This window comes from Leopardus geoffroyi, chromosome E1, assembly GCF_018350155.1.
Source record: "Leopardus geoffroyi isolate Oge1 chromosome E1, O.geoffroyi_Oge1_pat1.0, whole genome shotgun sequence".
NCBI lineage: Eukaryota > Metazoa > Chordata > Mammalia > Carnivora > Felidae > Leopardus > Leopardus geoffroyi.
The window spans coordinates 34,562,871-34,851,228 of record NC_059330.1 but is presented as its reverse complement, the minus strand read 5'-3'; the positions used below and the strand labels follow the sequence as shown (position 1 = coordinate 34,851,228).

Here is a 288,358-nt window from a genome sequence, read left to right as displayed (position 1 = left end):
CTCTCTCTCTGACCCTCCCCCATTCATGCTCTCTCTCTGTCTCAAAAATAAATAAACGTTAAAAAAATAAAATAAAAATAAAAAGAAACCACAGGTTCGTTGTTTGTGATTGTGCTTTAGAGTTCTTCCCGAACCTTGTCGATACTTTTTTAAGCATATGAAACATGGCGTGGTTCTAAGAATCAAAACTGTACAAAAATGTATATTTAGAGAAATATCATTCGGCATTTCTGCCCCTTCCATTGGGTTCTCATCTATGTCCTGTGGGAAACGAATCCCCGTAGTTTTTTCTTTTTTAAGTTTATTTATTTATTTAGAGAGAAAGCGCACGCGTGAGGGGGGAGAGGCGGAGAGAGAAGAGAATCTCAAGCAGGCTCCATGCTGTCAGTGCCGAGCCTAACGTGGGGCTCGATCCCACAGACTGTGAGATCATGACCTGAGCTGAAATCAGGAAACTGACGCTCAACTGGCTAACCCACCAGATGCTCCCTATCTCTGTAGTTTTTGAGCCATCATTTCTAGATTTCTTTTTGCAGGATTAACCAGGTGGATGTTTATTTTCTTGTTATTTCTTCTTTTCTTACAGAAAGAGTAGTACATATATTCTTTTCTACCTTGCTTTTTATTCACTAAACAATCCATCTGGAAGTTATTTTATTGTATGTATGTATGTATTTCATTAATTTTTGTTTATTTATTTTTTAAATTTTTTTTAAACGTTTATTTATTTTTGAGACAGGGAGAGACAGAGCATGAACAGGGGAGGGTCAGAGAGAGGGAGACAGAATCTGAAGCAGGCTCCAGGCTCTGAGCTGTCAGCACAGAGCCCGACGCGGGGCCAGAACTCACGGACCGCGAGATCATGGCCTGAGCCAAAGTCGGCCGCTTAACCGACTGAGCCACACAGGCGCCCCATGTATTTAATTTATTTTTAAAGATTTTATTCTCAACTAATTTCTACACCCAACATGAGTCTCGAACTTATAACTCTGAGATCGAGAGTCTCATGCTCTACTGACTGAGGCAGCCAGATGCCCTTGGAAATCGTTTTATATCAGTTCCTAGAGATCGCCTCCCCACTACCTGTATGGGCATTCTGTAGTCGATTCAATTAATTGCCTACATACAGGTATTCAGCATATTTCCAAAATTTTGTAATTACAGATAATGCCATAGTTAGTAATCTGCCTATGTATTTTTTTATTGTCGAAGGTTTATATTCTGGGTAGATTCCTAGAAGTAGCATTGGTGGGTCACAAAGTAAATGCATACATGGTTTTGTTAGACATGACCAAACTTCTCTCCATTAATGCTTAACCATTTCCCGTTCCCTCCAGCCACATACAAGAGTGCTTGGCTCCCCGTGGCCTCACGAACAGACTGTTGTCAAGCTTTTGCCTATCAGATAGAAGAGATGCCATGTTGGAATGTAGATTTTACTATTACTGAGGGATGATGAGGCCAAGAGATCAGGAGACCACTAGCACTGGGAAGGTAGTGTTACTCACAGTTCCCAAGAGGAAGGGGACATGGTGTGCCACCCGGGGCCATACAGGTTGGTCAGGAGGCAGAGGCAGTGAGACGGAAGTGTAGACAAGAGTCTTTATTTCAATGGGAAGAATGGCTAAGCAGGTTTAGGACTGGCTGGTCTGAATGAACGTTTCACTGGGCTCTGGGGTATAGAGGCAGCCTAATCGTCTGGTACCCAGCCCTGGGTTGTTAGGGCAAGTGGAGAATGGCCCAGAGCGTGGGAGCTTTATACCCTGCCACATTTGCATTCTTCTGTTGTTTTGGCTTTATCATTTAGCCAAATGGCCTTTTTCATTGTTGAGAGAGAATTCTTCACGCGCCTCTGGCCTGAAGTTAGCACAGCATAGGCATTGGCTGTCTTTGTCTGGACTTTTTCAAGGACATTTCTGGAGTGAACAATCTCAGAAGTTAGAGATAGTGTCTCTCTCCAGAGCCAAGGGCAGGTTTCTTTACTGTCAGTGTAACAAAGATAATGACTCCTTCTGGGTCAGGCAATCCTACTGACCATTGTAAAAGATTCTGGTTCCCTGAGGTCAGGGTCCTCCTTTGCAAGCTGTTTTGTTTTTTTTTTTATTAAAAAAAATTTTTAATGTTTATTTTTGAGAGAGGGACAGAGCATGAGCGGTGAAGGGGCAGAGAGACAGGGAGACACAGAATCTGAAGCTGGCTCCAAGCTCTGAGCTGTCAGCCCAGAGCCTGACGTGGGTCTCGAACCCACGAACTGCGAGATCACGACCTGAGCTGGAGTCGGATGCTTAACCGACTGAGCCACCTAGGCGCCCCACAAGCTGTTTTATTATGGTGATTTTTTAAATTATTTGTGTATCTTACTTTGAAAAAAAAAAGAAAAAAGACTTTTAATGGCTTTGAGGAAGGTATTGAGATACCAAAGACCCTGCACCCCCAGGCCGCACCTTCCCTCAGCTGTTTAGTTTTGTCTCCTTGGGGAGAAGGGACATTACTGTGGCCATACATGTTTTCTTTGGTCTTAGAAGCTGCGAGAAGGCTCCCTAGAGAAAGGTGCTGACTTTGTAGCAGACATACATGCGGGGCTGTTAACCACCCTGTATAGCGCTCCCAACCACGAGGGTGGGTAGAAGAGTCCCAGGGCTGTTGCAGGACAAGAGGACTTGAATTTAGGATGAAGGGAACAAGGGCCAGTCTGAGAGCGTTACTCATTGGGGTGGCGGGATTGCCTATCATGGTGTCGCCACAGGACAATGTTGAAGCGGGTAAGAGCGTGTGAGGCCATCTGCGGGCTTCTCCCCGTGACCTTGTCCCGGCTTCATTTCTCCTGGACTGTGGTTGTCTCCCTCACCCCAGGAGGTTCAGGCAGGCAGCCGGAAGATCTGGGGGTGGGGAGGGTCCTGGCACCTGTCCAGCCCACCTGCTGCTTTGAACCCTGGGACTCCCCCTGCCTGACTTTCCTCTGCATCTGTGTGCTTGTTGGCTGCTACGGTATTTGTTGTTTTTTATTTGCAAAGTAACATAAAGTTCCTGGTTAAAAAAGAGAAAAGTCAAAACCTCAAAAGCTTGGAAAGTAGAAAATTCAGTTCTCCAGGGCACCTCCCAAGAATCTCCAGGGTTCCCACGAAGGCAAGGGCCCTGAGGTGTGCCCAGCCCGTAGGACGGACCAGTGTCTGGGACCCTGGGGTGCCCAATGTTTATTGAATAAAGAAAGGAATTATGAACGAATGAGCAGTTTGGGAAGCATTTTCCAGTATTTTCTCTATGTGCCTACCAGCGTAAACATAGAAAAAATATGGGGTCATGGTATAAATGTGGTTCTGAATGCTTGAAAAAAATTGAACAATTCCTTGCGGGGGCTGGTCCCTGTTACTTTATACCAGGGTTTCTCAACTGTGGCACTATTGGTGTTCAGGGTTGGGTCAGGACTCGTTGGGGGCAGTCCTGTGCACCACAGGATGGACAGCATCCCTGGCCTCTGCCCACCAAGATGCCAGTACCACACTCTCCACCGAACAATAATAATACAGGTTTCTAGGTGTTATCAAATGCCCCCTGGGGGCAAGATCGCCCCCCACTGGAGAAACCATAGATTTGCAGACCTGCTTCTCTTCTTGGCTCTGAGTATTCCAAGAGTGTGGCTGTGGGATCTTTAAGCTCATTTGTCAACGATGCCGAGTTGTTTCCGGTCCCTTGCAAGGGGCCCACCGGAGCACTTGTGTGTTTCCACAGGACACTTTCCAGAAGTGGGACACCACTGAGCTGAAGCCGGGGCGCCCTCGCATGCATCTGTGCCCCCAGTGAAGAGGCATGACAGGGCCCGCCTCACTGCGGGCTCCGTGGCGATGGGAATTCACCTCTCCAGTCATTGCCAATTCGATGCGGTTTATGGGAAGTGGCATTTCTTATTTTGTTCTCTTGTAGAACTGTATTGATCGTTCCTTCCAAGAAAATGTGAAGTAAGAGCAGTGATCACCAGGAGCCCCCCCTTTGGGCTCCGACTTGAGTGGTGTACTTGGAGAAACGCTCCTCCCAGAGATAGGTACGTGTGCGTTTTCGATATTAACTTGCTTTTCAAGCGCTCCGCAATGGGGTCTTAACATCCTCTCTGAACAGAAGGTTGTTGATGAGAGAGCATTAAAGTTTCTAAGCGGTCGGACGATTTTATTTCTACTTTGATTATTTATTCCTAATGTGTTCAATTGTGGTGATGAAATATAGGGCTGGTCTGTACTGTTTCTTTGGGAATTTATTGAGATTTTCTTTGCAGCCTAAGTCAATTTTCATAAACGTTCGTAAATATTACGTTACCTCTAGAACGTAAGTGACACCAGGGAGGAAACACCCCCCCAAACCCCCCCCCCAACTGTGTCCCCAGGGCTTTGAATGATATCACACACAGTTGGTGCTCAATATCAATCTGTTGAATAAAGAGTGGATGAAGGGCACTGGCTGGCTCAGTCAGAAGAGAGGGCAACTCTTGATCTCAGGGTCGTGAGTTCAAGCCCCACGTTGGGTGTAGAGATTACTAAACCATAAATAAATAAGCTTATAAAAAAAAAAAAGGAGTGGGTGGGTGGCCCTTGTAAAGATGTATTCATTGTTTGCAACATACAACTTCCAAGAAGGATGATTATTTTCTTCCTCTTTCAAATATCGGATCTGTTCAGGAGAGACGCTTCCGTTTGTCTCCTTTTCCCTGCGTTTGCTACAGTTTCTGCTTTGTATATGTTTTTTAAACATCTTAAAATATAACTCACACACTGTAAAACTGGCCCACTTCACAGCGTACCATTCAGGGGTTTTTAGTCCATTCCCAAGCTTGTGCAACCATCGCCGCTATCTTACTTCCAAACATTTTCCTCGCCACGAAAAGAAATCCGGCAACAGTCACCCCTCATCACCCCTCCCCCCAGCCCCTGGCAACTACGAACCTACGTTCTGTCTCCACGGATGTGCCTGTGCCGGACATTTCTTTTAAATGGATTCCTGCCACGTGGCCCTTAACGACGCAAAAGGGTCCCGATTTACCCACATCCTCGCTCGTACCTGGTAATACCCGTCTTTTTTCATTTTGGTCATCCTAGTGGCTGTGAAATGCTGTATCTCTTCGTGGTTTTGCATTTCCCTAATGACTGATGACCCTGCGCATTGTGTCTTGTTCTTGGCCGTTGTATGCCTTTTTTTGGAGACCTGTCTACTCAAATCCTTTGCCCATTTGTAAATCGGGTTGGCTTTTCAGTGTTGGCGTCGTAAGAGATTTTTGCGTGTATGATGAATCCAAGTCGCGTACCCGACACGTGATTTGCAAATATTTTCTCCCATCCCGTGGGGTGGCGTTCACTTGTTGATGGACACGTTTTTCTGGTATGTTGCCTTTGCTCCCCTCAGCATTCGAAAGAGATCTGTTTCGTCCCATGTAATTCTCTGAGTTGAATTCAGCTTTGCTCTTCAGGTCATAACCTTGGTTTTCTTTTGGTCTGCGTGCGCCCCGTGTCTCTGCGCATGTGGTCAGCCCTCAGTGAAGGTGGGTTTCCTCCCTCCTCTCTGTCCGCACAGAATGCCCCTCCCTAGAGCCACTGATGTCCAGACCCCACACAGCGACCAGCGCGTGGCCTGTGTCAGCGCCTCTCCCTACCCCCCACTCCCATTCAGGGCCCTGGGCGCGGTCTCCGCCACCCAGCTGCCATCCTCGTCACGTCCACCAGGGGCCGCCCCGCTCCTGCCTGAGTTCCCTGCCGGGACCTGCGCTTTAATTTACCTCGTCCCTCCCAGTCCTCCCATCTCCCAGCGACACCTTCGGGCTTAAAGCCCCAGAGCCGTTTTCCAGGTTAGGGGAGGAGCCCACTGCTGCAGCTGCCACGACTTAAAGCGTCCTGTGGGAAATCAGCCCAGTGCAGCCTGGCTCTTTCATTCCATGCCTCCGTGCCACAGTTATCTCACCTGCAGAATGGGAACGATTTCCCACCTCGCTCAAAAATAACACGTGCGGCGTGTAGCAGGGTGGCTGGCACCCAGGAAGGGCTTAATGAAAGCAAGGCTTGGGGCGCCTGGGTGGCTCAGTCGGTTAAGCCTCCGGCTTCGGCTCAGGTCAGGATCTCATGGTTCGTGAGTTCGAGCCCCACATCGGGCTCTGTGCTGACAGCCTGGAGCCTGCTTTGGATGCTGGGTCTCCCCCGCTCTCTCTCTCCCCCCCTCCTCTGCTCATGCTCTGTCTCTCAAAAATAAACGTTAAAAAAAAAAAAAAAAAAAGAATTCTTAAAAAAAAAAAAAAAGCAAGGTTTGATAGCAAGGTTTGAAAATTCTACGAACGTCTCCATGGGTCCCCTTAAAGGCCATAGGAAGATCTGTCCACCCTTTGTTCCCTCGGGCAATGACATGGTGGGGTTCCTGGGGTGGGATACTTTTGTAACAGATAGAAACCTTGCAGTCAGATGTGTGGGCGTTTTTGTTTTCCATAACTAACATTAATTCCCATCTCAGTTTTTCATGCTGCATGCCGTGGAAACATGTGCTTAAAGGATTCAGGATTGCCTCAGTTTCCCTTTCTCCCCAGGGTTCCAAGTAGTGCCATCAGTAGGAGAGGGCTTCTGACCTTGGTCACTCATTTGCTCCGCTGGCCTCTAGAACGATGGTCTTTGTTCCCATTGGCCATTAGTCGCAGGTGTCTGTCCATGCTGCTTGCTGTCCACCCCGCTTGGTGGCCACAGCTGCCAGCATTCACCAAGAAGGCCCGCGGTCCATCCCGCCTCCTTTGTCCTTGTATCATGCAGACTCCCAGCATCTTCTGGCCCCAGAACCCTCTCGCAGCCACTTCTGTGGGAAACTTGGGGGAGGGGGCTGCCTCAGGCCTTCTCTGCGCAGGCAAGAGACATGTACTTGTCTGCGTGACCACATCTGCATTACATGTAAATACATGCAGGGTGTTCCGAGAGGGTGGCACCCCTACCCCCTCACCTAGGCAGCAGGCCTGTCTCTTCCCTGAGCTCTGTGGTGCCCTCCGGTCCGGCCAGGAGAGTGGGATGGAGTAGCTGTGAGGAAAACGCTCTTGCAAGCTTACTGTGGTTCCCGAGGCAAGGACCTCAGCTTTGAAGCTCCAGGTTCAAGACCTAGCTCCTTTTGCCTCTCTCATTTCTTCCGGAACAGCCCCTGCCCTGGAGACCTCCTTGCTGCCATCTGCGTCCGGGGCAGGGTGGGATGATGTTCTCGATATTTCCAAATATCAGCCTGCCCCACCTTTTACCCTGTTTTCTGGGTACTGTACAGGACTGACTCACGGCCCAGAGCACTCCAGGGGAGTTTTGTGCTCCTGGTTAATGGGTCGGGTGGAGTCAAGGGTGACGGCGGAGGTTTTCTGAGGGTTGGCGCTCAGCCCCTTTTGGGAGGGTAGAAGAGTCAGAGTTCCTGCTTGCCACAACAGAAAACAACTCTAGTTAATGATAGCCCGAAAGGAATTTTCTGGAAGGATGATGGGTGGCCCATAGAATCACAGGATAGGCTGGAGAATCAGGGTCATCATTTGGGCAGGAACCCAGAAGGCTGGGACGCAGAAGGACGAGTGAGAATGACCGCCGCCCCCGTCCTGACGCCAGAGGAGTGACATCTCAGTGGTCCCAGCTTCCCCATGACCCTCAATCAGTGCCAAAGTCCAAAGCGGGACGAGTCCAGGTTGAGTGCCCAAGTTCCCTCTGCAGTGCGATCTGGGAGAGGGAGTCTGGCCCCGCTGGGCTTCCGTAGGGGAACCCTGACTCCCGCCCCTCCGGGGATCCATGCCCCGCCCCCCACCATGGATATTTCGATGCTAAGCAACCAGAAACAACAAATGCCATACATCTCTCTTATATCCCCAAATGTGCATTTGCCAAGAGGCAGTTTCAAACCTGCCTCGTCTAGGCAGTCTGGTACCTGGAGCACTGTTTTGTTTATGCCGCTCAGAATGCTTGCCAAATATGGTTAAATCATGTAAACAGACTGCGTGCTTCTAGATAATTCTCACACCGGCCTTCTTTCCATGGCTAGCCTAATAACTAGCGTTCATTGAACAAAGTCCCGAGCACCGAGCTGAGTGCTTTATGTCAATGATCTCGCTGGGTCTCGCCCTGAAAGTTGCTGCCGTGTTTCCAAGGAGGAAACTGAGGCCGGATGGTTTAGTTGCTTTTCCAAATTCACTTTGCACTTTTCAATGCAAAGAAGAGAGACTTGAATCCAGGCAGCCTCTACTCTGGAGCTTGGCTAGGAGGAGGCTTCCACTCTGTAATCCAGTGGAGACAGACAGACATCAAACCAGGAAGCATAGGGTTATGTACATCATTACAACAAGCACTGGAAAAGGAAAGAGCAGGGTGGAAGGAGGGAGTATACTAGAATAGCAATGTGGGTCCCAGGAAGGTCTTCATGAAGTGGTTTCAAGCTGTGACCCCGTGACAAAATTTGGCCAGGCAAAGAGCAAGGGGACAGATGCCACAGCAAGTGCCAAGGTCCTGAGGCAGGAAAGAATTGAATGTGTTTGCAGAATGAAAAGAGGGCCAGTGCAGCTGGAAGGGAGAGAGCTGAGAACCTCTAGGCGGGACCTCGGACCTGTTCCGGCAGGGTCTCTGGGCTGTCCTCAGCTCAGAACGCCTGCCTCATCCCACAGTCTCACCCCACCTTCGGCCCCTCTGCAAATCCTCTAAGTTCAAAGCTGCCAGCACAGTTGGAATCTGACCTCTTCTCCCCGCCTGCACGGTGGCCACCCTGGTCTCCTTAGTGCAACATCCCCGGCCCCCTGGTTTCCCTGCTCTGTGTCACCTTGTGTCCGCCTTCCGGCAGCACCAAAGCAATCCTGTGACGCGTAAGTCAGACCACACAACTTCAGCTTCTCATTTCACTCTGAGGAATAGTCCGAGTCTTCCGAGAGTCTGCAAAGCCCCCCGTGGTCTGGCCCCTGTGACCTCCCCGCATCTGTTCTGTCCCCTTCCTCACTGGGCCGTAGCCCCACTGGCCCTCTGCTCTCTCAAACACACCAGGAGAGCCCCTGCGTTGGGCCCTTTGCCCTGGCTGCTCCCTCAGCCCAGATGTCCTACCTCACACATCCCCGGGTCTCTCGTCATCCCGCAGGCTTGGCCGGGTGTGTCCTAGCGAAGCAGAGGGCGTGAGCAGAAGGCAGTGCCCAGCCCTCTGCTGTGTCTTGTCTGCTAGCATCCTACTGGCCGGAGTGCCACACAGCGGAGCCCGAGGCCAAGGGAGGGGGCACTAGGAGCACAGATGGCACGTCGTGAGGAGGCAGCGAGGGACGGCAGTTAGGGGTGGGGACTCTTGCACACTTGACCTGAGCTCCCAACCCCGCCCCTCCCTCCGGTGCACAGGGACCTCCAGGATCTCTCTCCTTCAGTCACTGTTCTGTTCTTAACTAACGGATGTCTGTTGAGCATTTGCAACTGGGGACACAGCAGCACACAAAGTCCCTGTCTTTTGGCAGCTTATACTTTAGAGGTTCATGACACAAAACAAATGGAGAAACAAAGTCCGGAAAGTGTACTGTGAAGTCCGGGACATGCTGTGAAGAAACGGGAAGCAGGGATGGGCTCTACTGTAGACGGAGCAGCCAGAGAAGCCCTTGCTGATGGGATGTTTGGGCCGACACGTTACTGAAGTGAGAGGGCGAGCTGCATGGATATGCGGGGTAGAAGGTTCCAAGCCAGGGCAACAGCAGGTGCAAAGGCACTGGGGCAGCAGGTGCTTGATGCACTTGGTGTGCTTGTCGAACAGCGGGAAGCCCGGGCAGCTGGAACAGCATGAAGCAGAGAGAGGAAGGAAGGAGGAGTATGGAGATAGCTGGGGCGGGCCATGCCGGGCTTTGTGGGTCTGGCGAGCACTTTGGATTCCACTCCAGGTGTGAAGGGAGCTGTCAGGGGGTGGCCAGTAGGGGGGTGAGGCCATCTCAATTCCACCTCCAGAAGGCCACCCCATCAGGGAGGTGGGGAGCCCTGTTTGGGGATTGTTGCAGTCGTCATGGGGGTGGTGGCGGTGATGGGCGCCATGTCAGGTGGCCAGAGTCAGAATATACATGGAAGACAGACCCAACAGGGTCACATTGGAGGAAAGGGAAGCGAGAGTCAAGAATGGTTGACATTTTGGTCTGAACAGATGGGTAAATGGGGTTGCTATTGCTTGGATGGGAGCCAGGAAGGGGCTCCTTTAGGAAATGAAAATTCCCTGGGAGCAGAGAGTCATTGGAAATGCAGTGACAGAGGCAGGCGTGGAGGCTTGTGGAACCCCACATTCCATGGGGGAAGCAAGAGGCCATCAGAGTGTCACTCCATCCATCCATCCATCCATCCATCCATCCACTCCCTCATTAGCAAAGCTTTGTTGAGCACCAAGGATAAACCAGACACGTTCTTGGTTGCTGGGGAAGCAGCAGGACAGAGAGACAACAGCATCACTCTGGTTCCGTACCTTACTTTCTAGTGGGGAGCCAGGTGATGAATAAGCACACACACGCGCGAGGCAAGATGATTTCAGAGCAGGATGGGTGTCTCAAGGAAACCCTGGAGAGTGGCAGCGAGCGACCAGGGAAGTCACAATTAGATCAGATGATCATCCAGGCAGCCCTGAGGACCAACGCCAGATTCTCCAGGAGGACTCTGGCCCGGTTCGGCTCCTTTTTGTCCCCCAAAGTGTCATGAGGAGGGGCCGGGGAAGGAGTGGACCCACAGTGACCCTCGAGGGTCTTTGGGAAGGACTTGGTCCTAGAGGAAGACTCTCTTGGGGAAGACTCTCTCTGTGAACACATCCTGGGTATCAGGCTGTGGGAACTAGGACTCTCTGTTAGAACAGGTGGAAACGAGAGGCAAGGGGACAGAACCCGTGAAAGGTACATGACCGCTTCCCCGCAGAGCAAACCAGCTCAGACCACGGCAAAATTCTTCTCTGAGCGTGCAACGGAGGCCGCTCCCCTTGCACTGGTTTGAGAGTTTCTGCTATGCAAAGAATTTTCTTTGTGCTTCCTGGAGGTTTATCCTGCCGAGAATGGGGGAGCGGAGCAACGGGTCTTTGAAGGCCCATAAACCAAAGTTCCCGCCTCAGTTCTGCCATTGCACACATGGGTGATCCCAGGTGACTAGTCTCTCTCCTTTGGGGTCGGCACAAAGTTCAAGCAAGGGAGCGGTTTGGGCAGACCAGGTGTTGAAGCAGCCGGCCCAGACCGTCGTGTGCACACGTCAGGGGTAGTTGGGGTCCTGGCTGCAAGTTGGGAGGCTAATGCCAATGCCACAGCAGGGTACAGAGAAGAGGGGGGCAAATTTGGGAGGTGCAAGCTCCAAGGTACGGGAAGAGTGTGTACCTGGGGCTGAGGGAATGGGAAGGTCATGGGCAATCCCGGGCTTTCCGGTTTGGGCCCTTCGGGGAATGATGAACTGTTAACCGAATTACAAACCACAGAAGGAGAAACAGATTTGGAGGGGAAAGGGTCAGAGTCTGTTGGAGGATGGTAAAGTGTGAGGAGTCGGGCACGTGGCTAGAAATATGGATCTGGAGTGTAGAAAGCGTGCTGAGTCAGAAGCCCCGGGACCTGGAGGGTGTTTCTGGCGGGGACTGGCCAGATGCTGACTCTCTCTTTCCCCTGCCTTCCAGGGGCCCCCTGAGAGCACGCTTACCAGCCTCCCTTACAGTTGAGGGGCCACGTGGCAGAGTTCTGGCCAATGGAACCAGAGTGAAACCTTGATGGCGCTTCCAGGCCTGGCCCGCGGACCCTCAGGTCCCCCCCCCCTGCAGGGATTGGCTGACATTTCTGCAGAGGGCTGGGTAAGTAACTACTTTAGGCTTTGTGAGCCATACAATCTCGGCTGGGCTGAATCGACTCTGTCCCTGCAGCATGACAGCAGCCATGAGCCATATGTAAATGAATGGGTCTCGCTGTGTTCCAGAATGAGGCTAACCCCTGCTCTGCTCTTGTCTCTTTGTGCCTGGATTCTGATGCCCAGGTCTCCCTTAGAAGCTGTGTACTGAACAGGGTACGGGTTCAATCTGCCTGAGTCACTGAAGGGCTGTAAGCAACAGAGGTCCCTAATCCCTCGCCCTCCTCCTTTCTGCTTTTTTTTTTTTTTTTTTTTTTTTTTTGAAGTAGGCTCCATGCCCAGCAAGGAGCCCAGTGTGGGGCTTGAATTCACAACCCTGAGGTCAAGACCTGAGCTGAGACCAAGAGTCGGATGCTTAATCGACAGAGCCACCCAGGTGCCCCCTGCCTTAAAAAAATTTGTTTTAATGTTTGTTCATTTTTGAAAGAGAGAGAGAGACTGAGTGTGAGCAGGGGAAGGGCAGAGAGAGAGAGGGAGACACAGAATCGGAAGCAGGTTCCAGAATCTGAGCTGTCAGCACAGAGCCCAGCCCGGGGTTCAAACTCACAAGCCGTGAGATCATGACCTGAACTGAAGTCGGATGCTCAACCGACCGAGCCACCCAGGCGCATCCCCTCCCCACTGCTTTTTATGTATGTATGTATGTATGTATGTATTTAAATTTACATCCAAGTTAGTTAGCATATAGTGCAACAATGCTTTACCCGTTTAGCCCATCCCTCTTCCCACAACCCCTCCAGCAACCTTCTGTTTGTTCTCCATATTTAAGAGTCTCTTACGTGTTGTCCCCCTCCCTGTTTTTAAATTATTTTTGCTTCCCTTCCCGTGTGTTCATCTGTTCTGTGTCTTAAAAGTCCTCATATGAGTGAAGTCATATGATATTTGTCTTTCTCTGATTGACTAATTTCGCTTAGCATAATACCCTCCAGTTCCATCCACGTAGTTGCAAATGGCAAGATTTCATGCTGTTTGATTGCCGAGTAATTGTATATAAACATACCACATCTTCTTTATCCATGCACCCATCGATGGACATTTGGGCTCTTTCCATACTTTGGCTATTGTTGATAGTGCCCCACTGCCTTTTATACCCGTAAAAAAAATACAGTGTGTTTAGCAAATGAAATTTGGGGGTGTATCTCTTATATAAGTTAGTGTTACTTTAACTAAGACAGAAATTGGTACCAGGAGTCAGGTGCTACCATAATGAAAATCTAAAACGTGTGGCATTGGTTTGGAGTTGGGGTCTGGAAGGGTGGAGGCCCGTCCTGTGCAGTGGCCCAAGGTAATCAGGACCGCTGTCCTCTGAGCCTGTCATTCTCAGGGAAGAGGTTGTAAACCAGATTGTCATAGTGAGCCTTGGATGTCACAGGCAGCGTTTAGCAAGCTATTAGAAGAGAAAAGATGAGCCCAGGCCAGAATCGGCTGATCTGCAAAGCAAAACTAAAACGAAATAGAAAGATTCCAGAAGTTTGGGGCCGTGGTTGGGAAAACTGACCGCTTCTAGATGCCAAGCCGAAGGAAATCATATTGAACAAAGCTTTGTGCGGCAAAAGCCCGGTAAGCCTTGGCCTTGTGCAAGGGTTGGGGTAACGGAGCATCCTCCGTCCCATCCAGGGGCCTGAGAGTCTCGGGATTGCCATTAGTACATTGACAGAGAATAGCCCGAGGCCAGGGAGCAGAAAAAAAAGTCAGGAGAACCGAGTCTCAAAATGAATCTTAAATGTGGTCCCTGGCACCTGACGCCGACAGGAAGCAAAGAGATGAGAAGCCTTTGCAGGTTCTGAGGGAGCGGCATTGTCCAGTGAGCCAGAAACCTGAACTTAAAACAAGTCTTTAACCCTTTGGGCCTTCAGACTACCTTCGGGCCTCACAACGTTTACCACGGGGAGCTGCAAAAGACGAGCACCTACCGAGGAGGGCCCATCCCCCACACCCGCCTCACATGTTCACATTTGAGAACATTGAGTGTTCTCAGCCATTAGCATGGACCATCTCTAAGTCTCTTGTGTCTCTTAGAAAAGAGTGTTTTATTGTATTCGATCTCCCATCGCCACCTCTTCCTATATGAGAATTCCTGGGCTAAAAATTAAAGAACAGTGTTAGAAATAAAAGGGGGAGGGGCGCCTGGGTGGCTCAGGGGGTTAAGCGTCCGGCTTCCGCTCAGGTCGTGACCTCGCAGCTTGTGAGCTTGAGCCCTGCGTAGGGCTCTGTGCTGATGGCTCGGAGCCTGGAGCCCGCTTCGGATGCTGTGTTTCCCTCTCTCTCTGCCCCTCCCCCGCTCACGCTCTGTCTCTCTCTGTCTCAAAAATAAATAAACATTTTAAAAATTAAAAAAAAAAAAAAAAAAGGCAAGAAAGGTCACTTCCAACATGACCTCAGAGCAAAATGGCAGAAGCTCTGGAGGGTGGAGCCAGGAGTCAGAGAGAACAGGGCTCCCCCAGAACCTCCTGGGGCAGGAGTGTTCCCACGTTCAGAGCCTGCATATGTCCCCCGTCCTTCCCCTTCCCATTGGGATACTGTACTGTGGTTAACTCTGTCCGAGCCCTACTGTCCAACACTCTGTGTGTTTGGGCTGTGGGGGGAGGGAAGGGCACAGATAACTTGTTCTTTTAGTTCGTCGGTTTCCGGATACCAGATGGCCAGGAACTGCAGAGGACCCAGAGGGAGAAAGAACCGTGCCTCTCTCGGAGGTCCCAGAAGATGGCGAGGCCACGAGACTCGGCTGTCCCTTTGGGGAGCGATGCGTGTGCTCCCCGTCGGAGAGGAAGCGGGGGCTGGTTCTTCCAGGACCAGGCGGGCAGCTCATGATGGGGACTAGCTGGCTGCCCACCCACCATAACCCGTCCGCTGCCTGTTGCATGTCAGGACCACATCTCCTACTCTCCTTGTCGTTAGATGTGGCCATTGGCCGTGGGCTGAATGTTTGTGTCCCACCCCCCAAGTTCATATGTTGAGATCCTAGCCCCAATTGTGATGCTATCAGGAGGTAGGGGCTCTGGGAAGTGATGAGGTCATGAGCGGGGAGCCCTCGTGAATGGGATTACCACCCTGAGAGAGGGACCCCAGAGGGCTCCCTGCCCCCCTTGCCGTGCGAGGAGCCGTCCGTGAAGCAGGAAGCAGGTCTCACCGGACACCGAATCTTGATCTTAGACCTGCCAGTTTCCAGAACTGTGAGAGGAAATGTTTGTTGTTTGTCAGCCGCCCGGCCTGTGGTATTTTGTTGTGGCAGCCTGAACGGACCAAGACAGGCGGAGTTCTGGCCAGTGGAAGTGACATTTGTGTCGATCATAAAAGCCCACAAAACCTCCCACGTTGTTCTCCGCGTGCTCTCCAGGCTGCCGGACACAGATGCCCGAGGCCACTTGGAAACCACGTGCTAAAGATGGCGGGGGCTGTTCCCTTGATGACTTTGTGGGACACAGTGCCAGTTGGATCCTGCGGAGGAAAAAAGGCATCTCCCTTGTGAACCCTTGGGTTTCTGTGTCAGAGCGGCTGATATCACCCCCACTGGAATCCAGGGAAAACTTTGGAAGCTGTGAGGCTCGCTCTGTCTGGAGAGAGGGGTCGGGGAGAAGGCAACCAGGCAGGACCCTGGGAACATCAGTGCTCTGAGGCTGGGCAAAGGGAGGTGGCCACAAGGTAGGCTGAGAAGTAGGCACGAGGAGACTGAGGGCGCTGGGCGGGGGTGGGGGGGGTGCGGAAGGAACACTGTTAAAACTCTATTTTGTGGGGCGCCTGGGTGGCTCAGTGCTTTAAGCATCTGACTTCTGCTCAGGTCACGATCTCGCGGTTCACGGGTTCAAGCCCCGTGTCGAGCTCTGTGCGGACAGCTCAAGAGCCTGGAGCCTGCTTCAGACTCTGTGTCTCCCTCTCTGTCCCTCTCCACCTTGTGCTGTCTCTCTGTCCTTCCCCACCTTGTGCTGTCTCTCTCTCTCTGAAAAATAAATAAACATTAAAAAAAAAAAAAAAAAAGACTCTAGTTGGCAAATGAGCCCTGGGTCAGGCATAGCGAACAGGATGTCCCTGTGTGAGTCCCTTTCCTCAAAGGATGTGGGAGACACAGCCCCACAATGGCACATGCTAAGTGGAACTCACAGCAAGATGCGGGGTTGGTGGGGGGGAGCCCAGGAAAGGCGCTCAGCACCAAGTGGGCAGTGTGCTGGGGGCCTTGGACGCAGGGATTGACGCAGGGGTCTCGACTGCTGGGGTCGTGGACCCCTCTGAGAACCAGAAAAAGGCTAAAGACTCTCTCCTCAGAGCAACGCGCGAGGCAGGCACATGCTGTTTTATCGGCGGCCTCGGTGCTTTCTTGGAGTTCTGGAGGCCAGCCCAGGAGCCCAGGGAAAAGAACCTCTGCTAACCTTGATTAGCTACCTCCCCTAACCTGCAGAGATCTCAGCTTTACAAGGAGGGAACAGAGACGCGGGGTGGAGCTAGCTCAGGGCCACACAGCTAGAAATGGCAGAGCCCGGATTCGAAGGCAAGTGCGTGTGATTCTCCTCCTTCTCTTTCCACGACACCGTGGGGCTCTTCAGCTGTCCCCAGGCATTGGCACCGTGGAGACACCAAGGGATGGGGCCCAGGGAAGATGCAGGGAGGAGGAGATGTCTGGGCCTGGCAGGTGGAACAGACTCTGGGGGGCCTCCGGTGCTGGAGCAAACACAGAAGGGAGACCCAAGGCTGGGGGACGGGCACGGCCTTGCTCGGGGCTGGCGGACAGGGCTGAGCTCTGGCCTGCCTGAATCTGAAGTGCATGCAGCAGGGCAGCCTTGGGGGACAGCAGGGCATCAGTGTGAGCTGTGAGCGGCTGGGACTGAGCCGGCGCTGGGCCTGGGGAGACAGGTGCCGGGTGTGAGACGACACTGGCCCTGGCCGCCCTCCACCAGCTTCCTCCTCGCCCTAAATGAGGAGGGGTCTGGGGACCTGGGCTCCCCAGACTCTCCGCCTGCCAGTTCCATTACTTGGCCTTTGCTCTTGGTGGCCTCACAAGAAGAATGACTAGGGACAGGAATGGACACGACAGAGGTTCCAAAACTCACTGTAGGCGATCAGAGCCATTTCCTCCAAATCTGTGGCCTCCCCTTTGCCCCGTTTGTTCCCAGGGCTCCTGGCCTAACGCTCCACAAACGTGGTGGCTTAAACCATAGAAATGTATCGTCTCATGTTCTGGAAGCCAGAGTCTCAGGTCAAGGCGTCGGCAGGGCCGAGCTCCCTCTGAATCCTGCCGGGGAACCTCCTGCCTTCTGCCGTCCTCGCTTCTGGACTTGCCCGCACTCCTGTGCTCCTTGGCTCGCGGCAGCAAAACTCCAACCTGCGCCTATTTTCTCACGGCGTCCCTCTTCGTGTGTCTGTCTCTCTTCTCCTTTTCTCACAGGGACACAGTCAGACTGGGTGAAGGGCCCACCCTACTCCAGTGTGACCTCTTCTTACCTGTTTCAACTCTATTTCCAAATGAGGTCACGTTCCCAGGACTGGAAGTCAAGACGCCAACAATATCTTTTGGGGGACACAATTCAACCCGTACACCCCGCGAGCTAATTTGCCTTTCCTTAACAAGCCCCGGCCCTGAACACCCTCTGGACTTTGGCATCCCCTCCCCCCCCCACCCCCTGCAGAGCTCCCGGCAACTGCAGACGTGGCAGAGCAGGGAGGTGGGCAACCGCAGACCCCCCCCTTCCAGAACAGTTGCATGAGCGACAACGTGCTGGTAATGCATAGGGTTTGCAGCCTGCGCTTCCTGACCAACAGTCCTTGGCCAGCCGCCTTGGCCCAGCCCCGGGGAGGCCGCAGCGGAGCTGGGTGAGGAAGGCGGGGCAAAGCCAGCTTCTCGCAGGCACTGGGTCTCCTCAGGGCCGCCTCAGGGTCGGGCTCGGCTTGGTCATTAATTTATGCCTTTGTTCTGCACCATATACTCAGCACTTGTCACATAGCGGATGCAGTGCCACCGGGGACACAAAAGCAAAGTGACAACAGGGAGAAATGCTCTGGTCGGGAACACTCCCGGGACGGACGGCAGGGGGAGGGGCCCCAGCTAGGCTTGGAGAGGCGGGGAGCTGTCCTTTGGGAGGGCCACTGAGGGGTGAGCGGGGTTCTCCTGGAAGTGAAAGGAAGGGAGACCCAGGGAGTCCAGGTGACTTTCAAGGATGCAAATCACTCAGAAGGCCGGAAGAACCAAAGTGGGGGGCCGGGCCAGCAATGCGGCAGAGGTCACAGGCAGGGACCAGACAGCAAGGAGTCCTGGACCCTGGAGTCTGGACTGAATCCTCTAGGCGATGGGACAACATGCATGGGTTCGAAGCATGAAGACCAGGTCCAGTTTGTGAATTAGGTCATCCTGGCCGCGGTGGGCGAGCTGCTGGGCACTGGGAATGACTTGGGAGTCACCGGCAGTGTCTGTGGTCATCAACCCCGCGGAGGCGTGGGATCATCTGGGCAGGGGCCTGGGTGAACCGTCGCCTCCAAGTTCGAAGCGCATGGCAGCGGCCTGGAGCCCCCAGTTACAACAGCGACCGCGGCTGATGAACTACTGTGCACCGGGCCCCGTGCTCGGTATGCACCGTCTCCTCCAACTCTTGGAATCCCGCACAGAGGTTTCGTCACCCTCATTTTGCTGCGGTTTGGCGAGGTAGGGAACTCGCGCAGAGAGACCCAGCTAGCCAGTGGCAGAGAGGGCGTCTGAAGTCAGGACTCCTTGTCACCGAAAGTTCCTTGGCTTCATCCCGCTGTTGCCCCAACTCCTGAAGGATGTGGTTGAGAAGTTCTCTTTGGTCATTGGTTGTTGGGTGGTGGGTAGTCGAGGGGAGACGATGCTTGTCCAACCTGGGAGGGGAACTGTGACTTCAGGGAGCTGAATTATTCACGGAGGGAGAGAGCTTCTGCAAGGTAAGTGGAAGTGGCCGGGGTTGGCGGGGGTCAAGGTGGAGGATGGACGGTGCTCCCAGGGTGGTGAGACAGCCACAGAGGCAGTGGAGTGTGGATGGGAGGCTCATCTAGAAACCCTCAGCCATGGTACCCTAGAGAGGCTCTCAGTTTGGGGTCAAGGTCAAGGGTCCCAAGGCCGAGACCACATGATGGGCAGAGTGTCCAGCATCCAGGAGGGCCATGCAGATTTGCCCTCTGATGAGCGAGCACGGAGGAACCAGCCTTCCCTGGAGGGTGGGGCTAGGGGGTACAACCTAGCAGAATTTATAGTCTGGTGCTACCTAGGAGCTCCTCCCGTGGAAGCCGCCAGGGTGGTTCTGGGCTTCAGGAGCGTGGATACCACACACACAGGTGAACCTCATATCCATGGCAGCCATGGTTGGATGGTGTGATGAGATTTTCCGGCTGCTCTCCAAACTGGTGTCCTCGTCGTTCTGGGCACACAGCCAGACGGCACCCCACCCCCCTTGGAATTAGATGTGGTCGTGCAACAGAGTTCTAGCCTGTGAAATATGCCCATTCTTCTTCTAGGCCTGCTATAACTATAGAAGTCTTCCCCACTTGTGTTTGCCCTTTCGTTACTGGCTGTCAACACCAGGGCCATCTTGGAAGCCATGTGGAAGGTGACAGAGCCCAGGGACTTGAAGATCTCCACCTCCAACCAACCATCAGACCTGGGCCCGCCTGGGGCCGTTTATGTGAATGAGAAACCAACTTCACTGCGCTTACGCGCTGTCATTCTTGGGCTTGTGTTTCGAAGCATTGACTTACCCTCATAACACAGGTAGCCACGAAGCTTTCAGGCCACAAGATCTCTTAGCTTCTGTCCCCAGCTATTCTGACACCCACTCAGCACTTTCGGCTCCCTGGCCTGTAGCAGATGTAGAAATTCTTGGGGAACAGTTCCATCTCACTGGGCACAAGCCAGGTCACTTGTCTCGGATGACTGGGCTATGGAGGTCGGATGCACCCTCTTGGGGAGCCAGGGCCCTGTAAAATGGTTCGCCCACCCTCTGAAGGTGGCCTAATTGCTCCTTCCTGGGACACTGACCTCAGCGAGGACCAGCTGTCTCCAAAGTGATGGTACACCTGTGCTTTTGCCTCCTGTTGGATCTTCTGTCCCCGGCAGCACACAAAAGGCACCACCCTGTGTAAGGCCAGCTCAGAGGAGACCAGGGTGCCCAAAGGTGAATGGGTGTCCCAGCTCCCGGGGGCCCGTGGCTGCCATTGAAGCCCGGGCCTTTCTCCTTGTTAAGGAGGCTGGCTATTGGGCGATAGGGCTGTGGCAATGGCAGTGGAGTTTCTCTCACCTCTGTTGAGCCCCGGAAATGTTGGGGTCTCTTTGACAGTCTACTCAAACTGGTTAAAACAGAAAAAGGGGCCTCTCTTGGTAGGTCACCAGGGAGAGCCCCAGAGTGCCCTCAGCCGGGGCGTCCCTGAAGAGCTTGGAAGTCGAGTTGGGGATGTGGTTCCCAGAGCTTCAGGAGCTCCAGGCCGCAGCTTCCTGCCCCATCAGCTGAGGGGCCGGAGCAGAGAAGGGTCTTGATGCGTCTGGCATGGCAATCGCTGTAACCAGAGTGGGGTTCAGCCTAAGTCACCGCCCGACCCCGCCGCCTGGGCGGGGTCTGGGTGGGAGAAGTAAGAGCTTTGCCTTCACTGAAACTCAGAAATAGTGAGAGGCACCTTCATTCTAAAACCAGTATCTGCAGGGGTGCCTGGGTGGCTCAGTCGGTTAAGCTCGGACTTCGGCTCAGGTCATGATCTCGCAGCTCACGAGTTCGAGCCCCATGTCGGGCTCTGTGCTGACAGGCTGACAGCAGTGAGCCCGATGTGGAGCTCAAAGTGATGAACCGTGAGATCGTGACCTGAGCCGAAGTCAGACGCTCAACCAACTGAGCCAGCCGGGTGCCACCCAGACGGTCTTTTGTCCTAGAAGCCAGAGAAGAGTCTCCTTTAGTTGTGCTCGGGACCTTTGCCTGATGAGTCGGATAACCCGGGCTCTGTGGACTCCACAAGTTCATTGATATTCTCCAGCTTTTCTCATTAGCACAAAGTAAGCAAGCTATTTTAATAACCTCAGTACTTCTTTTTGGGGGCATGACAAGGACATTGCTTGGTCCATTGTTCCCTTTTAAAGAAAACCAAACAAAAGAAGTTTCTATAATTGTCATTCTGCACTTCTCATCTTTTTTTTTTTTAATTTTTTTTTTTTTTTTTTTTGTGAGGGAGAGAGAGAGAGAGAGAGAGAGAGATAGTACATGCTTGAGAGGGGCAGAGAGAGGGAGACAGAAGATCCAAAGCAGGCTCTGCACTGACAGCAGAGAGCCCGATGTGGGGCTTGAACCCATGAACTGGGAGATCCTGACCCGAGCCGAAGTCGGACGCTGAACCGACTGAGTCACCCAGGCGCCCCTGCATTTCTCATCTTTAAAGGGAAGACTTACACTTTCTGATTTCACAACTCATTACGAAGGGGAGGTAGGGAGGATTGCTCCTGGGGAGGCCCTGGCTAGACACAGCAGGGCCCAGGAGGTCTACACTGGGGATAACACAGGCCTGAGGACTGACTGTCTCAGAAGTGACACTGCCCTGGCCTGTGACTCTTCAAGGCCACATTGGGCAGCTCCCAAGGAGGTTCTCCGGGTCCAGAGTGACCCACTGCAGGATCCCATTTTTTTCCCATTAAATAACACGAGGAGTGTGGGTAGAGCCATCCCACAAGTTGAGGGTTGATTCCCAGCTGCTTAACCGTCCAAGGAATAACTAGAAAACCTTGCACTCTTGACCTCCAGGGTCCTAACAAGGCTGTGCATACCCCCCCCCCCGCCCCCACCTGGATTTGAACTCCACGCAGTTCATCCTGCACATTCAAAGTTCAGCAAAACACCTGGGATCCCACAGAGTCATTACATCGAGGTGACAGTAGTCTGGGCAAAGGTGAGGTTCCCCATCTTCTCCGCTTCAGAGAGCACCAAGCCTCGTGGTGGCAGAGGGCTGAGGATGTCCCAGGATCCTTCGAGTTAAAAGTGACAGAAATCCAATATGAAGCAGCTTAGGCAGAGAGAGGAATTTACCAGAATCAACCAACCAACGGCAGGAAAGCCTTGCACTCAGGCACAGTGGTTTCTGGGACTGCCCCACCCCCCGCCCCTCCCAGGACTCTCATGTCTCAGCCCTGCTTCTCTCTTCCCACATGATTCATTCCCTCTCCCGATGGACTTGGTTCCTCCACTCCCGGGAAACGCCGAGAGCTTCGGACTTCTGTATCAGTCAAGAACGCTGGGAGGGCACGGAAGACCCACTGGAACCACAGGGTCAGAAGAAGGATGGTTGTTCCCTGAAGGAGGGATTGGGGAGACCAAAAGGCAGGTGCGCATTTCATTAAGGAGCCCGGCTTATCACGGCCACATTCTTTATGGCCAACGTTGTACAATTCCCTTTATAGGAAATATCCAGATAGGCAAATCCATAGAGACAGAAAGCAGATTAGGGTTGCCAGGACTGGGGGAGGGGGTACAGGAGTGACTGGGTCTAGCTAATGATGATCGTTGCACAACATTGTGAATGTCCTTAATGCCACTGATCTGTCCGTCCTTAAATGGCTAAAATGGTGGCGTTTATGTGAGATGTATTTTGGCACAATAAGAATAATAAGACAGGCCTCCTTCAGACAAATAAGTGGGGGCTTCAGGCGTCAAGTTTTGGATGAAGATGTGAGTGGGCTCCAAATGGGCTCCCTGCCTGGGGAATTGGAGGCACCATGGCGCACCGGCCATGGGGCCTATCCTGAGCAGGCGTGGGGCGGGGTTGGCGGACTGCCGCTGGCTGGGCCCTCATATCTTTCAGAAGGCCTCACATGAAGATTTTAGATGCTGTCTCTAAGCAAGGTTGTCCATGCAGAAGCAGAGAGGCACTGGTGGGACTGGAAGGTTCTCGTACAGACTTGAATTGATGCTCTGTCCCTGGACCACGGCATCTGCATGAATTAATAACGTCTACAAGTCCTGTAATTATCTGTGCCTGGCACCATTGTAGTGTAGGATGTTTTTAAAAGATTGAAGTCTGTAGTTCCCCCATGTGTGGGGGGCTGAATGAAGGTTCCCAAAGAAATCCATTCCTAATCCTTGGAAGGTGCGTTAGCTTCTATGGCCCAAAATGTGATTAAGCTGAGGATTTTGAGATGGGGAGATTATCCTGGATTATCTCGGTGGGCCCTAAATACACCACAAGTATTCCCATCAGATTGAGACGTCGGGAGATGTCACTCGAGAAGAGGACTTGGGTAGACAGAGGCAGATTGAGGTGGTGCAGCTGGAGAGCTAGAAGGCAGCAGAAGCCGGAAGAGATTCTCGCCATCCTTGCCCAGTAATGGGTTCTCGCCTAGATCCTTGCCCGGCGATGGGTCCTCCCCTAGATCCTTGCCCAGCAAAAACTGACTTCAGACTCCCGGCCTCCAGAGCAAGAGGGATAATAAATGCTGTTGAATGAAGCCACCATACTTGTGGTAATTTGTTATAGCAGCCACCAAAAACTAATTCACAGTGACACAAAGCTATCATTAGGTCACAACTAGTACAATATTCTGTCTTCCGGGAAATGCAACATGGATGTCATTTTTGCTGCAAAAGTTCTGACATTTTGCATCGCGCAAAATAACATCAATTCTTGTTTCCTGGAGCCCCGCGTGGTCAATACCAGTGACCTCCTTGGGAGATCCATTGGATGCTGGTGTACTGACGACTGTCAGCGGGTGCCCTGTGCACCAGATGCAGTAAACTTCTTTCAGTTCACTGGATCCCCTTTCCTCAGGTAGGTGACTGAGGGGTCAAAATCCTGCACGTGGAGGGAGGCAAGTAACTGTTGGGGCCACACACTTCCAGACGTGTGCCTCTTCAGTAGCCCAAGCATTTGGAGCCAGAGCAACAATCTGAAAGGGAGGGGACAGTCAAGAACAGAACTTCCAGGGAAATGAGGCTGAGTATCCGGTTCCGGTAGGACAAGGCTGTTGAGGGTTGAGCAAATAGGAATTGAGAGACCAGAAAGGGGAGTCAAGGCTGGTGGTTCGAAATGGAGACTGTGAAAATGCCTGGCGATCCAGAGGCTCCATGCAGTTCTCCTGGTCCTGGGTTATTCACAATGCTTCCTCTCTCTTCTTGACTGGTCACATTAAGCACCGAGCAGACCCTCAGCCTTCTGGCACCGATTTCGGTTGTGGTAGTGAGGGTACAGAGTGTGTGGGGGGAGATAGGGAAGAAGCCAAGGGGAATGGACTCTCAGGACTGTGGCTCCAAGGATTTGGGGGAACAGCTGGAGGGTTTGAAGACCCATGAGCATCTCTGCCACCCAACCCACGTGGCAGAGATAAATAAATAAGTAAATGTTTTTAATTTATTTTTGAGAGAGATAGAGAGACAGAGAGTGAGTGGGGGAGGGGCAGAGAGAGAGAGAGGGAGACACAGAATCCGAGGCAGGCTCCAGGCTCTGAGCGGTCAGCACAGATCCCGACGCGGGGCTCGAATTCGTGAACCGCGAGATCATGACCTGAGCTGAAGTCGGACGCTCAACCCACTGAGCCACCCAGGCGCCCCTCAAGTTCATTATAGATAGATGAAAGAGAGAGAGAGGTGTGTGGCGGGGGGAGAAAAATAAGGACTGGTTATTAGCCATTTTCCAGCACGTCACTGTCGGTACAGGTCGAAGACACTACTCAAAACTGATGATCCGTTTTCTACGTCCTTCTGGGCTCCGAGTATCCCTTCCCAGACAACGCCAAAGTTGTGTCTTGACTAAGAGGAAGTTCCATCCCTCCCTTCACCATTGAGGACACAGTCAGATTCGGGGTTTGCTGGGAACGGGAGTGTGGCGGCGTCTGACCTCCCTCGAGTCACTGCATTAGTGGAACTAAGCCAGGACACGCCTCAGGGTTCCATCTCTGCTAAACTGTCGGCTGAACAATGTTGCAAAGAGAAAATCGCCAGAGCCGGAGCGGTGGGTGTCCGGAATTCCTCTCTGGAAGAGGACCATGTGGTCTGGGCACAGGGCCGCTGTGGTGAACAGGATGGATGTTCCAGCGTGGCCCGGTGCTGGAGGACCAGGCTGGGGTCTTCACAGATCTCCCGTGAGAGATGCTGCAGAAGGAAGCCGGTGGGTGGGGTGTTATGCATCTGTGGCATCCAACAAAGGTATATTTTAGGATGGATTTGTCCTGGAGAGGGAAAGTCGATTTGTGAGTAAATTGCAGTGTTCACAGGAAGTAATGAGACCTGCTGCTTCCTGGCCAAGAGCCGTCCTCACCTTCTTACTGAGAAAACTCTGGTTCTTTCTCATGTGAGCAGTCCTGGGCCCTGTGGGCTCCTTCCTGGTGGGGGGGATCATGATGTCTCACTCTGGCCAGTGATTGATTTAGGAATGGAATCTGAAGGGAAGACTGTGGAGATGCCTTTGGGAAGGATTTAATCCTCTTCTAGAAAGAGCTGTTGAGGGAAATGTCCCAGCTCTTCTTTCTGGGTGTGTTGGTGTTTTTTTGTTTTGTTTCTTTTTTTTTTTTTTTTTTTTTTGGCGGTGGGGGGGGGGGGAGGCTGGAACTGCTGCAGCTACTTTGTGACCATGAGGAGTCCAGGCAACATGGTGAGGGGCAGGTGACCTCCAGTCACAACCGTCATCTTAGAGCCATCCTTGGGGGACAGGAGGTGGGAAGAGGCCGAGAGGCCTTGGGGTTAGTCGAGGGGAAGGCTATGATTCCCTGCGACAGTGATGTTGAGGGATTTCCGAGGAACCAGAAAAAGCAAGTAGGGGAGCCACTCTTGGACAAGACGATGGTGTCATAAACTAGATTCATAACAAGGAGGACAAGGGAAGTAGACAGGCAATAGGTATCTTGGAGGCACCTCGGGAGTCACTTGACTAGAGAGGATGAAGCAGAGAGGAGTCGCAGATTTCCCTACAGTCGAGAACCAACGCGTCACCGTGGACCACACAGCCCTGTCCTCCATGGCCCCGGCCCATCCTTCCAGACACATCCTCGCCCGCTCATCTCCTCAGTCTTTAGAATCCTGTCAGTTGTGTGCATCTTTCAGTTCCTGCCCTCTGCCCTCGGCCGGTCAGTCCCTCTGCCTGGAACATTCTACTCACCCCTCACCTGCCAGACTCTGACTCCCCTTGCAAGCTGCCTCCTCTGCAGTGCTCCGGGCCACCCTGGTCTGGCTCACCGGCCGCCCTGGGCTTCCTCAGCGCCCCCTCCTCCGAGACGAACCTGAGTCCGCTGTGTCCACCCTGCTGCTCCCTCGCTGCTCTGCACGCGCCCTGGGCCTGAGGTCAGCTCCCCACGGGCCAACCCTAGCCTCCCGGGAGGGGAAGGGGCTGCAGATTGAGTTAATCACTAGTGGCCATGATTCACTCAATCCTGCCCAAGTAATGAAATCGCTATGACCCTTCACCACAGATGATGGGGTGGGGAGGAGGTTCAGAGAGCTTCTGGGTGGTGAACACCGGTCCTGGTGGGGGCTGGGGGGGGGAAGGGTGCACTTGGCGAGGGCTCAGAAATCCTTCCATGTCTGGCCCTACGCCTCTCTTCCATCTGACCGTGCCTGAGCTGTGTTCTTTATAATAAACTGGGAACAGTACGTAAACTGTTTTTCTTCTGGGTTCTGTGCAAATTATCAAACCTGGGGAGGAGGCGGTGGGAACCCCCCGAATTTACAGCTCATCAGTCAGAAGTCCTGGTGGCCCAAGACGTGCACTGGCATCTGAAGCCGGGGCAGTGTTGGGGGACGGAGCCCTTAGCCTGTGGGGTCTGATGCTAACTCCAGGTACTTAGCGTCGGAATCGAATTAAACTGCAGGACGCCCCATTGGTGTTGGAGAATCGCTTAGTGTGGGCCCCCACCCGGCCCGCATTTGGTGTCAGAAGTGTTCTGTGGGTAGAAACAGACCACGGTCGTGGGTGACTGGGAGGCCACAGGGGTCTTATTGTTTCTGGGCGTTCTGGCTGTTGCCCGGGTTTGGGGAACCACACCAGTCCCTGGGCTGAACCCCTAAGCCTTTGAGCTGACCGGTGGTGCCCAGCCCTGGGGGTTCTCACAGAACCACGAGGGGTCCACAGAAAACACTGTACTTACGAACAACCGTACGTGTACTTTTTTTAAAAAATTGTGGTAAAATACACATAACATAAAAGTTACCATTTAAACCATTACAAAAATTTTTTTTTAATTACTGTTGATTTATTTTTGAAAGCGAGAGAGAGACAGAGCATGGGTGGCAAAGGGGCAGAGAGAGAGACACACACACAGAATCGGAAGCAGGCTCCAGGCTCTGAGCTGTCAGCACAGAGCCTGACGTGGGGCTTGAACTCACAAACCGGGAGCTCACCACCTGAGCCGAAGTTGGATGCTTAACCGACTGAGCCACCCAGGCGCCCCCATTTAAATGATTTTAAAGGGTACGATTCAGTAGCATTTAGTGCATTCACATTATCGGGCAACCATCACCATTATCTGGTTCCAGAACCTTTCCATCACCCTCAAAGGACATTCCATACCCGTTAGCAGTCACTCCCCATTCCTCACAGCCCCTGGCCACCACTAATCTGCTTTCCGTTTCTCTGCGTTTGTTCTGGACGTTTTATACACATGGAATTGTGTAATACATGGCCTTTCACTTAGCTCCTTTCATTCAGCACTATGCTTTTAAGGCCTATCCACATTATAGCATGTATCATGTTCTCAGGGTTGACTAATAGTATAATATTCCATTGCGTGGATAGATACCACATTTCGACATCTGTTCTGGAAGTCACTGAAAGGGAGAGGGGTCTCCTTGGCAGGGCAGATGTATGCTAGGGGCTGGCGAATACAGCCAGGAGCACACAGGCCCCAGGAAGCACCTTTTAAACCCTGCCTTGTCTCCCTCATTTGGACGATTTATTCGAGCCTCCCTGGGGAGACAGGAGGCCCCCTGGCCCGGTAAGGGAGGCCTCTGGTCAGCCCCTGGATGCCGTCTGCGGCGTCCTTTCTGTGCCCACGTGGGGCTTCCCCACCCCAGCAAGGGGCGCTGGGGCAAGTTTGGTGCCAGAAAGTTGTTTTCTACCTGGACTGCTGGTGAATTTCCACCTTGCAGTGCTTTTTCCCTCAGTTTACTCCCTAGATATTTGAGTGATAGAAACTTTGCCCTTGGGGACTGCCAGACGTCCCTCAATTCTGGTCTGCAGCCGGTGGGAGTGTGTGAAGAGACAAACTCCCTACCCCAGTGGGATCGGGACAAGTTTTGCAAGCCCTCCGGGTGATTCTTACGTGTGCCAGGCTCCGGATTCTCTACAAGACCCTCCTTCAAGTTCATGCTCAGACGAGGACCATGTACTTTCTGCAGACAGTATAGGTCTGCCTTCTAAATTACAGCTTCTAGACTAAGAGCTCGTGTCTCCTCTTTATGAATCCACCCAGGGAAACCAGCCAGAATGGTGGCTTATTCTGTGGGCTATACTTGTAAAATTTTATGCATCTATTCATTCAACAAAACTTTACACCGGGCACCATGCGAGGTGTGGGAGACGCAGTGGTGACTAAGGCATGGTCCCTGCCTCGCCTCCAAAGATCTTGAGGTCTGGCTGGGGAAACACGTAGTCACCAGGATGAACAGGACAGCTTCCCAGGTCAGGGAAGCAGGAAGCAGGAAGCAGGAAGCAGTGACTTTTTTTTTTTTTTTTTTTTTTTTTTGAGAGAGAGAGAGAGAGAGACAAATTCAGAAGAGAAATGCACCAGAGTATCATAACGCCATCAAAGGCATTTTAGCATTCTCGATGGTTTTCATTCATGATTCAAGATATAAAAATAATAAATTTGGGGAAAAAATAAATTTGGGGGTGCCTAGGTGGCACATGCCATGGAACATGTGATCTTGGGGTCATGAGTTCAAGCCCCACATTGGGCATAGAGCTTACTGAAAAAAAAAATAATACACTTTGTTCTGGATGTGCTATTAAAGTCTTAGGCCAGAGAGAGAGAAAATATCTTCTCATTATGGAAGATTACCCGTAGATAAGAGGAAGAACCATATGACCTCAGTGTTAGAATAAGCTGTTGGACTCTGGACTGGCTTGTAAACTGAATGGACTCCCTGTATGAGAAGACATCTGACTGGATGCCTCTGGGGAACCAAGAATGCTTCTGGATGTCGCAGGGTGTGCAGATGGGACTCTGAAGTCTCCTGGCGCTTACATGATCACGGTCATCTGGGGAAGCAGCTCAAAACCCTGGCTGCACCTTCAGAATCATCTGGGAGCTTGAAACCTCTCACACCGGGGCCCCATGCTTGTGCCTTTGACTTAATTAGGGTAGCGTTCAGGTGCTGGTACTTTTTTTTTTTAATTTTTTAATGTTTATTTTTGAGAGAGAGAGAGAGAGAGAGACATAGAGTGTAAGCGGGGGAGGAGCAGAGAGAGAGGGAGACACAGAATCCAAAGCAGGCTCCAGGCTCTGAGCTGTCAGCACAGAGCCCGACGCAGGGCTGGAACTCACTAGCCAGGAGATCATGACCTGAGCCGAAGTCGGACACTTAACGGACTGAGCCACCCAGGCGCCCCTAGGTGCTGGTACTCTTTAAAAGCTCCCAGATGATTCTGAAGGTGCAGCCAGCGTTGAACCACTTGCTGTGGTGGGAGGAGAAAGAAGCGTGATGTGAGAGGAGGGGTTACTGAGGACGCAATGGGGACAAACCTCTCTGCACAACAATGTGGGGTAGAAAGGAGTTGGAGAAGGAGCCACCAGGGCAGTAGGTGGAAACCTGGGTGGGGGCGGGGTGTCATATCCCTAGAGCCAAGGGTCTAAAGGTCACGGGCTCCAGAGAGATGGAGAAAACCGGGATTGGGTATATCATTTAGGGTCAAGGCCGCCGCTGGTGGCTTTAGCAGCAGGTGCATTGGCAAAGTGCATGTGGGAAGCTGGATGGGAGCACGTGGACTCGGGAGCCAAGAAAATGGACACAGAAAATGCAGACCGAGGCTCCAGGCGGGGAGAGAGGCAGGGTTGTGGATGGAAGGGGAATGTGGGATCAAGGGAATGATTTCGTTGTGCAGGATGGGTGAGACTTGCGTGGGTCCGAATGCTAATGGAAATGGTGCAGGAGAGAGGAGGCAGTGAGCGTTTGGGAGAGAGGAGACATAAATGATGATATCAAGTTGCTAAGAATGTGGAAGAGGAGGGGAGGGAAGGGGAGGGAAGGGGAGGGAAGGGGAGGGAAGGGGAGGGAAGGGGAAGGAAGGGGAGGGGAGGGGAGGGGAGGCATCCAGCACATTAAAACCTTCAATCGATGGGGCGCCTGGGTGGCGCAGTCGGTTAAGCGTCCGACTTCAGCCAGGTCACGATCTCACGGTCCGTGAGTTCGAGCCCCGCGTCAGGCTCTGGGCTGATGGCTCAGAGCCTGGAGCCTGTTTCCGATTCTGTGTCTCCCTCTCTCTCTGCCCCTCCCCCGTTCATGCTCTGTCTCTCTCTGTCCCAAAAATAAATAAACGTAGGAAAAAAAAAAAAAAAAAAAAACCTTCAATCGAGGGGCGCCTGGGTGGCTCAGTCGGTTAAGCGTCTGACTTTGGCTCAGGTCATGATCTCACGGCTGGTGAGTTCGAGCCCCGCGTCGGGCTCTGTGCTGACAGCTCAGAGCCTGAGCCACCTTCAGAATCTGTGTCTCCTTCTCTCTCTGCCCCTTCCCAGCTTGTGCTCTGTCTCTCTCTGTCTCTCAAAAAATAAATAAACGTAAAAAATACAAAAAAAAAAAACTGTTTGTTTGTCCCTTCAATCGAGGGACGCGTCATCTGTTGTGACAGGATGGAAGATGGAAAGGGTGGACAAAGGAGGAAGGCTCATCTTACCAGGCGGGTTCCGAGAACATTCATTCACCCAGTTTACTCGTGGATGGGGTTATTTTCAAGGGCATGTGTGTGGCCTTGACACATGCCCTCGGGTCCACTTCCGCTCTTCCAGGAAAACAGTCTGGTCCTTTCTCTTTCCTCTCTTCTCCCCCATGGCAGCCAGACCTGGAGCCACTGTCCCAGGACGGGTTCGCTGGTGGGGGCCCCAGCTGTGCCCTCTTTCGGGCCATCTTCGCCACCTGTGGCCGGGTGTCCGGGCCAGTCAGCCCGCCCCTCCCCCGCGGCTCGCACCCTGGGGAGGAAGCTGGGAGGTTGGAGCCGTCCTGAGGGCCCTGGCCCCAGCTGCCCCCTCGGTCTGGGTCTCCTTTACTAGGGAGTCTTGCAGAGAGAAAGGGGCTCAGGCACAGCCCCTAGATGCTAAGATTGATGAATGTGGTACTGTGCTAGGTCCTAGCACCAGGTCCCCTGGTCGGGGATCCCCAAGGGGAGGACTAGCCGTCGGGTTCAGACATGGAACCCTCATCCCGACACCCTCATGCCCTTTGCCCTCAGTGGAGGGCTCTTTGCCTCCTCGGATCCTTGGGTTCCTGAGGCCACACTGGGCAGACGGACAGATTCAAGGTCACTGCTCCTGGGTTGGAACCTGAAGGGAGGGAGGGACCGACTCCCCGGAACAGGCGTTTCGTGCCCCCTCTTTCCCTTCGCGCTCACCCGCACTTCCCTGCTGCTGACTGGGGAGTAGCACCTCACAAATCTTCGGGGCAGCCCTCCCTGTCCTCTGCCATGATGCCTGCCTGCCGGGCCCGGCGTTAGAGAGGCCCGTTCGTCCAGGGCCCTCCCTGGCAGGACATCCTCCTGGTGGCTCCTGGCGAAGGGGTCTGGCCCGTTCTCTGCCCCTGTTCTGTGTCCCACTGACCCCGGCCTATTTCGCGCTCACGGGAGATTCCCAAATACCGACACAGTGAGTGGTTCTTATGTTTTCAGCTGGCAGCTGGCGAGAGTAGTGCTTAACCGACCGGTCTCCTGTGGTCCAGCTTTCACTGAGCCGCACACCGGGTTTGTTACATGTGTTTGTTTGTTTTCTCAAATCCCCACTCCCACACCTGCCCGAAACAGAATCCAAAGTGCAAAGGAAACATTTTTTAGATATATATAAATAACTATTTATATATATTTGCATAAATATATATATATATTCTTTTTAATGTTTATTTATTTTTGAGAGAGAAAGGGAGTCAGAGTGCGAGTAAGGGAGGGGCAGGGAGGGAGCGAGACACAGAATCCCAAGCAGGCTCCAGGCTCCGAGCCGTCAGCACAGAGCCCGACGTGGAGCTTGAACTCACGGACCACGAGATCATGACCTGAGCCGAAGTCGGATGCCTAACCCACCGAGCCACCCAGGTGCCCCGTTAAATACATATTTTTAAGTTTATTTATTTATTCTGAGAAAGAGAGAGGAAGAGAGAGAGAGAGAATCCCAAGCAGGCTCCATGTTGTCAGCGCAGAGCCTGACGCAGGACTCGAACCCACAAATCATGATGAGATCATGACCTAAGCCGAAAACAAGAGTTGGACGCTTAACCTACCGAACCACCCAGGCGCCACAGGAAACAGGTTTTTTTTTCATTTATTTTTTTTAACGTTTATTTATTTTTGAGACAGAGAGAGACAGAGCACGAATGGGGGAGAGTCAGAGAGAGAGGGAGACACAGAATCTGAAACAGGCTCCAGGCTCTGAGCTGTCAGCACAGAGCCCGACGCGGGGCTCGAACCCATGAACCGCGAGATCATGACCTCGCGCTTAACCGACTGAGCCACCCAGGCGCCCCAGGAAACAGTTTTTTAAATGGAAGGTAAAATCAGGGCTTCCTTCCTGGTGGTGGTGTAGGCATGGGTTAGAGACTCTCCCCTCTGCGTCGGGACCACAGGGACTCGTGTGGGCTTACTCTTCTCCGGCCTCCGTGGCCGTCTTCCAGTTCCTTGAATGGTCCATGTAACCAGGCACCTCACAGCCTGTGCATGTGCTGTTCCCCCCTTGCCTGGCTGCCTACAGTTCATCGTTCAGGGGCCCAACGTCCACATCACTTCCCCTGGAAGCCCTTCCCTGACCCCAGCTCTAAATTGGAAACAGGGCTCCTAAACCCTGACCCTCCCCCCTGGAATCTGAGCCAGCCAGGTGTTCAGAGTCCACTCCAGCTGACTTCCCACCCTTCGCAGGTGGACAAACGGACCAGGCAGAGGAGGCCAGCCCATATATTTCCTTTAATCGCCCCCGAAATGTGCCATTTACCTTTTGTGTGAGCGTTTGTCTAGTATGTGTCTCCTCCACCAACATTCCAAATCCACGACCCAGGAGGCCCTTTAATTCACTCCATCCGTCTCCCCAGTTCTAAGTACAGCACAGGACACACTCTGACTCCTGAGAAGTGCTTGTTGTGTAAATAAGTGAAGAATCAATCAGCCAAAGGGTGATTGAGGCTTAGGGTCTGTTGATGGTTAAAAAAAAAAAAGTTGTAAAACCCTTGTTCTAGTTATGCACATGCATACGTGTCCTGAATCACAACGAAGAACAAACATTTGAGAGCCTCGGCCGTAGAGCACTTCCCTTCCCCAGGGTCCCAGACGGCAGGTAGGGCTCAGTTCAGCCTCTCCCTCAGCACCTGCCTCCTGTGATCCCTCCAATGCCAGTAACGCTCTCGCCCTATGGGGCAGGTCAAGGCTTCCAGCTGCTGGGCCACGTTCTCGACTGCTCTGGCCTCCCAGGTTCTGCTGGGTGCCTTTACTTTGAGACCATCTTGACCCTTGGCTCCTGATAAAGAGTAAAACGGCGAAGAGAATACACTCCAGGGAAGCAATTAGCTGGGCAGTGTAGGAGGCACTCAAAGGGGCAGGTCGCAGTGGTCGTGCTAATGAAGCCTTGACCCTGGCCTTCTGGATTAGGTAGCATGAGTCCACGGGTTTGTGCAGGGTTGATTGAAGCAAGCCCCCATGCTCACTGGGCAGGAAAGTCTTCCGTGAGGTCTGGCAACGGGCTGGCATCTGAGCCACTCCGAACCCGGGGGCCTTTATCAGCCTCAGCTGGGTGGAGGAAGTTGGGAGGAAATCCAATTGTGAGCTCAATCCCATCGTCATCTCTCCCGGGCGAGTGCTGTCCTACATGGAAGGAGTCTGTTCTTCGCCTTCAAGGGGCTAGTCATGTCATTCTCTTTCCCCTTCTCCCCTTCCCTGAAAGAAACTGGAAGAAAGAAAAGTCTGTCCCCAGCCCATCAGCCAAAGCTTCCACTGGGCCATTTCTCTGCCAGCCCTCAGTCACTGATGACACGTGGCCCACCCTTCTCCACTGCCTCTCCAGCCTCAGCCTGGAGCAGAGAGCCGGCCTCCCTCCCTCCCTTGTGATACTAACCCAGGGCCTACCCGAGTGCTGTGCTCCGGGTGACGGGGCCTCCCTAAGTCTCCCCACCCTCCCCCATCACCTCTTTGCCGCATCTGACCCTCGCCACCTTTCAGAGTCTCAGTGACATAGTCCAACCTTAAAATTACGTCCGAACCCCTTACCACGATCTATAAGCCCAGCAGGGTGTAGCCCCTGCCCACCTTGGCAGCCTCAGCCACTGGCTACTTCTCTCTTTTTTTTTTTTTTTTTAATTTTTATTTTAATGTTTATTAATGTTTATTTATTTGTGAGAGAGACAGAGACAGAATATTAATGTTTATTTATTTGTGAGAGAGACAGAGACAGAATGTGAGTGGGTTAGGGGCAGAGAGAGAGACACACACAGAATCCGAAGCAGGCTTCAGGCTCCGAGCCATCAGCACAGAGCCCGACGCGGGGCTCGAACCCACCAGCCGTGAGATGGTGACCCGAGCCAAAGTCGGACGCTCAACCGACGGAGCCACCCAGGCGCCCCGACTTCTCTCTCCTTCTGGGCCCCGGCCTCACCAGCCTTGCGTCTGAGCTGGTTAAGACTCTCCTCACCTCAGTTGAACCCTGCTTGACCCACTCTTCCCCTCCTGGTAGGCTCCCTGGCCCCCTTCCTCGCCCCGGGCCCCTTGCCAACATGCACCGGTTGTAGTGGATTCCTGAGCACGTGACTTCCACACCTTCCTCTCCACTTGGACCGTCCACTTCCTGAGCATCAAGGCTAAGCCTGGTTTCTGTCCCCAGGGCCTCATATACTACCCGGCACGCAGCAGGTATAAAATCAGTCTTTCCCCAGTGAATGATTATTGAATGACAACCCATTTCCCTGCGGCTGGCCCGGTACCCCTATGATCATCCCAATGTTTGGTACGTTGTGAATTGCGTAGCGACTCCCCCACCCACCTGACCCCCTTCCCACCGCCCTGCCTCAGTTTCTGGGGCTCCGTCCTGATGCAGACTTGGGACTGTAGACTTGAACACACCCCCAAAGCTCTGGTCTCCCCTGACACTGGCCTCCCTTCCTCCCTCAGGGCCGGGTTCAGTCTGTGAGGTATTTATTCACCGTCAAGGTAGGCGAGCTAAAAGGCCCCTTCCCAGATACCACCTTGGCTCAGTTTCTCTTGGGGTTACAGTCACGAGCCAGCCCTGCTTACCAAAGCCCGTCAAACCCTCTGTGTACCGAGCACCTTACCAACCTCTGCATCCGGGGCCTCTGGGGCTGGCTCAACCCGGCTTTATTGTAGCCCACTGGTATCCCACAGACCCACGGGGATCGCTGAGAATCCGCATCCATTTTATCCGACACCCCATCATCCTGCATAGCAGTTGACTTTCCAATTCTAAAACCAGAAGCTAGTTTACAGTGCAGACAAGATGAGACACCCCTCCAGCTATTGGGGAAGGAAGGAAAGAAGGAAGGAAGGAAGGAAGGAAGGAAGGAAGGAAGGAAGGCAGGAAGGCGGGAAGGCAGGCAGGCTGTTGTGACAGCTGTGGATTGCCCACCCAAAGCCAATCAGAACCTCTTTCTCCCCTTGCTGCAAAGCAAGAACCATCTCTGGACTCCCTTGCAGCTACAGTCATGTGACACAGTGCTGGCCAGCGTGTGGGTGTGGTCGTGCCACACTCTCGGGAGCTGTCCCCTCCCTGAATAGATGGACGAGTTCCAGGGGCTTCGGCCCTCCCCCCTAATCTGGGTCTGGAATGAGGAAGTATCCAGGGGAGCAGCCACCATTGGGTGTTAAGGACAAAAGCCACATGCTGAGGGTGACAGAAAAGACAGGAGTCAGGGCCCTGAGGAATCAGCCAGGTTGCCTGGGACTTCCTGTTCTGGGAGAAAACTAAACTCCTAGTTCTTTAAGCCACAGCGGCTCCGCATCTGTTACACGCAGCCGAATGCACTCCAACTTGACGGTTCTTCTGACCGTTGATCTTTAACCCTCAGGGTCACTGGCTTCCGTGCCTCCCCCACCCCCACCCAGCAGCCATGGCGGTGACCCCCACCCACAGTCACCCTTCTGTCTCCGTTCACCTGCACCAGCGCCAGCTGTAACACCCCCCAGGAGGACAGAATGACTGTCCAGCTGCCACCCCACCCTGGGCCTTTGTTGCCCTTCCCGGCGGCTGGGGCCTGACCTCTGCTGCCAGCTGACTCTGGGTCCCCGGCGAGATCCAGGGGGTCTCATGGTTCATTGTGTGGTCCAGCTGTGACTCCCTGAGGCCTACCCCAGGGCTCTGGACTGCCCCACCAGCCCCTTTCCTGGTGTTACCCTGCAGTAGAGCTTCTTGGACATTCTGGGCAGAGAGAATGGCCTGAACAAAGGTATAGACCGTATGGTACACATAGGGGGCCGACTGTTCTGGTGTGCCCGGGTCTAAGGAGTCTCCTGGGAGAGAGGAGTTTCAGGGCTAAAACTAGGCTAGTCGCAGGCCAACCAGGAGGGCTGGTCATCCGCGTGGGACACTTGGAGAACACCAGTCGTTCTGTCCGGCTGGACCATCAGGGTGAGCAGTGAGGCTGGAAAGGTGATAGGGGCAGATCTCAGAGGGCCCTGGAGGCCGTTGAAATCTGACCGGGAAGGGCCCTGAAAAACTTTCAGCAGGTGTATTCGTTTCCTGTGGCTGCCGTAACAAATCGCCACAAACACAGTGGTTTAGACCAACAGAAATGTATTGTCTCACAGTTCTGGAGGCCAGAAAACCGAAATCAAGGTGTCAGCAGACCTCCTTCTCTCTGGAGGATCTAGGGGAGAATCCCTTTCTTGCCTTTTCCAGCTTCTGGTGGATCGAAGGCTCCTGGGCTTGTAGGCTACATCACTCCCATCTGCCTCCTTCTGTAAGTGCCCCCCCGCCCCCAACCTCGGCATCTCAGATCTCCCTCTGCCTTTCTCTTACGAAGACACCTGTCACTGGATTTGGGGCCCTCCTGGATAATCCGTGAGGAGCACATTTCAAGATCCTTAATTCCCTCTGCAAAGACCCCTTTCCCAAGTAAGACCACATTCACAGGTTCTGGGGGTTAAGACAAGGACGTAACTTTTGGGAAGCTGCCATTCAACCCTTTACAGCAAGGAAGCACGTGTTCGAGTTCGGAATTTGGAGAGAAGACTCTGGAAGCAGAGAAGAGCGTGGTTGAAGAGGGGCTCATGGAAGCCTGGGGAGGAACCAAGGGCCGCGGCATGGTGGGAGAGGTGGACCCCCCTGGGGCACCTTCCTTCGCCTCCAGGGATGCCCCCTGCAGACTCTAGGTTCCTTCTTGCCCAGAATGGCTGGCGGGCCCAGGGATGGGCATACTCTCCCTTGCCTGCCTAAAGCTCTTTGGAGCTCTGGAGTTCTGGTTTCCTGTCCTAGGACCACTGGTCTCTCTCCGGGGTGACTGACTCCAGGAATATTCACTCCTGCCCTGCAAGGGCCTGGTCTGCTTGATGGGATCGTCCGATCATTCAGCATACACGGGTAGAGTGCCTGCTCTCTGCCTGCCAGGGGTCCGCAGCCCAGTCTGGGTGATAGATGAGAAGTAAGCAGTTTGGGCGCCACATAAACGGTGCTCAGGTGTATCATGGGCAATCCCAGGAAGGTGACAGGCCAGGCCATCCTCGCAAAGCGCCTCAAGTGTGGATTTTTGACATTATCCCTGAACCAATTTACACTCAAACGAACAGCGACCTGTCCTGACAGCGTGGAATGATTAAACCTTGCCACGGGTTTTATAGCCCAGTTTTGGCCTTTTGTTTTGTTTTGCTTTTTCATTGTAAAAGCAATACCAGGAACTCCGCAAATGAGAGGTGGCGTGGACCTTCCTCAGCCCCTGAGATCAGGAATGCCTCTTGAAAGACTCGGGGCTGCCAGGATGGGCTGGGAAGGAGTTGGCCCGGAGAAGGAAGAGTGTCCATGGCAGAGGACAATGTCGGGGGGTGGGGGTGGGGGTGCTGGGGGGGGGCGGGGGGAAGACTGCGTGGAGCTTTTTAAGGATCTGAATGAGGCAGCTTCCAGAGTTTGAGAAATGATAAGACTGGAGAAGGATACTGAGGCAGAAGTTCATGGTGATCTGGGTTAAATGCTTTGGCCTTCATCTTGAAGAGGTGGGGAAGCCATCTTTAAATTTTTTTTTTTTTAACGCTTATTAATTTTTGAGAGAGACAGAGCACGAGCAGGGGAGGGGCAGAGAGAGAGAGAGAGAGAGAGAGAGGGAGACAGAATCTGAAGCAGGCTCCAGGCTCTGAGCTGTCAGCGCAGAGCCCGACGCAGGGCTCGAACCCATGAACCGTGAGATCATGACCTGAACCGAAGTCGGACGCTTAACCGACTGAGCCACTCAGGCGCCCCGGGGAAGCCATATTTAAGCCGGAAGTCTTCAAGTAATGGTTCAGTCGGGAAGAGGCCTGTTTCTCACGCCCCGCCCCCACCATGTGGTACCCTACAGTGGGGATCAGGAATGCATCCGGTTTTAGGAACATGTGCCCCTTTGCACAGCAGCGTGCAGGTGAGCAGGGAGACCCAAGGGTCTGAGACCTTCTCATTTCTCTCTCGTCTGGAGGGGAAAAAACAGTAAGGCAGAGAAGGAGGGAGTGTGTGGGTGGGGTAGCCAGAAGAGGCTTCTAGGATACGGACGGGCTGAGCAGGAGGGAGGCTGTGCCCCTATTCGTAGCATTCCCACGAGCCCCAAGGCCTGGGAAAAGTGGAAACAGGGGCTGTGGCTCTCCCCCAGCAGAGGAGAGCAGTGGAATGGACAGTCACTCTGCAGCCCTGTGGTCTTTTGGCTTCTACACGCCCGTGTTTGTCTTGGCTGAGAGCTGTTTGGGGCTTTTTGAAGCTGATTCCATGAAGGCAAAGCTGGAGGAATCAGGACATGGGATCGCAGAGGAGGGAGCTGGAAGGGGCCTCAGATGGGGAAGCAGAGGTGGTCGCATAGTGAACTGATGGCAGACCAGGCTGAGAACCCAGGACTCCTGACTCCTCGCACAGTCAGGAGTGCTTCAGCCTGAGCACCATGGAGCTTCCCAAGTGGGCGAGGGGTCCGACACGGGGCTGAAATCCACTGAGCACCTGATGCCCACCTTCTCCAGGGAGGCATCTGGGGGCTCAAAAGTGCCCAGAAGTTGTGTCTCCTGTCCTTGCTTCCTGACACACAGATCTGTTCAAACACTGACCAGCTTCCGGGGACTCAGCCCCCTGTCCCGGGTCTTAGGGGCAGGGGTCTAAGGAGGCCAGGCCGGCCAAGGGGGCTGGGCTATGCCCCACCACAGCCAACCCCACAATTCTCAGATCTCGATTCAGTGTTGCCTCCCCCGAGGCCCAGTGGGGACCCTCCCATGTCCTGCTCCGCACAGATGCCTGGAGTCACGTGTCCCACAGCTGAAGGCTTCCCCTGTTCGCCTCCCCATCTGCTGAGGCCCCATAATTATTCCGAAACCCAGTGCAGTCTCACTCGGAGGGGAGAGTTCACACAGCCCTGTAATGTAACCCAGGCCCGCGGCCGCTCTGGCAGGGGGTCCCCAGCTGGGTAATGAGCTGCCCGCTTTATTGAATTCCCTGGCTTGGGTCTGACAAATCACAGCCTGTAGCCAATGCAGCCCGGGCCTTCTGAGAAGGCCTCTGAGCACCCTTGCTGGGGACTTCTTTCTCCCCAGCACCCTGCTTCTTGGTTTCTTACATTCTTCCTCCTCCCACAGAGGTTTAAATCAAGGATCAGGGCAGGGAGGCTCCCAGGGGGTTGGCCTCCCCCAGCCATTGGGGAGAAAGCGTGGCTGCCTCGGGTCCAGGGGCCCAAGCAGGGTGGATCAGCGCGGGCTGCTGCTTTGCCTTTCCTGGGGCCGCCCCACGCAGAAGCAAGACCTGCCGCTCCCACCCCCACCCCGTCTCCCAAACCTACTGACTTTCCCCTCACCTCCCCTTTCTGGAGGCCTGGGCCCTGCAGAGGGAGGGCCTTGGCCGAGGAGGCCGTGCTGCGGGCCAGGCCTTTCCGAGGGGGAGTGAGTGCCGGAAAGCACCTTCTGTGCTCCGTCTTGCCTGCTGCTCAGGCTCTGGGACCCACCGCGCCTCATATCTGCACAACAGCAGCCCCGGGCCTCTCTCCCCCTCCCTGGCCCCCCAGCACTTGTAGGGACCCACCCCCCCCCCCCCCCACCAAGATGGCCTTCACTATCCTCATCATGCGTTTGCATGCTGTGCTCTCTCTGTGGACAAAGACGGTCATCTCTGTGTACCTAGGAATAAGCACATAGTAGGTGCTTTAAAAACCATCAAGGAAGGAAAGGGGGAGGAGATGCTTCGAGAGGTAAGAGGTTTGATCCGGGCGTCCCCACATGTGTGGCCGGTCCCCAGAGGGGAGAGGCCTGGGCGATCTGGGAAGTGGTGTTCCTGTGTTGTCCCGTCAAGGCCCCCGCGGCTTGGGAGTTGTTATGTGAAGGGTGAGCCTGAGGTCAAGGGTCACCCAGAGCCCACTGTCCGGGGTGGCTTCCCGCAGCTACACCTAGAGTTGGCCTTGGACCCACCCTGGAGAGGGTGAAGGGGCTGTGGCCGCCCCGCCCCCGACCTCCGCAGCGGTGGGAGCCGTGGGAGCCGGAGAGAGCTCTTCCTGAGTTCAAGTCCAAGCGTGCCCGCCGTCCCCCCGGGGAGGGGGGGAAGGCAGGTGACACTCCCGAGGTCAGGGCCCTGCTCAGGTGACTCAGCCCAGGCTCCGCTCCAGGGAGGCTCACACTGGCTGGTGGGAAGGAGGCCTGGGGGATGGTACCAGGGGTGTGGTGAGGGTGGGGTCCCTGCCGCCCTCCAGAGAAGACAGACACGAAGCAGTCAGATCTGAGGAAGTATGGGAGGGGCCCAGGAGGACACTTCAAAGTGCTCCCAGAACAGCTTATAAACAAGCTGGGCTGGCGGGGTGGCCAGCGGGGGACCTTTCTGGAGGGGCTGGAAGCAAGCATGGCTTGTGTGAAAAGCATAGGACAGGGGTGCAGCAGGGAGGGCGTGAGCCTCGGGACCCTGGGCAGGCCCAGCTAGCCGCTCGGTGACTCGGTTTCCTCTCTTGTACAATGGAGGAGCTCACAGCGACATCTCTTGGGCTCCCTCCTGGGGCTGGCGTGAGGGTCGGCGGGATGATGTAGGTGAAGACACCGTGTGGGCTCCGAGCCCTGATCAGATGTTATTTATTATTCTGAGCTGTGTTTTGGTGGGAGACTTGGAAGGGCTGAGAGGGAGAGCTGGGGCGTTGTAGGTCCCTTCTTCCCCGATGCTGTTTTGAAAGTTCTCAGAGTGGAATGGCCAGAAATGGGGCCCTGGGAGGGAGAGAGGCCCATGGCCCTTGACAGGGCTGAGCTGGGAGGACACAGGCCTTTCTCAGTCAACCCCAAAGAGTGGGGGGTGGGGGGGAGCCTCCCCATCTCTGCCACCTCTGCTCTGTCCCCACTCCCCTGTCCCCGCCGTTACCTCTAGTGGTCTCAGGTGACTCCCCAGAAACCAGTCTCTTCTCCCTGGATACTCGTCCCCAAGTAACAGGGCCGTGACAATTCTTCTAAGCCCTGCTTAGAAATGTGTCACCGTCCATTTCCCTCTGTGATTTCAAAGGAGGCTGCACAAACTGCATTTGTCAAGTGCGGGGCTCAGGCCCCGCTCCGAGCAGCTGGAACACGGGTTTATGAAATTACAGGCAATTCAGAGCAGCCGGCGTCGCCACTGTCTGGCTTCATTACGGGGACCGGCCTTGGAGGGGGAAGTTTATTCCAATAATTTAGGGAATTAGGACCTGACACCCTGTATTAGCTCTTCGGCATAAGCAGAAGGGACAGATCTTGCGGAACGACCCGCACTATGGGGAAGGATGGGTACAGGCAGGGAAAAGGCCATACACCACGCCTGGAGGAAGAAGAAAAGTCTGCAGGGTGGAGAAAAGGGCTGTGCTTTTTCTACAAATTAGATGGCCAACGCTAGCCCTGAAGGGGAGAGTGGACCTGGGAAAGGAGGGGCCTGGGCTCCGGCCTCAGTTTCTCCATCTGTGAAATGAGAGCACTGCTGGGGGCCTTCCAGGTCCCTTCTGGCTCCCACTAGTGCTGGGACCATGCCATCTAGTCTCCCTGGGACACAGCATCTCCGTCGCCGCTCCTCAACTCCTGTGTGGTTTGGCCTTTAAAAGGTACCTCTCTTTTCTGGGGATCCGTCTCCCTGCTACCTCTCGCCCTCTGGGGGTCAAGCGACCAACGCAAAACCATTTTGGCCGGCTCACTTTTCGGAGGCGTTTGACATACCTGCCCTTTCCTGTCAAACGGGAGAGACATGGTCCCTAACCTCCCGGCAGCTTCTGACTCTCCCCCTGCCCCCCTCCACCAAGACAGCGTCTGATGTTTCACCAACTGCCCCTCCGGCCTGTAAAAACCAGAGCTGAAGCTGCACCTTGACAGCAGACCTGACAGCCAGGTGGGGGAAGGGAGGTTCCCAAAGGCCGCTGCCCGCACCCCGCAAACTGGCCGCCCCGTCTTCCCGGTCGACGGTGGCATCCCACAGCGCTGTGCGAGGGGGGGTGAGTTGCTTAGCCTCTCTGGGTGTCTCTTCCTCAAATCTGCCACGAGGGTAGTTGGTTGTGAAGATGAAGGGACGTGATGTGTGCGGAGAGCCTGGCACATCCTGAGAGCCCCGTAAACACTAGCAATGAGTATCACTCTCACTGCCCACGGTGGCTGACCTTGGGCGAGGTTCTCCAGCCCGGAACCTTCTCCTTTGTAAAGTGGGGGGAAGTGACAGGACGGCCGAAGTACCCTGCACCGCTGGAGGGCTCAGGGAACCTGTGTGGTGGTTCGCGAGGGCGGCCCGCCGCCCAGCGCTGTCCTGAGACACTCACCGCGGAGGTTTTCTCGGAGCGGACGAGTGTGTCAATCGAGGAGCGAGGAATGTGATAGGTCCCGGCAGCTGGGGGAGCCGGAGCATATCTGGTATGTGTCTCTGGAATGATTTGGGGGCAATTCACCGAAGTTGGAACTTGAGCCGTGAACTGCCCGGGACAGAGAGATAGGGAGCTGTCCGAGCGCACACCCCCCGCAGGGGGACCTGGTGCGGGGGCGGGAGGCGGCTTACACGGCACAGCGCTGCTGCTCAGGCCCGCCCTGGAATGGCCGTGAACTTGTTGTTTTTCCACGTCATTTGCTCTCAAATGTGCTATCGGGCCAGGCGATGCTAACCCTGTGGCTGCAGGTCCCTCCTCGTAACAAGCGATTGTGTGTTCTTCAGAGGTGGCCACGGGGAGGAGGGGGCCCGGCCCGCGGAGGTGGGGGAAAGGGAAACAAACCGCTCCTTTACAGTGAGCTTGCGTGTCCCGGAGCCAGCTCCCCCCCAAAGCACATGCCATTTCTGGCCCTTGAAGGGGTTAAAAGGCCTCCTGGAGTCAAAAACAAGCAGGTGTCCCACCGTGCCAGATACGCCGCCTAAACCGCTTCCAGCTTTTTTTTTTCCCCTTCTGCAACAAGTCTGTGATCAGCCACGGGACAGAGGAGCCAGCAGCCCGCCTGTGACAGGCATCAGGTTAGCTCGCTCCCACTTGGGTGGCGCGCCCAGGATATAAATCCAGGCTCGGGCCCCCGCCGCGGCTCCTCTCCCTGCACACTCAGGAGAGGGAGTTTCCTTGCGAAGACCTTTCCTTTATCTGAAGCCGCACGGCCCAGCGGGCTGCACTGACTTGTTGGAGGCAGCCGGAGGCAGCCCCACCGAGGAAGCCTGCTGGGGTGGCGGGGAGGGCAGGTGTCTGTAGCCCAGAGAAGGAGAAGGCCCTGGGGGGCCCCAGCCCCTGGCCTCGTCCCAGGGGAGGTCTCTAGCCACCATAGACCGCATCATGTGGGCCCCGGGGTGCTGCCGGCTCTGGTCCCGCTGGGCGCAGGTGACAGTGTTGCTTCTGCTGCTGGGGGTGCCCCTGAGAGGCCTGGCAGTGCCACCCATCCGCTACTCTCACGCTGGCATCTGCCCCAACGACATGAACCCCAACCTCTGGGTGGACGCCCAGAGCACCTGTAAGCGGGAGTGTGAGACGGACCAGGTGAGTGGGAATCCAGACGCCGGACGCGGACCACGTGAGTGTGTTAGTGGGGGCCATGGGCTGGGGAGGCTCAGGAGGATCTGGCAGGGCCCAGGAACACAAAAGAAGTTGGGCCCCAGGCCGCATGGAGATACGTAGGGCGTGATGTCTGTCCGGGTCCGAGGCCCCGATGAAGAGGCGGGTGTGATGTCCAAGCCCATCAGGGATGGGGAATCCTGGGATTCCCAGTCTCGTGTTTGCCGAAGGCTGCTCGGAGCCAGAACTAGGCCAGGCGTGTCGTGTGGTCTGGCCCAGCCCTTCAGCCCCCCATCAGCAGGTGAGAGCAGACCCTCAGGGCAGGGCAGCGAGCGGCACAAAGTCCCGTAGCCAGGGATGGGAGGGTGGGCGTAGAAGCTGCGTGTCTCTGACAACGGAGTGAGGCCTCCAGGCCACCTGCCCAGGGGTTTGCACCCTGACCCGGAGATCAGACCAGGCTGATGGGGAGAGTAGGCAGGAACAGCTCTGGATAGACTCTCTGGTTGGCCCTGGGAGGGAAGTGGAGTGAGCTCCAACCTGCCAGCTTCCTCGGTCCTCCCTTCTGCTCTCATCAGAGCAGCCCGGGCCAAGCAGGGCAGGGCTGGGGTTAGAGCAATTCTCTCCCGGCTCCCGAGTCCAAGGGCCATTCCTGCCACTCCCCACAGGGGATGGAGAGCGTGCTGGTACCTAGCAGTTGCCTGGACAGAGGCGCTTCCTGCCGGCCTGGCCAGTTCCTAGGGCTCGGGGCTGGGCTGGGCTGGGCATCACCGGGGCACGGGAGAGACCCTGGTGTGGCCTTTTCCAAATGCATGGAATCTTCAGAAAAGCCCAAGTTAGCCCTGCAGAGAGTGGCCTCTGCCCCATGGTGTCCAGGGGACAATTGTCAGACCACTCAGGCCAGACGCTGCCAGTGAGCGATGGTGGTGACGGAGGAAGGGGAGATAAGGAGTGTGGAGGCAGAGCACTCCCATTCAGCTGAGGTCACGCGGTTCACTGGCTACATTTGCAGAGAAGCCTGTTTCAGTGGCTCAGGCTGGCCTGATAAATCAGGTGGCGCGTGGGACAGGGAGACTCTGGCTGATTTGGCGTGTCTTGGGGAAAAGGCACCTGTGTGGGGCTAGGGATTCATGAGCCTCTGGGTATATTCTGGGCCCTTAAGCAAAAACTGTTCTAAGAATTCCTGCTAGGTTCCCTGTGCCCAGAGACACCTGCCCCTGGTCTCTGAGGACCCAACCTTTCAGGGACATCGGGGTCCTAAAGGAGCTTCCTGGGCCAGTTCTTAAGGAATTTGATGACCCTCGGGCCAAGGAACCGGGGCTCCTGTCTGTTCCCAGTCCCTCCTGCCCTCCAGCCCCCACTGGGTCTCTCACCCTCAGACCCCAGCTCCGAGATTCGCCCATCCCCGGACCAAAGCCCCGCCTGGTGTGGCCCAGAAGTCTATGCCAAGCAAGGGCTGCAAAACAAAGTCCCCATTCTGAGCCGAGAGGGGAAAACAGTAAACAGGTCAAGCGGGCAGGCTCCACACAGCTCCGGTGGGGGATTTTTTTTCCCCCCTCTTAGCTGATGTGGAATGTCAAAGAGGCTGAAATAAAAGTCAGAACCACAAGAGGCCAGCCCTAGTGGGGAGTAATTCACAGAGCCACTACCAGGGCGAAGGATTAGGACCGTTGCCCGCCTGCCCAGCGAGTACGATGTGTTATTGTCGAAAACACCACGTGAAGTCCTTGTTTGTGTCGGCCCCAGAGCATGTTGCTAATTTCGAGGAATTAAACTAATGCCTTATGTGGCTCCACAGAGAATCAGGGGGGGATTACAGCCTAGTAAGTCCTCGCTGACGGCTTTGCTGACCTTTGCCACCCAAGGGGACTGTTTTCCTTGTTGATTTCCCCATGAAGCGTCCCACATGTCGGAACTGAGCACCTGGGTCTGGCACAGCCCTCCGTGGTGAGACCTGGCGTCCTGGGCCTGTCCGGCCTGCCCCTCCCCTTGGCTTTGAGCGCATGCGGTCCCTTCACAGAGCTGTCGTTCCTGATGTGTGTGTGTGTGTGGCCGGCCTCGAACTTCTGCCCCGGAGGTGTCCGATTTTTCCTTCTTAGGGTTTGGTGTGACCTCTTCAATTCGGCCAGGGCGTCCTCACCCCAGTGGAAAAAAGACAGAAAGGCAGGCTCATTTGTTCCAGACTAGACCTCAGAACCCCATCCACCTGGAGCTTGAAGCCCTGTTCTGCCACTTGCCGGCTCTATGGACTCAGGCGTCACTTCTCTGAGTCTCTGCCTTTTCATCTGTAAAATGGTAGTAAGAAAACTTCCCCTCCCAGAGGTACGTGGCCCGCCTCTTTTCACACTACTGGCTGTGTGACCTTGGGCAAGTTACCTAATCTCTCTGTGCCTCAGCTATCACTACCTGTGAGGGGAGGATGATGATGGGGCCCACCTCCCGGGCTCGTGATGAGCCTAAGTCGGCAGGCAGAAACGTTCTTCGTGCCGCCCTGGCAGATAGCAGGTGCTATGGATACGCCAGCCACTCTTACTGTCAGCACGTTTGGCTCACGGTAGGCAGAGAAGAGATACGGGCTCCCTTCCACGGGAACCGTGGGGTAGGCGTGGGGGAAGCCTGTCCGCTCTTCCAGCTGGTCCTCACTCGGGCCTCTCGATCTGGCTCCCTCTGCAGGAGTGTGAGACCCCCGAGAAATGCTGCCCGAACGTGTGCGGGACCAAGAGCTGCGTGGCCGCCCGGTACATGGACGTGAGAGGCAAGAAGGGCCCGGTGGGCATGCCCAAGGAGGCCACATGCGACCACTTCATGTGTCTGCAGCAGGGCTCCGAGTGTGACATCTGGGACGGCCAGCCCGTGTGCAAGTGCAAAGATCGTTGTGAGAAGGAGCCCAGTTTCACGTGTGCCTCCGACGGCCTCACCTACTATAACCGTTGCTACATGGATGCTGAGGCCTGTTCTAAGGGCATCACGCTGGCCGTCGTCACCTGCCGCCACCACTTCACCTGGCCCAACACCAGTCCCCTGCCGCCCGAGACCACCGTGCGCCCCACCACGGCCTCCCCGGAGACCCCCGGGCCGGATATGGTGGCCCCCGCTCTGCTCAACCACCCCGTGCACCAGTCGGTCACCGTGGGCGAGACGGTGAGCTTCCTCTGCGATGTGGTGGGCCGGCCCCGGCCCGAGGTCACCTGGGAGAAGCAGCTGGAGGACCGGGAGAACGTGGTCATGCGGCCTAACCACGTGCGCGGCAACGTGGTGGTCACCAACATCGCCCAGCTGGTCATCTATAACGCCCAGCCCCAGGACGCTGGCATCTACACCTGCACGGCCCGGAATGCCGCCGGGGTCCTGCGGGCCGACTTCCCGCTGTCAGTGGTCAGGGGGGGTCAGGCCGCGGCCACCTCGGAGAGCAGCCCCAATGGCACGGCCTTCCCCACGGCCGAGTGCCTGAAGCCCCCCGACAGCGAGGACTGTGGCGAGGAGCAGACCCGCTGGCACTTCGACGCGCAGGCCAACAACTGCGTCACCTTCACCTTTGGCCACTGCCACCGCAACCGCAACCACTTTGAGACCTACGAGGCCTGCATGCTGGCCTGCATGAGTGGGCCGCTGGCCGCGTGCAGCCTGCCCGCCCTGCAGGGGCCCTGCAAGGCCTACGCGCCTCGCTGGGCCTACAACAGCCAGACGGGCCAGTGCCAGTCCTTCGTGTACGGCGGCTGCGAGGGCAACAGCAACAACTTCGAGAGCCGCGAGGCCTGCGAGGAGTCCTGCCCCTTCCCGCGGGGGGACCAGCGCTGCCGGGCCTGCAAGCCCAGGCAGAAGCTCGTTACCAGCTTCTGTCGGAGCGACTTCGTCATCTTGGGCCGGGTGTCCGAGCTGACCGAGGAGCCCGACTCGGGTCGCGCCCTGGTGACCGTGGACGAGGTTCTAAAGGATGAGAAGATGGGCCTCAAGTTTCTGGGCCGGGAGCCGCTGGAAGTCACCTTGCTCCACATGGACTGGACCTGCCCCTGCCCCAACGTGACGGTGGGCGAGACGCCGCTCATCATCATGGGCGAGGTGGACGGCGGCATGGCCATGCTGCGGCCTGACAGTTTCGTGGGAGCGTCCAGCAGCCGGCGGGTCAGGAAGCTTCGCGAGGTCATGCACAAGAAGACCTGCGACGTCCTCAAGGAGTTTCTGGGCTTGCACTGAAGCCCCGGCCCCTCCCCGACCCCCTCCCTGGCCCTCGTCCACCCACCCGCCCCCGACGCCCCTTGGTCCAAAAGCTGGGCAAGGTCAGGTTAGACGGTCTTAGGCCAGCAGGGAAACAGCAATCGGTGAAAAATGGTAGAAAAAAATGGCACCAGAGGTTCTTAGATCAACTAGTCTTTGGGTTCAGTAAGGGGCCCGTATTTTCTTTAGCTGAGGGGGACAAAAGGAGAAGCCTGTAGACGCACATTATTCCTGGTGACCAGTCTGCTTGTGTGGATGACCCTCTCTCTGCTGGCCAGCCCCCTCCGCTGGCTCCCCCTGTCCCCAGCTGGCTCCCATCCAGGGGTCCAGAGAGGGCATCTGCACGGTGGTCACCGGAATCACGGAATGGATTGGTCTGCAAAAGGGGTAGGTGGGGAGAAAAGGAGGGCCCAGGGACTCGTTGGACAGATTCCCCACAGCCGCTATGGGCAGAAACTGCTTCACGTGAGGGCTTGTGGGAAGTGGGAAGGGCAAGGCATGGTCTGACCCAGCACACAGCTGGCCCTGAGGTGGCGGTCAGCCCGTGCCTCGGCCAAATTGGCTCTGTGGTCCCTGAGGCCACCTTGGCACCAGCAGAATACACGTGTTCCGTGTTTCACCTCGGCTTTATTGATTGGTTTATTGACGGTCGATTTACGAATTCAGCTCTGTTCAGTCCAACTCAGTGGGCGCTTTGTGAACGCTGTCTGGGTGCCAGGTGCTAGGGCACAGAGAGGTATTAGTCACCGCCCAGCTCCTAGTTGGCTGAACGTGAATGTCCAGATCCCAGGGCTCCCACCCCCACCCCCACCCGGCCCGAAGCAGACCCATGGCTGGCCCTCCCCATTTGCATCTGCCACTGGCTCCCTCGGACAGAAAGCAGATAGAAGCCCCAGGATCTGTCCTGGTGGGAAGGGAACTATAGGAAGAGGAAAAGTCGGGGTTGGGGGGAGTGGGTAAGTGAAAGACCAAGAAGGGAAGGAGGAGGGGAGACCCGCCTGGGAAAGAAAAGGAATGTTACTCGATGCTTCCATCTGGTGGTGGCCTTGGGAGCTGCAGGGACCTGAGGAAAGCTCTAGGTGCAGCCCGGCAGGGCAGGTTTGGGGATGTGACAGCTTGTTGGTGACTTCGTGTTTCTGGACTTCCTGAACAGGACCAGCCACCCACCCCCCACCACCACACACACACGCTAAAGGACTTGAGAAAGCCACCGTCAGCTCTACATCTGCCCCCCATCCCTCCTCAGCCCTTCATTCTGTCCTGGCCCCTCCAAAGCTGAAGAAGGTCATTGTGGAGCCTTCCTCAAATGTAGGGAGGAAGATTCCAATTAAAAGCTCATAGTATCAAAAGCCCTTCTTGTGTGATTCGTTTGGCTTAATGTGTGTGGGTGGGCGGGTAGTGTCATTTGCTGCCAACGGGACCATATATGGGTGACAGAGGGACACTAACATTCGCCCCACTTTGGAGCTCTGAGGCTCCTTAAATGCGGTGCTCACCGCAGCTCGGAAAAGCTGAGGCCAGAGAGGCCAGGTGACTTACCCAGGAAGATAGGGGGCTTAGGCCCGGATGTTCGGACTTCCGTCCCAGGCTCCCTGCCGGTCACGACAGCATGGCGGGCCAGGGGCAGACTCCAATGATGGTGTCGTGTTTGGAGGCACGATGTTGGAGGAGATGTGAGTGGGGCAGGAAGAGGCAGGCTGCCCAGCTGTGGCTCCCTAGGGGGCCTCTGGGTGAGTCCGGGTCCCAAAGCCCTACGTGTGCTCAGAGCACAACGAACGCTCTGTTCCCAAAATGGGGACAGCAGCACCTTTGGTGTCGGCCACCTGTGGCTATTCCCTGTCCTGGGAGTTGTGGCCGTGGCATGTCCCACATCTCATCTGTCCCTGAGGCGGTGAGCCGGCCGAGCACCAGGGACCCCTGCCCCCTTTCCACTTCCCCGGGGGGTCTTCTGGGAGGAATCCACACCCAGCCCCATCCAGCCTGGCCAGGTCTGGCCCATCCCTCCTTAGAGATAATTCCTGCAGGAAGGAGGAAGCCGGGATCGGGAGACAAGCTGTTCCCCGACAGAGAAGAGAGGCCAGAGGAGTGGGGGCTTCTCAGGTCACCTTGGGGAAGATGCTAGGCACAACACTTAGCCGCCAAGGAGGTGTGGGCACTAACCCCAGGCCCCCTCCCTGCTTGGGTCAGGGAACCAGGGAGGTAGGGGAGGACTCAGCGCCTCACCTGCCCTCAGCAGTTTGGGGATGTTCCGCTGCACCTGCTTCTAGGTGGGGGTGCCCCAATAAATGACACACTGCCTTAGAGCCTGAGGGGTCAAGTGTCCACATGCTAGCACCTGTCGCCTCCCTTCTCCCCACCCCCTCCCTTGCACGGATATGGGGCCTGAGCCCTAGTGGCTGCCTGGTGGAGGTGTGACATTCAGGGGACACCAATTTCAGATCCACCTAGGTCTGAATGTGGGCTCTGACACTTTCCCGGTGCCTCCTGGAAACTCAGTTTCCTCATCTATAAAACAGAGGGTGACAAGTGCACTTCCTGGAGACTTGGGGAGCTTGACCCTGTTAACCTTGCCAAACCGGGAGAAGGAGTCTGGCACAGATGGCTGTCCCTGGGCCTCCTCCTTGCCCTCAGCAGCCCCCTGGCCAAGAGCAGGCCCCCGGGACCCGCCACATCCTGTGGGGCCTGGGGTTTCACGGATCCAGTGAACATACAGCTTCAAATATTTTATTCTGTTGCTCACAGAGCACATTCAAACTGATCATCCCTCACGGGCTGATGTGGGGTTCAGAAACTATAGGCACTTAGGGAACGGGCATCTATTACAATTTTGGTCCTACGACATGGCGTTCAGTTTTTCATCCTCGAAACCAAGCCTGAGTCTCTGATCTCCGTTGCTCAAGTGTTACCCAGTAACTGACCTCTGATAGGTGCTCAGTAGAGCGTGAGCTAAATTCCCGGGGCCTGGTTGCCAGGTAAACTGGGGAGGCTCCCCAGCTGGGGCCCAGGACACAGTGAAGCGGGTGTGTGTGTGGGGGGGGGGTGTCGGGGGATTGAGCTCTCCTCCAGCTCCGAGGCCAGACTCACCTGCCCCCCTGTCTACACTGGACACTCGCTCCTTCCCTCCTTGCATCCGTTGGCTCCCCTCCCCACCCTCCCTGCTCCAGTCCATCTCTCTGTTCGCCTCTTCAGAGGCCTGGTCTGGCGCCGGCTGTCTCCGGACCAGCCTGAGGCCTCTGGGGCAGGACAGCTTGGCTTTTTCCACCCTCCGCCTCCCCCAGCACCTCCAGCCTCCTAGGACACTCTGCTCCATTGTCTGGCCAGCTGCTCCATAGTCTGATGTCACCCCCTGGACAGTGGGGCCAGAGAGCAGGGACCAGGGGCGGAACCTGACGAAGAAAAGGGAGAACAAACACACAGCCACATGGTGATTTCCTTGGGGGAGGGGGGGGACGCGGGGGTGGGGGGAGAACACGTGGTCGCCAACGGTCCTGTTGTAACAGCAGCACCGAGCGGGCGCTCAGACACCGTTTCTTGTTGCCTCCGCCACAACCGTACAGGACAGAACCCTGTTCTGCGGGCGGGAAAACTGAGGCTGGAGGGGGCCCGAGACTTGTCCACAGTCGCCCAGCCGCTACGTGGCAGAGTCAGGACTCGAATGTAGGCCATCTGCTTCTCGCAGTGTAGGACACGCACCCAGCGCGTCGGCCACACGCACACGCACACAGACGGCCCGCTCTTACGACGTGCCACGTGCCACGGTACTTCTATCACACACCTAAGCAGTCGTGGCCGGCATTCCTGAGCGAGACATCGGCCTTGCGCCTACTCGTCCTCCGAGACTCAGCTCCGCTGTCCCCCTTGGCGCTTGCACCATCCAGGCCAGAAGCACCGCTTGGGGGCCCCCCGAGGCTCGCAGGGGGGGCACTCAGCACCCAGGGCTCGCCAGGGATTTGCTGGATGAACAAAGGGTCCCGGGGCCAAGGGCCACGAGGTGCACCAGAAGGCTCCAGGGCTGGGAAGGGGCTTCTCTGGGGTCTTCCCTGCTTTTTCCCAACTCCACTTCCCGATACCACTGCCTCCTTCCCCTCCTTTTCCTCCCTCTCCTCTCCCTCTTCTTCCTTCTCTTCCTCTTTCCCCTCCCTCTCCTCCTCCTCCCCCTCCCCTTCCTCCTCCTCCTTCCACCGCCTCAAGGAGGCTGAAGTCTCTCTCCTGCTCTGGGAATGTGTGATTAATATAGGCAGGATGGGTGGTAGGGTTCCTGGGTCCTATTCTTGGCTGTGGCCTCATTCTGGAATGTGCCCTGAGGTCAAGTGACACTCATCTCTTGGGCTGAGGAAGGAAGAATAACCCTCCAGCTGGCATTCTCCAGAGGGAGAGGGAAGGGCAGGCAGGTGGGCAGGCCCACCACCCCTCTCCTTCCCGCCTCTCTGGCTCCTGAGCTCTTCAGCATTTCTATTTCAGGGTTGAGTAGGAATCTCTGTGCCCACATCCCAGATTACCCCAGGACAGGACTATTGGCATCGCGGTCTCCCGCAACACCCTGGCCACCCTCAACCCCACTCAGGTGAAGGGAAGACAGGACTCAGCTCCAACATCTCCTAGACCGGACCCTCCTGGGGGTGGGACCTCTTTCCAGCACGTCTGTCGGGGCGGGGGGGGGGGGGGGGGGGGGAGGGTGTGCTTGGTTGTTCCCTGCTCTTCTCAAGTCTTAATGTTACCAGAGACTTGACAGGATGTGAAGATGTACCCATCCTGATCATTCGTTTGCGGTCTTGGTGTGAAGGATGCACCCCGTTCTGTCTGAAGATGGGAACTGTTTTGTCTCCTTTCTGTGTGGGCAGCCAGGAAACAGAGGGGACTGGGGCATTGGCAGGGACCCTCAGCAAGAGAGAAGCACAGCCCCCCAAAAGAGGGAAGGGACACTTAACTGATGACAGCTCGGATCAGGCACTTTATTGGTTTTTTTTTTTTTTTTTTTTAGTTTATTTATTTTGGGGGGGGGTGTGAGTGGGGGAGGGGCAGAGAGAGAGAGAGAGAGAGAGAGAGAGACTCTAGGTTGTGCGGTTGGGGACCAGCAAGCAGACACAGAACGTAGTAATGTAGTCGAGGTGGGAACCTCTGGGACATTCACGGAGGCTCTAAGAGTGTTTCTCCAGCCTTCGTTCCTGGCCTCGACACCTCAGAGCAGGGAGCTGAGCTCTTACTGACTTCCTGTTTCAAGCACTATTCCACATCTCAATGCACCACAGGGGCCAACAGAATCAAAGGGGAGAATAGCCCCGGAGTCTTGATGTGACCAAATAACTCAGATTCAGAGCGGTCCTTAACAATCATCGTAACCAACGGTTTCACCTTATGACCCTAATAAGAGGAGAAAGCTGGTGTTCGTGGTTGAGCGCAACACAGCTTTCGTGAGACTTGCACAGACGGTGACTCGTCCCCGCCCCAGAAGGTGGGTGCCCTTTAGCAATCAGATGCCCCTTTACCATGACTAATAGCTAACAGCACCTAATATGTGCTCATACAGTATCTCCTTGAATGTTCACAACCCTGTGAGGTGGTTATTACTTACCACGATTTCGGAGACGATGACGTTGGGGGTCAGAGAGATTGAATAGATTGCTCACGGCCCCCTGGCCAGGCAAGGAACCAAGCCTAGGTCGGTCTGGGAGACTCCAGAGCCCGTGCATTCAACCACATGTACAACATCTTCCACCACAGAAGAGTGAAATATGGTCTGCTCTCGCTTTTGCCTCCTCTCTCCTCCCCGCGAATCCAAAATTAAGTTTCACTGCCTAGGATTCTCATGAAAATGCATGTTTTGAGGCCAGCTGACCTCCCCTAAGAAGGCTGAGCACAAGCCCTCGAGGCTAAGCCACAGGAAGAGAGAGAGTGGGGGCGAGGGAAGATGGGGGGGGGTCAAGCCCCACCTCACAGAAGAGTGGAGAGAGTTCAGGTTGTTCCCTATGCTTAATGCTCTATAGATCTCACACAATCTTCACAAGAACCAGAACAAGTGGGACTTTTCAGAGAGGAAATCTGGGGCTGCGTAGCTTTAAGAGGGTGAGTTCAAGGGTGAGTTTGGGATTCAGTTCAAAGCCCTACTCCAAAGCCCATATTCTTTCTGGTACAGGGTTACTGGGAATAATTTTATTTGGAGGCTTAATGAGGCCCCTAGAACATTCGTACTTAGCTCTTATAGCAGTTACCAAGGATCCCGTAGGGAAAACTGTGCGGCCTTAGAGCTCCAACCCTGCTGGGGAAGGTGGGCTGAGGCATGGATGAGACGCTGGGGTTTCCTGTTCTAAATCCAGATGCATGCTTCTTTCAGAGCAGTGATGCTCTCTCAACAGGCGCCGGTCCCATGAAGGGGCTTGGCCAGCTTGTGGCGGTATTTTCAGAGGATGACGGAGTAGCTCAGCTACAAAGGAAACTTAGGGGAGCCTAGGGAAGGGCATTGGCTAGGGAGAGTGACCCAGGAGAAAAGTTACTTGAGGCTGTTAATTTCTGGCTTAGATATTTATTAAGCTTTTCCTCCAAAGCCTCATTCTTTGATTTAAGCTCAACCTGGAAGATAACTGTAGGCATCCAAAAAGCCAAACTGGAAAATGCAACAGCTGAGCTTTGAAAAGACTTGTTCCCTTGGTTGGTAGAATATGGGGTTAGAGGACGGCAGGTGGGCGTGCCCTGGGGGTGCGTGTGCAGTGAACATACCCGTTCCACCCACACCGCTTCGGTGTGCTAGCCGGTGCTACCCGCTGGGAGCCCTGATATTTACAAAACCAGAGTTTTGTCTCTAAAGGTAAGAAAACAAATGAGATGACCCCTAGAGGGAGCTTCTAGCCTGAGGAGGTTTCCAGGGTAAGCATCTTGTAAAGATAAGAATTAGAGTCATCCCCGTGTGCAACCTACTTCCGCTCTTGGACTCCTCACCAGATCTCCCCATCCCACGCCTGGGTTTGATGAATAAAGTTCTAAACCAGCTCTCTTTCACGGTGTCTTTCTGGTCAAAACTTGTTACAATGAGGGGCACCTGGGTGGCTCTGTTGGCTGAGCGCCTCTTGATTCCAGCTCCGGTCATCATCTCACGGTGTGGGGGTTCAAGCCCCGCATCGGGCTCCGTAACCGACAGTGCGGAGCCTGTTTGGAATTCTCTCTGTCTCCCTCTATCCCTGCCCCTCCCCCATTCGTAAGCACTCTAAATACATACATACATACATACATACATACAAACTTGGAACAAGGAAAACACTTAAAATATCCAAAGTCAAAGACAGCTTCTCCTGGGAGTGATGGGCTGCCAGCCGAGCTTCCAGTTTGGATGCCCTCTGCCTTTGCGAACCCCAAGGCTTAGCACACATTCTTCCTGCTGTGGACACATCAGATGGAGGAAAAGGACCAGAACCAGGTTTTCCCTCCACCAGGGCTGGGACTTGGAGGGAGCCCATGCTTCCCCGGATGACCCATTCTTTATCACTTCATAACTCCCCTTGCAATCTAGAATCCCTCTGATGGACACGCCTCTCCTTTTTCTGTACATATTTCCACATTCTCCTGTGTATGATTATTTGGGCATGGGTGTTATCTTTTGTTAGAATGCAAGCCTCTTGAAAGGTCCTAAATGTTTATATGTATCATCACCAGTTCCTACGCCAATAGATGCTCAATAAATATATTGAGTGGATGAAACAGGTGTTGTTTGAAATGACATCTCCCTTTGCCTGAGACAATTTAGGGACCTGAGTGGACTCGGACCCCAGGGAGGCTCCTGAGTCAACCTCACTCTTTTGCTATGTAAGTACTAGAAAAGCCCGTGACTGAAGACTTCAGGGATGTGCAGCACCTCGCGTTACCTCTCAAAGAATCTGAGTACCCAGACGGTAGTAGTGATGTGGGTAAATACAACTAGCACGTGACCTTCAACTCTCACAGCCTACTCCACCGTGTTTTTGCTGATTTCCCTTTCCTTGCTGTGCCGGGCAAAGGCTGATATTCAAATGAGGTTAGGGTTGCCGAGGAAACCACCTCTTGCAGGACCATGCTGGGTACTCAGGGGGTCTTGTCACCAAGTGCATTTTAGATCATGTCCCCTAAATAATCAAGTATGGTTCTTTCATAAAGCCCTCCTATTGAGGCCAACCAAAGGAGCAGGATAGTGTAGTGGGGAAGGATCACAGACCTTGCAAACAGAATCCCACAGTTCAAATCCAATCCTGGCTCTACTGGCCATAACTGTCACCAGCTTCCTGCTTCCGTTTCTTTATCTACAAATGAGGGAAATAGCACAACCTTCAGAGGGTCCTTATGAAAGTTAGGTGAGTTAAAATGTACAAGTGCTTGGGGGCACCCGGGTGGCTCAGTCAGTTAAGCATCTGACTCGTGATTTCGGCTCAGGTCGCCATCTCACGGTTGGTGAGTTCGAGCCCCGCGATGGGCTCTGTGCTGTAACTGCGTCGAGCCTGCTTGGGGTTCTCTCTCCCTTTCTCTCTACCCCTCCCTATGCATGCTGTCTCTCTCAAAATTAATAAATTCTTTTTTTTTTCTTTTCTTTCTTTTCTTTTTTCTGGACCTCACCTTCAGGTACTGAAATAAATTCTTTTTTTTTTAGAGTACAAGTGCTTAGGACAATATCTAGCATGTAGTAAATCTGATAAAGTGTTGGCTATTATTACTGAGATTCTGACTTTGGTTATTCCCTCTGGACTCCCTAAGAGTCCAAATAATGCCCAAATCATCATCACCAGATAAGCAGCATGCAAGGTGCAGGCACAGCTACCTACCCTCCCTCAAAGTCTGGAAGAACACAATAGCCATCAGGAAAGTGTGATGTGCCCACACCAGGTGTAGTTGTCTTGGGTCCCCGAAATTCTGCAAAGCCTCCACTAAGGGGAACTGATCTCCAGGACAAGTCCCAAGGCCATGTGTCCAGAGGCGTCCTCTTTCACTGTTCTCTCACCTTTCCCAGATCCTGCAGGAAGGGCAGACAGAGGAGATACACCCTAGCCACCTTCCTACCGGCTGCCAGACCCTTCCCCTCTGGCAGAGGCTCCTGGGGAGGTAAGGTCTTACCTCCATCTCTCTATTCCTTTTACGCAGAATCTGAAAAGTTCTTTGAACAGTTGTGGCTCAGATAATAAGTCTCCTTCCCAAAAAACATCTCTTCCTAAAGTACTAAATAAATAAATAGATACATAGATACATAGATAGATAGATAGATAGATAGATAAAGTTTCCTTCGTATCTTCCAATCTGTTGTAGGTTTCAGGAAGATGACATTCCCTAGGTGAGCTTCTGAAAACTGGGTGGTTCTTAAAGTCCTAAGTTAAAGGGCCTCAGGTGACACCTTAGTTTCTAGAAATGCCGCCCAGGGACCACAGCTGTCTTAAGCACTGGATTGAAGTGGTTTGGAAATCCCATCATGTTTCCTAGAAATAGAAAGGAGTTAGCAGAAAGTCGGTCCCCAGGACTCTACCGAACTCTACCTTGACAGGTAGTTTACAAAACAAAGAGTGTCCTTTTTGGGAAAAGAGCTCTGGGGGTCAGTAGGCAGACCTGGATAATCTGAGTGAAAAAAGATGGGGCGCCTGGATGGCTTAGCCGGTCAAGCGTCCAACTTTGGCGCAAATCATGATTTCGCGGTTTGGGAGTTCAAGCCCTGCCTGCGTCAGACTCTGTGCTGACAGCTCAGAGCCTGGAGCCTGCTTTGGATTCTATGTCTCCCTCTCCCTCTGCCCCTCCCCCCTCCTCTCTCTCTCAAAAATAAATAAACATGAAAAAAAAAAAAGAAGAACAGGCACACTCATTACAAAACAGATCGAAATCCAACCTTCATCCTTACTAGCAGTGAATTGGTGGGCGGTGGAGGGGTGGCAAGGAAAAGCAGTCTGAAAGGGGTGCCTGCAGGTAGAAACAGAGGCGTGAGCCTGCATCGCAGGGCATCGGGGCTACAATGGACAATGTGATTCCATTCGTGACCTATACCGACAGGAGTATCCAGTGTTCCCTTCCATCAGTGTCCAGAAGTCATCCATGTGTAGCCATTTGCTACAAACTAAGCTAGACCGAGGCCACGTCCGTGCTTGCCACCTCTTTTTCTCCGTGCGCCCAAAGAGGCGATGGCCCCAGATTCTCCCAGCTCTCCCAACAGTGCTCAGGAAGGAAAAGGAGACTCAACAGCTCTAGGAGGGCATGCGGAGACCCAGGGTTTAAAAATAGCTGCAACCTGATGGCTGGCAAGGAAGTTTATGTTTGACTTGAACATCCAGGACCTAAAAACCACAAAAGCAATGCCTAGCTCATTCCGTAAATGTGGTCTTTCCACAATTATTCTCGAAAGACTCGAGTGTATAGACAGAAGGGATGCGACCCACACTATATGCCAAGGTTTGTCTAAAAATATTTTACACCTGTTCTCTGTTCTGCACACTGGTCATATTTTATCAGTGAAGTAAAGTACTCGTAATGCCAGGAGGAATGTGTTTTTCCTTCCAAGTCCTCCATGTTTTTCCCTTCTGGAAAGCAAACCTCCTCTTCGTTTCTACCTGCACTAAAATAAAGCTAGCACCGTTATCCGTAGGACGTATCTGCCGCCAGAACTACATTTAACTACTCCTATTCTCAAGCCAGTGTTGTTTAAATAGGAACAACCATTTCAGGACTTTTCACAACAGCACGGACCGTTTGGCTGCTCCCAAAAGAAACGTCCACTTGAATTCTGGGTTTAAATCAACTTGCTGATTGAATGAAAAACAATGCTGAAACATGGGTTTCCCTACCCGCGCCTCAAAACTAGAGACACACGCTCGGGGGTATTTATCACCAAAATATGAATCGAATCGCTTTTAGGATATTACTGTAGGATTTTTATTGAATTCTCGGTGGATGCAAATTACAGATGGGACAACAAAATGTTGATATAACAAAGATGGTTATGGTTTGCATTTACATTTCTGATTTCAGAGGTCAACAAACTGAGGGTGAAAGTCAGGACTTCGTGCCTTCTAAATACTGTAAACCCCTAAGAACACATGTTCCATTACCTCACTGACAACGTTTCATAGCGAGGGGATTAGCACCTCAGGAACTGCCTGAGGAAGTATATTGATATCATCGCACCCATTCTGCAGATGAAGAAACGGAGTCATCTGAGTCAAATAACTTAATATGCTTAAGGAAGGAATCAGACTCCATAGCCCCCAGGCATGAGCTGCCGCCTGATTAAATGTTTTCTTCTAGGGTTTGCCCGATTGTGCGATGATCTCAAAGCTCCACTTACGGATTATGTATAAAGCAAGTCTTCTAAAATATAAATCTTGAACCTCAAATATTGAGAAATATTTAGTAGAGGTTTACTACTTCACATTCCACTAATAACACGACTTTTAGCCCAAGCTAAGCCTCCGAAAGCCCAGCCAGGGGTTCAGCAATCCTTAGTCCATCAAATTCTAACTCGAGGGGCGCCTGGGTGGCGCAGTCGGTTAAGCGGCCGACTTCAGCCAGGTCACGATCTCGCGGTCCGGGAGTTCGAGCCCCGCGTCGGGCTCTGGGCTGATGGCTCGGAGCCTGGAGCCTGTTTCCGATTCTGTGTCTCCCTCTCTCTCTGCCCCTCCCCCGTTCATGCTCTGTCTCTCTCTGTACCAAAAATAAATAAAAACATTGAAAAAAAAAAAAAATTCTAACTCGAAATCCTAAAAATTGGCACTCAGCCTAACGAAATTTAGTCCATATAGAAACTACTGAAATTCTTTTCAGCCATTTTAAAAACAGGTTTTCCTGGGGCTCCTGGGTGGCTCAGTCGGTTGAGTGTCCAAATTCAGCTCAGGTCATGATCTCACAGTTTGTGAGTTCGAGCCCCACGTCGGGCTCTGTGCTGGCAACTCAGAGCCTGGAGCCTGCTTTGGATTCTGGGTCTCCCTCTCTCTACCCCTCCCCCACTCATGCTCTGCCTCTCTCTCTCTCAAAAATAAACATTAAAAAATTTTTTAATGGGTTTTTCTGTTTATTGTGCAGTTTAAACATGTTCCAAACTCATAACAACACTAATGGGAATGCAAGTTCATCCATAACAGCTTATGCTTTTAAAGCGCAACTTTTTACAAATGCTTGTGTCGAGGGCTGACTTTCAATAGATTGCATTGAGGGAGCTGCTCTGCTGTGTCCGAAACCCTAACTCAGAAGCCGGTCATCTAACAATGGTTTAGCACTAGGTTCCCCACGAACCTAGTGCGTTGTGTTAGGAGCCAGGGAGGGGCCCCCATCCCTAAAATGTAATTTTATAACCCTAAGTGTATTTTGATTTTTTTTTCAAGGGAGGCTTTCAGAACCAGTTTGGAATAAGAGGTCATTTGGTTTCCTTAGTGTTTTAAAATTAAGGGCAAAAAGACCATTTACCACAACGTCTATACATACAGAAGTCACGGATGTCCAAGTGATTTAGAAGAAAATCACAGGTCCTAGAAACACATTGTTGAAGACAAGAGCAAGGTGAGGAATGTGTGAGAAAAGAGCTGCAGGAGGTCAACAATTATAATTCTACTTAGAAGTAATGGGGCCACGAAGTCTACTGTCTTAGTCTGAGAGTATCATCCAGTGGCTCTAAAATGAGAGAAGCAACTTACATTATCGAATTAAGATCAACGAAAGCACTGACTTAATGACTTCTAAAAACATTTCCAGATAGCCTGTAATCATAGTTTATGGCCACCGGAAGTATCATGTGTATCTCCCCCAATACATCATCAAGACTTCTGAGCATGGTCAAGAACCTTCCATTAGACTCTTCTCATTAACGCCCTTGTAGGGATTCTACCAGCCATGTGGCTAATACATCAAAAATAGTCTTATTCCTCTAACGTCAGGTCTTAAGAACAACTAATCCCAGGGAACAAAGCATCAAGTTGAAGAGCCTAAATTCTGGAACTTCACGGAGTTTGAATTCCAAGCCTGCCACTTATTGGCCCCACAATCGTGGGCGAGTTGAACGGTCTCAGCCCCGCTTCTGTGAACTGCTTCAGAACTGTGCATGGCATGTAGTCAGTGCTCTATGAGCATTTGTTACTCAAATGATTTAAAAGGTTTTTTTAAATGGCTTTAACAGAAGTGTTGTACTGATGTTCCAGGTATATGCACAGATACTGATCCAAGGTTCGTTAAACATGAAGAAAGTGTCTTCCTAAGGTAACACACCAAAAAACTGAAGACCTTGGATCTTAAGTGGCTTCCCGGGCCAAATCAATTAAGCATCAACTGATTGGCATAGTGAACACTATCAACAGTTTTATTCAGCAATGGCGATTTTACATACTTGTCTTCTAATAAGGCTGTTTTCCGCTTACCTGATCTTGCCCTAGTGTTATTATCCTTCTGATAACAGCATGCATTGTAGCCAAGCAAAGATGCATTTGTACTCTACCATACCTATGCTATTTTCCGTGTAGGGAAAGGGTATGGGAGATCTCCAACCAGCATTTTACCTCATTAGCTTGACTATGTCCAACTAGAGATACTTTTTTCTGTATGTTACAGTGACTTATTTTTTTTTTTAAGTTTATTTAGACAGAGCGCGCACACATGCAGAGAGAGAGAGGGAGAGAGAGAATCCCAAGCAGGTTCTGTGCTGTCAGCACAGAGCCTAAGGACGCAGGGCTCGAACTCACAAACTGAGAGATCACGACCTGAGCCAAAGCCAAGAGTTGGATGCTTCATCGACTGAGACACCCCTATTTTTTTAAGTTTATTTCTTTGAGATGGGGGGAGGGGTAGAGAGAGAGAGAGAGAGAATCCCAATCCCAAGCAGGGTCCGTGCTGTCAGGGTGAGCCCAAAGTGGGACTCGATCTCATGAACAGTGAGATCTGACCTGAGCAGAGAGCAAGAGTCGGGCACTCAACTGACTGAGCCACCCAGGCACCCCTACAGTGACTTGTTTTAAAATAACCTACCAGGGGCGCCTGGGTGGCGCAGTCGGTTAAGCGTCCGACTTCAGCCAGGTCACGATCTCGCGGTCCGTGAGTTCGAGCCCCGCGTCGGGCTCTGGGCTGATGGCTCAGAGCCTGGAGCCTGTTTCCGATTCTGTGTCTCCCTCTCTCGCTGCCCCTCCCCCGTTCATGCTCTGTCTCTCTCTGTCCCAAAAATAAATAAACGTTGAAAAATAAAATAAAATAAAATCTCCCTTTAAAAAAAAAAATAAAAAATAAAATAAAATAACCTACCTCCTAAACATTTGTGCGAATCTCTCAATTAAAATGCCTGTACATAAGACAGCTATATGAGAATGAAATTAACACAAACACACATTGGAACATTTTACACTTAGGGCACCTTTAGTTTCACCTTCAAAAGCTAAGAAGTTAACCACAGTAAATAAAGATTGTCATTATCTTTAAGGAGGCGTTTTTGTTGTTGTTGTTGTTGTTGTTGTTGTTTTTTAAGGAGGCATTTTGACTGAAGGTCTACATTTGCCATCTAACACAGGCTTAAAGCTATTCAAAGGAGATTTAACAATACACCTGATTTTAGAAAAGACAGGCAGTAAGGAATATTCTAAACCCAAAGAGCTACTTTTTGGTATCATCTTATTCAATCATCAATGAGCTATGCAATCTGTAAGACAGTATTTTGGACACCAAGAACGGGCCATTCAGAGGCTGCTATACCGACAGTATCCATAGTTATAGAAGTAAAAACCATGAGAAAGACCTATTAAGATAATTAACTCATCAGAAGTGCCTGGCTGGCTTAGTGGTAGATCCTGAGACTCTTGATCTCAGGGTTTGTAAGTTCAAGTCCCACGCTCTGGGTATAGAGATGAAAAATAAAATCTTAAAAAAAAAATTAACTCATCAAATCGTCAACTAAAACATTTCCCACAAAGGGTCAAGAGTGGGACAGCAGAATGGGGAGAAAAAGATTTGGGACCAAGATGTTAAGTAAGCTTTTCTAAGGCTTTATAAGGTATGCTAGACAAAAGTACATTTAAAAAAAAAAAAATTTACTGTTGAGAGAGAGAGAGAATGCAAGCAGCAGACGTGCAGAGAGAGAGGTGGACAGAGAATCCGAAGTGGGCTCCATGCTGATAGCAGAGAGCGGGGCTTAAACTCACCAACTGTGAGATCATGACCTGAGCCAAAGTCAGACACTCAACCAATTGAGCCACTCAGTGCCCCTGACAAAAGTACCTTTTGAAACATTTCCATTCCTGAGGATGCCCGTCTGGCTCAGTTAGTGGAGCACGTGACTCCTGATCTTGGGGTTGAATTTGAGCCCCATGTTGGGTGTAGAAATTACTTAACAATAAAATCTTAAAAAGAAAAATTTCCATTCCATGGCTAAAGTCAAAACCACAAGAAACAAGTGTTGGCAAGGATGTGGAGAAAGAGGAACCCTTCACACACTCTTGGTGGGAATGCAAACTGGTGCAGCCGCTCTGGAAAACAGTATGGAGGTGCCTCAAAAAGTTAAAAATAGAACTACCCTATGACCCAGCAATTGCATTACTAGGTATTTATCCAAAGAATACAAAAATACCAAGTCAAAGGGACAGATACATGCACCTTGATGTTTATAACAGTCAAATTATGGAAACAGCTCAAGTGTTCATTCGTTGATAAATGGATAAAGATGTGGTATATGTCTATATATATATATATATATATATGTATATATATATATATATACACAAATATTATTCAGCCCTAAAAATGAAATCTTGCCATTTGCCACGTCATGGATGGAGATAGAGAGTATAATGCTAGGGGAAAGAAATCAGAGAAAGACAAAGATTCTACTCATACGTAGAATTTAATAAGCAAAACAAATAAGGGGGAAAAAAGAGACAAACTAAGAACCAGACTCTTAACCACAGAGAGCAAACTGATGGTTACCGGGGGGGGGGGAGGTGGGTGGGAGGATGGGTGAAACAGGTGATGGGGACTAAGGAGTGCGTTTGTTGTGATGAGCACTAGGTGATGTATGGAAGTGTTGAATCACCATATCGTATACCTGAAAGTAGTATTGTACTGTATGTTAACTGGAATTAAAATAAACATTTAAAACATACTTCCATTCCTAATGAGCAAAAAGGGCATGAAAACAGTGCCTCTGTTCATTCTTTAAAAAAAAAAAAAAAAAAAAAAAAAAAAAAAAACGCCTTCAAGGACACCAAGCTCAAATTGATTTTTCTGAAGCCAAACAAGACCGACATATGGACCAGTATGAAATTTCTCTAGGATCTTTTGGCAATACACACATCCATAAGATGTGGGAGATATTCATATTTACATTAAGCTCAATTACTTAGAATCTGATTGTACGTATTAGTGTCCCAGATCGTTACCAATTCTATGTATATCTAGTGTCCCGCTGCCTTCTGATGGTCAGAAGTATGTTAAAACTGGAGTCTTTATTTGTTAAAAAAAAAAAAAAAAAAAAAAAAAAAGATTTGTAAAACATTTATTCTGGTAAGCCTAGAACCTCACCCAAAAGTCTCTAGCAGATACTAGAACTTAAAACCATTAGTGAGTGTTCTTATAGCTATTCAAAGTTGGGGATCACAAAAGCACATAATTGATGGTGCCGGCAGCCTGGATCTCCCGGTTCCACTCACTATCCCAGTACCTCTTCATAGCCTCATTCTGTCCACTCAAGGACAAAGGCCTCACCATGGAGCAGACAGCTCGGCTCGGTGATGCCTAGTGCTTGTTTTTTAAAACTTTTTATTGCTCTAAACTGCATGGGTAACAGACAAAAGGCTTTTTGTACATTGGTGTCCAAAAAAACTCATTTAAGACCAAATCTATTTCACCAGGAACCCAGACAGTGTTGGTTCCTACTATATGTACAAAGTTTTCCTCCAATTCAAGGCAAATTTCTCACCGATACGATGTCAACACACTATCAATGGACATTTAAACAGTGAAATGACTTATTTTACTTCAAAAATAGCGTCTCTCTCTTCTGACTCCTCACTTTTTAAGAACCCCCTTCCCAAGCCACTACGATTTGATGTATTACAGGTGAGTAATCTTTGAACCTCCCCTCTACTTCCAAAGCAGCAGATTGGCTATCCAAGTGTATTGAAAAAAAAAAAAAAAAGGTAAACTTTCTGGGAAAATGCACATGGAATACTAACATCGAGCAACCTGTCCAATCTTCAGATTTTGATCATATATTCTCCAGCTAAATATGACTGAACTTTAAGTGTGAGAATTAGTAAACACACCTAATCTTCTTAGTTAGGTCAGCTGTTTTGTCCAAGCAAGGTTTCTGAGTTATTCATCTCCCGTGCAGAAACAGAAAACCGATCCAATGACCTCCCCCTATACATTTCAAATAAATCCTCTCAGGTTACCAGTGAATTTCATTTTATCATGTGACTCTCTTACATGTCAGCAAGACACACTCTAAAACTTGCTGTAAAATAGGGTTGACTAGCCATAGCATAACCATCCCTATCACAGGGAGACAGGTGTGGGCTGAAGAAAGCTGCAAATGAATGAATGAATGAATGAATGAATAAAATCATCCCAAGCACTGGCCAGGCAACAGCTTCAAAATAAAGACCACAAGAAGTGCTTTTTAATTTTAAAGAATTTTAATACAAACTTAATATAAACTATTTCAGTCCCTCTTAACATGTAAGACACTGACTCAAAATACTTTTATACCGTTTTTTTCAAGTATTGCACAATATAGGTACAAAATTAATATTTACGATTACATTTCTTCCATAATATATAGCAAAAATCTTTAAACCTTTAACAGAAAATACATTTTTTTTTTGAAAAAGCAAATATTCGTACATTTTAATTCCACCACGAAAGGAATATCCTGTACACAATTTTTAGAATAGTTGATGTCTTTAAGATGGATATTTTACAATTTCAGTAAAAAAAATACAACATGAAGCTGCTGCTGTCACAGATCACTGTAGTAAAAAGATATAAATGCAATACCATGTCGTAGAAACAATATATATATCCTCTGATATTTTACAAACTTTGTACTAAATTAAATTATACAATTAGAAAAGACCAATAAACCCACTTATTAGTGCCAATTTTTTATAAAAAAAAAATCAGCCATGTCCTTGCTATATCTTAAATACTGTAAGAGGCCATATCTGAGAGTATACTTTAAAATATACAGTCAGTATAAAATAACTTTGTGCTTGGTTGGCAAATGAAAAATGATGCATGTTTTATTTTTGTAACCAAGCCTGAATGTATCCTTACTATAAGCTTTAAAAAAAAAAAAAAAAAAAAAAAAAATCTCAAGGAGGTGAAAAAAAAAAATCCCCCTTGGGCCCGTGCATTTCAACTCGTACGATACATTTTTTCTTTTTCTAGTTAGCCATGACAGGCTGGAATTGCTGGTTAGAATACTGCATGTTATTTAGGCTAAAATTCAAGCCGTCGACAAAAGACTTCTCGTTGAGGCCTCCATAGGCCGCAAACACATCAAAGGCATTACTGTACTGGAGAGGACTGAGGTTAAGGGGGCTGTCACCTGGGAACATTCCATTGGTACTACTACCTTGACCCTGCATGTTAGGAAAAATAAATTCCTTGGCATTAGGAGAGAGAGCAGAGGCTTTCTGCTGTTGCTGCTGCTGCTGCGGCGGCGGTGGGGGCGGCGGTGGCTGGGACGGCTGCTGTTGTTGCTGCGGCTGCTGTTGGCTACCCAGGCCAAGCCCGTACAGAGAGTGCATTGAGGAAGAGACGGCCTTCTGCTTCAAGAGGTCGTTCACATTCAAGCCGAGGTTGATAGGAGAAGTACGTGCAACCTTGTTGCTGCGGCCGCTATTCTTCATTTTGGTAGAGCCGAACTTGGTGGCAGCAAAAGTGGCAGTGGTGAAGGTTAAAGGCTGAGTGGACCGGGGCATGAAGGTAGGGCTTACAGCAGCAGAGTGACCAAAGGGAGGCGACGGAGAGCTGGACACTGATGAGGCTGGGTCACTGATGGGCATAAAAACCTGGGCCTCTGGGTTAAAGCTGTTTTTGATCTCCTTATCCAACTCACATCCATTTTCATTGTTATCATCCACATAAAGCACCTTCACTGGTCCCTTTTCACCAATTTGGTAGGACACTTCAAACGGGTCGATCCAAACACTAAGATCCTGTGGCAGATTGCCACGAACATCATCAATGTCCAAACCACTCTCTTTGGATGCTTGTTCAATCACTGGGTCCACTTTCTCCCCTATGTGTATACATCTAAACCCTGATCCTTTGTATGGCTTTTCAGGATACCAGTGCCCTTCGTATTTCTTCTTAAGAAGTCTTTCAAGCTCTTCGCCAAAAATGTTGACACGTCTCCTGGGAAGCTTATTGTACAAATATGAGATAATAAAATTTAGTGCTACTTGGATTTCAAGCTGCATAGCTGCTATGCCACAAAGTGAGCTCTGTGTTTCAACTCCCCCCTACACACACACACACACAAGTGTTCAGTTTGTGGCAGAGAAACAAATTCTCATTCAGAGTGCTGGTATTCTGTAGGTTATCCTTCACCTTGAGTGGTCTTGCTCCTTAAAGAAAAAACAAAACAAAACAAAAACAAACATGTCCAAATAAGATAAATCTCAGTCCCACAACCTCTTCTACCCCCAGAGTAATGTTACTTTAGAAAAAGTTTAATAGGCTAGCAAGTCAGAAAAATATAAATAGCACAAAATAAAGGAACGTACAATAGAAAACTGTTTATTGAAGTTCAAAATCTCATGGGAAAACTTAGGATTTACACTTAAAACAAAATTTTCAACCCTATTACTTTTTTTTTTCTTTTCCTGAATACAGTTCTTAAAAACAGTATCTCTCTAGCGCATGTAGCGTATTTCTTCCCTCAATTCTCACAAGATTATTTATTGGAAACTCTACTCCAGACACCCGTCCACCCACCTCCACACACATATACACCAGTTTTAGAAAGTCATCATATTCCTATTCACCAATTTAGAAGTGAATTTTATATTTCAATTCATTCTGGATTTATGCTGCTTCAATCTGCTGTATCGTTAAACATTTAGACATTTGAGGAGTTAGGGAAATTATTTTGATTCCCAAAGTACATGATGCTAAAATTAAAAATACTAAATACTAAATGAATTGCCAACCTTGTGAACGATAATTATGAAACAAATTATCCCATATAGCTACCCTCTTGAATACTAAGGGCATACACTGTAATAATCGAGGTTCTCTGTGCCTTTTCTTTTCAATGTATATTTTTCTAAGTCTGAAAATTTCTCTTTAGCAGCAAGTGCAACAAAAGCAATAATTAATTTCAACACTCTATTGATTATTCTCTTTAAAGGGGAGGGCTTCTGAGTTTTATTCTGATTTTCAAAACCACCTCCCTCCTTCACGATAAGAGACTAAGAACAGCCGGGGAGGCTGGTACGATAAGGTCGACCTTTAAACGTTTGCTGGATCAGCACTGGGTGGGGAGAAGAAAAGATCAAGGGCAAACAGAAGATATTTGCAAAAGGAATCTATTCGTACACTGAGGCTGATTTAAAAGGGCATTTAAAACTCAAGTTGGTATTAATCCGTCTGTTCCATGTTCCATATTCGTGATGACAAAGGGAAAGGATCCCCGGCGGCCCACAAACTACACTCTGCAAGCCCAAAGCCGGAGTGCCGGCGAAGGCAGCTGATTAAGCCAAATTGCTTGAAGGTGCAGCCGAGCGAAATTCAGGCTCCGCGGAAGGTAGTTTTAAAGCAACGCCTTAAGACAGGAGTGTGAAGAATTACATAAACAGCCAGTTGGGTCTCATTAGATTTCAGCTCACAGCCCTCGGAGCCCAAGCGCTGGAGCAGCAGCAAGCAGCAGCAAGCAGCAGCAGCAGCAGCAGCAGCAGCAGGAGGAAGAGGAGGAGGAGGAGGAGGAGGAGGAGGAGGAGGAAGGGAGGAGGAGGAGGAGAGTACAAGTCTCCTCCGAAAAGGAGGAGGAGGGAGGCCACGAGAAATGGCAAAGCAACCACTCGGGGCCGGGCACCCGGCAGGTCGGGGCGCCGGCCGCTCCGGGTCAGCCGCTCCCCTCCCCCCGCCGTAACCTGACCCGCCGCTCCCGCCCCCCGCCCCCCGCCCGAGGCTCCTGGGACCCGGCCAGAGCCCGGGAGCACCGGCTCCCCCGCACCATTTTCAGTCCAGGCGGCCACCGGCCCCGCGGACCCCAGCGTTCCCCTCGAGCTCGCCGCTCCTCCGGGCGCCCCAACCCCCGATTCCCGTCAGCTCGACCCGGGCAGCCCTTCCCTGCTCACCCTCCCGGCCCGAGCCGAGACCGACGCGCCGGCCGGCCCCGCCTCCGGGCCCCGGGCGCGCTGGGGCCCCTCGGAGCCGCTCCCCTCCGCGCCCGGGCCGCGACGCCGCCGTCCCCGAGGGCCCGGGGCTCGACGCCGCTGCAGCCCCTCCGCCTCCGGACCCCGCCCGCCGCCCTTCGATACTTACTGGCTGCTTCCACCACAGACCCGGCCGCTGGGCGGGGGAGAAGGGGCGGCAGGGCGGGGGCTCGGGAGGGTCGGCAGCGGCCAGCTGGCTGAATGCAAGACGGCGCCGCCGGGCGGAGGACGGGGGCCTCGGCGCGGGTCTCAGGAACTCGACCCTTGTGGCTCGGGGTGGCGGGGACGGGTCAGGCGAGCGCGCTCGCTTTTCCACACAGCCCGGTGCCCGGCCCAGCGTCCCCGTAGTGCGCCCACTCTGCGCCGGGCCAGAGCTTCGCTCCTTCTGCCGCGGCGCGCGCCCCGCCTCTCGTTTTATAGTCTCCTCCCTGCCCCCATCCCCTCCCGTAGGGGTGCGCGCGCGCCCGCCTCGCGTCACACAGCTCCGGGCCGCGTAACCATTCCCCGCCCTGCGGCCCCGCACCCCAGACCCTCAGCAGCGGCTCCGCCCCTGCCCTGCCCCCCGATGCCATTGGTCAAGTCTCGCCTGCCCATGTCCTGACGGGCGGCGGAGGGCCGAGTGGACAAGGCCACACCCCTCGGGCTCCACGATGGCCAATGAACCGACGTTCTGGAGCCACTGTGGGTGGGATTAAGAGAAAGCTGGGAACGGGATTGGGGGGCAGACGTGCCAGTGAGGGCGACGGTAGTGGGTGGGGCGGCTGACGCTAAATCTGGGCGGAGAGCACCGGAGAGAAGAGGGGGGAGGGGAGCGAGGCAGGTGGCGGGGCGGCGGGGAAGAACGGGAGGAGAGCCTCGAGAAGGAGGGGACAGTTTACAAAAATGCACTACCCGAGTGGGACTGTGGCCCAGGAAAATCCCACTCGTGAACGAGCTACCAAATCGGCCTCCAGTGCACCCAGGAGAGCCTAGAGAAAGGGCGAACTGTGACAGGGACTCGTGCACCCGATTAATTGAATATTAATCACCTCAGGGGCCTAGGCCAACTGCCACCCAGAGAGTGGCAACAGCAGAACCCAAAGCTGCCGTGCCAGGCTGGGGGTGGGGAAGAGAGACCACCTGGCCACACCTCCCTCCCAGGTGACAGTTTAACTGCCTCTGCATCCCACTTCAGACCTCCCCATGCGATCTGGCAGCAACTCGGACGTGGGGTGGCTTGAGACTGTAAGAAGAATCACATTTTATTCCAAAGGTCCCAACCCAGGCCTCCGTGCCAAACTGCGTACGTATCCAAGTATATATATATATGCATGCGTGTATTCAAATGTATTTTAACATAAATACACACAATAAACACGGTGCCTTCCTGTAATGCACGTTTAAGATAATCTTCGGTTGAAATGTGAGCGGGTAAACAGGGAGCGGGGAAAGAGGGGGACTCCAGGGAGGCGGGTAAGCGCCCTTTTCACAACCTGCAGCAGAGAAATACACGAAGTTACAGTGGGAGTGGAACCGAGCGTCCCTCTCGGCTAAAAATATTACTCACAGGTAGCAACGACGCCTGATTGGCCGCACTTCTCCCTTAGCAACTAGGCGATTGGCTGTCTGGTATCCAGGAGACAGACGTCAAGCTCGCACTGGGAAAAGAGGAGAGAAAGTCTAGGCGGAGGGATGGTAGGGAGGGGGGAGAAAGAGGAGCAATGAATGAAACGCCCGGCGCTTGGCCTTCTCTCCCGGCTTTCCTCTGAGCTCAAGAAGTGCTTCCTGGAAAAACACCAGCTGGGGCTCCGCCTTCCTCTTGAAACTGTGGGGCCTGAACTCTCAACCTGCTATAAGGAAGTTAAAGCGCAACTCCCCGAGGAGTGGGGTGTCCGCGGAGCCGGCTGTGTAGACCGGTTGTGCTGTGCCCGCACACAACCGCTTTAGGTGTTAGGCCTAGAGACTTTACGCTTTAGGCATGTGCCCTTTTTCTCCACTATGACTCCCGTGCCCTCGTGCCTCCATCCCTGGTCCCCTTTAGAAGGAAGGTAGAGGATATTTCGGAAATTTCTAAAGTCGCCATTGTGGGGAGTGGGAGTGGGAGGAAGATTGGTTTGTAGAATGGTTTGAGGGTGGGAGTGGTCAGGTGGCCGATTTAATGTTTATTGTACAGATTCCTAAAACTCCTGCAGTCTGTTTTAAGAACATAGAAATTTTACTCAATGACTGATTTTTTAGTCTTTGGATTTTTTGTAACAAGGAAAAGTGGGATTTGATTGTGAAAGTATGGAAGCATTTTATTTTATTTCTTGGAAGCATTAAAATTTTTTTTTAATGTTTATTTTTGAGAGAGACAGACAGAGTGCGAGTGGAGGAGGTGCAGAGAGAGAGAGAGAGAGAGAGAGGGAGATACAGAACTCCAACCAGGCTCCAGGCTCTGAGCTGTCAGCACAAAGCCCGACACGGGGCTTGAACTCACGGAGTGTGAGATCATGACCTGATCACAGAGTGTGAGATCATGACCTGAGCCGAAGTCAGCCGCCCAACCCACTGAGCCACCCCGGCACCCCAGAAGCATTTTAAATTAAAACTCCCCTTTCTCTGCATCAAGATATTCTTTCAGTGTTTTCTACTTTTTGCTCAGTTGTAACTTTTTGTTTTCTATAATGAGCATTCCTTCCATTTGTTATAAAAAATGAGTTATTTTTAATTTTATGATTGGCTGAGCACAGAAATTACAGGTAACAAGATGGGAAATTTGGGGAATGATTTATCAAGTGAAGCACTTCATTTTTCATGTGCTCCAGAGCATAATTTCTCTTACCATTAGGCAAATGATATTACTGTACCAAACATCCAGAATTGCAGGACCATGTGTGAGGTCATGTGTCCTGATTTGTAATTTGGAAAATATATCACTATAATTAGAGGAGCATATTAGGCTTGGCTGAGATTAAAATGTCTAACCAAAGATAGATGAATTGTAATTTTGTCTACCTTATCTATACTTTTCAAGAATTCGCAAAAGGAAGGTACAAATTCTCTTTTCTGAATGTCCCCAATCTATAATCCCAGGCTTAAAACTCTAGAGCAGTGGTCTGATAGGTTCTGATTAATTATCAATAGCGGTAAATAGAGTTTTTTAATAAAAAATTTATTTTTTTATTTTTTTATTTTTTTTTTAATTTATTTTTTTTTCAACGTTTATTTATTTTTGGGACAGAGAGAGACAGAGCATGAACGGGGGAGGGGCAAAGAGAGAGAGGGAGACACAGAATCGGAAACAGGCTCCAGGCTCCGAGCCATCAGCCCAGAGCCCGACGCGGGGCTCGAACTCACGGACCGGAGATCGTGACCTGGCTGAAGTCGGACGCTCAACCGACTGTGCCACCCAGGCGCCCGTAATAAAAAATTTAAATGTCAAAACTGTATGAGTTATTGCAGCTCAGCCCAAAGGTATGAGGACTTTTCAGAGCAGGTATAAACACACACACACATGTGGAGGCCCCATGATATACTGGGCAAAGTCCTGAAGGGCAGGTATCTGAATTTTACCCATTTCTATCAACCTTCATATCGCTCATCTATAAAAAGTGTTGGCTGACATAATCTCTAACATCTCTTTCAATTAAAATATTCCACATTTAAAACTCAATGCCTTTAAAATAAATAACATAGTTATTTTAAAAATATAGATCGCAAATACAGGGAAACCAGATTCATACTCCTCCAAGTCACGAGGTATAAAATTCCCCTTACAAGTTTACACTTTAAAGGACCCCCCTCATATGGCTTATTACTATTTAACATTTACTTTGGAATTGTTCAGGGGAGTGGACTGCTAAATGACTATTTTGATTTATGGAGGGAAAAAAATAAGCGTTCGATAGGAGGCTTCAGGTGATATCGCAACAATAGGTATTCCTCTCTCTGGGCGAGTAATAGTCACTGAAAATCAGTCTTTGCCTTTCCCCACCTTGCATTCCACAAGATTCCTAGAGCAGTGCCTTACATTGAAGGTAAACGAGTATGTTCCAATATCATCGCGAAATACAGTTCTTGAAAGTGCGCTGAATTATTATCTTCTTCACACACACAAACACACACACACTCCCGCCTTGATTTCTGACAGATGTGTCCTAAACCTTGTAATTCTCATTCTGTTTCTTTGCAAACTGAGGATTACAGGAGAGTCACCATCTCCTGATGTGTACTTATCAAGGCTTATTTTACTTCTAGAGAATCAAACTTTTATCTTTATTTGAAATTTAGCATACAAGCATGGTATCTTTCTCATCATTGTCATTCATTTCTTGCAGACTGTCATGCACACTTTAATATTATTGAGAAGGAGCAATTATTAAATAATCATTGAGTTATTAAAAACCAAGTAAACCAATTGTCTCCTAAACATTTTTCTTTCCTTTTCTTTTCTTATTTACTTTGAGAGAGAAAGAGAGCAACAGCAGGGGAAAGAGAGAGAATCTGACACAGGGCTCAAACTCACGAACTGTGAGATCATGACCCGAGCCGAAACCAAGAGTCTGACGCCCAACCGAATGAGCCACCCAGGCGCCCCTTTCCTAAACATTTTTCAAAGGAAGTCACACACTTATGACTGAGGAAACCTCAGTGTGGTTTCCTGTGGCTTCTCATATGGGTTAGTGGAGGAGGGCCATACGTTGTCTAAAAGAGATGCGAACACGGACATTGTAATTGAAAGATAACTAGATAACACTGAACAAACCCATTTATCTTTGGAACAGGCAATCCCACTGAAGCAACTGGGTCCAACAGGAGAAGGTGCCCTTATAACCTGCTTACTCCCTGTTATCTTGGTGAACAACAATCCAGACCAAATCTTTGAATTTCTCTCCATTAGCCAAGGATGAGGATTTTGATCTCAGGCACAGATTACATGTGCAGATTCTGGGAATGATACAGTGTTTATAACATTCTACCTGCAAAGAACATTTATTCAAAGCCTCTGTGAGCTAATAGTGTTAGAATACTTTAAACGTATGAATTCTAGACTTCACCTGTTGTAGCCTGTCTGCTAAGAAAAATGGAAAATGCTCTGTTAAAATGATATGTCAATTTCAAGCATAGATTGCATCCGTTATTACGCAGCTCTCCTTACTCAAACAGAATTACATAACAAAATTCTAGTTTAGAAAAGATATACATGGTCCAACAATATATATTGTATTTGAGAGAGAGAGAGAGAGAGAGAGAGAGAGAGAGAGAGAGAACACACACACACACACACACACACACACCCACACACACACACACAAAGCTGTAAGAGCTAACTACATGTTTTCCCAGGCTTCTTTGCAGTGGAATTAGCATTGTGACACTGTTCTGACAAAGCAGTGTAAACAGAAGTCAGTGGAGAGGGTTTCTGAGAAAGCTTTGCTCTTCTTATCAAAGGAACTTATTCCAGTTACTAATGCTACATAACCATCCAGAACTTAGTAGCATAAAACACCCATTTTACTATGTTCTGGGATCCTGTAGGTCAGGCGTTCAGACAGGGTAGAGGGGACCAGATGGCCTTTCTAGGCTCCACAACATCTGGAACTTCAGCTAGGAAGATTTGAACATTCAAGAATCATCCGGAGCAGATGTGTCTAATAGAACTTTTCTCCAATGATGGAAACGGCCTATCTCTGTGCTGTGGCTACTGAGCACTTGAAATGTGGCCAGAGTGACTGAGGAACTAAAGCTTTCATTTAGTTTTAATTAAATGTACATTTAAATTAGCACAGGTGGCCAGCGGCTCCTGAGTAGAACAGCATGAATCTGTCCGGAGGCTTCTTCACTTATCTGTCTAGTACCTGGGCTGGGACGACCCAAAGGCTGGGCTCAGTTGACACCGTATTGCAGCGTCTACACGTGGCCTCTGAACCTTCCCTGTGGCTTGGGCTTCTCCCAGCATGGCAGCTGGTTCTCAGAGGAAGCACCTCAAGAGAGAGTTTCTGAAGAGCGAACATTCTAGGAGAGCCAAAATGGAAGTCGCATGGCCTTTTACAACCCAGCCTTGGAATTCCCAAAGCCCCACTTCTGCCATATTCCATTGGTCGAAGTAATCGGAAGCCTGTCTAGATTCAAGAGGAAAGCCCAGAGCCCCCCCACCCCGGCCCCCGCCACTCCCACCACCTCCAAAGGGAGGAATGTCAATGAATTTGTAATTCAGTAATTTATTCCTGAAGTATAGTTGACTTACAATGTTAGATTAGTTTCAGGTGTACAACATAGTGATTTGACAGTTACATACATTACTCAGTGTTCATCATAAGTGTAGTCACCATCTGTCTCTACATTTAAGAGTCTGCTTAGTTTGTTTATTCATTTGTTTTGTTTTTTAGATTCCATATATACGTGAAATCATATGGCACGTGTCTTTCTCTGATTTATTTCACTTAGCATAACACCCTCTAGGTCCATCCATGTTGTCACAAATGGCAAGATTTCAGTCATTTTTATGGCTGAGTAATATCCTCTGTGTGTGTGTGCCTGTATGTGTGTGTGTGTGTGTGTGTGTGTGTGTGTGTGTATACCACATCTTCTTTTTCATTCATCTATCAATGCACACATTTTACATATAAATCTTTAACTACATCTCTGATTATTTCTTTGGGATTGTTCCCTAAGTGTATTTATCGGATATCAAAGAGAAGGGATAGTTTTTAAACTATTTTTTTTTTTTTGAGAGAGAGAGAGAGAGAGAGAGAGAGAGAGAGAGTAAGTAGGGAGAGGGGCAGAGGGAGAGGGAGAGACCATCCTAAGCAGGCTCCATACCCAGTGCAGAGACTGACATGGGCTCCATCTCAAGACTGTGAGATCATGACCTGAGCCAAAACCAAGAGTCAGACGCTTAACCAAATGAGCACCCCAGAAGGGATATTTTTAAGGCTCTTAATACATAATGACAACCCATTTTCCAGAAAGACTGTACTATTTTACACTCCCAGTGTATAATTATGTCTATCTCACTACATCCTAGCCAGCATTGACCGCTAGGATATTTGTTCTATTCTTGGCTATTTGATAAATAAAATGGTATCTCTTTGTTGTTTTGATTCACACTTCTTTGATCATGTGTAAGATGAATATGTTTTCACATATTTGTCAGTTCTTTGCACTACGCTTTCAATGAATTTTCTAGCCACGCTTTTTCTCCACATTTCTATGAGAGGTCTTTGAATTTTTCCTCTTTAATGCATGTGAGCACCTTGCATATTGTGTGCCAAATAGTTTGCTGAACACGATTCTGATCTTAAATTTCATTTTAGAACTTCCCCAAATGTTCTAGATGGTTTTTACTCATTTTATTTTTATTTTTTTAAGTTTTTATTTTAATCACTCAGTGCTCATGACAGTGAGTATACTCCTTAATTCCCATCACCTATTTCATCATTCCCCACCCACCCCAGCTCCTCTATGGTAACCCTAAGTTTGTTCTCTGTAGTTAAGAGTCTATTTCTTGGTTTGCCTCTTCTTTTTTTCCCTGTGCTCATTTATTTTTTTCTTAAATTCCACATATGAGTGAAATCATATCATCTTTGTCTTTCTCTGATTGATTTATTTCCCTTAGCATTATACTCTCTAGCTCCATCCATGCCATTGCAAATGGCAAGATTTCATTCTTTTTTATGCCTGAATAATATTCCATTGTCAATATATACCACATCTTCTTTATTCATTCACCAGTCAATGGATACTTGGGCTGCTTCCATATCTTGGCTATTATAAATGATGTTAATATAAAAATCAGGGTGCGTGTATCCCTTTGAATTAGTGTTTTTGTATTCCTTGAGTAAATACCCAGTAGTTCAGTTAGTTGATCATAGGGTAGTTCTATTTTTAGCTTTCTGAGGAACCTCCATACTGTGTCTCCAGAGTGGCTGCACCAGTTTGGATTCCCACCAACAGTGCAAGAAAGTTCCTTTTTCTCCACATCCTCACCAACACCTGTTGTTCCTTGTGTTGCTGATTTTAGCGATCTGACAGGTATGAGGTGATATCTCATTGTAGTTTTGATTTGCATTTCCCTGATGATGAGTGATGTTGAGCATCTTTTCATGTGTCTGTTGGCCATCTGGATGTCTTCTTCGGAGAAATGTCTGTTCATGTCTTCTGCCCATTTAAAGAAAATTTTTTTTAATGTTTATTTATTTTTGAAACAGAGGGAGACAGAGCGCGAGTGGGGAAGGGGCAGAGAGAGAGGGAGACACAGAATTTGAAACAGGCTCCAGGCTCTGAGCTGTCAGTACAGAGCCTGATGCGGGGCTCGAACCCATGAACCGTGAGATCATGACCTGAGCTGAAGTTGGATGCTCAACAAACTGAGTCACCAGGCGCCCCTCTTCTGCCCATTTAAAAAAAATTTTTAAACATTTATTTTTGAGAGAGAGACAGAGACAGAGTGCAAGTTGGGGAGGGGCAGAGAGAGAGGAAGACACAGAATCCGAAGCAGGCTCCAGGCTCTGAGCTGTCAGCACAGAGCCCGATGCAAGGCTTAAACCCACAAACCAAGAGATCATGACCTGAGCCGAAGTTGGAGACTTAGCTGACTGAGCCATCCAGGTGCCCCTCTTCTGCCCATTTTTTAATTGGGTTATTTGTTTTTTGGGTGTTGAGTTTTTTTTTTCAACGTTTTTTTTTTTTTATTTTTTTATTTTTGGGACAGAGAGAGACAGAGCATGAACGGGGGAGGGGCAGAGAGAGAGGGAGACACAGAATCAGAAACAGGCTCCAGGCTCTGAGCCATCAGCCCAGAGCCCGACGCGGGGCTCGAACTCACGGACCGCGAGATCGTGACCTGGCTGAAGTCGGACGCTTAACCGACTGCGCCACCCAGGCGCCCCGGGTGTTGAGTTTTAAAAGTTCTTTTATGTATTTTGGATACTAACCCTTTATTAGATATGTCATTTGCATCTGTCTACTCCCATTGCTTAGGTTGCCTTTTAGTTTTGTTGAATATTTCCTTCGTTATGCAAAAGCTTTTTATTTTGATGTAGTCCTAATAGTCTATTTTTGTTTCTGTTCCCCTTGCCTCAGAGGACCTATCTAGAAAAAAGTTGCTACAGCCAATGTCAAAGAAATTACTGCCTGTGCTCTCTTTTATGGTTTCAGGTCTCACACTTAGGACTTTAATCCATTTTGAATTTATTTTTGTATATAGTGTATGAAAATGGTCCGGGTTCATTCTTTTGCATGTTGCTGCCCAGTTTTCCCAACACCATTTGTTAAAGGGACTTTTTCCTATGAGATATTTTTTTCTTCCTTTGTTGAAGATTAATTGACTGTATAGTTGTGGGTTTATTTCTGGGTTTTCTATTCTGTTTCATTGATCTATGTGCCAGTACCATACTGTTTTGATCACTACAGCTTTATAATATAACTTGAAGTCCAGAATTGTGATGCCTCAAGCTTTGCTTTTCTCTTTCAAGATTGCTTTGGCTATTCAGGGTCTTTTGTGGCTCCATACAAATTTTAGGATTGTTTGTTCTACTTCTGTGAAAAATGCTATAGGTATTTTTATAGGGATTGCATTAAGTGTGTAGATTGCTTTGGGTAGTATAGACATGTTAACAACATTTGTTCTACCAATCCACAAGCATGGAATATCTTTCCATTTCTTTGGGTCATCTTCAATTTTTTTCATCAGTGTTCTATAATTTTCAGAGTATGGGTCTTTTACCTCTTTATAGAACCTTGATTTCCTTCTTTTTTTTTTTTTTTTTAAGTGTATTTCTTTAAGAGAGAGGAGGGGGAGGGACAGAAAGAGAGGGAGAAAGAGGGAATCCCAAGCAAGATCCACACTGTCAGGGTAGAGCCTGATGTGGGGCTTGAACCTGTGAACCCCAATATCACGACCTGAGCAGAAATCAAGAGTCGGATGCTTAACCGACTGAGTCACCCAGGCACCCCTAGAACCTTGATTTCTTATCTATTTTAGACTTTGTAGCATTTGGCCTTATTGAAAGGTTATTAATGCTTTAAAAAAAAAAAAAAAGGGCAAGGGGCACCTGGGTGGCTCAGTTGGTTAAGCATCCAACTTCAGCTCAGGTCATAATCCTGTGATTCATGAGTTGGAGCCCCGCATCGGGCTCTGTGCTGATGGCTCAGAGCCTGGAGCCTGCTTCAAACTCTGTCTCCCTCTCTCTCTCTGTCCCTCCCCTGCTTATCCTCTGTCTCCATTTCAAAAACAACAAATAAACATTAAAAAAAAAAAAAAAGGCACCTGGGTGGGGCAGTTGGTTGAGGGATGGACTCTTGATTTCAGCTCAGGTCATGATCCAGGGTCATGGGATCCAGCCCGTCAATGGGCTCAGTGCTGAGCATGGAGCTTGCTTGAGATCCTCTCTCTCTCTCTCTCTCTCTTTCTCTTTCTCTCTCCCTCCCTCTTCCCCTTTCCCCTACCCCTCAAGTGAAATTAAATTAAAAATAAAAAAGGCAAAACAAACAAATCTAATGATGTTTACTCAATTTCATTTCTCCTCCATCCTTCTGCCACATGTCACACTGTTTACTGGTAACTACTTGAAACATTCCCTTTTGACTTTGCATGTTCTTGCTCTGGCATAGGATGTGCCCAGCATAGCTCCCACTTCTTCGCTATCTCACCTATAGTGGAGCAGAGTAGAAACATTAGGAACTTGAGAGAATTTGTGTTTAAGTCCTGCTCTGCCAGGTGTTAGCTGGGTATGGCTGCACTGGGTCTCAGCCTTCTTGTAATGAATAGAAGCACTAACTCCCTCTGAGCTGTGTGAGATCTAATGAGATCATGCCTGGGACAATGGTTGGTGAGCTGGGACACCTGGGTGTCTCAGTCGGTTAAGCATCCAATTCTTGGTTTTAGCACAACTGATGATCTCAAGGTCATGAGATGGGAGTTCCCTGCTGGGCATCGAGCCTGCTTAGGATTCTCTCTCTCTTTCTCCCTCTGCCCCTCCCCCTGCTCACATGCTCTCTCTCTCTCTCAAAATAAAATAAAATATAAAATAAAATAAAGAAGAAGAAAATGCTTGGTGAACTGTAAAACCCTAAGTAGATATTAACATTGTCTTCCTTCCTCCCTCCCTTTCTCCTCATCCTGTTCCCCCTCCCCTCCCGACCTCCCCCCTCCTCTTCTCCTCCTTTTCCCCCTCCTTTGCTTCTTTTGTCCAATGGAAATTTGATTCAGTTCAAGGAAGAAATAATGTGAAAGTGCTTGTAAACTATAAACAGGTATTAGTGACACTCTCTTCTCTCATATACAGTGTCACCAACTCTGTCATTTCCGTCTTCAAAACATCTCTCAGAACCTTATGCTTTGGTGTTTTAGATTGTTACTTAATTCTTAGGTTATCTTGCTTTCCATGTGTTTATATCCTGTCTCCTATGGTGGATTGATTCCAAGCTTTTTTATGTCTTTGCACATGAACTCTGTAGGACCCTGCAGTTGATCAATATTGACTGACTGATGGCTTTGCTCTGTAGTTGCCTAATCCAATGAAAGAACACAGACTATGTGAGAAAGGGGAAAGGTACTGAGACTCTAGAGAAGAGGCTGGATAGGCAGAAGCCAGATACTGAGGGCCTTGAGTTAGGAAATTGGGAATTTTGCCTTTAACAGACAAGAAGACATCAAATGATTTTCCAGTAGGGAAATGACATTGTTGGAATTCTGTTTAGAGCATATTTTATTTAGCTCTGAACCCCAGAGCCTAGTACAGTGCTTGGTACACAGGAATTGCCCTATCGGTCTATGTTTAATTGCTTTTATCATTCAATAGAGTATTCTTCACTTGTTCTATTATTTTGAAGATGAAATACTTTGTCTTTTAGCAAGGAAATAGACCCTGTCTGTAGACCAGTATTTCTACCCACCTTGGTACAAAAGAAAAGGGAACAATTCTCTGGCAGGGTATAAGCCCAAAGCTTTTGGTTTCTGGAAAACCTAAAAATTTTCTGTGGAAAATTCTGCTGGGACCCCAGGAAGATTAATTCCTTCTATCTCTACTTTTTCTGTCCGTGCTGGGTATTTTAGACACTATCCATTCCTGTTTCCTCCAGCAACAGTCCTGGGTTCTGTTTGAACATCTACCCTTCTGCCACTCTCCATCCATCTCCTTCTGTTGGGTCCTAAGATCTATGCTGAAGACAACTGGAACATGGCATTGTCCTGGCCACTGTGATGGGTTCAGGGATGGTCACTGACCTAGTTAGGCCAAACAGAATCAGTAACTCTCAATTGTGTTTGAGGTATTGGGGATAAGGACTCTTTCCCATGAAACGTGAGCCTGGAAGCATCCATTGTTGAGGCTGCTGCGGCCATCTTAGTACCATCAGAAGAGAGCCTACTGGAGAACTCAGTTAACACAGGCAAAACATGAAGGAAAACCAAGTACCCAAAAAAGACTTTGAGCCCCTACATCACCTCTACCTGGACTTGCAGTTGCAGGCTGTCTAAGCATGGGTCCCCCCAAAGAGCAGAGCCTGACCAAAGGGCTCTGTGCTACCCCTTTAACAGGACGTGAAATACTAGGGAGCAGGAGTGAAGGACAAAGGAAATAAAGCAGCAAAGGAGGGAGAACCAACCCAAGGTTGCATTATTGGGCCAGCCACTGTTGAGTACAACTGTTTGCCCCCCATAGACCAGTCCTCCAAGAAGCTGCATAAACTGCATCCCAGGACAAGCCATCTGAGAAAAGAAACAGCCAAGAATTTACTCACTAGTTCCCATTTTCCGCTGGTCAAAGGGTGTGTATCATGAGCCGTTAACGCTCCCACATTTCTGGGTTTGGGATATTGGAAGACAAGCAAGGTCCTGCACCTCTACGTCAACTGGGGAGTCCTGAGGCAGGAGGCCAGTGACACAGCACGAGCCGAGGAGCCATCAAATTGTTCCCCTTGTGAAGTTAGAGTTTGTGCGGATCTGGTCACAGCCTCTGGAAGGAGAGAAGGTGAGGCCGAGAGAACCTAAGTCGTGCCTAAGAGGCACCTGATACTCCTGAGTTGATAATAAGTTCCTTTTTCGCTAAAGCCAGCTGGGTTAGGTTACTGCATAAGCAATCTTGTGTTTACAACTCCCATCTCCCCACTCCCTAGGCTGCTGTTAACGCTCTCTGCCTGGGCCATCCACTTGACGTGGAAGTGTGTGCTGTCTTTGTGGTACTTAACTGCACTGTTTTGGTGCATGTCCTATCTCTCCAAGAGATCTGCATGGCCACAAGGGCGGGGCATAGCTTCTACTGCCCTGTGCCTGTGCCATTCACAGAATGCTTACCAAGTATTTGGCTGAACTGACTCTTTCAGTTTCCTAAAATTCAGCGTTCTGCTATTGGACCTCTCGCATCCCAATGTGCTTTTCCCAATATATGCTGTTGTTTTAACCCGTTAAAAGTTGTCGTTTGGGCTGTTCTTACACAGTGAATCACCCCAGGATCTCATGTGTCCAGCAGCATTTGGATTCTAAAGTTAAATCACTGTTCTTCTATTCTCACTATGGTTAATAAGAACAAATATTAAGCGACAGGTAGAGTAGCTCTAAGAGCTTTGATATTGACTAATATAGGAATTCTGGAAGTGAAGACCGGAGAAAACAACCAGAACGGAATAATGAAATCATAGGCAGAAACTGATATATTAATGAGATAAAAAGTAAAGATTTGAATAGTAATCTTGATTCAGTAGGTATCTGTGTCCTTGTAGGACTTTCCAAGGACAGAGGTTCTTTTCAGATATCCATGAAATAGTTTAAAATTGCCTGCATGGGGCGCCTGGGTGGCGCAGTCGATTGAGCGTCCGACTTCAACCAGGTCACGATCTCGCGGTCGGTGAGTTTGAGCCCCGCGTCGGGCTCTGGGCTGATGGCTCAGAGCCTGGAGCCTGTTTCTGATTCTGTGTCTCCCTCTCTCTCTGCACCTCCCCCGTTGATGCTCTGTCTCTCTCTGTCCCAAAAATAAAATAAACGTTGAAAAAAAAATAAATAAATAAAATTGCCTGCGTAATACATCATGAAGAAAATTTCCGTATTCCCAAGTAGAAACCTTCTGACCCAACAGTCTACAGAAACTTAACACTAGAAATTAACAATCAACATAGCAAAAAAAAAAAAAAAAAAAAAAAAAAAAAAAAAATCTATTTGCTTGCAACTTTAAAGCACTTTTTGCAATAGCTCTTGGCATTAAAGAGGAAATCAGAACTGAAATTTCTGAAATTTGTAGCTGAATAGGAAATCAAAGCTGAAACGCGGATCACTTTAATGACAACACAGATACTACCTACCAAGTTCTATATGATACAGACCCAGTGATAATCAGAGGGAAATTTAATACCTTAAGCACACTTATTAGAAAATGAGAAAAACTAAAACTAAGTTTTAGTTTAAGCATGCAGTTCAGGACGCTAGGAAAAAGAAGCAGGGTGCCTGGGTGGCTCAGCCAGTTAAGCATCCGACTCTTGATTTTGGTTCAGGTCATGATCAAACCCCCGAGTCAAACTCTATACTGTCAGCACAAAGCCTCCTTGAGATTCTCTCTCTTCTTCTCTCTCTGCCTCTCACTCACTTGCACTCTCTCTCTCTTTCCCTCAAAATAAATAAATAAACTTAAAAAAAGAAAGAAAGAAAGAAAGAAAGAAAAAGAGAAGCAAAAATAGACCTAAATCAAGTAGAAAGTAAAAATTAATAAAGATAAAATTGATAAAATGATAAACATCAAGTATCTAAAATCAAAAGCTGCTGATTGATAAAATAGATAAAATTTTTACAAGTCTGATTAAGGGAAAAGGACTCCAACTGATGATTTTATTTATTTTTTAAAATTAATTATTTATTTTTTAAAAATAAGCTCCTCACCCAACATAGTGTTTGAACTCACAACCCTGAGATCAAGAGTTGCATGGGTGGCTCAATTGGTTGAGTGTCCAACTTCAGCCCAGGTCATGATCTCATGGTTCGTGGGTTTGAGCCCCGCATCAGGCTCTGTGCTGACAGCTTGCTCAGAGTCTGGAGCCTGGAGCCTGGAGCCTGTTTCAGATTCTGTGTTTTCTTCACTCTCTGCCCATCCCCCGCTCATGCGCGCTCTCTCTCTCTCTCCCTCTCTCTCTCAAAAATAAATGTTAAAAAAAAAAAATAGTGGCATGCTTTATCACCTGAGCCAGCCAGGTGTCCCTCAAACTGATGATTTTAGAAACAAGAGAATAATGTGATTATAAAAACAGGTTATTGGGGCACCTGGGTGGCTCAGTCGATTGAGTGTCTGACTCTTGATTTCAGCTCAAGTCATGATCTCATGGTCTGTGGGATTGAGCCCTGCATCAGGCTCTGTGACAGCATGGAGGCTGCTTGGAATTCTTTCTCTCCATCTCCCTCTGCACTTCGCCCACTCATGTGTCCTCTCTCCCTCTCTCAAAATAAAGAAATAAACTTTAAAAAAAAGAAGCAGAGGCTATTAAATAATTTCGAAAATACTATGTACAACTGGATTAAATCTGGATGAAAATAGGGAAAATTTAAATTATCTTAACTGACTTAAGAAATAGTATCAAACCTGGGGCACCTGGATGGCTCAGTCGGTTAAATGTCCGACTTTGGCTCAGGTCATGATCTCGTGGTTCACAAGTTTGAGCCTCACATCGGGCTCTGTGCTGACAGCTCAGAGCCTGGAACCTGCTTTGGATTCTGTGTCTCCCTCTCTTTCTGCCCCTCCCCAGCTCTCACTTCTGACTCTCTGTCTCTCAAAAATAAAAACATTTAAAAATTTTTAAAAAAGAGATAGTATCAAACCTAAATAGACCACCAACAATAGAAAAAAGTGAAGAAAAAAAAACTAATTTAAAACTTATCCACAGTGGAGCGCCTGGCTGGCTTAGTTGGTAGAATGTGTGACTCTTGATCTCGGGGTTGTAAGTTCAAGCCCCATGTTGCGTATAAAAAAAAAAAAAAAAAAAAAAAAAAGTAAAATCTACCCACAGAAAAGAAATGAGGCTAGTGTGGTTTTATATGGTAGGATCTTACAAACTCATTCCAGGTGGCTGACATAATGCTGCTATCAAAGCAGACAAACATAGAACAACAAAGAAGGAAATCAAAAGCTAAATTCGCTTATAAACACAGATTTTAAAAACCCTAAATGAAATATTGCAAATTGGATCAGTGTATTTAAATAATGCAAGGATGGTTCAACATTAAGATATTTGTTAATGAAATGTACTACATTAATACACCAAAGAGACAACTTCTGATCATTTCAATTGGTATAAAAAAAATTAATAACATCCAATATCATTTGATGATTGGGAAAAAAACGAAAATAAAAAACCTTCTTATTAATGAAGCAGAAAAGAAAATATCTTTTGGGGGCACCTGGCTGGTTCAGTTGGTAGAGCATACCATCTGACTTTGTCTCAGCTCATGACCTCACGGTCTGTGAGTTCAAGCCCTGCGTCGGGCTCTGTGCTGACAGCTCAGAGCCTGGATCCTACTCCAGATTCTGTGTCTCCCTCTCTCTGCCCCTCCTCTGCTCAGTCTCTCTCTCTCTCTCCCAAAAACAAATAAACATTTAAAAATTAAAAAAAAAAAAAAAAGAGAGAGAGAGACTACTTAAGTAAACTTAAAAAAAAAAGAAAAGAAAGAATACATCGTTAACTTGATAAAGTCTCCATCAGGAACCTACAGCTACAGCAAATGCTAAACTGAATGGCAAAGTATTAGAAACATTTTCTTTAAGGTCAGGATTGAGATAAACTGAGCTGATACTATTTGTTATTAGTAAACAAGCTTGGAGTACCTAGTCATTGTAGTAAGATGAAAAAAAAAAGAGGTACATATCAACATGAAAAGAGACAAAATGGCATTATTTCTAGCTGATGTGATTATTCATTCAGAACCTCCAAGATCAACACCTTAAAAAATGATTGTGGCTTATGAAAGAACCTAACAGGATGGTAAATCAGGAAGGAAACATATACGCCCAGAAAAAGCTAACAGCTTTCCTATTTATCAGTGATAATAAATTAGGAAGTATGATCAAAAAGATTATGTATCATATTAATAATAAAAACTATAAGGCACTCAGAACAAATTATCAAAAAATATACAGGACTGATTATGAAAAAGCTATAAAACTTTATTAAAGTATGTATGAATATTGAATATATGGAGAAACAGCTTATCTTCTGAAAATGATTTTTAAAACTCAGTATTAAAAAGATATTAATTCTCCTCCAAGTTAGTTCCTACTGACATTCTAGCAGGACTTTTTATGGATATGCTGATTCTGAAATTCATCTGGAAGAGTGAACATATGAGAATAGCCAAGAACGTTTTGAAACAGAAGAATAATGCAAGGAGTACCTCCTGTTATATATCAAGACATACAACAAAGATAACAAAGGTTATAAGAACAAAAAATGAGGGGAGCCTGAGTGGCTCAGTTGGTTAAGCGTCAGACTTCAACTCAGATCATGATCTCGCAGTTCGTGAGTTCGAGTCCTGCGTCAGGCTCTGTGCTGACAGCTCAGAGCCTGGAGCCTGCTTCAGAGTCTGTGTCTCCCCCTCTCTCGGCCCCTCCCCTGCTCATGCTCTGTCTCTCTGTCTCTCAATAATAAATAAACGTTAAAATTTTAAAAAAAGAAAAAAGAATGTTTACAAGAATAAAAAATGAGGTATTGATGTAGGAATAACCAAAGAGGTGAGGAAACAGAACAGAGAGCCCTGAAGTATATCCTGTATAAATAGGAACTTAATTTATAATAATGATGGCAGTTACAATTTGTGGGGCAAAATGGTATTGAATCAATTGGTTATCAATTTTAGGAGGAAAAAGTTATATCACAACATGCACAAAAATTACAAGTGATTTAAAAATCAAAACATTTCAAAGCCTATAAATCAACAAGAGATACATATAAAAATATTTTTATTTTTCACATCTTGAGTCAGGGTAGGCCTTTCTAAGGAAGTCCCCAATCCCAAAGGCCATAAGGAAACGATCAACAGATAGACTACAGATAGATTTATCCGTTGATAAGCAGATTAACAAACATTTAAATCTTTGGTATAACTAAAGAAACCATAAACTACATTAAAAGACAAATGGCCAACTGAGAGAAACTTTGCAACCTAAGCAAAGAGCAAAAGACTGATACCACAATATATAAAGAACTTCTACAAATCAACAACTAAAAGATATAAACTCAATGGAAGTTGCCCAACAGGAAAATGGAGTCAATTCAGTGAGGGAAAAAAAGCCCAACTTATTAATAAGCACATAAAATGACAATGTCATGAATAACATGGGCAACAAAAATGAAAACAATGAGATTTTTTATCTTATCCACTGGTTTGATGACACCCAAAATTGCTAATTGTTAACATTGACAAAAGAGTGGGGAAAAGGATCTCTAACAGGAATTCAAACTGATTAAGTAGGAGGGTAGGAGTGAGCACCGACGCCATTTTGTAGTAAGAACCAAAGATATATCTTTAAAGATACTTTACAGATAATTAGTTTAGAATTGCAAAGGAAATGGAAACAACTTAAGTGGCCGCCAACAAAGGGTAGTTGAATAATGTTGATCCACCTTGTACTTGAAAGCTCCCGAGGAGGTGGACCCATACTGATGGGGGGAGATCATGTATGTACCAGGCACTGTTCTCCATGTTTTACGTCTATTTAATCCTCCCAGAAGCCCAATGAAGAAGACACCATAATTTGAGCTATTTCACAGATGAGGGAACTGAGGCACGGTGGGGTGAGTCGTTCACCTACACAGGTGGTTGGCAGAGCTAGGATTTAAACCCCAGTGATCTGGCCCCATAGCCTGTGGCTTGACCATGACCCTAAATCCTGCTTCCATATGACTATGATATACTGGGAAGAAAATCAATCCACAGACAAATATTGAACGATCTCATCTTTATTAAAAGTGGAAACTGGGGCACCTGGGTGGCTCAGTCGGTTGTGCATCTGACACCTGATTTCGGCTCAGGTCATGATTCCAGGGTGGTGGAATCAAGCCCCGTGTCCATGCTGAGCATGGGATTCTCTCTCTCCCTCTGTTCTTCTTCCCTGCTCAAGAGCTGTCTCTTTCTCTCTCTAAGATAAAATAAAATAAAATAATTTTTAAGTGGAAACATGTTTTGGTGCATGGGAAAAAATATTTACATTTAGATAGAGAACTTTGGGGGTGTTGGAACGGGCACTTCATTTTGACGCCATTCTTTATATATTGCTGGGATTTTTCACAGCAAGGAGTCATTTTTGCAATTAAAATCATATCATCTTAAATATATTTTAATATATATTATGTAACATATTATAAATAATTTATATATTCTTTTTTTAATGTTTATTTTTGAGAAGGAGAGAGCGCATGCACACACAGCAAGGGAGGGGCAGAAAGAGGGAGGGAGACACAGAATCTGAAGCAGACTCCAGGCTCTGTGCTGTCAGCGCAGAGTCCAAAGCGGGGTTTGAACCCACCGACCACGAGATCATGACCTGAGCCAAAGTCGGACACTTAACCAACTGAGCCACCCAAGTGCCCCTAATTTATATATTCAAAATACCTTTATATTTGGAGCTTACTTCTTTGTTTATATGGTGGGATTTTTTTCCCAGAAAAAAACTATTAGTTCCAACTATTATCTTGCAAAAATGAGAACAGAATGCTATGCCCCACCTAGCTGCCTACGTTCCAAAAGCGTTTATTTATCACTTAGGGAGGGATCTGATTTTTGTGTATTTGGGAGTACCTGTTAGTTACAAGAATTCTGTGAATAGTCTGGCTAAAATGGCTAGAACTTAACACCTGACATATTCCCTAATAGATTTTCCCTTTTTGTTCCCTGGTGTCTGGACTTTCCTTGCACAAGCTCTTAGTAAGATTCTATGCTGGGTACAGAGGCTATAAGACTGAGGAAGTCCCAGGCTAGTGGGGGCATAGACAGTTCCCAAGTCAGAAACCAGGGAGCCATCTTGGATACCCCTTCTTGCTAACCTGCCACTGAGCCCCTCAGTCTGACCTCCTACCTGTTGATTTGGTCCACCCACCACTGTCCAGGACGCAAGCACCTCTTTCCTCGACCACGGCAGCAGCCTCCTGGGGCCTCTCCGGCCTTTACTCCTGCCCCATTACCTACCATCCCACAAGCAAATCAGACATGTCCCCATCCCTCCGCCCCCACCAGGCTAAACCCATCAGTGTCTCCCATTTCTCACAGGAGGGGGACCAGAAACCTCACTGCGGTCTGCAAGGCCCACAGCCCAGAGTTAACACAACCTTCCTCCACCTTCTTTTACTTCCTCAAGCTTACCAGCTTCCCTCCCGCCTTGGGGCCCCTCACCCCACCCTGACCTCATTAACCTCTACTTAGCATTCAGCTGTTATTTCACTTCTTCACGGGAAACTCCCAACCCTCACTGTTCGAGCTCTTTGCCCCCATCAGTCAATAGCTGTCTGTAAGGCTGTCTATAAGGTCCATAATGGTAGGAATAGTGTCTGTTTTGTTCCCTGTGGTATCCTTGGAGCCAAGCACAGAGCCTGGCTCACACAGGTGCTCAGTGAGCACTTGTGGAAGGAAGGAAGGAAGGAAGGAAGGAAGGAAGGGAAAAAAGAAGAAAGGAAAGGAGGGAAGGAGGAAGGAAGGAAGGAAGGGAGGGAGGATGGGAGGGAGGGAGGAAGGAAGGGAGGGAGGGAGGAAGGGAGGGAGGAGCGAATGAATGAGTGATGCTGTTGAAACACCAGACAGAATATGCTGAGGCTGTCTTTGCCTGGGCGGTGAGGGAGGCATTGCAGAACAGAAGGAGGCCTTGAAGGGTGGGCATCTCTTCACAGGCGGGGAGGGAACAAGGACATTTCAGACTCAGGAGCTGCAGAAGGCTGATGTGGACCCCTGTGGTTGTCACGTCAGGGCGAGGAGAGGCAGAGACAAAACTGGCCAGCCTGGCTAGAGTTCTGCATACCAAAAACGGATTTAAACTTTCTTCTGTAGGTAATGGGGGAAACTGGGAAGGTTGGTAGGGAGTCCCTCCCCACTCCCTTGCCTTTCCCACCCCCTCTTCCTTGCTTCCCTTCTGCAGACAGGGAACCATGTCTCCAAATGCCGGCTAGCACGCTCTGGGTTGGGAAGGAAGCAGCAGGCGTTTGGAGGGGACGGTGCTCAACGGACCCCTTTTCCTGGCCCTGTCCCCAGATGTACGAAGCAGAGCTAGCATAGTAGAAAGAGAGATGCTCCCCAGCGCCACCACCTTCACCCAGAGAGGTGTCTGGGAACCCCCCAAGCACCCAGGGCCCTGAGCCCTAAGGGCAGAGGCTAGAGGGAGGAGTTAGGTCAGGTTGAGACTCATTAGCGAGAATGACAACTTGAAAGAGCCACTGACGAGTGCCTGGGGAGGGTCCCTCAGGGTCTGCCCCCGTCCAGGGTTTCTTCTGCGCTGTTGGCTTTGCCTCACTCAGGGCAGTTGAAGGGTTGATTCCAGGGATCCAGCTCTGGGACACAAAGTTCCACCTTCTCCCAAGCCAGGCAAAGTCACCTCTCTCTGAACAAGGTTGCTGAGTAAGGGGGCTCAGGGAGCCACTGAGGTCCAAGGATTTGCAGCCTCACCTTGAAGTTCCCAGTGTTCCAAGTGAGGGCACGGACTCCTGCCCAGGGTGGGGGTCAGGGGAGGCGAGTGCCTGCAAGGCCAGGATGCCCCCGTGTCCATGGACATTTCAAACATTTCAAAATTTCAGAACCATGGAAACTACTGGCTTCTGCGCTCCCCAACCTGTTCTTGGGATCTGAATTTGCACTTCGATTCAACAGCATTTATGGGGTGTCTGCTCTGTGCAAAGCCCCGTGCTAGGCTCTTAGTCATAAAGGCGAGTGATTCATGATCCCTGCTTCCAAGAGGCTTGCAGTCTAGTGAGGGAAACCACATTCGAATAATGTTTTGTCATCTTTGGAATCCTTGTCTATTTTTTTTCCTCCAGCACTCTTTTTTGGGGGTTTGGGCTTGTTTGGTGTGGCTACAGAGAAGGTTAGATGTGCTTCAGAGTCAGCATGAGCCCCTGGGAGGAATAGAGCTTCACTAAATCCTGACCACTTATCAACTCTAGTGGCCATTCTTTTATAGTGGGTGGCGGGGGGGATGGGAGGGCAGCCATCTTTCCAGGCCCCGCTGATCTCTCTAGATTTTGAGATTGTTTCAGTTAGCTATTGCCGTGTAACAAAGCACAGTGATTTATTTCTCACCATGCTATGGGTTGGCCGTGTGGGTGGTCCTTTCAGTCTCAGCTGCAGTCACCCAGGTAGCTACGGTCACCTGACTTGGGCTGGGGGGCCCAGTGCGGCCTCATTCACACATCTGGCCGTTGGTGCAGCTTGTCCGTTCTCCAAGTGGCCTCATCCACTTGGAGTGGCCTCCAAGTGGCGCTCTCAAGTTTATGAGAGGGTGATAGTAGAAGCTGGAAGACCCCTTTAGGCCTAAGCTCCGGACTTTTCATGTTATTTCTGCCATATTCTGCTGGTGAAAAATGTCATGAGGCCCATCCACATTCAAGGGGTGGCAAAATTGACTGGACTGCTCACTGTGGGGGAGCAGCAGCACCACACAGCCAAGGGGTGTAGATATAAGGAGGTGCCATTCATTGGGGCCATTGTTCGAACAATCTAGAACACAGAGGCCTAAAAGATATAACCTATCAAGCGTTTGCTTCAGGACAGCAGGAGAGAGAAGGTGTAAGTCCCTCTTCTCTGCCAGCATCTATTTCCATGATCTTGGAAAGCGTTCTGTTATCTTTTGCCAGCACAACATGGCCTACGGATCCAGTAGGCTCTGGGTTCCACGGAGCCCACCAGACTACATAGCACCATTTGGCTGACCCCCTCGAGTTGTCCTCACCAGGCCCCAGTGGTGTGCTGGTAAACTAGACTGGGGTAGCAGTAGGGTCCTGATTTGTAGCCAGTTTCTCTGGTGCAAATATCCCTCCCACAGCCAACTGCAAGCTACCAATGTGACATCACCGAATGAGGAGTTTGGAATCAATATGCATAATTGAGTTTTGGCCCTTCACAAGCCAGCTGCACACCTTTTCCTTATCTCCGAATTTTCTAGAAAAAGCGAATGTGGATTTAAAAAAAAAAAAAAAAAAAAAGCAAAACCTTTCTCGGTGCCGAAAGAATAAAATGCGTTACGAAGACAGAGTCTTGTTCAGGTAGATGGGGATCTCCATAGCCACGAGGCAGGCCGTGGCAGCCCCTGAAACTAGCCAGGGTCTAAACACACCCAGTGATATCTGTGTGTGGGCATAGACCATTTCTGAAAGGGTGCTCACCTAACAGATAGTGGTTATTTCTGGAGCTGATGGTGGGTGGGGGTGAGGGACCCTGTCCACAGACCCAGCAAACATTAAAGACTGATGTAGATAAGACAGGGAATTTGCCCTGGTCAGGGACGCAGCCGAGACAAGGACCCAGGTCTCCTGACTTCTGCTTCAGAACGCTTCCCCACAACCTTCAGGCTGCCCTCACTCTGTAAGCCACAAGTTGGGAAGAAAGTGATCATTCTGCCACCAAAAGCTCACGGAGGTTAGGAGAACCTTACCCTGGGAAAGTGGACACAGCCGGAAGGCAGCCTGCTGGGCGTAGCTTCTAGGCTTGGTGGGCCACTGAAAGGCAGTGCCGAATCCCTTGGGGACGTTCCCTCTAACCTCCAGAGGAGGTCTGAGCCCCCCCCCCCCCCCCCCACTACCGTCAGTCAGCAGTGAAGTTGTTGTTTTTTGGGGTTTTTTTTTAGTCTTGTTCTTGTTGTTAAGAGTTTAAGCGTTTCTTTGATTTGTTTTCCCCGTTCTTGCGTCCTTTTGCTGAAACAACCTTCGGGCTTCAATAAAGCAAGTACAAGGCCAACCAAATTCAGCAGGAAAACAAGTGTCAAGAAATTAATGAAAATAACACACCAAGAGCACCCTTATCTTGCAACGGGGAGACATTTGTTTTCAAGGAAAGTTCTTGCTGGTGTTGTTTAGGATGAGTGTGGGAGAGGGGTCAGGGAGAAGGAGCCCCAGCAGAGCAAGACAAAAAAGAAAAAGAAAGAAAGAAAGAAAGAAAGAAAGAAAGAAAGAAAGAAAGAAAGAGAAAAGAAAAAACCTCTCTGAACACAAAGCAAGGTGGTTGCATGGTTGGGATACTGACTCACCCTTGGCTCAGAGCCGTGTTCAAGGCCGAACGGGATGTGTTTGGAGACCCAGTGGGGAGATTTCTTTTCTGGTCTGGACTGACCCGTATGGGCCAAACCACCCAAGCCCTTGGAGGTGAAATCAGTTCAGCCCAGCCTTCAGGCTCGTTTGGAAATAGTCTGTATTTTTGATTTCATTTCCAGTTCCATGGACGTGTCCTCCCCCTGTGAGGGTGAAGGCTCTTTGAGGACAGCGTCCTTATCTCCTTTGTCTTCGTGTCTCTCAGAGTGCCTACGGTGCTAGTGCATTCTTGGCAAACAATCAGTAAATGTGTATTGAATGGAGGAATCAAATTCAAGGCAACAAATAAATACATGTGTCAGATGGACTTTACTAGTTGGTTTTGGGGGCAGGGCAGCCATGGGAAATTGGGAATGGGTAGGAAATAAACGATTAAATAACAGGTGGTCAGGATATATCGCCCACCTCAAAGAGCTTACACATCAATCCAAGAGACAAACTCCGACACAGATGTGGGTTAATTACCCACCTAGCTCTTGCCCTGGGGGGGTCTATTGATTTCTATAGGATGTGACCGAACTTGAGACTCAGTCTTGTCTTTCTGTGGCTCACCCCTGTGGGGAGAATACGAGCACATGGATGGAAGAAGTGTGGGGTCCGTATTGCAGTGGCTGTGAGGGCTGCTCGAAGCTCTAACATTCCGTGTAGGTCCTCAGCATTCGAGGACAAGGGCCGAGGTCCAGGGGTGGGGAATGGGGCAGGAGCAGGAGGGGCAGAAGGCAGGTTCCAGCCAGGGCCCTTAAAAAGTGCCAAAGGTCGCACAGGAGAAAGCAAGTTCAGATGTCATGTCCACAGGGCCATCGGAGGGCTGTAGGAGGAAGAGGACCCAAGTGGCCATGAAATGGAGTGGGGTCAGCCTGGTCCAGAAGTGAGTGGCCTGGAAGTGTCTGCACAGGACTGCAGAGGTGCTAGCTGTGAGCACGAAAGCCCAGGGTCAGGACACCTTGTACGTGGCCGCCGAGCCTTTCTCGTGTTCCTCCCTACCAAGCCCCACAAGGTAGCCCAGGTCCCAGGAAGGGGAGCCCTGGGCAGGAACGTGTCCTAGACTCTGCTCTGCCCATCAGCCCTGCTCCACGACAAAGTTTCCCTCCGTCTTCTGTGCACTGACAAAAAGACAGTGTCAATGAGCCTTTTGTAAAGTTAATTTCCATTTCCAATTTAAATGACTGTCTATTCTGGGGTGCCTGGGTGGTTCATTTGGGTAAGCGTCCACCTCTTGACTTCGGCTCAGGTCATGATCTCAGGTTTGTGAGATGGAGCTCCAAATCGGGCTTTGCACTGACAGTGTGGAACCTGCTTGGGGATTCTCTCTCTTTTTCTCTCTCTCTCTTTCTGCCCCTCCCCTGCTTTCTCTCTCTCTCTCTCTCTCTCTCTCAAAATAAATAAAGGCTTTTTAAAAATTTTTTTTAATGTTTATTTATTTTTGAGACAGAGAGAGACAGAGCATGAATGGGGGAGGGGCAGAGAGAGAGGGAGACACAGAATCGGAAACAGGCTCCAGGCTCTGAGCCATCAGCCCAGAGCCCAACGCGGGGCTCGAACTCACGGACCGTGAGATCGTGACCTGAGCTGAAGTCAGATGCTTAACCGACTGAGCCACCCAGGCGCCCCTAAATAAACGTTTTTTAAAAATATACTTTTGGGGCACCTGCGTGGCTCAGTCAGTTGAGTGTCCAACTTCGGCTCAGGTCACGATCTCGCGGTTCGTGGGTTCAAGCCCCGCGTCGGACTCTGTGCTGACGGCTCAGAGCCTGGAGCCTGCTTCAGATTCTGTGTCTCCCTCTCTCTCTACCCTTCCCCCCACCCACACTCTGTCTCTTTCTCACAAATAAACATTAAAAAAATAAAAATTAAAAAAAATCCCTTAAATATCTATTCTGAGATTATGTCTGTATTACTTTTGGTGATGAGATGGATCTTTTATGAAATCATGGTGATGGTCGGTGATGCATGTTTTTGGTTGTTTAAATAGTCTCACTTGGCTAAATTAAGAAGTTGGCAGCATTGGGTCCCCAGATTGATGGAGGGAAATAATAAGACATCAAATCCCGGTCCGGATATTTCTGCTCTAAGGGACTGAAATCCTGTCAGTCAGAAATCCTCAGCCACAGATCCTGGCTGCCAAAATATCATCGTCGTTGTCACCAACACATGTACAGCACACACTTTGAGCCAAGCACTACCCTAAACTTTTGCATATGCTAATTACCTCCTGCCCATGGTGTGACCTCCCAGCCCCCCTATATCTACCTAATGTCTGGATTTGGCCTTTCCCAGTGTCAAATGAACTCCGGTGCTGATGGCTTCCCTACTGAAGGTGTCACAATCCTTTCCCTAACCCCCAGTCACCTAGAAAGTAGAGTTTCACCTCAAAATTCCTACCTAGTGGCTGTGTCTCTACTCCTTGCAGCCAAATCTTCACCAGACTCTTCTATTGCCCGCCTTGTTGGGCGTCCTCCCCAGACACTGGCAGACCCTCTGAATACTGAGCACAATCCTAGAAGGAGAGCACCCAGCTGCCTAGCTCCGGGTCCCCAAAATAACCACCAGTCCAACTAGCCCCTTCCGGGGCTACCTCCTTATTATTTACCTACCTCCGACCCTCCGGGGCCCTCATTCTATCATCCCAGCGGTCTGACTTTACCGTTTGCTTCCTGCTAGAATCTTCCCCAAACAGATGCCCCGCCACTGTGTGAAGTTTCTGGGTATAGTCCTTATCCTGCCTCCTCTAAGCAAAGCAAACTTTGAGTCAAGCACTGTACTCTTGGGGCACCTGGGGGGCTCAGTCAGTTAAGCATCCGACTTTGGCTCAGGTCATGATCTCACGGTTCGTGAGTTTGAGCCTCGCATCGGGCTCTCTGCTGTCCCCGCTTTGATCCCGCTTTGGATCCTCTGTCTCCCTCTCTCTGACCCCCCCCCCCAAATAAATAAAAATTAAAAAAAAATACTATGCTCTGCCCCAGGCCTGGAGCTATTGCTCAAATAACCAGTGAGAGCATGCCATGTGCCACTGTTCTACGAATTGCTCGCGCTAACTCCTGTGTGGCTCACCAAAACCCTACGTGGTAGGTATTACTGACTCTTCGTTTTACAGATCAGCAAGCCAAAGCCCAAAGAGGTAAAGTCACTCGCTCAAGGTCACACAGTCGAGAAGTGGCAGAAGTGGGCTTTGAACCCAGGTTCTAGAAGGTTCCACCACATCGCTTGGCTTCTCCAAAATGTCTGAGAAGCCCTGTCCTGGGAAGTTTGGAATCAGAGGAACCTCTTTGGCTTCTGAGCCCCATGACTGTGGGAAGTCACCAGCTGTCTGAGTCTCCGTGCTGGTGCCTGCCATGGTTTTGCCAGGGTCGACACTCAACGGACACAATGGTCTCCCCCACCCGCAGCCCCTCCTTCCCTGAGGTGAAACCCTGGTGACCACACCATGCTGTGAGTGGGGCCTAAGGTATTTAATTCAGCACTCTGAGAATGTCCGTCTCAACTGAGAAAAATAAACCTGCCATCTATCCGTGAAGCATTTGGCAGCTTGATGGAGGAGGTGGATGTTGGTTCTTGAAGCGTGGAGTCTGAAGTCTGGTTGCCCAGGTTCCAATCCGGACTCTGTGCTAGTGTGTGACTTTTGGCAAGTTGTTTCCTTTTTAAGCTTATTTATTTCGAGAGAAAGAGAGAGAGAATCTCATGCAGGCTCCACACTGTCAGCACCAAGCCCCGTGAGGTGCCCGATCTCATGAACCATGAGATCATGACCTAAGCCAAAACCAAGAGTAGACACTTAACCGAATGAGCCACCCAGGCGCCCAGACTTTGGGCAAGTTTCTTAACTTGCCCGTGCCTTTGTTGTCTCATCTGTAGGGGTGATAATAACCATATTGTAATACCTACCTCATGTAGAGTTGTTGCTTATTATAGAGACTATAGTATAATTAATATAATATAATATAATATAATATAATATAATATAATATATGTATAGACCTTAGAACAGAGCCTGGCACCCACGATAAGTTCTTCATAAGGGTACACTGTTAGTCTCTGAGGTTAAGAGAATGTGTACGTTACCACCATTTTAGTCAAGGACACAAAGCATGTCTGAGGGGTTGAATGATATGCTTAATACCACAGGGCTTCTGGGCAGGTGGACTCAGAAGGGAAGTCCGGAGCCCCTGGTGAAAGACCTACCCGCTCCTCCATTTCTTCCGTGGTTCTTTTTTTTTTTTTTTTTTTTTAATGTTTATTTATTATTGAGAGAGACAGAGACAGAGAGAGAGCATAAGCAGGGGAGGGGCAGAGAGAGGGGAGACACAGAATCCGAAGCAGGCTCCATCCGGGCTCCGAGCTGTCAGCACAGAGCCCGACGCGGGGCTCGAACTCACGAACTGCGAGATCATGACCCGAGCCAAAGTCGGTCGCTCAACCAACTGAGCCACCCAGACGCCCCATCTTCCAGTGGTTCTTATTTCCATTTCTGACGTGACGAGAGTTGGCTGTGATTCCCAGGCGAGCTACCAGTTTCCGACCTCATTTGTCCACGCCTGCAAAAATCAGGCTTCTCCTAACGACACCCGGCTGCTCAGAGCAGACCTGGACCCACTGAGCAGCTGTCCACCTACACCTCGTGGCTAGAGCGCAGCCTGCAGTGGGGAGGACCCTCACCTCCATCAGATGCCTGATTATGCAAATCTGGAATGTGCGAACTGAAGGGGGAGGACTGTGGCCTGACGAGGCTGGCTGGTTTTATCTCCCCTGTTGTGCAGGCCCAAGGCCTCGAGGTGAGAGCCGCTCAGCTGCGGTATCTCCATTGCTTTATTGCGGGCGCTGGGGCAGGGAAAGCTGAACTGGGTTAATACAGTTCTCCGGTGACTCATCCCAGGAGCAGACCCGCGATGGATAATTAAGCTATCTTGGACCTTATTTCAGGCCCACGCCCCCAAGACGAATGCTCTAAATTTGTTTATCAGTCTCCAACAATGGGCCACTATTCTTCCTCCCCACAACCCAGTTACACAATCTTTCCCCGTGTCTTTCAGCCACCTACTGAAAAATCGGTCTGAACGCTGGCTCCCCATTCCTCCGCCAAATGCCCAACGGGTGCATCATCCCGACCTTGATGGATTCACTCTGCTTGACCTTGGCGGCATCTCGACTCTGCTCACCAGGATCCCCCCAAAAGTGAGGCATTTATTCTCCTGACTGGGTCTCCTGCGGACAGATTTTGGTCTCCCCCTAAATCTTCCCAGCATCATTGGCTTCAAATTGGAACTAGATCTCCTACTTAGCCATCTTCCTGTGCCTAACGAGCGCCCTTGGATCTTCCAATTCTCTTTGATCCAAAGTTCTTGGGTTATTTTTTTTACTTGTTTAATCCCTTTTTTTTTTTTATTTTTTTTTTAAATGTTTATTTATTTTTGAGACAGAGAGAGACAGAGCGTGAATGGGGGAGGGGCAGAGAGAGAGAGGGAAACACAGAATCGGAAGCAGGCTCCAGGCTCTGAGCCATCAGCCCAGAGCCTGACGCAGGGCTTGAACTCACGAACCGTGAGATCGTGACCTGAGCTGAAGTCGGACGCTCAACCGACTGAGCCACCCAGGCGCCCCCTAATCCCTTTTTTAAAATGTTTTTTAAATTTATTTTTGAGAGAGAGCAGGGCAGAGGCACAGAGAGAGGGAGACAGAGGATCCAAAGTGGGCTCTGTGCTGACAGCAGAGAGCCCAAGGCAGGGCTCAAACTCACAAACCGTAAGATCATGACCTGAGCCGAAGTTGGACGCTCAATTGACTGAGGCACCCAGGCGCCCCTACTTGTTTAATTCTTTAGAAAAAATATATAAATAGCTCATGTCTGGGGCGCGTGACGGGCTCAGTCGGTAGAGCGTGCGATGCCTGATCTCAGGGTGGTGAGTTAGAGCCCCACGTTGGGCCTAGAGCTTACTTTAAAAAACTAAATTAAATTAAATTTAAAAAATAATAAATAAAAATAACTCATGTCTGTTGTAGAAAAAGGAATACAAGTCAGCCATATCCTGTTCTATATTTATATAGAGCTCTATATTTATAAATAGTCTCTATAAACATTTTGGGGGTACATCCCCTTGGACCTACCTCCCCATATTCCAAAGTTTACCTCCGTCCCCTTCCTTCCTTGCTGGGGCACCACCAATAGGATCCTCCCCACCAGCCTGGGATATATTTGTTAATTTCTACGTGGATCTAGATTGTTAAGCCAGCTTCTTTATGGCCTCGGTGTAGCTCCAGGTGAAAATGTCTTGCCTGAATTTCTGGAATCACTGCTCCACCCCAGGTCTCCTGTCCTCCAGCCTCCAGAGTGAACAACACAGGACACTAACGCCACCAGTGCATTCTTCTGCTTGCAGTCTTCAATGGCCATCCATTACTTTCGGGATGGACTCAAGACTCCTTAGCCCGGTGCCGCCGGCTCTTAGTGACATGAGGCTGCCTTGTTTTCCTGTCTCTTCACTTGCCTCTGCACAAAGGGTACACCCCTCTATCCTTGTCAGGCAATTTGCTCTTCCTAGAACGGGGCTGCTCTCTGTGCCCCAGGATCTTTGTATCTACTGTTCCCTCTTCCTGGAATGACTTTCCCCTCCCCCTCTTGTGACTGGATAACTTCTACTCTTCCTTCAATCAAGCCCTTCCTTAACTACCTCATGTCCAACCTTGTCCCATCTCAGCTTAGAGCTTCCTCTCTGTGGGTACACCATGGTACCTGTAGAACTTATGACTAGAAACCTGCTGTCTTGTCCAGACTATGAGCTACAGTAGGACAAGGGCCCTGGTTGTTTTGTTACTGTTTTTAACTCTGTTTTTCTAGCCACTAACAAAATGTCTGGCACATAATACACACTCAGTTCAATTTTTTTTTTTTCAGTCTAGAATGTAAGAATGAGAAATAGACCTGTAGCTGCCCAATGTTATTGTTGCTGACAAGGCGAGCATTTTTATCAGATCGAGGTAGAGCGTACGTTGCAAATTTGATTCAGACCCTAAGTTTGTACACACCTATGATCACATGCTTTATTTTGTGTAAATTCTCTCATTTAATCTCATTTCACAACAACCGCATGAGACGGGAATGATTTCCATGTTCCAGGGCTGCAAGATCCAGGGATGTGTCAGCATCTCATAAGCAGTAAATAATGGATCAGAATTTTAACCGAGGTTAAAAAAATCATGACCATTCTCTGAAGAAATGATTGGGATTTGATTGTCTTTAAGGTTTTTTGGATGCAGAAATTTGTTTCCCCGTCTGGTTCCGTGTAATTTAGCAGCTGAGTAATCGTGGGTTCACATCCCTTCTCAAAGGTAACCAGGAAAGGGACACCTGGGTGGCTCAGTCGGTTAGGCGTCTGACTCTTAATTTCGGCTCAGGTCACGATCCCAGGGTGGTGGGACAGAGCGACATGTCAGGCTTTGCACTGGGCATGGAGTCTGCTTAAGATTCTTTCCCTTGGTCTTCCTCTGCCCTGCCCCCACGCACGCATGCTCTCTCTCTTCTGTCTTTCTCTCAAAAAAAAAAAAAAAAACTTAAGAAAAGGGTAATCAGGGAGTTTGTGAATAAATTGTGGATGGAGCGATGGCCCTGGTGGTACTTTCCTGCTGACTTTCCACGATTGCGACCAAGTTGCCAAGGTCCTGTTCTTTCCTGTCCTGTCCCGTCCTGCCCTGTCTCACAAGTATGATAAGCTTGCTCCGGTCATCTTTCCTCAACCAAACATTTTCTGCTCAACTTGAAGAAACGGCAAATTGTTCCTCACAAAGAAGATACTGTCAATCCAGGTGACATAGTTGGTACCTTGACCTGTCTTGAAGATCCTAACAGAAGGACGCTAATACTGAATGTTCTTTTTTGCCAGAAAGTGCCTTGCTAGACTCTATAGGCTCTCATTCACTCATTCCTTCAAAAAACACGTACAGAGGGCCAAATAATCCCAGTTAATAACAGTAGCTAACATTCATTGAGGGCTTCATATGTGAGAAGCACTGGTCAGATGCTTTCCAAGTAGTAATTTGGTTAATCCTCATCGTTGAGGATTCCCTCAGGCGGGAGCGATGAAGACAGTTTTACAAATGAGTAAACTGAGAGACAGAGAGGGTAAGTAACTTGCCCAAGGCCACACAGCCTATCAGATCCTGCCTCTTCTCCCAGGCACAAGACTCTGCCAGCTTTGAGTCCACGGAGGTGAGTAGGACACAGGTCCTGTCCTCAAGGATCTTCTGTGCTCATGCGATAGAAACCTGGAGCAAACACAGCAGTACTCTGGTCTTCCCCTATGCTAGGGTCATGTGCAAGATGAAAAGACACATCAGAAAAGGATGCTTGCTGGCTCACTGATGACATCAGAGGAGTCATGGAGAAGGTGACACTTCAGCTGGTCTTGAAGGACTGGCACGAGGTCAGTAGATCAGAGAGGGCAGGGTTGGCCGAGGAGCACAGCTTGTGCAGAAGGGACTGGCAGTTCAGTGTGGAGTGGAGGAAGACTGGTTTGCTCGAAGAACAGTGAAAATTCCAGGGGATTGGCTCCCAGGGTCCCAGGGGAACACAGCAAGAAATGGGCTGAGTAGTCGGTTGGGCCCAATCACAGAGGATCTAAAGGAATTGTACTTTATTTCGTGAGGAAGGAGAGGTATTTTTTTTTTTTTTTTCAACGTTTATTTATTTTTGGGACAGAGAGAGACAGAGCATGAACGGGGGAGGGGCAGAGAGAGAGGGAGACACAGAATCGGAAACAGGCTCCAGGCTCTGAGCCATCAGCCCAGAGCCCGACGCGGGGCTCGAACTCACGGACTGCGAGATCGTGACCTGGCTGAAGTCGGACGCTTAACCGACTGCGCCACCCAGGCGCCCCAGGAGAGGTATTTTAAACACAGGAATGGCATGATTCGATTTGTGCTATACCTGTGAGCAATGGGGGGAGTGGAGAGAATCAAAAAAGGAAGCCAGGAATCAGTGAGCCAGTTCCTGGCTGGAATTAACGAGGCAAGAAATGCACAGGTCCCGGGGCGCCTGGGTGGCTCCGCCAGTTGAGAGCCCGACTTCGGCTCAGGTCATGATCTCGCGGGTTTGTGAGTTCGAGCCCCGCGTCGGGCTCTGTGCTGACGGCTCGGGAGCCTGGAGCCTGCTTGGGATTCTGTGTCTCCCTCTCTCTCTCTCTCTCTCTCTCTCTCTCTGCCCCTCCCCCACTCACACTCTGTCTCTCTCTCTCTCTCAAAAATAAATAAACATTAAAAAAAAAAAAGCAGATCGACTAGACTTGATGGCGCTAAATCCTCTCCCTTGGGCCTCATGTAAATCGGCTGGCATCAACCCCAGAGGGAATAGAGGAGGAAGAGATCCTTCATTGGACTGATTACAATACAAAGGAGTGGGTGGGCCATCCACAGAGTCAGGTCGTTGATGTCTGATGGCTGAAGGTCTTGAGGGCAGGCTCCACTGGCTTGACCCACCCTGGAGCCACACCGGTTTCCTTTCTGCCCCTCCTGCTCAAAGACCTTTGCCTGGGTTGTCCAGCCTGGTTTCCCCAGGGCCGAGGCCAGGAGCCTCTGGTGTGGATCTCCGGGGTTGGCAGGGCTGGTGCCTGGGCACAGCTCCTGTTACAGCTGTGCAGAAACGGGGCGTCCCACTGTGTGGGCCACATTGACGCCCCTCTGGGAAGTCCAAGAGCCAAAGGCCAGGAGGACTGGGTTGAAACCCCTAGTCCAAAGGGCCAGGGCTGGGGAGGCAGAGCCAAGCATTTAGAGTCCAGCAGATGTGAGGCAAGAACAAGCCAGAAGGGCTGGATGATTGGATTTGCTGTTTCCCCTGAAAGGCTGGTCTGCATATTATGCATGGGTTCTGGGAACTGGCAAAAAGGCACAGAGGTAGGGCACCAACCACGTGCCTTTCCCCAATGCTGCAGAGGAGTGGCCCTGTCCCCACATGCCTCCCTCGGCCTCCCAGGTAACGCATCCAATCCATCTGGGTGTGCTATGGGTAGGAAGGAATGAAGACGGGCCTCTCTCTCCCGGGGAGGTAGAGACAGGAGCCCGGTGCACAGACAACAGGGCCTGTGAGAGACGGTTGTCCCCCATTCTCCCTCTCCAGTTTCCTCTCTTCACAAAGAGAAAAGGAATGAATGGGGTCAGCAAAAGCCAGAGGCTGTGTTTAAGCTGCCCGAGCCGCTGAGCCAAGCGGACAGTGCCCGCCTGACCGTTCGGGACGCCCACGGAATCCAGGGCCCCCTCTCAGAACATTCAGGGCGGATCGACAAGGTTGGCCACAGGGTGAGGAGGTGGGTGGGGAAAGCGATAAGGGGAAATGAGAGAGGGCAGAATAGCCAAGGGAGCAGCAAAGAGGAACAAAAGAAATTGGGGAAGGAGCCTAGAAGTGGAGGCCCTGCTTCCTGTCTCTGCTTCCTGCAGCCTCGTTCCAAACAACGCACCCTGACAGCTGGGCCAGGCAGGGGTGGAGGGGAAGGCCCGAGCGGGGGTGGGGCGGTGGGGACCCACTGGGGCAACGTGAAGCCTGCCAGGCCTGATGGGAGATGACCCCGGGTGCCCTGGGCCGCAGCCAGGGGAAGGAAGGTGACATGGGAGGAGAGGGGCAAGGAGCCCCACCGTCACTGCACACACCGCAAGCTGCACCTGCTCGATCGGCTCTTCATTTTATTAACTTCAATTTGTAACTGGGCTGATCAGCCATTGTTCTTCCCGGAGTGTGTAATTAGGATGATAAATAAAGCCAAGTGGAGGGTCTGGACGACCAGTGGCTGTGTATTCTGTGCCATGATGAGCCTAGCTCCCCCTACGCCCCCCCGCACCCTCCCCGGAGAACCCATTTTCCAACTATAGGTTTGTTGCTTCACTGGCTCCTGTGGAAAGCTGACGTCTCAGAGGAGCCTCACACTTCACTGTCCGGAAGGAAGGAATCAAGTTGATAACCTCGGTCTTCTAGGGACCGATTAGCTTAGGGATTTACTGTAGGAGCCTTTTGAATTTAGAGCCCCGAGCCTCAAGTCGATTCCAGAAGTCACGTCTCCTGCATGAAACCTTCCCTGGCCCGGTGTAGGCCTCTTTCCACCTGCCTCGTCCAGGCTGGACCCGGGAGTCTCTCAGACCCGCCCCTTCTCTCCATGACCACTGTCCAGGCTCAGGTTCAGGGCAGTGTGGTTTTCATGTCCACCACTCCCTGCTCCCGCTGGCTGCTCTCCATGCTTTCTATCTCACTTTGTCCAAAGCAATGTTCCTCAAATGCAAGTCTCTCCACGTCTTGCCCCTGCCTGTGAGCCTTCTAGGAAAATTACATCCCCCGCCCCCACCCCCCACCAGAATCACACAAAGCCTTCCATAACCTGGCCCGTCCACTTCCAAGGCAATCCCAAACATGGCCAGTCCCTCACACCTCTGCGCCTTTGCACATAGAATTCCCTCTTCTTTGAATATCCCTCTGCCTTCCTCACCTGGAAAACTTCTATCCACCCTGCAAGGTCCAGTCCCAATACCTCTTCTTCGAATGAGTTTCCTACAGCTGCCCCTCCTTTGAGCTTTCAAGGGACTTTACACTCACCTCTCTATTTAAAAAAAAAAAAAAAAAAGTTAACATTTATTTATTTTTGAGAGAGAGAGAGAGAGAGACAGACAGAGTACAAGTGGGGGAGGTGCAGAGAGAGAGGGAGACACAGAATCCAAAACAGGCTCCAGGCTCCGAGCTGTCAGCACAGAGCCTGACGCGGGGCTGGAACTCACGAGCTGCGAGATCATGACCTGAGCCGAAGTCGGACACTCAACCGATGGAGCCACCCAGGCGCCCTACACTCACCTCTCTACCGCTGCTATCTCTTGCCCCTGTGTGTCTATCTTTGCTCGCTCTAATATTGGTCCTCCGCTGTCTACAATCCTGTGTGTCATTGTGTCATTCTGGAATTGTGGATGCATTTGGGACAGGGATGGTTATCTCTGAGATGTTTTTTCTTTAAGGCCCGGTCCAGATAAGGACCCAATGTAGAAGGTACAAAAAAAAAAAAAAAAAAAAAAAAAATGTGCTAGATGATAAAGCTGTTGTTACTGCATACCTGGCCAAGTGTTTCAACCAGCACTAGCTGATGGAACTTTCTGTGATGTTGGAAATGTCCTGCGTCTGCATGGCCCAACGTGGTGGCCACTAAACTACATGTGAGCATGTATTGAGTGCTTAAAAATGTGACTGGTGTAATCAAGAAACTAAACTTTTAATTTTCTTTAATTTTAACTTAATTAAGTTTGAACAGCCACGTGTGGCTAGTGGTCACCATAGTGGACAGCACAGATTTGGATCAAGCCAATTTAGAATAAAATGTAGCCTGGGGGCACCTGGGTGGCTCAGTCAGTCAAGCGTCCGACTTCGGCTCAGGTCAGGATCTCAACAGTTGGTGCATTCGAGCCCCGCGTCGGGCTCTGTGCTGACAGCTCAGAGCTTGGAGCTTGCTTTGGATTCTGTGCCTCCCTCTCTCTCTGCCCTTCCCCCACTCACGCTCTGTCTCTGTCTCTCAAAAACGAATAAACGTTTAAAAAAATTTTTTTAGAATAAAATTTAGCCTGAAGACATCTTACCCGTGTCAAATTCAGTCCCTCATAACTATATCGCAATCTTCGAAAAACACAAATGCTAATGGTAATAATAATAAGGGGTTAAATGTTATTTTGATAGCTCAGACTGGGGTAATATCACAGGGTCGTCATCCAGTCTGACTTTTGACCATCCAGGGCCATAGCATCTGTGGGCTCGCTTAAAACATGCTGGGGCCAGGGGCGCCTGGGTGGCGCAGTCGGTTAAGCGTCCGACTTCAGCCAGGTCACGATCTCGCGGTCCGTGAGTTCGAGCCCCGCGTCGGGCTCTGGGCTGATGGCTCAGAGCCTGGAGCCTGTTTCCGATTCTGTGTCTCCCTCTCTCTCTGCCCCTCCCCCGTTCATGCTCTGTCTCTCTCTGTCCCGAAAATAAATAAACGTTGAAAAAAAAAAAAAATTAAAAAAAAAAAAACAAAAATATGCTGGGGCCAGAGGGATCTTGCCAGTAAGTGCCTTCTAAAAATTTAGACCATGAAAGCAGCTAAATGAGCTACTCCTGGGATGGGCAATGGTATTTTCCAGGAAGAAGGTCTTAATTTATCCTGAAGGAGCCACCTGTTGGCCCAGGCCTAAAAACTTCAGATCAGGGACCGGAACAGGCCCAACTCAACAGACGTGCAGGGCCCGGCCCCCGGGTTTCCTTAATTCTTTCTCCATCGGAAGAGCCTTTCCTTGCACCTCTTGGCAACTAACTAGCAAGGAAGCTTCACCCTTTCTCTCTGGCGGCTGTGTTTTGCAGCAGCTAGGGGAGCCCGGAGCTCTCTGGTGGGTGGGAGCAGGGTGGAGAGAAGGTGAGGGGACATGAGAGCTGAACAGGGCCACAGGCAGCAAAAAAGCAAAGTCCTCTGGCCGTACGCATCACCTACCCCAATTAGCAGCCTGTACTTCGGAGAAGGGGGACCCGCGAACAGAAGCATTCGACGACCCTGGGCCTTGAAAAGAAATGGTTTCATCTTGGGGGGTGGTAGGCAGGGGGATGGGAGTGAGGCTGCCAATGTGGCCGCTACTCTGGTTTTTTTTTTTTTTTATTTAAAAAAAAATTTTTTTTTTCTCAACGTTTTTATTTATTTTTGGGACAGAGCATGAACGGGGGAGGGGCAGAGAGAGAGAGAGACACAGAATCGGAAACAGGCTCCAGGCTCTGAGCCACCAGCCCAGAGTCCGATGCAGGGCTCGAACCCACGGACCTCGAGATCGTGACCTGGCTGAAGTCGGACGCTTAACCGACTGCGCCACCCAGGCGCCCCGGCCGCTACTCTGTTTAAAAATGCTCTCGGGGGCACCTGAGTGGCTCAGCTGGTTAAGCGTCTGACTCTGGATTTTGGATCAGGTCATGGTGTTAAGGTTTTTGAGTCCTAGCCCCGTGTCAGGCTCTGTGCCTGCTTGGGATTATCTCTCTCTCTCTCTCTCTCTCTCTCTCAAAAATAAATAAATAAACATTAAGAAAAAAACCCCCACACATTCTCACATAATGGCGCGAACTAGCAAAAGGAAAATAATTACAGCATTTTAGCCAACAATGCATCTGCTTAAACTCAGGTATAAATAGATCCTCAGTCCTCCTCCGCTCAGCATAACACTGAATCTCAACGGTGAGCAGCCACGGGGAGGGGGCAGGGGACTGTCTTCTGGGGAAGTGAGGGGGCCTTCCCCACCCCTGGGCATTGTCTTCTGGCGAGGTGAGGGGGCCTTCCCCACGCCGGAAGCACCAAACCACCATAAAGTACCGCGTGGTCTCTGGGGAAGAGAAAAGGCCAAGACAGGGAAGGGCAGCATCCAAAATCCCTCCCTCCTCATACGTTGTAGAAGGGTATAGCCACTCTGGGAAACAGGTTTGGGCGGGGGGTGGTTCTTAAAGAGTTAAACAAGCTTATGATACCACCCAGCCATCCCTCTTCTAGGTACTAATGCAGGGAAATGAAAACGTGCGTCCACATAAAGACTGGTATACAAATGTTCATGGCAGCTTTATTCACAATAGCTGCAAGCTGAAAACAGCCCAAATGTCCAAAAACAAGGGAACCAGTGAACACTCTACGATTTATCCATACGGTGGAATATTACCCAACAAGAAAGAAGAAAGAGCTCCCTACAGACACAAGGATATGGATGAATCTCGAAATTATTACGCAGAGTGAAAAGACACAAGGGTCCAAACCGTCTAGTAATATACGTGAAACGGACAAATCTGATCTATAGGAACAGAAAGCTGATCAGCAGACGCCTGGCAAGGGATAAGGGAAGGTGTTAGGGTAATGGACATGTTCTAGACCTTGATTATTGTGCTAGGTACACAGCACATACATTTATGACTCCTCAAATAGTGCATCTAAAGCGGGTACATTTTATTATATGTAAATCAGAACTCAATAAAGTTGATTTAAAAAATCATCCCTTCCCAACGGCCTGGTTGAGGGGGCCGGAACCTCCACGCTGACAGAAGTGGCCACAGGCCAGCCGGCTCCTCCTACGAGGTGCAGACAAACGCCTTTCCAGAAAGCCCAATCAAAGATCAGGGAAGTCTCCCTCGAGGCCTGGTAATACCACCAAGCTGGAAAAACAGCTCCCTGGCAGCCTGGAAAAGGTCCCTCTCTGGCCCTTGATCCTTAAAAGGCTGGAATTTCTGGCTGAACAAGAGGGCCTGGGCTCAGTCCCCGGCAGCTTCTCCTCAGCTCCGGGCAGGATGCCCAGCCACCCTCACACAGGTGCCAGCTTGCTGCCTAAGCACAGGACCTGAGGGCCCCAGCAGGTCCCCACAGCCCTGCTGGGGGCAGAGAGAGGCCTCCCGATGCCCAGCCCATTCTCTGCCTGCAGAGCAAGTTTGCAGGGGAAAGAAGCGACGCCCCAGCTCCCACCCAGCCCCCCAACGAAGCGCAGGGAGTCCGGGAGTCACCCGAGACCTTTACTCTGAATGGGGCTGGCTGAACAGCCCCCAAAGGGAGTCAGAGAATTGGTGACAGGACAGGCCCCGGAGCCTCGGACTTTGAACCCTTAGTGCAGTGCCCTTTCCTCCACACTGGACTGGGTTCCCAGGTATTTGCCAGGGGAGGGATTTTTAATGGGGCTGGTTCTGAGCAAGAGCTCTCCGGGACAGAGCCTATGAAACAAAGGGTCTGTGTGCCACAATGGCTGGATGGCCCTTGGGAGGGAGTCCTGTGGCTGCTGGTTTGTCAAAGTGAACATCGCCTTTGCCCACTGGCTGAGGCCAGAGTTGGCTGAGGCCAAGGTCCTCCCTTCAGACCTTTCTTTCTTTCTTTTTTTTTTTTTTTTTAATGTTTATTTATTTATTTTGAGAGAGAGAGAGAGAGAGAGAGAGAGAGAGAGAGCAGGGGAGGGACAGAGAAAGAGGGAGACAGAGAATCCCAAGCAGGCTCCACGATGTCAGCACAGAGCCTGATGCCGGGCTCGATTTCACGAACCGAACCGTGAGATCATGACTTGAGCCGAAACGCAGTCAGATGCCTAACCCACTGAGCCACCCGGGTGTCCCATTCAGACCTTTCTGATTCCGCCTTTCAGGGCCTTTGAGGCCCATTTAACCCTCTGTGGGATCTCGGAGAGGTTCTATTCACCATGAGATCTGCCCTTTTGGACCGCAGGGGATCTTCAAGGGCCCCAAGAGCCTCACCTCCTCTGCTCTGTCTGGTTTCATCCATCTCTGTCTCTATGTTTGTTTCCCCTCCCCCACTCCCTGTTATCACCTGCACCTGTTTTTCCTGCCCTGCTCAATCTCTCCAATCCACAGGCTGTGAATTCCCAGGGGTCCCCTCCCCTTGTCTTCCAGGCAGCTGTTGGCCTTGGCCTGAAAGGTGCAAAATTAGTTAGCTCTTCCTCTCCTCTTACCTGCTGCACTTCTAGTAAACCAATAGCCACAGATCACAAGGGAGAGCCCAGGGTTAGGGGGCTCAAGAAGTCCAGCGTCTGGCTGTCCCTGCCACGTGGCCCCTGCCACACGACGTGACTGTGAGCTGGCCACTCATCCTCTGCTCCTCAGTTTCCCCATCTATAAAATGAGAACACCTTCACTCTGTTATCTCAGCTCTGCACCGCCCCCCAGCACTCTCTCTCTCTCTCTCTCTCTATGTTTTAAAAGTTTAGGGCTATTGGGGTGCCTGGGTGGCTCAGTCGGTTGAGCGGCCGACTTCGGCTCAGGTCATGATCTCGCGGTCCGTGGGTTCGAGCCCCGCGTCGGGCTCTGGGCTGACGGCTCAGAGCCTGGAGCCCGTTTCGGATTCTGTGTCTCCCTCTCTCTGACCCTCCCCCATTCATGCTCTGTCTCTCTCTGTCTCAAAAATAAAAAAAAGTTAAAAGTTTAGGGCTATCAAATTACATTTATTCAGTAATTGTTAACCCGGGAGCCAATTTCGTATGAAACAAAACCAATCAGAGCTTCTGAGCTGCATGCCACGGTTTTGTTTCATATAAAACAGGGTCTTGAATTAGTAATTACTGAATAAATGTACATTTATCATGTTCCGCGTTATAATTCCAGCAAAGAAACTTGACATTTTAGTTAAGCCTGTGTAGCCTTCACACAGATAAGCGTTCTATTTCTGCTAGGCTTTTCAAAAGATAAAAAAGTCAGCCCCAGGTCTCTCCCTCCCACTCTTTTCTGGGGGTGGGAGGAATGGGGAGTCAGGGACAGGTGATCTTTAAGACCCCTTGTGTTGCTGGGTTAGCAAGCCCCAGTGTGTCCCATTGGCCAGCACATCAGTCGCTCACTAGGCACAGTATCATTGGTCCCGCCTACCAGTGCCAGGCCTCCCATCAAATACCAAAGAAAACGGCCAGCAGGACCAGGACCTGGGCCCCAGGACCTGTCCCAGCACAAACCTCTCGACTCCTTGCCTGCCTATCCAACCCACAAGAATTCAGGGCAGTGACAGTGGAAGCAGGAAGGGGCCACAGTTGGGGACACCTTAGGAGTTTCCCAAGGGAAAGAGAACAGGTGCCTTGGCCAGAAGACAGCACCAGGGACAGAGGCTGTTCTCTAGACCATCTCACAGGATTTAAAGCAAAGGTGCAGGAGAGCTGACCTCCTCACAACCCCCGTCAAGACCTTGTTCCAAAGATGGGAGACGGCGAGGCCCAGGGGTGTCACTTTCATGCTGTTCTCTTTTTCTGTCCCCTGTACCTCAGGTTCCCATGGACTAGGTCAAAGGCCCTGAGCTGGACAGGATAACCTGCGTTTCTAATCAGCCCTCCTGGACCGTGGTCGGGTCCCACCTGCCCCCCGCCCTCCCCCCAACCCCCTCACTGGAATCAGACGAGCTTTTGAACTTTGCCTGGGACTGATCATTCACAGCCATGGTCAAAATCTTTAATGACTTCATCATCCAGAGACTCAGCCTGTGCGAGAGGGAGAATGAAAGAAGTAAAGGGAGTAACCCGAGTTCTTGGAGGGAAAGATGAGGAGTCATCCATCAGGTGCAGGGACAGGAAGTGACTGGCTCAGGGTCACCCAGTAAGGCAGAAGCAGATTGGCATGTTCATGGGCCGGTCATGCTCCCCCTCTGACCCCTCCCCTGTGCCCCTACTGGACACTGCGCTCCAGCCACACAGAGCTTCCGTGTACCCTAGCATGCTGTTTCACAGCCCAGCTTCCTTCCTCATGCACTCATACCCTTCCTCTCTTCCCCTGCCTCCACAGTCCTAGCCACCTGCCCAAGCCCAGCTGAAATGCTGCCTCCTCCAGGAAGCCCTCCCTGAATGCCTATCCTGCCACACCTCTTTTCACGTCACTCCGTACTCTCAGACTTAGGTTAGAATTAATCCTGCCCATGCCCCCTAGGAGGGGCAGGACTCCTCTTACTCACCTTCAAGGCTCCAAGAGCACCCTGCAGTGTCTGGCCTACCACAGGTGTCCCACAGGTATTTCCGGAAGGAACTATCATAATATTTATTGTTGTTAGGAATGACTGACGTTGACGGAGCCCTCGTCTGAGTCAGCCACCGGGCTCAACATGCGAGTATGAGTACACGCATCTTCACAACAGCTCCACCGACTAGCCCCATTTCACAGATGGGGACACTGGGACTCAGCAGGAAATAAGTCGCTTGCCCTGGGTCTCACTGCTGGAAGATGGCAGATTTAGAACTCGGCCCCAAGTGTAGCTGAGTCGAAAGTCTAGATGCAGCCCTGTGCCCCTTGATCTCTGTGCTCTGTCTGCAGCCAAGATGGCAGGGATCTGAGGAGCTCATCAGTGCCCAGGACTCCACTGGCCCCGGGTGACCCTGCCAGTCTCGGTGGCCCCTGCGGCCCCAGGCCCGAGGACAGCAGCCCCTCCGGGGGCCACAGTAGGCTTTGTGACACAATAGGCCTTCCACTCAGTCCTGCTATGCCAATAACCCTGGTGGTTTAGACAGTGACCTGGAATCCCCAGCCTATGGTGACAAGAGTTCCCTGCCGGCCCCTTGCCAGAGGGACACAAAGTCCCTTTGCACATAACCTCTCTTTGTCCCCCCCGTTGGCAACAGCAAATAGGTCAGGCCCAGGGCAAAATGGTAAGGTGGCAGAAGGTTGTCTAAGACACCTTTTGCGGCCTCTCTGTTCTGTTCCCTTTCCACTCGGGGTTTTCTGCTGGCTGACCCCTCCCTGTGCCTCGGGTGGACATCGGGGCTTAACCCTTCATACCCCAGAGAGCAGCATGAAAAGGACTACAGGGAGGACTTCAGGCTCTTCAGGGGAGGCGTGGAATAAAAGCGGGGATTCTCCTTGCTCGTGAAACCTGGACTGATCTGCACCTGGTCCCCATGACAGCCTGTCATTGTCTTGTCTCTTGGGTGCCCCCTGATCACAAAGCTCAAGGGGAAACACGCTCCCTCACTTGTTTCCCTCACTGGATCCGAGGCCCTGGGTCATGGCTCCCAGATAGGGGGCTGGACACCCCCCTGCCCCGTCCCTGCCGCCACGCCTGTGCCCTGCTCTGCCGAAGGGGCCTGCTCCTGGTCACCCATCCTGTGTGTCTGGCCTGCACTAGTCCTTTATCATCACAGGCGCCCTGAACCCCTCCCCACTTGATGGATGAGGACACCGCCGAGGCTCAGAGGGGTTCACATGCCCAGCGCGTGAGTTGCTGGGATTTGAACTTCGGTCCACGTGGCTGCAAAGTCCTTGCCGCCTTGATCCCCTTTGTTCCCGCTGGAGCCCGGGCGGGCACAGAGCCTGACGCTTCTGCTGCCTTCAACTGCCCAGACCGGGCTGTCCCCAGGGAGCAGAGGCCAGCCAAGGACATGGGAGAGGGGCTGCCCGTCACTATGGTGTCACCCCAGCAGTAGGGTCAGCCTGCCCCGGTCGGCCGGTTCTTGCTTCTGGGACCGTGGGCAGCTATAACCAACCTGAACCTCCTTTTTCTCTTTTGTGGACTCCGAGCTCAAAATGCCTATTCCTGGAGATTCTGGTGAGGATTAAACAAGATAATCCGAGCCACGTGCTTCGCAGAGCGGCACATGGTAGGTGCTCAAGAAAACCTTGCTGTCTGCCTGTGAGCCGGGTGGGGGTGGGGCGGGGCAGCGACCGTGACGAGATGGCACAGAAAACCCACAGGAAACTTCATCACAGAGGCTGACAGCATAGTTGAGGGAAGTAACAAAACAAGAAGAAAAAAAAAAACAAACCTTAAAATTTTGGCTGAGTAAAGGCAGCAGTATAATTACCATCATTTATAAAAACGGCTTCCCATTAATGCCTAATTCCCGTGAAGCCCGACAATGATTATTTCATTAACTGTGTGTCAGATTAACTTTGTTGTAGGTTTTATTTGATTAAAACAGCGAACTCTCAACACGTATGCTCATTCTTCATAGTCTGTGGTTTCTGGAGCACAGTCCTCGGCTGATGACTTTTTCGAAATTAGAAAGCATATTTCCAGGGAAGTGTCCTGTAAATTTCAGTTAGTTTGATTCTCCAAAGCAAAGTGGGGCAAGGTAGGGGGAGAGTTCCAGAGCTTCCCGCCAGCACCCACCTTTGGATTTGCAGCAGCCAGTGATGAAAGGTGAATCACCTGTCAATCTTTTAAAAACGTTGGGGGCTTTTGTATTATTTGAATATTTTACTATGTGTGGATGCATTATTTTGTTGTAGTGGAGGGTGCTGGGTTCCCCCCCCACCACCCCCCACCAACACATTGAGAACTCCAAAGTTGTTCCATTCTGGATTCTATTTCCCCCGTGGGAGACAAGGTTGCTATCTGTCATATGCACTTAAGCGCCTGACATTTTTCTCATTTTCTGATAGGCGGTGCAGCCCCCCCACCCCCCACTCTTCACCCCTACCTTCACAGAGGAAAGCTGCTGACTGACAGGTCCCAGCTGCACAGGGAGATAGCTGCGAATTTCCAATAGAGAAGTGTCATGCTTTGCCAACGCTGGGGAAGACAGAGTAATTGGCTGGAATCACAGACCTGGGCGATGGTGCAAGAGGAGACAGTCCTAGAGGAAGTCTCCCTGGGGCTGGGCTTCCACATCTCCCCTGAGGCCGGACTAGAGGCATTGTATCCAGACACTCAGGCCCTTCAGTGGCCCCTTTCGCCCCCAGGAGCCCTGGGCCGGGGTGGGGGGCGGGGTGCCTGCTGCCACGTGGGGGAGTTTCTGCAGGCCACACGACAGCCCGGGACCCTCTCCCAGAGGTCAAGTGGTATGTGTTGGGGGAGGTTGGGGAGGAAGAGTCCAGTTGTAGCACTCAACTCCCACGGGGCAGAGAAGATAGGGTGGGGGCAGCAAAAATCCCTGTCGTCATTACAGAAGAGAGAGGCCAGAGATCCGTGAGAGGGGACTCACATTGTCTCAATTCCCTAGAGCCTGTGCAGACCGAGGTGGAGGGTGGGAATGTCAAGGCTCTCGAGGACAGAGGCCGGGAAGATCTTGGATCCTGGAGGACCAGGCTGGGAGGAACTCATAGAGGAGCCCCTGCCGGTGTGGGGGCAGGGGAGGCTTGCTTGTTCCCTCCGCTCCTGATCAGAATCCTGCACCCTGGTGTGGCCTGTGTCGAGAGCCCCATCTCAGGGCTCCTGGAGACCGTCCTTCCCCAGCCCCAGCCTCCCTCTCTGTGGTCTGACTGCTTTGCCTTTGGCCACTGGACATAAGGCCTAGGGCAGCACCGTCCCACAGGAATCCAGTGTTAGGACATATATAACTTAAAATTTTCTATAGCCACATTAAATAAAAAAAATTTTTTTTAATGTTTACTTATTTTTGAAAGAGAGAGAGAGAGAGAGTGCGAGCGGGGGAGGGGCAGAGAGGGAGACGCAGAATCCAAAGCGGGCTCCAGGTCCTGAGCTGGTCAGCCCCGGATTGCAGGGCTCAAACCCAAGAACCGTGAGCCAAAGTCGGACACTGAATCGACTGAGCCCCCCCAGGCACTCCTCTGCAGCCACATTTTATTATTTGTTAATTTTATTATTATTCTTTTAAACATTGATTTTTGAGAGAGAAAGAGACAGAGCGTGAGTGGGGGAGGGGCAGAGAGCGAAAGAATCCGAAGCAGGCTCCAGGCTCTGAGCGGTCAGCACACAGCCGGATGAGTGGCACGGACGAACGCACAGACCGTGAGATCATGACCCGAGTCGAAGTCAGACACCCTACCGAGTGAGCCACCCAGGCGCCCCTAGAGCCACATTTTAAAAAGTGCAAAAGAAACAGGCGAAGTTAATGTGAGGAACACGTGGCACCTAACCCAACATATCCAGCATATTATCATTTCAACGTGTGATCAACATCAAAATGGACAAGATCTTTTACACCCTTTTACTGCACTGAGTCTTTGAAAGCTGGTGAGTAGCTCACTCGTGCAGCACCGGCTGGTTTGGGTTACATCCGTTCTCGCTCCGCAGCCGCAGGTGGCTTGTGGCCACCATGCCTGGCAGCACAGGCCCTAGGCTTCCCTTACGCCCTGCCACTCCCCGAAGAGGCGGTCGTTTGGTCTCCAGACTGTGCTACCTTTCCCCAGTGCAGGAGCAAATCAACCTTCGGCTGGGCGATCGTCTATCTTACCTTTGTTTCACGAGGGAGGCCGGTGGGGAGGCCAAGAGCCCTGAATTGGGCATCAGTGGGCACTGCCACTCAACCTGCTGTGTGACCTTGAACAAGTCACCTGCCCTCTCTGGGCCCCAGTCCCATGCTCTGCCGGGAGAGGGGTTTCTATTAGAAAGTTTCAAGCAGTGAAACTTGTTTTTCCAAGGGAATCTCACACAGAAGCCCATGTGTAAATCAGAGGCCGGAGTTGCTGTCGTTTGAAGAGGGTGAGAGCTTGGGCCCGGCCTCCTGCAGCCCCAGCCCTGGAGGTACCTCGTAGCCCAGGCCCCAGAGGACCGAAGAGGAAAACCCGGCACTGACACTCAGTCCAGAGGTCACATTTCACACATCATTTTATGAACACGCAGACCAACACGGTAGGCTGCTTATGGACCCATATCTATAGTAAAAGTGAGAAAATGCAGACGGAAAATGCATCAATTTCAAGTTCAAGGCCTCCTCTGAGAAGGGAGGAAGGACACAAGCTAGGGATGGCACTTGGGTTCTACTGTCAACATTTAACTTTTTGACCAAAGGAGACCTAAAGAAAATATAGCAAGATGTTAACATTTGTTCAAGCTTAAGGTTGGGCGTGTGGCTATCTGCACTTCTCTGTATGTTTGAAATATTTTATAATTTAAATTTACTTAAAACTTTAAAAAGGGTAAACATATATAATCTGATGTCACTTTAGGCAAAGAATTTTTAAAAAAAAAAATAGCAAAGTCAAACGTAAGTTCCCTTCCCACCCTCTCCTTTCCACCGTCCCGCCCCTACTCCAATGCTCCCTAAGACCCTTCCCACCTTCCTGCTCTGATAGTGCCGGAAACCAGGTGCTGAATCAACCAAGGGTCGGGGCTTTGGGGAAAAGAAATAGAGCCAAGCAGTTATTCTATAGCACTGATTGTACCTATGGGTGTCAGACGTGTGGGGGCGTCCGGGGTGATTAAGACCTGACTCCTGATTTCAGGAGAAATCCAAGAGGAGAGACCTTCCCTGGATGACCTGGCCCCAATGGGAGGGAGAAGGCAGGATCTGTCCCTCCCCTGGCCCCCATGGCCCCCGATCTGTAGCCTTTCGCAACCCCCCCTTCCCCCCGGCCAGTTCTTGCTGAATCACCCGCTCCCATCCCAGTCTGTCTCTCCAGTACACTCAGATTACTCTGGGCTTGCCCAGCCAGGTCTGGAAGACACTGCTTCCTTCCCCCTCTGATATCTGTGCACTCCCCACGAGCCCTGTCTCTGGTTCCTCCCAGCAGCCCCTCCTCCCATGTCTGCCGTGGCACATGCTGGATGCTAGGGAAGGTTAGGAGACGTGCCAAGGTCATCTTGCTGGGCTGGGCACAGCAGGCGGTGGAAGGCTGTAGGAGGACAGCCATGCACCAGGTCCGGTGGGGTTATTTCATCCCAGCAAACAGGTCCTGCTGGTTTGCCATTTGGAGAATTTGGCCCCAGTCCCCACAGCCTGGTTAAATGGTAACTTGTCTTTGGTTGTTTGTGGAAAAGGGACAGAGGAGGAACAACCAGCCGTGAAGAGGAGTGGGTTCGAGACCCAGCTAGCTCTGGCTTCGGGACCGTGTGTGAAGCTTATTTTCTGTATTTTTTATTCTTTTCTGTACTCTCCCCCTCTCACCCATCTTCCTGGGCAGATGTGTAGGGGCAAGGAGGTGCGGTGATGGTAATAACAGAGTTCCACAGCCATCGGGGGCCTTTCATTGGGAGATTGTTTAACCAAGAGCCGCTGTGCCCATTTTACAGAAGGAACCACAGAGGCCGAGAAGAGTGAGGTCACTATGAGTCACTGGCTTTCCTGGCCTAACTCAGACCTGGCTCCATAGGGCCGAGCCAAAGAGGCAGAGCAGGCTGGGGTGGGGGCAGAGGCTTCGCCTGACAATCTCTGGTTCTTCCAACAGAGTCGACTGTCCTTGTCGGCCTTTGATCCCCTCAGTTGTGTGGTCAGAGGGTGGGGGCCACCCTCCTCCCTTTGTTCAGCGCCTGCCTTATTACAGAGCCGGGCACACAGGATCTCATCTGCCCCCACAACAACCTTCTTCGTAGGCAGGGCCGGTTTTACAGACCAGGAAACTGAGAGTCAGCGAGATTAGGGCCCTTGTTCAAAGTGTCACAGCTGGTCAGCCCGAGGGGGACCAGGCCTCCAGACGCCAGCCTGGGACACGGACATGTCTGCGGTTCCCAGGCTGGTGCCAGGCCTGTCCCTGCTTCCGGCAGAAGGACCCTGGGACACAACATCTCCGGTCTGAGTGTTGGGCTGATGCGTGCTAACGACCCACAAAGATTGGTCTCGGAATGGACAGTCAGTTGGAGAGCAAGGATCCAGAACAGTCCTCCATTTTTCCCTTTCAGGCTAGGTTAGCCCGTCTCTGCCCTGGCACAGTCTGTCTGCTCACTGCCAGGGTGCCAGTGCCAGCCGAGTTTACTGTGGTCGGCCTGGCCATTCCTCCAGCATCAGGGTCTCACTGGTCACCATGTCCTCACCTGGTGTCAACGCTCCAGTGAGAAGAAGGAAGGTGGAGGGCCCCCACCCCCAGCCCACAACTCCAGGCAGGCAGAGGGAGTTTTTTCCAGCTTTTGGAGACCTTGGCGAGGCCCACACACCCGCTCTCAGTCTGTGTGAGCCCTGAGGTGCCCAGGGTGGGCGGTGCTCCCTAGTCAGAGATTACATGCAACAGAACACAGGCCTGGGTCATCTGGTCTCCGTGGAGTCCTAGTTGTGACTCCCTTTCCTTCTTGGTACCCTGGAAAAGACGCCACCTTCCTCAGCGGGTCCTGTGCAGGTGCAACGGCCTGACGCGTGTGAAGGAGCCCTCCCCCCACCCCAGGAAGCCCCCGGGGTTTCCCCAGGAGGAAGCATGGCATCCTCACCCCCGAGCTGGCTCCTGCTCCAGCGAGGCCACCGGATGCCGAGCTGGGGCCACAGGTTCTTTACCGAGGACTCTGTTAGAGGTCAGTGAGAGGCGGGAGCCAGGGTCACGGGGAGGGCCGGGCCGAGGACAGCCTCCCACAGCAGGCCGCAGCTGGGGCTCCCCCCACACTGAAGGCTGACCTCGCTTTCTCCCGCACGGAAGCCATGTTGTGTGAATCATCATTTAGCCTCTGCGGGAGCCTCCCTGAAGCTGGAGCAGGTGGCCCTGGCGGACGTGTTCTGGGAGCGGGGTGCTAGACCTCGGCCCCCGACACTGGGCCCACCTTCCCACGGGGAGGAGGCCGAAGGATGCAGCCCTGGAAACTCCTGTCAGGTGCTTCCAACCTTTGACCCAATTCCTGCCTCCCTGGGGAAAAGCCAGACTGGGAAATGGTGTGGCTCGTATCCTGGGGGGGGGGGGGGGGGGGCCCACGTCCAGCCACTGTCCTTTGATGCAGTCGGACAGCTCCCTTCTGCTGAGAAAGAATATGTCTCAAGTGGCCATCATGTTCTTCTGTGTATGTGCGTGGGGGGCGGGGCGGATCGTCGGGCCTCTGTTTCAAAAGGGGCTTTTGGTCTCCCCACGCCTTCCAGCGCTCCTGCTCACAGGTGCCTGCCTCCCTCAGGGCACCCCTGTGGATCACTCTGCACCCCCAGCATACTGGACTGGGGCGGCCCTTACACAACCAGGGTGAAACCAACAGTGTCACGTCACAGTCCATCTAAGCAGGAGGCCACAGCAGGTGACTGTAAGTCAGTTCAAGGCCGTGAGGGATGGAAGGTCCATAGGGACCCAGGGGCAGACCATGATATGTATACAGCAAAGCTCCTTCCTGTCCTCCCCTGGGTACATGGCCTGGAAAACAATCCCACTTCCTTTGGCCCTATCTCACTCAGCTACTGGGCAGCCCACGCCCTCCATCCCCAGCAGCAGGCCGGGGCCCCTCACCCTAGGAGGTAAAGGAGGAGTGGGAAACGGAATGCGGGGCTGCGGCCGTCCTACCGTTAGGTCCGAATGGCTGTCTAGAACTCACAGAAGCCCCCCAAGAGGTTGATGAGGGACCCCTGGCGTGGTGGGAGGTCTGCCCTCCCTCCAAGGGAGCTGAGGGCCCGCAGGCACAGGTGTCTGAGTGGAAGCTGAACAAAGCCTGGCAGAATGGGGGTCCAGATCCCCGGCCTGAGGCTGAGCCTCTGTGAGTAGGACAGGCCCCAGCAATTTGCCCGAAGATGGAGAGCCTCAGGCAGGGCTGGACCCCAAAGGGGATGGGCCAGGAGGGGAAAAGCTGGTGGTGGAAGGGAGCTGGCTGCGGGGCCTCCTCCGAGAACAGCCCATCCTCTCGTGTGCTGGGATGGAGTGGGTGGGTTGGGGGCACAGCTGGAAAACAGACGGTGCCCCTGGCCAGAGCTTGGGAAAGGAAATGGTTGAGGGAACCTTCTGAGCATGCTGCCCGGCCCCTGCAAAGAGCCTCAGAGGAAGAGGCGGCAAAGAGGAAGCCCCCACGGCCTTTCTCAGGGCCCTCCAGCCTGCACACCACACGGGGGTGAGCTCTCTGAAGCTCACGCCCTCTCCTGCACTGTGCTTCCAACTCCCGACTTCCTGATTTCCCAATTTCTCCATTTCCCGATTTCCCGCAGAACCATCGGTGTTCTCCCCGCTGTGCAAAGCACAGAGGTGGTTCCACCCCAGGGCCCACCCACTGGGCCCAGGGGGACCCATATCCCCATCCTGACTCCCTCATAACTCAGGGTATGATTGGGCCAGTCACCCCTACTTTCTGGACCCCTGAATCCTCACCTGTGAACCCAGGACGTGAGACCAGAACAGCCCTGAGCCACCATCCGGACCAACAGTGGCCCCATTCCGTGACTTTCCTCACCAGATGCCACCCCCTCATCCTCCCCTCTCCCAGGGGGAGCCCATGAATAATTGTGCCTTCTCCTCCCCTGTTCCCAGGCTCCTTTCCAGGATCCTATATCAAGGGGTGTGGCATTCAGGGGGCTCCCCTGGAAACAACCTAGAGTTCCCACTCACCACTGGAATAGGTTTTTACAAATTTACCACGCACCCGTATTATTATCTGATTGTTTAATCTTCATGCAAGGTAAATATCATTAGCTCTATTTTACAGATGGGGAGAGTGGGCCTCAGGTCTGTGGCTTGCTCAAAGTCACCTGGCAAGACAGGGGAAGGGCCGAGTTTCCGCGTGGGGCCCGGGACTGGGAAAGGCCCGCCCCAGCATCACGTAGAGCCCCCAGGTCGCCCTCCTCTGTGGGGCTGCAGCGTGAACACCCAGGCGCCTCCATTCAGGGCCTGGCTCTGCAGACAGCGGAGCCTGGTGATGTCAGCGTTGCCATGGAAACCCTTCCCCGGGCATCGGGCAGGACCAGCCTCCCCGGCACAGTTTCCCTTTGTGTGGACTTTGCAATGTGTTGCCAAGGCAGTGGGGCCTGCTGGGCGGGTTGGCAAGGGGTGGAGAAAGCAGACAAAAACCCACATCGCATCCCAGCAACCAGCAGCTCACGACTGGGCTCACCGAGCCCCTGGGAGGGAGGGGCCGCAGGCTAGGCTTTGAGGGTGGGAGGGGAGACCCTGCACCCCTGCACAGGACCCCTGCCTGGAGATAGCCTTTTAGCATCTTTAGTGCTCTGTTGGGGTCCTGCCACCTCAGAATCACCTGGGCTGGGGTCTTATGGAAAAGTCAAATTCAGGCCCACCGCAGTCCCCTTGGCAGGGGATGGGGACTAGCTGTGGTTTAACCAAGTCCCCAAGGCAATTCGGGTGTGCAGTCAATTCTGAGAACCACCCTCTAGGAGAGAATGAGGTTTATTGAGCACCTTTTCCCTAATTTATCTTGCATAATCCTCTCCGCAGTCCTGAGAGGGGGAGGTGAACAGAGGAAATAAGTTTGGGGTTGTGTGTGTGTGTGTGTGTGTGTGTGTGTGTGTGTTTTAATCCACATTGTACAGGGGAAGACGCTAAAATTCGGAGAGGTAAATCCCTTGCTTGCCCACGGTCTCCAAGCTTGGACGTGGCAGAGTCTAGATTCAAACCCAGGGGTCCAAGGCCCTCCCCCGCAGGCCTCCCCACTGGCAGGGGCTGGCAGCCCGACATCGTTAGCCTCCTCCTCTTGCTGGTTTTCCAGGAAGAATCCTAAGGTACCTTCTTAGAGTGCGCCAGCTCTGTCCGAAGCCTCCCATCAGCTCCCAGATCTGAGAGGAGCTCGAGCCTGCGGAGAAGCGCAGCGCTGGGCCCCTCGGCAACCGCAAGGCCACCCGCAGAGGCTCAGAAAGCCTGCGGGGCCCAGGGAGGAAGGCCTGCCCTTCCCCCACCGGGGCCCTCCCGCCACGCCCTCCTCGCTCCCAGCCTGCCGGGGCCTCCTGGCTCTCTGGAAGGGCTCCCGAAGTCCCTGGTCCCTCCCCCATGGCCCGGGGGTAGGTGGCTGCTGACCCAGTGCACACAGATGCCCCAATTCTTGGAAGCCTCCAAAAGAGAAACTCTTCGACCTTTGCTGGCCTGGCCGAGCCTCGGAGCCGAGCGGACAGCTGACTGCCTTCCTGCGTCCCACCCCCACACCTCCTTCTCTCTTTGAAGACCAGCCCCCTTTTTCTGAACGACCTCTCCGGACGCTCAAAGGGGAGGATCCCCGGAGCGTCCTCTCCGGACGCTCAAAGGGGTTCTATGCTGCCTGTGACTCTGGGAGGAGGTTCACACCCCGGCTGACAACACAAGTCCCTCCCCGCCCCCCACCCTCCTCCGCCAGGTCAGGGCTCCCCCTCTGCACCTGCATCTCCCTTCTTAAAGGTCGACAAACCCCAGTGAGGTCGGGTGAGGGCTGAGCACAAGCCGGGGATGCCAGGAATGGTTGGGCAGTGAATGGCGATGGGGCCTTCTCCGCCCGGTGCTGGGCGCGACTGAAGCCAGCCAATGTTCTGACCCTAACCGTGACCGGGCTCTGCCTGCCACTCTTCCACTGAAGAAGTATTTCCTGAAGTCTGTGCTACGTACTAAGAAGGATTAAAAAAAAAAAAAAAAAAAAAGTCTCCAAACAAGCCAAAAAAGGATGGAGGGGATAAAAAAAAAAGCCCCGAATACCTATGATCCCTGCCCTCATAGAGGAATACAATCTAGTTGTATTTCACCGTTAACATCACCTGGAGACAGAAAGGAGAGATACCTCCAAATACCAACCACGGTCATCTCTAGCTGGTGGCATCAAGGGTGACTTTTAAATACCTTTGCCAGGGGCACCTGGGTGGACCTCGCGGTCCGTGGGTTAGAGCCCCACGTCAGGCTCTGTGCTGACAGCTCAGAGCCTGAGGCCTGTTTCAGATTCTGTGTCACCCTCTCTCTGACCCTCCCCCCTCCCCCCCCCCCCCCCCCCGTTCATACTCTCTCTGTCTCAAAAATAAATAAACATTAAAAAAAATTAAAAAAATAAATACCTTTGCCAAACCCTGTAAGCAGAGTTGCCCCCAGTGAACATGAGTGTTTCTCGGGAGCCTCTGAAGAACGTGGCGTTTCCAGCGGGTTTGGAGGGTGGGTCAGAGGTCAGCAGGCTCCGGATAGGGGCACACCCAGGCAAGTCGATAAGGTTCCCCAACCCTATTTCTGCAGGGTGGGTGAGGCTGCCTGGGCTGAGTCCAGGCCAAGGGGCCCCTGGAGACTCTGACCCCAGCCCGAGAGGGCCTCCGCCCTGACCCCGTCCAGCCTGGGGAAGCAGAGCCCAGAAATGGAGGACAGCTTTCCTGAAGGGGAGGGACACCAGTGGAACTGGCCTCTTAGTCTGTTTCCTCATCCGTAAACGGGAACAAAAGTACCTCTTTCATAAGCTGCTGGGGGAATTAAATGAGATAACTGGCCCCTTGGTCCTTAGAAGGAACCTGGCACATAGTAGGTACTCAGTAAACACCCCTGAATGAGAGGATGAATGCTGAAGCTGGCCATTTTCCCTTACTGGGTTCGAAACCACCCTCGGTATGATTTCAGAGTTGGAAAACATCCTCTCCTTTATAATTTGGGTGAGAAGCTTTCTCCCCTCCTCACATTCTCCAGCACAGGCTGTAGCTCAAGCCCATGGCCCAAGTTCTCTGAAATTTCTCCCAGTGCCCTGGGGCCCAGGTAGCCCCTGTTGGAACTTCATCGTCCAGTCCCACCACACCCCAAACAGTGGCCAGGGGAATGAAAACGATTTGGGCTGTGTTGTGGGAAATTGAGGCACTTAAAAAACCCTGTGAAGGCCCAGAGACCCACCTGCAGACTGCAATCTATGTTCTAAATTTTAGCATTGATCTTGTTAAAATAACACCTTTACATCTTATCAAGGCCTTTCTGGGGAATGATTTCCTCCAAAGGGGAGACCATAGTAGGGGGGATCTCAGGCCTTCTGGCTGCCCCTGGATGGCACCAGGCATTTGTGTGTCCTGTGCTGACCAACCACATCTCCCTTCAATGAATTTTCAGTCACCAGTGGATTCGAGATTTGGCAACGATCTGAGGCATTGAGTTTTTTGCTAGCAGATGAGATGGGGGCCTCTCTGGAAGCAGAGGTTATGAGTTGTGTCCTGAACTTGCAGAGGGTCCGCTACAAGGCTGTTGGCTTGGGACCTGGGGGAGAAGGGTGTCCCGGAAAGACCTCCTTCCCAAGCTAAATCAGATTAGAGTTTCTACCTCCTCTTCCCTTCAATAATCCCAGCATTTGATTCCCTAAGCAACCAGGAAGCAGGCCAGGCAGAGATGATCCCGATCCCTACTGCTAGGGAAGAAATTGACGCCCAAAGAGTGAGTTATCAGGGTTCCACAGGAACTAAAGTCGAGCCCTAAGACCCAGGATCACGGTATCGAAGATTTCCCAAACACCGTCTCTGGTCATATCTCCCCCAGGGGACTTTGTGGGATTTCTTTCCCTTTGTAAGTTTTATTTTGTAATCATTACACAAAGCCCATGGTAATACCTATGAGAAGGACCCCAAATGATCAAAAAAAGATAGTCTGTGGCCCACAGCACCATTCTGTAGTATTTCCACATGCTTCTTCCCAGCCATTATTCACAGGACAGTCCTATTTCATTGCCTCTGAAAATAAACATTTTTCACACTTCTAAAATACAAATGCATTTTGTAATTGATGGATACACATAATGTGCCTGTATTTTCTTTTTCCACCAGAAAAGAAAAGAAAAGAGAAGAGAAGAAAGCTTTTGGTAAATCTCCTGTGTCATAGAATCAAGGAAAGGTCATTTTGCAAAGCTGTAGTAAAATCATCAGTGTGGTCTGCCTCCCAGCTCTCCGCACTTCCTTGTAGATCCTTCAGCACCAGCAAAGGTTAAGGACAACCAGCCCGGACTGGATGACACCCAGTGTTTCCTAATCCCAGACAGCTGGCCACCCCCACGCAGGACACTTGGGCAATGTGATTAATTTCAATATAAATCAAAACAGCAGGAAGACCTATGTAAAGGCACTGCTCTTTAAATCCCAAGGGGGAAAGGGAAGGAAGGAAACTGATGTTGAGTGAGCACCTACTGTGTGACAGCCTGGCGGTGGGGAATCTGAGGAATGAGGAGGGCCTCTGGCCCCAGATTGGCAAGGGGGGGGATGGTCAGAGCGGGCGAGGAGGTGGGCGAAGGTTTCCAAGTGAATAAGGAAGAATAGCCCAACTGTAGTGCTTTCTGACCCTTGGGAATGAATAAACCAGAAGAAGATTTTTCTTTCCAAAAAGCATCTTTAGATTGAATGTGTCTTGGGGCGCCTGGGTGGCTCAGCCAGTCAAGCATCCCTCGATTTCGGCTCAGGTCATGATCTCACGGTTGGTGAGTTTGAGCCCTGCATCGGCTCCAGGGTGAGAACGGGGAGCCTGCCTGGGATTCTCTCTCTCCCCTCTCTCTGCCCCTCCTCTGCTTGTGGTGCTCTCTCTGTTTCTCTCTCTCTCTCTCTCTCTCTCTCTCTCATAAATAAATAAATAAATAAATAAATAAATAAGTGGAACGTATCTTGTTAAGCTGCTCGTTTTCAGATGGGTCGAGTTACTGGCAGGCAGCACCTGTGCCTACACCTCATGGGTCTGAAATGATGAGGCTCAGTACCCCCTGGAGGGTTGCTAACCACAGATTGCTGGGCCCCACCCTAGAGGTGCTGATTCAGTTGTTCTAGGTTGGCGTTTGGGAATTTGCATTTCTAACCAGCTACCGGTGATGCTGATGCTGCTGGTATGCGTGAGGATTACTTGAGGAGCATTTACGAATGGTGGTGCCCGGACTCTCCCCCAGGACTGTGATTTAATTGGTCCGGGTGCAGCCTGAGCATCAGGTTTGTCAAAGCCTCCAGGTGATTCTAAAGTACTGACCAGATCGAGAACCACCGGCTTTATGGGAAGAGCCACCAGGCATAATTAAGGTGCCTCAGGTCCGGAGGGCTCCTTGGATTTCATGGACCATCTCCTCAGCCTTCCCACATTGGGGCCTGCCACCCAGCAGGTGTCTGGGGGCCAGAGGGGAACAGTCCCATGCAAAGTGGACTTCCATACTTGCATCTTTGAAACCAAGTAAACTGTTTGCTACTGCTGGTAAGCGTATCGCTGATGTTTAAATTAGGAGAGGTCAGAAAACCAAGCCTCTGGCTCCTCTGAGCAGGCATCCGGGCATGCGACAATGTCCAGTTCCTCACAGGCACACACTTGCCAGCTTGCCAGAGTTCATATCACTTCCTGGTCTATCAGCTCTTTTTGGCCTGAGATACTCATTGATTTTTGCTGCGTGGAGCCATTGGCGGCCATCCCCCTGTTAGGGGGCAGGTATGAAAACACAGTTGATGTGCAGGTAGGAACTCAGATTGATACTTTCCACTGGAGAATGGAGACCTGGGGAAAGAAGTGTGTGTGTGTGTGTGTGTGTGTGTGTGTGTGTGTGTGTGTGTGTGTTTGTGTGTGTGTGTGCGCGCGCGTGCACGCACTGGGTGTTGAGGAGTGAGGTTAGGCCCTACTTTTAGCCTGGAAAATCGGGGCTGGGGGTGGGGTGGAGGGCAGGGCAAGCACTAGACTAAAACTCAGCTCTGTCAGAGACTTGCAGGGTGACCTTAGACGACTAACACCCTCTCCCCGTGCCTCAGTTTCCTCACCTGCCAGGTGACCTCCTGGGACCTTTCCATTATAGGAGCTGGAAAGACTCCACAGCTGGCAGCCGTGGGTTGGGAGGAGGAAGAGGAGGAGGCTTAGGGAAGGGGCCCGGTGGGGCACACTCGTGGCTTGTACCTGGTCTCACCCCCAGGCCTCCAGGCTGGGCTCTCTGGGACTCCACCCAGTTCGTATACCAGCTCCAGTGTGAGGCACTGTGGGTGGCCAGATGGGTCCATTCCTGTGGCTTTGCCACCTCCCTGGCTGTGTAGCCGCGGGCAGGTCACCTAACCTCCAGGGAGTCTCAGTGTTCTCACATGTAAAATGGGCTGGTAATGGGTTGCTGTGAATAGCAAACAGCTGAAGTGTGGAAAGCGTTTAGCGCAGAGCCCTGTGGGCAGTAGATACTCCGGGGTCACCATCATCATCATCATTGAGGAGATACTCAAGTTGTGCCCTGGGCCCTGTTCATCTCCTAAAATCTCCCCCCAGTCCCAAGATGCATCTCCTGACAAACAGGGATCCCACTGCCCTCGTAGGGTCCTACGGAGCCTAAGCGCCCTAAGATGGGGTGCTGGCCAACCCCAAGTTCGCCTTGACGATTCCTCAGCCTTCCTGAAGACCTGGGCCCCTGGAATCAGGCTGCCCTCTGCCCTCAAGCCCCAGCCTTCCTCTTTCTTCTGCCAGCTGCCATGCCTTGGTGCCCAGAACCATCCTGGACATAGAGTCAAACAGCCTACTCTTCACCAGCTGTGTGACTTTGGCCGAGTGACTTAGTCTTTCTGAGCTTTTATCAAATGGAGATTCCTCCTATACACTACGCTCTATGAGCACAAGGACGGTGTTTGTTTTAATCACCAGTATATTTGTTCCCAGTACCTAGTCCAGTGCCCAGCATATAATAATTGCTCAACAGATATTGTTGAATCAATGAAGGGTTGGCCTAAGGATTAAATTAGATAATATATGTAGAACATAATCCCAGGCACACAGTAGGTGTTAAATGACTGTTTTCTTGAATCCCAACCCACCTGAATCCCTGGACCTCCTTGCCCTTTCTCGGCGGCTTAGCTGTTGGGACACATTCTGGGAACTTTGACCATGGATCACCAGGCCCTTGGCTCCCACACTTGGCTCCCACCTACACGTCTCCGGCCAATTTCAGAAGAGCCAGCCCCAGGGCCCATCCTACATCCCCTAGACACCACATTCAACATATTGGGCGTAAGGACCACCTGATGCATGCTCATTCCTGATCTGGGATCCCTGCCACCTGGTCAGTCTCCCCTCCTTTCCTTTCCGTCTGTCTCCTACTTCATAAGGAGCTCCCACCACCACCCCCGCCCCCCCGCCCCGGGCTGACACTATTCTACTCTTGCCACTCAGCTGGCTCTGAAAGAGACACCTTTCCTCCCTCACCTCATCTCCTACCTCAAGGAGCCTTATTCACCTTTCAAAGCCAGTTCGATGTCCCCTCCCCTAGGAAAACTTTCAGACCCCACCCAGCCTAGATTACAGACTCCGGCTCTGCTCCCATATTACCGGTGCATGACTCCTTCCTTGGGCTTACCGCATTATTTTATAATTATCTGCTTATGTGTCCGGCTTCGCCATTAAATGGTTAGTTTACGGGGGCAGAGACCATGCTTATTCATCATTCTACTCCTCTGTGCGTGGTGCCTGGCGTGGAGTAACCCTCCTTTCAGATCTTACTGCTTTGTAACAAATCACCCCCACGACTGAGTGGCTTAAAATTGTCTCTTTTATTTTTGCTCGTGCTCTCGCGAATCTGGAATCTGGGAAGCTGTCAGCCAGGCAGTTCTCCCTCGGGGTCTGCCATGGGCTGCGGTCACCCGAAGGTTCTCCCCGGCTGGACACGCAAGATGGTGCATCCGCGTGGCTGTCGCTAATGCTGGTGGTTGGCTGGTAGCTTAGCTGGGTTTTCTACCAAAGTCCTGAGTGTGGCCTCGCCAGGGTGGTGGTTGGCCTTCTTCCGTAGCCTCGCTTCCCCCAAAGCAAGGTCCTAAGACAGCCAGGAGAAAGCTGCGTGGTCTTTTCTGACCCAGCCTTCCACTGCATTCTATGGGTTACAAGTGAGTCACTAAGGTCAGCCCAATTCAGGGGAAGAGACGGCGACCCCACTTTCCAATGGGAAGAGGGTGGAAGAATTTGCAGACATGCTATAAATCCACCATGGCCCTCAACGTGTTTGTTGGACGGTTGGATGGATGGATGTCAGATTGCTCTGCACCTCTCCCCTCCCCCGCCATGGATGCCTAGTAGTTCCTGCCTGCCTGCCTCCTTCTCCTGCACCGCCCTGACCCCAGCATTTTTGAGAATTGGCAGGGCAGAGCAACCTAGTGGTAGAAAAACCACAGGCTAACAGCTCACGGCTCCTGCCTCCACATGCCGGCTGCCAGCTGGTGTGGGGTGCTGGGGCCAGTCCCTCCCCTGGCCGGGGCTGCAGTTTCCCTGTTCAGATCATAAGATGCTGGAACAGACACTCTCTGAGCCCCTCCCTGCTCCAGCATGAGGCACGCGCACACCTTCCGTCTTGCTTTCTGCAAAGGTGGCTGGAGGCAGAGTTCAGCTGCCATTTGCAAGGCTACCCCCAGCCTTCGTGTCTTTGGGGGTCGGTTTCTAATAACACAAGCACACACAGCACATTCTGGGGTGAGTCAAATGTGAATTCCCCATGACCTTCCCTCAGGCCCTGCCTCCCTCCCCCAAAGGGGACTGCCCCCATCAGTTCAGGGACCACCCTTGTGGCTCTTTGAAGGGCATCCACTTTCGTGGACACTGCAGATGCAGAAAGAGTTCCGCATCGGGGCGCCTGGGTGGCTCAGTCCGTTTCGGCTCAGGTCATGATCTCACAGTTCGTGAGTTCGAGCCCCGTCTCGGGCTCTGTGCTGACAGCTCAGAGCCTGGAGCCTGCTTCGGATTCTGTGCCTCCCTCTCTCTCTGCCCCTCCCCTGCCCACGCTCTGTCTCTCTCTGTCTCTCAATAACAAATAAACGTTAAAAAAAAAAAATTAAAAAAAAAAAAAAGAAAGAGTTCTGCAGGGATTGGCAGTTTGTTTTTTAATATAAATGGGACTCTACTGCTCGTGTCGCTGCAACCTGCTCTTTTCTCCTCGCGGCTGTCTGGGGCAGATGTCCATGTCTGAATGGAGAGATCACCCCCCAGTTTGTTGCACTGCTCTAGAATATGCCATAGTATGCACGCTCTGGAGTTCACCTGCCCATTCTCCTCACTGCCAAACATCTTCTAGGTTTCTAATCTTCTATTATTCCATACAAGGCTGCCATGGGCTTGTGCTCAGCGCTCCCTGGGCTTGCGAGGCTGCGGGACACGCCGTTTCTGCGCAAGGTCGTTGGGAGCCTCTCTCAAGGCCACTCGAGTTCAGATCCCCAGTGCAGTTCCCAGCTGTGTGGCCCGGGACGACTCACTGGCCCTCTCTGAGAAGTCCCGGAGGAGCAGGGTAAGGCCAGCGCCCGCCTCCCCAGGCGGCTGAGTGGGGGCGCCCGCAGGCCAGGCGGGGCGGGCAGGTGCAGAGGCGGAGGGCCCGGTCCGGCTCGTTGCTGCCGCACATCCGAGCGGGCCCTGACGCCGGTTACGTAACTGGGCCGCTAATGCTGCTTTCCTGGTCGATGGAACCCAAATTAAAAGAGGAAATTATTCTCCTGATGCTCAGCTCGCCTAATCCCCATCTGTCTCTCCCCTGGTCCCCCGCGCTCGCCTCTAAAGGTCTTGAATGCGCTCCAGATTTCTAATTTAGTTTGCTTATGCAACCAAAAATATTATGGCCGCGTTTCCTGGGGGTGATTAAGTCTATATTCTGGGCTCCAGGCACACTAAAAACAGCAGCGCCAGGGCCCCGCGCCGCTCGCGCGCACACCACGCGCCGGCTTTTTTTGGTTCCTCTGAGGCGCGGGCCGCTCTTGCAGCCGCGGGGGCCGAAGGCGGGGAGAGCAGGGCGGACCGCCCCGGAGCGGGGAGGGGTGGGGGTGGGGGGGTTGGAGAGCCTGGGATGGCCCGGAGAGGAAGGAGGGGAGTGCAAGCAGGGCGGCGGGCCTGGGGCGCCCGCCCACGCGGGGGACGTCGCGATCGCAGCTGCTGGGGGTCCACTCGGAACCTCCGCCTGCTCCCGGGTCTTTTCTTCTCAGGAGCTGACTCCTGTGTGCCAGGCGCAGGAATCCATCTTTCCCGCGGATGCTCCCACCCAGAGATCTGTTGAAAGATGTTAGTTACACCGTCGTCTATTCTGGAGTAGCGAAAAATTGGAAAAGGACACGTTTATCAGTGGGGAGCGATCCAATAAGTGAGGGGAACATCAGCACGGATTTAAAAATAATAATAATAATAATACTGAGGTAGATTAACATGTATTGACGTGGACCAGATCGTTAATTTTTTTTTTTTTTTTTTAAAGCAAGTCCCAGAAAAGTACAGAGTGTGTCCCACTTGCGTTGTTTGGATTTTCCTTCTGTATTCTTTGACTCCTAGGAAGAGACTGTGTTCATGTCTTACTTGTATCATTTGCTTTCAGTGTTGGGGGCGGGGCCGAGAGAAGAGCAGGGAGCCAGGACTCTAGTATATTCTCTGGAAGCAGTGGTCAGGTCAGGTCAGGAGTGGGACGGCTGGAAGTCTCTGCTCTCTGCCAGCCCCTGACCACCGCACTTTCACACCCTGGCTGCTGGAAGTCTTGGGGCTGAGGAAGCGATGGGCACCTGGCCTGGCAGGGCAACGCCGAGGGGCAGAGCACTGAAACTTGGCTTCTAGTCCTGGAAGGTTGGCTCTGCTGGCCAGGTCGCACTTCTCCCTGCTTCTCTGGCATCCTCTGCCCTGACAGCCAGGCCAGGGCCGGGTGGCAAGGGGTGGCTGCCCGGCCACCGGCGTTGAGGCCTGGGGCCAAGAGTGAGGACCCAGACACTCCCGGAGAAGTGCATCCCGACTTGGAGGCTGCCTGTAGACCACGGGGGCATCTCCATAGCGCACGGCAGACACCCCCAAGTGAGCACTGGTTCCAGCAAGGTGCTATCGTTTCATGTCAGTTTCCAGATCATTCCAGGAAACCCTGTATGGAGTTAACTTACTCAGGTTTCTTCATGTGAGGACTCCTCTGAGCCTTCAGTATATACTCAGGCACACCGAGACTGTCCATAAGGGTGTACGAAATGGGGCTTTTGCCAAAAATATGTGACTCAGGAGCCTAGAGACCCTAGAGGGCCTAGAGAGCCACAAACCAATGAGCTAGTGAAGCAGGAGACCAGATGTGGAGGGCGAAGGACAGTCTCTGGCACAGATTGAGGACATTTAGGACAAGGATGATTAAGTATAAGGATGTGTGGAAAAAAACAGAGGTCACCTCATCTGCGAGAGATTCAAAACCACAGTCCTGTCCATAGGATGTGTGGGCGTGGCACGTTGGCCCGGAGCAGGTGCACGGGGCCCCTTTCATCTGTTTTCTCAGGGCTTGACCTCTGAGCACATGCACATACGTTCACCCCCCTAGGCACATGCCAGAGTCCTCCGCACCCATCACAAGCGCACACAGAATATACCCAGGTGCACCTGTAAGAACATACACACAGCTCTTCACGGGGGCACGCCCACTCCCGCACACTCACACACACCAATTCACAAGGCTCACTGCACACGCCCGTGTACACACCCAGGCACACAAACCCTCGTGCCCAGGCAAACCCACGGGAGCTCGCCTGCGAGAGGGCAAGCCCACAAAAGACACCGAAGCACAGACAGAAGCACGCATGTTCACAGCACCCCCACCCCCACTCGTGGGCACACCCTGGGGGCTCCGTGTGGCGGAATCCGGACGCCAGCAGGCATGTGCCCAGAGGGCACACCTGTGCCTGCACACACTCAGTGGTTCTCTTTTTTTTAATGTTTGTTTTGAGAGAGAGAGAGAGAGAGAGACCGAGTGTGAGCAGAGGAGGGGCAGAGAGAGAGAGGGAGACACAGAATCCAAAGCAGGCTCCAGGCTCTGAGCTGTCAGCACAGAGCCCGACGCGGGGCTCGAACTCACAAACTGTGAGATCATGACCCGAGCCGAAGTTGGACGCTTAACCGACTGAGCCACCCAGGTGCCCCACACATTCAGCGGTTCTTAAGGCCGCCACGGGTCCCTGCTTCTTCCCGTGAGCCGGGCCAGCGGGGGGTGGAGTGAAATGTGGCTCAGAAGGAACAGCGCATTTAGCAAAGCAGTTTGCAGAAGGCATGTGTCCTTCGAGTATTTTTATCTTTAGCACTCATACGTCTAGCAGAGTCTGGCTGGCTCCGTATTGCTACCAGGAAGGAGGGCAGGAGTGGCTGGATTTTAAAGCAGATGGCCCCTGGGTGCAGAGGACCCTTGCCTCCCACCCCCCACCACCAATGGAAGCCTGCCGAGGACCCCCCATCCCCACCAGGAAACTGGCCAGCAGGGCAGACTCCGCGGCCCCCTGGCCCCGGGGAGAGGGGAGAGGGTCTGCCAGCCCCCAGTCCATTCCCCCCTGCTCAGGAGCTCAGCTCTCCATCATCCTTGGGTCTGGGCTCAGCCAGTGAGAGGCCTCTCCCCAGTTTCCCCACATGTATGCATGGATGGCGTTTTCCACCATCCCTGAGCTGGCAGAAGGGCTGGGCATGTGCCCTGTGGCCCGCTGGCTGATCGCAGACAGGCCGGTGGATTTCGAAAGCTGTTTAATCCCTAGGTTCTGACGCACCCAGTTCACCACCAAGCAGGATCTAGTGCCCACGGATCTGATGTCAGAGGGCGGCCCTGGCACCACTCCATCCTTCCTGCCCACATGGCAGCGTGGCGGAGCCGATGGAGAGAAGTGGAGCCCCAGAGCCTTCTCTTGAATCACAGCCATTTTGCTTCCCACCAGGCCTGCAAACCTCAGCACCTTCTAAAAAATGACTAATAGCACAGAATGAGAATGATCACGCAAAGACTGATAGCAAGGAATGATAACCAGGAGCTAGCGAGTGACGAGAGGCAATAAGCGAAACATTACGACTTTGTGTTTACTTTGAAACAATAATAAATGTATTTAGGCAGAGGGAAGAAACTGGAAAAGCTAACAGTGCCTATCTTTAGAAATTTATCATTCAACAAATATGTATTGCGCACCCACTGTTTGTCAGACTGTTGTTTCAGGTGCCGCGTTATAATGGGAAAGGACAAAACCCTCAGGAATCTTATATTCTAGAGAGTTAACAGAAAAGAACAAATGCCTTGGTTCAATGAGTACTATTTTTAAGGGGTGACCAATGCAACGGGAAAGGGGTGGGGAGAAGGGATGTGGGGTACGGGGGTGGTACTTAAAAAAATTTTTTTTTAATGTTTATATTTTTGAGAGACAGAGCATGAACGGGGGAGGGGCAGAGAGAGAGGGAGACACAGAATCCGAAGCAGGCTCCAGGCTCTGAGCTGTCAGCACAGGGCCCGACGTGGGGCTCGAACCCCTGAACTGCGAGATCATGACCTGAGCCGAAGTCAGCCGCTTAACTGACTGAGCCACCCAGGCACACCCCCCGCCCCCGGGGGTGGTCATTTTTAATGATTTTTTTGAGCAGTTGTAGATTTACAGAAAAACTAAGACAGTGCAAACAGTTCTCCCAGGCCACTCCTTCTACATAAAGTTTCTCCTCTTACTGACTTACAGGATATCTCACATTATAATGGTGCATTTGTTACGATTAACTACATAATTATTGACTAACATCTATAGTTTATTCAGATTTCCTTAGTTTACCTAATTTCCTTTGTTGTTGTTGTTGTTGTCCTGGGAGTCCATCCAGGAAACTACCTTATACTTAGTTGTGTGTAGGACATAAATTCTTTCACATGGGAAAGTTGCCTCTTCCCCATTTGTTAATGTATCCAATCACTTATTTGTAATGGACTCATGGCTGTTTATTTTACATTTGGGTTATAATCCAGTGGTATTTCGTTTTGTCGCCCAAATTGTTCTGGCTTCGGCTGCTGGGAGCTCTTTCGCGTGGCTCTGGTGCCCTTTGGCATGTCCACCCTGCATTAGTTTCGTTTGTTTGTTAGCATTTCCTTACTTTCTGGCACTACGAGATGGTCCAGGCTGGTCTCGTGTGTCTCCACACACAGCCGTAGAATTGGCCATTTCTCAAGAATCCCTGGTTCCTTTTACTGGAGACGATGAGAAATATCTGGGCATGAGGGGTGTTCTTTAACTTTTAATTTGGTAGTTAATGAAAGTTTCTCCAAAGGTAACGTATGAGTGAAAACCTGAAGAAGGTGAGGAGCAAATCATGGAGACACCGGCTGGAGGGAGCAGGGGGTGGGGCCGAGCACTGTAGGGAGAGGAACCACAAGTGCAAAGGCCCTGAGGTAGGCATGTGCATCGTGCATACAAGGAACAAGGAAGCCAGTGTGGCTAGAGCCAGATGAGAGGTACAGGGGAGGATATGGGAGAGCTGGGGGAGATGCAGATGGGGCAATCATAAAGGACTGTGGCTTTTCCCCAGATTAATCAGGGTAGGGGCAGGCACGTGACAAAATATAACTTTTTTTTTTTTTTTTAATGTTTATTCACCTTTTGAGAGACAGAGTATGAGCAGGGGAGGGGCAAAGAGAGAGGGAGACACAGAATCCAAAGTGAAGCAGGCTCCAGGCTCTGACCCGTCAGCACAGAGCCCGATGCGGGGCTCGAACTTAACGAACAAGGAGATCATGACCTGAGCTGAAGTCGGACGCTTAACCGACTGAGCCACCCAGGCGTCCCTGATCTAACTTATGTTTTAATAAAATCCCTGGTTACTGTGCTGGGAATAGAGTGAAGGGGCCGAGGGCAGATGCCATTGTGATGATGTTGGCTTAGATCAGGTCATGGCGATGGAGGCAGGTGAGGGACTAATTCCAAGGCAGAGTGACAGCATTTTCTGATAGACTGGATGCTGGGTGAGAGCTGGAAGGACTGTGCTAAGGTTTGCCTGATTCTGGAAGAAGGCAGTTGGGGGGGGGGGTGGTGCAGGCTGGAGGAGGGGCAGGTTTGGAGGGATCCTGGGAGCTCACACTTTGGACACATTAGTTGAAACTCCCCTCCTGCACCCAGTCTGGAGTTCAGGGCAGAGGGTGGGCAGGAAGTATGAAATGGGACCAAGGCCCAGGTGAGAAGCAGGCCCCCGCCTCCCGGCCCTCTCCCCTGGCACAGGTGGCCTCCAGGCAGTGGGTTTAGGGTCGTGTTGTGTGGACGCCCTCAGCCAGAGCTGAGCAGAGGCCCAAGGAGCCGGCTCTCAGTCGTGAGCGGATAAAGGAGGCTTTGAGCAACCTAGCCCCAGATCCCAGCCAGTGCTTGGTCAGCTCCCAAAGAACCCCGGGCTTTGCTTACATCAGGATTTACCCTTACATCTGGGGCCCTGAGCATGGAAATGCCCTAAGTGGAGAATGGGTTTTCTCTCCAGCAGGACGCCTCCCAAGGTGGGACTTGGGGGCCATATCTACTTTTTCCCAGCCTCTGGGCGCCTGGCCGGTCATCAGCAATGCAGAGTAAATGGAGGACATATTCTTGAGGGCAGCCTCCCTGGTCTGTGGGAGGTGACGGCATGAGGTCACTGGACTCCTGAACCAGGAAAAATGGAGGTGGGGCCAGGGAGAAGGGCAGAAAGGAGGAGAGGTGAGGTGATAAGAGGAGAGGGAGTTCTGAGGGAGAGACAGGGGAGATATAGGGAGGCTGGCAGGCCTGGGGTTCTTAGGCTGGTGAATGGGAACCATCAGTAGGGCCTTCCTGCCTCCCCGCTTTTGCTCACCCCCACGTGGGCCCATCAGCAAACACTGTGGGCCCCGCCCTCATGATGCATGCAGTCAGACCACCTCCCACCACCCTTACTGCCTCCACCCTGGTCAGGGCACCACCTTCTCTGACTCGTACTTCTATAAGAGCCTCCCCCATGCTCCATGCCCTGTTTTCACCCCTACAGTCTGTTCTCAGAACAGCCAGAGCGATCGTTCTAAGACAAAACAAGATCAGGCCATCCCTCCACAAACCCTCACAGGCTCTCCCCACCAGCCCCAGAGTGGAAAGACCTCCCCTCAGCCCTGTTCAGCCTTCCCTCTACCTTCTGGTCCTCACTCCAGTCCTCACACACTGGCCTCCTCATTGCTCCTCTGACGCACTAAACATTGCTTGCCTCAGGGCCTTTGCACTTGCTGTGGCCTCTACCTGGACCATTTCCCCCAGCTCAGATGTCACCTGCTCAGAGGCCATCTCTGACCACCCTATCTGAAATAGACTCCCTCCCGCCACCGTCACTCACTACTCTCTTTACCCAGTTTGGTTTTTTCTTAAGATTTATCCCCACTTTATATATATTTGTATGTCTTCTCTACTAGAATTATTTTGCCCAGCAATGTATCCCCAGCACCTGGAACAACCCCCAGACAGGTAGGTCTTCCCTACACATTTGTCAGATAAATGAATAACCATCTCTCACCTCCTAGGGGTGGCTCAGGCCGCCCTCTTCGGGTAGGTACAACACACCTGGCTCTCACAAGTTCTCGGAGCTACACAGAACCTGCTAAACATGGGAAGGAAACCCACCAAAACCTCAGCGGAGCCAGCCACACCCTCTGTCCATCTGCAATGCCACTGTGCCTTCCCCATTCCCTTCCGCAGGGCTGAACCTCACACCTTCCTGATGCCTGCACCAGACAGGCCCCAGGCCCTTCCAGGACACTGTCCCCTTGCTCATGAGCTCAAGGCCCCAGAAGGTCTCTGGCCTTGTCTCTTGTGTCACCGCGAGCCATAGGGATGCAAAGCGATCTTGCTAACAAGTCCGTCTGAACTGCTCCCTCCCCTGCTTAAATCCCTTTTCCAGTCCTCAGGATAAAGACCAAAGTCAGGACGCCTGGGTGGCTTAGTCCGTGAAGCGTCCGACTTCAGCTCAGGTCACGATCTTGCGGTCTGTGAGTTCAAGCCCCACTTCGGGCTCTGTGCTGACAGCTCAGAGCTTGGAGCCTGCTTTGAATTCTGTGTCTCCCTCTCTGTCTGCCCCTCCCCTGCTGGGGCGTGCTCTCTCTCTCTCAAAAATAAATAAACATTAAAAAAAAAAAAAAAAGCCCAAAGTCCCATGTGTCTGCCTCCAGCCCCTCGGCCTCTCCAGGCTAACCCCCCAGTTTTCCTTCCTCTGTGTGCCTGTTGGGATCAGCCCCGACACCTGCTGCCTTCCCCTCGCCCTACCGACAGGCCCTCCTCTCTGCAGCCCTCTTCTTGCAGGATGGCAATTAATTGTGTTATTGCCACTGACTTTCCATTTTGAGTTCTTGGGGAGCAGCCTGGCTGCCGGGCAGGGCAAGCCCGCTGCTCTGTTACATGTTTATCAGGAGCAGCTGTGGTGGGTGAGATGGGGCCGGTGGAAGCCATGGAGAGACGCAGGTCCCCTGGTCTGTCCCTTGGCACCACCACTTCCGACCTGGCCTCAAACCCTAAACTCCATGAGGGGGGACCTGGGTCTCTGGCTCAGGGTCTGATACAGCAGAGGCTCTTGGGAAATGTCCGTTGATTGGTTGAATGACTGACTCTAAATAGTAGCTCTGAGTGATTTTTTTCCCTTTTCTGCATTTCTGTATTTTCCTATTTTAACTTTTTTCTTTTTTTAAGAGAGACAGAGAACGAACATGAGTGGAGGAGAGAGACAGAGGGAGAGAGAGAGAACTCCAAGCAGGCTCCGCACGGTGAGCACAGAGCCTGAAGCAGGGTTCCATCCCACGAACTATGAGATCATGACCTGAGCCGAAATTGAGAGTCGGACGCTTAACCAGCTGAGCCACCCAGGTGCCCCTGTATTTTCCTATTTTAAAAAATCATGTACACCCCTCACTTTTTGAAATGAAACTATGGGGCGCCTGAGTAGCTCAGTTGGTTAAGTGTCTGACCCTTGGCTTCAGCTCAGGTCATGATCTCGTGGTTTGTGAGTTCGAGCCCCGAATCGGGCTCTGTGCTGGTGGTGCAAAGCCTGCTTCGGATTCTGTCTCCTTCTCTCTCTCTGCCCCTCCCCTGCTTGCTCTCTCTCTCTCTCTCAAAATAAATAAACATTAGAAAAAGTTTTTTAATAAAAAACAAAAACTTTACCTTGCAAAATCATTCTTTTATTAAAATGTCGATTAAGGGGCGCCTGGGTGGCTCAGTCGGTTAAGTGTCCGACTTCGGCTCAGGTCACGATCTCACGGTCCGTGAGTTCGAGCCCCGCGTCAGGCTCTGGGCTGATGGCTCAGAGCCTGGAGCCTGTTTCAGATTCTGTGTCTCCCTCTCTCTCTGACCCTCCCCCGTTCATGCTCTGTCTCTCTCTGTCTCAAAAATAAATAAATGTTAAAAAAAAAAAATTTAAAAAAAATGTCGATTAAAAAGGAACTCTTCCCGTATCATCCGAAGCCGAACAGACAGACAGATGCACGCCCCGGGCCCCCCTCATAAGTATGTACCCGACAGAAATGTGTCCATAGAGTCACGAAGACAGGAACTAGAATATTCACAGTGACACTGTTCATGACAGCCAGGAACTGGAACCTACCCAAACGTCCATCAACAGTAGAACAGGGGAAAATGTTAAGTCACATGGAGGCAAGCTACCGGTAATGAGAGCAAATGCCCTATATATATGGGTGAATGTCACCAACGTAATCTTGAGGTGGGGTTGGGAGTCGGGAGACAGGTCCCTCTGGGGGTGGCGAGGGCGTCCCAAGGGGGCTTCTGCGTACCGGTTCCCTGGGGAAAGCTGAGCTTGTACACTTCCGACTTAGGCGATTTTCCGTATGTAATCTTCTATATGCATATTTAACTCCAATAAGAAAAAAATTAAGGAGGAGAAAAAGACACGCACCCTGCAGCAGGTTAACCCCACCTGCTTTTTCTGTGCAAAGGGAGGTGGTGGGCAGATGTCTACCGTGCCTGTGTTGTGCTTGCCCCTCATTGGTGCCACCAGACTTTCTCTCCCCCCGCCCCCATTTCCGAGACTCCCCAAGATCCACACTGGGGATTCTGGCTCCGTGAAGCCTCAAGGATGCCGGGAGCTCTGGGGTCAATTCCCAAGGTAAATGCCACCGTTACTGTTTAGGCCCTAGAAGCGGGCCTGGGGCTATCCCTCCCTGACTGCCTTACCCTGGGCGGCCCTGCCACCAGCTGTCTCAAGCCATGAGCTGGGAGGCAGGGCTTGGGGGACAGGCTTGGCGTGGGAGGTCAGAGTGCAGGGGTATGGGCTGCGAGGGTCCTCGGATTACGTCCACGGCCTCTCTGCACCTTGGGCCCTTAGGTGAGGCTGTGTTCGCCTCGGTGCCTCCCGCCCCACCCCCAGCAGAGAACACCTGCGTCTCCTCCACTCGCGGGCAAGGGCAGCCCAGGGGCCCCATGTGACCTTGCGCCTCGCCCCCAAAGATCCCTGCGGGTTGGGGCTTTGGGAGGCTAGGTTGCCACGGTCAGGGACCGAGGAGGGTGACCCGGTGAGGGGCGCAGATGAAGCACTGCCCTCTGGGGCCGGGCCAGGCACGGTTATTTATAACCACGGGTCGCCTTACCTCCTGACCTTCAGCTGGGGCCCGGCGAGCCGCAGCGATTAGCATCTCCTGCCGCCCATTATGAACAAACACCCCTGTGTGCCCGCCCCGGGCCCTGCAGGAAGCAGGATGTTGGCCGGAGCTGGTGCCCCGTGGCTCCCTCAGGTGAACCCGCCACGTGTGAGTTGGGAGAGGTGGGTGCGTTTGGGGGAAAGGTGTGAGAAATGCTCAGAACTACTCTCGTCCCGTGGCTTCCCAGGTTGAAAATGTTGGTCTGCTCTGGGTGGCAGTTTTGTTTATAAGAGGGGGCTCCCCAGCCTTGTCTGCTCAGAGGGCTCCCTCCTTTAGTGGGAAGGAGGCAGCCCCGAGACTGGACCCCCTCCCCCCACACGGTCCCTGGAATCACCTAAGATAAACTGCACGCCCCCGCAGCCGTGGCCCCTCTTCCTCTGTGCAGCCGAGGCTCTGGGGAGCAAGTGACTGGCCCAAGGTGACACGGCCACCCATGGCAGATCCCGCACTGCTGGCCGATGGGAAACAGCGGGGCACCAGAGCTGATGGTCTAGGGCACAAAGGCAGTGCCTGGAGCCACAGTCCAGGCAGCTGTTGCGGGTCTTGAGTCCTGAGGAGGGGAACTGAGGCAGGGGACAAGAGGGCCCGGGAAGGTTTTGTCTCAACAGTGGGTCCCCTCCGCCTGTGCAGCTTCTCGTGACCCGCACCCAGGGCAGAGGGCGAACGTCTCGCACAACACCCGGTCTTGGCAGTCATCCTGGAGGAATGGTGCTGCCGTGGGGCTGGTTCTGCCCAGGGAAGGGAAGAACTGAGTCAGGAGGTCTGAGGGGGCTGGCGGTGAGGGAGGGAGGAGCCTGGGTGCTTCCTTCCTTTTCCACCCTGCTCTCAGGCATTTTGAAATACTTGGAAGAACTTCGGCTGTGTGGCTTGACCATCCCCTTGCCCTCTCTGGGCCACAGTTTCCACAAATAAGATTGAGGGGGGTCAGCTGGGATGAGCCATTTCGGCTCTGGCTGCCTGGGGTCCTGGTCTAGGGACTCAGAGACTCTCCACTCCGAGTCCGGCTCTGTCTGTGAGTGTTCCTCTCCGCTGGAAGGGGCCCAAGGGCACAGGCCGGGGGTGAAAGTCAGGAATGGCCAGCTCTGAGCGGCTTGTGGTGGCCAGGAACCCATGCAGTGTGTCAGGAGATGCCGTGTGGGCACACGCATGTGTGCGTGCAGCCCCACGTGGGTTCAGAGGGTGTTTACGTGGGTAAGTGGCTGAGTAAAAGACTCTATACGTGGAGAGGGAGTGGGTATCTCAGTGTGTGTGTGTAGGACGGTTTCCGTGGGAGCAGAAAGGGGAGAGTGTGTATACAAGTGTGCAGGGTCGGGGGGGGCAAGTCACACGTACCTAGGTCCAGGTATGTACGTGGAGGTGTGTGTGTGTGTGTTGTGTTGGAGGAGTGGAGGGGTGTCTCAGAAGCTGGGGTTGGCTTGAGGCAGGGAGTGAAAGCCTGGAGGGGCCTCTCCCTCGCTCTGTAAACCCCCTCTGCCCACATGGTCAGCCTGTGGCTGACAGGCCCTGACCAGTCCATGAACTCAGGGTCTGGAAGAGTCAGCGGCTTTTCCAACCTCTTTGCCAAATGGGATGTCAGCACGGGGGTGGAGGTGGGGGGGGGGTGCTGCAGGCTGGGGAAGGTGGCAATGACTTCATGACAACTGGCTGCCGAGCAGCTGGGGGGAAGGGGCAGGGGGGGGGGGGGAGCCGGGGCCTGGCTGGGACGAGGAAACCTCCCGGGGATCCTCTACTGGTGGAGGAGGCAGCTCAGCCACGGGCCCACGCTTCCTGAGGACACTTTGGTTGTTTTTGGGGGTGAGCTTGGCTATGCCAAGGCCTCGTGGGAAGGTGGGAGAGGGACCTCTTGAGTGAGCCCCCTCCAGGGGCATTCACACATAATCCCATAGACACTTACAGCAACCCCCGTGAGTTAGGGACTCTTATCCCTATTTTGCGGATGAGGAAACTGAGGCTCAGACAGGCAAAGGGACGTGTCTGAAGCCACTCGCCAGAGGAAGTGGTGGAAATGGCCTGGGAACACGGGTTGGTGTATTTCCTAGTCTCTGCCCCAGAAACAGAGGATGATGGGGGACAGGGAGTCCTTCACGTCGGCTCCTTTGTGGATACCTTGAAGTTCAGAGATGGGACCTTCCCGGAGTCCTCAGACCCAAGGCTCCTTATCCCCCCCAAAGGGCCTCCTTCTTGGGGAGGCTTTCCACACACTTGTCCACAATTGAGGGGGTGACAACACCCATAACCACGCAGGGGGGCCACCACGAGTAAATGGAAGCCTTTGCCAGTGGCAGACCCTTTCTCTGAGCACAGGCCAGAGGTCGGGCCCTATTTCAAGCAGAAGACCTTGGTATAGACCAGGCCGCCTTGACTCACAGGGATCAGACTTGCTAGGCTCCTTTGTGGGGTTGGAGGGGCCCCGAGATCACAGACACGGGGGTGGGTGCGAGCACTGTCTTTGTGCCCAGAAGCTGAGATCAGCTTTTGGGGCGCTCTTTCTTCAGCCATTTACTAGTTTCTCATAATAATAATAACCACCCCTGCCCAAGCTTTATAGTCCACAAAATACTTTCACACTCTCTCACTCAATCCTCACGAGGAGTCAGTATACCCATTTTATAGAACAAGGAACGGACGGACGCTCAGGGAGGGAGCTTTTGGGACTAGTCTCAGATCACAGGCCGGGACGTATCCGATGTTCCGGGTGCCTGAGGCTCTGTCCAGATGGGGTTCAAAGGGGCATGGGGACAGCCAGGCCGCACCAGTGACCAGCACAGTGACCAGACAGCCTGAGAGCTGTGTCAAGACCAGTCCTCAACCTCCCTTCCAGCAAACACTGGGGCTGGGGGTGGGGGGAGGACGGAAAGCAGCAAAGTGCTGCATGAGAGTGGGAGAGGGTAGTGGTGGGGGGGAGGGGGTCCCCTGCTGACCTTGGTCCTTGGGCCCAGGTGGGGACTGCAAGGGCCCAGTGGTTCCTGGAATGTGAGCCCACGGACAGGGTGCCCACTGCCAGCTGTTGCCATATTCTCATCTGTTTGTGGCAAAATGAGAAAAATAAGGACAACATAGTGAGGTTTTCACAGAGCCAGACCCACTCGATGTGAAGCAAGGCCCTTTCACTTGTACTATATATTTTCATGTGTGCGTGCGTGTGCATGTGTGTATTTAAAAGGACCTTTCCTTTGACATTTTCTTTTAATGTCCCTAACTCAGCAAAATACAAACCTGGTGACCGTGTCAGATCCTAGGTTGTTTTCTGGAAATGTCAGTGCCCTGAGAAATCTGACGGATGGGAGCCACTGGGCTAGCTCTGGTCCTAGGTGAGACCCGGAGTGGAGGGAGTTGTGTTTTCCCCGAGGGACGATGTCTCAATGGCTGGAAAAACCCCGAGAGCGGAGAAGAGGTTGGGGTTCCTGCCCAGACAGCCCTCACAGCCCCGGAGCCCAGGCATCCCCAGGAAACCCTAGCAGAAGGAACAGCTGAGGAACTGCACAGGGAATTCTGAGAAAGGCCACAAGGCCGGTTCCCCGTGCCACACGCCCTCAGCCTCTTCTCTGACCTGGAGCTGGGAGGAAACATTCCTTTACCGCTCACCCCTGCCTCCCCCAGCCCCCCAAGGCCGGCTCCAAAATAGCCCAGGCCCGGAGGAGACGTCATGGGGCCGGCTGGCTGCCTGCCCCTTGGAGAGGACAAATATAGAGGGACACCAGACACCGACAGGAGACCCGGGACCTGGGCAGCCCCGTGGCTGGGGCGGTGTCTGCCCCCCTCCTAGCCCTGCACCCACTCACAGGCGGCTGGGAGGCCAGCGCCTCCAGGCCTGGCCAACCCACCCTGGGACGTGTCCCAGCAAGCCCGGAGTGGAGCCGGAGGCCAGCCCCAGGGGGCACCGGGCAGAACTGGGTGTGTCCATGGGGACACGTCCTCTGTCCGGGGGTCTCAAAGCACTTTTATAAGCGTCATTGCCCACAGGCCCCTCCCAGGAGCGGGAGACAAGAGGAACCGGGGTGTGTCCCAGGTGGAACCACCCCTGCCCTGTGTTCTTTCCAGCTTCCGAAGGAGGCCAAGGCTATAAACTGGGGGGGGGGCGGGGGGGAGGGCAGGCGGCCAGGCCAAACCCCAATAAACTGCTGGTTGAATCGAATTGCAAATAATTAGGCCTGATCGCCAAAGCTGCCTCCACCCTCCACTCCCGGGAATTAAAGGTCAAAGGGCAGAGCTGCTGACGCAAATGTCAGGGGAGACTCGAGATTGGGAACAGCTGGGCTCCTGCTCCCGGCTCAGCTGCCCGAGGTCGCCGGCCCCCAGCGCCCTGGACACGGTGTCCCCCCACCGGCTGGGCCCGTGGCGCTCCCGGCGCCCTCAGGGAAGGGGGCTCCTCCGCTCTCTCTCCTCTTCGGGCTCTAAGGTCCCCAGAACTTGACGGGAGGTAAATCGGAAATTCCCGTGGTGTTGCCAGATGCCTGGGAACCTGGGGACAAGCAGCAGCTCAGAGTCTTGTGAGCCTCCCCTCCCATGCCTAAAACAAGGCGAAACCTCTGCCCCCTCTGCCCCGCTGTGTTCCCCTAGGTGGACCCTGTGGCACGCCTGCCTGCCGCACCTCCCTCTGTGCGGCAGTGGTGACCCCCAGCGGTCAGTGTGGGACTTGAACTTGGGCTCGGGCAGACCCCGCCGGGCAGCCTCAGCCCGGGGCTGGTGGCCGAGGGCTCTGGGGGTTCGATTTTGGTAAGGGGGGGGTTGCTGCTGGTTGGAGGTACTTTTGTACGCGTTGAACTTTCCTAATCATACTGGATCTCGCCCTGAATGTCCCACTATGAGCACATGAGCATCAACGTGTCTGAGAATGCACTATCATCTCGCCTTAAACCTGCCCCTCCTCCTGACTCTCCTGTCTATTAATAGCACCACCGCCCTCCTGTCCCTCGGGCTCCAAACCCAGGAGTCATCTTCCACTCCTGCCAGCACTGGGCTGGGTGCCTGGTCCGGCCCCTCCTCGCTCTGTGTTCCCTCTTCCAGCCTTGATACTCATGGCCACTACCCAGTCAGCCGGCCTCTCACCTGAGCGACGGCTGCCCTCAGCAATGACGCTGGGCCAGACCTGGGTACGGGCCCAGCCCCCTCCACTGACTGGCTGTGTGGCCTTGGGCGAGTTACTGAACTTCTCTGAGCTCAGCGTCCTCAGCTGTAAGATGAGGATAGTAATCACAGTGCCTGCCTCCTAGAGCGTTGCATGAGTTATATGATAGGATGGATGTAAATACCCTGCCACATAGGACATGCTCAGTGCACATCAGCTGTCAGAGACCCTCCTTCAGTCCAACACCTCCATTTCACAGACCGGGAACCCGAGGCCAGAGAGCTGGAATGAGAACTAGCAGCTGGTGTTGCGTTCCAGGTGTCTTTACAGCATGCGACAGAGCAGGGGGAGCGGAAGTTCCTGGAGTCTACAAGCTTCCCCACCACTGCCTCCGTCATCGCATTCCAGAACCCAGAACCAAAGGCCACCTCCTGAGTCCACTGGTCCCATCCACTGGCCTTTAGGGGCAGGTCCACCTGGGTAAGTGTTGAGGTCACTCAGCCATAGCAGGGATCTTCTGGAATGAGACAACGCCAGGTTGCATCCAGTGGTCATGAGTCAGGGCGACCCATCTGCGAGCTGGTGAGGGAGGTTGCCCAGCCTCAGGGCTGCTGGACATGCAGGGGCGTGGCCACACGGGGGGGGGGGTGGGGGGAGGGGGCGCCTCCCACTGCCCCGCCCTCACGTCTCTCTCCCAGCTCACACTCACCCCCAAGGGGTCCCCAAGGGGCCCTCACAGCAGCCACCCCCCCCCCCCAAGGGAGGTGGGCCGGCTGACTCAGCCGGCTTTCCATCCAGACCCGCTTTCTCTGGAGGCAGCTACTCTTAACAGTCACTCCATGAATGAGCCCCTGGAGCCCATAAACTTGAAATTGAAGGCAGGAGCCTTATTCTGGGGAGAGATTTTCAAGGGGGACTTTTACCCCCAAAGAGGCGGCAGACCATCCAGATTCAAATGTGGGCCTGTCCCAGAATCTCTGGACGCCTGCTGGGTGAGAACGCCGTTCTCCAGCGGGTGTGCGTCTGCTCCTGAGACATCTGGCAATGCCAGGAGACATTTTTGGTTCTCACAACAGCATGTGCTACTGGCATTTGGTGGGTAGAGGTCAGGAGGCCGCTAAATACAGAGAGGTCGCACAAGAGAGTCTCCTCCTGCCCCTCGTGTCCGGGGAGAGAGACCCTGGTCTCTGAGTCCTCTGTCCGCTGGGGAAGCCCCTGCCTCACCACTGCCTCGAGGGTTGAGGAAAGCAGTGCAAACGTAGGACCCCGGGACCAGGCCCACCTCCCGCCCTGTGTTCGCAAAGGACCTTCCTGTCCTAAGGCCTTTTCTTGGCCTGGGACACCCTAGCTGTGCCTAGGTGGGCAGAGGTGGGATGGGCACACATCCCGACCACCCTCTCACCGTCACAGAATTTTCCGCAATGCTTTTGGTGTTTCTGCTCTACCCTGCCTGGGGCAGAGTTTCTAGAACAGTCCATCCGGTGCTCACTTAAGCCTTTCAACAAAGAAAAAGCAGGCCATGGAAGGAGGAGCCCGCCCTCCTGGCATGTGAATTGTGTTGGAACCTGGGCACTCACCGTTTCTGCTCTCAAGCCTTGGGTCTCCCTCGGTCTCTTTGTGATCCATCCGCCCGCCCCCTTCGCTTGCACTTGGGGGGCAGAGAGAGGGGAGACGACCGGAGGAAAAAATCCTCAGACTCAGCAGGAAGACCCCAGGCGGAGAGGAGGATTTGTGTCGGAGGAGCCCTGTGCAGAGGCAGGGAGATGACCAAGAAGACCTTTGAAGGTGGTGTGGAGCTGAGGCCAGGAGCTGGCCAGCTCACTTCAGCTGGCACCTGTCCTTCCTTCAGCCTCGGTGGCCGTGGGGTCAAGTGTCTTCGCTACAAAAACTGTTCCCAAATAAGGCGCTGCCGTCTCCCCTGAGACGGGGCCGGGGTGCCCGGATCCGAACCCTTACCCCCTGGCCAGAGCTCTGCTCTGCTGGTCTACCTGACTCAGGTAGAATAGCCTATGGGGTTGCGTTCGAGGAGGGTGGGTCAGGCCAGTTGAAAGAGTGGGACCCTGTGGTCCCCTTTCTGGGGGCCTCTTGTTGAGACTGGGGGATCCAGGGGATTCAAACCACAACCACCCCTCCCCTTCCCCCCACCTCTGGGTCTCAGCTTAAGGCACCTGTTCAATGTGGTGTGAGGAGGGAGTGGGTGTCGAGGGCAGACAGGGCACCACCACCTTCCAAACCCCAGCGATGGTGTCAGGCTGGGATGTCTGTCTGGAAGCCCAGCTGACCAGAGGGACAAGCCCAGACTTGCAGCTGTTCCTGAACAGGAAGCGGCCCGGGGGTGGGGGGGTGGGGGGGGGCAAGCACTGAGGAAGGGCGGAGACCAGACCCAAGGACTTCAGACAGGCTGAGTACCAGTGAAAGGGCCTCACGAAAGGGTCTGGACCATTCTCTAGGTAGGAGCACTCTCCTGCCACAGGAGTCTCGTCTCTGAGGAAACGTTTTTGTCTTAAGTTGGAAATTCCTTGCTGATGGTGGGGCACCCCGACTTTTCCCTTTTCTTCTGTAGTTTTGCTCTGCTGTTGGCACGCCTGGGAAACTGCCCACCTCCTCCCAAGCGCCCCATGCTCCTGCCTTCCCAGGGGCGCTGAGGCTGTGGACCATCCCACCTCCGACATCTTCTGTGAGGGCTCCTTGGCTGGCCAGGGGCGTCCTGCCCAAGGTGTGCTCCCATCAGGAAAGTTCTGGGCTCTGGCCCCTAAGAAGGGCCGGGCAGCCTGGTCGCTGCTTCGAGAACCCTCATCCCTCTGGCTGTTCGCACTCGCATCCAGCTTTCGCATCCAGCTTTCCCGCCATTCTCCAGAGCCACAAGCCTTCTGCCGTCCTCCCGCCCCCACCAAGCGTGGCTCCCAGGCCCTTCCTCCGGCTTTGCACTGGGCCCTCTCTGCTGCAGCTTTGTGCAGGAGGCTGGGCAAGGACGGAGGAGCTCTGAACGGCATGCGGGTGATTAGGAGTGGTCTTCCTGACCCCAGGGGGGTGAGGGGCAGAAGCCACCTATGGAGTCTGTTGGCTGTGGTTTGGGACATTCATAACCACCTGACGAGGGCCCTGGAGCAACCCTGAACACTCTCAGGCATCGAACTCCCCAGGCCTGAGGATCAGACCCGTGTGTATGTGTGTGTGTGTGTGTGTGTGTGCACGCGCGCACGCATGCATGGGGGGCCCTCTGGTCTAGAGCACGTGCAGGCCATGGCGGAGGCCGCAGCAAGGGACCTGGCTCCCAGCCCACCCAGGCTGGCCTCATCTCCTCCTTGGGCCTGCCCCCATTAAGCTTCAAGTCTCAATCTCCCCCTTGGCCACGAAGAGGACCCAACAGCTTCTTGCAACCACCTTTGGTGGTGGTGGTGCGGGTGGGAGCGGCCCTAGGCGGTCCCGATTCCTACCCTTTTGCTCCTGATGTTTAGAACCGTGGGGTGGAAAGGGATCCTAGAATTCATCTTGCCCAACCCTGTCATGTGACAGAAAACTGAGGGCCACCTGAAGCTGGTGGCTCCTCAGAGCAGTCTGAGACAGGGGGAGTCCGGGTTCCCCGGCACAAGGTCCCTCGTCTGGATGCCCAGGGGCCAACCCCAGCAGTGGTGTGGGCTTGGAGTCGGAGTCCGGCCACACAGCCCTCTTCCTCTAATCCTCACCCCCACCGCTCCCCCTTTTCAGCAGCAGTTATAAAATCCAGGAAACAAATGTGGATTGATGGCCTATAAAGGGCTTAGTTAGTGCTGTGACCTGCTGAGTTATGTAACTCCCATTTATTATTGGCCTTGGCTGAAGTTTCTATTGAAGCAGCTCCCTAAGCTGACTCCGTGACATTTCCTTTAGCCTTATTCATAGGTGGCCACAGCAGAAATTCCTCTGTGACTTCAAAGGCCAACCATCAGTGGTGTGGATGCTTTCAAAACCCCCCTTCTTTAACCCCTTGGGCCAATGTTCCTCTCGCCCGTATGAACCCCCCGCTCACCTCAGCGGTGGGCCCACCTTGCCTTCCCTTCGGGTCCCCAGGCTGTGGGCTGCCTTGGTGGGGAGGCTGAGAAAAGGGGTTTTCCTTGACCCCGGTGAATGAAAGAGCAACTCAGGGCTGTTGAGAATCAAGAGGCAGCCTCGTAGAAAGAGCACTGAACTAAGGGTCGAGAGTTCTAGTCAGATCTCTGCTATCGGCGTTAACAGCCACTCTGGGCCTCAGCATGCTTGTTAGGAACGGGGAGTGTTTACCTTATCTGTACAAGGTGACCCCCCCAGTAGGCACCTTCCTTGGTCTGGGTTGGCCTGGGATGAGGGGCTGGCAGTCTTTCTCTGGGTGCTGACACAGGCGAGGCTAATACCAACGCGATGCCACCTTGTGTTCGAAAGGGAGCAGAGCCCAGCCTCTCTTTCAAGGCAGCTTTCCAGAACAAGTTCATTTCCCATGCCCCCACCCCTTTTCTGCTCTGGGCAGGGGTGGGGGGGTGGTGGGGGGGCATACTGGGAAGCCAAGGACCTAATTGTCAACGCCCACTTCTCCTTTTCCCCCAGGTGATGCCAGAGAGGCCCCATGGAGAATCTCTCTGAAGGCTCACCTGTCATCCTAAAGTAGACTCTTCCCAGGTTCAAGAAGGAAAAGATAGACACTCCAGGGAAGCACGGCACCCAGAGAACTCAACAATTTCTGTCTTCTTTTTATTTAAAAAAATAATTTTTTAAGTGTTTACTTATATTTGAGAGAGACACACACACAGGGTGTGTGTGGTGGGTGGGGGGGGGGGGGGGGGGAGGGAGGCAGAGAGACCCAGACAGAATCGGAAGCAGGCTCCAGGCTCTGGGCCGTGAGCACAGAGCCCAACATGGGGCTCGAACTCAGGAGCCACAAGACCCGAGCCAAAGTCAGACGCCCAACCGACTGAGCTCCCCAGGTGTCCCTGTCTTCTTAGTTAAGACAATAGTCCTCCCAAAGAAGTAATGCCTTGACGCCTCAGAGACAAACTGGTGCATCGAATGAAGCAGCTGGTTTGTACTTGGTAGTACAGGTTATAGGAATTCCCTCCATCAAGGGTCTGGCGGGGCCTGAAGGCTACTACTCATCCTCATAACTGAAACTGCACGTGGTACAAATGACTTGCCCCTAGAGAGGTGTCACCTTGGAAGAAGCCTTGGAGTTCATCCAAGCCAAGCCACGGCTCTTAAAGGAAAACTGAGGGCCCAAGGCAGGAGATGACTTTTAATGGATCAAAGGGCAGAGAGGGGCTAGAATGAACAATTTTGTATTGCGACTTGGTTTTTGAGATGCTGACTTTGGGCTCACGTCGTATCACACCAGAGGGGTCTTTGGAAGAGAGGGCTATCCCCGGGGCCCCAGAAACAGGGCCTCAATATGGGGCAGAATGGTCTGATAAACCCTCAGTTGGGCAAAGCCCAAGACTGGGTCTCTAGATCAGCCCAGCTGCCCGGAGGCATCTGCCCAGTTTCTGCCAGGCTCCTCTAGGAAGGGCAAATGCTGGAGATGCCACTAAGAAGTGGCGTCTTTTCTGGTTAAAAACAAACCAAACTTCTGGGGTGCCTGGGTGGCTCAGTCCGTTGAGCGTCCGACTCTTGATTCCGGCTCAGGTCATGATCCCAGAGTTGTGGGATCGAGTCCCGTGTCAGGCTCTGTGCTGACGGCATGGAGCCTGCTGGGGATTTTCTCTCTCCCTCTCCCCCGCTTGCTCTCTCTCTCTCTCTCTCTCAAATAATTTAAAAAGTTAAAAAAAAAAATAAAAAAGTCAAACTTGCTCCTGTTTCCCTATTTACAGTCCCAGGTAACCTCCCCAACATAGAAACGTAGACTGCCTACAAAATAAAAAGCCTGTGTCCACAGAAGCAGAACAGGCCAACAACAGGTGGCAAAAGGCAGCAGCTGAAAGTTCGCTCTGGGACCTGTCCCTCACCTGGGCTAGCCAAAGGTAAGGGGAAGCATGCTCCATGAAAAAGGCCAACAGGGAAAGAAGCTGAGGCCTCAGTGGGCGAAGGATACAAATGCTGGTCTGTTCGTGGTACTTTACATTATCTCACTTAATCTCCAGCAATGCTGTGAATGAGGTATCATTATTTACAATACTCCGGATGAGGAAATTCAAGTCTTTGAAAGACTGCCCCACTCTCTTTGGGTATGTCTGCACTGGAATCGTCCTGCAAAAATCCTAACAGATGTGCATCTGATGTTAATATTTTGTTTAATTCTGTATGTCCGCTCCCAACCCGTGTATATGCGGGAACTGGGAATTTCATTCTTCCCATAAAGCAACAGATATTGGGAATAAGCATGTTTCGGTGGCATCCAAAAATGTCAACCTTTCCACGGTTTTCATGCTTCAATCTGTCCCTCAGGGGGCCTGCACAGGATGAAATGAACTCTTCGATGCGAAAGAGAATATGGGTCTCCTCCGCTGTTGAATTTTCACGGAACACCCCTTGTCCTTAAATTGGGGAGGGCAGAGCAACAGAGAAAGGTATTCACCGAAAGGTCCGATGTAGGCCCATGTTACCTGTGCTTCGTAACCCACTTCTTTTAGGACAGACAACGTCTAGAACACTGCTGGACTGGAAATAAGAATATGCTGCATTGGGGCACCTGAGTGGCTCAGTCAGTTGGGTGTCTGACTTCGGCTCAGGACATGATCTCACGGCTCGTGGGTTTGCGCCCCGCATCGGGCTCTGTGCTGACAGCTCAGAGCCTGGAGCCTGCTTCGGATTCTGTGTCTCCCTCTCTCTCTGTTCCTCCCCTGCTCGTTCTCTGTCTCTCAAAAACAAATACACATTAAAAAAAATAATAATAATGAAATAAAGAAACAGAATGGGTAAGTGACTAGTGAAAGGTCACAAAATTAGGCAGCAGTAGACCCAGAATTCACACCCAGGTCTGGCTTGAGATCTGGTTCTTCTCTCAACACTCCTGCAGTGGCCTCGAGGGTGGAGTCGTCTGGTTACAGCCTCAGTGAAGACCCGAAGCCTTTACTTCTGTCAGCTGGACCTGTTTACCAATGGGCAAAGGGCCCCTCCCAGGGCCAGCCAGGCCTCTGGATCACCTCATTTACTTTTATGAGTAAACACCTTCAGAAAGTGCTATTAGATGTTACGCAAATGCAGGCTAGTCACGGTAACAACTGAAGGGTTGGGGCTTGCGTGTGTGTGTGTGTGACAAGATAGCCCGACCGAGTGAGTGGGAGACAAAATATCCCCTTTATACTCTTAAGGTAGCAGTAAGTTCAAAGTACCCTAAGCTTCCAGTATCCATGAATCAAAAAGTACAGAGTAATGGGCTGAGCCTGGGGTGATCACGCCTGCTGGCGGGCCACCATGTGCTGCTAAGAACCAGCTAAGAATGAATGAAGCTTTCTGCTCCTGGAAAACAGATGTGTCTGAATCCAGATGGGCTTGAGCTCCTCTCAAGCAGCTGTTCCCGATGGAAGGAGCAGAATCACCCGGTATCTGTTTTTCCAAATACTCCCATAGAATAGGACACTTCTGAGGGGAGAGGAAGAAGGAAGCAATTTCTGGAACAAGCTCGCGGGTGAGCCTGGCCGTACCCTCCAGCCTGGCCGGGGGGGGGGGGGGGGGGGGGGCGGCGGGGCACAGAGCTGCAGCTCCTACAGGAAGTTGCTGGTGCCCTAAGGCAGGGGCTTGGTGCTCTGCCTGCCTCTCCTTTGGGCCTCAACTCAGATCAAATCACAAGTACTTTTTGTCTGTGGCTGGGAGCCAGTGTTCTGCTGGGACATAAAGTCGAGGAGTGTCGTCCTGATAAATTGGACATTTTAAGAAATTAAAACATCTGGGCCTCCCGGGGGACTGGGCAAAACCCTGGGTGTGCAGGCAGGTGGGTATGGTTGGTATTTGTACAGACAACAGACCAAGGCCAAAGAGCCAGAGTCACGGAAGCAGAGAGGGCTGGAGCCAGGGCTTTTTCAGATCCCCTGGATACGCCACCCTCCTTTAACACGTGACAGACCGGAGGTCCGAAGGTGTTATTCCTCAGCAGAAGCCACACATCACACTTTACCTGCGACGCCTCACAGATGCCTGGGTCCAGGCCCAGCAGGGTCCAGTTCGGTATTCAGGGGTGGAGTTTTATGCCTTTGTGGGTGTTTCTGGGGTGCCACGTTAAATAAAGTGCCTTGCCCAGGGTCACCGTAGGGGTAGAGCTTGCACAGGTCTACAGCCTTCTTTCCCACTGTATACCACCCAAGTCTCTAAAGGGAAGGAGTTTAAAACCGAACCGTATTGGGGTGCCCGGGCGGCACAATCTGTTAAGCGTCCGAGTCTCTGTCCCGGCTCAGGTCATGCTCTCCCGAGTTCCAGCCCCACACAGGGCTCTGCGGGGACGGTGTGGCACCTGCTTGAGATTCTGTCTCTCCTTCTCTCTGCTCCTCCCCAGCTTGTGCTCCCTCTCTCTCAAAATATATACCTAAACTTAAAAATAAAACAAAACTGAACTATATTATTATGAGTATTTAAGACATTCTGAGAAGTCCCTCACTACAAAATCTTTCCTAACAAATTGGCCACTGCAGAAAATTAAGCCCGTGCCCTTTGTGGTCACCAGGGCTCTCCTGCCTACACAGAATGGGAGAAGCCTGGGGGCCTGGTGAGGGCGAGCTCGGGGGCTTAAGCAGTCTCTCTCCACGAGGGCCCGAAAGACAGTTTCCCCACAGGGTGGGACTGCCGGCCACAGTTCCCGTGCTGAGGACAGTGTTCCAGTCCCGTTCCCCCAACAAAAAACTACAATGAACGTGTCCTTTCCTGTGCTGCTCCCCTGGCTTCTCACCTGAAGCCTGGCTGGCTCAGTAAAATGACTGAATGAGGCTGAAAAGAATTCATCGGTTTCCAAAACAATGACTTGGCAGGCCCCGGAGGACTGAGGGGCAGTTGGGGAAGGTCCTGTCAAGCAGGAATGAGCCAGGCTATTAGTTATACTCTAGGGCATCCAACCTCAACTGGATGGACGACTGTGCCTTCACCGAGTGAACTGTCCTGTTAATATGCTGATCGGGCTACTTTTACCGTCACGTCAGAACCCCACGTTTCTTGTAAACAAAATACACCGGATTGCACTGAATACCACTGCACTGAATGTGGGTTCACATCGTGCTACCACATGATTAGTTTTATAATCATCCTTCCTTCCAGAGTCTCTCCCAAGCAAATGGGTCACAAGTAAGCACACTGTATTATTAACATCTACATTACAGCCTGCCTCTCGTTACTGAGTCAACCTGGCAAATGGTATGCCTTGTATCATGCGTGGGTTGTTACTCAGCACGCCCACATTTCTAGAAAGCCCTATTGTCTATTACTCACATCTCATTTGAACATGTGAGCCGAGCAGACGTGTTCTTCCTGCATTCCCCACTGCTCACCTTCAGTCAGTGTCAAAGGGTGACAGTCCTCACCCTCAGAAATGCCCTGTGTGATGGGGGGAGATGATTAGACTGTTGAATAAAAACCAAGTCCAGACCCCTAGGAAAGGCAAAAACAAAACAAAATACACTGGACCTCATACGTGTTTCATATACATATTTATATATATTTCATGTACAAAGTTACATTCCGAACCCCAGGGATTCCATAATAGAAATAAATACCGAAATAACTACATTGCTAAGTGAGCTTTTTGCTCATAGAAATGAAGCCTCAGCCTCTAAGAGACAACAAGTGGGACACTCTAGAACCCATTTCTCAGATTATAGAGGCCAGTAAAAGTCTGGATAGAATGTCTAGGACAAAAAAACAAATTCAGAACATAAAATGGTTAAAATATATTCAAATATATTGAGAAATGTACGACAAAATTAATAATAAAAACTTAATTTTTTAAGAGAAAGAAGAAGACGTTTAGTGTTACAAAACAGCGTCACCCTGTTAGAAAAGCACTGATGATTTCCACATTTAATTCTCTCTTCTCTACTCTTCCCATGTTACAAACGGGGGCCAAACGAGTCCCTTTCTCAACATGATCAATTAAGAAGAGCCCTAAATCTGGTGGAGTCCTTTGGTAACGGTCATAATACTCACAAGGAAATAAATATTCAGTTCCACAGCATTTGCAAGAAAGACGCACATTCTTTAGGACAGTTAATATTATGAGACAATTGTTTTGCTTTGTTTTGTTACTAAGGCAGCCTATGTTAAAGGGTCTATTCTCAAATGTAGTAAGACCTTTACAAGAAATGAACAATACAGCAACTGAGAGAATGTATTTTCATCTTTTCTATGCAAACACATTCATTTGAAAAGTTATGTGCTGCATACTTTGTGCTCAAAATGTTTTACACTCTCAACAAGCTGCATCTATTAAGATATCCCTTCCTGTTTAAAAAATGTAGATCCACACAGGTTGGAGACAAACACCCTCAAAATGGTGTAGTTCTTCAAGAACATTCTCCCTTTGCCTCCCAGGGATTTTAACCTGCATTCCATAGTAAGCATCGGGTTGGGGTATGTGATACTGACATTTGTGTAGATTAGCGATGGTCGAGCGTCGGCAACTTCACATGGCTCAACCTCATACATAACCCACGCATAACAAAATGAGAAAATTCTCGGGTATCCCTTATTTCTTCCAACAGGGGCAATACATGTATTTTTTACATGGAGAGACCAACCCGAGGTATTCGAGCCTCTTCTCTACCCTCGAGTTGGAAGCTATAGGCAGTGTGCACCAACGCTTCGCTGCTCGCAAGAAGCTTACATTTTGGTTCTTACCAAAGTGAATGTTACCACCTTGACCAAAGTGAACGTTACAAGAATATAAACCTATTGTTGGGGAAAGGGAGGGGGAGGGGAGTAAAGTGATCTGCAGAAGATACTTAAACGATATTACAATTATATAAGGACAAGCCCTTAAAACAAATTGTACAAGCATTTCTGTACTCTCTCTAGTCCCTGATGTTAATTAACAGGGCCACAGATAATCTGACGGCTTTAGATAAAATAGCTACACCCCTATACTAAAGCCAGTAAGAACAATTAGAACCACTGTAACATGTACGCATTTTTCATCTTTTAACTCCTGATTTCCTAAATTACATTTGATCACACAAACGTGTACAAACTGAACAGCAAGTGGGGTCTGACTCTGGGATGTTTATTTCTTGGGATTAAAATTCCCAAACACTTTGGTGTCTCCTTTTTGTGAATTTATACAACAATTCCTCCCCAAAAATGTTGTAACGACGTGGGGATTTTTTTAGGTAGTGCCCAAAGTGGCTCAGATGTAAAATAAATATATAGCTGAATGCTATGAAAAGGGGGCCTAAGTTTTGGTGCCTTGAAAAAGTGACTAAGTATCTCGAGCAAAAAAAATCAGCCTTTCACCGCAGCTCTTGCCAAAGGGGGTTCCTTTCTCCTGGCCATCTGAAGTGGCCACCGCTTCATCGTGTACACGATGTGCTCACAGACACATCGTGGCCCAGTGGATTCAAAGGCTGCCTCCGGCTCATTAAATCCCACGTATTTATCAATTAGCTGAATCACGTAGATGCTTGAGGACAGCGGCACGCTTTTTACAAATACCTCTGCGTGGCAGCTCAGAAACAACCAACACCCGGTGCTTCAGACCACTTACACAGTCTGAGTCCTGTGTTTGCTTACTTTTCCTTCAAGCACTCCTTCTGGGGATCGGGGGCCCTTATTCAACAGGTTTATATTTTTAAAATAACACTTAAATTTCTATTTAGCTTTGCTTAAAGAAATGGTAAATCACGCATTTTTTCAAGAAGCTCGAGAGGGGGAGAACTGCAGCGTGATGGTCTTTAAAAACTTATTAAACAAGAAAATCCGTGAAACCCGGACTCAGCTTTTGAAATGGGTGTTATGAGTAAAAAGATAAACATGTCAACTCTCACTTTACGGTATCTTGGCCTTGTCTTCTTCCCCTTCATCGCCTTCCTCTTTGCTGGTGGCATTTTCATCTCAAAAGGGCACAAAAGCTTCAAGGTGTCACGTACATACAAAACATCAAGTGCTAGTTGTTCTGCAGTTCTACACAGAACCAGAGAAAATACTGTTTCTAATCAAACCCCTCCTTCAGTTCACAGGCCGCTGTATCACGGCTGCTGCTTTACTCTTGTGAACCGGCAAGAGCAGTCCCAGCACCACTGGGGAACAGGTGAATGTTTTACCTGGAGAAACCTTCACCAACCACCACCATCCATTGACACAGGAACCCAAAACACAATTTCCTTAAAGACAAATCCTCCCACTGCTGAAGCGATCTTCTGAGCCGTATCAACGATAACCCTTTCCGACATGTCAGTATGAAAACGAGGGAGACTAGTCTCAGAAAGAATCATCATCACAATATCCAGAGAGCAGGCCTCATAAACTGTAGAGCTCTAATAAGTCAGAAACAGGAATCTTTTATTTAAATAGTGTAGTCTTAATTTCTTCAATATAAAACCCCCCCCAAATCTGATGAAAACAAGGTTTTATATACCATATATAAACAAGATTTGTCAGATTTGAAAGTGAAAGTAATTTACAATTAGCTTTTAGCCCCCTGGGACACTTAGAGACCTCCTGATAATCCACCTGATACTAGTTTGTGTCAATTTTATAATACACGGGGAAGACTTTAATTGTACCAAATGGTATAGTTCCACTTATCAAGTGTTCCCATGGATTCCATTATTAGCGACAGCTCAAAAGTGACCCCATCAAACGAAGTGAGTGACATCAGCTGTGGCAGACTGAACCACATCTGGATTGCTTCCTAGAATTCAGTTTGCAGAGAGTAAACATTCTTTGATTTGTTCATAACGTACTGAAATCGCCTGGAACACTGGTGCAGTAAAACAGCTAGTTCCTGTATTGTTACGGGAAGGACAGGTCTTGTGATAGAAAGTTAACAGGAAAAAAAAATGCTCACACATTATGTGGTGAAACTGATTTCACAAAGAGAGCATTAAATTAAGGGGAAAGGGAAAATAAACCATGCAGAAGAGACAGCTTCCCTGTCTCCACCGGTTTCCTATGTGCTCACTCATTGCCATACAGCACTTGCCACACTATCAGGTGACTCCTTTCTGCTTTGGCGACAGAAGGTTCAAGTGGAAGATCCTCTCCAAGAAGTTCTGATTCTCCACCTTCATCACCTGGGGGGCGATAAGGAGACTCGGGTTAGGTGGAGCATGGAACACGTAAGCCCATGTACAGGTCTGTGAACAGTGTGCATAAAACCCGGCTGACTCCCCTTCCAGAGCACACAGTACAAGAAATACCCTGGGTCAGAACCTTCACTCGCCCAACTTCTGAAAAGGCGAATTCATTTTTCAGACCACAAGGATAAAAGTGAGTTCACTATACTACATTGGAAACTCACCCCAATACGTCTGCACGCTGACATTAACAGAAATGAGGAGAAGCCAAGAAGTCAAAGCCATCCAACCCTCTGTCGATCCAAAGGGACAGGGTCTACTCTCATTTATTTCAAACTGAGAAGTGAGACTAGATGGGACTATAAATGTGAAAGCGTGGAGATAGCGCCCGTGCACCCAAACTAGCTACATCCAAACAACCCCTGCTGGTCGTCGGTGACAGTAAAGCTCTCCCATCAGAGACAACCCCTAAGAGCACACAGAAACAGAAACTGTTTCACATACTCCTAGCAGTAGGAGACAGCAGATTCGCCACTCACTGTACTGAGATACTGAGTTTTTGGTTTTTTTTCTGTTTTTAAGATTTTATTTTTAAGCAATCTCTACACCCAACATGGGGCTCGAGCTCGCAGCCCTGAGATCAAGAGTCACACGCTCTACCGACTGAGCCAGCGGGGCACCCCGACACTGAGCTTCTTCAACCCATGATTGTCAAGTTTAGGACAGGTAGTGAGCGGACAGTGTGGTGATGAAGAAATGAGACTGAAGTCACAGACAGGCTATAGGTTCTCCCAGAAATAGCTAAGTGAACTCGAGAAATGAGGTCCTGATCAAAGACACTGCTCTCCAAGGCCCCGTGCAAGCAAACCATACTCCTCTCTCCAAAGGTGCATCATCAGGGGGCGCCTGGGGGGCTCGGTCGGTTAAGCGCCTGACTTCAGCTCAGGTCACGATCTCACGGTTTCTGAGTTCAAGCCCCGAGTCAGGCTCTGAGCTGACAGTGGAGGGCCTGGAGCCCGCTTCCGATTCTGTGTCTCCCTCCTTCTCTGCCCCTCCCTTACTCACGCTCTCTCTCTCTCTCTCTCAAAAATAAACAAACATGTAAAGAAAATAAAAAAAACAAAAACAAAAGCAAAGGTGCATCAGCGGTGTTGCTGCAGCAGAGCAGGGCTATTCTAACCAGCTGAACAACTGGTCTCATGGCACAGGCTCTTTGGCGGAACCCTCCCTACTTCTGGCTTCAGGGGCCAAGACACACCGCCGACCTGCTGTAGTTCTGTCACGTGTCTCCCCTGAACGTCAGCGGGGCAAAGAAAACATTGCTACCATCAGCCGGGAACAGGGACGGCGGAAAAGCACCTCAAGGTTTGCATGTTTCTCTGCAGGCCAGACTCTCCTTTACCCACCTCCTTCCACAGCAAGGTCAAACTGTGTGCTGGGGCATGCTTTAAAAGGCTCAAGACACAATCTAAGAACCTAAAAACTCTGGTCTGGTTTTTACATTTAAAAACGTTATGCTAGGGGTGCCTGGGTGGCTCAGCCGGTTAAGTGTTCAATTGTGCACTTTGGCTCAGGCCATGCTCTCGTGGTTGGGGAGTCTGAGCCCCGTGTCGGGCTCCGTGCTGGCAGCACGGGGTTACAGAACACAATGGAAACCGAGCTCCCAGAACCAACGACTTACCCATTCGGAAGTCAATGTAGCCCTCTCCTCCACTGATGACGAGCATAGACTTCAAGGGCGTCTGGCTGCCAGGCTCCTGTGCAGATGGCCCTGCTCTGTCACCTGTTAGATCTGTGCCACCACTGCCACTTTGTGGACTGACGACTTGACCTATTTGTGCCAGAAAAGAAGTGACTATTACTTATCACAGACTGGGGTGGGGGAAGGCTCATTTTCTCTGAATATTTTCAGAAAGTTGAATAAAAAGGTAAATATATTGTGATACAACCAAAGTATTGGGAATGCCAGAAGCCTCTCCGTGATCAGAAAACACCTATAAGAGTCATAAGAACCCAATTTGAAAATCTAAGTAGAGCCATTTTGCGCCAAAGCAGGAATGGATCCAAATCCATTATGAGACCTGTGTATGGCCAGGCAGGTCTTAGCTGCCTGCTTCAGAGTATTACAATCTACATCGTTTGATCTGAGGGGCTCCAGAAAAGGTACATGTGCATTTGTGTAAGACACTGGAAAAGGTCTTCAACTTAAGTGCTATGAGTTTGAATATTCATAATTAATATTTAAATGTATTTCAAATCCATGGTTTTCCTCTCATATTTAAGAAAAATACATCTTATTTGTAATTTAGATTAGGCAAATAAATTACTAGTACATGTGCCATTTACTCTAAAGTTTAAGTTGTAAGGTCGAATCTTTGAGCATGAAATGGGACAGAAACCCTAGGGGGAAAACCTCCAGGCATGGGTCCTGTTTGCAGGTGGTCAGTCACATCAGTTTAGTATCGTCAGTGGACAGAACATTTGTCACCGGATATCACCACTACGCCTCTCACCTACATGGTGCTTTATAGTTCTAGAGCACTTTCATTAATTTTCACCACAAGTGAGGTCAGCAGAGCAGAGATCAGTCACATCCACTTAGGAAATGAGGACCAGAGGAGCACCTGGGGGGCTCAGTCGGTTGAGGGTCCGATTTCGGCTCAGGTCATGATCTCCTTGTTTGTGAGTTCGAGCCCCACGTTGGACTCTGTGCTGACAGCTCAGAGCCCGGAGCCTGCTTCAGATTCTGTGTCTCCCTCTTTCTCTGCCCATCCCCTGCTTGTGCTTTGTCTTTCTCTCTCTCTCAAAAAGAAATAAACATTAAAAAAAAATTCTTAAAAAAGGGGGCGCCTGGGTGGCTCAATCGGTTAAGCGACGGACTTTGGCCCAGGTCATGATCTCACAGTTCGTGAGTTGGAGCCCCACGTCAGGCTCTGTGCTAACAGCTCAGAGCCTGGAGCCTGCTTCTGATTCTGTGTCTCCCCCTCTCTCTTCCCCTCCCCTGCTCACGCTCCATGTCTGTCTCTTAATAATAAATAAACGTTAAAAAAAATAAAAATAAAAAAAAAAAAAAAGGAAATGAGGACCAGTCGCAGAGGTTAAGTGACCTGCTCAAGAGAACTACGTGAGCAGCAAGGCAGGGACCCCTAGCCTGTTGCTCTTTGCCACAATAGTGCTACAGGCACCCGAGTGTGTTCTCCATCCCTTCCTGTACACAATTCTGATGACAGGGGCTTCCTTCTAGCCATCTCCTTTATTAGGCCACGACCATTTCTGGAACCCTGCGGTGACAAAATAGTACCACTGCTTTTCAAAAGCAAGCACGTCTCTGACATAAAAATCAACAAGTTCGTCTTGGGGGAGAGAGGAGAGATTCCAAAGCAATTTCATTCAAATATCCCTATAGTGCTTTATCCATTATAAAAAAAACCCCAATTATACAACTTTTCATATAATATATTGGAATTATCTGTAATACCAGTACTTAGCATTAGACTAGGTAGTGGACCAAGGGATAGAAGAGATAATTACATGCAACTTCTCGACAGAATAATCTAACCCACCTGGGACTGCCACAAAGAATTTCACTGCGTCCCGGTGCCCGTGGAAGCAAAGCTGGGCATGTGCCATTGAACAATAGGGTATAAATGTCCCTGGAGTCACTTTATCGCTGTTTTCATCACCATATACGCGGATTACACTTCCAGGACGATTTCCTGGTGCTCCTGAGGTTTTATTTGCTGCAACAGAAAAACCAAATACCAAATATTTCCCCCTAGGAAACGGTGATGATGCAGGATGTTACTGGTTAATCCTTATGATATTATCTAAAAGCTACAGCCAGTTGAGGTAAAAACAAGGGCAGCAATGCCAACTCAAGACAAAGCTGGGAAAAAAAAGATAATATAGCATGCTAGTTATTTTTAAGTACCTCAGTAAATGGAGTAGGGGATTTTGCCAGTCTAGCAATAACTAAGCTTACTTTTTAAACATATCTATTAATTAAAAAAAAAAAAAAAGGCAACATTTAAAAAAAACCCAGATTTGAATCTTAGGGATGTCTATTTTATGTTGTTGTTGTTTTTTTAATCCCCATTTTAGAAGACTAACCAGTTACACAGTTTAAAGTAAATTTGTACATTTTTCAATAAAAATTTCATAGTCTACCTTCTGATTTTTCTCCCCTGTGGTAAGAATATCTCTCTTGGGGGGTGGGGGGTGGGTGGTAAAAAGCTGTGTTTAAAGGATCCAGCCACGACAATAAGGTGGCTTTTATTTATACCAGACTGGTGGTTTGCTACATTATTTTAGAACAACCAGACTCACAAAACATCCCCATTCCATGGGCCAGTAAGTGAATGAAAGAAACATGGCTGGTAACAAGAGTAAACAATGGAGATTAATGACAGTTTTAAGAGACGTTTCGTGTTTTTACTGGAAGGAAAACAAAGTCCGAAAGAAAGTTCAGCTGCAACAAAAGATGATAAATACACTAAGCCGCTGAGCAGTAGGTTGGTGGCCGTGTAACAAATATTAAAAAACAAAACGGACAGGACACCTGCTGCGATGCAGTGACTGCGAGTGGATGGCATTTAAGAACATTCAAGAGGGCATCTAGAGCCAGAGGACAGCCTCCCAGTGGCCATCAGAAGCCAGGAAGAAGAGCTGGGTTCAGGATCTGCACTTACCCCTCAGCCCCAGTAAGCGTCCCTGGTGGAGGATTACGGCTACAGTGAGAGAGGAGGAAAGGGACATGGAGAGGCGCACGGCAGGGGGCAACACCACCATGAGCCTCCACTCTCGCGGCTTCTCTTCCAGCTGCCAGCTTGGCACTCCAAGCCCCTGACTACACTAACAAAGTCCAGCTTGGTATAATACCAACATGAAAAGTTCTTACCAAAGCCTCTGTAGAATATCTCTGCTCAAAAAGGACAATTTGATTTACTGGGATTTTGCTTTTCTTAATTATAAAGCAATTTCAAAGAACAACTTAACAGAGAGCACTTTCTAAATGCTATTATTTCCCCTTTTCCTTTAACAAATCCTGTTCAAGCGGCACCTGGGTGGCTCAGCCGATTGAACGTCCAACTTTGACAGCTCAGGTCACGATCCCATGGTTCGTGGGTTCAAGCCCTGCATTGGGCTTGCTGCTGTCAGCATAGAGCCTGCTTCAGATGCTCTGTTCCCCACCCCCTCTCTGCCCCTCCCCTGCGCACTCTCTCTCTCAAAACTCAAACTAAATAAACATTTAAAACAAAGAAGAAGAAATCTTGTTCAAATGGCTTTGCTAAAATGGAACTCTCTTTTACAAAGAACTGAAATGAACTCATGTAGGTTTATAAGTAATTACAGAAAAGACTGCTGGGATTAAGAATTTAGATTCTTCAGAGGCACGTGTATGGCTCAGTCGGTTAAGTGGCCGACTCTTCAGCTCAGGTCACGATCTTGCATTCTGTGCCGATGGTGCAGAGCTTGCTTGGGATTCTGTCTCCCTCTCTCTCTGCCCCTCCCCCTCTTGCTCTCTATCTCTCTCTCTCTCAAAATAAGTAAAAAGAAACAAAAAAGAAAAAGAAAACAAAAAAGAATTAAGGTTCTTCAAAAGCTCCAGATAGACCACCTTCCACACCTCCTGTCTGCCCCCTGAAGAAAGGGAAATTCTGGGATGTTTGTGTGTGGACTTAGGGCACTTGTTTTCAAAACATTCCCTGCCCATGAATTCTGTAACACAAAAATGCTCACTGGATGAATAATCAACCTAATGGAACATAATATGAAAAACATACAATGTATATACTTTGTTCACAAAAGTAACAATAATGAAACATAATCTAAAAAACATACAATGTACATTTTGTTCACACCATTTACACATACAGGAGAGAAGCCTTGTCTCCAGCATAAGTGCTTGCTTGCTGACCTTAGAAACTTCTCACAACATTTTCTAAACCTCAAATAAACCGAGTAGAAGTAAAGTAACAGCTGGAGAGATGAAACACCAGAATGATTCTAGGCACTGGTTCTGGATATTGATGTATTAACACTGGAAGAAAGCCAGACTCGAACCTTCTTCTAAAGGAGGAAATAGGACTGGGATTCCTGAATTGAGAAAAGGAGCTTCTTGCAATGCAACGTGTTTAGTTACAAATGTTGGTCCCGATGCAGGGACACTGGTATTCGCTACAGTTTATAAGTTTTGTATAAGTAACGAAAGGACAATAGTTAGGTCTTTGTCACCGGCTTGATTTTCTGAATTACCACAGATTTGCCAATGCCAAAACCATTCCTTCTGCCTGAATTCTGGACACAACTACCTCCTTCAACTCTTCTGTCTGTACTGTGGCATTCAGCTAAAAATATACTTACTTTCTGTCAATGGGATGGAGATAATGACACCATTTCCTGTCCCCACCCACAAACGATTGCAAGACACCATAAGAGCTGTGATCCTCACAAACGAGAAGCCCAGTTTTCCAGTACCTGTAGAGCAGGGGGGAAATTTTTTATTGAGAAACTAGAGCAAATGATGTTTTAGGTTCCAAATCCCTCACAGAATGGCTGGATTAACACAAGAGACGGGAGTGTCGACCAGAGCCGGTTGGATGTTTCCTGAAGGTGCACATCAAAGCACATTTTCAATGGGCTTTACAACACCTGTCTGATAATTCACGGTTAATGAAAAAAGAAAATTTGAAAAGTGGCTGACATCACATTACCATTCAGAAAGAAAACTCTGTTGATCAGGAGGTAGGACACAAGATTTAATTAGGGAGCTGCAAAATCCAAACTCCAAACCAAATCCAAAATAAAACAAAACACAGTGGGACACCTGGGTGGCTCGGTCGGTTAAGCAACCAACTCTTGACTTCGGCTCGGGTCACATCTAACAGTTCGTGAGTTTGAGCCCCACAATGGGCTCTGTGCTGACAGTGCAGAGCCTGCTTGGGATTCTGTCTCCCTTTCTGCCCCTCCCCCTGCTCAATGTCTCTTTCTCAGAATAAGTAAAAATAAACTTTAAAAAAAATTAATAAAACAAAAAACAACTCAACAAAAACAGAGTTTGCTAGATTGGAAAATCAAATGTCCTTTGTTTTTATAAGGTGTAAGAGTTCTGCTTTGCCTTAAATTTCCTTGCAGAGATAGAAACAATCTTAGTAAAAACGTGTATTCTTTCCTTGTTTACATACTTCAATTCTGCAGCAGTTTAGAAATTTTAGGTACCACAGACACATAATGTAGGGAGATGGGATGTACTTTTTCATTTGAAGGGAATTTCTACGACTGATCTTATTTTCTGAGACTTGAAAGAGTAACTCATAAATAGGTAATAATACATTGAAGACAAATAGCATTTAGTCACTCACAGGATCTACTTATAGGAACCGAGAACATGATCACAGAGTGTTAGAAGTTACAAGGAGCCTTAACGACCATTCAGTCTAAGCTAGAGATCTTTAACCTATAGTCATAGTATACCCTGAAACTGGCTTGTGTTTATGACATTCCTAACCATCACAGAGTGCTAAATTAGGCTACAGCAGGGAACAAGCCAGCGATGGTCCCTGCCTTTCATGGGCTTATGGTCTTTGGGGGAGAGAGACAATGAACAAGAATCAAATAGTAAATAGTATTGGTGCAACCACAATAATGATAATCCCATGAAGAAAAAGTAGGAAGAGGACCTTAAATCAAATTAGAAGATCAGGAAAGGTCTGTCCTGGATGTGACATGTATGCTATGACCTGAAAGCCAAGTAAAAAGGGGCCAAAAAGAACTTCTCAGGCACAGTATAATAGCACACGTGGGGGGCCTGAAATGGGCAAGAACTTGGTGAGCTTGAGAGTGGTGCAGGCCATGGGACCAGTTCTTTGTGGTGGTGTCACAAAACATCACCTCACCTAAAGGCAGGAATATTCTGGAAGTGGCTGGCATTACATAAGTATGTCATGGTGGTCTTTGCACATTGGTTACTATGCAGAGAACAGACTGGAGTGGAAACACAGAGACCGGTTAGGAGGTTCATGGATATCCAGGGGGGTAAGGAAGACAGCCTGGCCTACAGGGATGTGATGGTAGAGATAAAGAAGTAACTGATTCAAGGTATTTTTGGAGGCAGACTTGACCAGCTCCCAGTGATGGATTAGGTGTGGGGAACAGAGGGGAATCAAAAATGATCCCAAGTTTCTGTCAAGGACCACGGGGCACATGGGGCATCTGCCTGGCATGTCCAGTGATAATGGCTCACTAGTCCTGAGGCAACTTATTCATTGGCTCTACCTAGCATCTGAGACCATTTAAAAATAAAACGTTTTCTCCAACCGATAAAGATAGAATGCTTTGGAAGCTTACCTAACATTTTGCTTACATAAGGCTCAATGTCCACATCCTGTAGGTGTTGATAAGTATGTGCATGATAGAGACGGAGCGTGGAATCCAAACGAATGGAGACCCACACTCCGTCCCCCACCCACGCAAGCTGCCGCACCTGGCTCTCCTTCCTGGGGTGCGCATCAAATGATTTCTAGGAAAGATTGTTCAATCACAGTGTTACTTTGGTTATGTAAGAGTTCGTGTTTAAAAACTGAGCTGATTTACACAACAATTCGACAGACTGAATATTTTAAAAGAGGAGCCTAAATAGCATTTACTAAATAAATATGATTACTCTTACATACACACTTTTCTTACTCCAGACTATAAAACAAAACAAAGAACAAACAACGGGTGCTAGATTTCAGCACTGTGTAGGGATCAACTTGCGAAAGGAATACTGGCATATCCGGACTCTGTAACAAGTCCAACAAAAAGGCTGAATTTGATCTCAGGATTTTGTATTGTCGTAAAGCAAAGCATGAAGTAAGAGCCTATTTATAATTAAACAAAAAGGAACCTACAATGCTGCCTGTGCGCGTGTATACCTGCATGGAGGAAACGGATTTGGGGGTAAAGAAACCCACCAAGTGATTAACTTTGGGACTTCCAGGGAACAGAATGGGATTGGGAACAAAGGAATAAGGACTTTGACCTTAAAATTTTCCTGCTGTTTTCCTTTTTTAAAAATTATTAGAATGAATTTACGTATTGTGGCCAAACTTGTAAGAAAGCAATGCCGAGAGGTTTTTATTTTCACAACAAATTCCCACTGCAATCTTATTTCTCAGTCTAGGACACATAGAGAGGGGTCTGCCTGCATACATGTGGGGCGGCAGAGCCTGGAGGAGCCTCGTCCCAAACAACCCACACAAAATTAAACCTATCAAGAACCCTCTGTCCAAATCATACACATATGTATCCATAGATATTCAGACACACATTTAAACATTCATGTGTGGGGGCGCCTGGGTGGCTCAGTCGGCTGAGCAGCCAACTTCGGCTCAGGTCGTGATCTCATGGTTTGTGGGTTCAAGCCCTGCATCGGCCTCTGTGCTGACAGCTCTGAGCCTGGAGCCCGCTTCGGATTCCGTGTCTCCCCCTCTCTCTGTCCCTCCCCTGCTCATGCTCTGTCTCTCTCTCTCTCAAAAATAAATAGAAACATTAAAAAAAATTAAAATTAAAATTAAAAATTAAAAATTAAAAAAATTCATGCGTGCATCCTCCTTCCTAAAAAAACAAAACAAACCACTTCCCACCACAGTCGTAAGTGGCAAGAGAGATGAAGTAACACAGAAAGCTAAGGTGTCGTCCAATATCATCACTCAAGTGTCCTAAAACACACAGACTCAGAAAACAGTTTCTGAAGAATCTAAAAATAATTAGAGTCTTAGCGTCTTCAGAAAATACGAATTCAGTAAGTACCGGAAGCATGCATGGGTTCACTTACCTCTATTTTCATAGCCTTTGGCTGAACCACATAGATTTTGTTCCTATAGCCACACCAGACTTTGTCATGGACCACAGTCATGCACCGAATAGAATGGTGAGGCCGTCCAAGATCCAACAGGTGGTAGTTTGACAAATCCCACTGCCCATCTTTAAAACAAGAAATGGATTATTAGTTAATGCACATCACCTTTTCCTCAATTTTAACACAAGAAACATTCTATTTGCGTGAATTGATAAATTTATTGATGAAGCACCGCAAAATACCATGTAGTCACTTTATCTTTTCTTTGCAGAGACGGACTCTCATTCTGTCTACTGCAAAGTTGGGAAAGAGATGTCACAGGTCATCTGGTCCTGTGAGCCACCTGGTGCCTGGATCTCCACACTAACAACAGCAGTGATGGGATAAATCAGCAATAAGTTATCTGCTTATAATAATAGTTTCAGAATTAGAATGGAATAATTATTATTCCATATTATTCCACTAAGGATTAGTATAATTCTTTGGATAATATCTCTCTCACTCACTTGCATTTTGATGTTTCTTGGGTAGATGTTAAGGACAACTTGTTGCTAACACTTTAGGAATTAGGCACATAGTCATTTTAGTGATGACAGAAATACAAATGGGAATCAACCATTGTAAGCTTACTTTGTAGACCTTGCTTGAACTATTTCAGTGAAAGAAAACATACTGCCTCACAAAGCAGCTGTTGCATTTTGCAAAAGCTATGAATTGTCTGAAAAAATATTCCCCATGCCTGACTAGCTCAAGTCTGCCTCCTTGTATATAATCACCCATTAGTCTGTAGGTGTGCCCAATGGAAATAGAATAATCCAGTCCCACTTTTTTGTTACTGCCCTATGTTTTCTCCTCTCACAATTAGTCATTCTTGGCATGTGCTCTGTACACATCCCAGTTTACAGACCCTTCATCCTAACTCTGCCTTGTCCGTGTTCCTTTAACGTGTTGTTTGTCTACCAGAGTCGGGCAGGATTATCACCAGCCCTGTGCTGCACATGGATTTCTATGAGGCTTAATATGTTCAGTAACTCAGGCGCATCCGGGTGGCTCAGTCAGTTCAGTGTCCGACTCTTGATTTCAACTCAGGTCCTGATCTCACGGTTTTTGAGTTCAAGCCCCACATCGGGCTCTGCATTGGCAGCTTGGAGGCTGCTTGGAATTCTCTCCCTCCCTCCCTCTCTCTCTGCCCATCCCCCACTTGTGCTCTCTCTCTCAAAATGAATAAATAAACTTAAAAAATAAGAAGATGTTTAGTAACTCATACTGAGTTTGTGGTCAACCGTTAGGTACTTTTCATTCTTCAGACATGTTGCCCCCCTTTTAACTCTTCTGAACCCCAATGCAGAACTTTATATTTAAACATATTACATGTATTTTGTCTGTTTTCTTAATATAATTTTGGATTCAGCTTGCCAAAACATTTACTACCGCATTTTTTCTAAGCTTTCGTACTTATTAGCTGACTGTGGCGTGAATAAAAGCCTCTGTGCCTCCACTTTCCTCACCTATGAGGATGACAACAGGACGCTCCTCAGAAGTTGCTGTGAGGATTAAGCTCACACAAAGTCTACAAGGGTCGGAACAACGTAAAACTGAGTGCCCTCACTCTCTGACGATACGGAGTCATTAACCAGCAATCTCTAGGGACCGGTTACAAAGACACCCAAACATCATCTACCCCACATTTTCCCAAGCCCAGAAAGATAGGAGACTTTGGGAAAAGCCCTGCTAAAATCTGAATTCAGTGTATCTATGTTTATAGAATATTCTCCTGCTCTAGCAATCTAATTTCTACCTAGAAAATGAATGATAATTTTGGCTGATACATGTACCAAGGAGTCAGGAAGTATCGCAGGCTCAATTCCCTATTTTCTTTAACTGAAGGCAGGTTTCTGGACCTCCACCAGCCCCTGTCTGCTGATGACCGATATACTGGTTGTAAAAAGAGGAAGGATATAAATAACATGACATGAAAATGATTACACCATATCCAATTAAAAACTTAAAAACTTTCCAAATCTAAGTGGTCGTAAATTAGTGTTTAAAATATTGAAAAAGAGAAAGCATTTCCTCTCCCTAAACTTCTCCTAATTAAGTATACTAACGAGAAACAGGTGCCTCCATATCACATTATGCAAGAGCACCTTGAAACGATAAACTATATGCACGCACACATCTACTAAAGTCATACACTGTTAGCACTCAGTTTAAACCCTTACTCTTTCTCCTATTAAGTATCATTTCTTTAAAACAGAGCTAATCTGCTAGAAAATGCTTTTGCAAAGCAACAGATTAGTGCACACTTTATATTCGTAACAACTCACCAGCTCCTCTGTGAAAGATTGCGAGGGTGCCGTCAGCCAGGGCCACTAACACAATCCCTTTCACATGTCTGCGAACAGGAAACGGGGTTTCAGAGCGCTCCATGTGGGAATGTGGGAGGTGCCACATGCTACTGAGCTAGTAGTTCAGAGGCTCTCAGAGGGCCAACCCATGATAGACAAGGAGCTTACACCAGAACCCAAATAATACACTCTTTTCTATTTTTAAGTAATTTCTACACCCAACATGGGGCTCAAACTCACAACCCCGAGACCAACAGATTGAGAAAGTCTTGCTATGAAAATGTCAGCTGAACTAAATAAACAGCCTGTGTGGTGACTCAGTGGTTTTACTTTCTGGCCCAAGCTTCTCTCACTGCAAAAGGTCCACAGACCAGAGACAGACTCCTTGAGTGGACTTTGGAGTTTTTGATAGTCAACATATGGAAACAGACTAGTGAATCAATGCCCCAATCAACATATTCACAAAGTACAAAGTATAAAAAGTATCCTAAAACAAACATAAATAGGTTCCAGAGTACTAAAGAACTCACACTATGGTGAGGAATCAACCTGGCAAGTTTCACTTAAAGCTCTACTTAAGAACTATTTTACTCTCGGGGCACCTGGGTGGCTCAGTCGGTTGAGCATCTGACTTCGGCTCAGGTCATGATCTTGCAGTTCGTGAGTTTGAGCCCCACGTCGGGCTCTGTGCTGACAGCTCAGAGCCTGGACCCTGCTTCAGATTCTGTGTCCCCCTCTCTCTCCGCCCCACCCCGATTGTGCTCCGTCTCTGTCTTTCAAAAATGAATAAACATTAAAAAAAAAAAAAGGACTATTTTACTTTCTAGTAAGAGTCTGAATCTCATTCGTCTTCTCTGACTCCATGAAGAGGGTTTAAAAAAAAATCTGGGGGCTCCTGGGTGGCGCAGTCGGTTAAGCGTCCGACTTCAGCCAGGTCACGATCTCACGGTCCGGGAGTTCGAGCCCCGCGTCGGGCTCTGGGCTGATGGCTCAGAGCCTGGAGCCTGTTTCCGATTCTGTGTCTCCCTCTCTCTCTGCCCCTACCCCGTTCATGCTCTGTCTCTCTCTGTCCCAAAAATAAATAAACATTAAAAAAAAAAAAAAAAAAAAATCTGGATACTGACTCAATCGTGAAGCACATGTCAGCTTTAATAGTCTTAAAAGATAGTTTATATCAAAATACATATTTGTAAAAGGAAGAATTTCTAAAATAAAACTTACACAATACTGAGAATCGAATCTTTAAGTTTAATGGAATGGAGGCATCCTCTCCACTGGGCTACAGAAGAGTGCACATACAGACTGCAAGATCAAAATCAAGACTGGTAAGGCACAAAGAACATCAAGTCGCTGCTTACATCTCACAGTGACCACAAAGTCCCTTTAGGAGGAAAGAAGAATTACCACAAAAATCTTAGGAAATAACAAACAGCGAGAGTCTAACGCAGAGAAATCAGCCGCTTGAGCAAACAGAAACACAGAAGAATGAAAAGCCAGAACTAGAATAACACATGATCGGTTAGTTTCAGGTTACAACATACTTCAGGATCCTTGGCTAACCTCCTTTTTAAAAAATTACCTTACTTTCTACCTCACGGAACTATAACTGTCTGATAACAGTCTGGTTTATTACATCAGAGAGTGGCAAGCTATGCCCCGCAAGCCAAATCTAGCCCTTCATCCGCCTCAGTACAGTGTGCAAGATAAAAATGGTCTTTACATTTTAAACAGTTGGGAAAAAAAAATCAAAAGAGTGTTTTATGACATCTGAGACATGTGAAACTCAACCTTCAGTGTCCGTGAAGTGTAACTGAAACACAGCCACACTCATCTACTTATGCACGGTCACAGCCATGGCTGTTTCTGTGCCACCACAGTGGAGTTGAGAAGTTGCTACAGAGATTATATGGCCACAAAGCCTAACGTATTTCTTATCTGATCCTTCATAGAAAAGTTTGCTGTCCCTCCATCTTGTAGTATTAGACCCCTATGGAAAAGACGCACTAGTGACCTTGCTTGACCTGCAGGAAAGCACAATTTTCTGAATCTCCGCACAGCACTAGAATGTGAATAAGCTATGTAATGTTAGTTATCTCCTAGGCTTTGAGACAGGGATCTGTCCTGGCTTTCGTAGTAACTCTACCAAGTGGTTATGTTTGGAACTGGGCCTTCCCCCAGCCAAAAAGATTCGTTTAATCACTGGTATTTCTCGAATACGCTCTAGCTATATAAACCTTCTGTGCATCAATAATTCTGTCTCTGTGCTGTCCAGGATCTTCTATTTCTGGATCGCCCAGATTTTAAAGTTTTATTTACCTCTTCCTCCAAGAGAATTATATAAAGAGAACATTCTATGACAAAGAACTATATGACTTACCATTCATACGCAGCGCAAGTCCAGTTTATGAGGTAGCTGGAACATCATCGCAAAATCTGCATGTACTTGAGTTCTCTGCATATTTCGTTGTACGCCGACGTACCACATTTTACTTACTTATCTTCTGATTCCAAAAGCAAGAGTCAAAAACTAAAGATACTTCAATATTAAAAGAGCCAGCACCTACCAGCCATTCTGAGCTCCAAGCCACATAGTTGGTAAAAGGCTACTCATTTTCTGGGCTTCTTCTCTTACCAGGTCTTGTTCATTTGGCAATACTGACATCTGATCTTTATACGCATCTGAGTCATTACTGGGAAAGGTGGGGAAAGGCAAAAGATTGCAGTAAGCTTAGCTAGTTTCCAGGGACTGAACACTTCTATATTTTAGTTTAACACTTGGAAAAGATAAAATCAAACACTAGACTTCCAGAAAAGCCAAATTTAAGTGCTTATAATAAGTATTTCAATAGTTATACCCGAAGTAACATTAACATACTAGAGAGGACCAAGGTGCACATAAGGGAGTTAAGACACAGTAATGAAATATAGCAGTTAATATCCAGACTATAATTATGGCTCTCCTTTACGGTTCTTTTGAATTTTATAAGTTTTTTCTTGGGCGGGGGGGGAAGCAGAGGAAAGGATGGTTTGTTTAAAAACCATATACACACACAAAGGAATGAGTATAAAGAATTTTCTAAAATAAAGTATTAAGTTAAAACATGCTTGCATTCTCTCCCAAGACCTTCTTTCTTTTGGATTGTCAGAATATTTTTAGAAAAAGATAACTGAGCTATCAAATCCAAAACATAGCTGCTAATTCTAAAAAGATGGGTTTATTCTTAAATTAACAAATGTTAATAGGCCCTTGACTGTTCTATAAACTAAGAGGAAGACTATTAAATTGTAAAAAGAATCACATTTAAATGTATCCCCATCAGCTTTCTATAAAGGCCTAGAGAAGGCAGAAAATAAAATTAAAGAATTCACTAAATCGGCCGGTATTATCAAACACTTTAAAGGAAGAGCTGTTTGGGGTGCCTGGATGGCTCAGTTGATTAAGCATCCAACTTTGGCTCGGTCACGATCTTGCGGTTCATGAGTTCAAGCCCTGCGTCGGGCTCTGTGCTAACAGCTCAAAGCCTGGAGCCTGCTTTGGATTCTGTATCTCCTCCTCCCTCTGCCCCTCTCATGCGTATGCTCTGTCTCTCTCTGTCTCCCAATAATAAATAAACATTAAAAAAAAATAAAAAAATAAAAAGGAAGAGCTGTTTGCCAGAAAACAAACTTTACAAAAGTCATCCAAGCCCACATGGGAAATCTAAACTGCCAATTTTGTAGATAACTAGGGTTGAAGTAAGAGGAGGACTGGAAGGAAAATGGCACAATCACAGTTTGAATGGAAATGAAAAAAGAAATCGTATGAGAGGAGAAAATGGCCAGGAAGATTTTGACCAGGTAAGACTTTTTTTTTTAAGTTGTTAGAATAGAGAACACATTGAAGGGGGGCAAGGAGGGAGTGGAAATCCAGAGCGAATGCAGCGGAAGGATAAGTGGAGACACAGACACACTGGGAATGCATAATGACACCACAGTCTGCCACGATCCCATTAGCGGGAATCCTGTGGCTGCTTGAGAGGATTCTGGTTCCTTTTACATAAACACTTATCTGGTTTCCTGAGTTGCTGACCCATCCATATACCTTGACTGATACACAGGCGAGAGGTCCTCTGGGATTTGAACCCCCAGAGGGTCCGTGAAGACATGCTCTGTGTAGACGCCGGGCTGGGAGGCGTCCGCGGTGTCTTCAGCTGTCCCTGCATTGCCTTCTGTAGCCTCCGTAGCTTCTTCTGCTGTTGGAACGTTCTCATCAACCTCACTATTTTCTGCTTCCTTTTCTACAAAATACATAACACATGCTAGCCATTCGGAATTTGAGCTTTCCTCCCAATAGTTTCCCCGCACAAAACACCCCCGTAGAATTCCACTCCACCGACCCCGTCCTCCTCCACACTGTATCATGAGATACTAGAATCCTTAACAGTCATCACAGTGTCTTCTTTCAAGCTCTTTCATCCTCGTCACTTCAAGACCTACATTAAGTATGAGTCCATAATGAGACACGTGAGACAGGCTCAGACTCCGGACACTGAAGACATGTAAGGAGGAGAGAGATACCTGGTGGTTTTTCCATCACTGGAGAAGCACCGTTGGTACTAGGGGAAGTGGCGGCTGCTGTCACACCTTCTGTAGAACAACCAACTACGGTGATGCCCCCCAACAGGCTGTCTGTCTCTGCTGAGCTGTTGCTGGTCACGCTGCCACACAGAGACGCTTTGTCTACCTGTCCAGATTCTGAAAGCTCCTCTCCTGCAGGGTAGTCTGTTTCTCTGGCTCCTGAAAAACGAGATAAACCTTTTTCTAATAGCTAAGTAAACCCCTGTAAGTAGCATTTTCTCCATTAAGGCAACTATAGGTTTGAAATAAGGTTATGGAGGGGAGACAAACAGCTACTCGAATACACTGCCAGGAGGGTAACTTTAAATTTTATTTAAACTAACCATCACAAAATGAGAAAGTAGCTTAAAAAATTGGTATTTCTATTCCTGCAAGCACAAGTAAACATGAAAATGTCACAACGCGACACTTCTGTTCTTAAGGAGCTCCTCAGCAGCCACCTAATGAGGTTTCAAACAAGGAAATCTATTATCTGACAAATCAGCAAGAACAATTTTTTAATTATCAAGATTACTATTTAAAATCTGGACTTCAGGGGGTGCCTGGGTGGCCCAGTCGGTTAAGCGTCCGACTCTTGGTGTCGGCTCAGGCCACGATCTCATGGTTCGTGAGTTTGGGCCCCTCATCATACTCGCTGCTGTCAGTGCACAGCCTGTGTGGGATTCTCTCTCCCTCTCTCTCTGCTCCTCCCCTGCTCATGTGCGTACTCTCAAAAATAAACATTTAAATAAAAAATAAAATAAAATAAAATAAAATAAAATAAAATAAAATAAAATAAAGAAATTGAAATGAAATGAAATGAAACGAAACGAAACGAAACGAAACAAAACAAAATAAAACAAAACAAAAGAAGGACTTCCACGGTGCCACAGTGGCTAAGTCAGTTAAGCATCCAACTTCGGCTCAGGTCATGATCTCACATTTTGAGGGCTGAGCCCTGCCTTGGGCTCTCTGTCTCTGTCTCTCTGCCCCTCACCCACTGGTTCTTGTTCTCTCTCTCTCTCTCTCTCTCTCTCTCTCTCTCTTTCTCCCTCCCTCCCTCCAAATAAATAAACTTTAAAATAAACAAAAACGATAAAATAAAATATGGACTTCCCACACTATTAAAAACTGATCATCCTAGGGTGTCTGGGAGGCTCAGTCAGTTAAGCATCTGGCTCTTGATTTCGGCTAAGGTCATGATCTCACAGTTTGTGAGATTGAGATCCAGGTCAGGACTGTGAGTGCAGAGCCTGCTTGAGATTCTCTCCCTCTTCTCTCTCTGCCCCTAAACCACTCTTACTCCCTCTCTCAAAAATAAGCATTTAAAAAAAAAAAAACTGATCACCCTAGGTGTATACAGTGTCTTAGGATATTAGTGATACATTTAATAACTAAGCATTTGCCATGTAAAGATAAATCCCTTCAGTTTTATTTAGAAAGCTGTTTTTATATAGACATTAAAATATTTTATTGGAGTAAGATATACATATATAACATAAAACTTTATAATTTAATGTTCTTAAGGGTTCAGTTCAGTGGCATTAATTACATTCACAATGTTATGCAAGCACCACAACTATCTATGTCTAAACCTCTTCCATCACCCACCCAGAAAATCAGTACCCATTACACAGTAACTCCCTCTTCCCCGAGCCCCTCCTGGCCCAGCCCTGGTAAGTTCTAATCCATCTCTGTCTTTGTGAATCTGCCTAGTCTAGATCCCTTATATAAATGGAATCATACAACATTTGTCCTTTTGTGTCTGGGTTATATTTTGCTTGGCATGTTTCCAAAATTAATCTATGTTGTAGTACGTATCAGAATTTCATTCCTTTTTATGACTGAGTAATATTCCATTGTGCAGACATATCACCAACCTGTTTCATGTTTAAACCAATGTTTAAACATCACATAATATTCAATACAGAACTTTAGAAAGCCTTCTCTTATCAATCAATCTAAACAGGCTCTTACTCTCTGCCCACCAATCATCTTCTCATATTACCGTGTTTCACTTTCTTCATAGTATTGAAAATATCTTGTTTAGTCATTTGTTTCCAGTTTAGTTTTGGTCTTCCCCAACTAGAACATAAACTCTATGAGAGTGGTGCATGACCGTATCTCCAGTAAATAAGTCAGTTCCTGCCAATACAAAGATGTAGATGGTAGGGAGAAAGGGGTGTGGCTTACCCTTACCTGGTACACTGGCTATACAGAGAACATGAGAGTTACACACAGTAAAACTGTCTAGGATGTTGCCTGGTTGAATAGCATCAATAATGATTACTTTTGTAGCTGAATGAGTGCTGGTACAGATCCAGACTAGACTGGATAATTCTTCTTGATTTTTTAACTCCTTCTGTTGTTCCTATGTATACAAAGTAAAAAAAAAAAAAAAAAAAAAAGAAGTTTAAAATAATACGTATGTATACTTCATAGGTCGGTGCTATTACAGTAAAGGCCAATGCTATTTTGAGTTTGTCTGCAGATTATTTGAAAGATTAAAAATATAACCACCTTTCAATATTAATTAGTAGACTAGAAAATAGCAGTGATAAAAATGTTCTAGTTCTTGACTGTGATGGCTCCTAAATGGGTGCATACATTTGTCAAAACTCTTTGAACTGTACCATTTTCAAGTGTATATATAGCTTATTGTATGTAAAATATGCTCTAGAAAAGAGCACAAGGAATAAGCAAATTCGTAATAATCCCAATTAGAAGCTGGTCCAGAAAACAGTTTTGGACCAAAGAGCAAAAACGAAGAGGTCAGATGTTAGTGCACACGCTTACCTTAAGTTCCTGGTCTAACTTGTCTAAACTACTCTGTGATGCACTTCGCTGTTTACTGCCTTCTGTATCCAAACCAGCAACATCTTTGTAAAAGACACTTGCTCCAACAACAGAACCACCATCTCTGGTCTTCCCACCTGATAAGTTGACTCCAACAGCACACCACAGCTTTTTGGGTTTAAGAAGAAAAAAAGGTATTACATCTATTTTGTCTCTAAAAATGTTTAGAATATTTCACATGTCTTTAACAATCTAATGATTAGGAATAGAGGTCTTCTTGTTTCTTTCTTTCTTCCTTTCCTTTCCCTTTCCTTTCCTCTTTCCCTTTTTCTTTCTTTCCTTCCTTCCTCCCTCCCCTTTCTTTTTCTTTTTTTCTTTTCTTTTCTTTTCTTTTCTTTCTCTCTCTCTTTCTTTCTCTCTTTCTTTCTTTCTTTTCCTTTTAAGTGGGGCCTACTCCCACTGGGTACTCCCCAACATGGGGCTTGAACTCAATACCCTGAGATTAAGAATCTCATGCTCTGAATCAGACAGGCGCCCCATGAATACAGGTCTTTAATATTCAAAGTATCCCAGTTTAAAACTACAAAAGAAACAATAACCTCACTCACAGAAGTAGAATTTAAACTTTCTTGGTTTTAGGGGGAAAAATCCACCCAGAGCTTAAGAAATATTTTCTTTAACTCCGAAATTAATCTACCTTCATGGATGTATCTTTTTCATCTAGGGGTCTGAGATAGACAGGCACAGGTAGATTTTTCATCTTATTTTCCCCTTGGCCATTGGTTACCTAATAATTAGGAAGAGGAGAGAAAAAGACACATTGGTAAGCCTCATCAAAAGTGAATTTACAGAACCACTGAGCCATGAGCAAGCCCTGCTAGTACATATTTATTCTTTGAAATCAAGTTCAAGTTAATTTTGTTATTCTTATTTGAAAAATAAGCAGTAAGTCATCAAGTGGCATTAGAAACAATAAACAAGATACTATGGGAGCTACTAAGAGATACACTAATTCATGAACATGTTCGTGCGTATGTGTGTTCAGGAGCATGTATGTGTGTGCATGTGTACACATGTGCTGAGTCTTTGAGCGGAGGAAATATGGAAGCAGACAAGTTCCTGTAGAAGTGAACTGAGTTTTACATCGATGGTCTGAAAGGCTCCATGACAATGGTTTCTTAAAACTTCTAAAAAATAGATGTGTTTTTTTAAAAAAATGAAATCTTCAAATACTGAAATAGGGCAGGATACTCATTAAACTCAATAGCTCCCCACCCAAATTGGATTAAAAAATGGGCAGATGATCTGAATAAACATTTTTCCAAAGAAGACATACAGACAGCTAACAGGTACATGAAAAGATGCTCAGCATCATTAATCACCAGGGAAATGCAAATCAAAACCACAGTGAGATATCACTTCACACCACAATTGCTATTATCAAAAAGACAAGAAATAACAAGTGTTGGAAAGGATGTGGAGAAAGGGGAACCCTTGTGCCTCTGTAGGTGGGAATGTAAATTGGTGTAGCCACCGTGGAAAACAGGATGGAGGTTCCTCAAAAAATTAAAAATAGGGGTGCCTGGCTGGCTCAGCCAGTAGAGTATGTGACTCTTGATCTCGGGATCGTGAGTTTCAGCCCTGCGTTGGGCACAAAGATTACTTACAAAAAAAATTAAAAATAGAACTACCATACAATGCAGCAATTCCACTTCTGGGTATTTATCTGGAGAAAACAAAAACATTAACTTGAAAAGATATATGGAGGGGCGCCTGGGTGGCTCAGTCGGTTGAGTGTCCGACTTCGGCTCAGGTCACGATCTCACGGTCTGTGAGCTCGAGCCCCGCGTCGGGCTCTGGGCTGATGGCTCAGAGCCTGGAGCCTGCTTCCCATTCTGTGTCTCCCTCTCTCTCTGCCCCTCCCCCGTTCATGCTCTGTCTCTCTCTGTCTCAAAAATAAATGTTAAAAAAAAAAAAAAAAAGAAAGAAAGAAAAGATATATGGATCTCTATGTTCACTGCAGCATTATTTACAGCAGCCAAGACATGGAAACAACCTAAGTGTCCATCGATAAAAGAACATAGAAAGGAAATATGATATACAAATACAATGGAATATTATCCAGCCATAATGGTATCTTGCCATTTGTGACAACATGGATGGAACTTAAGGGCATTATGGTAAGTGAAATAAATTCAGACAGAGAAAGACAAATACCGTATGATCTCACTCATATGTGGAATCTTAAACAAACATACAAAGCTCAAATACAGAGAATAAACTGGTGGCTGCTAGAGGCAGGGTGAGAAGTAGGTGAAGTCGTTCGTAAAGGTGGTCAAAAAGTGCAAACTCCCAGTTATAAAATAAGTCATGGGGATGTAATGTACAGCACGACAACTATAATTAATAATACTGTATTGCACATTTAAAGTTGCTAAGAGAGGAATCTTTAAAGTTCTCACTGCAAGAAAAAAAATCTGAAACCATGTTCAGTGATGGATGTTAACTATTAACTAGACTTATGGTGGTGATCATTGCAAAATATACAAAAACATCAAATTGTTATGTTGTATACCTGAAACTAATATAATGCCATATGTCGACTATACTTCACTAAAAACAAAACAAAACAAAAACACAAGAAACAAACCAGCAGGATACCTCAAGTCCCACACACTTGAGAAACCTCCTGTTGACCCTCTCCCTCCCTCCTCACCGACTCAGGCACTTCTTTTGGGCTCTGGGGCTCCAGAAAACAGCCTGAGAGCCACTACCCCGAACCCTTCTCTAGATGTGTGCCACATCAATGAACTTGAAATGAGCAGGTTTTGAGACGTGTGTTTCAATTCCTTCGTGCCCAGGGACACTCCTGTCCCCTTGCATTTCCACTGGAGGCTCTTACCGTGTTCACATGTTACCTGTTTGTACTTTTGAGGCAGACTCCAGCCGAAAGCCTGCACTCTACCATCTTCCTTCTGGACGTGTGCCTTTACCTGGCGATACTGTTCTCTCTTCTGCTCTCTGCGTGAGGCTAAACTAGCTTCAGTTCTAAAAGGAAAACAAATATCCCTTTTTATTAAGGGGGTATAATAACAACAGCATCTCTCCCCCTTCCCACTAAGAGAGCAAAAATAACAACCAAAAAATTACATAATGTCAGAAGAGTTTACTTCAGACTTTTGCCTTAAGAAGTATTATCCTAAAGCTGGTCTTTTTAAAGTTTTGCGGGGGGTACAGCATTCAAGCTTTAACAGATTAGCAAGCAGTCTGTTTTATTATGTTTAAACATCAGCCATCAGATTTCTATCAGGTTTCAGATTTTGGCCATATGAAAGGGAAATATTCTTAAATATCTTTAGTTCCTCCCTCTTTTGTTCATTCAACAAACATTTACTGAGAATTTTCTAATGCCTGGGAATGTACTAGAAGTGACTGAAGATCAACAAATCAATATGGTCTTAGGAAGATAATAAAAGGTTCATTTCTGGGCCCCATTAATTTGTTTCCGAAGACAAAAGTGCAAACTGACTGGATAAGCTTGTGAACGATGGAGTAAAATAACAAAGAAATCCACCCTGAAAATAGTTGGTCTTTCTTTGGGCTATTTAAATTTTTGTGAGGTGATTTGCTGTGTAGGTGGTAGTTAACCAGTCTGTGTGCCAGACACTTTATATATAAAGCACTATATAATTTAACCCTAGTGTCCCTGAGCCAGGTTCTCATACTCATTTTACACGCAGGGACACTGGGGCTCGGAGAGGTTAGCTTGTCCAAGGTCATGGACCTAAGGAGTAGTAGAGTCAGGAGAGAAATTCAGCTACTTGTGACACCAAGGGAAATGTTCAAACATCCAGGATATAGGCTCATATAGGCCTTTAACTCTACTGATATTTGTCAGTGTTGTTATACCAGCACCAAGGACACATTTTAAAGCAATTCTGTTTATGAAAGCCCTGACATGCAATTTTCATAAAAGATATTGACTACAAGTAATTTACTTAAAGGTACGCAGCCACATTACAAAAATGGTTTCTTTATAGACTTATTGTGAACCTTATAGCTGATCTGATAAGCGGCAAGAATATCTTAACTGTTAACTTATTTTTAGAGCATAAGCACAAGTCTGGAAAATACTTACTCTTCGCTAAGGAAATCAAAGGCTTTGGACTTATCCCCAGGGAGCTGAGATAAGGTGCTGCTTCTTTTCTTGACAGAAGGAGTAACATGAGAGGTGGGTGCATTGTACTTCAAATTAACAGGTGGTTCAGGTTTCTTAGCAGTATTACTTGAGGAGCTAAAAAGTCGGCTGAAACTAAAGAAAAAAGTGAGAGTGAGAGAGAGTGAGTGAGTGAGAGACAGTAAGAGCCTTATTACATGCACTGTGAGAAACAGTCCATAACTTTCCACAAGTTAGAATGCTTTTACAAGGCAATGAGTTAGAAACTGGCAGAAAGATTTTTGTAGTCATATACTACTTAGCAATTAACTCACTCACAGCCAAACTCACATTCAGTAAAGAGAAACTATTGCTTAAAATGGCAGACCCTTGTTCTTCAATTAGCAATTCACATAATGAAAGGAAGAAAGTCTTAAGTACAGGGAACTTCCTGTAATAAAGAAATAAAGTAAGATGGTTCCTAGCTCCTACTTGGTGAGTAGTGGTTAAATAGCGAGGTTATGGCTGCAAGATTTGAACAGAAGCTTAGTTTGCCAATTCTAAAAATAGTAAGAAAGCACTGGAACACATATTGCCATTTTAACATCTTATACATATTTCTATTAAGCTCAAATCATAGATCTACCTTCACATCCACTGAAAAGAATGAACACTTCCAATAAATAGCAGATTCACCAAAAAATGGATGTTTTAAGCATAGTAAATGCACAGTACTTCTGGCAGGAACGTAATTCAAGTCCAAAACACACAAATATACACACTTCTCAAACCTACAGACACTAAATTTCTAAGCTTTACTTTGTCAAGTTCCATAACAATCACAGAACCAGCGAATCCACGTTAACTTATTCACTGAGGATCCAGGTAATTATCAACTCTATGAATAATTTCCAATAGTTTTTATTTAATTTAGCAGAAGATTCCACCAAATGCACAACCAACATGATGCAGCTTACGATAGCATATGTTTTGTCCTCAAGAATAGCCTTACCGAGCTGGCATGCTACATATTAAAAAGAAGAAGTACAGTTTAGCCATATACTCCAAATTTTAAAAAGAAAGAAGACATAAAATCACACTTAAAAAAATTCTGACTGTAATCTTCTTGTTTCAAAGTGCTCTCTGATATCTTTATGTGTTTTTAGATACTTACAACTGCCAAATGCTTGACCTTTTTTTTTCCTGCATGGCTGGATTTTCTCTTGATGCACTACATTTGAAAAGAAAAACAAAGAAAGAAAAAATGTTTTATCAGTTAGGTGTTCTAGCTTTCTATCTGAAGAACAGAGGACCCAAGAAGTTCATGAAACACACAAAGGAGAATCAGCAATTAAATTCAGTAAGTAGTTGCTTTGACCTATCAACTGTCAGTCAACCTGTAAAGGCTAATACAACTAAGATAAATAAAACACCATCCCTTCATCAAGAGTCCAGTCTGCTAACAGTGACAAGACTGTTATCTGTGCTAAACAGGCAGCTAACATGCCTGAATGTTAGTATTTAAAATTTTTTATTGAAGAGATATCCTCCAATTCTCCCTTATGTCAAAATACTGTCTTATAAATCCTAAATCCTTATCTTGACATAAAGGTCTCTATCATCTCATGCTCTAAGTTCTCATAAAATAACCTGTAACTTTACTGTTCTGATGTGTCATTTTTCACAGGACTAAAACTTTCCCATTACTGAAAAGATCACCAGAGATGGGGATAAACTGGTAGTTCAAGAAAATTTCAGAAATTTGGCACTCCATACCAATTTAGTAAGGTGGTAAGGATTCTGCTTTCACTATCAGAGTTCAGTTTTCACGGTTTTTTAAAGGACTGAATTTAAAACATCTTTTAATTCAATGAAAAAGTTAAAAGTGAGCTACCATTTCTTTTGTGGAACACCACATGGCTGTTAGAATTAAAAATAGCAATGATGGGGCGCCTGGGTGGCTCAGTTGGTTAAGTGTCCGACTTCGGCTCAGGTCATGATCTCACAGTTCGTGGGTTCGAGCCCCATGTTGGGCTCTGTGCTGACAGCTCAGAGCCTGGAGCCTGCTTCTGATTCTGTGTGTGTGTGTGTGTGTGTCTCTCTCTCTGCCCCTCCCCACTTGCACTCTGCCTCTCCCTCTCTTTCTGTGTCAAAAATAAATAAACATTTAAAAAAATGAAAAAAAAAATAGCCATGAAAAGTAGAACCTGTCTATATACCTCAATTTTTAAAACACTTATCCATTATTTATTTAATATCCATTAAATGTGAGAGTTAAGAACAAGCTTCTTAGTACATCAGTTTCTTTGACCAATTAATGAAGATCAAATTCTGATCTCCTTCCTTGTTAGCAGCTATAAGCAATTACAATTTTAGCAAATTGTCAATGTGCTATTCAAAGTACTTTCATTCTAGTACGACATTGGTAAAAGATGTATAAACTGTTAAATAATGTAATCACAAACAAGTAAAAGTTGGAGGTTAAAAAATATGCTTATAAACTTTTATATGATGTATTGGTGTATATGTACTGTTATTGGTAAATCTGACATGGAAATCTAAACTCAAAAATATGGGCAGAGTGCCTGAGTGGCTCAGTTGGTTAAGTGTCCAACTTCAGCTCAGGTCACGATCTCACAGCTCATGAGTTCGAGCCCCACATCAGGTTCTGTGCTGACAGTTTGGAGCCTGAAACCTGCTTTGGATTCTGTGTTCTCCTTCTCTCTGCCTCTCCCCTGCTTGCACTCTGTCGGTTTCTCAAAAATGAATAAATGTTAAAAAAAAAAAAAAAAAAAAAAAAAAATTTAAGTAAGGAACACTGTTACTAAGTATGACCATAAGATGGCAGCACTAGGTGTGATCTAAGATCCAACCAACAAAGATATCAAGAGAAGGTACATTTTGCATGAATAGTCAGAAAGGAGGGAAAACCAAACAAGAGTATTTTACAGAAAGACACTGAGAAAAATGACTTAGTTTCCTGTTTGGCACAAGAAATTTTTATCTTTTCCTGACATTATTGCAAAAGTAGTTGTCAATTTCTATATTCTTTTGAAAAATGACCATCATTCATAAGTAATAACAATTACCTTTTAGAGGTCATAGGAACATTTGCCAAGGGCCCTTTGCTCAAAAGGCACCCACTTTGATCACATTCTGTTCCTAATTCCTAGTGTTACTTTAGAAAGTATCTCCTAGTGGGGTGCCTGGGTGGCGCAGTAGGTTAAGCATCTTGGTTTTGGCTCAGGTCATGATCTGACAGCGTGGGACCCTGCTTGGGATCCTCTCTCTTTCTCTCTCTCTCTCCCTCCCACGTTTGTGCACTTGTGGCTGCGCGATCTCTCTCTCTCTCAAAATAAGTAAACTTCTGTAAAAATCCAAGTTAATTTAAAAAAAAAAAAAGGTATCTCCTAGTAAACAGAGTAAGAGGTTTGGATCCCCAAGGCAAGACTCTAGTTCTGAGTGAAGGAATGTTCAAACCTAGGAAACAATACTAGAAAAACACCAAGAGGCACTTCTCACCGAATCATCTCTGTCCATCGAACAGCTTCCTGAAGCTCCATCAATCTCTCTTTATACTGGTTTCTCTCCATTAGAACACGGGCCATTTCTACTCTAGTAAACCGCTTCCTCTGGGCTGTGGGAATATCACTCTGTAATGAAAAGAACACTGCAGATCACTCTGGGAGCCTATGTCTGTTTTGGTGTTACGTTAAACTTAAAGCTTTGAAACATTTCTTAATTTCTAATCTACTGGATCATTTAAAGAGAAATAATCTTCTAAAAATAAAATCAATAGAGAGATTTAAATAATTACCTATGATGAAGAAAGGTATACAATTTAATTTCTGAAAATAGAGATATTTGAATATACCGTAAGGAAAATGCAAAGAACAGTGTAGATTTTGAACTACAACCAAAAAAGATTAACAAAATATATCTATATAGACTTAACAAGCTCGCCTGGAAATGTTCCTCTAATAACATTATTTTCAGTTGATGTTCTACAACAAATGCTAATTATTCAGCAATTTTTACAATTTAGTTCTGAAAGGGGTTGTTTACCTCAGACTACCCATCATATACATATCCAAGGCTAGCACAGACAGTAAGCTTACAGCCTAGTTAGATTACCGAGGTGCCCAACTCTAAGAGTCACTAAAGCACCAACAGAAATACAACAAGTGTATTAACTAGAATTCTTCTTAAAGAGAGGAAAGGATGTGACTGTGGTTAAGTCCCAAGAAGGCATGCTCAAGTCAACTTCCTTCTACTGTAATTCCTAAATGCTCTTCTGGGGAGGAAAGTTGGTTTAACTGCAGGGTTTCTGTTTTGCTGAGCAGAGTATACACATTGGGGATCAAAACGGAAAGGGTGGAAAAGTTAAGAAAGAGGCTGAGCTTAGCACTCAGGAGTCTCCTACTTTGTCCTCTCCTTTAAACAGAAGTCAAACAGCAGATGATGAAAGGACTTCGAATCTGCAACATGGTAACCACACTACAAGGTTATCTACCCTCGCAGAAGACTTGTACTAGACTGTTCACAACAACATTGTTTGTGGTGTTGTAAAAAGCTGAAAATCACCTAAATATACATTAATAGGAAAGCAGATACTTAAATTGTAATATATTCATACAATGGGATATATATAAAGCAGTGAACATCCAAAACTTACAGCATTATACGGTAACACAAGTGATCTCAAAAACATAATACTGAGCAAAAGAAGTAAATCTTAGGGCACCTGGATGGCTCATTCGGTTAGCCATCTGACTCTTGGTTTCGGCTCAGGTCATGATTTCATGGTTTGTGAGCTCAAGCCCCACATCAGGCTCTGCTCTGACAGCAAGGAACCTGCTTGGGATTCTCTACCCCCCGCCCCGCTCTTTCCCTGTGTTCGTGCACACACTCTCTCTCTCAAAATAAATAACAAGTAAATCTTCAACTATGAAATAAAAAACAATGAAAATGGAACCATATTTTGTAGTGATACATATATGCATGATATGATAAAAAAAGTTTTTTAAAATATATTTTTATGTTAGTTCTACTATGCCCAACATGGGGCTTGAACTCATGACCCTAAGATCAAGAATCACACACTCTACTGACTGAGCCAGGAAGGCACTCTGATAAAATTATTTTTTTTTTCCCCAAAGGTAAGAAAATGATAAATATAGGACAGTGGTCTCCTCTGGAAGGGGGGAGCACAGGGTATCTTCACTGTTTGATAATGTTCTAGTTCTTAGGTTAGGCGGTGGGGTCCTTATGTTAATTTATTATGTTTCGTAACTTACATGTGTTATGTATATTTTTGGTATGTATCAAGTATTACATATTAGGAGCACCTGTGTAGTTCATTGGTTAAGTGTCCAACTCTTGGTTTTGGCTCAGGTCATGATCTCACGGGGTTGTGAGAAAAGCCCCACATCGGGCTTTGCACTGGGCATGGGGCCTGCTTAAGATTCTCTCTCCCTTTCCCTCTGCCCCTCTCTGTCTCTCAGAAAAGAAAAAAAAAAGAAAAAAAAGTTTATAAACAAAAAGTGAGACTAAAGGGGCATCAATTAAGCATCTTCTACAGGGCACCCACATATCTCAAGGCTGATGCTTGACCAGCAGACACCTGTTATAGGAATAATAATCTAGAAGCCAGAAGAATTACTAGTATGCTAATTATACTGGCAAGAAACTCATATTCAGTCTTTTGAATTTGCATATGTTGAAAACAATATAAGCCGATTGCCTCCTATGAAAGTTCTAGAGCTCATCTTTTTGTTTAATACTATTAAACAACTTTTATTATTAAGCTTTCATATTTGAAATTCAAAATTTGAGACAAAACAAACAATAATAAATCCCAAAATGTTTCAACTGGTCCTTGAGCTTGAACATGCAAATGCAGGTCAAGGCACAGAGCCACAGGAAAAAATAAGCACACCACAGGTCGCCAGAAAGCTCAGCACCTGGATACCATGTGGGAACACGAGCCATCCTATTCAAGACCACAAACAGACCGTCTCTTTTCTTTTCTTTTTAAGTTTACTTTTATTTATTTTGAGAGAGAGCATGCACACGCAGGTACAAGCCAGCAGGGGAGGGGCAGAGAAAGAGGGAGAGGGAAGATCCCAAGCAGGCTCTGTGCTGTCAGCGCTAAGCCAGATGGAGGGCTCGATCTGACAAACTGTGAGATCATGACCCGAGCTGAACTGAGTCGGACGCTTAACCGACTGAGCCACCCAGATGCCCCCCGACTTTCTTTTTATAATGCTATATCTAAAGATTAACAAGATTTTCTTGAAATACCAAAATGTGGTAAGAAAAACAGTCCAAGATTGTAAACCTACATCATCATCGTCTTTTGCTTTTTGTCGTGCATCTTCAGCTTCTGCGCGAGCTCTAGGGGAAAAACGGAACATGTTATTTGAGTTGCACTCATCTTTTCAAGGAATAAAAGAGTAGGTCACAAATGTTAATCAACACTAAGTGATTATCTGTCTCTTTCCAGAGTATTTAGCTGCTTTCACTTAGGGCAACACTGATGTAGCACTGTTCTCAGGGAAAAAACCGGTGTCGAAGAAAGCAGGGTGAAGGAAAATAATGACTATTGCTAATTTCCTTACTAGCAAATTTTAGAATGGTTCTACTAACTTTTTTTCACATCATGACAGACCCAGAATGTGATCGTGGTATCACGGGGTGAGAGGAGGGGCAGGCTCACGGCACCGCGGCCTTTTCCCAGGCAGCTGGTACCCGTCTCAGGGTGACGCCTGGGCCCCTCTGTGGTACACCGGCAAAGACAGGTGGGTTCAGAAGATTCCAGAGAAAACTTACTTCCTAAGCTCTTCCTCCAGCTCCTTGTTCTTTTCCTCCAGCTTCAGTTTGGCCTGTTTCACAGCCTCCAGCTCCCCTTGTAGCACATCTTTCTCACAGGTCAGCTCATCCACCTTTGCTATCAAATCATTCTTCACTACATTCAGAGCATTTCTAAGAAACACGTATTTTGAGTGTATCATTACAAATAAATACTCTTTCTTTCAGCTTATTCTCTTACAGACTCAAGTAATTATACAACCAAAGCTGAATAATTGAATACTTTAGAGATATTCCATGCGGTGCCATTTGTAAATAAAGATCAAAAAACACAGAGCAACCATGTAAGTTTTTACTCTTCTCACTTATCGAAGAATACACAGATAAAGCAAGGCAGATCACCAACTAATGAAAATGACAGAATTAACTAAGATTAAATTTTTACAAAACAGCATCATCCATACGTGTACTGTTAAGTTCTGAAAAAAAATATTACCTAATCAATAAAGTAAGGTTTATCCTTGAATTTACCTTTAATAATTGATGAGGAAAAAAACTCTAAAGAAAAAAACAAACTGGAAAAAAATCTAACATATAGATCTTTTGGCTACAGGTAGGTATAGTGTCTCTAACTGCATTCTATTTTGGATATACCTGGGTGTTCCAAAGATGCTCTGACACAGCAAATTAACAAAGGGCCACGGTCTGCTTTGCCACATGACTCAGAACCTGCCTGAGCCCAATATGTCTGAGGGCCTAAGACCCCCAAAATTATACCTGAAAACCTCCAATTATGGAGGAGAGCTCTGAAAAGGTGGCCTGGGTATACATTGAAACATGTATGGAGAAATAAAGACACCCCAGAGGAAAAAGGTAAGAAAATAGGCATTCCAGGGGAAGGAGTAAAAAAAGCATAGGACATATGCAGAAGGTTAAGAGAAAGGCATGCACACTTGTAGAATGGAAAGGAGATGAAAAATATTTCTGCAAAAACCAGAGCAAACAAAACATATCCATCAGTGAAAGTAAGTCCCATCACCCATTTCAGAAGGGGAACGAGATAGGGTAGCGAGCCTGCAGCTGCATGCTGTGTTAATTTGAACAAGGGTCACTGACTCAGATGAGAAACTTCAGTATCTTGTGCTCCTTGTTAAAATTTTGGATATATACTTACTTGGTTTCCAACAGTTGTGTATTTTCTAATATAAGATTCTCAACTTCACGACCCATTCCTACCAAAACAATAAAATAAGAACTCTCAAAACACATTATCAAAAATTACATAAACTTGTATTATAGTAAACTATAGGCTCAAATTTTAATTTATAAATTTTACCTGTCCTTTAGTAACCTTATTTTGTCTATAATTTTATTTGATATATCTACTTGTGTAGGTTATAAAATTATAATTATCGATCACAAAACAAAGTTAAAGATTTTGTTAGCCAATTCTTTATAACTGTTAGTCTATATTTTGTTTCTCATAGATAGTATTTCAAAATGATTAAGACTTTTCTGCCAAATATTCTAAAAAGTAGCAGTACTTAGAGAAAAAAAAAGAGTAAGCATTAATACAGATCAAAAATCATTTCCAAATCACTGCTGATATTGTAGGCTTTTGCCTAAAAATTAGGTCTTACTAAGAGAGAACTGGCAGAAACAAGGCCAAAGAAAGACGGAACCCCAATGCAGATGAAACCTTACCAAAGAAATTATGGTCTTAAAGCCCATGCATTCCATGTAAAGCAAAAACAAAGAACAAGAAATGTTTTATGTAAGAAACAGCATGAAAAAAGATTATTAATCTGTAAAGTTTTATGCATGATATGAAATACATCTGGAATCACAGTGTTATGATTTAATGCATAATGATGTGCAAAAGACAGAAATTAAGATGATTTCCTTCATTTATAAGGATGCTCTTTGATATGTTTTACCAATTCTTTTACACAATGAAAACGGATTAGAATGAAAACCCCACATCAATAATATAAAGTTTCCCTCAAAGTGCCACCTCTGAAATGATAATGTTCAGTTATTACTTTACAGAATCCTGTTTAATAATTTAACGAGGACTGTAAGGTCGGCAGATAGAGCATTCAATGCAAGATCCAATGCAATGATCTTTAGGGAGAAGAAGGTTATTTAATTTGCTAATTATAAGAAACTGAAGAAATAAAACAACACACTAGGGAATGTATCTCAAAAAGTTACCAAATCAAAAAAGCAAAACAAAGCAAAACAAAAGACCCATCACTCACTTAACCCAGCTAATGCTGGAAAATACACATTCAGCAGAAGAAGTAATATTCACACAACCCAGCAAAACAGAAGGGAAATATCCTAAAGAAATATTTCTAAAGAAAACTACATAAGGAAAAGGAATTGTTTTTTCTTTAAATAATTTTTTTAAGGGTAGTATTTCTAATGACTTAAAGATTATTTAAAACAAAACCAACTTAGGCATGCTAAAAATTCAATGCTTACATATACGGAACTCATATTTTGTCTATTATAATTATCTCAAATACTCTCAAAGATCAGGGTACTTCTATCATGAAGAATTAAATGTCAGAAACAGTAGCTTATTTAATCATCTACATATTCTTCAAAAAGTGAAAATAAAGACAAACTAAAAAAGTTTCCAGATTCCAATTCCAAAATGAATTTTGGCAAGATACTGCTGAAATATGTGCTTTAAACACTAATGTTAATTTCCAATAAAGCTTTACAGTCAGAAGAAATAGGGTTTAGATTGGTTGAAAAAAGCTTATGTAATGACTGTGTTTGCTATAAACTCTCAAGCATGTAGGGAGATAAGCATAAAAGCTGAAAATATATGGAAGGCAAAAAAAAAAAAAAAAAATAGTTGAGCAGAAAAAAATGATGAGAAAGCATTACATGAGGATAGCAGCCAAGAACACCTAGCTTAAAAAGCAGTAATATGAAAGTATTTAAAAGCATACACACCAGAATATTCCCCTGGGTAAGCAGCCCAAGAGAAAAATGAATGAGAATCACAATTAGATTGTTTTCAGAAAGCAAGATCTATGCTCATTTGTTTCAAAATGAGAGAAAGGAGACAATAAAATTTAAAAGATGTAGAGAAACCAACCATTAGCTGAACACAATGTAAATATTATAAATAAGACAAAATCTTGAAATATGTACTATATGGGAATCATATCTGATAATGTAGTTTCTCAAGTTTACACATTCTCAGGAAGAGTTCTCTCAAAATCTAGTGTATAAATTTAATATGTGGTCAATAGGATTGTGCAAAATTTTCATTTTGAAATGTTCTGATAAAAACTAACTCCTAACTATAAGAGAAACATAACTTGAAGTGGCCCCATTTCTATTCAAGGCTTCAACCAAACATAAACGTAGATCTAACATATTTGCCAACTTTACCTATTAAAAAACAAGCAAACAACTGCCTGGCAGTTTTGTAAATCATAGAAGTCTCCCTTGGATGTTAGCACCAATCCTCAAGCTACGTCCATAGCTGGGCCTCCAAATGATCTGTTAATCCCTTGAGAAGGTATGCACAATTTTGTCTACCTATACATGCATTTTCCCAAAAGTACACCGCTTTCTTACAAATTCTCCCATAAAGGAGTTCTAATTCTAAAAGGTGAAAGAATCACAGATTAAGAGGTGAAATAAAACTAATAGAACTACGTAGCAATCCATTCACTAAACTGCTGTGCTGTGTGTTAAAGACTCACTAGTGAGCAAAGGACAGAGTTGTCTTGGCCACACAGAGCTTAGAGCCCCAGGGAAAGGAGTATGTATACAATTATAGTAAAGAACAAAGTGTGGCACATCGAAGAAAGTGAGGTCCATGAGAATATATTACATGGACAATGGAGCTTTAACTAGGGGATCAAAGCAGAATTCCAACAAGAGGATATGCAAGGGGATATAGAAAGACATAGATATATAGATTTTTTTTTTTTTTTTTTTTTAAGAAAGGGAGTAAACAAGCTTTGGTGATTGGTTCTCAAGGAAGCAGGAGAGATCCTGAATGGAGAACTGAGTGGACATTGAGCTCATTCATTCACTGAGACAGTACACGCTGGGGTAGGAATAGCCTTGAGGAACAGGACAACGAATGATGAACTGAGCTTTAGGCACATCAAGTGTAAAGCCCTATAAATCATCTTAGAGGTGTCTTGTGGGCTGCCTGGAAGTAGTAGTCTGGGGCTCTAGAAAAAGATCTTAGAAGGAGATAAAAACTGTGGAGCACTTTTCTATGAAAGCCAAGAAACAAGAGCAAATAAGATTTCGCACAGAAGCATGCCTGGGGCACTGATATCTGAAAGGTGGGGAGAGAAGAGGATCCTGTAAAGAAGACTGAAAAAGAAAAGAGGCAGAAAAGAATGCAGGAAAGTCTGTTATCACAGAAATTCAGCAAAGATGGTGTTAAAGACAAATGCTACCCGAGAAGTCATATGAAAGAATGTAGATGGAACCAGAAGGAACCGCTGGATATAGCAAAGAAGGCTGTTTCAGGCAAGGAGAGTGCGGGGAAGAACGTCCACACAGACTGCAGGAGAAGAGGTGCGAGTGGGAAAAGGGAGATCCTGCCAATTTAAAGTAGCTACACATTCAAAAAGTCCGCTTTGTTCACTGATGTGTCACAAGCATCTGGGAGATACCTCGCTGACACTGCTGCATAAAGCAGAAATGCAAAGAAAGGGAGTGATTGGGTGGAAAGGTGCTGAAGGTATAGGGTCAGAAGAGGGCAGTACTTTGATTTTTAAATGGAAAAGATCTGAACATGCTTAAATGAGAATAGAAGAAGTAAAGACGGTAAAGTTGAAAATATAGAAGATAACAAGAGAAAGAAAATCCCAAGAGTAGGATGTATGATTTCCAAGTTCTAGAAAGTGGCCATACAGAATACATGACTAAAGTGAATAGAAAAAGAACTGATGAAAATAAAGTCAAAGGATAAGGACAAACGGGGGTGGGGGGAGGTGCCTCTTTTAAATTAAACTCAGAAAAAAATATTCTAAATGCTGAGTATAGGCATAATGACTGCGAAAATTTATATCCTTGAACAAGAAAAGAGTTCTACAATAATATAGTAATTAAGAAAATGAATAATGAATCACAGAAATGGACTATGTACTTATTTATCAACCCAAGTCAATTAAAGAACTTTGGGAAACAATTTTGTTAGTTTCACTATCTTCCATTTAGTATTACACTTCAATTGCTATCACAGAACTGTACAGAAGAGAAGCCAGGGAACACATGTATGACTTGGAAATTTCATTTACCATCTTTGACCACAAGGTATTCATGTAAGCATGAGTCACTACACTTAAGGTAATAGAGTAAAATCTTCTAATCTGGAACATTCTAGAGAAAAATATATCGGTATCTGAAAAAGGGAAAAGACACTAGTTTACAGTCTATTTCTTATTTTCAAAGTAGAAAGGAAACCAGAGTTATCAGGATTTTGCTGTTAACCTATTCATTATGCTTAATTTTCTGACTTAAAGAGTGGAAGCTTTCATCTGATTTAAAAGACCACAATTATCTCTAAATACTATGTGGCTTCTTAACTCTTTACAAAAAGTTAAGTTTGAAGCCACCAACCTCAAAAATTATATTATTCAATATTGGATTATGAAGTAATAAAGAGTATACATTAAAAAAGCACTTCATTCATGGGGCACCTGGGTGGCTCAGTCGGTTAAGCATCTGACTCTTGATTTCACCTCAAGTCATGATCTCACTGTTAGTGAGTTGGAGCCCTGCATCAGGCTCTGCGCTGCCTGCATGGAGCCTGCTTGGGTTCCTCTCTCCCTCTCTCTCTGCCTTTCCTCTGCTTCCTCATTTTCTCTCTTTCTCTCTCTCTCTCAAAATAAATGAATAAACTTAAAAAAAAAAAAAAAAGTGCTTCACTCTGGTTAAATACAAAGAGCAGCATGAAAGAATTTTGGGGGGTATATTGATTCTGCTGGTGATTATAAATTGTGCCCGTTTGTCAAAACTCAAAAAATTCACCTTAAGGAGTGAATCTTACTGTATATAATACACTTAAAAATTCTTCTTTCTAACATTTTTTGCATATACCCTTCAATTTTGCCAGGGACTCAGTTTCCTAAACAGAACTTTTTGTGCATAATTAAATGTTAACTAAAGTTACAGTGTAAATTTAAATATTAAAAAATGGAGTGTTCCTTAAGAATTAATCTTTAGCCCTCCTTGAGAAATGCAAACTCATTCAACTGCTTCCAATCTTTTACTTAGACTTTAACAGTGGAAGTCTATGACTAACTGAGAATAGTTTTATTTATGATAAACTTTCAATCTCCCTTGTGAAATAGACTGTGAGCTCCATTTAGACACAACTTACATTTCCTTCAAAAAATACTTCAAACTTTTGAGGACATAATGGTAATCAATAAATTTAACACAAATTAACGCAAGCAATCCCATTCTATATTCACAAGAACTAACAAAGAGCACCTTTTGAGGACACTATATAGTCTTTATTATAATTACACTAATAGATACAAAAACTTTTTTAGAGACCAGTATCTATTCCAAAGGCATAGGTTTTTAATACTGTAAGATTTTCAATTTCTGTAAGGTTTTACATTATAAGAAGGGTACATCAAAGCTAACTGACATTAAGTCAGAATCTCATAATTATCATTAAAAGAAACTTTATAGATCACCTAGAGCAGGAGTCTACACATTCTTTATGTAAAGGGTCAGATGGTGACTCTTTTGTCTTTGTAAGCCATATGATCTCTGTTACAGACTACTGAACTGCTGTTGGGTCCAAAGCAACTACACATAATAAGTAAACAAATGATAGTGGCTGTGTTCTAATAAAGTTTTATTCATACACACAGGAGAGGAGCTGGATTTGGGTCAGTGAGCCACAGCTGGCTCAATCTTTGAACAAGAATCCAGTTCCTTCATTTCATAGTTAAGAAACTAAGATTGGGAGAGGATAAGCCATTTGGCAAAGGTCACCAGATAAGTACTGAAAGAGCTAAATGCAGTATTCTTTTCAAACCACGTGTTCTTCAACAACACAAACTCAAAACTGATTACATCCCATAAAGCTAAAACAGAATATTCTGTGAAATCTCAGAAAAAAAACAAGTATTATATATTCTTACTTAATTAAAGTCAACAGAATTTAAAGAAATCTACTTAAGGGGCATCTGAGTGGCTGTCAGTTGAGCACCCGACTTCGGCTCAGGTCACGATCTCGCGGTTTGTGAGTTCGAGCACCACATCAGGCTTGCTGCTGTCAGCACAGAGCCTGATTTGGATCCTCTGGCCCCCTCTCGCTGCCCCTCCCCCACCTGCACTCTCCCCAAAATCAGTAAATATTAAAAAAAAAAAAAGAAAAAAGAAAAGAAATGTACTTAAGCCAGGAACTATCTATCAGTCTATACACACACACACACACACACACACACCCCACTGTGCTCCTTATGTGTAATATTGTTCTTGGAATATAGCACAGACTCAATAAAATGTGCTATGTGAATTTCAAAATACAAATTTAAATGCAATTCAATTTGAGAGATATCCACATGCAAAGATGCTTTCATTTAAAATTTTCATAATCTCAAAGAATACTTTCCTATTAATTACCTGAAAGTGCAATCACTGTGTGCTACTGAACCGTTGAGGACATTTTAAAGTAATGTTCAATTAAATCGTTTAAAATCTATTTTTAACACAGTATGATACTTCTTCAGATAAGCTATCATACCTAGTAAATCCGCTCCTTCATCCACATCTCCAATTAGGCCTGAGCCAGCTGAAGACAGTTCTTCAAAGAGAGATTCTGTATTGCGATCAAAAGCTTTGTTCTCTATGCCTTTGGTGGGAGTGCTATGCAACAAAAACAACACAAACAAATCAACAAGTGTTACAAAGACGTTGTCAACAGTGTAAAACGAATACAATAGGCAAGTAATTGCCTATTAAATTTATATTTAATACAAAACATAATTTCAGAAGATTTCTGAAAGGTTTCCTAAGAAATTCTCATCAAATTTCACAGATACAATGACTGAAGAGGGGTGCCTGGATGGCTCAGTCGGTTGAGCGTCTGACTTTAATTTCAGCTTGGGATCTCACAGTCGTGGGATCAAGCCCCACGCTGGGCTCCGTGCTGATAGCATGGAGTCTGCTTGGGATTCTCCCTCTCCCTCTGTATGCCTCCCCACGGCCCCCCCCTCCCCCACAACAGCATTCTCTCTGTCTCTCAAAATAAATAAACATTTATAACAAAAGAAAACAAAAGAACAAAACAAAAATACAGAATGAAAATACAGAATGACAGCCAACAGAGCACTGTTCTGCGTGGCATCTGGCACTGTATAAGCGCCTTACCAAGAATGCCTTACTGAATCCTCGCACCTACTCTATAAAGGAGGTGCTATCATCCCAATTTTATAGAAAAGGAAACTAAAGAGATTTAGGAACTTGCCAAGATTGTCCAGCAAATGAGAGAAAGAGGCAGGATTCAAACCTAGACAGTCAGGTTTCAGAATCCATTATGTTAACTACCGTGTTATATGTTATCTGGGTATAACTTGGCATGGCCGTTTTATTTTTCTTTTAAGGGAAATTACAGAATCTATTAAAATTTATAATATAAATACCCACTGACCCAAAAAGCCAATGTCTAAAAAAATCATAAAAAAAACCCTGTCATAAGAAGGAAATTACAAATGTAAAAGGATGATCAGAGTAGCATTCCTATAGTAGCTAAAATTGAAATGACCTAACTGATCATTAACAGGACAGAGGTAAGTTATGGATATACATAAAAGTTAAAGACTTTTAACTTTATAGTTAAAAACATCAAAGTAGAGCTTTACAAACTAAAGAAGCCCATTATATAGAGGTGCTTTTTGTTTTTGTTTTTTTAAAGCAAGTTACAAAACAGTGTATATATAAGCCCTTTATTGCAGGAATATGGAAGGAAATGGGGAAATGTTTGTGTGTGCACTAACATTATCCTGCACAGGATTTCCAGTTAAACTTGGTGGACTAGACATAGTAATTTGTCACCCAATAGGACATAGAAAATAGATAAAGAAATTGCAGCAGACAAAATGTGAACAAAATTCTGTTAAGACAGAAAACAGGCCAGTAACAGAAACTGATTTGACAGACCAGAAAAATCTGATAAGCCACTGGGGTTTAGGGAGGAATGAACACAACACGTTGCCAGAACCTCTGAGAAGCCCAGGAATTGAAGGAACCAGCAATCTATAGACAGGTGCATGCAAGGGGGAGCCTAAAACGGAACGATGGGACAAAAGCACAAGAAACCCTATGACAGTGAGGTCCAATCCCCCGGAACAGTGACACCTCCCCCCCGCCCCCAGAGAACTCTTGCTTTTGGTTCAGATCCTGATCTCAAGGTCATGAGATTGAGCCTCATGTCGGCATGGAGTCTGCTTAAGATTCTCTCTCCGTCTCTCTGCCCCTGCCCTGCTACTAACCTAAGCCTAAGCAAACAAAACAAAATCCCACTAGGGTTTTACTGAGTCTAGAAAAAACAAAGTTGTAAAAGAAAGTAAATGTAATCAATATATTCTGTGGCTAAGCTGTGATCAGTATTTATATAGTCATGATGATTTAAATAATGAATGTTAATTTAACAAACACAGAGACAGAATTATATTGGGAGGATGAAAGGAAGGATGGTGATTTAAGGAGCTATCCTTGTCATCTTTCACTGTAAAGCCAACAGCTAGTATCAGCGTTTTTAAAATCTGGTTCCTTGGGGCACCTGGGTGGCTCAGTCAGTTAAGCATCCGACTTCAGCTCACGTCATGAACTCACTGTTCATGGGTTCAAGCCCCATTTCGGGCTCTGTGCTGACAGCTCAGAGCCTGGAGCCTGCTTCAGATTCTGTGTCTCCCTCTCTCTCTGTTCCTCCCCTGCTCTCACTCTCTGTCTCTGTCTCTCTCTGTCAAAAAAAAAAATAAATAAAGATTTAAAAAAAATTTTTAATTACAAAAATAAAATAAAATCAGGTCCCTCATTTAATCCACAGAACACAGAAAGTGATTTGAGTGACTGTTGTCTCCATTCTAGATGCATAGGAGTGTAGCTAATTCATTAGCACAAGGGATGCCCTGGGGCATTAGGACTTAATTTTCTCACAGAATCTCAGCTGAGAAACAGAAGGAGCAAGGAAGAGAACCATAAGGATGTGATTCCGATACCTGAAGAAAAATGGCAAAAGAGAACTAAGACGTGGCTGCCGCCACACCACAGCCTCAGCTGTGCCGAAGCACAAGTTCTCCATGGACAACCTGTGAAGGCCGCTCTAGTGAGGTCAATTGGGGCTCAACATGCTGGGGGAGAGTTGAGCTCGACATTGACCTGCCCCACAAGAAGGTTGGTATCAATTCTGAGCACAGCATGGACACTCGCTGGAGACACTGGGAAAACAGGCAAGGCTGTTTCCCACCTCGGCCCCAAGTAGCAAGGGCCTGGATCCCTGCTCCCAGGATGGACCAAAGGGGGCGTGACGCTGATCCCTCTCCTGCCTTCTAGACAGACCTGGGGCCTGGCAGTCCTGCCCAGCAAGGGGAGTTCCTACAGAGAGCTTTCCTCGCCCTGTTCGTTTCCCCAGAAAAGTTGAGCCACTTTTGTGGGGGCGGGGGGTCGGGGGTGGTGGGAGAGAAAAAGATAATGAAGAAGAGAGAGACACTGCCTACTGGGAATGGGAATGAGGGGTGGGCAGGGGCAAGGGACTACTACTGCCCTTCAAATTTTGTATTATTACCACTTGACCTTAATACTGCATACATGTATGAGTCTAATAAAAATAATATTTTTAACTTTTACAGAGGTTCAGAATGACAAAAGCACACAAGTGCTTATAAGCAGCAGCATCTCCTAGGCTTAGGAGAGGACAAATAAAAAGCAAATTTCACTTTTTACACTCTGCATTGTTTACACCTTTATTTTTTTTTTTTTTTTTTTTTTTTAAATTTTATTTTTGGGACAGAGAGAGACAGAGCATGAACGGGGGAGGGGCAGAGAGAGAGGGAGACACAGAATCGGAAACAGGCTCCAGGCTCTGAGCCATCAGCCCAGAGCCTGATGCGGGGCTCGAACTCACGGACCGCGAGATCGTGACCTGGCTGAAGTCGGACGCTTAACCGACTGCGCCACCCAGGCGCCCCTATACACCTTTAAATAAACAGTAAGGAAAAGATGTTTTTGGGAATGCAAGCTGGTGCAGCCACTCTGGAAAACAGTATGGAGGTGCCTCAAAAAAACTAAAAATAGAACTACCCTACGACTCAGCAATTGCACTACTAGGCATTTATCCAAGGGATACAGGTGTGCTGTTTTGAAGGGACACATGCACCCCCATGTTTGTAGCAGCACTATCAACAATAGCCAAAGTATGGAAAGAGCCCAAATGCCCATCGATGGATGAATGGATAAAGAAGATGTGGTATATACATGCAATGGAGTATTACTCGGCAATCAAAAAAGAATGAAATCTTGCCATTTGCAACTACGTGGATGGAACTGGAGGGTATTATGCTGAGTGAAATTAGTCAGTCAGAGAAAGACAAAAATCGTATGACTCCACTCATATGAGGACTTTAAGAGAAAAAACAGATGAACATAAGGGAAGGGAAACAAAAATAATATAAAAACAGGGAGGGGGACAAAACAGAAGAGACTCATAAATATGGAGAACAAACTGAGGGTTATTGTAGGGGTTGTGGGAGGGGGGATGGGGTAAATGGATAAGGGACACTAAGGAATCTACTCCTGAAATCATTGTTGCACTATATGCTAATTTGGATGTAAATTTTAAAAAATAAAAAATTAAATTAAAAAAAAGAAAAGAAAAGATGTTTTCACAGGACACAGCCTTTGAAATCAGAGAGTCTTAGATTGAATGCCAGCTCCACTTGCTAACTTGGTAATCTTGGGCAGGTTACTATACAATTCTGAGCTTCCTTGACTGTTAAATGGGGATAAAGATATTTACTTCATAAGGTTGCAATTAAAACTATATTAAATGAGGAGCACCTGGGTGGCTCAGTTGGTTGAACGTCCAACTTTGGCTTAGTCATGATCTCATGGCTTGTGAGTTTGAGCCCCGCATCAGGCATTGTGCTGAACAGAGCAGAGCCTGCTTGGGATTCTTGCTCTCTCTCAAAATAAATAAACTATATATATATATATAATATATATTATATATATATTATATATATATATATAATATATATTATATATATATTATATTTATATTATATTTATATAATATATAATATAATTATATTTATAATATATATAAATTATATTTATATAATATATAATATAATATATATTTATATATACAAATACATATATATATATATAAAATATTAAATGAGGATAATGACAATACCACCTAACATTTTATTAAAGTAGGCCCTTTGCCAATGATTTAACATACATTTACTTCTCACAATCATCTTAAGTATTATCAGAATTCTTTCCTTTTTTTTTTTTTTAAATTTTTTAATGTTTATTTACTTTTGAGAGAAAGAGAGAGACAGAGGCGTGAGTTGGCGAGGGGCAGAGAGAGGGAGACATAGAATTTGAAGCAGGCTCCAGGCTCTGAGCTGTCAGCACAGAGCCTGACACAGGGCTCGAGTTCATGGACAACTAGAATTCATGGACTGCTAGATCATAACCTGAGCTGAAGTCAGACGCTTAACCAACTGAGCCACCCAGGCACCCCAGAATTCTCTTTTATGGATGAAAAAATATATCTCAGATTCAAATCCAAGGCAGTATTTGAACCCACATAGTCTTACTCTAGGTTCATGCTTTTAACCACGACTGCAGTGATCAATCAATGGTAATTTTACAGTCATTATTACTAAAGGATAAGTGTTATGGATGAAATTAGGAGAAGGGAAGTAGCTCCTGTGTGACATTCTTGAACATCCATATGCTTTAGATGACCTTGATTAAGATTTAGATGACACATAACAGTTCTCTTGCCACCACTAAACAGCCTCCCCATGTAAAATGAGACTGATTTCTTCCAATAATGATAGCATTACAGTTTAGGGGGTGGGGGGGAGTCGTTTTTGTTTTTGAGTAGGCTCCAACGCCCAGCACGGGGCTTGAACTCACGACCCTGAGATCAAGAGCCATATGCTCCACCAATTGAGCCAGCCAGGCACCCTGAAATCATTTTTTAAGGGGGTACATAATCGTTTTCCTGATCTGGGGGAAGGAACAAAGTTTGCTCAAATTGTTACTTCCCCTACTTCTGTTTCTGTTTCCTCAAATTCCAGAAAGTATTGGTTACACCTTGGCTGTCTTTTTCCCCTGTCCTTCCATATGTTTCTAACTCCTGATGCTGCAATGGCAACATTTCACAAAATATTTAAACCATTTCAAAAGTGGAAACTGGAATATAATACCAACATTTCTTCAGCAAAACATTTGAATGCATTTTTTCTGCCCAGAGACCAGAGAACAACAGTATGCTTCTGGGAGAGGGGAAAAGGAAGGATAAGATGTCTTAATTTAACATTTACGGTACCTTGAGCCTTTATATCCACTGAGATCTTTGTCCATATCCAACTCAGGAGTGGATTCAATGATTGCTTGAACTTCTGACTTCTCTTCATTTTCAGCAGAACCTTAGGAAAAGGACAAGATGACATAAATAAGGCATATATCACATACTGCGCCTAATATAAAAATCCTGTTGCTTTAATGGTTGTAAATTCATCATTTCAACATAAAAAAATTTTAAGGAGTGGGTTTTAGGAAACATGGGGTTAGACAACATGTCATATATTCAATTAACAGTCAATATCAGAAACCGGTTTGTTTTGGGTTTCTTGGGACACAGTCCATTGCGTCCCAGGCCAGAACGCCTTGTTTTTGTTTTTTACTAACTAAGGAGTGAAACACAGAGAAATTAAAGATGAAGACTTATGATCTAAGGCCAGGGGCAGAAAAAAACTGTTCTCCTGCGTTTCAGGCTCCCCAAACCCAGCTGTCCAAAATTTTATTTGATCATCACCTCTTTTCAGCTTATTTACAATTGAAGACAATTTTATAACTCTAAAGCAGTAACACTCCTAAAATGTATCTTTTCATACCCACATGATCTTTGCCAGAAAGTAAAGAACTGAGGTCACTTACCTGTTGATACATTTCTAGTTTCTTGAGCTACCTGTACTTCAATATGCTTGCTTATCTCTGACTTATTTGGTGTATCTGCAACCTTCACAAATCCTTCATTATCTTCCTTTAAGGGAGTATCTGTAGGAATTACTGCCACATCTGACGCAGCTGTTGATGCTGGAGTGGTAGCTTTAGATCCTCCTTGGCTAACATCAGAAAGTTCATCCTACAAAATAAAAAGAATTATGGTAAAATCTTTAAATGATTCATTTACTTTAAACCGTTTTCTTAAATGGGTTAAGGAAAAGACTTACAGAGAGAAAATTCTATTAAAAAATCAGTAACAGTCACTGACTGAAGGGCACCCAGGTGGCTCAGTTGGTTAAGGATCCAACTTGGGCTCAGGTCATGATCTCACAGGTTGTGAGCTGGAGCCTTGTGTCGGGCTTTGTGCTGACAGCTCAGAGCCTGGAGCCTGCTTTGGATCCTGTGTCTCCCTCTTTCTTTGACCTCTCCTGCTCACCCCGTCTCTCTCTCTCAAAAATAAATAAACATTAAAGAAAAAAAAAAAAGACTTAGTGAAGTGCTTACACATACTAAGTATTTAAAGTGTTAGCAATTATTACAATTTATAACAATACACTCTGCACAACTCTGAGAGTTCTGAAACGCATGGCCTAAGGCAAAAGTATAAATAAACGTAACTTAAAAAATTAAATTATGCTATGGTGGGGGATGATCTTTAGTGACTTTTATTTCTCCCTTTAAAATGCTATCCTTTTTAACTTTTAAAGAACGTTGTTAAAAACTAACAATATACCAATCAAAATTAAAGCATACTCTAAGCTTTGTATTATACCATCTGAGAGATTTAGGTTGGTTTTGGTGCTGAGAAGTCAGAGTGTGTTCAAATTCAAATTTAAAACTCTACCCAAGTATAAGAAAGCATTTTTGTCATACGGTCAACTACTGGTGCTATGGTGGACAGAAATGACAATGAAAGCAATCACACTTGGAGAACTTTATCACCAAAACTCTTAGCTTTACAACATTAAAACATTTTCACCTTCATTATCATCTCCTAATATTAGTTTGCTATCATGAATTTTGATGTAGTACAAATTTCACTACCAAGAGTGGCTGAACAAATATAAAACCAATTACCAGATGAGAATATAGATTTACGTAAATTGTATTTGCTGTGGCAAATCAAGAGCTCTTTATCCAGAAGATGTGGTGTATATATACAATGGAATATTATTCAGCCATAAAAAAATAATTAAATCTTGCCATTTGCAACAACATGGATGGCTAGAGAATATTATGCTAAGTGAAATAAGCCAAAGAAAGACAAATACCATATGATTTCAGTCATATGTGGAATTTAAGAAACAAATGAACAAAGTGGTGTGGGGGAAACAAACTGAAAACCAGACACTTCACTATCCTGAACAAAAACATGGGTCGCAGAGGGGAGGTGGGTGGAGGGATGGGTGAAATAGATGAAGGGGATCAATGAGTATACTCATCTTGATGGGCACTGAGGAGTATATGGAACTGTTGAACCACTCTCTTATACACCTGAAACTACTATAACACTGTCAGTCTCAAATATAACACTGAAACTAAATATTTATAAATAACTGACATTATATGACTGAATATATATATTCATATATTTGTGTGTGTACATATATATACATATGTGTGTGTGTGTATATATATATATATATATATATATATATATATATATATATATATATATAAACTGAATAAATAACTGAAATTAAAGTTTAAAAAAAGTTCTTTATCCCTTCCACAGTGTCCTGCCCCCAACTCTTCATCCCTATCCCAGGCTCTGAGGGTTGTTGTTATTTTTCCCCCCTGATTTTTGTTTGTAAATGATGAGAGACGTAAAACATCACAGAATGTGAATGCCACTCCAGCATGAGTTACCCATTTAAGAGTCTGAGTATCATGGCTCTATTGGTGGGCTTGAGCTCTAACACATGGTTAAAACCCAAGTGTTTGCCAATGACGTTCATCCCAGAAAATGCGTGCTATTCTCCACATTTATTTATTTTTGAAAGACAGAGAGACACAGAGTGTGAGTGGGGGAGGGGCGGGGGGGGGGTACGACACAGAATCCGAAGCAGGCTCCAGGCTGAGTTGTCAGCACAGTTTGCGGGGCTCAAACCCACAAACCATGAGATCATGACCTGAGTTGAAGTCGGATGCTTAACCGACAGAGCCACCCAAGTGCCCTTACATATATATACTTCTAAAGAAAGAGTGTACATATGACATAATTTGTAACAGCAAAAAACTGCAAACAACTTAAATGCTTCAAAACAGATTAAGCAAATTACACCATATCCATATAAGAGACTAATATGCAGCAATTACAAACTGTGTTGTAGAAGGGTACTTCCTGAAATGGAAAATTTTCAAAATATTTTGCAAATGAGACTGGGAATTGAAAGAATTCAGTGCAGGGGTGCCTGGGAGGCTCAGCCTGTTAACCATCTGATTCTCGATTTTGGCTCAGGTCATGATCTCACGGTTATACGATTGAGTCCCTCAGCAAGGAGACTGCTTGAGATCCTCTCTCTCCCTCTGTGTCCCTCCTCCACTCACATGCACACATGTGCACACGCACACTCTCTCTCTCTTTCAAAAACCAAAACAGAACAAAAGAACAATTCAGTACAGTATGAGCAATTTAAAAAAATATGGCTAGAAAAAGCTCTGTTACAACAATGATTTTGATAGTGGTTGCAACTGGGTAGTTGGATAATGAGTGATTTTTGCTTTTCCTTTTGCCCTTGTTGGCATATATATATGTATATACACACACATACATATACATACATATATGCATATACATGTAAGTAGAAAAATTACAAAACTCAGAATATAAATCTATGTATGTAGTCTCAAACTTCTAGCTATATAAAGTGGCTACAGATAATAGGTAAAAAAACTTTTTACTGCTTTTAATATTTCTCGGTTTCTAAATTTTTTAACGGTAGGCACGCATTACTATCATAAAAAGGAAAAAAGTAAATTAAGTTTAAAATCAATTTGAATTGGGGCGCCTGGGTGGCTCAGTTGATTGAGCATCTGACTTCGGCTGAGGTCATGATCTCGCGGTCTGTGAGTTTGAGCCTCGTGTCGGGCTCTGTGCTGACAGCTCAGAGCCTGGAGCCTGCTTCAGCTTCTGTGTCTCCCTCTCTCTCTGCTCCCCCCCCCCACCCCCCATGCTCTGTCTCTCTCTGTCAAAAATAAAAAAATAAAAAATTTAAAAAAATTTTTTAAAAATAAAATAAATTTGAATTAGTATAACTAGATGAAGTTATCTTTCACTTTGAAAGAAAGTGAATGGTTTTGAGAAAACCATTCATACTACTAATGAATTGGGAGCTATCCATTCATTATTGCCTTGTAAGTTTAAGATAACTGATTATCTGTCACCTGAAGTGCAACACTAAATAACCATATGCTGATAAAATTAGCTATAATGTGGAGAGCCTGGGTGGCTCAGTCTGTTAAAGGTCCAACTCTTGGTTTTGACTCTGGACATGATGCCACAGTTCATGAGATGGAGCCCTGGGTCAGCAAGAGTCGGACACTTAAAACAAGTGAGCCACCCAGGCACCCCACGAAGAAAATGTTTTGTATTTGTCATGGGCTATCCAAATAACATGAGGTTTTTTTTATCTGTAACTTACTTCCCTTTTATACTTTTACCATATAAAAATATTTTACACTCATTAAAATAGCTCACTGTGTGGGCTGTACTTCTGGATCTCAGGGACACAGCATGAGAGCTGAGGAGGGAAAAGCTGTGAATTTCAGGGGACAGTTTTCAAAAGTGGCATTTCTTGTTGGTCCCCCAAGCAGTGGTGACATAAAGCTCCTGAGATTAGTAAAAGCACTCACAGGAAAAGTATCTGCTACAGTGTTTGCTTGGAGGCACCATATTCTTTTAAAGAAAAAAAATTTTTTAATGTTTATTTTTGAGACAGAGGAAGACAGAGCACAAATGGGGGTTGGGGCAGAGAGAGAGGGAGACACAGAATCTGAAACAGGCTCCAGGCTCTAAGCTGTCAGCACAAAGCCCGATGCGGGGCTTGAACCCACGAACCATGAGATCATGACCTGACCCGAAGTCGGACGCTTAACCGACTGAGCCACCCAGGCGCCCCTGGAGGCACAATATTCTTACACTGCACCTACTACAAAAGAAATTATGAAATTCTGTCACTAACAATGCCTCCAACTAAGATACAGTGAAGAAAGACAAGCCTAAATATTAACCTGTTAAAAGATAAAACACATCACTTTTGGTCAACAGTAGGTTCATAAGATAGCATGTGCAAAATGAGAGAAAATTCTTATTAGAACCTAATGGAAACTGGGAGCATTTATATAAATTATTCAATATAAAGTTACAGGGGAGTTGCATGCTATTATTTGACATTCAGTCTGTGACTTGTGGAGACCTCCAATTCCTATTTTATACCAGTCATTTGCCAAGTTGTACTGTTTTAGCTAATGGTCTTTTTTTTTTAAGTGTTTATTTAAATTCCAGTGAGTTAATATACAGTGTAATATTAGTTTCAGGTGTAGAATATAGTGATTCAACACTTCCATACATCACCGAGTGCTCATCACAACAAGTGTACGCCTTAATCCCCATCACCTATTTAACCTACCCACCTCCCTTCTGGGAACCATCAAGTTTGTTCTTTTTTTCCCCCTTTGCTCATTTGTTTTGTTTTCTAAATTCCACATATGAGTGAAATCATATGGTATTTGTCTTTCTCTGACTGACTTGTTTTGTTTAGAATTATACTCTCTAGCTCCATCCATGTCTTTGCAAATGGTAAGATTCATTCTTTTTTATGGAGAGTACTATTCCATTGTGTGTGTGTGTGTATGCATATATATACCACATCTTTATCCATTCATCAGTCGGTGGACACTTAGGCTGCTTCTATAGTTTGGCAATTGTAGATAATGCTGCTATAAGCACTGGGGTGCATGTTACCCAGTGAATTAGTATTTTTGCATTCTTTGGGTAGATACCTAGTAGTGCAAATTGCTGGATCATCGGGTAGTTCTATTTTTAAATGTTTGAGGAACATTTCTCCAGAATGCCTGAACCAGTCTGCACTCCCACCAACAATGCAAGAGGGTTCCCCTTTCTCTGCACCCTTGCCAACACCCGTTGTTTAGCTAAATCTCGATTACAATTGCCTCTTTATGTGAAGACCACTGCCCTATCAATTCCAATTACCTGGTGTCCTTAACACATCCTCTTTAAACATGTGGCACTGGGTGCCTTACATGGTTGTCAAATCTCTATCAAATGTACTGATTTTGTAACCCATTTCCCCCCTCCAGTTTGGATTCTCACATTGTAGGCTGAGCATGTTACTGGAGAATGTCCACAAAAAGGACGCTGATTTGGGATTCCAGTGCTATGCCTATAGGGGAACGGCGCTCCGATGCATATTAAATTGTGTTTTAATAGAATAGGCGTCCTTCAAAGATGTTATGTGAACAGGCAAAAAGCACAAAAAGATGCTCAACATTACTAATCATCAGAGAAATACATATCAAAACTACAATATTACCTCACACTCATTAGGATGGCTATCAAAACAAACAAACAGAAAATAACAAGAGTCGGTGAGATGTGGAGAAATTAGAACCCTTGTACACAGTTTGTGGGATTATACAATGGTACACCTGCCCTGGAAACAGTGTGGTATTTCCTCAGAAAATTGAAAACAGAACTGCCACATGATCAATCCAGTAATACCCCTTCCAGATATACATCCAAAAGAACTGAAAGCAGAATCATGAAGAGATACTTGCTCACCCAAGTTCATAGCAGCATTATTCAAATAGCCAAGAGGCTGAAGACCCAAATGTCCATCAAGAGATGAATGGATACATCAAATGCAGTCTATATATACAATGGAGTATTTATTATTCAGCCTTAAAAAGAAAGGAAATCCTGAAACATACTACAACGGAGATGAATCTTGAGGACATTATGCTAAGTGAAATAAGCCAGTCACAAAAGACAAATACCACATGATTCCACATAGATGAGTACCTAAAGTAGTCCAACTCATAGAAGAGAAAGTAGAATGGTGGTTACTGGAGCTGGGAGGAGGGGGAAAGAGTGACTTGTTTAATAGGTATAGAGTTTCATATTTGCATAGACGAAAAACCTCTGGAGATCTGTTTTGCAACCATGTGAATATTCTTAACATGGCTGAACTGTGTACTTTAAAAAATGAGTAAGATGGTAAATTGTGGGGTTTTTTTTAATTTTTATTTTATTTTTGAGAGACAGATACAGACTATGAGAGAGGGAGACACAGAATCCGAAGCAGGCTCCAGGCTCTGAGCTGTCAGCGCAGAGCCCGATGCGGGACTTGAACTCACAACTGTGAGATCATGACCTGAGCTGAAGTCAGACGCTTAACCCAGGCACCCCGAGTAAGATGGTAAATTGTATACTGTATGTATTTTACTACACACAAAAGAAAACAGGTGTCATTACTTTTAGCTTCACTTGAGATACCATGGCGAAAGCTATCTGGTCTTTGTGCCCTTTTCTTATTGGTTTTAGAGATCAGGCTAAAAGTCTACAAGCCTTTAGAAAATATTTTCAGTTGTTCCATTCATCAAACGCCTCCCTCGTGTGCTCAGTCCTGTACAGAATACACAGGTCGTGTGTTAGTCACCACTGCCCCATAAGTATTTATGTTCTGAGACACTGTAAGTTTACAACTACTGAAGATAAATTATTCCACAAAGGACAACTTGGAAATGTCCAGTGTTTTCCTAAGTAGCCTGCTTGACTTCATCTGAAATAAGCCAAATAAAAGTGCAAGCAACTCTGTTACATAAGTCTGTCTTTTTTTTTTTAATGTTTATTTACTTAGAGAGAGAGAGAGAGAGAGAGAGAGAGACAGCACTAGCATGCGTGTGCCAGCCAGCAGGGGGGAGGGGCAGAGACAGAGGAGAGAGAGATTCCCAAGCAGGCTCAGTCCCACAAACCTCGAGATCACGACCTGAGCCAAAATCAAGAGTCAGATGCCCAAATGATCGAGCCACCCAGGCGCCCCCTAAGTCTGTCTTTTGGAGTCAAAGATTTTTAAGTCTAATGAAAGTAAAGACAAAATTACAAGAGGTAACCAGCTCCATGAATCCCCACTATAACACTTATCACCTTATATTTTAATTTTTATGTTTACATTTCTTTCTCCACAAGTAAAAGTTAAATGTCTAAAGCAGTGGTTCTTAAGCTCTTTTGATTTACAACTCTCTGTATGGCATAAGAGAAACACAAAATTCTGTGTGTACATTTATTTTCTGGAAAGTTTCATAACTTTGATTCTTAAAGGAGTGTGTGACCCAAAGAAACACTGAGGACCTTAACTCTAGACACAGTTAGATGGACTAACTCTAGATGTTAATTATACTTTGGGTTTAAGAAAATTCTGATTACTAAAGGAGAGGTATGAATGTCCTGGCCCTGAGGATATTTCTGAACAAAGGGGGCGCTGTTTCACTGTCACTGAGAGATGAAGGGCTTCCATGGACCTGGGTGAGTAGTGGGTAGCAGAGAATCTTATTTGTTGTCCTATCCTATCCCCAGTGCCCAGCGTATCAAGACTGATGTGAAGAAGGCTCACAACAGTTGTTTAGTCAATAAAGCCGAATGGTGCCCTGACTGAAGCTAAAGAAATCTGCTCAACTAGGGAGGCAGCCCACGGGAAAATGACACGCTGGGGCAGTCTCCAGGATACATACAAGTTATGCCCATTCTGTCCTGAGGAAGGCATCTGCAAATTTGTACAGGGGTATCTGTATGTTTCTTACCTAGGAAATGGATAGCTGGAAATAGGCTGAATTTCCATAGGATTTACTTATATTTTCTCTCCTTTATTTTAAAATGCTGGCTTTAGGGGAGGAATAATTTGTAGATTACAATAAAGCCCTAGCAACCACTGGGGAGGAAATATAGTTTTCTCCTGTATTTCAGTGAAAAACATCAGTAGTCTTGAGAACAGGAGATGAGTAAATAACCAATAGTTAATCGCTTTTGTTTACTTTCTGTAAAGTGATCTGAAACACCATTCTCACATCCTGTTCTACAGCCTTCAGAGGTTCAGGACCACTCCTGGGAAGAAGGCAATATTATACAAGAGATAACAAGATCATGTATTTACTGGGTATATCTGGCTTGCTCTACCTCTCAGGATAATAAGATCTCTGTAACCTACTGTTGTTGTTGTTGTTGTTGTTGTTGTTGTTGTTGTTGTTGTTTGGGGCTTTTTTTTTAATGTTTATTTATTTTTGAGAGAGAGAGAGCAAGCGAGCAGGGGAGGGACAAAGAAAGAGGGGGACACAGGATCCACAGTGGATCCAAAGCCAGCTCTGTGCTGAGAACCTGATGTGGGACTCGAACTCATGAACCACAAGAGCATGACCTGCGCCAAAGTTGGATGCTTAACCGAACGAGCCACCCAGGTGCTCCATAATCTACTCTGTTAAAATGAGGGTTTGGGGCTTTGTTTTAATTTGATTTAAAAACACCTCCTTAAGCCTCTAGTTTAAAAGATAATCATGGCTCAGAAATCAGCACTTGGATCATGTCTTACCTAACTCTTTACCAATAAATGGCACACCATTTAATCCTTTTGTCTTTTCACACAACTCTGAAACCCTCCTGAAATCTATTCTCATCATCTTGCATATTTAACATGCAAAACATTCCAGTACACTTGGAAATGTTCACTTCACCCTCCTCTCACCCCACTGCCATATCTGAAACTGTTAGATATCACTAATAATCGAAGGATGACCAAGATTGAAATCCTTTTTCACAAAAACAACTATTTGTTCATTTTCTTTGTTTCTATCTCTACATTTGCCCTCTATGAGACAAGTGTTTCTCTCAAACACAAAGCAACCATAAGCTTTAAATATTCTTGGTCTGGAAATTCATCAAAGTGTTTTTCAAAGCCTACAATACGGCTGCTAGCTCTCTGTTAATTCTCTCAAAAAGCCATAGATTATCAAGGCATGATTCACTTTATAAAAAACACACCGCCTTTCAATGTTTGTTATATGATCTTTGACTCTGGATCATCATCATCTTAACCCTTCTCAACTGTTCAATTTATCAAAAGCTGGCAGGGGGGTGGGGTGGGGGTGGCTTTGGGTGGCTCTCTATCAAAATGGAAAAACTGTGAACACACATTTTTTAATAAAAAACAAACAGCAAACTACAGGAAAATACTTAAGAGTATATAGCCATTTATCTTACAAAGATATTATAAGTATGTATTATCCATGTGCATATATAAAAAAAAAGGTCTAAGGACAGATATACCAACGATTCACAATGACTACAGAAAAGTAGGGAATTTAGGCTTGGAGAAACTTTAGTCTAGATTCATCAATATTATTTAAAATTGGGAAATTGAGTTAATATTAAAAAATTATGAATCCTGTTTTATAAAATATTTGGGACACAGAGAGCACCTTAATAATATTTCTAGTATCTGGTATAGTGGGTACTAAATAAATACTTTTTTTTTTATTTTAATATTTATTTATTTTTGAGAGAGAGAGAGACAGAGACAGAGACAGAGACAGAGACAGAAACTGAAGCAGGCTCCAGGCTCTGAGCTGCCAGCACAGAGCCTGACGTGGGGCTCAAATCCACGAACTGTGAGATCATGACCTGAGCCGAGTTCGAACACTTAACCAACTGAGCCACCCAGGCACCCAATAAATACTTTTTAACACAAAAAGCAAAGTACTCGGTTTTCAACATGAAACTATTAGTTATTTTTCCTATTCTAAAAGCTTGTCTAAACATTAAATATCAATAAGAATATAATAAATACTTACGTGCCAATTACTTCAAAAGAAGCCATCTTTGATGCAAGCTTTAAAAAACCACAATTTTCAAATGGTATTATTTATATTTTTACCAATTTTCATTCTCAACATACATTAGCACCTTGGTCAACACACTACCCGGTAAATATGCCAAAAAGGAAAAAAATCTCACTTCAAACACCCACTAAGAAGGAACTGATTCCATCTTCCCTTCTCAAGCAAGATTTTATTTATTTATTTTTTTACATCTATTTATTGTTGAGAGACAGAGTGAGATAGAGCACATGCTGGCAAAGGACAGAGAAAGAAGGAGACACAGAATCTGAAGCAGGCTCCAGGCTCTGAGCTGTCAGCACAGAGCCTGATGCGGGGCTAGAACCCACGAACCGTGAGATGATGACCTAAGCCGAAGTCAGTCACTTAACCAACTAGCCACCCAGGCGCCCCTTTCCAAGCAAGATTTTAAAGGGAGAGAACGTATATACCTTACAATTTTGTCAGTTGTACCTCAGTAAAGACGAAGGAATCGATGAACATACAAATAAATAAATAAATAAATAAATAAATAAATAAATAAGGAGAAAGTACTGAAGATTAAAAGCAGTAAATTTTCCATCTTTTATTCTCTTCGAACCCCAACCATCAGCTGTGGCTGGTTCCTGAACTTATCATATGAGGATATATGTGAGGAAAAAAGCTTATATACAATAAATGAAGTTACAGAAGAAATTCCTTATCCTTTGTCACAAGCAAAATCATGAAATATTACAACATATAATCCATTTTTCTTAAAATTGTATTTTATTTTACCCTATTCTAAACGCTAATACAAAAATCCAAAAGGAGGTAATATATAGTGTAAACAAATGGGAAAACACAACATAAGCATCAAAGAAATGCTACAGGCAATCACGTTTCAATCAACAAGCACATTCAATCCCTGAGCAGCAGTGAACTGTAGTGAGGGGACACAGAAAAATAAAAGAGCGGGGGGCATCTGCTGGTGCCAGAAAGGAAGTGAAAGATACATAAGTCAACCCGGAAAAAGCTCCCCAATTCCAAAGCTGTAACAATTTGAGCAACAAAATAAATGATAGCACTAGATAACCCACAGAATAAAATAAATATCCGTGAGTTCAAACAAGAAAGGAAGGAAGGAAGGAAGGAAGGAAGGAAGGAAGGAAGGAAGGAAGGAAGGAAGGAAGGAAGGCAGGCAGGCAGGCAGGCAGAAGGGAGGAAGGGGCTCACCCTCACAGAAGAATTAAAGTTAATGTAGAATGGATGAAGAAAACAGAAAATAAGCATTGGATCACTACAGTAATGACTGTAAGATCCAGTGACGGATACTAAAATAAGTAGCTGAAAGTTTGAAGAGAAACGGGATATTTGCTCAGTCTCCGAGGAGATCCCCCAAAACACTTATGAACTATAAAGGGAAAAACAGCAACGACGGTGGAGAAAGCCAACACATACCAGCTACACCAAGCAATCTAAGTTAGTAGTCACCACTAAGGCACACTGCTTCTGCGGCATTCTTGTCAAAACATATAATCTCAATCTAATCACGAAAAATCACCAGAGAAGCTCAAACGGTGGGACATTTTACAATATAATTAACCAATACTCTTCACGCCTCAAGGTCAAGACTGAGGAACTGTCACATGTTGGAAGAGACTGGGGACACTTAACTCAGTGCAAGGTGGGATGCTGGACTGGATCCTGAACCAGAAGACAGTAGTGGAAAAACTGGCAAAATCCTAATATAAGTCTACAGTTTAGCTAATGATATTGTACCCATGTCAACTGTCTGTTTTAATAATTGTATATACTATGGTTAGTTAACACTTGATGATGGGTGATGGGTAACCAGGAATTCTGTACTGCTTTCGCAATTTTTCTGGAAGTCTAAAATATTTCAAAATGAGAAGTTAAAAAAAAAACTGAGCCCTTTAACTGTTTAGATATTTTTAACTACACACATTTTATAGTAGGAATCTTTAATCACAAAAGATTACAGGATAAGGTTCAACAACTATACAAATTCAAGTTTGCAAAAAGTGAAGAAATAGGAACTAAATGGTCAACCACAAATGGAGGAGGATGGAAGATTCTTCTGCACAAGAATGCTGGCTCTGTTACCATTTCCTGTTCTGTATGCTAAGCACATCCCCTGAAGAATGCAGCCACACACTGACCACTGGCTGGCTTCACATACCAAACCCTGCTAACAAGAGCTTTTCACAGCAGTCCAAAAGTATTTCAAGTCATATGGTTTTAAAAGAACTCTTAAACTTTTGACAAGTAGGTCCCCTTCCAATTGCTTTTTACTTGAAATTGTTTTTCTCAATTCTAAACGTCATATTCCACTAACAATCACCAACCTGGGATACTCTTTGAAGAAAAAGATATTTGGTGGGGGGGAGTATATGCTAGAAAACAGCATGAAAACATTATGTACAGTACAGAATTCTTTAAATACCTCATTCTCTCTCTTTCCATAGCTGTGCGTAAGGAAGGGATGTCTGAACTCGAAATGTGTCCAACAGTAAAGAACTCGTACAATACATCACCAGTGAGAGGACAAAGGGCTCTTGGCAGGCAGTTTGGCAATGTCTATCAAAATTTTAAATGTATGTTTTGATCCAGCAATCCCACTTACAGGAATCATAAATACAAGCATAAAATTATGTGTAAGGTTATTCACTACAGCATTGTTTATAATAGCAAAGGACTAGGAAAAACTGGGGTGTCCCAACAAAGTAGATTTCAATTATAGCCAGGATATGTGAACCCTTCGCCTCCGCCCTTCCTCCAGGATTCTGATAAATCAATGATCTTCCTTCACTCCTTTGTTTTCAATTTCTCTTTCTACTGGACCCTTCTAAGTACACAAGCAACAAGGTCCCTCCCATACTAAGAGTACCTTCCCTCCCACCCCCTCCACTGCTCAGGCAACTCACGTTGTCCTTTTCCTTCTTTCCATTACAACTACCTGTTTTGAGTCCTTGACACTTTCTTGTTCCTCTTTTCTTGACTTCAACATTCACTCCTGTTACTGGCCCTGCAACTCAAACTGCTCAAACCTACACCTACAAATTCGATCTTCATCCTACATGACGTCTCCACACCAGCTGAGCCTGCTAACGACTGCTTCCATTCTAAAGCCCTCTCATCCTTTGACTTCCAGGGCCACAATCTTTTGCGGTCTCTCTTTCTTGCCACTGCCAGCCAGTGTCCTTCTCTCCACATACATCTTCTGAGTCTCCAGTCCAGATTTCCCCCATCCCCACTCTATGTGGATGCTGCCTTCCTCACCTGCTCAGGTTCTCACACCCTATGCCTAGGGTGTCTTTCTTGGGGAGGTCTTTGTCACCCTGTTTAAGATCTGACACCCGGGGCGCCTGGGTGGCTCAGTCGGTTAAGCGTCCGACTTCGGCTCAGGTCGTGATCTCGCGGTCCGTGAGTTCGAGTTCGAGCCCCGCGTCGGGCTCTGTGCTGACTGCTCAGAGCCTGGAGCCTGTTTCGGATTCTGTGTCTCCCTCTCTCTCTGACCCTCCCCCATTCATGCTATGTCTCTCTCTGTCTCAAAAATAAATAAACGTTAAAAAAAAAATTTTTTTTTAAAAAAAGATCTGACACCCAAAGCCAGACTGCCCCTTTGCATGGATGTCCTTCATGCTGCCAGGGCCCTGGCACCTCTCTCCACTAGGTTATTCCCTCATGATATACTCCCAAGCTTGTGTGGGTTACATACCTGCCCAACCCCCACCCCACTTCACCCTATGGTGCTTCATACTGCTCTGCCCTAACTACCAGCTTTAGCACTAAATTGTGCAGAAAGGACACAGGAAGGGCAGATGATGCAATACTACAAAATATAAATAATTACAGCTTTATAGTAAGTCTTGATATCTAGTAGGGCAAGTTAGTGTTTTTATTGTTCTTCTTCAGGACTGTCTTGGGTTATTCTTGGTCTTTTGTTCTCCAAGCCTTCTTTCTTTGCAGCTTGTTGGTGAATATAATTCAGTTGGATGAACAACCCTACCGTAACATTTTTTGCCCATTCCCAGACTTAGCACTTTAACAATACTTTATTTACTTACTTACCTATTTATTTAAGTTCATTTATTTTGAAAGAGAAAGAGAGCATGCATGAGCGCAGGGGGTGGTCAGAAAGAGAAGGAGACAGAGGGAATCTCAAGCAGGCTCCGTGCTATCAGCACAGAGTCCGACTCGGGGCTCGAATCCTTGAACTGTGAGATCATGACTTGAGCTGAAACCAAGAGCCCAACGCTGAACCAGCTGAGCCACCCAGGTGCCCCTATAATACATTTTTAGCAGAACAGCTTAGGTGATTCAACACAAGTTGCTTTTGACCTATTTCACTAGAAGCACTTCCAGTAAGAAATGTCTGTTAATGATGCAATATAAACTTCTGCCTTGAACTGATCTCTAAACTAGATCTGAGGGTCATCAACAGGGTGTCAGGTGAGGCTTTGCATAAACTGTGGCATTTTGATTGGCCTTCAAAGAAGGCTATTTCTACTGGGGGTAACCTAAGCAGGACAGAAATATCTATGTGGGAAAATTATAAAAGAAAGCAACTGGATGCAGCAGTTCAAGAAAGGCTTGAGGGCCGGAGATTCAAATCTGTGAACAGACGTGTGGAGGGCATTTACAGACATGGGACTTGAGCTACCCAGATTATGTAGAGAGGAGGGCTGAGCTTTAAGCTCTGGGGAACTCCAACACTTAGAGATCCAGGAGCCACCAGGGGAGGGGGTGTCCTGGAAGCAAAGGGAAGAAAGCATTTCAAGAAGTTCAAAGTATTTGAGTGTGTCAATGCTGCTACAAGGTAGGGTGGGAATGAGAATTTCCCCTTATATTTATAAAGATGGATGTTCTGGGTAACCCTTACAAAAGGGTTAAGTCAACACAGTAGTTAAAACAAAAAGTCTCAGAGAAGAGAAGTGAAAACCATTCCTCAAACATGCCAGTTTGTCCCTGCCTCAGAGCCTTTACAGATGCTATTTGGTCATCCTGAAACATGTATTCCTCTAGACTGTTCTGTACACCCGTACATCTCTCCTGTCAGGATGCAAATCACCTCCTCCAAGAGGCCTTCCTAAGTAAACACCCTTCCCCACTAATTACTTTTTAGCCCCTTACACCTTGCTTTCTCAAAACAGTATATCACACACACAAGACAGTAAATCACAATACTTGAAATCTGTTACTTCATTTATTTGTTAATCTCTCCTACAAGAATACAATACATGAAGGAATAACATGTACAAACACTTTTTAAGGGCAACGTAAACATTTTTCTGGATGCATCATTCCTGAAAGATCTTCTAGTACCTGAAGATACAACCTTATTGTTTTTAAGTTTAGTTATTTACTTTGAGAGACCATGCACGTGAGCACAAGCAGGAGAGGGGTGCAGAGAGAGAATCCCAAGCAGGCTCTGCACTGTCAGCACAGAGCCCGACGCAGGGCTCAAACCCATGAACTGTGAGATCATGACCTGAGCCAAAGTGGGCCGCTTAACCGACTGAGCAACGCAAGCGCCTCTGAAGATACAACCTTATTGACTACAATTCTCTGGCGGTACGAACTGTGCAATACAGCAACAAAGAAGGTCCGTAATGTTAGAATCATTGGCAACCCCCCCGTACTGCCATTCTTCTGCCACGAAGCTTCCTATAGGAACCTATATGTTCCTTGGTTATAACCCATCATGTGGTTTTCTCACAGAACATTTTTACCTTAATGTTACTTCAGAGAAAACTGTGTTTAGTAAAATTAATATTAATTATAATTCTCACCTTCAATTTCTTGTTCACAATGGCAGAGCATACCCTAAATCCAGCTAGGTCATCCCCAAAGTTCTCAGAGAAATGAAAGTTGTAGAAAACTTTAAATCAGAGATAGCCTAGCCCACTTCCTGTCATACATGGACACCAAGACCAGTGGTCCATAATTAAAACTCCTAAACCCAGGTGGCTCAGTCGGTTAAGCGTCCGACTCCGGCTCGGGTCATGATCTCACGGTTTGTGAGTTCGAGCCCCTTGTCAGGCTCTGTGCTGACAGATCAGGGCCTGGAACCTGCTTCCGATTCTGTGTCTCCCCCTCTCTCTGCCCCTCCCATGCTCAGGCTCTGTCTCTGTCTCTCAGTAATAAATAAATGTTAAAAAAAATTCTGAACTCCACAACCCAACTCCTAGCCTTTTGTAAAGTTAGATAAAGCTGTCTGGCTTATGACAAGGGCCTAGGTAAATAACAAAGTATGTTCTAATTATTAGACAAACTTTAGAAACTAGACTTTTGTTATTTTGTAATGTACCACTTCACTCCTGGAAATTATTAGTTGAGACCTTTGTATCATTTAGTGGCTCTGTGTCCAGAGTAGAAAGAGATAGGATTTTATTCTAGAAACTCTATGGGAAATACTTGCCTTAGTATCTCTAGGAAGGAAACAAAAAAAACCCTCCCAGGTTTAAGTCCATATTAATAATCTGTTAATCAGTTTATAACTTGTCAGTGAAGTTCTGGCACAGCATGTTGCTGGATTAAATAAGAGAATTACAATCATCATCTCTTTAAGGTTCCTTTTTGGAATGTAAGTAAAATATAGTTACCATATGGTATATATTTTTGATGTACTAAAAGTATCCCTCCTACTTAATTTTGTTTTGGGAAAGGGACACAGTAAGTAGGTGTATTGAGGGAGGGGTGTTCTGGAAGATCTATTAAACCTACAGGCATGCTTTAAAAAAGCTAGAGTGGAGTAGCAGTGAAGAATTAGAGAGTCTCCTAGAGGCATCAATGTGGACTGCTACCGAGCATATATGCACGGTTAGATTCTAATAAATTGAACGATACGGAAGAGAGAAGGGGGAAAGGTGAAGTCAGTCTTACTGTTAAAAATACTTTTCAGTGGGAGAAAAGCTACCAAATATTTACTGATTGCTTACTGTTTCGAGCACATTTCAAAGATCAATGGAATGATTCTAAATGCCCCTACAAAAACCAAAAAACAAACCACACAAAATACAAAAAACACAAAACCTCCACTTACTGGAGCTGACAGACCATTTATATTATCCAAAAAAAGTCTTCCTAACATCTAAAACAAATAATTCACTTAACAAACACATTCTGAGTGGGCACTATGTGCTAGGCACTTTTCTAAATGCTAAAGATACAGTAGTAAGTAAACCTCATGGATTTTAAGTGGAGGGAAATATACTAAATAAGTAAATGGCTTAGTATTTTAAAAGTATCAGAGTTACCTTTAAAGCACTTTAGACCATGATAAGTACTTTGGAGGGGGAAAAAAAAGAAAGAAAAGGAGATAAGATGTAAGAAATTTATTTGTATTCATTGTAGGTAGGCTATCTGTTTTATTATAGAGTAGATTTTATAATATAACAAGGTTCTTTTAGAATCAATATTCGCAGGGGGCGCCTGAGTGGCTCAGTTGGTTAAATGTCCGATTCTTGATTTCAGTTCAGGTCATGATCTCATGAGGTCATGATTTGTGAGTTTGAGCCCCACATCGGGCTCTGCACTGCTAGAACAGACTGCTTGGGTTTCTCCTTCTCTTTCTCTCTCTCTCAAAATAAATAAATAAACATAAAAAATATATAACCCAGGGACGCCAGAGTGGCTCAGTCAGTTAAGGGTTTGACTTCGACCCAGGCCATGATCTCACAGTTTGTGAGTCTGAACCCCACATCAGGATCTGTGCTGACAGCTCAGAGCCTGGAGTCTGTTCAAATTCTGTGTCTCCCTCTCTCTCTCTGCCTCTCCCCTGTTTACTTGGATGCTCTCTCTCTCTCAAAAATAAACATTAAAAAAATTACATATATATATATATGTATATATAATATACATATTTTTATAAAATATATCACTTTGTAAGGTACAAAATATAACTTCATATATTTTTTAACTATTAGTATATCTCCCCTCTTAGAGTTTATTATTAATTATAATTTATTTGATATGTTCTTGGTCAAGAATATAATCTATAATAACTAACCACAAGGCCTTTTAGCTAAACACAATGCACTTTTGAATATTGCTTTATGAAGGATTTTGAGGGGGAAAAAACATGTTTAGAAAAAAAAGTGAAGGCGCGCCTGGGTGGCTCAGTCGGTTAAGTGTCTAACTTCGACTCAGGTCATGATCTCGTGGTCCGTGAGTTCCAGCCTTGCATCAGGCTCTGTGCTAACAGCTCAGAGCCTGGAGCTTGCTTCTGATTCTCTGTCTCCCTATCTCTCTGCTCCTCCCCTGTTCATGCTCTTCCTCTCTCTCAAAAATAAATAAACATTAAAAAAAAAAAGTGAAGCCCTACTAAATTGTGAAGCTTCCAACAGTGAACCAAGGATTTCAAGCACCAATGATTTTCATTTCTAAAAAACATTACACTCACTAGTCACCCCATCTAAAATTTATATGATCAAATAAAAATCAAAATAGCCTAAATCAAATAGAAATTTTGGTTATTAGTGTCATTAGTATACTAATCAAGATATAACAATGCTTGACTTTGTTTTCCTATATAACCTGAAAGGAACAGTAAAATACTAACTCTTTGGGAAGAACTCATTGCTAATTTAAAACAAAGGCATTAGTTTTACAAGCTAAAATGCATACAAACTTTCATTTTACTATGTTTCAGCTGTCTAGCACTTCTAACTTGGATTAGAAAGTTTATACACTGTTTATACACTGTGTTGAGGGAGCGCAGGGCAAGCTAAGGGCAAAGTACAGGCTAACAGTTCCCTGCCCCTGCCTGCCCCTGCCTGCCCCTGTCCCCCCTCCCCCCACCAGGTGGAATATGTGTGATATTCCTCGGATGCTCCTGGTTGCCCAAGAACAAAGGAAAGGGGTTTAAGTGCTTGCCATGGTGATGTGGGAAACTAAGGCAAATGAAAAATTAAACTCCCTTACTGCCTACAGGCCACTGACAAGTCCTTGAAATGGGCAGAATAATCTCCCTCTAGGAGGAGCCTGGATGATGATAACACTTTGCTAGGGGCAAAAGAGAATCTTGGCTTAACATTATCCTGACGCCCCTCTCAGGAACCTGTAAGTCTACTTTAACATATAAAAATTCCTTTGGAAACGTCCTTTATCTCAACTCCCCCAAGATATATCCTGGCAAACATACTTCAAGCTTATGGCCCCCAATATACATCTGAAGGGTCTCATGACTGAGGTTTTACTAAACATTAATATACGGTGTTTCCTTAGCAACAGCTAGCCCCTCAAGGTCCTGGAAACCTTGCTTCCAAAATTCCTTCACGACTTGCTCTATCCCTGACCCCCTCCCAACCTGAGGGTATGTAATGGGTTACCCACCACAACCCCAATGCAGCTCTTCCGGCGCACAGGTCCTGCCCCCATGCTATAATAAAATCACCTTTTTGCACCAAAGACGTCTTCGAGAATTTTTTCTTGGCTGTCGGCTCTGGATCACCCCCCAACCATGACCCCGAAACTTCATCACAATGTAAATTAAGATTTCATCAAAATTAAGCTTACCTTCAGGCTGGCATGAGAACGTGGTTGACTTAAATCCTGAAATTTCCATTGCTCTGATCCAGGGGTCTCTCCGCCTTTCTGAGTATCTGGTGTAAGCAATCCGTCTCCAGCAGGTAATGGGAAAATCCCTAATGATATAGGACGTTCTTTTCTATTGAAGAGGGGAGAAAAAATTAAGCATTCATTCATTTTTTATTTTAATTATCATGACTATAAGTAATAAGCCTGGGCTGTCACTGGTTTAGAATAATAACTCTTAAAAAATACTGTCTGCCTATCTAAACAAGTAAGTAGACTTACCAAAGAGAAAGGACAGTCTCAGAAGTTCAAATTAGCCCCAAGAAATTAATTAAGAAATGTAATAACTAATAGTTTAAGAAACCTTCTAAGTTACTGATGAGTTCCTTCCCCGGGAAGCAGTCAGTGGTCTGGTTTCATAGCAACAAAAGCTACTAAATTTTCATTCCCGCTTACATTAGCCATCGGGAAACTGGCAACCTCCTCCTTTGGAAGGAAGTACAAGCCTTGCTTCTAGACTTCCCAAATCCTCAAACCCATACCTAGATGCTTACCCAAGCTTCTTCAGGGTACATCTTTTCTGCCTAGAGGAAAATCTGTGTATAATCTAAACCAGGACTACCAATTAATTGATAAAAAGAACTCAAGTGAGTTTTAATCCTTAACAGCAGGAAAGCGGGATTTTTCTACAGAACCAGTATATGCATTCCTTTCAATCACGGTACTTATGAGAAAACCATTGTCAGTTTTTCCAAACAAGGAGGCCAAAAAATTCTATAAAAGACTGTAGAGTTTCCAGTGCTTTGTGGGAAATTTCAATGAACAAGAGTTACAATTTTAATAAGAATAGAATTTCAACTAGAAACACATCCTTTGGTGAGGCATAGCAGATTACAAATCAAAGGACTTTTTATAGGGTGGAAACCAGCCTAGGAAGAGGTCGTCCTGGGTCATTAACTCAAAAGAGAGGAAACTGGCAAGAAAGGAGACACTAAAAGTTTGGGGCCTCCTGGAACTCATACCTCTACTGACTGGTAAGAATGTAAATTAGAATAGAAACACTAAGGCTGTAAATAAAAGCGGGAAAATACTCCGTTTTGCTAAGTTATTCTCTAAGCTCATTTTTATACTAAGAAACTTAAGCCACTTGAAATGTGCCCTCACTTAACACAAAGGATATATGCTCTTCCATTCCAAACTACAATCAAAGGATTAGTAAAACTGCCAGAACACCTTCTTAAAGACTGGATGAAGGAAAAGGATTGAGAGACTGCATTTTGTCAAAGGTGTGTGCACCAGGAAGTAAAACAGGACTTTTCTCTATTACTTATTGATCATTTCTTTACATGTGGAATACTCTTCCCATTTGATTTGGGAAAATTCAAATGCAGGTAGGGAGGACAATAAAAGGCTAGTTTTTAAAACAAATTTGTTTATAAACAATCTATGAGCTTCCAGAACATCCAAATGACAAAAACTAAATTAACTACTCAGATATTCTGTTTAGACCAGTTATTCCCTACTGCTGCCTCAGCAGTAAAGTTTTTATAAGTCTGTAGTGAAAAGAGACATTATTTATAATATCCTTATTGGATAACATAGGCCATATTGTACACATATACATTTCCATATATCATAGAACCTGGTCCTTCCTGAGAATGATGGATTTTTTCTACATCTTTTCTGCTTCCTTGATTTTAAAATCCCTTTTCATCAAACGATGGTGACAATGTTTAGAAAGCAAATTTTGTTTTAATGTCCATACCTGACAAAATAAAAAGTTGTTAACCTGATGTTTATCCCTCAATTTGGGAAGAATATATTTTGGGAACCAAAAATCTGAGGGTCTAAGTGCTACTTAGATAGATGACTTACTTTTTTGTTGTTGTTGTTGTTAATGTTTATTTATTTTTGAGAGAGAGAGAGACAGAGAGAGAGACAGAGCACGAGCAGGGAAGGGACAGAGAGAGAGCGAGACACAGAATCCGAAGCAAGCTCCAGGCTCTGAGCTGTCACCACAGAACCTGATGCGGGGCTGGAACTCAAGAACTATGAGATCGTGACCTGAGCCAAAGTCGGACGCTTAACCGACTAAGCCACCCAGGCGCCCCACTCACTTATTTTTTAACATATCTTAATAACTTAAGCAAAAAGGTGTGAATTTAATCAGATAGTTCAATGGAAAGTTCTCTAACCACCCCCAGGAAGATAATACAGACTTCATGCAAATCCATCACACTGCTAACAGAAATCAAAACACAGGCCAGGCGTTAGACTTCTCTTCCTATACGAATGACACCACTTCATTTTCACACATATCAAGTACTGTAAAAGTATAAACCAACTGGAGGAAGGAGCCTGCTATAGATCCAAGTTTTGCTTTTCCCCTCCTGTTAACTAAGCCTATAATCCAAAATACCAGTAGAATTTGTACCTGTTTATATTGCTTTTCTTAATCATTTAGAAACTGCTCTATAGGGAGGGCATTCAGAGACCATCAAGACCTGACGATCTGGGTTATAAGATTCCAACTCTGGAAAAAATATTACTACATCCATGCCTTCTCTCCTTATTTACTGAGAAGTTATATGAGAGTTAAGTGGAGGAAGGACATGGAATTATGCAAGTCAATCAGAATCCTACTTTTAAAAAAACACTGAAAGTTGAATGTTTGTTGCATGTTTAATACTCCACACATTAAAGGCTCCAGTGAAACTCACAGAAGAAACCAAAGAATGGGATACAATGTGGGAAAACATCAAGTGACAGGTTTAAATGCCTGGTGTTTCCATATGCTACTACGGTCTAGAAACAAAGCCATCTTTGACTATCAGAACCCTTGTTACATTCTTTTAAAAACTGGCTTTGTTCCATATTTCCGCTTTTCAGTTGGTTATTTAAATGTTAGCTGTGTATAAATTCCCAATTAGGTTTTGAAACAGCTTTTTGGCTATATAGACATTTAAAACAAATAACCATAAATAAAATTTTTAAAGGATTGTTCAACACTCATCATGTGGCAAGCCTTAAGAAGGATGGTCTGGCTACATTATCTCATTTAACCCTCATAAGAAAATAGGAATTATTTCCCAGTTGTCAAATTAGGAAAAGTGATGCTCAGAGACATGAGGCACTAGTAATCCACAGAAGCGGGACTCAGAATCAGACCTGTTGCCCTCCAAGGCGCATGTAGCTTCCTTGGAACCTACCTATTTTCTTGACAATTTAATTTTAATATTGAAGATTTTAATATCTTTATTCAAGCAGATCATCGCCAATTTTTGCATCAAGAAACTGTTTGAATTTAGTCATAAGGTATTTTATCAATAAAATAGCTAAAGTTCTGGAAAATAGTTCTGCTACAGATGGGGTACGTGTAAGTGACTGCAAATTATTTACTTGTTTGGCTTACTAAATATCTTGCAACTGATTGAAGACGAAACAATAATCTCACAATTTTTAAAACTATCCAAAGGGGGTAAGAAGGGTCCTACAGCACACATGTGGCAGAGCATTTATTGGCAAGGCAGCCCAGCTCCAAAGCCCACTGCGCGGCACTGCCTTCTCAGACAGAACCCAAACCTAAGACGGCCCTTTCAAATTAGTCTTATTTCAATATTCTATATACTCTTGAGTTAAGGTCTTTTTAATTTCCTAAAAGCCTAAATATATATATAAACAAATCTTTTATGTATTCAACATATAAAAGTAGTTAGATCTCTTCCGATTTTTATAAAATGAGGAAACAAAATAAATGACCAAGTATCTAATTTTAGACCACAGATGAAATTTTAATTTCTGGGCCTTAATATTAAACATGAACTGATCTATGAATATAAGAACACATTGAGGGAATTTACTAGTTTAATTCATCTTAATTTATCTAAATCCACAATTAGAAGTTGAGAATTTTAAGGAAACATTTAAATAATAAAAGCTACACACCATGAGCCTTCATTTAAAACCGCGCACAAAGCAGAAATCTGAACAAATCAGATGCTTTTGGTGTGATGAATTAGAAAACAAAAGGCAACCAAACCCTTAAATATCTGAAATGTAGAAGATGGTTCTCACAGGGTGCAAAGGAGAGTGAACAGCAGCAAAGCTCTGGAGATTAATGACTACCCCCACAAGCAAGCACGGATATTTGTCACCCAAGTCTACAAAGAAAGGGCACCATCTGACAAAACAATAGTGAATAGGCTTTGTAAAGCTTTCACAACTTTGATGTGTAAATAATGCAGGGAAGCTGCATTCCTGGCCTTAAAAGGTTTAAATCCTTTCACTTTAAAATATATTTTGTTTTAGAAAGAAAATATTTAAATTGTCCGGTCCTGGGAGTTATTACCAAAAACTGCAAAATTGATGCCTGCATGTTCTTCAGTCAAAGGATAACTGAGCAGAATAATACCTAGAGCCTGTGTCTTATTGACTACAAGTCTAAGCATAAGAGATATTTGCCCCTAAATGCTCATATGCTAAACGCAGAGGCTGTATAAACTTGGACCCGGTGTTTTACTCTTGCTCTCCCTTTACTCTCTGAACACTGCTTAAAACAAGACCACACTGACCTTGTACTTGTGTATAAGTACAATTATGAAAATCCTTTTCGTAAGTCAGCGGTTTCCAAAGACAAAGCCGTGTCCCTAGGTGATGGCCTATAAATTACTATAAATAAGAACAGAAATCCTAGCTTCAGGCCATTTTCCATTGTTTCAATCTGCAACAGAAATGGTTACAAAGCAGACCTGTGAAGCTAAAAATCTGAGAAAAATCAACTAAACAGGGGCTTCTAAGAGAGACTAGAGTACCTGAGTATCCTTGGTAGGTTCTGCGTCAGAGCTGGCACACCGGTAGAAATAGAAAAGTGCACAAGCAGCAAAACAGAGAGAGATACTAAGATAGCAGAATTAATGACCACCGCCCCGCCAACAAAGCCAAACACAAACAGCAGCATGCATCCAGGACTCATGGCGCTGTGCTGGCATGGTGAAACACCCGAACCAGGAGGCCTACACGGGGGCCAAAGGGATATCTTTGTAGTGAGGATCTGTCATTCAGCTGCTGCCACAAAAACAATGCCATCAGCAGCAGCTTTCCACTCCATCCTGCAGCAGCCCCGAAGCGATGACGTCATCCTGCTCTCCCCTCCCCACCGCACAACCATAGAGCTGCTGCTCCTAGCATTTATGCAGCAATCTAGAGCGACAGCCAGCCTATTAACTATTTTCCTCTCCGCTGAGAGTCCTGGCTTAGCTCATTGGCTACAGTGCTTGGGAGATCTACATAATTTATTCACACTCCTCCATCAAACACCAGCCTAACCCTTTCAAACACGCCTCTGTACACAAAAAGGACTTTAAACCAGTTATACAGGAGAAATGAAAATCTTTCAGCACTCCCATGAATCAGAAAAATTTAAACCTAGTATAATCTCCATTAAGTATTACAAAACAATCAAAATACCTCGGTATGCATATGCTGCTTATATGGTATGGCTCACGATTTACCTTTTCAACAGTGAGGGCTGTTTCTATTTTTCTATGCTATTCTCTCCTATAGCATTCCAACCATAGTAGAGAGCTTTTTGAATCAGCCTAACTATTGTTCCAGGATTAAAGAACAGAGAGAAACAGAAACAAACAGATTATTTCGATTTTTCTCAAGGCAAAATGTTTAACAAAGCTTACCTAATTCTACTATGAGCTGTGGACTCTAGTTGATCACTCCCTGAGAGCTGATGAAGTTTTGTTCTTTCTAAGTGTTCCATATAATTATGGATCATCTATTTTGAAGAAAGAAAAAAAATATGCAAAATTTTAAGGCTAATATCTGGAATGAAAACAACAAGGGAAACATTTTTGTAGAAACTTATTTACCAGACTACCCACAGTTCTATGTAAAAGATTATTAAGTATGAAAAAAATTTTAATGGCAAAGGAATATGCAAATGCTTACATTTAGGGATGCTGCTATCCAAAGAAGTAGCCATCACGTTGCTTAGCATAGCAAAAACCTTTTTTTAATATGTGATGTTACCAAAAGATATAATTTTGACATAAATACCACAAGTTAGGATACAGATGTTGTGGAGGCAGTGATAAGAGATCACTGATTAAAAATAATAGAGGGCATCTGAGAAATCCATGCACTAAACTGGGAAACAAAAAAGAAATTAATGTGAAACTTGAGAAGAAACTGTACCCTTCCTTATGTGGTGATCTTTTCCCATTTTACAAAGAACTCAGAGTATTATCACTTTCAATTTAATTTAATTAAGTAATTTAATTTAACTTAATACCAGGATGTTTATTTCTTGTGTTTACAGACTTCATTGAAAGGATGCTAAAATATTTTCTCTTTTGTTTGATTGTTAATTTATTGGTATCACTGTTTGATGTAATCATCTATAATAATAGCAAGGTAAATGAAAAATCACAGCATTTTGATTTTAAATCTTGGATAAGGAGCCATAAGATAGACAACTGAATATGTTCAAGAGTATCAAGTATATAAACTGCCAAGAAATCCAGTATTTCTATTTAATTTTTGGTCATCTACAGTTTCACTTTTAAGAAACCTAAATCTGGGGTGCCTGAGTGGCTCATTGGTTAAGCAACCAACTCTTGATTTCAGCTCGGGTCATGATCTCACAGTTCCTGAGATCAGGTCCCGTTTTGGGCTCCACACTGCCAGCGTGGAGCCTGCTTGAGATTCTCTCTCCCTCCTCTGCCCATGCACAGTCTCCCTCTCTCTCTCTCAAAAATAAATACGCTTTGAAAAAATTTTTAAAAAGAATCCTAAACCTGGCATTAAAACATGTAAAATGCAATTTTAATCATAAACTCAAAAGGCCTTTGCTAGATACTAATGTGCTATGAATAAGAAAAAATGAATTTAAAGGAAAAAAAAAAAGGTATGTTAGCAATCTAAAGGAATGTAAATTTGAAAAGTAAACAAGAAAAGGTTACTGTCTTTCTGAGGACCCCTTGAATTCTTAAAATTTGAATGTTCTTTGAATGCTTGAAAGCATGAAACAGCTTTGTAAGCTTCTAAACTTTAGCTGTTATGATCATGGATTTCATCTCAACTATAACAAAATATGCGCTGTAGCACATTAAAAAGATAACTATTGAAAGAAAAGAGATTTTGAACAAATTTATAAAATTTCTGTTTAGATTTTTTTTAATGTTTATTTTGGAGAGAAAGAGAGAAAACAGGGGAGGGACAGAGAGAGAGAGAGAGAGAGAGAGAGAGAAGGAGAGACACAGAATCTGAAGAAGGCTCCAGGCTCTGAGCTGTCAGCACTGAGTCCAACACAGGGCTCAAACTCAAAAACGGCAAGATCATGACCTGAGCAAAGTTGGATGTTCACCCAACTGAGCCACCCAGATGCCCCAAGTCTACAAAATTTTTAAAAAGCACGTTTTATTGGGAAATTTTTACTTGGCATGCATGTACAAAAATTAAGAAATATGTAAATCAGTTTGAAAGTATTATTTACTTCAAATAAACAAAAGGCCGAACTGATGCATGAATTAAGCAAGTAATCTGTCAAATCAAACATTATAAAAGAATTAATCAGGGATTAATTGGGTGGCTTAGTCACTAGAGCATCCGACTCTTGATTTTGGCTGAAGTCCTGATCTTGTGGTTCGCGGGATCAAATAAGAAAAAATATTGAGGAAATTAATCAGCTGCTTCCCAATTAAGACTAGTCTAAACAAGAATTATTTCGGGCAAAGAAAAACTAATGTAGAATTACAGGGATATGGTATATGGAAGCATTTTTTTTTTTTTTAAGTAGACATTAGGTTCCATCCAGAGCCCAAAGCAGGGCTAGAACTCATAACCCTGAGATTAAGACCTGAGCGAGATCAAGAGTAGGACACTAAACTGAGCTACTCAAACACTCCTGAAAGCAATTTTTAAAGTTTTAAATTTAAACACACTTTCCATTTTTTAACATTTTATTTTTTAGAGAGAGAGCACAAGTTGGGGAGCAGCAGAGGGGGAGAGAGAGAGAGAATCCCAAGCATGACCTGAGCTGAAATCAGGAGTCAGACATTCAACTGACTGAGCCATCCAGGCACCCCCTTTTCTATTTTAAATGTACAGATTTTTCTCTTTAACCTCATTTAAGGAACATACTTGCAGAAATACAGTTTATGATTCTGTGTCAGCACATCAGAAATAATGAACTGTTTTCTTTTTGTATCACAATGAACTTTAAGGAAAAAAAAAAATGAAACTAATATAACAAAGTGATGATTGGGCCAAATACGTAACAACTTAAATTTTCAAAAGATTTTAGAAAACCTAAGTTGAATTCTTATATACCAGAGAGTAATCATACGCAACTGATTAACTCAGATGAAAGAATCTGTTTCCCTAAGCATTCAGATGACGAAAATAGAAACCTCCCCTAGACTGCCTTTAGAGTAATCTATTTATTCAATATAGAAAAATAAAAATTATAAATGCAAAGACAGAATCCATTCTACCCCCGCCCTCAAATAGTCCATTCTATGGATTGACTCTTAAATGATTAAATTTAAATAGTTTTTCATTTATACCATGTTGAATTATTTGTTTATACATAATGTTGAATTCTAAACCTTCTTCAAGACTGACCCCTTCTTCAAATGATATATCCCAGATATATTAGGTATTCTGTATAAAGTACAGAATAATAACAAAATGGCAGCTAACATTTATTGAGCACAACTCAGTCAGTGCATTTACAGCTACTGTTTCATTTAATCCTCACAACAATATTACAGTTTTATAAACTCCAACTTACGGTTAAAATAACTTGCCCAACCAATTTGACCACCTAGTTAATGATCAACTGTGTGCTAACAGCCATTAGCTAGTTGGCTTTAGGGCCAAAACTCAGGTCCCTCTGACACAGTGGACTTAAGAAGTTAAGCATTACAGGACTGGTTTTGTATTTGCCCTTTTAGTCAATTTCCTAGGCAGGCAATAAGCTCATTGTTCTTTCTTCCTCACACCCACAAGAAAACCCCACACCCTAAAGCATTTCCTGACATCTGAAATAAAATATGCACTATATTCTGTAAATGCACCAAAAAAGTAGAAAAAATAAACTGCACATAAAAATCTTGATTCTAATTACAGGGCTTCACAATATAGCTCTGTTTAAAAAAAAAAAAAAAAAAAGTGAGTGGGAGGGTAGGATCAGTGCTGCCAGACAGAAGAGAGAGGTAAGAAAGTAAAAGAAGACATGCTTTAGATAATCTACTATTGGGTCCACTGGCCCTATCCCTCCTAATCTCATTAGCTGTAATTCTCCATTTTCTCAGGTAAACACAGTAATTCACACATATTCAGAAGTCCATTCAGCAACAAACAATAGGGAGTCATGAAGAAGGATCCCAAGCACACTGTCTGGAAAATCCTAAATCCCCACCACATAGAAACATCACTACCGAGGTTGACTGTCATCTTGATCTTGGCTAAAACTGAAAAGTAAGGCAGTAAGCGAGGTTTTGGAGACAAGTGGCATGTATTCCTCTAATCGTGTTGTCGTGAATCTCTCCATATGCAGCCCAAGAATCATAGATCTATACCTGCAAAGCCACTATTCTTAAAGTTGTTGCAATGCCATAAGGCAAAGAGGCACAGAAAAATTTCTAGTGTTTTTAACATTTATATGTTCCATACCTAAAAGTGTTATTGAAAATTCAGGCAGGGGCACCTGGGTGGCTAAGTCAGTTAAACTTCTGACTTTGGCTCAGGTCATGATCTCATGGTTTGTGAGTTCAATCCCCACATTGGGCTCTGTCCTGACAGCTTGGAGCCTAAAGTCAGCTTTGGATTCTGTGTCCCCTTCGCTCTCAGCCCCTCCCCTGCTCACGCTCTGTCTCTCTCTCTCAAAAATAAGTAAACGTTAAAAAAAATTTTTTTAATAAAAAAATAAAAGAAAATTCAGTCAACAGGGGCGCCTGGGTGACTATGGTTTCGGCTCAGGTCATGATCTCACCATTTCGTGGGTTTGAGCCCCACAGTGGGCTCCATGCTGACAGCATGGATTTTCTCTCTCTCTCCCTTTCTCTCTGCCCCCCCCCCCAACTCTGTCTCTGTCTCTCTCAAAATAAGTAAATAAACCTAAAAAAAAAAAAAAATAGAAAGAAAGAAAGAAAGAAAGAAAGAAAGAAAGAAAGAAAGAAAGAAAGAAAGAAAGAAAGATTGATTGATTCAGGCAACAGAATATGAAGACATAGGTTCAAATCCAGCCACATACTAGCATGGAATTTGGAACAAATCACTTCATATTCCCTTTCTAAACTTCAATCTGTAAAGTGGGGTGGATGATGGGAGTTTGGCCACAGGATGAAATAAGAATGCATTTAAACACTCCCTGATGTAACACCAGAGTTCAAGTTTTGGGTAACTAATATAAGAGTATGTACGCATGTGTCCCAAGTGCCTCACAATTACTTAATGTTTTTATTTCCTCCACTGCCCTCTTGAAGGCAATATCTTCTTTTAAGTATATTCAGTAATTGGTACAAAATTTTTGATTTGTTTAGAAAGAGCAGTTATTCACGTTATAAAAAGAACCATAGGAGATTTCTCTTAGGCAGAAAACAAGGTATTTGATAAAAGTGCTATTTATTTATTTATTTTTTTAAGTTTATTTGAGAGAGAAAGAGAGAGAGAGAAGAGGAGGGGCAGAGAAAGAGAGAGAGAGAATCCCAAGCAGGATTGCGCTGTCAGCACAGAGCCTGACGTGGGGCTCAATCTCACAAACCCTGAGATCATCACCTGAGCCAAAATCAAGAGTCAGACTTTTAATCAACTGAGCCGCCCAGGCACCCCAAAAGTACCTTAAATTTAAACAATTCTTTTATGTGAGCATAAAAAAGGTTACCTTAGTTGCAAGTGATAATAAAAAAATAAGGTTAAATCCTTCAAACTTCCTTTCCCTGAAGGTTTCCAGAATTTACCTTCAGGATATCTAGTTCATTATCATAGAAAGCTATTTTTAATTGCTAAATTAATAATGGCATTTCTAGTACAGATGTGCAAACACAGGAAAATGTGGTCTAAGGCAGACAGACCCATATTTCAGAGCAGCTACATCTGTGTTACATAAGCCTTCCTGAGGGCAGAGCAAAATAAGAGGAGCCTATCAGGGCAGAGGAAAAGAAGTTGCTTATGATTGAGGGAGGGGACCCCGTGGGGAAAGCTGTGTGCTACATGTGAAACCTGTCTTAGACACTGGACCGGCCCAACTCTAACTTGGTATTTAAGATCTTCCTGAGATCTCTTTTTCTTCCTAGAGTGTCATTCTCTGAAGGAATAGAGAAATAGGAAACTTATTATATCTTTTCATTAGAAGTTAAGATGTCAGACTTTTTTCTGTAGGAACATATCTTCACTTTTATTAAATAAATGAGAAAAATATGAAATTTCACTTCACAGTAATTTTTTTAAATCATATATTCATTTTATACATACTTCAATTTAACAATCCTCAATCATTACACAGGTTAGAACGTCGACAAGAAAACAAAATGATTGTTCATTATTCATCACTACGATTATCTGTGGCAATAAACATATTCCCCCAAACATATTTCTATTTTTTAAAGTTTATTTATTTTATGAGAGAGAGAGAGAGAGGGAGACAGCGCACATGTGTGCTGGAGAGGGGCAGAGAGAGAATCCTAAGCAGGCTCCATGCTGTCAGCACAGAACCCGACATGGGGTCCAGTTCCACGAACCCCAAGATCATTACCCGAGATGAAATCAAGAGTCAGCTGCTTCACTGCCTGAGCCAGTCAGGCACCCCCAAACATATTTCTAATTATAGCACTGATGAGCACTGCTGGTTGTTCAGGCACTGGTCTGGTGTAAAAAGAACCAACAAGATTACCCATCAACTGGTTTTGAGTAGTCTTAGTATCCACCAAATGTCATCTTATTAAATGTGGGTATTTTTCACACACTGAAAAGGCTGCTGCTTAAGCTATTCCTGTCTTCTCAGGGCTCCACGGTTCCAGCCCTCTGGTTCCAGCCCTCTGTGGCCAATCTTTTCCCTCCATCACTGAGTATCAATTCTTCATGTGTGGCTACGAAAACTAAAATCGTAATAATCAAACCTCATATGTCAGAAATTCCATCCCCTCCTCAAGAAAGTATTAAGCACATTATTCCAAAGCAAATGAAACTGGACGCAGTGGGGTTTTATCTTCCTTAAAAGCAACAATATAGGTTCCCACCTATAGGCAGGCAGGCTAAGAGATCACAAACTAGTGAAAGAAAAATGGAAGCTGAAAATTGGAACCATCTGCATCTTGGGAGAGATTTCGATGAGAAAGGGGAAAAAAAGAGGGTTACTTTTTTCATATAACCAACAATGCTTGAGTCTATGAAAAGTCTATTTTATTGAGGCTTGTGAACCCCAGACTGACCATGAAACACAAAAATCATTTCCATGTTAAGGAGACTGTAACAACAACAACATATGAAAGGCTGACAGAGAATCATAAAAAGGTTAAAAAAATGCTCAGGTACATTTTCTTATTTGCTTTGGAGAGATTATGTGCTAAAGTTATTAATTTAAAATAATGAAATTTCATGCAGAAAACCTGTTTTAGAGTCATTCACCATTTGTGTTCATGTTATTTGTTATGAGCTTAGTGCAAATAAGTCCTTTATACTGGATTACAAACACAGAAACTCTTACCAATAATTTACCAATCCATCATATCCCAACCGGTAACAAATTAATTCTGTCATATTAGCATCATGTAGACTTTTTATTATGCACATATTAGCCAGCCAAAGAAACAACTATTGGAACTGTCAATAATTGCATTATTCTGTGGCACACTAATTCACATGAAAAGTTAATTCCAGATTAAAAAAAAAAACAAAAAACAATAAAAGTCAACATTTGGTAATGAGGTAAATACTACAGGAAACTTAATGTTTTCTGGACATAATCCCCCCAAAATTATACCAGCTCACTTTCAAAGAAAAATCAAGACATAACTTCTAAGGTTAATTGCTTTATTTAAATATTAGCATGATAAGAACCCAGAAACCCACCTCAGTGTGTCTCTGATGTAATGCATTATATTCCTTCTTCAGTTCTGCTTCTCTTTCTTCAAGTCTGCTAACTGAAATTAAGATACATATATTTAATCAGAACAAAATATAAGAAATTTACTTGAAAATCCCATCTCTAAAGCCTGGAACAGATTATCCCTAAGTCTTAGCAACTTTAGGACTCATTGCTTCTCAAAATCAAGCTCATTTCACCATCCTTGATAAATAAAACTTTCAGGTACGGGGAATAAACTGGCTTTAAAAAAAAAAAAAAGCCCCTATGGGGCGCCTGGGGGGCTCAGTCTGTTAAGCATCTGACTTCGGCTCAGGTCATGATCTCATGGGTTCGTGGGTTCAAGCCCCAAGTCAGGCTCTGTGCTCAGACCCTGGAGCCTGCTTCGGATTCCGTGTCACCCTCTCTCTCTTCCCCCCCACCCCCGCTCTCTGTCTCTCTCTCTCTCTCTCAACAATAAATAAATGTCAAAAAAAAATTTTTTTAATTTAAACATCAAATTGCTTCTCCTAATATACAGATGTTTATAAAGTCATCCCACGTACATAAGTTTTCAACATGATACAGAATTCTCTTTCAAAAGTACTTTACAAATCCCCTCATAGAAGTTTTAACTTCTATGGTCCCAAATCATTGATTTCTAACATTATTCAAGCTCTTTTCCACTACTGAGCAGTATGCGAAATCATCATCGTTTACAAGTACTTTTTCTGCTTCAGGTCTTAATTTCAGGGACTCATCTTCTTTTATTTAGCTCCCCCTGCTGGAGTTTGTGCGTGGCACTGATTTGGGGCAGTGCTCACAGAGTACATCTTTACAATACTTTTTTTTTTTTTTTTTTTTTTAGATCCTGAGATATAGAATATTAGGACAGGATTTCATAGGAAATAATGGTATCAGCCAGGATTGATTCTGAGAGAAGGTGGAGTTCAAGCAGGACCACAAAGAAATTAAATTCCAGTATTCAGGACAGATGGTGATGAGAATGTACGTACGGGCACCGTTACCACAGAGAAGGGGACCCAAAACCGCGATGGTGGCGAGGCAGAGGGGAGACTGGCCAGCCCAGAGCAGCCCGTACTAGCTAACGAGCAGCGAGGGACAATCTGATGGGGAAAAATAAAGCTGGTGCCACAGGAGCTTGTCAAGATACTCGTTTAAGTCCGTTTAAAAGACAGATTAATTGGAAATGTTCTGGTGTGAGGGAGGGTCAGCAAGCTGCAGACACGCAAGGCCACTCGGAAGCCGCGGCCTGTGACCGAGGCAGATGGCTGTCTGAGTAACTACTACGAACCAGAATAGTGCACGCACGAAATGTTTGCCTGCACCAAATGTTCGTTCACACGGCGCACCCCGAACAGCGCCTAACTTATGCTGCCAGGACCCTCATCTCTGGTTTGTGTGTTTTTACTTGCCACCTTTGTTTGAATATCTTGAAAATGTCATTAATTAGAGAAACTGTAGGCCTGTGGCTGAAAGCAATGATAAGCAAGCTTGTAATGCAGAGGTATTGTGATAGCACAGTAGATATCGAAACCATAATAATTTTTAGTGCTGCTTCTGTGATTTTCATTTACACACAGGAAATCCAAGCAAATTATAGATATTTAGTTACAATTTCAAAAATATAAAATGTAAATGTAAAAATGCAAAAAATGTTAAAAAAATGTAAAAAATGTAAATGTTTTCTACTATTTTTTGTCAATTAAATTGATCTAAAACCTTAAACCTGAGACTACTGGGTGAACCTTAATCTTTTTTTTTTTTAAGTTTTTATTTATTCTGAGAGAGAAAATGAGACAGCCCATGTGGGGGAGGGGCAAAGAGAGAGGGAGAGAGAAAATCCCAAGCAGGGTCCTCACTGTCAGTGCAGAGCCCAATGCGGCACTCGAACCCACGAACTGTAAGATCATGACCTGAGCTGAAATCAAGAGTCAGACAATTGACCGACTGAGCCACCCAGGCGACCCAAACCTTATCTATTTTTAAGTGTTCATCTGTGTTTATCAAGATCTTCTTGGTATTGTGCAACAAAACTAAAATTGGAGGTTGAGTCTGAAGTAAAATTTCAACTATCATTCATCCATAAACTTCTAGTTTAAATTTGTGCCCAACAGTACAGCCTCATTATTTTCATCAGCTCACTCGACATGAATTCATAAAACAGATTGATATCAGCATCACCACCACTACTAATAGAAGCTAACATTTTATAGTGCTTATTACGGACCATGCACTGTCCTATGTGCTTTCTATACACAAATTTATTTGAGCCTGACATGAACCTTCTGATGAAGTATTAATACTACGTTCATTTTGGAGATGAGAAAACTGAAGCAAACAGAGGTTAAGCAACTTGTCCGAAGTCACACACAGTTAGTAAATGGCAAAACTAGAAGATTCCTAATGGAGGAGTCTGGGTCCAGAATCTGTTTTTAATTACCATGCTATGTTGCCTCTCAAGAAATACTCCTTTTAATCTGTTCATATATCGGAGACTACTTTAAAATTTCACTTGGGGGAAAATTGTATAGACACTGCTCCTTTGGCTTCAAACAAAAACACCCTCCATTCTTATGGAAAGAACCTAGTCACAGACACTATGGCTGAAAGGTATCAAACCGCCAAGAAAAATACGGCTCTAACTTTATTAATCATCAGGGAAAAGCATATTAAAACCAACATGTAACACAGTCGTTGCATGCCCATCAGAACAGCTAAAATGAGAAACACGATACACCAACTTCTGGTAAGAATAAGGAGCAAGGTGGGACTCTCATATACTGCTGTGGGAATAAAAACTGGTAGACCCGATCTGAACACTGTTTGGCAAGATTTGATAGAGTTGTCTATTTGCCAACCCCGTGACAAAACAAGTTCATTGCTAGGAAATGCATAAGGCATTTTTTAAAAAAATTGTTTAATGTTTATTTTTGAAAGAGAGAGAGAATGCAGGTGAGGGGCAGAAAGAGAGGGAGACAAAGGATCCAAAGTGGGTTCTGTGCTGACAGCAGACAGCCTGATGCAGGGCTCGAACCCAAAAACCGTGAAATCACGACCTGACCCCAGGTTGGACGCTCAACTGACTGAGCCACCCAGGCACCCCCAACCTAAAGGCATTTAAAACAATGCTCGAAGCAGCATTATTTGTAATAATCCAAACCTGGAAAACAACCCGAATGTCCATCAACAGCAGAATGGATAAACATTCCTGTACTGGAATACTATTCAACCCTGAGAATGAAGAACTCATTTGCACACATCATGGATGAATATCACACACACGAGACTGAGGGAAAGAAGGAGAAGCGAAAGAATACAAAGTTCAAAGACACACTGAGCTAATCTGAAATTAATCTGAAGTGTCAGAAATCAGGGTAGTGGTTACCTTTGGGGAGGAGTTAGTGACCTGATTAATTTACTGTGTGTACAATCCCACCCTACCCTAGTCCAAATACAATGTACACCTACTCACATAGGTATTTTCTTTGACTTCAATACTCATTATTCTCTATGTTATCCAACAACTTCTGTGAGTTCAACATCTAGCAGAGGATTTAAACAGACTATTCAGAACCATTACAAACAAATTGTGCCAATTTTCCATTAAAATGTATAAGGAGAGGTGCCTGGGTGGCTCAGTCAGTTAAGCGTCCAATTTCCGCTCAGGTCATGACCTCACCATTTGTGAGTTCAAGCCCCACACTGGGCTCCGTGCTGAGAGCTTGGAGCTTGCTTTGGATTCTGTGTCTCCCTCTCTCTCTGCCCGTCCCCCACTCATGCTCTGTCTCTCTCTCTCTCTCTCTCTCTCAAAAATAAACAAACATTAAAAATTTTTTTTTTTTTTTTTTTAATAAATAAAATGTACAGGGATATGGGGAATGCCTGGGTGGCTCAGTTAGTTAAGCGTCAAACTCTTGGTTTCGCTCAGGTCATGATTTCACAGTTCCTGAGTTTAAGCCCCGCAACAGGCTCTGCATTGACAGTGCAGATTTTCTCTCTCTCTCTCCCTCTCTCTCTCTCTCTCTCTCCCTCTCTCTGCTTCTCCCCCACTCTCACTCTCTCTCCCTTTCTCAAAATAAATAAATAAACTAAAAAAAAAAAAAGTATAGGGAGATGAGCAAAATGTTACCAGAATGGAGAATTATAAAAAGAAAGAAAGAAAAAAGATGGGCATCATGGGGAAATACATTGGAATCACCCACTTGAAGGTCATATTGGTGATATCTAATAAAAAAAGCGATGTATATATCCTTTGACTCAGCACTACTACTCCTACTTACCCCTACAGAAGCACAGCAAAGCCCAAAGATGTGAAAATGGATGTTCCATGCAATACATTTTATAACAACTCCCAAATTGGAACCAAATTTGTCATTAGGTGGTTGGTGATGTGAATTATAATAATCATACAATGGACACGACGTGGTGGCTTTGCTACTTCCTAGCTATGTTACCTTGCGTATATCAATCTCTCTGGGCCTTAGTTTCCTTACTTATACTCGACAAATAATGATAGGACATTAGAGCTGGTATCAGGAATAGCACCTGGCATACATGTGTTTTTCAAATTCAGCAAAGGTACTGTTAAAAGGAATGCGCTGTATATACATGTGCTGACATGGGGTGGTGCCTAGAACTGAACGGAAGGGTGTTGAATGTACATTGCTATATCTTAAAATAAAAAATAAAGGTGGAATCCTCATCCAATAGGATTGGTATCCTTATAAAAGCTCTTTTTCCCCATACATGCAAAGAGAAAAGACCATATGAAGACACAGAGAGAAGGCAGCTATCTGCAAGCCAAGGAGAGAGACCTCAGAAGAAAGCAAACCTGCCAACACTTTGATCTTGGACTTCCGGCCTCCAGAACAGTAAGAAAATAAATTTCTAGGGTATTTTGTTGTGGCAGCCCTAGCAGAGCAATATAGGAAACGAAGCATCAACGTCACCTTGGAAAGAAGCTTGAAGTTTGTACAAGTGATGTGGACAGAGCTGGGCTTAAAGCTTACAGAAACAGGTCCTCACTGGTTTGATGGCAATTTGCTTATCAATGTTGGTTTGGCTTTGTTGCAGCGTATTACTACTTAACAACAAGACCCTGTGAAAGGAGATATAAAACCCCAGTATACCATGATTGCCAGAGATTTCCTACATTTACCTTAATGAACATGACTATTATTGAAACTGGCTTAGCTTCATCTATAAATATTCCTTAGAAGTCCTATTAATCATTTTGCTCTCCCTTAAACATTTTGGATTATCCCTATCTATACTTTCTTAAGCCTCCGCCCACAGTTTTCTAGCCCATTCGGGTTTCTGCTTAATTGATTTCCATTTGACATCACATTCTTACTTTTGCCTCAAAAATAACATGTGATTATCAACCCATTTTCTAACCACCTCTTTCAAAATATACTTACTAATCTCATAGAAATTGCCCATTTCTATTTTTCTTAGCATACATCATACAAAAAAAGGCATTTAGGGGCATCTGGGTGGCTCAGTCGGTTGGGCGGCCGACTTCGGCTCAGGTCGTGATCTCCTGGTTTGTGAGTTTGGGCCCTGTTTCAGGCTCTGTGGTGACAGCTCAGAGCCTGGAGCCTGCTTCGGATTCTGTGTCTCCCTCTCTCTGCCTCTCCCCTGCTCGCTCACTCTCTCTCTCTCTCAAAAAAATAAATGTCAAAAAATTAAAGAAAAAAAGGCATTTAGCACATGCAAACTACATTTGGTTACACATGACTTGCCCCTTACCCTGTTTGTTATTTTTATTAATCAACTTTCTTTTTTTTTTCAACTTTATTATTGTTTTTTTAATGTTTACTTATTTATTTTAGAGAGGAGAGGGGCGGAGAGAGAGGGAGAGAATCCCAAGCAGGCTCTGCACTGCCAGCACAGAGCCCAACATAGGGCTTGAACCCACAAACCTCAATACCATGACCTAAGCTAAAATCAAGACTCAGACACTTAACCGAGTAAGCCACCCAGGTGCCCCTCAACTTTATTTTTTATAGCAGTTTTAAGTTCACAGCAAAAGTGAGTGGGAAGTACATAGCACCCATATACCCGCCTCCCCCCGCCCGCCACAACCTCCTCCACTATCCACATCCTGCACAAGAGTGGTATGTTTGTTACAGTCAATGAACCTACACTGACACATCATTATCACCCAAAGTCTATATATAATGTACATTAGGATTTACTCTTGGTGTGGAATATTCTACAGATTTGGACAAATATATATGACATGTAACCACCACTACAGTTTCATAAAAATAGTTTAACTGCCTTAAAATTTCTGTGCTCCACCTATTCATCCCTCTCCTTTTTTTTTTTTAATTTTTTTTTTCAACGTTTATTTATTTTTGGGACAGAGAGAGACAGAGCATGAACGGGGGAGGGGCAGAGAGAGAGAGGGAGACACAGAATGGGAAGCAGGCTCCAGGCTCTGAGCCATCAGCCCAGAGCCTGACGCGGGGCTCGAACTCAGGGACCGCGAGATCATGACCTGGCTGAAGTCGGACACTTAACCGACTGCGCCACCCAGGCGCCCCTTCATCCCTCTCCTTTAACCTTGGCAGCAACTGATCTTTTTTACTGTCTCCATAGTTTTACCTTTTCCAGAATCTCCACAGAGCTGGAATCACATGGTATGTAGCCTTTTCACATTGGCTTCTTTTATTTTGTAATACGCATTTGGGGTTCCTCGCTATCTTTTCAGGGCTTGATCGCTCATTTCCTTATTTTTTAAATTTATTTTTAATTATTTTTTAATTTTATATTTATTGACAGAGAGAGAGAGAGCGCGCAGGCAGGAGAGGGACAGAGAGGGGCGCCTGGGTGTCTCAGTCGGTTAAGTGTCTGCCTTCAGCTCAGGTCATAATCTCACGTTCATGGGTTCAAGCCCCACATTGGGCTCTCTGCTGTCAGCACAGAGCCTGCTTCAGATCCTCTGTCCCCCTCTCTCTCAGCCCCTGCCCCACTCACACTCTCTCTTTCTCTCTCTTAAAAATAAATTAATTAATTTAAAAAAGAAAGAAGAAGAAGGAGGAGGAGGAGGAGGACACAGAAATCCCAAGCAGGCTCTGCACTATCAGCAAGGAGCTTGACATGAGGCTTGAACCCACGAACCGCGAGATCACGACTTGAGCCGAAACCAAGAGTCAGATGCTTAACCAACTGAGCCACCCAGGCGCCCCTCCACCTTGAGTTTTAAAATAAAAACAGGCAAATTATCTCATGGTTAGAATGTCTGCATAAGATAGATTTAAACCTGTAGAAATGATAATCAGCGTCTCTAGCCTAAGTATTATCCACTTTCACCCTCCTCTCTACTCCAGTGTAAGAATAAATTATAGTCTATTCATCTCAGTCTATTTACTTGAGGTTCTTAAGTGATTTGTTTCTGTATCCCATTATGATTAAGCAGAAAACTTAAATTTGTTACTTTATATCATTATATCCAGAATGTATCATTGACAGCTAATTATATAAATCAAAACAAAACACCAAAATACATTACCTATTAAGTAGTAGACAGCCACACCATTACAAAGATGGTTCAAACATTAAGTTATCCACTTTCTCACGCATGAACTCAGAACTAAACAAGCCAGGATATCGGAATCCCAAGGGATATCTTCCCAAAGGGGTTGTTCATTATCCTCAACTCTGCAAAACTACATAGGCTTTCAGATGGCCAAGTTAGAGTTTGTTTTTTTTTCTGGTTCTGAGACTAGCAGATACACAGGCAATTAAAAGGCAGGGGGAAAGGGGAGGGGTCCACCAAGGTAGGTCCCCATAATGGAATATCATTCAGCCCTGAGACGGAATGAAGTACTACTGATACACGCTACAACACGGATGAGCCTTCTGCCAGGGGAAAGAAGCCAGTTACAGAAGACCATGTCCTGTATGATTCCACTTACATGAGATGTCCAGAATAGGCAAATCCATAGAAACAGAAAACAGATTAGTGGCTGCCAGGGGCTGGGGGAGGCAGGGCACGAGGAGCAGGTACCATAGGTATGGGTTTCTATGTGGAATGGCGAAAGTGATGTGGAATTAAGGTGCTTGTGGTGGCTGCACAACCTTGTGAATATACTAAAAACCCCTGATTTGTACACTCTTAAAAGGGTGGATTGAACAGTATGTGAATTATATATATATATTTTTTTATTTTAAGCAGGCTCCACACCCAGCGTGGGGCTTGAACTCAAGACCCTGAGATTAAGAGTTGCAAGCTCCACCAATTGAGCCAGCCAGGCACCTTGCAAATTATATATTTTTTTAAAGTGACAAGATGTCATTCAAAACCTATTCCTAACACAAGCAGCAGAAAATGACATAATTGAGTAGTAACCTATTTTTTAAAGGAAAAGACAGGAAGTCAAATGATAAGAGAACAAAAGAAAATCTCAACACTTAGTAAATGTTTGTTGAGTAAATGAAAATGCAGCGAAGAGTTTTAAAGTGATAATAAAAATTAAGCCAGAATAACACTGAAGTTATTTAAAACGCAGATTTCGGGGGCACCTGGGAGGCTCAGTTGGTTAAGTGTCTGACTTCGGCTCAGGTCATGATCTCGCAGAGCCCCGCGCCAGGCTCTGTGCTGACAGCCCAGAACTTGGAGCCTGCTTCAGATTCTGTGTTTCCCTCTCTCTGTCCCGCCCCTGCTTGTGTCTTCTCTCTCCCTCTATCCCCCTCTCTCTCTCTCTCTCAGAAATAATAAATTAATAACTTTAAAAAAATCAGATTATATAAGAGCACAAATTATAAATACTATATTTTCATTAAAATTTGCCATCTTTTCTTCCTCAGATAAATCACAAGTAGAAAGAACAGGCAGATGATCGCTAAGCTGTAGGTACATTCACTCTCTTGCCTCAACACTTGAGCAAAGTCATGCGCCACCTACTAAAGCTCTTAAGCTGAGGCAAAGACTGGCCAGATACTAATCAATTTCCTCTTTCTCTTAGACACCCTGCTTGATGGCATGCCCCAGCGTCTACAGTTAGCTCCTGACTGAGTTACAGCCACTGAAGTAGATGCAAATGCTGTTGTGCGCCACTCCTGAGGCCTGGTCCAAAAGAAACCTTCCACACACAACTGTCCATTCCCTTTCCCCTCTCCTCTACCTTACTGCAAGCGAGTATGATGAACTTGGGAGCCAGAAGTTGGAAAGAGCCTGCATCTCTACTGGAAACATCTGTTTTAAACTTCACATGAACAAGAAATAACATAACATTGGAGTCATTACATATGTATTTTGTGGCTTGGTTACTATAGCAACTACAGTTACTTTAACCCATAAATTAGCTTATAAACACACATTAAATCTAAATTCTCTTAAACATTCTAAATCATCGAAGGTATGTTACCCCATGGTGATTTTAAACAGTTTATGAATTTGTTATTTTGGATGATTTTCTGGACGTTTTTCTAAAGGTGATGATTTTCTCCAACCTAAAACCTCCAGCAAAGTACCTTGGTAGAAATTATCTACGACTGTATTTCATGTTTTCTTTACCTCTACTGTAATTCAAAATATTAGTATTATCTTTTTAGGTATATGGGTTAACCACCAAGATCAGGTAATACAAATTCAGAACCTCTCACTCTTTTGAAAATACTTCAAATACTCAGCACAGCATAGTCAATGGACTCCATTTTCTCAAGGCCTAGGCCACATGAGATAGAATGGTGTTTAACAGAGAAGTACTTTTAAAAATGCTGGGAAGAAGCATCTCTTCAAAGTCCTAAATGCCACTAAATAATCAGTAAAGGGGAAAGAAAAGGGAAGTGGGATGGACCGGGAAAAGCAGGAAAGAAAGGCCCAACTGGGCAAGGATGGCAGACATCCCTGAAAGCCTCAAGTACCATAAAGTTAACCTATGTCTATTGTTGCTGCATTATTTCTGAGGTGTAGTAAAAGATCATTTCTTGTTTCATAGTTCCCATGTGTACCCAAATGTGAGAATTATCCCAGGAAAAATCCTAAAGCCTTGTCATTTTATTCATCAAACTAGTCACAACCTGAGATTAAGAGGAAATAAACAAGATTCTGCTCATCCTTCCTACCCTAAAACAACAAATAAACTAATCTGCCATTTTTTAAAAAACTGGTAATATTCTGAAGAACAAATAAATCAAATGAATCAGGACATCTAAAAAGAAAAGGGGGGAGAGGGCAAGAAAATAGAAGAATCAAAAGACTAATCCAAAAATTTCCCCTTTTAATAGCTAGTAGAGATAATTCAGCCTTGTTTTGAATGCTCTTTCTTTCTATCCATCTTTCCAAAGAGCAAGACGACATGATTAAGGCAGGAAGAGCCACCTGCTCTGCCTGCTCAAAATCAGAGCTTACCTCCTTAGATTGATGGCCTTTGCCAAGTTTGGAACACCTTCCATCTCTGTTGTCTTCTGCCCCATCAGACTGCTGATAGGCCTATGGGGGGAAGAAAGAGAAACAGACCTGCTAGAATGCCGTATCCAACTCATTATTTGCCTTCTCAAAAGGAATCATCAGTTCTTACTATTCATGGAAGGCAGATAATCCAATGGTTATTTGGCCTCAAAAGATGGGCAATGGTCTTTCAGAAGCCTTTCCTTGAACAATTGAGCATCGGAAGTCTCAACAGGTAAGCAAGAATCAAATGCCGACTTAAGAGAAAACAAATCTCAGACAACCACACCAAAACAGTAATAAAAGCCTCTCCTCTGCCAACTACGTCCTACACCGTGTCTCTAAAATTCAAAAGACTTTCAGACAGATAGATGTTATTAATCAATGACAACATGAAACGCTAAAGAATTCTCATGAATTGATGATCCTATCCTAAAAACAGAGTAGAGTAACTTCAAAGAATCTCCATGGTAGAGATCTGACCTAGTCTCTGTCTTGAAGATGTTACCTAATCCATCCACGTCCGAAAGGTGGCTACTCTCCTACCTAAAGTCTCTATGTAGGAAGAGTCCATGCTTTCCCCTAGCACACATTCCTATGTATCACCTTACCTTCAAGGTTAAGAAATACTTCCTCATGATCAACCAAAACCAACAAATACATTTTCTCTAATTTAACCTTCCAAAATTACAGAAAAACAACTTGGTATCTTCTTTACCTATACCTTTATATGTTTGAAGTAATCAAATCATTTTTTATTCTGTTCTCTAAGCTAAATCACCATAAATCCCTTCACCGTTAGTCATAAAATTAATTTTCTCTGAAACTTTAGCTCTGGATATCAATTATAAACTATAACCTTAAGCTTCTCAATAGACAACACTAGACTACAGAAATGAGAGAGTCCAAATACAGACAATGAAACATAAAACAGATCTGAAGACCACATAGGATATTACTTAATGAAGCAGAAGTAATAAAATGCTAGTGTTTGCATCAATTATCCTGTGCTTAATTTTCTACTTTCCCTCTCAGATATAGGCTCTTAAAAAAGAAACCCTTGTATAAAATTTATTAAACATATAGAGGTTCTTAATATTGCAAAGAAGTAGATTTAAGCTAAATGAACTTAAAAAGTAGCTATTTAAAATATTTTTTAGTTTTTTATTATTTTTTATTGGGGGGAGGGGGAGAGGGGAAAAAGAGAGAGAGAGACTCTTAAGCAGGCTCCAAGTTCTGCGTGGAGCCTGACGTGGGGCTCAATCCCACAACTCTGGGATCATGACCTGAGTCGAAATCAAGAACTGGAACTTTCAACCAACTGAGCCATTCAAATGCCCCAAAAGTAACTTAAAAAAAAAAAAAAAAAACAACTTTCCGTATAATGTATTCTTTTTTTTTTTTTTTTTTTTTTTTTGGTAAAGTTTATTTATTTATTTTTGAGAGAGAGAGAAAATCCCAAGCAGGCTCTGCGCTAGGGACGTGGGGCTCCATCTCATGCACTGTGAGAACATGACCTGAGCTGAAATCAAGAGTCAGACACTTAAGTGACTGAGCCCACCCAGGCACTCCTTATTTTGCCATTTTTTTAAATCAGCAGATATAAAACTCCTAAAGCCGCCTTATTAAAAATCTGCTTTCAGCAAAAATACAAATCATCAGTTTTCTATTTTAATAATTGTAAAAATAATACAGAAGAGATTGCCTAATGACAAGAAAAAAATTAAAGTGGAAAAAGTGACTTATTACAATATTATTCAAATTCTCAGAATATTAACATTTACTGCCAATCACAAAGCCCAGGAAAGGCGCTAATAAAGCCTTTTCTTAACCTGAAGGCATTTTTTCTAAGTGATTTGAAAAACAGTGACAGAAAATATTTAGGCTCTTCTATCTATTAACTGGTATGAATCTATACCTGGTAACTTAAAAATGGTTTCTCTTTCTTCTGTGTTGTGAAAATTCTCAATTGACCATTCACATTATTAACAGACAGACCTGGCTTATGAATAATCCTCGAATTAGAAGTCTGTCCTAATCCTCTTATTCCTTTAAAATAAGAAAATATGTACATTAATAATTTTAATACCTCCCCATGCTTTCCACCTAGTATATGCTAATACTTATAAAGTGTTTTCCTTCCAATAATAATATATGTTTCAAGGTATTTGAAAGTAACTTATTAGACTATGATCTTGATACCAAATTCAAAAAACAAATGAATGTTGTTTGGGGGGAGGGGGTGGAAAGAGATAAAGGTCAGAATAAAGCTCCACCACAAATGTCATCAATTATCCAAAAATCATTTTTCCGTTTAATTTTTAAAAATAGGTTTGTATTCAAAGGAAGGAAGACCAGATTCAGAGAATACTTCCTAAGTAGCTTAAAAATCACTGCCATCATCTCCACAATTCAAGGGAAAGTCACCTGTTATAAATTCAAGGAGCTTAAGGGAAACAGTTTTCTCAAGAGAGAATCAAACAATAAATGATTCCATATCAGCTCTGTGTGTTAATATGTTGCAAATAATGAGTCAAAGTCATAAGTTATGATGAACAAAATGAAATATGCTACTAAACCTTACTTCTCCAATTCTGTTCATATTAAAAATGACCAAACACTATTATAAATCAAGAACCACTAAAATATTCCTCTTCCTTGCCCTGCTTCCTTAAATATATTCTAAGAAAATTACCAAAAGATAAAGAAACCTATAGGTTTGAAAAAATATTTACTCCAATATGATTCACTACACTGGAAAAAGTGTCCAACTAGCCAACAGAAATTTGTTTTAGTTTACCTGTATTTATTTTTACCCTGATTCATTCTTTCATTCCACAAAGGATTTGAGACAGCTTATAAGAATATATCCTAACAATTCATTACAAGTGTGTAAAATACAGATAAAAAAAAAAAGAAACAATTTAAAAATGCCAACCAGGTAAGGTCCAACAAACTAGTCCTTATGGTTGCACTTCTAAGTTTGTTCTGAGTTTCCAGAAGCCAAGGTAAAAAAAACAAAGTGGCCATTAAATAATTCTCACTAGAATAAAGGAGAAAACATAGTTCTCCAGAGAAAACAAGAATTGATAATAGATGGCATAGCTTCTGGATGATGGGTGTAGGCACACATTTAAAAAAGAATAAAGATTATACAAGAGAAACATGACAGAGTTAAGGAAAAGATACAAAGTTATACATACACTCTAACTGAAGTGATATAAAAACATAGCACATATGGGAAAAGACTAGATGGTCTTTGACTGCAATGACCATATTACATTCTTCTGTACCACAAACATACTCTTCTGTACCAAGCTAAATGCCAGGCATACAGTAGTATGATATTTTTAACTATCTATATTTAATTGGCTCATTGAAGGTAATATTTGGCTTACAAGACAGAAGTACTCAATATACAAAAGAACTAACGAATATAAAGTATTTTGTGATGAAGAACCCATTATGCCACATCTTGAATAGCAAGGCTGATTATAGACTCCTTGCATAGTTGTCAAGAACCGACAGGCCTTTCTCAACCCACAATTTCATTTTTCCACTCCATATATGTTTCTGATTCTTCCTTAAGGCTCACAAGACATTAACTACAAAGAAGCATTATTGTTACTCCCAGATAAGAAATCATATAAAGTGGCATTTTAAAAAATGCTTTATTCATGTTGGAAAAACCAAAACATATCCTACATAGTTCAAATTTTGAAAAGAGAGCAACTAGAAATCTCCAAAATTAAACATGACCACAAAACTGTAACAAAATTTTTATAGACTCAACTTCTCAACATTGTGAAATCATACCACAACCTGAGAGATTCCATGCTATCGAAAGCCGTAAAGTATGTCCTTTAATTCAGTTCCTATTTCTTGATGTTTTCTTGCTTCTCAAAAGCAAGTGACTACAACCAAAATTTCCCCTCTTAATACAGGAAGTAATCTTCAAAGCAGAACTTGGGACTTTCATTGTGGCTACTTTTTAAAGAGGATATGTGTCCTAAAACATATTAATCACAAGTGACAGAGAGTTTCTAAAATTAAAGACTCTTAACATACAAATATAAACATAGAAATTAAAGATACTGCTATCATATTGCATGCAAAAAATGGCACTAAACAGAAAAAATTGCACCCATCCCTCCTCTATTATAAATATCATTATCAGTAATTTCTGTGGCCTTAAGTATTTATTACAGATGTTAGAAACACAAAAAATACACTCAAAACTGAAAGTTTAAGACAATACAAATATATATTGCATTACAGTAACTGTAACAATCACGATATATTCTTTTAAAAAACTGATAAGATTAAGTAGTCTGGATATTCTGTTGCCTATCATACAAAAAAGTATTCATATACTCTTTTACGTACACTGGTTTACATTTGTTTTCATCTTTTTTTTTTTTTAAGTTTATTTATTTTGACAGAGAGAGACGCACGAGTGAGGTGGGGGCACAGAGAGATGGAGAGAGAGAATCCCAAGCAGGCTCCATGCCATCAGTGCAGAGCCCAACAGAGGGCTCAATCTTGTGAACCATGAGATCATGACCTGAGCCAAAATCAAGGGTCGGACGCTTAACCGACTGAGCCAGCCAGGCACCTGTTTTCATCTTTTAAAAAAACATATTTCCCGTCCTGGTTTTCCAAAAGGGTAGGGAACTGGTGATACTTAAAGATTATCTCCTATCAGAGATCTAGGCCAAAGCCTACAAACTCTAAGTTATAAGATGAATACATTCTTAGGATCTCACATATCACATGGTGACTACAGTTAATAATATTGCAGTATATATTTGGATTTTTTTTTATTTTTATTTATTTATTTTTTTTTTTAAATTTTTTTTTTTCAACATTTATTTATTTTTGGGACAGAGAGAGACAGAGCATGAACGGGGGAGGGGCAGAGAGAGAGGGAGACACAGAATCGGAAACAGGCTCCAGGCTCTGAGCCATCAGCCCAGAGCCCGACGCGGGGCTCGAACTCACGGACCGTGAGATCGTGACCTGGCTGAAGTCGGACGCTTAACCGACTGCGCCACCCAGGCGCCCCTATATTTGGATTTTTAAGAGACTAAATCTTAAGCATTCTCACCACAAAAATTAAAATTAAAAAAACATAATTCTCAGGTGACGGATTTGTTAACTTGATTGTGAGAGCCCTTTTGTAACGTATATGTATATCAAGTTGTCACACTGCACCCTTGAAATATATACCATCTTATTTGTCAATTACATCTCAATAAGTCAGGAAGGGTAAAAATATAAATGAAAAGATTACCTCCTACCACCACCTTTTTTAAAAATAAGGAGCTTTGACTCATTTAGAGATCAGAGGGAGAGAAAAACTAAGAGCGTAAATTGAAAAGACATTCAAATTATTTTCCTCCCCTAATTTTTTTCAGATATTTAAATGTGGTAAAATAAAGTCTTGGAAGAAAATTTTAAAATACACTAAGATTTCATATTATACCCCGTTAAAGCTTAAAGAAAAAACAGAAGGAAGAGAGGAGAAAGCAACCAGATGCAAAAGAAAAATATTCCAAGATATCAAAGGAAAAGGGAGGAGACAAGCATTAATAAAACACGACTCATTAAAGCCTCAGCTCACAAGCCAAGAGATCTAGTGTTACAAGCTTTGTGCATCTGAACGGTCAATTTTGATTAACCACAGTTACAAGTTCTTTTTAACTGTTATTTAGACACCAAGATTTATTTCAAACTGGGATAAACTCCCAGGGAGAGAATTTCTTGGTGGGATATTACATTATTAACGAAATTAAATAATAAAGTTTCAGATTAAATTTAGCTCAAAGACCACATCTACTTGAAGAATTTCTTCATCACTTGTCCTAGAGAATTAGCAATTATTTTTTAAATGATACCTTATTTTTTTAATTACTTTAAATTAAGATGGAAAACACTAGTAATCAGTACTTCTCAGAGAGAAATGAGAAGATACCACCCAGCATGACAATTCCAAAAAAGTTGGATATGATTCACTGGACTGGATAACAAATCTTAATTAAGAGATTGCTTATTTTGTTTATATTTACTAGGAAGGAACAGGAAGCAGGTTTTCGAAATTTTAGTAATTAAAGGGATAAAGTGTATGTGAAAAAAATTAGTAATTTATGCCGTTTAGGTAGTTTTGTGAAAAAAGTAGCAGTATTTCCTTTGAGCGTAAGAAAAATGCTTCAGGGGAATTCTTCCTATAATATCTCCCTTATCATTCAAACAGATTACTTACTGTATAAAAGGATTCTAGACAAGAAGTTCCTTTCTAGGTCTTAATCCAAAATTTGGAACTCTTCAGGAATCAAGAGGAAAATACAGTAAGTAGAACAATGAGGTTGTCAACTGTGCCTTTACTGTCTGGTTCTAAAATACAATACAATCTCTGATATAAAACACAATCACGTTAAGATTAAAATATTATCTCAACAGCTAATTTTTCTTCTTCTTTAACTAGAGAATGCTCAACTCTTGAAATGTAGCAAAAGCTTGCGACTGCCACAAGACTGTTTCTCTAGAGGAGTGGTACTCAGCAATGTGACTCCAGTAATATATTTGTTAGTGTATGCACTGTGGAGTCCATCATCCAGCTCTCTAAGACCTTAAATTCCTGAAATGATTTATTCTATTCTATTCCATTCCATTCCATTCCATTCCATTCCATTCCATTCCATTCCATTCCATTCTATTGCATTCCAATCCATTCCAATCCATTCTTTTCCATTCTAAGAAGGCTCTACATGCAACCTGGGGCTTGAACTCACAACTGGCTTACAAGAGCCAGTCTTGATCACACTCTGAGCCAGTCAGGCGCCTACCCCCCTTAAATTTCTATAGTGGAATCACAGAAGTCATTCGATACATTCAATGTGAAAAAAGGAAAAGATAGGGCCCTCTAGGTATCTACAAGCCTAAAAGTACAAAGAGAAGACATATGGCTCATTTTGTCTCACTGTAATTGGCTTCTGTAACCAAACATCCACTGGCTCCCTTCTATGACATCTGCTTAATAGCCATGTCAGTTCTCCTTGAATTCTACAATGATTGAACTCCAGATTCCAAGTGATTCAAGATATAGCTCTATTAGGCCATTCCAGAATGCTAGAAGAAGCAGTCAGTTATCACAGTCCAAGCCTGGTAGTCAGTGAGGTTTAGCCACCACGAATTCCTGTCCTTGACAGCAGGTGTCACTATGTAGCCTTAATGGTTGATGTAGGAAGAACTATGGGCCACCTCTCACTCCCAAGGATTCTGAGAGTTTACAGTGCTGGGAGGGAAAACTGGAGAGCTCCTCTGCCTGCCCAAATCAAACACGAAAATAGGCCATGAAGTTTCTCCCCATTTCTTTTTCTAATTTTGACTTAATTAGGTCCACTTTCATTAGCCAAAAAGAGAAATCATCCTTGGAGTTTAAAACAATAGTTATTTTTAAATCAAAAATAAGATAAAATTGTACTTAAAAATGAAATAATTCTGAAAAATGATATTCTGTTCCTTTAAACTCCCTCGGTTTTCCACTAGAAAAGAACGAAATGAAGAAGTCAGTATTTTTTTTTTTTAAGTAAACTCTGTGCCCAAAGTGGGACCTGAACTCACGACCCCGAGATTAAGAGTCACACGCCCTACCAAGTCAGCCAGATGCCCCCAGAAGTCAGTAATTCTATTACACACACTTCAGAGCTAGAGTTTTCGTCACATTTTTAAATTTCAAAGCAATACAGAAAGCAATGGCACTTTGTGTAATTGATCAAAATCAGAAGAAATGATCCACATGCACACACATCAGAATCCTGAATAATGGATATAGTACAATGTTAACCACCAACAAAGGCTCAGAGCTAAATTGAAGAAGAGAGTCTTAAATGTATCTTTGATTTAGTCATTTCTGTAGACATCAGTACCATGTGAAAATGTGAACAAAAAAGGACTAAGCCTAGCTTCCAGGTCTCACTCTTCAGCCTGGGATGACAATTCCAAGCATATACTTGGAACACCAGTCAAATGTCAAGATGAGTCATTGCACTATTAGAGCCCACTCTTTAATGTGCAATTACAGAGGAGAAGTATTTTTACTTACTCTGGTCAGCATAGTTTTTTGCTTTGAGTTCAAGTTGTCTTGTTTGAGATTCTAAAGATTCCACTCGGGTCTGTAAATCCTTTTTTTCCTGTTCTTGAGAGTCTTCAAATTCAATGAATTTCTAATAGAAAAAGAAAAGTATTATTTTCATTAGAGAAATGAAAATTTTTTAACATTATCAATTCCTGTGTTTCTTGGTATCAAAAATCACAATTAGGCATTAACTACCCAGAAAGATCTCAGAATCAGGAACTTAGGTTGATTTTTAGTTTCTCTATAAAAACATCCAAATATAGAAGGAAAAAGATGACACAGTTTATGAAGTGCTTCCACTTCATATCATTGGCATTCCAAAGAAAATACACACATCCTACTCCAAATTTATGAATACTTTGACTAGCATTATTTGCATATTCATGAGTTAAAGACATAATTTTTTACATATTGCTGTACAGAATATGTGCAACAAATGGAGAACTATAGAATGATGATGTGTCAATAAATATTTGTTCAATTGTTTAATGATTCTAGATTACCTGAACTATGGAGTTTAAATTCCTGAGAAAAAGATAACTCACAAGAAATAACTTCACCAAAAATTCAATTTACTGAAACTGTTCTTGTCAAGAAGATTATCACTAAATCTCAGTCTCTTCATCTTAATTCTTCTATCAGTATCATTTGACATCTGACCACTCACTCCTTAAAACTTTTTTTTTTTTTTTTTTTTAATTTGGCTTCCAGGATTTTGTTTTCCTTCTACTTTACTGGTGGTTCCTTCTTGGTCTTCTTTGTTGGTTCTTTCTGTTCTCCCCAATTTATTAACATTCACAAGGTCAGTCCTTGGATAACTTTTTCTCTTCATTGTTTACTCTTATTCTCTGATCTCATCCAGTTCCATGGCTAACTATACTAACTATATGCTGACAACCTCCAAATTTCTAGTCCAGTCTCTAGCCTAGACCTCAATTCCAGATTTACATGTCCAACTGCCTACTGAACAACTTCATCTGAATGTCTAATAAGCATCTTAACCTCAACATGTCAAAGCTTGCTCCTCTTGGTGTTAGCTAGCTCATTTAATTACTGTGGTCAATTGTTCAGGCTCAAAACTTGAGTCAGCTTTGAGTCTTCTCTTTCTCTAACACCTCATATCCAATCCATTAGCAAATCTACCTTCAGATCCAACTCCTTTTCATCATCACCACCATCAGCGTGGTCTATGCTACCATTATCTATTGCCTGGATTAAGACGACAGCAACTGCCTCCTAGCCAATGTCCTTACTTCCACCGTTGCCCCTACAACACATTCTCAACACAGTAGTGAGAGTGAACCTTTAACAAGTAAGTCAGATGGGGCGCCTGGCTGGCTCAGTTGGTAGAGCATTCAACTCTTGATGTCAGGGTCTTGAGTTCAAGCCCCATGTTGGGTGTAGAGATTACTTTACGAAATGAATACACACTTTTTAAAAAAGGGGAGTAAGTCAGATCAGTTTACTCCTCTGCTCAAAATCCTCAGATTACTTACGTTCTACCAAAATCTTTACCATAGCTTCCCATGACCAACACAATCTACATCATCCTCTTCTACTCTTCCTCTCCCCACCCCACCTCCCTCACAGTCTAGTTCAAGCTTCCCTGAAGAACCTTTGCAGCTGCTTCCTACAGTCTGGAATCTCTTCCTCCACATATCCAATTGGCTTGCTCCCTCCTCACCTCCTTAACATCTTTGTTCAAATGTCACCTTCTTACTAAGATTTTCCATGTGGTATTTAAAACTGCAGTTACCCAGTCCCTACTTACCTCTCTACTTTTCTTCTCTCCAGCACTTACTTTCATCTAACATACTATAAATTTCAGTAATTATTTATTATCTGCTTTGCCTCACTAGAATGTAGACTCCATGAGGGTAGGGACTTTTGTTTTCTTTGCTGTTGTATTCCCGGTACAAAGAATGATGACAGCTCAAATATTTGTTAAAGAAATGAATGAATAAACAAATTTTAAAAAAACTTTCAGAGTAAAAAACTGAAGCCCCTATAGAAAAATATAGAGTTCACAAGAAAACTTAGATATCACTAAATACACCCTAGTTTTAATATGAAATTTCTTGTTCATTACTTGCTTTATCTGTCCTGCAACTTTTCAGTCACTATAGTGGACACTGTTTTTTGTCTGCACACATTGCCCTCCTTTGTAACTTCTCTCCAGTTCCACGCTAACTCTATTCAGTCCATATAATTTAATTCGTGAGGACTCCATCTCCCTAGAGGTGGGCATATGACTTGAGCCAGACAGGTCATTCTTCTCCAGGATACCTGCCAGTTATTAGGAAGAATACTACCTCTTTTCCTCTGGAATCACAAACTCTTATTAGCAGGCTTAAGCTGCAGAGGGACATCTTTTTTCCAACACATGGAAAGAACGAGCCTGAGAAATGAAGCCAATATAAAGAAAAACAAAGAGCAAGGAGGAATAAAATCCTAATCAAAGGTACTATTTGAGTCCTAGATTCAGTAGTTCTTGGAGCCAGCATTTTCCAGTCATTTTTATTTTTTCAGTTACATAACCCAATGCAATCCTATTTTACATAAGCTTATTTGAGATGGTTTCTAGCATAAGAAACTGAAAGAACCCTCACATACTCATCTACTTTCCCTCAAGAGCCATTTGATTTCCTTATATTAGAGAACATTTTCCTGATCTTTGGACGTTTGAAACCTATAACCTCGGAAACATTGGTTCTTAATCATCCAGAGGTCCACAGACCCATTTGGTAATTTGATATATCCATGAACCATGTTTCCCCAGAAAAAAATGCCTGCATCCAACCCGAGTTCTGTCTATTTTTTCTCAGAGACTCAGGGAGCCCTTAAGTCCTTCCACAAACCACACATTTAGCACCCATGCCCTATACATTTTATTAACATATTCCATATTTGTGAGGCTTCTGGGAAGCCTCAAACCACCATTGTTTACTTTTCCAGAACACTAACCCAAAGATGACCCTAAGTAAAAGGGGTAAAAGTTTCAGTAAATGTAAGACAAGAGGCAACTGGACAAATCATTCGTTCATTCATTCATTCATTCAAAAAATGTCTCCTATCTACTCTGTGCCGGGCACATGGAACATGACTGTGATTACCACACTATCCCTGCCTTCAGAAGGTGTTCACTGGCTACAAACTGAATGCAAACAGGAGATATAAAGGTTATGTCGAACAGAAAATCAATAGCTATACAACAGGATGTTGCTGATGAAGTCTGTATAAATTATTTCAACATTTTGCCAGAGGATACAAGCAAAGACTAAGAATTAATAAGAAAAAGTAATTATTTTTTGGCCTGCTTTGAAAACGATGCTCCCATGGCTAACTAAACTGCTATATCTGGGTTAAGTAAGCAGAAATTTTAGGCTTCTTTTGTGCTATGGATAAAAGGCTGTTTTAAAGAACAGACAGTAGACCTGAAATCATTATTGCACTATATGCTAATTTGGATGTAAATTTAAAAAAATAAAATTAATAAAAAAAAAAAGAACATACAGTAGATGTTTACCAAGTAACATTTAAAATGATGTGCTACTGGGCACCTGGGTGGTTCAGTCGGTTAAGTGTTTGACTTTGGCTCAGGTCATGATCTTGCAGTTTGTGAGTTTGAGCCCCGCATCGGGCTCTGTGCTGACAGCTCAGAGCCTGGAGCCTGCTTCAGATTCTGTGTCTCCTCCTCCCTCTGCCTCTCCCATGCTCATGCTCTGTCTCTCCCTGTCTCTCAATAATAAATAAACGTTAAGAAAAAATTTTTTTAATGATGTGCTACTGAACTTCTAACAAAAGTCTTTACCACTAACAGATTGGTAGTTGCCAGGAGCAGGGGGTAGGGGTAGGGGAAAATGGTGAAGGTGGTCAAAGGGCACAAACTTCAGTTACAAGATGAGTAAGTTCTGGGGATGTAATGTACAGAATGGTGATTATAGATAACACCACTGAACTATACATTTGAAAGTCACTAAAAGAAGATTTTGTAAGTTCTCACCACAAAAACAAAAACTAATTATGTGACAGGATGTTAACTAACCTTACTTGTGGTAATCATTTTGCAATATATACATATCTCAAATCATTATAGGGTTGCCTGGGTAGCTCAGTGGGTTGGGCATCTGGCTCTTCATTTCAGCTCAGGTCATGATCTCACGGTTGGTGGGATCGAGCTCCGTGTCGGGCTCTGAACTGACAGCTCAGAATCCTGCATAGGATTCTCTCCCCCTCTCTCTGCTGCTCCCAGGCTCACCCTTGCTCTCTCTCTTAAAATAAATAAATAAACATTTTTTAAAAATTCATTACACTGTACACCTTAACCTTCCACAATGTTATACATCAATTATTTCTCAATAAAGCTGGAAAAAAAAAAAGCCTTACTACTATTCTGCCTATTCAGAACCTCTGATAGAAGAAACATCATCATGAACACACAGCTTCATGTTTGCTTTGTTTCTTAGCGACCCAGTTTGGCTACAGAAGGGCATGAATAATCCATAACTGTTTAGCAGTCACTACACTACTATCTGCTTACTGTACAAGCATTATTTACACCTACCTAGATGATTCATGTTTCAATATTGTTCACATTTTTTTATGACTACTGAGGCTTTATATCTATATCACCTCAAGTAAATACAGCAAAAGAAAAAAAAAGAGATCCCCCCCCCCCCACCCCAAAATGATGTGACAGTTCACGGACTGGCAGGGCTATGTATCTCCAAATGTAAATCTCTTGTTTCTGCAGTTTCCCTTCACAGGAAGGGACTGGCAATAATGAAAATATTGCAAAGCAAATACATAATGCCAGTCCTTTCCTTCAAGCAAATTAAAACATAAACTTAGAGAGTACAAAACGAACTACCATCTCTCACAAGGGTGTATATGTTTGTTTTCTCTCTTATTCTAAACAGCAGATCCTAAATTAAGCTTTTTGGAATCATGAACTCCTTGGAGAATCTTATGAAAATAGATCCTTTCCTCAGGAAGACAAATATATGAAAGATAAAACTACGCAAACTTAGTGCATCTTCAAGGTCTACAAGAAATCAAGAATGATTTTCCACCATTTATAAAAATAGTGAATGTTGATTTCTTTTAAAATCATCTTTTAAAATTCTCTCTGTTCATAAAAGTCCCAATTTTAAATGTGTTATTATATCTTGGTTTGGAAACGTACATCTGCCACCCTCATTTAAAATACTAATGATGGGGGCAGGGGAGCGCCTGGGTGGCTCAGTCGGGTAAGCACCCGACTTCAGCTCAGGTTGTGATCTCACGGTTTGTGAGTTCAAGCCCCACATGGGGCTCTCTGCTGTCCTTGCCGAGTCCACTGTCTCTCTCTCTCTCTGCCCCTCCCCCACCCTCACGCACGCTCTCTTTCTCTCTCAAAAATAAAGAAACATTATAAACAAACGAACAAACTCATTAAAAATTGAAAAAAAAAAAAAAGAGAAGCATAAAATGGGGGACTAACTTGATACGAGAGACTATGGGAAAACCTTCCTGAGACATTTGAGCTGAGACCTGAAAGATAAATAAAAGTTCATCAAGCAAAGAGAGGCTGAAAGAAACCAAGGGCATCCAGAATGGCCAAGCTCAAAGACAAGTTAAAGAGGATGGCTGGAGATGAGGCTGGACAATTAAGGACCAAATCCTACAGGACCTTGCAGAATACAGGATAATATCAGAGATACTGAACTCCACTCCTCCTTTGGAAAGCTCAGTGTGAGACCATATGGGAAATTCAATGGAGGGAGCTGAGGGAGTTTGAGAGGAGAACCAGAGTGTGTAAAGGGAGAGAGACCAAAGGTCACCACAATAGTCCAAATGGGAGAATGGAGACAAGGATGAATTCAAGATAATTTGTTGGAGGGAAAATATACACAATTGGTGACTGAAAGAACGTAAGGGAGAAGAGAAAAGGAAAAATGAGGAAAGAAGACCAATTTCCGGCTTAACCAATGATGGAGCTGGTGATATTGCTTATCTGAAATAAACAAAGCTACAATAGCCAAATTATGGAAACAGCCTCACTGTCCATCAATTGAAGAATGGATAAAGAAGATGTGGCATATATGTATACACTGGAATATTACTCAGCCAGAAAAAAAGAATGAAATCTTGCCATCTGCAACAACGTGGATGGAGGTAGAGAATATAATGCTCAGTGAAGTAAGTGAGAGAAAGATAAATACCATATGATTTTACTCATATGTGGAATTTAAGAAACAAAATGAGCAAAGGGAAAAAGAGAGAGAGGCAAACAAAGAAACAGACTTGGTAACACTTGTGATGAACACCAGGTCATATATGGAAATGTCGAATCATTATATTGTACCCCTGAAATTAATATTAAACTGTACGTTAACTGGAATTTAAGTAAAAACTAAAACAGCAAAAGAAGTAGGTAAAAGTTAATATAATACAATTGATATATATTTTTTTAATGTTTATTTCTGAGAGACAGAGCATGAGCGGGGGAGGAGTAGAGACAGATGGAAACACAGAATCTGAAGCAGGCTCCAGGCTGTCACCACAGAGCCTGACTTGGGGCCCGAACACATGAACCGCGAGATCATGACCTGAGCTAAAGTCAGATGCTTAACCAACTAAGTCACCAGGTGCCCGTAAAGTTTATTTTTTTTTAATTGATTAAGGCAACTGCCCCTTGGGATTTTTATTTGTAAATAAGTTATCTCATTATTTGGAGTGTAACTAGCACAACCTACCTGCAGGTTAGCAATATGGATCACAGTCTTTAAAGAATGTATGAGGGCGGTGTTATTTTTCATATATTCTTTAAGGACTTTGTTATATGTAGTATGATCCTAAATTTATATACTGGAGGAATAAATAAGCAAAAGAAAAGATGTGGAAGCATATATTAAAATGTTCATAGTGGCTATTTAGCAGTGGTGGGATTAAAGGTGATTTTATCTTTCTTAATAGCCCTTATCCTTAAGTAGCCTAAAGTTGCATTGTTTGTTGGGGTTTTTTTCCGTACAATAAATATGTATTATTTACATATTTTAAAAGAATAAAGGAAAGTGGAAAAACGCATACTGAAGGCCTATACCTCCTCAATGGTAGTGAAGCTAAACATGAACCTTCATTTACATTTCAGCTTAGAAAAGTTGCCAAATTAAACATTAATATTACTGCTTAACTAACCAAAAATGATTATGGGTGTTTTTCTAAATACAATTAATCAAAACCATAGTCTGAAATAGGATACTGAGAGAGGAAAATCAGTGTGAAGGGAGAATTCCACTTTAATTATATACAGTTCATGCTATATGCCATGACCTTACACTAGATCTGTTGAAGTCGAAAGCTACAATACAGGGTGGAGTATGTCAGCACTAGGATATAGAAGTGTGGATCCATCCCAGAAAGACTCTAAAAAGAATGTAGAAAATAGATTCATTTTATAGATATCATTCTTTCCTATAAAGGTACTTACAAGAGAGTTCCAATTACAACTAGATTTCCTTTTATCAACCCAAATCTGCATCTAATGCTGTATTTTTACAGGACTTGAGGCTTTATCCCAGCCGGAGACATTTTGAAGGAGGGGGCGGGGAAAGTAAGTACATGCTCAAAAACAAAGTAAATGGACACTAAAAAGAAGCCTATTGGCAGGGTGCCTGGGTGGCTCACTTCGATTAAGTGACTTTGACTCTGGTCATGATCTCAAGGTTCATAGGTTTGAGCCCCGTGTCGGGCTCTGTGCTGACAGCTCAGAGCCTGGAGCCTGCTTCAGATTCAGTCTCCCTCTCTCTCTGCCCCCTTCCCTGCTTGCACTCTGTCTCTCTCTGTCTCTTTCTCTCTCCCAAACATAAACAGTATATATTATTTTAAAAATAGAAGCCTAGGGGCGCCTGGGTGGCGCAGTCGGTTGAGCGTCCGACTTCAGCCAGGTCACGATCTCGCGGTCCGTGAGTTCGAGCCCCGCGTCGGGCTCTGGGCTGATGGCTCAGAGCCTGGAGCCTGTTTCCGATTCTGTGTCCCCCTCTCTCTCTGCCCCTCCCCCGTTCATGCTCTGTCTCTCTCTGTCCCAAAAATAAATAAACGTTGAAAAAAAAAAAAAAAATAGAAGCCTATGGGCATTCATAATTGATTAAGTGTGACTTTACTTCTTGCCAGTGGAATAACTTCATGAAGCTGGTCTGCCTCCACTACATTTAGAAAATGCTGGGGTTCGGGCAATATCAAAATCAAGGCAGGAGAAGGGCAGTTTTTCAAATTACAAAAGCATCCAACCCTGGAAAACTCTAGCTACTCCCCTCCAGCACGGGAGTCTGTCAGAGCCACTCAGGTATGTTGCTGTGGAGTACACATCCCTCCCTTCACCCCTTTTTGTCTCCCTCTTTATGTCCTCTGTCACCAACACACTTCTTTAAAAAAGTGTACGGTGGGGAGAGTAAGAGCCCATGCATACATGGCTTTTTTTTTTTTAGCATGTAAGATAAATCCCTCTTCACTAGATACCCTTTGCCCCTCTCAATTACTAATCAGCCAACAACACTGACATTAACTTCAGACAGAACTCTCCTGAGAGCAACTAGACACTGTTAAAAAAACAAAAACAAAAAACAAAACAAAACAAAACAAAAACTCCATAGACAATACAGACTTATGTTAGGATCTAAAAAGAATAAGCTTTGTGATGAAGCAAAATGGTTTCAAGTCCAGATGGCCTATAGGGGCTGTTTTTCTCCACTGTTGTGGAGAAAAAAACAAATGAATACTTTGAAAAGCTAAGCTCACCAAGTTTAAAAAAAAAAAAAAAAAACCCTAGGGACTGTTCCTAATTGGAGTAAAGATTCAAGAGCCAAAAAAAAAAAGCCCTTTAAAATAGTAACTTTGAGGGGCGCCTGGGTGGCTCAGTTGGTTGAGTGATCGACTTCGGCTCAGGTCATGATCTCACAGGTCGTGAGTTCGAGCCCCACGTCGGGCTCTGTGCTGACAGCTCAGAGCCTGGGGCCTGCTTCAGATTCTGTCTCCCTCTCTCTCTGCCCTTCCCCCACTCATGTTCTATCTCTCTCTGTCTCAGAAATAAATAAACATTTTAAAAAATATATTTGTTTGGGGTGCCTGGGTGGCTCAGTCAGTTGAGTGACCGACTTCGGCTCAGGTCATGATCTCGCAGTTCATGAGTTCGAGCCTCACGCTGGACTCTGGCTGACAGCTCAGAGCCTGGAGCCTGCAGCCTGCTTCGGGTTCTGTCTCCCTCTCTCTCTCTCTGCTCCTCCCCTGCTCGCACTCTGTCTCTCTCTCTCTCTCTCTCTCTCTCTCTCTCAAAAACACAAATAAATAAAATAAAATAATTTTTAAAAACTATTTTTATGAGACAACTGAGAAATGTGTATACTGATTAAACATTAAATATTATTAAGAAATCATTTATTGGGCACCTGAGTGGCTCAGTTAGTTAAGCGTCCAACTCTTGATTTTGGTTCAGGTCATACATGAGCTCATGGTTTGTGAGACTGAGCCTCTCTCTGTCCTCTCCCCTGCTTCTCAAAATGAATAAATAAACTTTAAAAAAAAGAAATAATCTGGGACGCCTGGGTGGCTCCATCAGTTGGGTGTCCAACTTCGGCTCAGGTCATGATCTCACAGTTCGTGAGTTGGAGCCCCACGTCGGGCTCTGTGCTGAAAGCTCAGAGCCTGGAGCCTGCCCCTGCTCATGCTCTGTGTCTCTTTGTCTCTCAATAATAAATGTTAAAAAATTTAAAAAAATTTTTTTAATCAAATAAGTATGTACAAAGGCACATGTACAAGAATATTCATTGAAGCACTATTTGTAATAACAGCTAAAGACCGGAAGGTAATTCAATGTCCATCAACAGATAGTGGATAAATACGTTATGACAGAGGCATATGATGAAAACTATGTAATTAGAGAGCTGGGGTGAGGATGGGGCTAAAATGGGGGAAAAGTGGAAGTCTAAAAGAACTAGTAAAAGTTAGTAGTAACATCCCTAATACATCCCCAGTGCCATCCCAGAGCACCCAGGTGGTTCTTCTGTCCACCTACACAGGAAGTGTGTTTTCAGAATAAACTCAGTAAGAGAGATGCTAGACAAGGAAATACCGGTAACAAATAGGTGCCAAATGGAAAGAAATGAAGTAAGTAAAAATCTACATACCAAGTAGCAATACTGACCGTCCCCTTCCCATTCCTGCCCTCACCCAGATTCTCAAGTGACTCGGCTTCTCTACCACTCACTCCCCCTGAGAATATCTTTCCTTGGCAAAACTCAAATACCTCTGAGATATAAGACCATGGGATACTGAAATCTGGGTTCCCAATAGGAAATAAACTGCTTCCAGATACACAAAGCTTCTGGCCCTCCTTTTTTTTAGTGCCTCACGCTTATAACATGAAGAGATAATTAAGGGTTATCAGGCACTTGAAGCTCAAACCTGAAAAAGAGACCAAAACTATCAGAAAAAAAGTGGGACTCTGAGGAAACAGACAAAACAGGGAACAAATGAAAACTATAATTAATATACTCAGAGACCAAAGAAAACTCACTGCATCCATGAAACCGGAACAGTATGCTATTTTTAGAAAGAGGTGGGGGCAGGGGAAGAACAAGAACAAGGAAGAGCTCTTAGAGATTATAAAAGTATGAACTGAAGAATAGAGCACTTTAGCCTATCTTTCGTGTACAAACTATACCTTAGGTAATTGAACAGTTGATAAGGGAGAAGTTCTCTTTTATAAGAAAATCAGGTAAAAATGCTGAAGGAATAACTGAGTTAGAATAGCACCATTTCCCAATCCTTAATGAAATAATAGGGAATATCCAGTCACCATTCAGATTTTCCTAGTTATCTCATGAATGTTCACAGCCAGGATCCAAAGTCCCTACGTTGCATTTGGATGATACATCTCTTAGGACTCTTAAAGTACAGATTCCCCATGCTCACTTCAGCAGCACACATAAAACAGAGAGATAGGGGGTGCCTGGGTGGCTCAGCCGGTTGAGCATCTGACTTCTGCTCTGGTATAATCTCACTGTCCGTGAGTTCGAGCCCCGCGTCGGGCTCTGTGCCGACAGCTCAGAGCCTAGAGCCTGCTTCAGATTCTGTGTCACCCTCTCTCTCTGCCCCTTCCCTGCTCATGTGCGCGCTCGCTCTCTCTCTCTCTCTCTCAAAAATAAAAATAAAATAGAAACATACAGAGAAAATTAGCATGGCTCTGTGCAAGGATGATACACAAATTTCTGAAGCATTCCATATATTTATGTTAACTGTACTGGAATTAAACTTTTTTTTAAATAAAATTGGGGCACCTGGGTGGCTCAGTTGGTTAAGCATCTAACTCTTGGTTTCAGCTCAGGTCATGATCTCACGGTTCATGAGATCAAGCCCCATATCAGGCTCTGCTGGCAGTACGGAGTCTGCTTGGGATCCTCTCCCTCCTTCCCTTTCTAATCTCCCCCTGCTCGCTCGCTCGCTCTCTCTCTCTCAAAATAAGTAAGTAAAACTTTAAAATAAAATTTAAAAATTAAGTACAGGGGCATCTCGGTGGCTCAGTCAGTTGAGCATCCAACTCTTGATTTCAGCTCAGGTCATGATCCCAGGGTCATGAGATCAAGCCCACCTTGGGCTCCACGTTGAGCATGGAGACTGCTTGGGATTCTCTCACTCCCTCTGTCCCTTTCCCCTGCTCACACACTTGCTCTCTCTCTCTCTCTCTCTCTCTCTGTCTCAAAATAAAAAAATTGGGGCACCTGGGTGGCTCAGTCAGTTAAGCTTCTGACTTCAGCTCAGGTCACGATCTCACGTTTAGTGGGTTGGAGTCCCGTGTCGGGCTCTGTGCTGACAGCTCGGAGCCTGGAGCCTGCTTGGGATTCTGTGTCTCCCTCTCTCTCTGCCCCTCCCTCACTTGTATTCTGTCTCTCTCTCAAAAATAAACATTAAAAAGAATTTAATAAAAATAAATAAAATGAAAATTAAAAATTAAGTACAGGTTCCCCAGTGACGATCATATAAGAGAATACTATAAAGCCACTGTAAAGTATAATTTTGATCTATCTAGTCATAGGTTGTTGCCAGTTATGAGTAAATGAAACTGAACAGGCAATTCACAGAAAAGGAAGGGAGAATAAATGTAAGAAAATATGCTCAACCACACTAGTGATCTGAGAAAAGCAAATTAAAACAAAAGCTTGTTTCACAAATATCAGATTAGAAACTAAAGCCAAAAAGTCTGAGTGTGTCAAGTGTTGGCAGATACAGGAAAGTAACTCTTACACACTCCCAGTTGGAATATAAATCACTACACCCCACTGACAAATTCTGTGGCCATACCTAGTTGAGTTTACAAATATTCTAAAATCTGGCAGCTTATTTTAAAGTATGTATCTTTGAGAAGCTCTTACATGTCCACTGAATGTTACTGCAGCAGAGTTTGTAGTACATAATGTGGTAATATATAACACAGGAAATAACTCAGAACTTTCATCAATAGAAGGATGGATAATGGCATACGGCACATTCATATGATGGCATGCACAGCAGTTAAAACAAAAGAACTAGATATATATGTATGTATCATCATAGACAGGTAAAAAAAAACAATGAATAAACAAACTATAAAATTATATGAAAATGTAATAATATTTAGGGAAAAAATACTTATCCCAAAAAAATCCCAAAGCAATACGGCACATAATTTATAGATGATCTGTAGAAAATGTCTAAAAAAAAAAAAGATAAAATATACACCAAATTCATAGGTCACCTTTATTTTCCTTCCAGTACCACTGCCCTTCCAGAAGGCAACTTTACCTTTGTCTTTAATGTTCTGTATTTGAAAAAAAATTTTTTTTAATGTTTATTTATTTTTGAGAAGGATTGAGACAGAGCGTGAGCAGGAGAGGGGCAGAGAGAGAAGGAGACACAGAATCCCAAGCAGGCTCCAGACTGTGAGCTGTCAGCAGAGAGCCCGATGCAGGGTTCAAACTCAAGAACCGCAAAATCATGACCTGAGCTGAAGTCAAACACACAACCGACTGAACCAGCCAGGTGCCCCAATGTTCTGTATTTTTTATTTATGATAAGTATCTTAAGTAAAAATAAACAGCTATGGGTGCCTGGGTGGCTCAGTCTGTTTAGCTTCCGACTTCAGCTCAGGTCATGATCTCATGGTCATGAGATCGAGCTCCCTGTGGGCTCTTGGGAGTCTCTCTCTGCCCCTCCCCCGTTCATTTTCTCTCTCTCTCTCTCTCTCTCTCTCTCTCCCCCCCCCCCCCCTTTCTCTCTCAAAATAAATAACTCAAAGGCCAACTGGCTGGCTCGGAATAGCATCCAACTCTTGGTCTCAGGGTCGTGAGTTTGAGCCCCTCGTTTCAAACAGAAACTGGAACCCTTTGCCAGGGTTTCTGGAGAGATTGGTCCATATATCCATTCATACTACTGTTAATTTAGGGGCGCCTGGCTGGCTCAGTCCAAAGGGAGTGCGGCTCTTGATTTCAGGGTCATGAATTCAAGCCCCACATTGGGTGAAGAAATTACTTAAATAAACTTAGAAAAAATAAAGTAAAAAAAAAAAAAAAAACAAGTAAAGACAACCCACAGAATGGGAGAAAATATTAGCAAGTTATATATCTGATGAGACTTGTATATACATATAATGGAACATTATTCAGCCTTAAAAAGGAATGAAATTAGGATACATGCTACAGAGGGATGAGCCCTAAAAACATGCTAAGTGAAATGAGTCAGACACAAAAGGGCAAATATTTCCATTTACACCAAGTACCTAAAGTAGTCAAATTCATAAGAACAGAAAACAGAACGATAGTTGCCAGTGGCGAGAAGGGAGAACCAGGAACTACAGTTTCGTTGGTATGGAGTTTCAATTTCAGATGATGAAAAAGTTCTAGAGATGGAAGGAGCTTCCGGTTGCACAATAGGAATGTATTTAATACCACTGAATTATGCACTTAAAAGTGGTTAAAATGATAAATTTTATGTTATGTATATTTTATCACAATAAAAATTTTTAAGGAAAAAAATATGTTGACAACTATATAAAGTGAAATTTTCACAGAAAGAAAAAATCAGGTTAATCTAATTAAATACATGCAGTCTGTTGAGGGAACGAAAATTTTCTTTTTTAAAAAATGTTTATGTTTCTTGAGAGAGAGACAGAGCAAGCAGGAAAGAGGCAGAAAGAGAGGGAAACAGAGAATCCCAAGCAGGCTCTGAGCTGTCAGCCAGAGGCCAACGTGGGGCTTGAACCCACAAACTGTGAGATCATGACCTGAGCCAAAATCAAGAATCAGACACTTAACCAAGTGAGCCACCCAGGCGCCCCAGAAATGAAAATTTTCAAAGTCAACAATATTAATACTATCAGTTGATTAGTATCACTAAGAAATGAAGTAGTCTTCATAACCATATTATTAAGAAAAAGCTGAAACACCAAAACATTTGTATCACAACTATCTTACTTTTTTAAAGTATATTCATTTATTTTTTGAGACAAAGAACATGTGAGTGGGAGAAAGACAGAGAAAGAGAGGGAGAGAGAGAATCCCAAGCAGGCTTTGCACTGTCCATGCAGAGCCTGACTCGGGGCTCGATCCCACAAACCATGAGATCACAACCTGAGCCGAAATCAAGAGTTGGACACTTGGGGCACCTGGGTGGCTCGGTCGGCTGTTTGTCTTGACTCTTGGTTTCAGCTCAGGTCATGATCTCATAGTTTCATGAGTTTGAGCCCCACGTCAGTCTCTTCATGGAGCCTGCTTGGGATTTTGTACCCCCCTTTCTCTGCAAACCGCCCCCCCCCCCCACAATGGTGCTGTCACTGTCTTCTCAAAATAAATAAATAAACTTAAAAAAAAAAAAAAAAAAGAGTTGGGACACTTAACTGACTGAGCCACCCAGGGGCCCCCCTATTGATGAGGGAGCATAAGACAAGCTGAAGCCCAAGCACAAGCTAGCATTACCCACCTCCCACCAGGTGGGGTATGTGTGACATTACTCAGGCACTCCAGGCTGCCCAAGGACAAAGGAAACAACAGAAAACAAATGGTTAAACTGATGGAGTCTCAGTATACAAATACTTAGTAAATGACAAGAAAAAGGCAATCTTACCAATAGCCCAATCTCCAGAAACTTATAGACTCAGTTTCCTGGAGCCTCAGTATCACCCTCCCCTCCATAGTGATGTGGGGAACAAAGGCAAGAAGGAACTGGCAGACAAAATTAAGTTTCCTTATAACTTGCAGCCCACTGACAAATACTTAAGGCAGGCAGAGTGAAACATTTCTCCAGCAACTCCCTACTACCTTAATGTTAATGCTTCGCTAGAGGTAAAAACAACCTTGTCTTGACAATAGCCAGGCCTCCAGAAATCAGTGCATCTTGAGCATATGAAAATCTCTTTGGAAACTTCCTTTTTGACTTTACCTCCCCGAGCTCCACAGTATTTGGGGAGCCAGTCTTCACCACTCCATCTGCCCTTGTGTCCTGTTCCATGCTTTAATAAAATCACCTTTTTGCACCAACGACTTCTTCAAGAATTCTTTCTTGGCCATCAGCTCTGAACCCCACCATCATCCCAAAACCTTATCACCTATCACATTAAAATTATCACCTTAAAATTAAAACCTTATCACCTATCAAAATTAAAAATGTTTCTAGAATTTGTTACAGAAAATAAAATGTAAGAGGTTTATCCACCAACAGAAAAAAAAGTTTCTAGAGTTTCATATATACTTACCTCCTTGAAAGAAGCATATCAAATAAAATGTAACCTTATGTTAAGAAGCATCATTATGAATCACCGTGAATCACGATTATAAGCCATACTGTATTATAGTAAGTGATGCCTTCAAGATAAAAACCCAAATTTGACAATACCTGTCCCTTAACTTCTGACTCTTGATTATGTTAAACCTCAATTCTTGCTACCCCTATGTGGCATAAGTACTAGTACATTCTTTTAAAGAACATATGCAAAACTAATATTTACTACTTAAATATACCAAAAAAATAAATGTCATGTTTTTGTAGTTTTCTGAATATGTTACACACTTTCAAACCTCTCAGAGTTTTTTTTTGCTCAAAGATTTTATTTTTAAGTAATCTCTACACCGAACATGGGGCTCAAACTCACGACCCTGAGATCAAGAGTCGCATGCTCCACTACCTGAGCCAACCAGGTGCCCCAAGCCTCCCATGCTTTGGATCTGTGACACATAACCCAGTTAAATGCCACCCTGTCTCTGTGAAAGCTATCCCTCAGGTTGTTAGGCTTTTAGCATCTCGTATAAACAGGACTTGTTTAAAATGCTTACGTAAAGCTGCCCTACTTATTTACATTAGCCTTCCCACCAGACTATGAGCTCCTCGATGGCAAGACCCTAGACTATTCATTCTTGTACCTCACGTCTGGGCACAAAGTGTTTAATTAACATCTCTTTTACAAATGAATAAATGAGACGGATGGATAGGTAGGTTGGTATCAGACATCCAGGTAACATTTAGTACTTAACCAAATGCCTAGAGCTTTGAAAAGCTCATTTTTCTTGTATAATCCTCACACTATTACTGTAAGGAAGTTACTATTATTATCCTTATTTACAATTAAGAAATTGAGGTTTGGCATTAAGAAACCTGTCCATGCTTACAGAGTTAGAATGTAACAGAGCCAGGACTTGAACTAAGGCAATCTGACCCCACTGCCCTTGCCCCTGACCAGGGCACCTTTTTTCAAGTGTATTTATTTATTTAAGAGAAAGAGAGCCCACACAAGTTGGGGAGGAGCAGAGAGGAAGAGAGAATTCCGAGCAGGTTCCCCACCACCAGTGGAGAGCCCCATACAGGGCTCAAACCCACCAACCACAAGATTATGACCTGAGCCAAAGTTGGACGCTTAACTGACTAAGCCACCTAGGCATCCCTCTAATAGATACTCTGTTAATTTGCTGTTTATAACCTGGTGAGGGCTAAGAAACTATTTTATTTAAAATAAAGATACTATGAAAAAATAATAATAAAATAAAATAAAATAAAATAAAATAAAATAAAATAAAATAAAATAAGGATACTATGGGGGCACCTGGGTAGTTCAGTCGGTTAAGCATCATCAGACTTCAGATCAGGTTATGATCTCCTGGCTCTGAGTTAGAGCCTGGCGTTGGGTTCTGTGCTGACAGCTCAGAGCTCAGAGCCTGGAGCCTGGAGCCTGCTTCAGATTGTGTCTCCCTCTCTCTCTGCCCCCTCCTCTGTGCACACTCTGTAGCTCTCTCTCTCAAAAATAAACAAACATTAAAAAAATTTTTTTTTGATAAATAACAAAAAAATAAAATAAGGATACTATGAACAAGTACTTTGCCTTTAAATGTTTATTCAGGAGGCCAAGATCATGAACTTTATTACACAGACTTTGAGATACTCATTTTAGCTACTCAGAAATCTTTGTTCACTTCCTGGCCCTCAGCTAGCTTTGAGGTGGTTAACAACTGAGTAAATTACTAGATGAATTCCTATCCTAGTATAAAAGTATTCTTTAAAGATTTAAAACTGAACAGAGCCACAAATACGTGGTAATTTCTGTCAAATGTTTCCCAAATCATATCAAACAAGTTCAAGTAGACTATTTTCATAGTAGAACCATAGACAAACAATAGCCTTTTGAAAAAGTTACCCTTCTGGTTTTACAAAAGCCTGTTTACTTGATTCCACACTTCTATGCAACCTGTTGAATTTTTTAAGAGGTATTTGTTTACAAATAGGTAGCAGTAACAAAAAATGAGGCTAGGGCAACAGGTAACTGAAAGAAAATTCAAATTGAGGATTTGATCACTGAAATTAGAAATTTTACAGGCGCCTGGGTGGCTCAGTAGATTGAGTGTCTAACTTCAGCTCGGGTCATGATTTTGCAGTTCGTGGGTTTGGCCTACGTCAGGCTTGCTGCTGTCAGCACAGAGCCCACTTCAGATCCTCTGTCCCCCTCTTTCTCTGCCCCTCCCCCACTCATGCTCGCTCTCTCAAAATAAAATTTTTTTTTAATTTTTTTTTTCAACGTTTATTTATTTTTGGGACAGAGAGAGACAGAGCATGAACAGGGGAAGGGCAGAGAGGGAGGGAGACACAGAATCGGAAACAGGCTCCAGGCTCTGAGCCATCAGCCCAGAGCCTGACACGGGGCTCGAACTCACGGACCGCGAGATCGTGACCTGGCTGAAGTCGGACGCTTAACCGACTGCGCCACCCAGGCGCCCCTCTCAAAATAAATTTTAAAAACATTTAAAGTTTCTCCTTCTGACCCTCCCCCTCCCCAGCTTGCACACACATGCGCTCTCTCTAAAATTAAAAAAAAATTATAAACTTTATTTATACAATAGCCTAGCAGATGCTTTTAACCAATATGTTTCAATGCCCAAAGAAATAGAATATTCATGGGGCCCTTGGGTGGCTCAGTCAGTTGAGCGTCCGACTTTGACTCAGGTCATGATCGCAAGGTTGGTGGATTCAAGCCCCACTCTGGGCTTTGTGCTGACAGCTCAGAGCCTGGAGTCTGCTTCAAGATTCTATGTCTCCCTCCCTCTCTGCCCCTCCCCGCTCATGCTATGTCTCTCAAAAATAGGTAAACGTTAAAAAATATTAATAATAAAATAAAAAGAAATAGAATATTCACTATTCTTCAGGACGAACTTTTCTTCAAAAATAAATGTTTTACTATTTTATTTGTTACTATAAGTACTACTGCTATATCCTAATTAGAAATGTCTATCAAAAGATTCTAAGCAAACAGTTAAAATTCAGTTTGGGCACTTAACGTTCATTTCTGTGAAAATTTTATTCAGACAAACTTATTTCTCAAGCAGCAATTCAAACAAATCTAAAGTGAATTAAAGTACAAAAGAAAGCCACATTAAGTTTAAAATAATCAGAGAATCACGATGCTAACGTGACTTTTAAAATCACCTAGCCCTCCTCCAAAAACAAACAGAAAACAACAAAACAAAGACATAAACAAAATAAAAAATACATTTTTAGAAATGATAAATGAAAAAAGAGATCACCTAGCCCAACCTTTGCAAATGCAGAAGTAATGCCTACAATGTTAACATTTCAGTTTTTTAAACGCATAAATAGTTCTGGAATATCTGATATATATGGGACAATGTAGGTAAAGTGTCTGCAAGAACTCTCCTCAGAAGTCATGGGGCTTTTTTACATACAAAAGTCAAAGGACTTATTGAAGAATTTTTTGGAAGTTTTAGCATAACTTGGCACCAATGGTAAGGACAAATAACTTGAATGCACAAAAGAGAACTTTAAATACTTAGGCTTAGCCATTTGACCTTCAGCATATTCATCCATCCCTCCAACCAACCAACTAACAAATATCTATTAAATACCTACTGCATGCCAGTAGTTTAGTGGGGGAATTAAAGCCATCAGTTAGTTTGCTATAACACTGGAAGTGCTACGAGAAGAGAAGCAGGGTATGCTGTGGGACAATATAAGAGGGGCACAAACCACACCTAGGTGTTCATAAAAGGCTTTCCAGAATTGAAATCTGAAAGATGAATACTGTTAGGGGTGCCTGAGTGGTTCAGTCAGTTGAGCATCCAACTTCGGCTGAGGTCATGATCTCATGGTTCATGAGTTTACTGAGCCCCAAGTCGGGTCTCTGGGCTGTCAGCAAACAGCCTGTTTCAGATCCTCTGTTCCCTCCCTCTCTCTCTGCCCCTCACCCGCTCACACTTTCTCTATCTCAAAAAAAATAAATAAACATTAAAAAAAAAAAAAAAAAAAAAAAGATGAATACTGCTAGCCAGGCAACAGAAGAGAAACAGAGTGCCAAGCAAAGAGGCAGCTTTTAAGAAGGCCTGGAGAGAACACTATTTGCAAACAAACTCCCAAGTGTTCAGTAGGGCTCAAAAACGAAAAGATGAGGTTGGTGAGATAAGGAGTGGCCAGATCACAATGCCTTGTCTCCTAAGAACTTTAGACATTTCAAGAACTTTAGACAGAGCCACTGAAGGCTTTTAAGTACAGAAAGATCTGATTAGATTTCCACTTTGGAAAGACTTGGTACAGTATGATGGGCAATTTATTGGTTTGCAATACTAGAAGCAGATAGATCAGTTAGGGGACAGTTTTAGTTGCCCATTCATTTATTCAGAGATATTCACTGGATGCTTTCTTTGTGCTAGATACTGGTAGACAATGTGAATGACACAAAGTCCCACCTCTTTGGAGTTTGGATTCAGGCCAAGAGACATTGGCAGTCTGTATCTGAGTAGAAGAAATGGATTTGGAAGAAGAGAATCCAGAAATATTTAAAAGTTGGAAAAAATAAAATAATAATAAAATAAAAAGAAATATTTAAAAGGAAACAAAAGAAGGTAGCAATGGGGGTGAAGGAGAGAGAAGACTTAAGGATGGTAATGAGCTATCTGGCCAGGCAGACAGCGGTATCCCTCACAAAGAGAACAGAGGAGCAGCAGGCTTGGTAGAGAAGTTCAGGTTTGGACATGTCAGGAGACATTCATATCCAAGAAACACCAGCAATGTGGATCTGAAACTCCAGACAGACAGATCTGGCCCTAAAGTTCTTAACAGGCCGTCAACTTCATGAGAGAAGAATCTTGTCTTTGCTCACCACTGTATCCCCAGTGGACACCAGGCACACAGTCAGCACTCTCTAAATATCTATGAAATGAATGAATGGGATATACATTTTGGAATGGTCAACAAACGGTAACTAAACCCATGGGAATGAATAGTATCAGTTAGGCAGGGCACAAAATGAGAACTAGAGGGGAGCTCAGAAAGAACTCCAAGGAATACCAAAGTTAACAACGTAAGAGGAATCCAGAGTGGTCAGAAAAGAGGAAAACTGGAGTGCCTGGCTGGCTCAGTTGGTGGAGCATGCAGCTCTTATTCTCAGGTTTGTGAGTTCAAGCCCCAAGTTGGGTATAGAGAGGAGGAGAGGGAGGAGGAGGAGGAAAAAGAAGAAAAGAGCAGAAAACCAAGAGAGTTGAAAGCCACAGAATCAAAATATGTTTCTTCAGACTCTTAACTATAGAGAACAAATTGATGATTACCAGAGGGGAGGTCGGTGGAGGGGATGGGTGAAACAGGTGATGGGGATTAAGGAGTGTGCTTGTTGTGATGAGCATAGGGTGTTGTACGGAATTGGTGAATCACTATATATTGTACACCCAAAACTAATATTACACTGGAATTAACTGGAATTTAAATAAAAATGTATGTATATATACGATATGTATATCGTATATATAGTGTGAGTGTATGATATCTCTTAAGTGACCAAAAGAATCAAACGTTGCTGAGAAGTACGAGAAAAAGAAAAAAAAAAAAAACAGAAGAAATGCACTTATGAGAGCTGCTTACTTTTCTGAATTTTCAAGAAAAATGAAAGGGTAGGAGAAACTGACTATATACATCTAAAGTTTCAGGTCTAAAACCTTACTCTTATGAGATGGATTCTTTCATGCATGGGCAGCTTACCTTTTATAACCTTGTTTGTTCCATCTAAAGTGCCAGCCTCTTTACTCTTTATCACATCACCTTTTTTTACTTCCTGTGTGGCATCTATCACAATCTATAATTACAGTGACTGGCTTGTTTATTCTTTAGTATAATATAAACTCCAAAAAAAGCACAGGCTACCTTCCTTGTCTGTTTTGTTTGTAGCTGTAGTCCCAGAGCCTACAACACTGCCTGGCTCAATAAATATTTGTTCTTTTTTTAATTTTATTTTGATTTTTTTGTTGTTAAGCGACTTTTAAAATTTTTTTTAAATGTTTATTTATTTGAGAGAAAGAGAGAAAGAGGGAGAGAGAAGAACAGGGGAGGAGCAGAGAGAGAGGGAGAGAGAACTCCAAGCAGGCTCTGTGTTGTCAGCACAGAGACCAACCAGTGTAAGGGTCAATCCCACGAACCGTGAGATCATGACCTGAGCCAAAATCAAGAGTCAGACACTCAACTGAGCCACCCAAGTGTCCCTCTTCTTTCTGATCATCTGTGTATCTTTTTATCTTTCTATCTACCTATGGAAATGGGATAGGAAAGAACCAGAAGATCATGGGAGTTTCCTCCCAGCTCTTAAAAAATAACTTTAGGAAGGGCCAGTGAAAATACATTTTAAAGAACAATAACAGAATGCAGTATCACAGAAAATCTCAACCTATCTCAGGGAATCCAATCAGCAGAGTCCCAAATAAAAAATTCTCGGGATCTATAATCCTACTGGAGCAGGTAAGCAGTCAGATGAGATATCTTAGAAAATATATTATAAGTCTAAAAAAAGGTTACTAGAGAAAACATTTACCATAGGGTTAGTTTCTCAATTTCTGTATTCTGGCTTCAAAGGGGAAAAACAATCCCTCATATTTTTATGCTGTAACTTTAAATAAAAAATCTTAACCAACTTTTCAGTCTTATAGGTCTCAGATTTAAATTCCTTATAGAAAAGTATCTAAACTGCAATTATTTCTTCCTTTCCAGATGAGTACATTAGATCATTATAAAAATACTAACTTATTTATCTTTGTAACAGACATAATACTATCCTCTTAAAAATTAATTCAAATAGAATATTAGATAATATCAGAAAATGTTCTCAGTGTAAATAATATTGTGGTTATGTGGTAAGAATGCTCTTTTTCAAATTATATTTAATTTTTTTTTAATTATTTTTATTTTTTTTAAATAGTTTCTATGCTCAGTTTGGGGCTAGAACTCACCAGCCACCCTGAGATCAGGAGTCCCATGCTCCACTAACTGAACCAAGGTGAAATGTCAGAACATCTGCAATTTACTTTGACATGTTCAGCAATTTAAAAGTGTGTAAATTTTGAGTGTATGTATCTATATATGTATATGTATACACATACAACACATACACACATATAGGTAAATACAACAACTGCTGAATCTAAGTGATGTATATACAGATGATCAATGCACTTTTAGTTTTCCTGTATGTTTGAACACCTTCCTAACAAAAAGCCAGGGGGAAGGATTTACTGAAAAAGTTTACTGACTTAAAAAAAAAACAACAAAAAAACAATATTTCAAAGTTCCTAATAACTCTATATCCTCAACTTGGAAACTTCTCTATTGTATTAATAGGTAGATTCCCCAGGGCCCCTGGGTGGCTCAGTCCGTTAAGCATCTTGATTTCAGCTCAGGTCATGATCTCAGTATGTGGGATGAAGCCAAGTGCCCCCCTTCCCCCAAGGCTGTTAGCATGGACCTGCTTGGGATTCTCCCTACCCACCTCTCTCTAACCCCTCCCCAACTCATGCTCATTACCTCTCTCAAAAGAAATGAAATGAAATGAAATGAATTAAAAAATATATATGTAAATTCCCATGGTTGAGTTCCAAAATTTTTGGAGGCACCTATTATGCCAAACTATTAGATACTACAATCCCTAAGTGAATAAAACAGTCTTGCATTCAGATAACTAGGGGCGCCTGGGTGGCCCAGTGGGTTAAGCATCCGACTCTTGATCTCAGCTCAGGTCACAATCTCACAATGCACGAGTTTGAGCCCCTTGACAGGCTCTGCACTGACAGCACTGAGCCTGCTTGGAATTCTCTCTCCCTTTCTTTCTCTGCCTCTACCCCATTCGTCCTCTCTCTCTCTCTCTCTCTCTGTCTCTCTCTCTCAAAATAAATAAACTTATAAAATCTAAAAAAAAAAAACAAAACAAAAACCTAATAACTAAATATGGCCTGGCTGGCTCAGTGGGAAGAGCATGCAATTCTTGATCTCAGGTTCCTGAGTTCAAGCCCCACACTGGGTGTAGAGATTACTAAAAATAAATAAATAAATATCACTGGCTAAAATCTCAAAATGTATAGTATTATACATACATACTTTTAAATATCAGCTTTTCTGAACAGACACATTACATATATTATTAAACTGGGTCTATATTTGATCTCCACCAAATAGTAATTTATTTAGGTAAGAGCTGTATTCATTATGAGTGTTGAACACAGCAAAAAACTATTTTTAAAATAACTCAGCCATTAACTTGGCCAACAAAACACATTTTTCAGCTAGATTCTAATACTATCTCCACTGGGAACCAAAGTCTCCATATGATTGAAATATGCAGTGTGTAGTGAACCGTAAGCTAAGGAGTCCGAGAAACGGGAAGCAGACTCAGGCACAGAACGGGATCACCAAGCTATGGCACATACCACAGTAACCTAGTGAGCAGTCCTTACTCTACTAATCCATCCTCTCATTAGAGATCTACCTGATCTAGCTAGGTACCTTACCGTTTTTATATTCTCTCTTGTGATTTTAGAGTTTTTGTTGGGGCACCGGGATGGCTCAGTCAGTTACGTGTCCGAGTATTGACTTCGGCTCAGGTCATGATCTCGAGGTTAGGAGTTCTCACATCCGGCCATATGCTGCCAGTGTGGAGCCTGCTTAGGATTTTCTCTCTCTCCCTTTCTGCTGCTCCCCCGCTTGTGCACTGTCTCTCTTGCTCTCTCTCTCTCTCTCTCAAAATAAAAATTAAGAAAGAAAGAAAGAAAGAAAGAACGAAAGAAAGAACGAAAGAAAGAAAAAGAAAGAAAGAAAGAAGTTTGCTTTAAAAAAGTTTTTGTTGGGGCGCCTGGGTGGCTCAGTCGGTTAAGCAGCCGACTTCGGCTCAGGTCATGATCTCGCGGTCCGTGAGTTCGAGCCCTGCATCGGGCTCTGTGCTGACAGCTCAGAGCCTGGAGCCTGTTTCAGATTTTGTGTCTCCCTCTCTCTGACCCTCCCCCGTTTGTACACTGTCTCTCTCTGTCTCAAAAATAAATAAACGTTAAAAAAATAAATAAATAAAATTAAAAAAAATAAAAAAGTTTTTGTTTCTTTTAGTAATCTCTACACCCAAACAGGGGGCTCAAACTCACAGCCAGAGATCACGCTCTTCTGACAGAGCCAGCCAGATGCCCTCTCTTTTGTGATTTTAACCAAATGAAAACGTGAATGTCCCTAAAGTAAGGACACATAATGGTATCTCACTTATATACCTACATTCAGAAATCTCTGAAGGTAAAAAAAGGATAAGATCTGTCTTAAGAGTTAATAACCATCAATGGTTAAGTGACTGCCATTTCAAAAGGCAACAACCCACCACCACCACATTCAAACACACACCTAGAGAACAAACAGATTGTTCATTTCAGAAAGGGTCTCGAAGTAGGGACTGACCAGGAGCAGAATGAAGTTTATTCAAATGGTTCAGCAAGAAAAAAAAAAATTCGTTTGTTTGTTTTTAAGTAAATTCTAGACCCAAACTGGGGCTTGAACTCACAACTCTGAGATCAAGGGTCACATGCTCTACCGACTGAGCTAGCCTGGTGCCCCAACAATAGTATTTTTTAAAATATGAAAATATGGGGACTCCTGGGTAGCTCAGTCAGTTAAGGTCCAATGCTTGATTTTGGCTCAGGTCATGATCTCACAGTTCGTGAGTTCAAGCCCCACGTTGCTATGCACTGTCAGATTTTCTCTCTCGCCCTCTCTCTCTCTCAAAATAAATATTTAAAAAATAAATAAATAGAAGGAGTTTGAAAGCTAATAAATAACACGTATATTCAAACATGTAAGATGACAAATGCTGATACTCCCTGGACACCAATTTGCTCTCCTATACTGACATTTGGTCACCCTCTCCTAATGCTCTACTTTTGTAAAATAAAGCAGCAAAGTTCTTTTTTTTTTTTTTTTTTTTACATTTATTTATATTTGAGAGACAGAGACAGCGTGAGCAGGGGAGGGGCGGAGAGAGAGGGAGACACAGAAGCAGAGGCAGGCTCCAGGCTCGGAGCTAAAAGCACAGAGCCCCATGCAGGGCTCAAACCCACGTACCATGAGATCATGACCTGAGTCGAAGTCGGAGGCCCAAGTGACTGAGCCACCCAGGCACTCCAAAGTTCAATTCTTTAAGCCAATAGAGTTGACAGAATTAAGGCTAGAAGTCTGAAGAACCATCACAATTACTGATTTAAATAACAACAGTACTAAAGGCACAAAATAATCTTAATGTTGAGGCAGACGTGTAATTTCAGTTCTTCAACTAAGTCTTCAGCAGTCACTATCAACAAAATTTAAGTTATAAGTATGCAAAATTACTCTTCACTCCTATTCCTTGATAAAAAGTGACATAACTCAGTGAAGAGACATCAAATTTTCCTTTTTAAGTGTTTATTAAAGAGATGAACTTAACTGTCATTGTAAATTACCTTGCAAACAAATCAAAATTAACTTCTTCAAGGTGCCTGGGTGGCTTAGCCTCTTAAGTGTCCAGCTGCTGGTTTCTGCTTAGGTCATGATCTCATGTTTCATGGGATCAAGCCCTGAATCAGGTTCTGTGCTGACAGTGAGAAGCCTGTTTGGGATTCTCTTTCTCTCTCTGCCACTGCCCCACTCTCTCTCCTCTCAAAATAAATAAAAACACATTTAAAAAAAAAATTAACTTCTTCAACAGGTTTGATTAAAATATTTTTTATGATAGGTACTTGAGTAGCTCAGTCAGTTAAGCACCTGACTCTTGGTTTCGGCACAAGTCACTATCTCATGGTTTGTGAGTTTGAGCCCCATGTCAATCTTTGCACTAACCGCACAGAGCCTGCTTGGGATTCTCTCTACCTCTCTCTCTTTTTCTATCTTTCTCTCTCAAAAATAAATAAACATTTTAAAAAATAAAATATTTCTTATGAATGAGAACTGTATCAATAAAAAGAACACTGAATATCCATGCCTGCTTTCCTGCCCAAAAATCTTATCACTCCCATGTTCACACACTTCCAAAGAAAACAATTTGATTACAGTCTTCATATAAAACATCAGTTTTGTTTCTGCTTTAAGTGCTGATTCACTGGGGAAAAGTTAATTTGAAAATTCTTGGTGGTCTCTCTCACCTCAGCATTTTTTATTATTATTTTTTTTTAATGTTTATTCATTCTTGAGACAGAGACAGAGAGTGAACAGGGGAGGGGCAGAGAGAGAGGGAGACACAGAATCTGAAGTGGGCTCCAGGCTCTGAGCTGTCAGCACAGAGCCTGACGCGGGGCTCCAACTCACGAACCGCGAGATCATGCCCTGAGCTCAAGTCAGACGCTTAACCAACTGAGCCACCCAGGTGCCCCTCACCTCATCATTTAATCACCTCAATTTTTTAAGCAAAAAGCCACAGAAAAGCAGTCATAACATCACGCAAATCTTCCTCCCAGCAAGGATATTCTCTCCTCAGCTCATTCTCTTCAGATGTGCTTCTATAGTGCAGGAAGGAAAGGGAGGATTGAAAAGGGTGCACCTTTATTTTTATGTGCAGTCTCCCTCTATTCAATCATGCTAAATAAACTCTCACTTTGAAAATAATGGTGATAAGAAACAAGGCCCACAGAATCACTTGGAACTAAACTTCTAAGGAAAGGGTTCTTAAACTCATTTGCCTACTTATCAGAAAAGTATTGTCATTTTTTTAGTTACTCAAAGCAATCATGTTTATTTTAAAAGAATCAGAACTTGCACAAACAAAAACATCAAAACACTAACATATTCTTCCCAAGAATAACATCTCTCTCCAGATCACTCTGTATAAAAACTTTTGTTTTCAAAAATCACTAATAGGGGCATCTGAGTGGCTCAGTCGATCAAGCGTCCAACTCTTGATTTTGGCTCAGTTCGTGATCTTGCAGTTGGTAAGTTGGGGCCTCACATGGGGCTCCACACTGACAGTGCAGAGCCCGCTATGGATTCTCTCTCCCTCTCTTTCTGCCTCTCCCCCACTTGCACTCTCTCTCAAAATAAATAAATAAACTTAAAATATATATTACAAAACAAAAACAAAAACAAAAACACTGATTGGGGGGCGCCTGGCTGGCTCAGTTAGTAGAGCATACCACTCTTGACCTCAGGGTCATAAGTTTGAGCCCCACATTGGATGTAGAGATTACTTAAAAATAAAATCTTAAAAAACAACCACCGATTTACATATATTATTCATAGGGGCACCTGGGTGGCTCAGTCAGTTAAGCAACTGACTTTGGCTCAAGTCATGATCTCACAGTCTATGAGTTCAAGGCCTGTGTCAAGGCTTGGTGCTCACAGGTCAGAGCCTGGAGCCTGCTTCACATTCTGTGTCTCCCTCTCTCTCTGCCCCTCCACTGCTCGTTCTCGCTCTCTCTCTCTCTCACTCTCAAAAATAAATAATTAAACATTAAAAACAAAGAAAGAAAGAAAATCATTCTAGGCCAAGGGAACAGCATCGGCAAAGGCATCACACAGGACTTAGATAAGAAATAGAAAGATGTAAGATGAGCAGAGAGCCCACAGGGGAGAGTAGCAAGTAATAAGATGATAGATATCTTGATTAGCATTCAAAACTGATCATAAATTTGTCTAAAATCAGCCCTTCTTATGTTGTTTTTAATTTTTTTTTTTTTTTTTGAGAGCGAGAGCATGAGGTGGGGAGAGGGGCAGCACGAGGGAGGGAGAGAGAGAGAGAGAGAAATAGAGAGATAGAGACAGAGAGAGAAAAGGAGAGAGAGAATCTGAAGCAGGTTCCATGCTCAGCTTGGACTTGATCCCACTACTCTGGGATCATGATCTGAACCAAAATTGAGACTTGGATGTCAACCAACTGAGCCACCCAGACACCCCTCCTTTAGGTTGTTTTTAAAGATTCACAAAAATAGCAGTCTAACTACACACAAAAAAATTCAAATAAAAGCAAAGAAAAAGACAGAGAGCATTCAAATTAAGTAATACCACTAGAATAAAGATTAAATTTCCGATCCCTTGCTGAGAATTCCTGCAAGCAAGAGATTAAAGTACTTTACACCCCCTAAAACATTCTCACCATTTATATACCCTCCTAAATTTCCACAAAGGTGCTCAGAATTTACTTTACACTTTCTAGTAATGGACAATTTCCAGGCTTTCAAATACTTTTGCTGTAAATACCCGGAGGCACTTTTGCTGTAATAGCAGACTCTTAGGCTCCATATTAAAGGCCACAAACAGAGCACTCACAAAAAATTAAACACAGAATTCACTTGTGCATGTTGGCCTAAGAAAGACTGAATTTCTGGAGACTGGGTAAATCTTGATTTATCATCTTACATGAAAAGGGATAACAAGGTGGTTTTATGTTTATGTTCTGGGAATTGGCTCATCTAGCACTTCATCAATGCTCTCTATTCTCAGGTCATGGCTCTTTGCCCAAAGGTTTCATTAGAATTTACAGACATGTTTGAAAAAGTATCAGTTACAAAAAAAGTCATCGGACAACTCATTTCTTAAAAGTCATTTACTGGGGCGCCTGGGTGGCGCAGTCGGTTAAGCGTCCGACTTCAGCCAGGTCACGATCTCGCGGTCCGTGAGTTCGAGCCCCGCGTCAGGCTCTGGGCTGATGGCTCAGAGCCTGGAGCCTGTTTCCGATTCTGTGTCTCCCTCTCTCTCTGCCCCTCCCCCGTTCATGCTCTGTCTCTCTCCGTCCCAAAAATAAATAAACGTTGAAAAAAAAAAAAATTAAAAAAAAAAAAAAAGTCATTTACTGGGGCACCTGGGTGGCTCCGTCAGTTAAGCATCTGACTCTTGATTTCTGTTGAGGTAAATCTCAGGGTTCCTGGGTTAGAGCCCTGTGTTGGGCTCCTTGCTGACAGTGTGGAGTCTGTTTGGGATTCTCTCTCGCTCTCTGCCCCTCCCCCGCTTATGCTCTCGATGACACACACACTCTCTCTCCCAAGACCAAATTTAAAAAAAAAAAAAAAGTCACTTACTTATGAAATTAATATACAGTCCAGTGCCCGGCAGTTAGTTTTATTTTCTGATTCTGCAACCTGTGGCAGATGTTTTTCTTAGCACGTGTGATCCTGGCCTTTTGCCATGTTCACACAGCCCTAAAGGAGTTTAAAAATGGAGGGAGCATTTCTTTTATCCAAGGTGATAGGTTCATGCTGGGGTTGCTCCTCACCTGTGTATATATGTCTCTTCCCAGTACCTCCCATTACCCAATACTGGGGAGGGTCTGTATGAGGATGAAGACACAGCAGGCCACTGCAGTGGTAGTATAACACTCCTGTTCTATAAACAGTGCTAATAAACTAGAAATCGCAATCCCATCTTTTTGTTGTTGTTGCTTTTTATTTTGAGAGAGAGGAGAGAGTGAGAGAACACACACAGGAGGGGCAGAGAGTGAGAATCCCAAGTAGGCTCCATGCTGTCAGCACAGAGCCCAATGTGGGGCTTGAACTCATGAACCGTGAGATCATGACCTGAGCCAAAATCAAGAGTGGACACTTAACCAAGTGAGCCACCCAGGCGCTCCACAATCCCATCTTTAGATTTTTTTTCAATTCCTTCCTCCCTATGTACTTGGAAATACCCTTGAAATAAAGTCAAGTTTGCTTGGCAAATCCAATGCCATTGCTTTGAGACAAATGGATCACAAAATCAGAACTAAAAATCATTGCTATAGTCCAGCTTTAAAAAAAGAGAAGAGGGATGCCTGAGTGGCTCAGTCAGTTAAGTGTCTGACTTCAGCTCAGGCCATGATCTTGCGGTCTGTGAGTACGAGCCCCGCATCACTCTGCACTGACAGCTCAGAGCCTGGAGCCTGCTTCAGATTCTGTGTCTCCCTCTCTCTCTCTGCCCTTCCCCCACTCAACACTCTCTCCTCGCAAAAATAAACATGAAAAAAAGAGAGAGAGAGAGAGAGAAGAAATGGGTCTCCTGGGTGGCTCAGTCAGTGGGGCGTTGGACCTGATTTTGGCTCAGGGTCATGATCTTAGGGTCCTGGGATCCAGCCCTGCATTGGGCTCTGCTCCTAGTGTGGAGCCTACTTAAGATTTCCCCTCTCCCCCTGCCCCCCACCTCTCTCTCTCTCTCTCTCTCTGCCCCTCCCCCCCACTCTGGTGCTCTCTAAAATAAATTTAAAACAATTTTTTTTAAAGGAGAAGAAAAAGGAACTACTGGACCTAATACAAAGGTATATGTGACAAAATTAAAAGTTTAAATTAGGGCTAGGAAATAAGCTGCGAAACAAATCTCACATCCTAATAACTTTTCAAGCATTTTTGAAAGAGAACATATTGTTGGTTCAATAATTACTTACTTAGCTTCCTTCTATCACCATGTATTTAGCTAGGTGTGCTAGATGCTCACAAACAAAGATGAACAGGACACTTCCCCTGCATTAGTTAAGTTCAAGAGAAATAATGCCAGCACAGCCCGAAAGCTTAAATCCTTGACTGTCTCAAGAAGTCCAAGGCCTATCAGTTGCTACTCCAGAGCTCCAAAAGGTTCAGACTCCAGGTGAGGGCGCCGAGGTCACTGCAGAGATGCTAGGGTTAACAGCCGGCCAAGGGCACCTGTAAATTGCAGTCTGAACAAGGTTGCCCACAGTCGCCTACACCTCCTCAACCCCGCCCCACCCCCAGTCCTCTTTATAAATAAACGGGAGGGTTTTTACGGGGAACTGTCCAAGGTGATCACCTGACACGGAGGAACGCTTTGCTGTGACATACCAACAAAATAAAACTGTACACTCTCTATATTTACAGAGTGTTGCTCTACAACATCTAAGTGTTGACAAAGTGTCAACCAAGGCACATAAAACAAAATAAAACCTCTTTTTCAACAGGGCTAAGACGTCAAGAAGAAACTGACCGAAAGAGGGAGATCTCTAACTTCCCAAAGCAGCAACCCCCTGGAAAGGTACTGGAACCAGCGGAAGTTACATATCCAGGACAGAAGTGTTTAAATACACCCCCCCTTCCACACACACACACGCACACACACACACCATGGTAAAAGTTTGAACTGCCATCTGACTATCCTACGGTGGTCGGAAACTTCCCTAAACTACAAGCGAGAGCCAGCCACACTAAAATCGCCCTCAGTCAACCTCAGGTGCCCTCAGGCCAAGCTGCGGCTTCCTCCCCGGGCCTTGCCTCCTCACCTCCCTCCCTTCCCCCGGACACTCACTAGCCTGCCTCGGCTTCCGACGCCGGCCGGGGTCCTGAGGACCTCGCGGCCGCGGGCTCGGCCCGGGGGGCTTCGGCCTCGGGCCCGCCTCCAGGAGGCCCGGCGCGCCCCCTCCCGGGCCGGGCCGGGCCGCGACCCCCGGACCCCCGGCCTGCCCTCGGGCCCGGCCCCCGCCCTCCCCGCCGGCGGGCCCTCACCTCCTCGGCGTGCTTGCGCAGCGCCTTCTCCCGCTCGTACTGGGTGATGAGCTGCTCGTTGTCGTCCCGCAGCAGCTCCAGCTCCACCTGGTGCTCCTGGTCCTGCGCGAACACCGAGTCCAGGTTCTCCAGCACGGCCACCACCAGTGGCATCAGCTCCTTGACCACCTCCTCGTCGTAGCGCCCGATGAGCCGCTCGAACTCGCGGTAGATGGAGCCGGCCAGGCCGGACACCCGCTCCGACATCACGGCCCCGGAGCCGCCGGGCTCCTCCTGGTACACCACACCGTCCTCCAGCTCCATGGTGGCGGGCGGGCGGCCCGGGGCGTCGCCGGCTGAGGAGGCGGCACGGGCCCGCACGGGACGGGCCCGGCTGGGGCTAGGGTTGGGGCTAGGGCTGGGGCTGGGGCTGCGCCCGGCGGGGTGGGGGGCCCGGGCCCGAGGAGGGGAGGGGTGGGGTGAGCGCACTCAGCCCAACGGCCGCTGCACCAACTGCCGGGGCGGCCGGGCCGCGCGCGCCACACGTCACCTGCGGGGCGGGACCCGCGCCGCGTCGGCCCGATGGGCGGGGCCCCGCGGGAGGCCAGGCGCGGTCGGGGGCGGGGCCATGCGTCATCGTGCGCCGGCGGAGGGGGCGCCGTGGCGTCACCACTGGGCGCCGCACGGCGAGCGCGTTCGCCAATGGGAAAGGCTGCGGGCGGAGGGTGGCGAGAACTGTCAGCCCCCGGCGGGATTTGCTGGGCGGGTCCCAAAGGAAAGGGAGGGGTTCTGGAAGAGTGACTAGCAGTCCAGAATTAACATAGCTAACATTTCTACTGCCTTTTTAAGCTCACAAAGGGCTTTCTCATTTGTTCCTCGCACCAGGCGTGGTGCGGTAGACGTTCGTCTCACAGACAAGGAAAGTAGGCCCGGAAAAGTTGTGGTTCACTCAAGGTCACGCAGCTAGAACGGGAAGGAGGCTGATGTGGGGCTAAAACCAG

The 288,358-nt window shown here is 46.0% G+C and overlaps 3 protein-coding genes, 1 long non-coding RNA gene and 1 pseudogene across 19 annotated transcripts; 3 read left to right on the top strand and 2 right to left on the bottom strand.

Annotated features, from left to right (window-relative positions):
- The first annotated feature begins 42,777 nt into the window (after positions 1–42,777).
- On the top strand, positions 42,778–49,623 carry WFIKKN2 (WAP, follistatin/kazal, immunoglobulin, kunitz and netrin domain containing 2). 2 transcript variants are annotated; one of them, XM_045488381.1, is made up of 2 exons: positions 42,778–42,953; positions 46,733–49,623. In XM_045488381.1, the coding sequence occupies exon 2, from the start codon at positions 46,802–46,804 to the stop codon at positions 48,251–48,253; it is 1,452 nt and encodes a 483-aa protein (XP_045344337.1). In that variant the 5' UTR covers positions 42,778–42,953; positions 46,733–46,801; the 3' UTR covers positions 48,254–49,623. The 2 variants fall into 2 exon arrangements, with proteins under 2 accessions (XP_045344337.1, XP_045344336.1); XM_045488380.1 differs by lacking the exon at positions 42,778–42,953 and adding an exon at positions 43,010–44,047.
- Positions 49,624–65,840: 16,217 nt separating this feature from the next.
- TOB1 (transducer of ERBB2, 1) lies at positions 65,841–71,304 on the bottom strand. Of its 2 annotated transcripts, none has more exons than XM_045488378.1 (2): positions 71,159–71,304; positions 65,841–67,800 (listed from the first exon to the last, which is right to left on the bottom strand). In XM_045488378.1, the coding sequence occupies exon 2, from the start codon at positions 67,651–67,653 to the stop codon at positions 66,613–66,615; it is 1,041 nt and encodes a 346-aa protein (XP_045344334.1). In that variant the 5' UTR covers positions 67,654–67,800; positions 71,159–71,304; the 3' UTR covers positions 65,841–66,612. The 2 variants fall into 2 exon arrangements, with proteins under 2 accessions (XP_045344334.1, XP_045344333.1); XM_045488377.1 differs by lacking the exon at positions 71,159–71,304 and adding an exon at positions 69,722–70,121.
- Positions 71,305–140,808: 69,504 nt separating this feature from the next.
- Positions 140,809–152,757, top strand: LOC123603453. Of its 2 annotated transcripts, XR_006714894.1 has the most exons (6): positions 140,809–141,167; positions 146,446–146,607; positions 148,691–148,843; positions 150,688–150,891; positions 151,941–152,090; positions 152,515–152,757. It is a non-coding gene; the product is annotated as an uncharacterized LOC123603453 (long non-coding RNA). The 2 variants fall into 2 exon arrangements; XR_006714893.1 differs by lacking the exon at positions 148,691–148,843 and having other exon boundaries at positions 140,886–141,167.
- A 2,927-nt stretch (positions 152,758–155,684) lies between these two features.
- On the bottom strand, positions 155,685–287,925 carry SPAG9 (sperm associated antigen 9). 13 transcript variants are annotated; one of them, XM_045488364.1, is made up of 32 exons: positions 287,379–287,897; positions 255,121–255,241; positions 236,599–236,669; positions 229,206–229,300; positions 223,498–223,648; positions 204,022–204,229; positions 203,411–203,510; positions 197,585–197,706; positions 192,796–192,807; positions 191,530–191,544; positions 191,000–191,057; positions 189,847–189,999; positions 189,360–189,411; positions 186,538–186,668; positions 184,190–184,246; positions 182,998–183,171; positions 181,778–181,907; positions 179,557–179,646; positions 178,860–179,027; positions 178,263–178,434; positions 176,025–176,243; positions 175,549–175,744; positions 174,032–174,157; positions 172,689–172,769; positions 171,447–171,514; positions 169,096–169,244; positions 167,625–167,796; positions 165,642–165,755; positions 163,967–164,005; positions 162,842–163,018; positions 160,960–161,109; positions 155,685–159,275 (listed from the first exon to the last, which is right to left on the bottom strand). In XM_045488364.1, the coding sequence occupies exons 1-32, from the start codon at positions 287,679–287,681 to the stop codon at positions 159,160–159,162; spliced, it is 3,990 nt and encodes a 1,329-aa protein (XP_045344320.1). In that variant the 5' UTR covers positions 287,682–287,897; the 3' UTR covers positions 155,685–159,159. The 13 variants fall into 13 exon arrangements, with proteins under 13 accessions (XP_045344320.1, XP_045344324.1, XP_045344322.1 ...); XM_045488368.1 differs by lacking the exon at positions 163,967–164,005; XM_045488366.1 differs by lacking the exon at positions 191,530–191,544.
- On the top strand, positions 266,319–266,419 carry LOC123604706 (annotated as a pseudogene).
- Positions 287,926–288,358: the final 433 nt, after the last annotated feature.

Coding starts and splice junctions, on each gene's coding strand:
- WFIKKN2 (XM_045488380.1), top strand. CDS start 43,847: ATGTGGGCCCCGGGGTGCTGCCGGCTCTGGTCCCGCTGGGCGCAGGTG. Junction 44,048..46,732: donor GGGAGTGTGAGACGGACCAG/GTGAGTGGGAAT, acceptor CTCCCTCTGCAG/GAGTGTGAGACCCCCGAGAA.
- TOB1 (XM_045488378.1), bottom strand. CDS start 67,653: ATGCAGCTTGAAATCCAAGTAGCACTAAATTTTATTATCTCATATTTG.
- SPAG9 (XM_045488364.1), bottom strand. CDS start 287,681: ATGGAGCTGGAGGACGGTGTGGTGTACCAGGAGGAGCCCGGCGGCTCC. Junction 169,245..171,446: donor AATCTTTCACAGAGGAGCTG/GTGAGTTGTTAC, acceptor CTTGTTTTAAAG/ATGGGCAGTGGGATTTGTCA. Junction 164,006..165,641: donor CTCCATCCCATTGACAGAAA/GTAAGTATATTT, acceptor CTCTCACTGTAG/CCGTAATCCTCCACCAGGGA.